Genomic DNA, 244,843 nt, shown 5'->3' on the forward strand with positions numbered 1-244,843 from the left:
AGAGGTCAATAAAAAAACACTTGATCCTTACGTGAAACTCACATAATTATATTCTGTCAAAATGAAGACACATTCGATTTACGTGAAAATCCAATGATCCGCCAAGTATAGACGGAATGGGTGCATTCTATGTGATGTTCACGTAGCTCTTAATGGGTCATTCACGTTAAATCTCTGTAAAAGAATACCGACTCAATATGGCGTGGTTCCAAGTTCTAGCACAGTTGTTACAGGCAAATAGAGACATTTTGAAGCTGTTTTTTGTAAGTATAAAGAATTTAGCTGTTTGATTGTTATTTACAACCTTTTTCTATTTCTTCTATTTAAACAGAATGTGGAATCGGGTCAGCGGCAACTTCAGATAACCGCTATGGAGGCACATCAATTTGCCATTTTTTGGACGATGTTATTGTGTCAATTAAATGAAAATAAAAGTGTAAATAGTGTAGTTTTGAAAGTGAAAAAATGGCAGTGTTTTGTAAATTACGTGGCATAATAAAAATACTTAAAAATAAAATATTTTTTATTTAAATGATACGAAAAAAAATCCTACATTCTTATTTCAATGAAATCTATGTGAATCGCATGTAGCAGACGAATCCCTTTTCATATTCGATCTACGTTATCTTCACATACAACGCATATGAAAATTACGTGAATTCTGCTTGCTGTGTGAGCTCTGTTTGCTACCTGAAGTTCACGTAGGTTCCACGTGATTTTCATGGTGGCAAAAATCCATGTACATTTTCACGTAGCGTTCATGTGAAAAGTTTTTTCCGTGTAGGTTTTGAGATTTTCTCAGTGTTTAAAACTTCTTGAAAATGTTCTTAAATATTTGATTCCTCCAATGCAATATGAGAAAATTTCCTCAGTGAAAATTGGGAATATCGCGATTTTTAATTCGAAATTGTATCTGAAACCTGAAATTTGAAACTGTAGTCTCTATATTATCATCTTCATTATCTTAACTTAACCCCTAGTTTTTTTTTCTATTGGAATTGTGTTTATCAGGAAAGGTTAGACTGACAGAGAAGTTGCGTTGGCCTAGAAAGCAGGAGATTGCAGTCAGTAATTTTTTCGTCAATATCATAATAAAAAGTTTTTTCACTGTCTATAACTTCTCTGTCAATCTAACCTCTCCTAATCGACTTATTTCCAACAAAAAAAATCTGAAATCTAAATGAATTTGAATTTGGAATCTGAAATCTTAATCTGTAATCTGAAATCTGGTATCTCAAATCTGAATTTGTATCTGAAATTTGAAATCCCAAATCCGGAATCTGAAATCAAACATTTGAATCTGAAATCAGAATTTGAAATCTGAAATTTGAATCTGAAACAATCTGAATCTGAAATTTGAATCTGAATCTGATTTCGAGGTCGGAACTTTAAAATTGAAATCCGAATTCTCGATTCTAAAACCTTCAAACTGGAATCTGAATCTGATTTGTGAATTCTATTCTGCTGCTGGATCTGAACTTCTATGTACTCTGAATTCTTAATCTGAAGCTTAAATATGAAGTTTCAGTTTCGAATCTGAAACCCAAATTTGTTTTCTGAATCTGCAATTTGAAACTCATGTCATGTCTAAATCGAAATTCTTAGGTATTCTGATTCTGAATTCCGAAGATACATTGTGAATCTGAGTTCCATATATTGAATTTTAAAATTTTAAATCTGAATTGGAAATTTGAATTCTAAATTTTGAACATTGAAATTTGATTGCAAACTTGTTAAATTTGAAAGTGTAATATTAATCCGAATTTTGAATTCTTAACCTGTATTCTACATATGTATCTTAAGTCTTGAATAATATTGGAATCTGATTTCAAATCTGATATCTGAATCATGATCTAACTTCTTCTAAATAATAAATCTGAAATCATAATTCTTAATTTTGATATCTGAACTTGAATTCTGGATTCCGAACTTGAATTTTGGATTTGAAATCTTAAATCAGAATTTTTAATTTGAACCCTGAAATCCTAGAACAGAATCTGACATCTGAATTCAAATGTGATTTGAATCTGATTCCTTAACATTGAAAATTTCTATGTTTTATATCAATTTCCGAATTATGACCGTTACGTATCAAGCATTTAAACCCAAAATTTTCTAATTTAATCTCAAATCCGACTATGTAGTTTTATTGCGAGTTTGAATATTTGATTCTGAGGCAGGATGCATCTTCCTCAATTCGAAATGTAAAAATGTCTGAATTCTGAATGTAAACAATCAAGAATACACACATGCTTCATCGAGAATCCTGTGCATTTGAAATCTAATCTATTATATAAAATTCTCTTGTAACGGTGTTTGTAGTACTACTCCTCCAAAATTACCCAAAAGATTCAAATGAAATTATTTTTAGAATATTCTGTGGACATGCGAATCGGTTTATATCGAATAAAAATAACAGGTAGTCACATCAAATATCCGTAATAATTAAATTTGTAGTTTTTTGAATCAAATTGAAGTCATGGCATCCATTTTTTGAGAATTTCTTTCCTTTTGGGCGGTTTGTTTTTCGTCTCCAAGGTCCAGGCGTCGCGAGCCAACGTCGCTAGAGGATAGTAACCATGGCATAGCATACTGATCAGTGAGAATATTTTGGCGCGTATTTCTCAACCAAGCATATTTTCAATGCAAGGGGTGGCGATATGAAGCCTTGATGTGATTTTTTTCTAATTGATTCCTAGCTCATTTGTACAGCACATGGTTATGAATGACGCCTAGATGTAACCCAGATCGACATTTTGCCGATCGAATAAAACATATACATTTTTTCCCCAAAATCTGAAATTGAAAATGCATGGCATTTATTTTTAGAGATTTTCTTTTCTTTGAGGGGTTTGTTTTTCGTCTCCATGGGCGAGGCGTCGCGAGCAAACGTGCTTGCTGCAAGATAATAGTAACCAAAGCATACTGTTCATTGATCGTTGGAAAAATTTAAAAATTAGGCGTCTGTTTCTCAACCAAGTACCTATATCTCTTACGCACGTGGGGGCGATATGCAACCTAGATGTATATTTTTCACGGTGTCTCTGATGGAACGATTTTATTAATCGAAAATTAGCATCGCTAATTTTTGCACCATTCGAAAGCTGGGACATTCCCCTTTCACTTGAGCCCAAATTTGAAATAATCCACCGGGGGGTCTAGAACATTTTATTTTTTTGAAGATTTTTTACCTTTTTAACGGTTTTTTCAAAGACAAATAATATTAATCACTGTAAAAACGCTCGTCTCACCTTTTGCGTAAATCCAACATCATATGTCAACAGCATGATTTAATAGAAAATTTTCCTGGCTATAATTTTGTAGAAGACATCAAAGTGATACAAATTAAGAAAAAAGAGTTGTAATGGTACTAACAGAGTGATTGTTATTTCATTTGAAAAATCTAATAAAACTTCTCACCACTGATTGTACTAAGACCAGAAAAAGTATTCTACGAGCATAGTTATTGATTGTAGAGTGTATTAATGTTCAAAACGGTTTATTGAGATTAAAAAATCAATCTTTTACATAAAATGGACCGGAATTATCTGAAGTTATGAGCATTTTTGGGGTTTTATTATTCCGGAACAAATATCAAATGCTGTTTTTTGTCACTCCGATTTTTCCAAAAATCCCGAAGCGGGGAATAAATAAAGTTTAAGGCAAGGTATTTTAAACAAAAATTTGATACATTCTCCGAAAATTTATACAGTTGAAAGAGCGAAAGCCAAACTGTGGAAGATGGGAGTAATATCACCTGTCGTTTAGAAATTTTTTTCAAATGTTTGATCTATGATGTTTGATTTTCTCGATTGTTTGATTTTGTGCATTGTAGATTGTATACAAGTTTGTTGCAAGCCAGCTTTGGTTCAATTTTTTTTTTGTCCAATGTATTGTAAATTTGAATAATTAATTTTTATTTTGATTACCGCCCCCCTCCTCCTCGTGAATGTTTCAACTCCTAATGACAAAGATAGATTTCAAATTTGTTCTATAAAAAAAAATGGCACCTACTTGAACTGAAAATTTTGTTACTCATTGCATACTTTGAGCAATGTTACATTTTGAATAAGTGCCTAATCTGGGTAAATGTATGTAGAAAAATTTAATTTAATATTTTAAGCATTTCAAGCCACTGCTTTAAATACTGTTCATGACACGACGTTATATTTTGATTTCATAGAAGTAAGAACATAACATTCCAGGAGGAAAACCAAAAATGCAGAAATCCACAGACAAATGTTTACAGTGTTCCATACTATCAGATAAAAACCCATGTTGTTTTATTCAATCTTGGAAATTTGAAAAAAATCATCCATTTGACCAAATGCAAAATTTTTAGAAAACGAAATAAAAAATTCACAAGAAAACTGATGACTTCAGATTTACAACTGAAAGTGTATTGAGAAAATATTTTAAGATAATTTGTAGTATAACATCAAATCAACCTCCTAAAATTGTTGAAAACAAAGTTGATGTTGAGATTTTGTAATTTTCTTTTTTTTTTATTGGAAAAAAATCTATGAAAGACATCAGGTTCAGTTCGTGTACTTTTGAGAAAAATGAACAATCTAGAATTTTTGCTTCAAACTTAAATGCAACCACATTTTTACATACACGAATGCCTTAAAAAACGCTAATTTATGCAATCAAACATAAACAATAGGTTGAAATTTTTATTTAAATTTTATATTTGACCCTTTATCATGCTTGTGATACTCGTGTCTAAGGTTTTACAATCAATAAAAAAGTGTTAAGCATGAAAATCTATGAAATGAAATCATCAAAAAGGATGAAAGATGTTCAACAAAGGTGTTGGTTTTTGAATCCAGGTGAATTATTTAAAACTTGGGCTTAAATGTAAAAAGCAAATCTAAATTTTTCCCAGTCCCAAATGTTTGTTCATAGTTTATTCAAACTAACTTAGCTCAAAATATAAATAACCAAATTTTCAAGAAAGGCGAGAGACATTTTTCCAGAATTAAACCCAACAAATGCTCATAGCTTCAGATAATCCTGATCAATTTTATGTAAAAGATTAATTTGTTAATCTAAATAAACCGTTTTGAACATTTATACACCCTACAGACAATAACTAAGCTCGTAGAATACTTTTTCTGGTCTTAGTACAATCAGTGGTGAGAAGTTTTATTAGATTTTTCAAATGAAATAACAATCACTCTGTTAGTGCCATTACAACTCTTTTTTCTTAATTTGTATCACTTTGATGTCTTCTACAAAATTATAGCCAGGAAAATTTTCTATTAAATCATGCTGTTGACATATGATGTTGGATTTACGCAAAAGGTGAGACGAGCGTTTTTACAGTGATTAATATTATTTGTCTTTGAAAAAACCGTTAAAAAGGTAAAAAATCTTCAAAAAAAATAAAATGTTCTAGACCCCCCGGTGGATTATTTCAAATTTGGGCTCAAGTGAAAGGGGAATGTCCCAGCTTTCGAATGGTGCAAAAATTAGCGATGCTAATTTTCAAAAAATAAAGTTTTCTTTCAGAGACACCGTGTTTTCCTTGCTTATTTGTACACAGTACATGGTAATAAATGACGCCTAGATGTGACACGGACCACACGGATTGATATTTTATCGATCGAATCAAAACCATATAAACGATTTTCAATATTGAAACCATTTTTAATTCGTGTAAATTTAAGTAGTAGATTGTTTTCCAAAAAATATTAATTTGGTAATGATTCATATGAAATAATCTCATAACACTTTGCGGACGTTTGAAAAAAAGAAATTGGGAAGCTTTTCAATCAATTTCGTATAATCCAATACGCCTAGAACGCTAGACACATTAACTGAACAAGAGTCTGTCCTTTGAAATAGATTAGATAGGATTGAAGTTTTTAAAGGCCAAATGAACTTTTTGAGTTTTTGCAAACGTAAGTTGAAGTTATCAATAAAATATTCAATTTTTTATAACACAAAGTGAGGATATGCATTTTCCGGAAAAAATTTCAATTAAGAAAGTAGACTAGAGCAAATACAAACATTCAATTTTAACAAAATATGTATACATTATTTCTTCATCTAACAATTGTTGGGCACAAAAATACAATCTGATTAAATGAACTCAACTCTTTTCTTAAACACATTCACCAAAAAACTGTTTACATGTTTACTGTTTGTTCAAGTACGAACTTAACATGAAAAGTGTGTTTTTGTTTTACATAGAAGAGACTTTTGATTCACATTTTAGTTGAAAAGTTTTTTTTTGTGATTAATATTCCAGTGGCAGCAAATTTTTATGATGAACTTTAACCTGAAAGTGTTAAAAATAATATTTAGTCCTGTAATTTCTTAGGTGGAATAAGTGAAAAAGCGCCATTTAGCAATGAAACATCTACCATTTAAGAATTTTATCTCAAAAATGGCCAAAAAGGATATCCTGAGTGTTGAATATGAAGCGGATATTCAAATTTATTATAAAGGTCTTTGTAAATCATGGTCTTTTGGTTGAACAGCATTCAGTGAAATTTAACACCAAGCATTAATTTATTCCCGAGAAAAACTTAGGATATATCAAAGAAAGTTGATAAAACAGACAAACAAGCACAAGTATTAAATTCATTTTAAAGTCTTTTCACTGACGAATCTGAAAAAGAACTATGTGTTTTCACTTGCCTCAATAAATGGGACAAATGCATACTTCGATATTTCTTTTGGTCAACATAACTAATATTTTTTCGAAAAAAATATTTTTTTTCAGAGAATATGAAAGTTGAACGTTGGTAATATTTGTTTGCATTTGCCCCGGTGTTTCATTTTTGAAAATTAAGATTTACAGTAAAAATGACACCTGATTTTTTAAAAGGTTTTGTTTATATTATAGTTCCCAGAAAACAAAATGAACTCATGAAACCATCGAAGCCTGAGCAGATTATTTCTTTTTGATCTATTAAGTTTTAAAAAATCTATTTTTCAATTAAATGTTATTAAATCTTAAAAATATTACATAATCCTCAATGAAATCGCAGATTACCACCAACAATGTTCATGAAATTTTGAAATCAGAACATCCCAATGCTTCAATTAGAATCTTTAAAATAATGGGTGAACATATCTAAACACATTTTTCCCTCTTTTCAAAACCAATCGTTATTTTTGATTCATTGGGTTAAAGTTCGAAGGAATTAATTTGCATTTTTTTGCTTGAACAAATAAACAAAAGAAATTTGTAGTATACAAAATCGCCAAATTTAATGCAAACATGAATGCGAATGCGATAATGAACATGATTTTGGTGAAAAAATAAATTTGAATTCAAACTGCTTCGAAGGATGGGGATGGTGAATAAAAAGCTGTTTGAAAATGTTTAGTAAAAAATCTTTTCTTATGTTTTTATTTCTTCAGCTCTAAAAAATACACCATCCAAAGCTAATTGGGAGCTGAAAACACTGCGTTAGGCAAAATATTCGTCAAATACTCCAAAAATTGTCCCGATATTCAAATTCTATTCCAATAAATGAGAAAATTTTTATTTCGGTTTAAAATTTAATGTGAACTCGAACAATACGGGATAAATCTACTAAATGGAATATAGCAAATGAAACATACATATTATCAACATACAGTTATTTATGGAACAAGTTATAAAAAGTGGATTTAAAAAGACCCGTAGAATTGAAATGAAAGTTTTAGGTTTTAATTTGATACAATTAAGCGGGACGATTCAAGTAAAGGGAAAGGAGGAAAAAGAAAAAAAAAACTAGGAAAAATGGACGCCACGTTGAACATGGTAAGACGAAGTTTACCGGGTCTGCTAGTTTGGATATAAAATGATAAAATACAAATTTTTATTTTCAAAATTTGACCACTGAAAATAAAAATAACAATCAAACTCTTAATAAGTTTTAACCCTCTACTGTTGTTTTTTGTCCATGGAAATAATTTTATCGACCTTTAACTTTAACACTGAAATTTATGTCGAAAAAAATTGTTTTTCGACATAATTTAGTATTTTTTTCTAACTTACTTCTTTACAGCCCCATCCTCTGCAAACCTACACCCAAAATAATTAAGAAATTTTTTATACGGGATTTTTCACGTAAACTGAGCTTTTGTAGCATCCCATCGATTCTACGTACGCTTTGTAGTAACTACTGTACTTCCATATTACTGGCACTTGAATTTCACGTAAAATCTAGGTGAATGGGCTTGAATCCTTTTTTGCAATTTTCTCAAGCATGTTGTAGTACATTCCTATTGGAAAAGGGAATTTTTGTCATTTAGCTAACTTGATTTTGTTTGGATGCGGCAGCTCAAGAGGAATTAAGCGTCGGAAGACAAGCAGTACACCACACAGGATGTTCTGCGGGTCCCAAATATGAAAAATGCTAATCCGAGCCTCGGGATCAAGATGGTAAGTGCGTATTGTTTTCCTTGTCGAAATTTAATTCAATTTAAGCTGTGGTTTTTGTTGTTTACAGCTTCGAAGAAAGCTTCAAGAGACCCGTTGGGAAGCCGAAGAAGGGCCGTGAGAAGAAGCCTAAGCACCAAAGTTTGCATCTACTGATCCTAACAAGTTAAATTGTTTATCATTTTAATGATTCTATTTTTTATTAAATATTTTCTATTTTTTACAGGATTCAACAAACGAACTCGATGTAAAGTTCCGGAACTGTGTTTTCAATTAAATAATGAATTAAGTGTAGTGACAGTGTGAAGAATTTTGAAAAAAATAAATTTAATTTTTGATGGAATTCAATTTGTTTTCATTTTATTGCCAGAAGTAGAAACGAAGAAAGTAGTAGAAAGGATCCAAATATCATTTCGGTACTGAACACATTTCAAGTAGCTTTCGTATTCATAACACGTTGATCGCATTAAAAATTCACGTAAATTGAACGTGATCTCCATAGAACAAAATTCCTATTAGGGGAGCGTTTACTTATTTCATTCGCACAAATTACGTGAAAATCAATTGGATAAAAATTATGTAGTTTTTCACGTAGCAGCGACGTGCAGATTATTTTGGGTGTATTAAAATGCTTAGTTGTAGTGGTTGTAGATTTACTCGGCACATTTAAACTTTGTTAAAGTAAATTGCCTAATAAAACTAAAAAAATGATTTCAAAGTAGTCGAAGATTCCTTTGAATTCAGCTACAGTATTTGAAAGACCCAAATACTAGTATTTAACTAGCTACTTGCTAGCATCCTCAGTGGGTTATCGACTCAGTGGATAATAAAAAAAATAATAAAATTAATAAATAAAGTTTTTAAATAGTTTTACTGCCGTTCCAAGCAAAACTGTCCAATGTGACTTTTGGGTCATTTCATTTATTTATTTATTTATTATTTTTTTTGCTGAAAACGGTTTCTTTTAGAGTTAATTTTCGAATGAAAACACAAAAAAAAATACTTTGTTCTGAATTTATACGAAATTTTCATCAAAGTGGTTGTCGCAAGAATGTCACACTAGAGTAAAATGCTATGAAAAAAGCAAAAATTCTTTTGTGATGAGTTGAAACTATTGAATATAATGTTATTCATCGAAATAAACACTAAAATAGAGGGTGGGGAAGGAGCGAGGAACCTTGAGTGATTTATTTAGAGAAATTTTTACCAACAGTTTTCGGTATGTACTATACTTAAGGGATCGATACTCAACTTTACATTAAAAAAAAAACAAAGAGGAACGTATTTCTCAAATTACATTTAAACTTGATTTTTTGGGAAAATAGAAAACTATAAGAGCTTTACAATGATAGAAAAAATGTAGCCGTGTGACAGTTTTTCGTAGAACTATCATCGGTATACGTTGTGATTCTACAAAAAAGTGTTACACGAAGTATTTTTGGCTCTGATTTTGTTGAAGGAAATTTAATTGGCAAAAAACATTATATAATGATTAACTTGAACTTTTGGTTTAGAAGAAAAATTGTAAATATTGATGAAATTTCAATCGCGTTTTTCTGGTTTGCACGTTTTTTTCACATTGGGCAATTTTGCTTGGAACGGCAGTTTAATTGTTTAAATAATTCATGAAATAAGTCAAAATTGTTTTAACATTTTTTTATAGGTTTCATTAAAGCTTGCTTATTGTATTTTTGAGGCATTAAATGGTTTTAAATGCTTTACAGTATCAAATAAAGCTAAAAAATGTTTAAAAACTTAGTTAATAGGTACATATATGTTTTCTTTAACCTGAATTAAATCAAAAATGCGTTTCAATTACACTAGTTTACAGCATTGTTTAACTAAGCAAACTGATGATCACTTTTAATGTGAAATTGGGCGCTGAATCCGAAAATGAGATTAAAATAATTTCAGTAGAATAGTTTTTGAGTTATGCACCCAAAATAATCCGCACGTCGTGGCTACGTGAAAAACTACATAATTTTTATCCAATTGATTTTCACGTAAATTGTACGAAAAAAATAAGTAAACGCTCCCCCAATAGGAATTTTTGCTTGGTGAATATCGCGTACAACTTACGTGAATTTCAAGTGAGTTCAACGCGATGTGATGATGGAAGCTACGTGAAATGTGTTTAGTATTGAAATGATGTTTGAATCTTTTCTATTAATATTTTTTCGTCTCTGCTTTCGGTAATATAAAATAAAAATAAATTTTATTTTATCGCAAACATAATTTATTTCAACCATGTGAATAATGTACCTTTATGCGCCATTCCATTGCCACTTGAAATATACCTCCAACACCTTCTTGACTGGAATCGTCTCCTCGGTGCCGACGGCTCCTTCTCACGGTCCTTCCTTTTCTACTCGGCGGAGCTTCCAGAAGCTTTCTCCGAAGCTGGAAACAAACACAAATCTCAGCTTAGAATGAATTAATTTCCGACCGGAAAATCCATATACACTTACCTCCACGCTGCTGACGCTCGGATTTGCATTGCTTGTGCTAGGGCCCCGCAGGATGACAAGTGTGGTCTACTGGTCGACTTCCGACGATAGCAAAAAAAAAACAAGTAAGCTGACTGACAAAAAGTCCCTTTTCGAATAAGAATTTATTACCACTATCATCCACTTGGAATTTACGTGAAATTCATGTGTATGTTATGTGAAAGTAAAGTAGCTTTTACCAGGTCATTGTTGATACTCTGTGGTTACACAAAACTCACGTAGAATCGATAGGATGCAACAAAATCTAAATTTACGTGAAAAATCCCGTTGAAAAAATTTCAAAATTATTTTGGGTGTGCCACAAATATGCACAACATAAATTTTAATTTTTTTTGTATATTGAAGGTGAATAAATTTGCTATCGATAATCGGAACTTCATTTTTGCGTGTGGTTAACATTATTGTTGATATCAGTGGTTTGTTATAGGAAAAATATTTAAAAACGCATTTTTCAGAGAAATTTTGTTTATCAACATTGTTTGTTTGTTTGTTTTGTTTATTTTTATAGAGACTTTAAATTTAGAATTCATTCGCCTCTTTACATTTATCAACATTTTTAAACTCGATGGTAACATTTTAAAAATTTGATTTTCTATGGACTTCAAATATCAATTCAAAACAAAGACTTCAAATAGTAATTTATCAAAATCGGTTGAAAATTGAAGAAGTTATGGTTGTTTTACAAAACAGATATTTATGCATGTTTGAATAATTTAATGAACCACAGTGTACTAATCTTAGTAGAGGAAGAATTAAACATGATAAATCTTACTCGCTCTGTGCTAAAATTGATTACACTAGTTTACAGCATTTTTGAACTCAGTAAACTGAAGGTCATTTCACATGTGAAATCGGGAGTTGAATCCGAAAATGAAATTCAAAAAAATCTCAGTAGAACCGTTTTTGAGTTATGCTCCAAATTTGAAATTTCGGAAAAATTAAAAAAGTTCTTGTACTTAGATTAAAATATCTCGGACGGCATAACAGTAATTTGAAATCCTTCTTTTGCATATAGAAGGTGAATAAATTTTCTATCGATCGTCTGAACACTGTTTTTTCGTTTGACCAACAGTATTGTTAATATTAGTGACTTTATGAGAAACAAAATTATAAAAAACGCATTTTTTCAGAGAAAATTTTGTTTCAACGAAAGTTTTAGACTCGAAGGTAGCATTTAAAATATCTGATTCTCTTTTGCATTTGAATGTCAATTTACAACAAAGATTTCAAGTGGTTATTAATCAAAATCTGTTGAAAATTGAAGAAGTTATGGCTGCTTTACCATAATAGTATTTTTTTTTTTTTTTTTTTTTGTAAATTCTTTATTTGAAACGGCTCATACCTTTAGGCTTTAAGGAGCCAAACTCATTTTGTTTGATAACAATTGTGTGCTTATATCTAGTTCACTTTTTTAAGAAAAGATAGAAGATAGATAGGAAAATGTGAAAATAAAAAGAATTATAGACGAAGATCAATAGCTTTTAGGAAAAGATATATTTCGAACATGTAGTCCAAATCTATCACAGCCAGCACATCTCTCACTGGAACATAGGGTGGTTTTCCTCGGGCCCTTAGGGAGTCTATTAAATTCGTTCTAGCGACAAGATGGATCTCGCACGACCAAACAATATGCTCGATGTCATGGTAACCTTGGCCGCAACCACATAGATTGCTGCCAGCAATATCAAAACGATAGAGTACCGCGTCTAAGGAACAATGATTGGACATGAGACGGGAAAATATACGAATAAAATCCCGACTCAAGTTCAATCTATTGAACCATGGTTTAAGGCTTACCTTTGGGATAATCGAGTGGAGCCACCGACCATCCTCATCCTCGTCCCATTTGCGCTGCCAGTTGACAAGAGAGTTTCTTCGCACCAAATAGTAAAATTCGCTGAAGACGATTTCACGTTGATACGTGTCGCCTTCCATCGCTCCCACCTTTGCCAGAGAGTCTGCCTTCTCATTGCCCACTATCGAGCAATGAGAGGGAACCCAAACAAAGGTGATGGTAAAGCGACGTTTTGATAAAGCACTCAAATTATTTCGTATCTTCTCGAGGAAGTACGGCGAGTGCTTTCCCGGTTTTATCGAATGGATTGCTTCAACAGAGCTCAGACTATCCGTTACAATATAGAAGTGTCCATCTGGCCGTGATGCGATACTGTCCAAAGCCCAGTGAATAGCTGCTAACTCCGCTACATATACAGAGCATGGTGACTGAAGACTGTGAGAGGCGCTATATATTTCGTTGAACACTCCAAATCCTGTTGATTCCTCTATAAGTGATCCATCGGTAAAGTACATTTTATCAGCATCGACGTGTCTATATTTAGCTTCGAAAATTCTTGGAATCAGAAGAGGACGATGCGAGACCGGGATTCCACGAATTTCCTGCTGCATAGACAAATCAAACTGGACAGAAGAATCATCGTAGTCAGGGATACAAACACGAGTTGGAGAATACGAAGAAGGGTTTACCTGCATTGACATGAGGACATAGTATATAGACATAAATCTAGTTCGAAGATTTTGCTCAAGTAACCTTTCAAAATTCACAATCACCAATGGGTTCATGACCTCACACCTGATGAGGAACCGAAGTGATAGTAGATTGAATCGATCTTTAAGAGGAAGTATTCCTGCCAAAACTTCGAGACTCATGTTATGCGTTGAGGGCATACAGCCCAGAGCGATGCGAAGACAGCGGTATTGGATACGCTCGAGTTTGATGAGGTGAGACTTGGCAGCTGACTGGAAGCAGAAGCTACCATATTCCATCACTGAGAGAATGGTTGTTCGATACAATTTTAAAAGATCTTCTGGATGGGCTCCCCACCAGGTGCCAGTGATTGATCGGAGAAAATTGATTCTTTGTTGGCATTTTCCTTTCAGATACTCAATGTGGGCTCTCCAGGTACACTTGGAATCAAACCAAACCCCAAGATACTTAAAACACCTCGATTGAGTGATCGTTCTACCTAGGATTTGAAGCTTAGGTTGAGCAGGTCTATGTTTCTTAGAGAAAACAACCATCTCCGTTTTCTGAGGGGAAAACTCAATCCCAAGCCCCAAAGCCCAGGAAGACAATCTGTCTAAAGTATCTTGTAAAGGTCTGTGCAGATGAGACTCGGAAGATCCTGTGACAGACACCACGCCGTCATCTGCAAGTTGTCTTAGAGTGCAGCCTTCAGAGAGACAACTGTCGATGTCACTTACATAAAAGTTGTACAAAAGTGGACTCAAACATGAACCCTGTGGAAGGCCCATGTAAGAGGTTCTTCTAACTGCAATATCTCCGTGAGCAAAGTTCAGATGTTTCTCACAAAGCAAGCTGTATAAGATGTTGTTCAATAGAGGAGGCAGACCCCGGGAGTGCAACTTGTCTGACAAAACCTCTATTGAGACTGCATCAAAAGCTCCCTTTATGTCTAGAAACACTGAAGCCATTTGCTCACGTTTAGCGTACGCCATTTGTATCTCTGAAGACAGCAAAGCAAGACAATCGTTTGTTCCTTTGCCCCTTCGAAACCCAAATTGAGTATCTGAAAGGAGACCATTTGTTTCCATCCATTTATCCAATCGGAACAAAATCATTTTCTCCATCAATTTCCGAATACAAGACAACATCGCTATTGGACGGTACGTGTTGGGGTCAGACGCTGGTTTTCCGGGCTTTTGGATAGCAATGACTCTCACTTGTCTCCACTCTTGGGGGACAATGTTGTGCTCCAAGAATTGATTAAATAAATTTAACAAGCGAAATTTTGCGGCATCCGGAAGGTTTTTCAACAAGTTAAACTTGATTTTATCAATTCCCGGAGCTGAATTGTTGCAAGAGAGGAGGGCAAGTGAGAATTCGACCATCGAAAAGCTGGAATCCAGATCGCATCTGTCTAGGGACACATTCCGGACAACTTTTCGGTTCGGTGTGGAATCGGGACAGACTTTTCGTGCAAAGTTGAATATCCATCTATGTGAATGTTCCTCGCTTTCATTTGTTGAAGATCGATTACGCATGTTTCGTGCTACTTGCCACAAGGTATTCAAGGACGTTTCTCGTGATAACCCTTCCACGAATGTTCGCCAATGTGCTAGTTTTTTCCCTTTAATCAATTTTTTGAATTGATTTTCAAGGGACAGATATGTTTGAAAAAGATCGAGGGTTCCATGTTTTCTAAAATCTTTGAATGCTTTTGATTTTTCCTTATAAAGCTTGGAGCACTGGTTGTCCCACCATGGGTTAGGAGGTCTTCGACGTACAGATGAATTTGGGATGGGTTTCGTTTGAGCACAGACTGCGCTTTCATGTATCAAACAAGCTAGGAAGTTATACTCTTCCAAAGGAGGAAGAACATTCATAGAATTGATGGCTGTTGTAATCGTGTCCGCATATTTTTTCCAGTCGATGTGTCTTGTAAGGTCATATGCCATATTTGTTTGGTTCGAAGTGCTGGCCCCATTGGTGATTGTAATTTTGATTGGTAAGTGGTCACTACCATTGGGATCAGAGATTACCTTCCACTGGCAATCCAATGATAGTGAATTTGAGCAGAGTGAGAGGTCAATTGCACTTGGTATTGCAGGAGGTTTAGGTACTCGTGTTTTTTCACCCGTGTTCAAAATTGTTAAATTGAAACTGTCACAAATGTCATAAATAAGAGTAGAACGACTATCGTCAATTTGTTCTCCCCAGACAGTTCCATGTGAATTGAAGTCACCCAGGATCAACCTTGGCTCAGGAAGTACTGAGCACAGGTCCTCTAGGTGACTTCGATCCACTGCAACTCTATGAGGCCAGTACAAACTGACAACGCATAAGTCCTTACCTCTTATAGTTGTATGACATGCAACAGCTTCAATTCCTCCTGATAAAGGGAGGTGGATTCTAAAAAAGGAGTGGCGCTTATTGATCCCCAAAAGCACCCCTCCATAAGAATCGTTGCGATCCAGACGGATAATGTTAAAATCGTGGAAGGAGATGTTTGATTCGGAAGAAAGCCATGTTTCAGAAAGGGCAAAAATATCGCAACTAGTTTCATGAAGAAGAAATTTGAACGGATCCAGTTTAGGGATAATACTACGACAATTCCACTGTAACACAGTGATATCTCCGACCTCTCGGCGTAAATTAGCCATCGAGAGAGATAAACACTGAAATGAGGGGCCAAGTTTGCATCAATTGCTTTAAAAATGTCTTCACAATAGGAAGCATTGAGAGTACAATGCCTCTGATTGATTCTGATACATTGAAGAACTTGAAAACTCCATCCAAGATATCCGACAACTTAAAAAGTCCCGATTGGGAAGTTGATTCAGGTGAAACTACGTTGGGATTGAAGCTATTAGATGTTCCTGCTACTTCGGGTTTATTTTGAGGAGTAAAACTCATTCGGAATCCAGGAGGAGATGGTTTTTCTTTCTGTACAGTTGGCGCTTTTTGTCTTTCGACGACTGGAGGGTTCAACGTGACTATTTTTTTGGGGATTCTGGTGTTCTTAGGAGCTGGTTTTGGACGTTTCCGGGAATTAGCAGTAAACACAACTGGAAGTTCTTCGTCGGCTGTATCCGTGTCTACATTGTCAACTGGCAATACAGCAAAAATATTACTCGAATGAGTTTGGATCGGAGGCGCCGCGCCCTTTAAAATGGCGGCATAAGACCGCCTTGACCGTTCCTTTAAAGAGCGCTTTTGGTTATCCCAGCGACTCTTAAATGCCTCACACGAAGAGATTTCATGGGGTGAGCCCCCGCAATAGACACATTTCTGTTCTATTGCTGAGCACGCTCCATCCCCATGATTCTCCCCGCATTTGGGGCACCGCGGCTTGTTGCAGCAGTGCGACGCAGTGTGCCCCAACTTAATGCAATTTTTGCAATCCATTGGGCGAGGCACAAAGAGTCGCACGGGTAATCTTAAAACTCCGTCAATCAAAACGTAGTGAGGGAGGGCGGTACCCGCAAAGGTCACACGGAATGAGGCCGAAGGGGAGTACTTTTTAACTCCATTCACGACGGTGGCAGTTTGGAGTTGGCGACAATCCAAGATATCGACCGAAGTCGAATCAAGGCTCCTAAACTTACCAACGCCGTTGGATTTAACGTACTCCGCCTGTAGGCTCATTTCAGTGATCACGCCCTCGATCTCTACGTTTCGAGACGGGATGTAGACGTGATATTCTAAGTTTATGAACTTGCTGGCCACAATCTCATTTGCGGCTTTCCAGTTAGCCACCACAACGCGCAGCTTGTTCGGACGCAGTTTCGTAACACTGGTTACAGAGGGCCACCTCGCCAGATCTTTGGTGATCTGAACCACATTTAGCTGTTTACCGTTCGCTTTGGGCCGGATGAAAACCACCCATGGCCCAGAGGAAGATGTGCCCTCTGTATATTGTCGGAGCCGGGTGACTCTACTCTCAACTGGAGATGAATCGACATTGACATCCATCCGAGAACGATTTGCATCTGAAGGACCAGCATTCACCGAATCCTCCAGATGCTCCTCATCTTCATAGATGACATCCGCATCATCCCCAGTTGGCAGGTGTAATCCCCCGCCTTCGCTCATATTTCGCAACGGGAACACGAATGTCCTCCGTGTTGAAAATATAAGCGAAGCACAGAATAATCAAAATATATATAAAGGGAAATATGATAGAAAAAGAAAAAGTGAAAAAAGAAATAAAAAAGAACTTACAAATTATTTTAGCACTTTTTGGAATAATATTTTTTCCAGTGTATATGGACTGATCCAACCACGTGGTTCTCCGATGATCCTCACGGATGACGTCAACCGAAGAACCCAACCATACGAGTGCTGGCCCTCCTCGTTGGTTGAAGATGACCGCAATGTCTCGACTCGGTCTCGGACGAGAACGACCAATTTGATGATGATAATGATCAAACCGCTGGAACACTTGGTTCGCCAAACAATGGCGGCGGACCTCGTGGCGATCGATCGACCCTTCTACGAGCTGGGGTTAATCAACCTGACCTGCCTCTGGCAGGAATCGAATATCACGGAACAAAACACCGCTGCAACCGTCCGAACGGCACAAATACCCGGATTTACTGGACGAGATCACTATCACTTTTAGTTCGCGAAGATCGGGACGCTCGAAAACGCGACTGTATGCTACGAGTGATGCGATACGTAGTATTTTTTTGTAGTTTTTCATAATTTAACGAACCGCAGTACACTTATCATAGTATAGGAAGAATGAAACATGAAAAATCTCACTCGCTCCAAGTCAAAATTATTAATTAGCATACCAGAAGGTCACATGTCAAGTTTCAGGAAGATCAGACCATAGGGAGGGGTTGCTTGAGCCTCAAACGTGAATTAAATTTTGAGGCATTTTGCCCGGAAGGAACGAAAAATACTGGTTTTTCATCAATAACTTTTTTCATCACAAGCTGATTGTTTTTTATGGTTGATTTTATCAAAGCCTAAGTTGAGACAAATACTTCACCCGAAGACTGTAACTCGATTGGATTTGAAACAGAAAAGTTATTGCGGTTCAAAGATTATATTTTGATCGAAAATTCTTGTATAAAACGCAATGCGTAAAAAGTACTCATTGAGTGTTGGACAAAATTTGCGGCCTTTGAACTGCAATAACTTTTTCATTTCAAGTCCAAACGTGTAGCAGTCTTCGGGTGAAATATTTGTCTCAACTTAGGCTTTAAGAAAATCAACCATAAAAACAATCGGCTAGTGATAAAAAAAAGTTATTGATGAAAAACCAGTATTTTTGTTCCTCCCGGGCAGATAACCTAAAAATTTTATTCACGTTTGAGACTCAAGCAACCCCTCCCTATGGTCTGATCTTCCTGAAACTTGGCATGTGACCTTCTGGTATGCTAATTAATAATTTTGACTTGGAGCGAGTGAGATTTACCATGTGTTATTCTTCCTATACTATTATAAGTGTACTGCGGTTCGTTAAATTATTAAAAACTGCAAAAATTACAGTTATGGTAAAGTAGCCATAACTTCTTCAATTTTCAACCGATTTTGATAAACAACCACTTGAAATCTTTGTTTTAAATTGATATTTAAGCGCAAAAGAAAATCAGATTTTTTGAATGCTACTATTGAGTCTAAAACTTTCGATGAAACAAAATTTTCTCTGAAAAAATGCGTTTTTTATAATTTTTTTCTCTCATTACGTCACTAATATCAACAATACTGTTGGTCAAACGAAAAAACAGTGTTCAGACGATCGATAGAAAATTTATTCACCTTCAATATGCAAAAGAGGGATTTCCAATTACTGTTGTGCCGTCTGAGATATTTTAATCTAAGTACAAGAACTTTTTTATTTTTTCCGAAATTTCAAATTTGGAGCATAACTCAAAAACGGTTCTACTGAGTTTTTTTGAATTTCATTTTCGGATTCAGCGCCCGATTTTACATTAAAAATGTTGGTCAGTTAATCAAATTCACGAATTTTTGTTTAATTTTGTAAACTAGTGTTATTAGCTTTCCAGAAGATCACATGTCAAAGTACTTTTTCTTAATTTTTCCGAAATGGCATATTTGGAGTGGAGTATAACTCAAAAACTGTTCTATTGAGATTTTTTGAAATTTCATTTTTGGATTCAGCGTTCTGAACTGTTCTGTTTTCTGAAACGAAAACAGTTCTATTGAGATGTTTTTAATTTCATTTTCAGATTTAGCGCCCAATTCACATTAAAAATTTGGTTCAATGAAGTTCAAGATTTTTTTTTTTAATTTTGTAAACTACACCGAAAAAACTATTCACATGACCGCTACGTGAAAATGTACATGGATTTTTGCCACCCTGAAAATCATGTGGAATCTACGTGAATTTCAGGTAGCAAACAGAGCCCGCGTAGCAAGCAGAATTCACGTAATTTTCATGTGAGTTCCACTTGAAGCGTACGTAGAAAACTATTCGTTCTGTTACATGAAATTCACGTAGCTTTCATATTGATATGAACGAAGCGGGTGTTTTATTTCGCCTATTAAATAAAAAAATGTTTTAATTTTGCAGGAAGTTTTATTATGTCGAATTAATTCTATAACACGAAGCACATACTTCTTATTTCTACTTTAACACTTTAACTACACATTTACACTTCACATAATCACTAAAACATCGTCGATGGAATGACATTTTGAGGATGAGCCGCGTTGCTGGCCGTTCTAGCGACCCCGATTCCGAATCCTGTGTAAATAGTAAAAGATTAAAATAACAAAGACACAATAAAATTATTACTATGTACTTACGAAAAATCAGCGTTTGCATGCCCCGGAATTTGTCTATCTTCCAGCTCCAGCACCAACTGTTGGATCCGGCGACATATTGAAAACTGTTTTCTTTCACATAGATGCTACGTGAATATTCTTTTCTGAGTTACGTGAATATCACATAGAATGCACCAAACCCCTTTGTACTTGGCGGATCACTGGATTTTCACGTAAATCAAATGTGTCTTAGTTTTGACAACAAACGGCTATGTGATTTTTGTTAAGGTGTACAGGTTATTATATCCCAGTTACCCACTGGGCCCATAACCTGTTAAGGTGTACAGGTTATTATATCCCAGTTACCCACTGGGCCCATAACCTGTTAAGATGGATAGGTTATGACATCCCAATTAACCACTGGGCCCATAACCTGTAGAGTTTCTCAGAGTCAATCGAAATAAAAACGCGATTATCAAACTCTTGTTTAAGGTTTAAGGTTTAAGGTTTAAGGTAACTTTATTTAAGACGAACACAAGGTATAGCTTATAACTAGATCGGTTACATTAGTGATGTTTGTATTTATTTTATGCACTTTCTTCTCGGTGTGCCTATTTCTGATTTAAAGAACCATGAACATTTAATCCAGTTGTCCACTACATTGTATCAAACATTGTATCCAATCTCGTGCAATGTTCCGTGCAAGTTGTCCGTTTGACAGATGACAGCTGACAGATGAAGTCTCCACGAAATGCGCAGGGTGTTGTTTGTAGAATGTCAAATTGATGTTGTGTGCAATTCACTCGACTTGCATATAATCGCTAGTTCCCGAGTGAAATGATTTCTCAACACTTCCCCTCAATTTGAACATTCAACACGCTGAATAATTTCCGATGCGTTAATTTAGGTAACCCCTTAGTAAATGCATCTGCCGGTTGATCTACGCTTGGGATGAACTGCAACTTCAATCGACCTTGTCTGATGAGATCTCGTACAAACATATATTTGATATCCAAATGTTTCATACGCTGATGCGCCCTCGGTTCCTCTGCTATGCTGATGCACGGAATGCTATCTTCCATTATGATGAAAGGTGTTAAGTTAATTTCCAATTCGTTGAGAAGGTTTGTTATCCACATTCCTTCTTTTGTTGCTGCACAAAGCGCAATAAGTTCTGCTTCGCTCGTTGATAAACTGATTGTTGGCTGACGTTTCGTTGACCACGAAACTAAGTTGCCATACAGTAAAAATGCATATCCTGATACCGATTTTCGATCGTCAGGATCATTTGCAAAATCTGCATCTCCAAATCCTACTAAACCTGGGTACTCGCTTTTCTGGCTGTAGATTATTTTTGTATTTCTGGTGCCGCTTAAGTATCTTAAGATACGTTTCAATCCAGACCAATGCCAATCCGTTGCACAGTTGGCATATTTGTTTAAAATGCTAACCGCTGCGCAAATATCTGGTCTAGAAATTAATGAGAGATATTGCAAGCATCCCAATAGCTCTCTGTACGGTTGTTCAGTATGTTTATCTTCAGTTTTGGACCATTTAGTGTTGGTTTCTAGTGGTGTCCCCACTGGTTTACATTTATTCATTCCAAATCTCTGAAGAAGTTTTTCAGTATATTGTACTTGAGAAATTTCTAACGTTTGATTCTCAAAGTCACGTGTTATTTCCATTCCCAGGAAATGTTTTACTTCATTCAAGTCCTTCATTTGGAATAACCTTCCAAGTTCCTTTTTGATCCATTTAATGGAATCAATATTTCTGGCTATCAATAGGATGTCGTCTACGTAGAGTATAAGAAATATTCCTTTGGATTTTGATTTATAGATACAACAGTCTGTTTTGAGAGGAGTAAAATCAAGAGCTCTCATAGCATCATCAAATCGTTTATTCCATGATCTGCTTGCTTGTTTCAAACCATACAAACTTTTATGCAGGCGTACAGTTTGACTCAACCCATCCTCATTTCGTGGTAATTTCATAAATATTGCTTCATCCAATTCTCCATTTAAAAATGCCGTCTTGACATCCATTTGATGGACTAATAATTTGTGCTCGTTTGCAAGTGCAAGAATAAGTCGAACACTTTCCAATTTTGCAACAGGTGCATATGTTTCACAGTAATCAAATCCAGGTCGCTGTGAACATCCCTTTGCTACCAATCTTGCTTTATATCGCCCATCTTCCTTCATTGTGAAAACCCATCTCGAGTGAATTGGTTTCACTCCTTTTGGAATACAGTTTACCACTGTCCAAGTTTCGTTTTGATGTAATGCATCAAGTTCTTCTTGAATTGCAACTTTCCATTCCGTCCAGTCGTCCGTTTTCTTCAACTCGTCGATTTGTTGTGGAATATCATTAATGACCGTTGCTAATTTTGCTGAATAATCCGTGAACCAAGCTGGGGGTTTCTTGGTTCTATTGCTTCGCCGCAATGTTTGGTTCAAGACGTTGTCACTTATATCGTCTTCTTGAGTTTCATTCGTACTCTCATAATCACTTATTCCAAATGATTCTTCAGTTTGACCATTATCGATTGAAGTATCTTCTCCAGATACTGATTCTCGGTCCTCAATTTCGTTTTGCTCACTTTCGAATTTATCAATTTTCTCGTGCAAGATAACCTCCTGCTTTTCATCAATTAAAATTGATTTATCTTCATTATTTACAATACTGGTTTCATCAAATATAACATTTCTTCCGATTTCAATAGATCGTGTTTCTTCGTTCCAGAGTCGAAAACCATTATTTGCGTAACCCACAAAAATTAATGTCTTGGTTTTCGAATCTAATTTTTGACGTCTTTCATTCGGAATTTGTTTAAATGCTTTGCATCCAAAGATCTTTAAATGTTTTACGTTTGGTATTTTCCCATACCACATTTCGTAAGGTGTTTTGTCTTCATTTATCCCGTTTGTAGGCGATCTATTTAATCTATTTAATATTTACTTTCATAGAGCATTGATCTTACCTTTTCCATCAATGTTCTATTCATCCGTTCACTCACTCCGTTTTGTTGTGGAGTGTATGGAACTGTGAACATCATCTGTATGCCTTGTTTCTTGCAATGAGATTGAAATTTTGTATTGGTGTATTCCCCACCATTATCACACCTAAACTTGGAAATTCTAGTTCCAAAGTGTGAACATACCAGTGCTTCATATTCTTTGAATTTCTCGAAGACTTCCGATTTATGCTCCATTAAATATGCCACCACAAAGTGCGTGTAATCATCTATGAAGGTGACGAAGTAACGATACCCATCGTACGTTTGCTCCTCCATGCTACCACAAACATCTGAATGCACCAATTCTAACGGTCTTTTTGATCTTGGAAGTTCCATCTGTTGATACTTATTGGCTGCTTGCTTTCCTGCCAAACAAGCATCACATATTTTTGCTTTGCTGATCTCATCAGAAGTAAGATTGATACCCTCAATCATGCCCTTCTTTAAGAGTTTTTCCATACCCGTACTGCTTAGATGCCCTAGTCGTTTATGCCATGTCTCTATACTTATCTTGTTTCCAACATATGCTCTTCGTTCCGCCGACTTTCCTTCCCAAACGAGTTCAAGGTGGAACAGACCGTCATTGTAATTACCCTTGGCTATGATTTCTTCCCCATTTTCGAAAATAACCTCCTCATTGGTAAAAGTAACCCTTTTACCCCGTTTGCTTGCCTTTCTGACTGATAATAGATTTTCCTCAAGTCCAGGAATAAACAAAACGTTGTATAATTCAAGTTTCTTTATTGAATTCTTTCCAATTACGCTTCTCAATTTAATCTTTCCCATCTTCGTCGCCCGAAGATTTTCTCCGGATTTAGCCGTCGTGATGATGATTGTGTCTTCAAGCTCTTGGATATCCTCCAAAAGCTCCTCGTCCTTTATCATATGGTCCGATGCTCCCGAGTCTACGACGAAACGAACCTTCCTGGTGTTAGTTGCCGGCGCCTGTTTGTTCCCAGCCATCATCGCGTGTGTTCTTTTAATGTTCTGCTTATATTTTTCTCGCTCCTTGGCAACAAACTTCTTCATTAGTGGGCATTTGTTTTTGTAGTGCCCAAGTTCGTTGCACCCAAAGCACCGGACATCCTTTTTAGATTTTAAGGCAATGTTTCTGTGCTCCTTCGGTTTTTCCTCACCATCTTCAGCGTCTAAAAACATTCGCTTTATCTCTGTCAGAGACTTCAGGCAGAGCTCCTGATTGGAGAGGACGAGTAGAGCACCTTTAACGTGCTTATATCGGTCAGGGATTGCGCTTAATAAAGCATGGACTTTTTCCTCATGCGAAATGGCTGAGTTCATTCTTTCCAACTCACGGATTATCAGATCGAACTCATCGATTATTTTTCTGAGCGAATCCTTAACCCTGTATTTAATTGAGAAAAGCCTTTCCCGCATGTTCACAAGCGCCGCTGTTCCCGACTTCTGGTAGGTTTTTACCAGCGTGTCCATGGCGTCTTTCGCGTATTCAACGCCCACTATTTTATTCAGCACCTCGTTATTAACTGCCATGATGATTTCGTCGAGTGCAGCCACATCTTCGTCCAAGCGCTTCCGTACGGTTGCCTTCCGCTCCTCCTCCTGCGCTGCTGTGGCTCCTGCCACCGGGATGAAAAATTCTTCATTGGCCGGCGTACGTAGAAGTGTGTGTGTGAGCTTCAGCTTAGCCAGCCGATGCTCAACACGCCACTTCCACGCAGCAAATGTTGCCTCGTTGCCGTCAAAAATCAGTGCCTTGTCGACGCTATGGAGTGTGGTCGAATAGGAGATAGTCCGCTCAAGAGTTCCCCTCTCGTAGCGGCTATCTCTCCTATCGCCGATGCACGACCCGGAGCTCTCGCCTCTGCCACCGCCGGTTGACATCATGATGCGTCTTCTACCCTTGGTCCTTGTTGATCTGCACCCGGTGTCCTCGTTGATCTGCACCGATCCCTTTCGTCCAATGGGATAGAGCTGCTAGTTAACCACTAGCTTAGATGCCCGCCAGTTAACCACTGGTTCCAATTTTGCTTCGAATAAGCAAAAAAAACGTTATGTCCAGAATACTTCTGGGCCCATAACCTGTTCAGGTGTACAGGTTATTATATCCCAGTTACCCACTGGGCCCATAACCTGTTAAGGTGTACAGGTTATTATATCCCAGTTACCCACTGGGCCCATAACCTGTTAAGATGGATAGGTTATGACATCCCAATTAACCACTGGGCCCATAACCTGTAGAGTTTCTCAGAGTCAATCGAAATAAAAACGCGATTATCAAACTCTTGTTTAAGGTTTAAGGTTTAAGGTAACTTTATTTAAGACGAACACAAGGTATAGCTTATAACTAGATCGGTTACATTAGTGATTTTTGTATTTATTTTATGCACTTTCTTCTCGGTGTGCCTATTTCTGATTTAAAGAACCATGAACATTTAATCCAGTTGTCCACTACATTGTATCAAACATTGTATCCAATCTCGTGCAATGTTCCGTGCAAGTTGTCCGTTTGACAGATGACAGCTGACAGATGAAGTCTCCACGAAATGCGCAGGGTGTTGTTTGTAGAATGTCAAATTGATGTTGTGTGCAATTCACTCGACTTGCATATAATCGCTAGTTCCCGAGTGAAATGATTTCTCAACAATTTTCACGTACGGATCAAATGAATTTGTATTAGCTTTTAAGTGATTCACGTAAATCATAGAAAAATTCACGTAATGAGTGCCTACGTGAAAATCCAGGTGAATTTAAAGTTTCCTTTTCGGCTGAGTGTAGTGTTATCATTGCAAATATTTTCAATTTTACTGTTTATGTTTTTATTAAAGTCTACATAAATATATTATAAATTTATTTAAATTTAAAAAAAAATATGATTTTTTTTCTCAGCGTGTATATAAATATTTGATATACACACTCATTTGGCGGAACACTTGAAAGTTGTAAAATTGACCCGTTTTGGCGAACCCTCGTTATCTGTCAAATAACGGGTCATTTGGTCGGGTCAATATTACACATTATTTCGAAAAGCCCGTGTACGCATCAAGACGGGTAGTTTTATGAGTTGTCAAAATTTCAACCGTTTTGTTTCAAGTCCGCTGGACTGTTTGGAGGAGGATTATAGAAAGTAGGTATAAATCTTAATATTATCGTCAAAAAGGTTCTAACGGTAATACATATATGATTCTCTTTATAGACTGCGTGGAATAAAAAGACCCACATAAGGGGGGTTCCGATTTCGAACGAGATCGCTTCTTAATCAAACTTAACTGGTAAAATGGTAAGTTTATTTTTATGAATACATTTTTAAATCGTTAATTTATAATCAATTATTCCCTCGCAGGCTGCATGTTCTCCTGGAACCATCAGCTGTGGAAATAATCATGATCCGGAAGCTCCAGAAACCGAGCGGGTGAAAAACTGACGTACACACTTAATCTTTTCTCCTGTGGTCGGGACGATTTTGTCCTGTATTTTCAACAGCTGAAATTACAGGACAATCTCGGGACAGAAAAACAGCTCAGGAAAATATCTGTCAAATAAACCTGTAGCGTCGAAACGATTTTCTTCTGTGAATTGCAGGGAGTTTTGTAATTCTCCTGTGAGCTCATGACAGGCTACTTTCGAGATTTGCAGGGGATCTGTAGTGGTTTGCTTTTTTTCTGCTTACTAATCAATTTTCAAGACTTTCTTTTGAAATGAAATAACATACATTTTCATCAAGCATAAATCAATTCATTTATTTAAAATTTACATACATGTACAATATTTTGACACACAACACTATTTTATTTTAAAAACACTCCACTCGTATTTTCTTGCTTTCGGACCGACCGGCTGTGTGCGGGCATTGTTGATCCGTTGAAGATGCCGCTGCGGAATAAAGGGCACTTGCACGAAGGAGCGGTGTTGAAATTACTTACGTTTACCGTTTTCCGTACGGATCATACATCTTATGTATTTGAAATGAGCTGGCTCCGTCAACCAAACGTACCGGTAACAACTTTGCCGGCCTGGAGAGTTTCAAGCGACGGGAGAATGGAGGGGCGATTAGCATTTTTCCCAAATGCTTTTCGAAGATCTGCGGCTTTGGAGGTGAAAATCGTTGATTTGCTTCCTTGTCCCAACACTTAACACTTTGATTGAAAAAAAAACCCATAGAAAACCTTCTTGCCTTTTGCACCCACATGGTAGAAGAGGACAAAAAAGCTTTATTTTCTCACACGTCTGCAACAAACGAACGGTAACCGCAAAAAAATGACGAGTTGAATCTTTTGACGGTTTTAAATTTTGTGCTTAAGTGGAAAAGAGAGAAAAAACAGTTGTTTTTTTTCTGTAGAGAAGAGCAAGCGAAAGAAAATTTGACAAGAATAGGGTCTCCCGTGATTCAGGCGAACACTGTCCTGAACTCACCGGGACACTTTAAGCTCCTGTGCTCTCGTAGCAAGTTCGTCTCGGATTTCAGAAGAGATGAAGCGTCCCGAGATTCGGGTGATTTCTCCTTCGAATTTCGTTTGAATTGAGCAGCTTTCCTGTGATACGGAAAATCATGGTCCCGAGCGGGATAAAAGCAATCTTAGTGTGTACAATGTTAAAATTTAAAGTTAAAAATTAAATTTGTGTGAAGAAATAAAGCATGTTTAGTTGAGAAATATCTCATTATATTTGCATATTGTATTCCTTGCATGCAACGTTACTTGACGCTTGAAACTGCTCACATCTCCACAACGCAAACGTTTCAAATAATGTGTAAATTTGACCCGACGATATGACGTAAAGCCTATGTACCCTATAAAGGGTACAAGGCCTGTACACGAAAAAGGAGTTAACCCAGTCTTATCCGATAACGCATCAAAACTACACTATAAGGGGTTGCGCCAGATGAGTGTGTATGCTGCCTTGAATTGACTCATGCATCCCTTTCAAATAGTTGACTAGATTTTTAAACTCCCTTTTTTCTTTTTGATTCGCTGACTGAAATGATCGCATCGCCCTCGAATCGCATCGCATTGAACTTCCAGAAGTAGAAGCAGAACTGATTCACCGTTGACTGCGATAAGTGCTCTCGGAAGTCCAAAATAGTTCAGAGGAAGTTTTTGAACCGGTTTATTTCCTTCTCGCGGATTTCGGTAAAAAGATTGTGTCGGTGTGTAAAACGAAGAACCAAATCAGTGTTGTGGTCACTTTTTGCAAGCCATTCTTCTACGCACAAGGCAGCGTAACGAGTAAACAGGTCCCAAAAAAAAAGTCTCGGATAATTTTAGCAAGAGCATCACGTCACCAAATACGCAATAAGTTATTTTTTTAGTTTTTTGGTTCGTTCAGTCTTTAGCAGACCAGTTTAGCATCCCGTCGACCGTCAGTCGTCATCGGAGATCAGGCGCCGCATCTAGTCATCATTGAAATAAACAAGAAAAAAACATCAGACTGCAGTCTGCCGAAGAGCACATTTCAGTCTTTCTACGGAGTGCGGTGAGCGAAGATTTTGACATTCAAGTGCATCTGTGCAAAGTGTATTTAGTGGAGAAAGTTTTGGCCGAATTGCATCAGAATTAGGTTTTAGCGGATGCCCCCAGTACAATCCAAATGAAAATGTCCAGATTTCTGACGGCAAAAAGTTGCCTGGAGGCGGTGGTCTCGCTCGGAAGTGCCAACATTCCATCCATCGAAAATGCTGGATGCCGCAAGCTGATTACACAATACTTGATGGCGGCCGCCAGACGGTCGCTGTCGACTCAAATCGGAAAGGTGGAACAGCAGCCATCGTCGGATCAGCTTCCACCGGTCGTCGATCCGGAGGTGATGCATGCCGACATGCTGCAGCGTTTGACCAAACTGTACGAGGAGGAAACGCACCGGAATTTAGTCGTTCCGCCCTTCAAGAAGGCCCTGCTGTACGGGGACAAGTCGGCCATCCGGGATCACACCGGTGATTACAGCTTCATTCAGATATACGAAGCAGTTAAGGGGCTGGCCATCCAGATCGCTAACTGTTGCGGTAAGTTTTTTTTCCTGCTCAAAACACAAAATTTACAATTCTGAAAAAAGAATCATACAAGGCTAAGTCATAGAAATTTTGATAAAAAAATTATTTTTTTTGTTTAGTGTCACAAGATGTTACAAAAATGAAATGAGATTTTTTTTTATCGAATTTTCTATTTGAAACGATGCTTTGAATTAGCAATTGTAATTTATAATTTATTAAAACACTTTAAAGGATAACTCAATTATAATAAATTTACTAAGGAAACTATATTCAACTAAATGAAACACAACACTATCAGAAATTCTTAGAAACTAAGTTTGTAAAATGTGGTTCAGTGATTTCTGAGATTGAAGAGCCGAATTTTGTATTTTCGCAGTAGGTTTCTTTGGTCCTTAATGTGTGAAACCACATTCAAATAAAAAAGTGATAGATTCTGAAATCAACACCACTATCTAATTAGGTATGTTGAAATGTTAAAGAAAGTATAATTTTATTGAGAAAAACATTTTGATTTCCAGTTCTTACCCCACGTTAGCAAGGCTGTCTCCATTATAATAAAAAGGAAGCTTCGAGCTAAATAACCTTTGGCTGGCTTGATCTTTCTCTTCGCTGAGTTTTTAGGATGAGAAGCCCGAATCTGAATAACAAATTATGAATGCATACCTACTCTCCCAATTTTATACCAAAAAACTGCGCATTCAATAAATTTTGAACCAGTTTTATCTAGAATTACGAATTAAACGTTATCAACGAACTCATGTTTCATTAATTATTAGGTAATTTGGTTATCGTATTATATTCGCTACTGTTAGAAGAATACCTACTTAGTTGATTTAGTTGAGTCTATTCCCAGTTCTGATTCTAATTCTTGATTTGAAATTTTAAAATTGAAAGTTGAAATTCTGATTCCGTATCAACTTGTGAGTTCTGTTATACACTCCCGAATCTGGGTTTGTTGTTGTATTTAGAAATATGATTGTGAATTCCAACTAGGTAATTGTTGTCGATTCTGCATTCTGAATATGAATCCTGCAGAATGGCTAGCAAACCGGGAGTACCGAAAAAAAACTTCGGAATTTCATTGGTTTATCGGCAAACCACGGATCTACTTAGAAATTTCCTAAATATTTTCAAATAATAGAATAAGGGTATAGTATAACTGATCTCTTCGCTTAACAATTTGAATGCTATGATAACAAAATAATCTTGTTAGTTTTCCAATAAATTCTATTCAAACGAGTTAAGTTCAGTAATCTCTCATTTTCACAAATGTTTATGAATCTCCATTTTCAATTATTTAAACCGATTTGAATATTCCCTTAAAATTTTAAATCCTTTTTTTGTTAAAATCCCAGACAAATAAACAAATAAATAAACAAATTTAAATCCTTTAAAACATAAGGGGCTTGTGATATAGCTCAGTTGGCAAGTCAGTTGCTTCCTGAGCCGATGTCCGTGAGTTCGAGCCCAAGAGTAAACATCGATCACAATTGTACCGGATGGTCTTGCGCCGTTTGGCCTAAAGTCATTAGGCATAAAGCCGTTTGGCATAAAATCATTTGGCGTAATGATCAATTGGCATAAAAATGTAAAAACCCATAAGATTACATTGAATGTTGTTAAAAGTTGAAATACATTAGTTTTATTTGTCAATTTAAAGAGTTTTCAGGTTCCCTAGGTAAGCCCGTGTCTCTAGATTTACCCAAATCTATGGACAATTCTCTAGCTCGCGACGCGAAGCCTAAGGACCATACATAATTTTAGTTTAAACGCGAAGCGTGAGGAGGCTTGAAGTTTTTATCCATCATTTTAGGACAGCCCCGTCTTTCCAATCATGCCAAACGGCCATTATGCCAAACGGTTTTATGCCAAACGGCATTATGCCAAGCGACTTTATGCCAATCGGTATACCATCATTTACATTGTCTAGCTCTCTTAAAAAGCAACTTATTATGGAAAAATTTAGTGCATTGCCCGGGCTTCAACTATATTTGTTAAAAAAATCCATGATTAGTTGCTTTAGCTTCAAGGTGAACCAAAATATCTCCCAAGACGGAAACGATTTTTTCAGTATTGCCTTTTTTTAAGTAATCTAACTGAATAATACTTACAACTTACACATTAGAATCATTACGCCTGGTTTAATTTATGTAAAAACTTCCTGTGAAAATGAACGTGAAAAAATCTTATTTCGCTCGACTCGACAGTGACTGGAGTCGAGTCGAGTTACTCAACTCGTCTTATGTAATAGGGCCCTATGTTTACATTTGCATCTCGTCTCTTCTCAATCTTCCGACAAGTATGGGAGACCTTCAGCAACCAATATGTAGTTGTACCTCAACATGCTGACGAAAGTTGAATGCTGCAGCGTAGCGTATTTTGAATACAAATTAATTAATAGAAACCCTTCGTAGATCGAGGCTTTTATGGCATTAGTCAGTGGTACCAATATGAGGAAGAAAAAATTATGTGAAGAACAGATGTAAAAATAAAAGAAAAGATTATCGCTCTCTTTACTTGCGGACCAGCAAACCGATAACACCTGTTTTTACTGCTCCCCAAAAACCCCGAACTTAACACATATGTGAAGGCCGACTTCAAACAGATCCCCGTCAACCTGTTTTTCACGGCCAAGGATAAGTTCAGCGATCCAGAGCATGTCCGCACTCAGAACATGTCCAAATTAGCGAATAAATTCCTGGTTTGGCAAGCCATCTGCATATGCGGCAAGCGGAGTGCACCTTTCGTGACCCAGGACACGATGAACGGACAAGTGTACATGAAAGAGTGCCTCTAGAAGTGGCTGCTTCCTCTTCTGAAGGCCCTCAACGTCCTAACAATCTTCTGGCATCACCTTCTTAAACGACCTAAGGTAGTGAAGACAGTCGAGGAACAAAGGAACTGAAGAAAGTATGGTTTTACATGCAAAAAACGGTCGATTCACAGGTTGTGAAAAATCTTATAGCCGAAGTTAAGGCCAAGGTGCGGGCATTTGTGTATGGACTGTAAATAAAATATGAGTAAAATAGTAAAATGAAGGTTAATAGTTATTTTTCAATCCCTGAAAATTGTCAATCTGATGAAAACTTGAATTTTGCGAATCAATTTTGTGTGTGGCAATGTCATCGTGGACACCCTTTACTACTATGTTTTAGCGTAGGTTCAAAACACGCTTCAATCGGTTGTTCCTTCTAAATTTCCTTTGAAAACTTTCTTTGCCAAGAAGCTGAGTATATGTCCGTCTGCTAGACCTCCAAATCATGCTGATCTACAAGGGCCATTCAGTAATGCATTGTGGAGTACAGGACGACTGTCGTCGATACCTCGTTGTAGTTAATGCCGAGCCGCTGGAAGTAGCTTAACCTCCAGCCTCGTTCTGTACCGCTCAGAACGGTCATTAAAATCTTGCTTGATCTTGGAACTAAACTGATTTTGTACCTTATTTCAAAGTATTTTGAATTCGCGATGCAATCGAAAAAGCCTTCCCCGGATTTTGCCTCAAATGGAAGTGTCATCTGATTTGGAGTTTGAGACATCCCCTTGCATCCGCAAACTCTCAAGTTGGCTTGGACCGGTCTCTTCCAACGTCATGGACTACATGGTCCTGGATGGATTGCGATTGGCTTCTCCACGACCGTCTTTTACCGTACCGTAGCATTTTGTTTGGGGGTGTGGGGATTCCGTCTTTTTCCATGCTATGAAACACCGTCTGTCGTTTTACCTTGCCCTTGAAACTTTGATAGTCTTGTCGACATCAGCTTTCGGTACGGATCAGTGAAGGAAAACCCTTTTGGAGTTAAATTGGACCACATAGATTTGCGTGCAAGAAATCGAGTGGACCTTCTGCTCTGAATATGCTGGGCTGAAAAGGACCTTTCGCATGCTAACACAGAACGTAGCCAACAGAATACTTCGAGGTTCTCTTTGGGCTGAGATTCTCCATTGGCATAAACTGACGCGTCCTCTTTCTCTTCAGTAATGAGCTTTCGATCTTGCCTTGGTTCAGCCTGTCACGTAACCAGTACGTGCATCCACTAATTACCAATTGGTTGTTTTCTCTTCAAGATCAGCAGGCTCATGACAGTTGAAACATTCACTTTCTCTTCTAACCTCCAGCACTGATGAACCTCCAGATCTTATGATATGTCTTGGTTATGAAATCATTGACCAGCAGTAATTATACCAGCTACTGACCGTTGACTTAGAATCCAACTTCGTACAAGCTATCGGTAGCTTTAAATCGTCCACATAATCTTTTGCATTCTTATGGCGTATTTTTTTTTTTTGATTCCGGATTTGGCTCTCGAACCGTCAGAATAAAAAAGCGAGTTTCGGGTTTCGAGTTATTCCATACGTATAGGTGTGCGTGAGAACGAGCGCAATGTTTACATTCAGCTGTCATTTTGTTCTCCATTCTGGATTCCTTCATTCGGTTCTTCACATCCGGATTGCCGTTTTTCGTGTCCGGATTGCACTGGACTGCAGATAGTACGATTTTGCTTGGCTGAGAGGTTCAAAATCGCGGCAATAATCATTTGCCTGTTCATTATTTCAACTGTTTTGTTTTCAGCCAAAAACAGCTGTTTAATGTTTTGACAACAACGTTGAGAGTATTGGTGAACTTCTCGCAAAACTGACTTTTTTCTCAGGGCGACTCCGTCCCTTTTTCGAGCGAACCTAGGTTGCCTCTCGAGCAATAAATGAGCACGATGACAGCAGTTAGAGCGAACCTAGGTTGCCTCTAGTTTGCCTCCAGGTGAAAAAAAATACGGTATTAGATTACTTCAGCTTTAAGCGGGCCATAGACTACACAAATTGGCCTGTACAAATTCGATGATTCCGCGTCGATTGTTTGATCTATGCTCGCCCACACACTATACAAACATATTTCACGCGAACACAAATGATTGCTCGCGAAAACAGCAACAGCAACAAAAAAAACCATCTCCACCCCGGCTGGGAGAATGTTTTGTACAAAATATTTCGATCCCGACCGATTTTACTCCAACCGTTTGGGCGCTCATTCAAGCAGTGCCATACACTATGCAAATCGTGCTCACAGCGGCAAAATTTCATCGAATTTCATCGCATTTGTACAAATGTTGTGTAGTCTGTGGCCCGCTTTACCGTCGTCTTTCTTGAATACTGAAACGTTGCTTTGCTCGATGTACAGGCAAATGATATACTGTCTTTTTCTTGATCCTTATCCTGGTCACCTCTCGGTTTGACTCTGCGCCGACCTTTTCTTTGTATTAGCGAACTACATCATCTTCACCGGACCGGTAATACCAACAAGAGTTAGCTGATCCGTGATCCGTCTCTGTAGAGCGTTTCGATGGCCGACAGACTCATTGAGCTTCTAGAAGAACGCCGAAGAAATCATATCAAGAATCAAGTTTTCCAAAGTACATGAATAATTTTGGCAAAGTAAATCTCTTATTCTAATTTGTTTTGTTTAGAGAGAATTAATCTCTAATATTTTTTGAATATTTTTTAAACCAGTCTAAACGCAGTGCGCTCATTAAAAAGAAGCTTAGGGGAGATAAGGGCATAACGATCACCCAGGGCACTCCCTTTTTATACAAAAGAACGTATTTTCTTAAACAACTTTTCATGAGGAGTTGTTTCGTACTACCTATAGTATTAATTCAAAAATTATCCATTACAAGATTCGGAACTCTTGCGAAAATCGACGGACAAAATCCAAAAGCGCCACCATCAAATGCTGCGGCAGAAATGCAACTATTCAGTAAAACACGCCAAGGAAAACAAACAATTTATATTACACGGTCGGAAATAACTAGCAGTTTGAGGGTTCATTTGCACAACAAACACACTGAGGTCTTTCTCTACGTGGTCTTGGTTCTCCAGAATTAGCACGGTTTTTCGGTATCAGAGTCGTCATGCGCTATTCAAAGCTTTTTTTTTTTCTTTGGGGGCCGTTCAGATACCACGTGGATAGAAAAATGAAATTTTAGACCCCCATCCTCCCCCTGCGTGGACAAACGTGAACGTTTGGCAAACACGTACCCCGTCCCCGGATGTCCACGTGGACAGGTTTGAATTTTTTTTTCTAAATCTTATTGACAGTTAGAAAACACTACTTTCTACTTTTTTTTGTTACCGAAAGGACTGATTTTGAAAAAAAAAAACGAAATAGCATTTCCTGATATGAAATAGTTTTAAAATTCTTAATGATGAATTAGAATAAATTAAATTAAGAGCTTGGTAAAATAATCTGTATTATAACATAAATCAGGATCCTAATCAAAATAAATATTTGGCCAAGTCATCAAAACCCTTAATCGCAATATCCTCAGCACTGTTCCGTGGAATTTGGAATCAATAATCAGGAACAATGATAAATAAGTTATCTGTTTTAATTGAAGATTATTACTTTTAATTGAGGAATCTGAATGCGCAAAAACGAGTCAGGTTCTCAATTAAATTGAGTCAGTGGCATAGCTTTTCTCCAAAAATAGGTGAAAGTATGTTAGAGTGCATTTTGCAAATGTATTCCAAATTTGAACATAAGCATATTAGAGTGCATTTGAACCCCCCGGAACGAGGGGTACAAGTGAAAAATTCAATTATCGAGAAATGTTGACCTTTTCTGTCAGTAGATGGTGTTAAGGTTTGTTAAAAGATTGTCCGTTGGCATTTATATGAAAAATTTCAAGAGCTAGGTATCTTGGAATATATTATTTTTGATTAATTGTTCACCAAAAAAGAAATATCGTTTTCATCTTCACAAAAATATTAAATAATAACCAGCTAGGTTCTCAAGTGACAAAAATATTATAATTCTTGTGGTGCTAATAAGCTTTTATGAACTTTAATTCATCTTGATCTAAAATGTACGCACTGCAACATGATTTGAACATTGTTTCTCAATTTTTCACTTAAATCAATTTTAAGAAGCGTTTTTACTTAAATTTGTTGACCTGGAGCGAACAGAGCACTATTAATCAGGACACGATGAGCGTTTTCTGCCGTATAATCTAGCAGCGAATCAACTCGATGAAGTCAATTGAATAATAGAGCTACAGCTTGACTCGTTTACCTCTCCGACACCTTATCAATAGGCCAAATAATCTTGTTTCATTGTTTCGTCAAGCTGTAGCTCTATTATTCAGTTGACTTCATCGAGTCGAATTCGCTGCTAGATTCCCCGACAGAAAACGCTCATCGTGCCTTGATTAGTTGTGCTTATACTGCCCCAGGGTGGTTCTCATTATGCCCCTACAGTGACTGGTTTTCAGCTTTCGGCAAAAAATTTTAAAACGCATTTTAAACGTTTTCATCTACTTTTTCAAGTTTTATCCAATTAGGCAATAGAACACAAAACAATGATGTAATTCACATATTACAGCTGTTCTCTATGGTTAAATAAGCGTTTTCCTTAAGGTGGCCATTTTGCCCTTATCTCCCCCACTAGGTTTAATAATTTACGCACGCTCTTTTTTTTAAACTCAAAATTAAGTAGTTTTGGTTCAAAACAGCACTTCGGTGGCTTCCCTCAACTTTGAGTTTGACTGGGCAATAGCAAAACTAAGTTCTGATAGGCATACTTAATACTAAGTTCGGCAGCCGAACTCGAATTTATCCTTTTTTCGAGGGTAGCTTATTTTCAGGGAATTAAAGGATGATTAAATTTTTTTGTATCCGGGTTGCTGTTCCGGTACATTGCATTGCAATTGCAGAGCGGTGGAAAGCTTTGACACTCCCGGTCAAAGAAAACTTCCGGATGTTACTTCCTACGGGAAGTAAACAACATCCGGAAGTTTCCGGACATTCCAAGCCGCTCACCGTATGATGACAATGACAGACAGAATTTTACGCTGACACGGTGAACATGCATTCCATTATGAAGTTCCTTCATAGTCTTCCGGTAAATGTTCCGGGACGACCAAATTTTGCAACGTGTTCGTTGGTTGCTGTTCTGGTTCGAACTGAACTCGCTAAGTGTTTTCAGTCCATAAACAAAGAGAGTTCAATTTTTAGTTCATAAGGTCGAACTCAGCTTTGATCCCTCGCCGAAGGAAAAAAAAAGGATCAATTTTGAGTTCGCAGTTCGAACTCCGTTTTGATCCTTCGCAAGGAGGAAAAAAGGGTACTTAACTTTAAGTTCATAGAATCGAACTATGTTTTGAACCTCGGTCATACTTAATTTTGAATTAAAAAAAAAAGAGCGTGCCCGTAAATTGATTTTTTTTGGGTGATGCATCAGTCGATTGATTTGTTTGGAAGATGTCAAATCACTTTCCATATGCTTTTGCACACGTTTGTTTGGAATTTACGAACGCCAGCATCGATAAAAAAAATCACTTCGATAGAAAAAATCTATTTACGAACACGCCGTTAAAAATCAAAAACACAAAATCCTCCTCCAGTGATGCCAGAAATAGTTATTATATTTTACGTTATTTTTTCTTCTGTATGTTTCTATTAACGATTTTTCATGCTAAATTTTTCGTTTTCTTTCTTAGTTTTTGTTGTGAATGAAGCAATCTTTTCCTACCATATCAAACATAAAGCAAGAGATGTGCAAACTTGTCCGAAATGATACCTTGCGCCGTTTTTTTTTTTAATTTTTGCATCATCAATCCCCCGAACCGACTGACCCGGCCCACTCGATTCGGTGTTGATTAGAAACCATAAACAAATTAAAATGTTTATTTTTAGCTAAACCAGCCTCGCAGCATTTGTGCTGCCGGTGCAAGTTAACCGTTTGTTTTCTTTTTCTGTTTTGTTCTGTTTACGGGCTTGACTCTGGCGTCACACACGAAACCGAATATCGCAAATTGGCGACGCCAATTTGAAAATGAATGTGGAATCTCGAGTTGTTTATGCTCTTAAATAAAAGAATGAAAAAATACAACACAAAGTCATAGCAAGAAAAAAATCCGTTCCCCCGTCAAATGAATGGTATTGCGTTTCACAAAATTCGAAGCGATAAGCGGCCGAGCACCGACCCGGTGCTGTCTCATTTTGAATGTCACCGAAGGAAGTGTAAATTACCTTTTGCTAATCCGGCCGGAGCGCGCGAATTCTTGCTCTTTTTTGCCTTTTTTATAAAGAGCTAAGATGGGTGTTTGTAAAATATATTAACGACCTAAGATTCATGTATTCAGTCATATCTAGATATTTTACTATGTGATTTAACGAAAAATCGATCTACTGGAATTTGAACTGCATACGATAGGTGTAAATAAAAAAAAAACATAAACAGACACTTGCGTTCCGTTATGAAATGCTGTTTGGCGTAATAAACCTGTTCCTCATTAACCTTGAAAAGCAACAATGTATTACCCAAAAAAGACTTGAATCTAAGTCCAGTAACAGGTATACGTATAGGTACTCGCTTTCTGAAAATATTTTTGTCTAGATTTATAATTTTCAACTCGTATTTCTCGTTTTCTAAATTTTTATTTTAAACAGTTAAAGCTTTTAACAAAATACATTGAGGATCTTTTTTATCCAAATTCCTATCTTCAACTTAATGTTTAAAAAAACATAAGGTACCTTTTTTTACTCACTTATGTCTTTCAAAAAAAAAACTGGTTTAAATAAAATTGAATGAACTTATAATTCAATAATTATTTTTCATCGGCTTATTACGAAAGACTGAAGAAGTTTGATAAAAACGATCGATTTAAAAATTATCAAAAGCTCTCCCAGTCGTCGTTTTTTGACCCGAATGACAATTGTTAAAGGGTCTTTAATAAATATTAATAATAATAATAATCTCCCAGTCGTCTATAAAAAATCAGCTTAATTGTGTAGCCTGTCTAAAATTTTATTTTTTTAATTCCGTAGAAACTTGATCATTCTGACATTTCCAATTACTAATTCGTTAGTTTCATGTGAAAGGCATTTGTTGAGCTACATCATTGCTCTAATTTATTTCTTTTATCGCGTTCAATTTTATTGTAGAACAGCAAGAATCACTCGATGCTTCTCTTGACAACGAGGAACTTTATCCGTTCACTTGGGTATCTGATATCACTGTCAAATAAAACAAAAGCCCGAAAAAATATCACTTGTTTGTTTCTGTGCACTTTTAACCGCAAACCAAATTTTTATAATCTGCGGTTTGTTTTTTTTCACTTGAATCTGAAATAGATTTGATTTCCTTGTTATAACGAATTTGCAAGAGTTCGACTGACTTTGATCAATTTATTTTATTACTTGATTAACTTTTTTTTCTTCAATTTTTACAGGCAGCGCATCACAGTCACGAGTAGCGTTTATTTGTCCCAACAATGCAACTTACGTTATCAGCCAGTGGGCCTGTTGGTTTTCGGGACAAGTTGGTAAGACGTTTGGTTACATTTTCAATAAATATGGTTTACTGATTTTGTTTTATCTTTTAGCCGTTCCGTTGAACCCCAGCTATCCTAAAGAACTATTGGAGTACTATATCAAAGATTGCGACGCATCTCTTATTATTGCTACACCAGAGTTTCAGAAAATTGCACAACCATTAGCTACTAAACTAGACAAAAAGCTTCTTCTGGTACACCACGATTTGCTGAAAAATGATGCTAAACCGGAAGAAGAAATTTCCTATTTGGATCCCAAACGAGAGCATTTGGTACAGTTGCAAAACACGTTAGTTGTTGAAGGTTGCCTGAATGGGGAATTTTATCGCAATGCTAATGCATTGATTCTGTACACTTCCGGAACCACCGGTAAACCGAAAGGAGTGGTCCTTAGTTTTGCAAATCTTGATGCCCAGTTTAACGCACTTGCCCATGCCTGGCAATTTAGCAGCACCGATTCCGTTCTTCATACCCTTCCACTGAATCACGTCCACGGCACAATAAATGCCCTCAACTTACCTCTTTCCCAGGGGGCCAAATGCGTCATGTTACCCAAGTTTGACAGCAGCAATGTGTGGAGTTACTTATTGAACGTGAATATGACCACCAAGGAGAGAATCAATATCTTCATGGGTGTGCCTACAATGTACGGTTTGTTGATCAAAGAGTACGACAATGTTTTCGCGAAAAATGCCAGAATGTGTGACTATGTAAAAACTCACTGCAAAAATAAGATAAAGCTCATGATTTCGGGATCAGCTCCATTACCTGGCACGATATTCAAACGATGGCATGAAATCAGCAGTCACAATCTGTTGGAAAGGTATGGCATGACCGAAATCGGAATGGCCGTTTCCAACCCTTACATCCAAGACGAAACTCGAGTACGAACACAAGGCTGTGTAGGTTTACCGCTTCCAGGAGTTTCACTTAAAATCGTCGATAACGAACACAAAAAGGAACTTATATTAGAAGGAAAACCATCTGAAGGATTTTGGGATCCTACTCCAAATGCTAAAGTCAATGAACAAAATCAACCAATCACGGGGCAACTTTACGTGAAGGGTCAATCAGTTTTCAAAGAGTACTGGCAAAAGCCAGCAGAAACTGCATCCGAATTTGAGAACGGTTGGTTTAAAACGGGTGATTCAGTGGAATTCTCAAACGGAACAATCAAAATGTTGGGCAGAACATCTGTCGACGTTATAAAATCAGGAGGATTCAAACTTTCTGCCCTAGAGATTGAAACCGCTCTTCACGAACACCCGGAAACGAATGATGTAGCCGTTCTAGGGATTCCAGACGAGACATGGGGCTCGAAGGTTGTTGCCGTGCTAAGTGTTAAGAACGCCGAAACCTTCAGTATCCCTCATCTTCTGGTGTGGCTCGAAAGCAAGCTACCCAAACAGGCGATTCCGAAGGAGGTCAAACTGGTCAAAGAAATTCCACGAAACGCCATGGGTAAGATAAACAAAAAGGAACTTAGCGCTAAACTGTACGATCAGAGTAACCCGGAAGTTCAAAAAAAGGTCGTAAAATAAGCCTATCCTCAGCGAGGATTTTCCGTTTCTCTGTGTTCCATATGTTTAAAATATTTACGATTACGTTTTATAACTGCGACTTTCAAGTGCTGGAAGCTAGTTCGGCAGCAGTGTATGAGCGCATCACACTCACAAGAACATGTTATTACTAGTCATTGGACACCGGATCTCGATAAAATCGCGATGTGTGGATCGTAAGCCGGGAGACTAGGATTTAGATGTAGAGCACGCATACTAAAATGGACTGTTCGACTTATCCCTAAATGGCTAGCTAGTGTATTCATGAGCTCTGTGTTATGCTTACACTTGGAACTCAAATATTGACCGTTACTGTGAAGAATCAATCCTCATTACTTGCATTGCAAAACCTACATATGTCTTACACATTATCAAATATTATAACGAACTTTTTAGGGCATCGCCGGTGTTTAGCAATAACTAAAAAGCAAGTGTTTGTCTAATAGTCTATGAGACAAATAAAACTCGATCAATTTACGCGTATAACATGTTTCAGCAATGAATGCTTTCATCAGTCTGAACGTATTCGAAATAATGTCCCTTTAGTAGAGAGGTTTAAGTGTTTGGGTTCTTATGGTTGCGCATGTTCGCATGGTCAGGAATAAATCAGTTTTAATATTTAGAACACACACTCTGTATGGCGAACTGTGAAGAATACTCATTCGCGGTTCTATGAGTCAAGTTTTCAATCGCTTCCATTATGACATCGCTGTGACGATATAAGGTCGAAACAATAGAATACTGCGAATACAGTAATCCGCAATTTTTAGGAGAGTTTTGTCGTTTATACAAAAAATTATCTAAAACATGTAAGTTATATTGTTGAGTCGCCGCGACTATTACGGCCCCCCTCCCTACTAACCAGTGATACAAAGACCCTCGGCACATTTAAACTTTGTAAAAGTAAAAGGCCTTTAATAAACTAGTTGTAAATAAAAAAAAAAAAATGTAAGTTATATTTGAACGTTTTACTAAAGAGCCTCGACAACTATGCCTTAAATTATTGGAAAAATGATCTAGTGAACATGGTGTAAATTGGATTGGATAAAAGATTTTTTCCGGAGTGCTCCAGATATTGAGCAAAGGGTCGACGAATTTCTCTGAAGAGAAGGATTCCGGCAAAGGTCGAAGAAGTGCAATAATTGTCTACGGAAGAGGTTGGAGTGCAAGAAACGTTAAGATCAAGAGATAAAAGAAGTGATAAATTTTACTGCAGGTTGCAATAAGAAAGAAGGAACAACTTGAAAAGAAAAATTATGTATGTAATCCTAATAAGCCGGACTCCCCTTTGTAAAAGGTAAGACCCAGGAATAAGTGTAATCAGTGCAGTTCTACTCATGACCGTGGCGCATGAAAGGAGAGAAACCGTAAGCAGGTACTAAGTACACAAGAACAGCGACTGTTTCTGATTATACATAAGTTCAGACAATATCTTCGATCAAGCAAAAGCAGGGAAAATGAAGCAGATAACCACGAACAAGGCCGAACACTTCGGGTAAGTGAATATATTTTTTTTTCATTTTATAAAGGAACTTAGAGATTGGGGTGGAATTTGCAACATTGTTTGAGGTTTGAGGGCTTATTCGAAATTCATTTATTTTGGCGGTAGCCACAAACTGAGTTAAAAAGTTTCGAGTTCCAAACCTCATGGACGACTACAATACTTGTTTTCCTGTCCTGCAAATTTTCGAAAAACAATCATACTATTCATACTATTCAATGATCGCACTTTTATTTTATTTACAAATGGTTTTATTAAGGCATTTTACTTATAAAGATTTTATGTGCGGTAGTATTTTTCCTAACTTTGGGTTAGTAAGAGGGGGGCCGTAATCGGCTACTCAACTGTTAATTCAATTCTTAGATCGCACTTTTCTGCGCTATGAAAATAAATAAAACCTTAATGATACTTCTTTTAAAGTAGTCGTTACCAATCAATACCAAATAGTGCTATCATTTGCTGTCGATGCTTTTTTTATTTTGCTTGGTATTTGGAAGCTGACTTCCAAAACATGGATACTATAATGAAACCTCATTTTGCTTAAATAATTCAAAAATTCAAAAATTCATTAAATAATTCAAAAATAAATTTTGCTATCATTTTGCCATTAATAGCTCATTTTGTTTTCAGTTTGCTACGGATAAAGGCATCCGTGGACGCGGGTGGGGGCTCTGGATGATGTAGATCAGTGATTTTTAAAGTGGTCCCTACCGTCCCTTTGAGGGCGTTGAGAGCTTCTAGGGGGGCTGTGAGCTCAACTTTTAAATTTGGGGGGCGTTGGAAGGGCTCAGGGGGGCGGTGAGTTCATTTTTAAATTCTCATTTTTTTATAAGTAATAGAACAACTTAGAATTGAAATGACAACGAGTACCTCCAATACCCAGCAATTAAACGATTTTAAAGAATTCTGAAAACCAAATTAAAACCAGGTTAGGGTCAATATCCGTAAACTTACAGAGCTGAGAAGCAAGTTTTTGTCTCTGTAACTCTCAATCACGGACAGTTTTTTTTTAATTGTGACAGATTTCTGTAAATTGATCAGGTTTTACAAGATTATTTTAGGTTGTACTAAAAAGCAAACATTTTGGATGACAATGCCTGAAAATATTCAAAATTTATTGTCTTTATAATTGACAAAAAAAATCTTCCGAATAGGATCTGTGTTAAAAGGCGTCACAGATTTGATCATAGATTTTGGGAATGATAAAGAAGATTGCTAACAAGCCGAAGAAACTTTTATTCATAGTTTTGATTTGTTGGTTTTTAAGTCAATCGATAAATAAATGAAATTCGGCAATTTTTCATGATTAAACATCAAAAGTTATTCAAATTTCACTAAATTGTCGGAATTAAGTTGTTGGAACCTATCGTGAAAGAAACAGTATTCAAGTTAAGTCTACAATTTTCATAAATAATATGTATTTTTTATGCTTTTTCACCGAATTGACAGTAACTATTTTGTGCATAACAAAAAGGCAAATTTAATTAGTAAAGAATCCTGTTAACCGAAATTAAGATTGGCAGTTTGTTATTAGATTTGTTTTTATTTGTTTTCAATGCTTATTAGGTATTTGTTTTGAAAAATTTATTATTTTAAAATTTTAGTCTTGCTGTTTGATGCAATTTTTTTTGTCTTGATTATAGAGATTTTCAACTTTTGTTGTTTCGTCTCTTTTTGAAGCAATTTGATTTTGAATGAATTTTTAGTTATGTATTGCTACGTTTGATGGTTATGCATTGGATTTTCGGTTCTCTCATGTCAATTATGAAAAATTATAAATATGCTTTTTTGAACGTTTCAAATTATACTACAATAAAATTACAAAAACAATTTATGGTGCCGATTAGCATTCTTTCATTAGATTTTTCAAAAATTTACTCAAGGGGGCGTTGAGCTCCAAAATTTATCAAAAGGGGGCGGTGAACGAAAAAAGTTTGAAAACCACTGATGTAGATAATCCACCACATGTGCACGGATTCACCGCAGTTTCGCCAAAGCGTGCGCTAAATTGCATCCTTTAGATTTTTATTTAGGCAAATCTTCAGTGTAAATCACCGCATACCCGACACCATGGCTTCGTATAAATTGTTCTGGCGTGGATTTATTACGTGTGATAGTATTATTTGAGAAAATGAGTCAATCACATACACAGCCGTTTTAAAATTCATAACATTTCACATGTTATGAATCTTCGACAGGAATTCCGTTCACGAGTATACCCAGTTGGTCTGCCTAGTTGGCAGTTAAAAGTAGAGAAAAATAGCATGAGGAGTAAAAATCATGAGGACATCCCACTTATATTCGATGACTGTATTTAATGATCGTTTCAAAACAATTGATTCAGTATTCATTCATTCATGCTGATGATGATGATTTTTATTTATTTATTTATTTATTCGATCCTAGGCTTCAGCCTTTACTCTTTACTAGTTTTAACTAAATATTAAGAATACGCTAACTTAAATCTATTTTTGATTTGTTCTCTGGACTTTTCTAGCTTTATCACATTAGCATGAGCGTTGTAGAGCGCCATCATTCTATAAATAGGTTCATTCCGAGCGTAGTTCTGGATACGGATTGTTAGCTGAAACGGCCTTATGCTGCGCAAACTGCTACGTCCTTCGTTAGGTGAGATTTGTGACAACAAATACGGTGAAAAATATTTTCCAATGTTAAGATCTTTAAAAAAACAACACGTCGATTGATTTCCTACGATTTTCCAGTGCATCCAATCCTACCAGCATACATAAGGCTCGATATTCCGGCATTTCGTCCTGCCAACCAAGGTTACTTAGGGCGTATCTCAGAAATCGTTTTTGGCCTCGTTCTATTCTGTTTTATGTACGATACTGGCGTATTCGATTGCAGTTCGGATAAGGCCAACATAAATCGAAACAATGGTGTAAGGGTTGTCCAGCTCGTGACAAATCCTGCTTACCATACCGTACATGGAGTTTGCTTTGGCAACGACTTGTTCAATATGTTTTGAAAAATTGAGTTCCGCATCCAACTCAACGCCTAGGTCCTTCACCGACGATTTTCTAGCAATGATACAGCTGTTTTCGAAACGATATTCGTGCAAGATGTTATTCATCTTCCGAGAAAAGGTTATCGTTCTACATTTTGAGGCATTAATTTTCAATCCAAACGTGCTGCAGCACTCAGAGAACCTATATACCGCGTTTTGTAGAGTCAAGCAATCCTTGGGGTTTCAAACTGGAAGAAACATTTTCAGTTCATCTGCGTATATCAAAACATACACGTCACGCAACACTCCGGGGAACTCGTTCATAACAGTGATGAAAAGAAGGGGTCCCAAGTGACTCCCTTGTGGTACACCACTGTTAACCGAGAATACGCTGGATCTCGCATTCCCAAGCTTCACGAATTGTACTCTTTCTGTTAGGTGCTCATTTATATCTCAACCTGTATATAAATTATTATAATTTTCGTATGAGAAATTTATATTTTGTTAGTAAAGTATCACAATGTAATATCACAATGCTATATGTCAATACAGGTTGAGGATTTTTTTAGTGCTAATGATATTGTTCGTTTCATTTACGATTGTATCCCAGCTCCCGGTTACCAATTCGCGGTACTCGTTTTGGCAGTATGACATTTCGCGTGTTAACCTGTTTGGCGGTTTGTAACACTTGGCGGTTTCTCATTTGGCATATGACCCTTTTGTCGGTTTGCCTTCTAGCGGTTTGTAACACTACGCGGTCTCCCAATTTGTGAATAAGTCTATTTGCCGGTATGTATAGTTGGCAACTGAGTCACCTCGCGGTCTGTTTCTTACGAGGATCATCCCTAGCTGTGGGTAATCCTAGAAACACTGGACCTTCCTAGATCTTTGAGTAGATCTAAAAAACGGGACCGTCTCAGAAACATAGATCAGAACTACAAGGCCGCCTCCTCACGCTGCGCGTTCGAACTAGGGTGAAATATGGCCTTACGCTTCGCGTTGCGGACCGGGCTAGGGGATTGTCCCTAGCTTTGGGTAAACCTAGAAACACGGGGCCTTCCTAGGTCTTTCAGTAAACCTAGAAATAACGGGACGGTCTTAGAAACTTAGACCAGAGCTAAGAGGCTGCCTCCTCACGCTGTGCGTTCGAACTCGAATGATGCACCGTCGTTCGCTTTGCGTTTCGAAACCAGAAAAGAATTGGGTACAATATTTGCTCAATAATTTCTGAACAAATATCTTACGGCGAAATGTTGCATATTGCCAAAAAGACAAACCGCGAAAAGACTCATACCGCAGAAAATAACACCGCCAAACAAGGCAATTTCCCAAATAGTAAACCGCCAAATCGACCAAACCGTCAATAGTCATGCCGCGTTTTAGGTCCATTTGCCAAATGGTAAACCGCCATACCCCCAGCATACCCCCAAACACTATACCGCTGATGTGAAAACCGCGGGCAGAGGTACAACCTCAGCTACACAATATTACACATCCTAACAATTAAGTTCAGCCCACAGTGGCTTTTATTTGTCAGTTACGTTTCACAGCACAACATTACACTTACACATCGTGACAACAAAGCTAAGCCCACATTGGGAATACAAATGGTGACAACAAAGCTCAGCTCATTGTGGCTATTATTTGTCTGTTACGTTACACAGCATTACGCATCGGGGCAAAAAAGCTTGGCCCACAGTGGCTATTATTTGTCTGTTACGTTACACAGCACAGCATTACACATGGTGGCAACAAAGCTCAGCCCACAGTAGCTCTTATTTGTCTGTTATGTTACTCAGCACAGCATTACACATCGTGATAACAAAGATCAGCCAACAGTGGCTATTATTTGTCTGTTACGTTACATTACACAACATAACACATAGTGCCAACAAAGCTCAGCCCTCAGAGGCTTTTGTTTGTCTGTTTGATTTAACAGCATAGCATTATACATAGTGACAACAATTCTTAGCCCACAGTAGCTTTTATTTATCTGTTATGTTACTCAGCACAGCAATACACATTGTGACAGCAAAATTCAGCTCACAGTGGCTATTATTTGTCTGTACGTTCCCTTAACTGCATAACACGTAACACGTGAAGTGTCCTTCTATATAAGAGTTAACTGTTCCATATTTTTTTCCTTCATTATCAGAACGGCAAAGGTTCATCTAGCTAGTTATGCGTGTGCTTCAAATCGTGTGCTCGTTTTTAAAAAGATGAAAAATCTTTGTGTGTGAATAACTGTGCTAATTTTTTTCGTTGAATAACCGTTCAACGCCTTTTTATCTTCCACAACGCTTCTAGTTATAGCCAGCTGAACTGCCGCTTGAACCCGTCGAGAGTCCACGGAACCAGGATTAAGGTTTTCCCGAACAGGACATGGATCAGTGGTCTGCCCGTTACAACCCCTTTCAGGTCACCAAGACCGATTCACTGTTGATCTACATCATCACCACTGAGTTTCGCCAACATCGACATGCCGTGATTAACACCGTTCCCGGTCACTGATTAGCCAGTGCAACTCCGTCCAGCAGTCGAATCTTCGGCAACCCCAAAACAAAAGCTCTATTTTGCCGACGCAAGCAGAAATGGTATGGGAGAGTGGGGAATCATGGGCCACTTTTTTTCGTTGTCCCATAACTTCTTTATTATAAAAGGTAAAATGAAAACAAAAAATGGCATGGTTTTCTACATTTTCAAGGTATCATAAGATATTTTTGTTTAAATTTTAATAAGTTATTTTCCCCAAATTCTGACTGTTTTAAAAAAAGCAATATTTTTTGGATTTTGAAAAATGGTGGGGAATCGTGGGCCACTAAATCCAAATTGACCAAATAACATGCAAAATTTATGAGTTGACCTAAAACTGTGATTTCATAATTCATTTCATTATTTTAAAGCGATTCCAGATGATGAAATAAAAAAGAAAGCTGTGTATGATCGAATAGATTCCAAAACCTGGCTCGCGAACGTTTTGGCAAAATTTCTTATATAGGATGGACAAAATATTTTTCATAACTCTTCATTTGGCATAAGAATTTTTTACATATAGTTATAACGTATTTCAAGTTCTGAATGTGTATAAAAACATAAAAATATAGGTGGTTCAATATGTGTGGCCCACGATTCCCCACAATCTATGATTTGCAAATTGGTTGCGTTTTTGTGCCTTATTGATGTTACATCAAAAATTCCTTTTCCACGTGAAAGATCATGACAAAACTAAGATCATAAGCATATGAGCATATTTTTGTTATGAACTTCAGGTTCCCCATCGATGCAATTAGCGGGTGTATTTTTAATTTTGAAAGTAAATTTTTCTAACTTTTTTTTGTTTGATAAATAAAAGAAGCATATGATACGTATTTAAGTCAACAACATATAGAAATATATGCTCACGCAAAGCGACGGCGATGACAATTGGTTCGAGATTTTTATCTCAACACACATCTGAGATATTAAAAGTGGCCCACGTTTCCCCATGGCCCACGATACCCCACTCTCCCCTACTGTAAGTACAACTATAAAAATTACCCATGAGATATTTTTGGCAGTTATAAAATTAGCCTCACACATTTTTTAGAAACTCTTTAAGTCACGAGGTTTCCCAGTAGGGAAGGCTGCGCCAATAACAGCCCATTCTCACCCACCAAGCACACGTAGGGAAAGTAGAAAAGGAACCAAAAAGCTAAAATTTAATCCTAGGAAAATCTTTATACGTAAATAATGCAAGCTGTCACTCTTCTTAAAATCATTAAGAAGACTGTCATGGAATTTTCAGTGAATTTTAAATGTTTTATCCAATTTTTCTCACGATTAAAAAAATCTGGTTCCTACATGCGGTCTAAAAAGCACGTCAAAAGTTTTAGTTTCTCAGATTGTGACTTTAAAAGTCCGAAATTCTTGGAGAATTTTTTGAGCAGAAAAAAAAGTTTAATAATGGCATAAAGATGGCATTTAGTTTTAATTGGTTCGTGTTTTACTAGTGTTCGATATCTCGATCGACCTGTTCAATAACTAGTGCTTTTACCATAGCCATTCTTGTTTAGGAACATTACAGAGAGGATTATGAATTAATTAAGCAGAAGCTACCGAAAGACTAGATCTTCGTGCGAATAACGAATCATTCAAATCAGAAGAAATCAATTTTTGCTCTACCCGGACTGCGTCCCAGCTTCGACCGCCGGAGGCAACCATTCGTCGGTATCGATACCAAATCATAAAAGGGAACATCGTTGATGAGAGCTGTTGGTTCCCAATTTTTTCTCCGGACTCCACACGGACGGTACGCAGGTATACATGAATGAGAGTCCCCTAGTGCGCATGAGACCGTTTTCCAAAAAACATACTCGCTGCTCCACAAGTGACATCATGTCTGCTGCTGGCTGACATAGTCGAGCAGAAGCAGCTTGAGCAGAATCGATCCGAGGGGCGAGCTTGAAAGCTAGTGAAGTCGGTGGAATTTTCTTGCCACTCAGCCGGGCCACAATCCGGCGGTCCGGAGCCATTCGCTGACAGGTTCGGAGCGAGCGAGACGGTCTCACTTTTAGTAGAGCAATATTATGAGAACTAGACAGCCTGACAGGGACGTCTCCACTCAGCTACGGACGACGACTATACGGGAGAAAATTTAGCCTTAGTATAGGGGGTACCTACCATTCACATCCAATTGCAAAAATTTCTGCTGCTGTCTCTGTGCTCTTGCTCTGAGTCTCGTGAAGTAAGTCGTGTCGTTAGTTGGTGGAAAAATTGAATTTTCCACTTGTTCGCAGCCTATGAATCGCTAATCCGTAGTCGCGTTCGACGGGTCCAGATTCGAGTGGTGTTTTGCGCTAGAATTGGCCAGTGATCGGCTGCGGGATTGAGAGTAGTTTGGCCTTTTCGCGAAGCTCCTGGAATAATTTTCCAACCCGAGGCCTTCGCCTTGGTCCGCGACATCTCATTTGTGCGGGTGTGCTGCAAGTGGAAAAAAGTGGTTCCACCACTGCTGAGAAGCTATCATCACTATTATCGGATTTTATTGTGCGGGCCAGCATTCTGGTGGTTTTCCCGGGGTTCCCTGCTACGGAATTTGCATTATCGCTCGGTGTGGAGGCTGTAGCAGTGCACAATATGCAATCAATGATTCCGATTGGATATCCTGCTGGCCCTATTTGAGCCGTGAAAAGTGGAAAATAAGCCGAGAGGGTGTGTAATTTTTCCTTCCCAAAATGCTCTATATGTGTATTCTCTTGTGGTAATGTTCCTGTCAATATTGGATGTAGTTTTTTCTTCAGCCCTGACTGAAGACAGAAAAAAAGCAAACAGAATGATTTTCAGTCTTTCTGACGAAGGTGGTCTGTAGAGGTTCTGTGAAAGTGACCGACCTGTCTTGCATGATTTGGTTTCAGTTCGGGAGAAGAAAATCAAGATCCCATGGCCTCTGGTATGGTTTGTGTAGAACTTTTCCAAAGGTAGAACAATAGGGTGTAAAATCGGAAAATGGAAAATTCATAATATCAAGATATTGAAATATTGAAACACAAATACCCATGGATAAAGGTTTGCACCAACACAACAACCTGCTGGGAATTTCGTGGGTAATGAGAATCGTGCGCTCACGAAATACACATATAGGTGCGTGCTCACCGTCCGTGAGTGTGCAATAAAACATTCTCCAATAGCAAAATCCTCAAAATACAATGATAAGGCGACTACTTGCCGAGGTGGGAAACGGTATGAAGCACTCCAACACTGACCTGAAGATGGCCTGATGGTGTTGAGACACATATGGAAAACACCAAGTGTATGGCCTTTGCACGTTCGTTATATCGAAGGCGGTGAGAAAAGTGGGATATGTATGATACAATGATCGGTAGAGTGTCATAACTACACGCTCATACTCATGTCGAGAAGACGAAAAACTGGAATATGAATCTTTTCTTACAGGCTGTTTAGTGAAGTCCTTATCAAATATTAAAAACTTTGTAATGTTGCAATGTCCTCTGGTTTTCTCCTACCAACTCCTATCAACTTAAAAAGATAACACCTACCATTTTTACCAATGTCAGGTTCAGTTGTTTCATTGTTTGCTACCCACTCTAAGCTTTAATGGTCTGGCCATTACATGGAAACTAATGATAAAGGCCAAGTTACTCTTCTAGCTAGCTAGTTGGTTGATTGGTATCAGTATTTAGTAGCTGCTGCTGACGCTGACCTAACATACGTCCAAGGTCCCACGCGCGTACCAGCCAGCAGCAGCAGCAGCACCAACCAACAGTAAGAGAGAAAAACAGAAGAAAAAAGAATCGATGATCAAAGAAATCTATGTAGTGGCGAATCCCCCTCTTCTAGGTAACTTTTATAGGTAGGTACCACTAACAAATATAACTACATACGCTGCCGCGCTACATTATGGGTGCTGTGCGTGCGCGCGGTATCACTCCACAGTGTATTTAGGTAGGTTCCTACCTAGTTGTAGTACTTGATGGGTACCGAAACACCTAACCAAACCACACAGTATCAGAATCCAAAAAGTAAACCTGGTTCTGGCTCTGGCGGTGGTGGCTTGTAGAGGTTGTGCGTTGCCTGTGGTACTCTAATGTTGATGCTGTTGCTGCTGCAGCTGATGATACTGAAACGGGGCGGCTAGGCAAAAAAAAAACAAGATTAGCATAAGGCCTTCTCGGGGGAGGAAGAGCAGAACTACTAATGGAAATGACGGAGCACGGCGCTTGAAAACAAGTGCGGTGGGGTGATGATATGAAGTTTGTATGTAATTTTTTTTTTTTTTTTTTTTTTATGGCGTTTAAATAGCTCGGGGAGCTGACGCTGGAAATGAAAATTAGAATAGTTTGGAGAAGAAAATTTAAAGTTTAGAGAAGGCAGCGTAGAATAGTAAGCGATCTTGAGACGTTGGTTAAACCATCAAGCACTTCATTATATCCATGGAATATGGATAAAATGCAGTTCAAGATAATAAACCAACCCCTCCCGATACCAGTTGGAGGAAGGACATGGGCGGGTTCGAGACTGGCCTCTACATACTCCCCACGCATCTAACTACATTTGATTTTTGTGTTATTAAAGGAATCATTTTAACTTATCTTATATGTTTTTCCTTCCTTCGTCGTCGTCTGTTGAACGTCTGCTTCGTGTCTCCGCCCCAATTCCACTTGTATGTGTGATGGGTTTCGTGATAGTTGTCTCGGGGTCAAGTCATCATATGACTCCGAATCGTATGCGCAGGGGTATATGAAAATAAAAGAAAGAGAAAAGGAGAGGAAAGAGAAATATAAAGGAAGGAATTAGTTCTTGCATGAAGTAATTGAAGTGTTATTTGCTGTTTTTCCCTAATTTTTTGCCTTTCATTTTCTAAATTTTGAAATTTTTGTTTTTCTTTTTAGAGTTTTTCCATTTCATTGCTAATCATACTATTTTACCAAAATATGGATGTGAGAGTTTGTTTTGCTTTTTGGAGCAAGCCTATTTCAAACTAATAAAAATTCTAGCTCAAATCAATAGTAGAAGTAAGCTACCTTATTCCTATCACAACATCACAAAATCATGAAAATTTACCAGAATATGGATATAAGAGCACATCTTACCGTACCCTACCTACCTCACATAGTTGAATGTTAAAATCCATCATAATTTACAAAAAATCTACATAGGGGTTCTATTAAAATATACCGCATGCCTATTGTAAAATGCCCGAAATCAGTAATTAGGACTACCTGCTCATTGTTATTCTTCAAAACCGTACATTCTAATATATGCTTCCATAGATGAATTTCAAACTAAACCGAAAAACGTAAAGATTTGCTAAAAATTAATAATTAAATAAAAAGCAAAAAAAACGTCTTACCAAATGAAATATAACATTTTCAACAACAGCATTCCCATCCAATGAGCCTCTAGTTCTTGTAAAATGCTTGATTTAAGAATAAGCCAACGAAATTCATAAACCGCAAATACACACTTACTAGAGCATTGGGGAGGCGAATACCATAACCTTTACCTAACATCGTAATACTTTTCACACGTTTTCTCTATTTTTAATTCTACAAGACTAAACCATCTAACTACCTAACCAAACGAATTATGCCCTATTGAAAGTATCAACTTTTATTATGGTAAATTGTGATACTTTCACTACCAAATGTTGCGATTGTTCTGCGGAAGGGAGGGCAAGTGTTTCAACTCCCATTCATCTTATCAACATGGATCATGAAAAAAAAAAATAGACATCTTTGAACCTACTGCTGAATTTAAACTAAATAAAGATGTCCAGCTCCTCTTCTAATTTAGGCCATATTATGACACCATGTTTAACAAGATTGTGTGTAACGACACTGTCAGGAAAATGATGGGTTGATCCATCATTTTCACAAACATACACACCGCAGCCGTTAACCCATTGCAACTTAGGGTACGGATATGAAGTTTGTATGTAATTGTTTCATTATTTTGTACCATAATACAAACTGATTTTGTTGTTGTCATTTTTAGAAATCTCAATATTTTTTTGTACATTTACTTAACGAGGGTACCTATCCTAAATTTATATTTTTTTATTGCGTTCTAATAAATAAGATAATCACGCTGTTTGGCATATTCCAATTTAGATACCTACATACATAACAAAATATTATTGTGTGTTGGATTAATTTTCTGTATTAAGTTTTATTTTAACTAAATGTATTTTGTTATTAAAAAATGACTATGTTCCAAAAAAGATAAATTATCAACTCAACAACGCGTCTAAACTAGATTTTGTAACATGATGGAATCGATGAAGAATGATTAAAAGATGAAAATAAAACTGGTCTTGTTGTTTAATACCTCTTAGAAATATGTTTATTTCGATTCCCCCGCCATGATAAAAACAATCCGCGGTGCAAATCGAAAGAATCGGAATAAAACAGTTCTAGAATATCTTGAACAACGGGCACAGTTGGATTTTCATCTTTCAACAATTCCCCATCGATTCCACCATGTTACAAACACTAGTTGAGACGCGTTTTTGAGTTATTGACAAAATAACATTTTTCTTCACGTTCATTTTTACGGGAAGTGTAAACCAGGCTTTACTTGTAACATGAAGTATTCCTAATTATTCCATATTATAGATGACTATTTTATTATGCAACTCTAGTACTTCTGTGGACGTCCTGTGAAATTAACCGAATAATGAATAAGTCAACTTTTATGACAGCATCAGGCAAGCTATCCATGCTAATTTACAAGACCGCAAGTAAAACTTAATAAATTTCTCGCGTGAGCTTTAATTACTTCGTATGAAACAAAATGTAAACAAACAGTTTTATTACGAAAGAAATACAAAAACTGACATAAACTACTCGCAACTTCCTGCCATTTAGAATATTTGTAGCCTGGACAACATATTCTATGTGCAATATAAAATTTAAAGTTGTTTTGATAACTTTTGCAGCAGTTTTTTATGAATTCTTAAGATGTTTCATTTATTTTATTCTTGCCATTTTGCCTTTTTAAATGTCAAAGCAAGACACATTTTTGTAAGGCATACTATTAAGTTAGGCTTACCAGATACTTTCAGAAAAAAGCTGGAAATTTCATGAAAAAAGCGGAACATCGCCGAAAAAAGCGGGAGATTTTAGAAATTTTTAAAAACCTATTTTTATTACCATTCCTAGACATAATGTAGTAGAAAGTAATAAAATCTGGATAAATGAAATTTGTTTAAAAAGTTTCAAGTCGAAAACGTTGTAGTTTGATTGTTTGAAGCAAGGTTGCTAAAATCACAGAAAAAACTGTAATTTCAGTTCATTTCACAGAAGCTTGAGCCAATTTTTATCACAGAATCTGTGTCACAGAAATCATAATTTCTAGAGTATTCACAAATTTCAAAGATTTATTAAATTTTATACGTGACGGCGGGACATCTTTTTAACATACATAACATCTTGAAGCCTAAAAATATGGTCAAAGACTGCAAATTCAAATGTTAATGTTTTACATTCACCACAAGTGACACACAAGTGACAAATATTAGTAACCCAAAAACTATTTCCATTATTATTTTGCATAACATGGATGTTTTATGAAAATTATGATGCTATTTGATTTCCTTAAGCCTATCATAAAGTTATTTTTTAGAAATTATTTTTCTAAACAAACGTGCTACACCCGAAGGAAAAGCAAATAAATTCATCAAAACTCAAAAATAAAATTTAACTAAGGCTGATGTCATGCTGAAGCTACAAGCAACGCAACGCGTTCACACGACAAACCAGCTCTCATTTGATTTCCATGGATTTGTCGCGCTTTACAAAGCGCTCAGTATGACAGGTCTGCGCTTTTTCCATGGAGATCAAATGAGAGCTGGTTTGTCGTGTGAACGCGTTGCGTTGCTTGTAGCTTCAGCATGACTTCAGCCTAACTGTACTAAACATAGCAAAAACTATCAAATTAAGCACCGAGCATGACAACCTTTGATATTCTCGAGTGCATGTGAGCATCATGTGAGCGATCAAGGTTTCTGGACAGTGAAGATTTACAAACCCATTTCTCCAAAACTGCTGTTTTCCAGTTCCCTATTTTTCTTCTTATTTTTTTGTTTTTGACCTGCCTCCAAAAATACTCGATAGATTGACGATTTGGGGGTGTTTTAAGTTTTAAGGCGTTGAAGATATTATACAGTATTAACATTCGTACGAAATTACCGAATTTCTCAACTTTAGGTACCTTATTAGAAGCTTCCTAGGAGCTAGCACGTGGCAAACCTAATTTCATCACGAAAAAGTTTTAGAACGGTCAAACAATCCACATCGTTGAGTTATAAAACTCCATGTTTCATGTTATTAATTTAAAAACTTTTCTGATTTATGAAATCTTCGATTTTGCATTTCATGGGCGCTTCACGAAAACCCAGACAGAAAATCCCTCATGCCTTCCATTGTGTTCATTTGACACTCCTGACATATAAAAAATCTGTATATATCTATTGTTTTTCCACTAATCTGTACAATTATATTTCGGAAAATATCCTTTGAAGAATTTAAAATTTGGCGCAACACCCATTATCAGGCTTGGTTCCACAGAAGAAACAAAAAGGATGTAGATTTTTCAATTTTCTCATACAGAAGTTCAAATTTACTCATGTAAAGGTCACTTAAAATTTTGGGTTCGAGAAATTCAAAAATGACCCCAAATCGACTCAGTCTAATATCACAAGCTAAATCGATAATGTGTATGTAAATACTTATACCCATCATTTTACAATATACGAAATACTCGATTTCATGACCTTTGGCTTAGAAGACACAATTTATGGATGAAAATGAATTGAATTTCCATAGGCCCCACAAAGTTGATATTCTGTTTTGGTTAGATCTAAAATCCTGCCATTGTGCGAAAACTGTGGTGGAGTGATGAAAAGTCAAGTAGGTATGCTGTTTTGTGCCGACGGAGAAGAAATTGGCAAATTTGCCGTAACTTCAAATAAATTAAAGGTTTTGAGGGAGGGATGAATGACCCTAAAGATGTTAAAATCCCAATGATCAAATAAATAAATAAATTAAGGATTTGAATAATTTCGAAGGTCAAGCTTCAGGATCTTCTCCGTTTCCTGAAGCTTGACCTTCAAAATTCGAACTGATATGCATTTTTAATATTAAGAAAATAATTATCCGAATATAAATAAAAAAGATATAGGGGGAAGTTGTCTACTACCGGACACTTAAGGTTTTTAAGCAATAAAGGGTGATACGGTCAAAATTTGGTCAATATCAACTTGACGTATTTCTTTCAATTTTGCATTTAAAAAACCTGAACACCCCTCGTTTTGAAGGTGTGTGTGTGTGTATAGAATGTTGCTCCTATTTTGATTTTGGAATTCACTCTTCAGTTGTCAAAATGCCGTCCAAGGAAGAAGAGCAGCGTATCAAAATTTTGCTCGCGCATCGCGAAAATCCGAGCTACTCGCACGCAAAGCTGGCAAAATCGCTAAAAGTTTCCAAATCAACCGTTACAAATGCAATTAAAGCGTTTGGAGAACGTTTGTCGACAGCCAGGAAGTCTGGATCGGGGGGAAATCGAAAACCGGAAGCCGCTGCGACGACAAAGAGAGTTGCTGGTAGTTTCAAGCGAAACCCTAACCTCTCTCTCTCCGAGATGCCGCAAATAAGCTGGGTATATCGTCTACAACCGTGCATCGAGCCAAAAAACGAGCCGGACTATCGACTCACAAGAAGGTAGTGACTCCAAATCGCGATGATAAACAAAATACTACGGCCAAAGCGTGATCCCGGAGGCTATACACGACGATGCTGACGTAGTTTGACTGCGTGGTAATAGACGACGAAACCTACGTCAAAGCCGACTACAAGCAGCTTCTGGGACAGGAGTTTTATACGGCAAAAGGAAGGGGAAAGGTAGCAGATATTTTCAAGCACATGAAACTGTCAAAGTTCGCGAAGAAATATCTGGTTTGGCAAGCCATCTGTACCTGTGACTTGAAAAGCAGCATTTTCATAGCTTCCGGGACTGTCAACCAAGAAATTTACGTGAAAGAGTGTTTGAATAAACGTCTGCTGCCTTTGCTGAAGAAACACGGTTGTTCCGTACTTTTTTGGCCGGATTTGGCATCTTGTCATTACGGTAAAAAGGCCATGCAACGTGCAGGTGGTTCCCAAGGACAAGGACCCTCCCAACACGCCAGAGCTCCGCCCAATTGAGAAATACTGGGCTATTGTCAAGCGGAACCTAAAGAAGACCAAAAAAACTGCTAAGGACGAGCAGCAGGAAAACTGGCTTTCTGCGGCGAAGAAGGTGGACAAGGTGGCTGTACAAAATCTGATGGCAGGGGTTAAGCGTAAGGCCCGGCAATTCGGAGTTGGAAAAGCGGAAGCCTAACTGAATATTTTTCCTGAATTTTATACTAATTAAACTTGAAAAAGGAATTTAATTCGATTTTTTAAATAAACGATTTCACCGATTTACACGCCTTTTCGCTTGACCAAATTTTGACCGTATCACCCTTTAAGTGTTTTTTCCGCATTAGATACAGACTGAACAAAATGTAGAGTCTCAATGACATTGCAGAACTAACTACGTGGTATTTCTTAAAATGAAGCTCAATAAAATAGCCAGCTTTCAATTCAACCTTAAATCTGTCTACTTAGCACTAAACGTATTTGATAAAACTATAATTGCATGCGCTTTAACAAGTGCGATAAAATTTTTCTCCCGATATTAAAATGCTATTTTTCGTTTCAAAAATCCTATGCACTAATTTTTTGACCGAACCTGTTTCCCCCGGGTGTTCAAAGTTGCCCGTTGTCTGGATGATGATAGATAACCGGATATGTATTCTAAAAATAAAAGTGCTGTAAAGTAATAAACATACAGTAACAACAGGGCTGGCTGGCTGCTGCTGTTATGTTCCCTTTTCCCAAAGCTCCCAAAGCTAGGTCGGGTTCCGTGTGGGCCCTACAACGTCGTCGTTGTCGGTCGCCCTGAATAGAGATAGATAAGACATGCGATCTTAATCACAGCTCACAGCAGCTAGTTGCGGCGGCTGGCGGGATCGCTTCGACGTCTCCCGTTCACTCGCTCTCGGTGGTTATTGTTTGTTTGTCGATGGGAAGTTTTTTTTTCATGAAATTGATAAACAATGAGTACACGAAATTACTCATCAACATCGGAAACAGCACACAACGACCAGCTACTAGGTGGAATGGGTGCTCTCTATATATGCATATACCATAGGTATTTGTACACTTAATTCTCGAACTGGACTGATCCGGAGCGTGGTGTTGCTTCCAGACCTAGCATCCAGAAGTAGAAGTAGCAGCAAGCAGCTGTTGGCTAGATTGGATGGATGGAAGTCACTCAACACCGCCAAATCAACGAGAGATGTGTCGTTTTCATAAGCCTATTTCACATAACCCGCACATCTCCCTACGTCTACAGGTGTGCTTGGCGATGTCTCTTTTCGCCATACCTACCAAAAAATATATTTTTCATGTTTATAATGAGTGGTGGGAATTAAGGGTGGAATGAGGACAGGGGGAAGTCAAAGTGCGAAGGGTATTTGGTTGGGGGTGGCCAAATGCGAAAAGCTAGGGGGATGATGGCTGGCTGGTTGACTGACTGGACTGGACACGAACGCGAGTGCAAATATTCGCCTATGGCGCTTCTCTATCTTTGACTCTCCCTTCCTCGGTGCTCTAACAAAACCCACAGCAGCTCTAGGGACGCTGATGGGGAGAAACGGCTGAACTAAAAAAAGCATCAGCAGTACACAAATTCGCTCGGCCGCTCGCTTGCGTATATGTGTCAGGTGGTGCCTATTCGACTAACTTCGTCGACTAAACGCAGAGCTGACTGAGGCGGGCGGCCAGAACAGAACGCGTATAGGTAGTGCTGCTTGTTTTGCAGGTCGTCGATTTCGGAGATAGACACTGCGCTGCAATAAATGGATTGGCGGCAGATGGTGGTAGTAACCACTTAGAAGTAGCAGCAGCAGTATCATCAATCCAGTAGTAGTACATATTGGTAGTAGTGTGTAGTAGATTTACATCAAGCATAGATAATCGGAAATTGGATCTGGCCCATTCCCCATGATAGCGACATGCCTACTACACTTATCGAGCCGTTTCCAGAGCAGGTAGCTTTATCCAAAACACATTCGATATCGATTCATAACTTTTACGATGCATGTACCGTCGTTTTCGCCATCTTATGCCATGCGTTGATACTCCACCACCGTAAGGTGGTAATGGAGTGCTCAATTTAAAAGAGTTAGTTTGGGAATATTTATTTTGTTCGATATTAATTTTAAATTAACTATAAACATGAAGCAACGATTGTGTTTTTCACAATAACCAATTTTGAACATCAAATCATTCATTTATCTGTACCTTTCCAATTTGAGTATATTTCAAGTCAAAGCTCTGTAAAAAAAATTCAATAATACACTTCAAATAATTTTCACTTGAGATGTAAGTGGCATCTGGGGTAAACTATGTCCATACCAGGGTGGTCCAAAAATAGGGATATATTCCGAAATCAAAACCTTGAGTAATGAAATCGTTCCTTGGCCTGCCAAAAGGCCCATGTCAAATTTCAACTCGTTTGGTAAATTCAACGGTACGGTTCGCTTCCAAAAAAACCGTTCTTGATTATTTTGATAAATCTTGTTAAAAAACTCGTTTTAAACGCAAAAATTTAATTGTTTATGTTTAATTTGGCAAATAAAGTAAATAAATCCGACAAAGTCCGTATTTCAACGAAATACGGGCATCCTTTTTCAAATTTTGTATTACATATCCGTGAGCAAGTCCGGATAAAATCGGGCAATCTGACAAGCTTACTCTAAGGGGTCGCTCAACGATGCTCAAGTTTGTACGGAAATTTTACACTATCTGTTCTAGCAAAACTGTAAAATACACTTTTGACTCAAATTGACCGAGAAAATAAGGCTATTCGGTGCTGGTATAGTATATTGTAGATAAATGGTCCATGAGGGATAATCAACACTCTAACACAACAATAGTTATTTGTTGAAATTCGGCCCAATCGGCGGAATCGCAAGTTACAGCTGTTTGAGTTTGGAGGACCGACTTTTTTTTACCTTCTTTTTTTCCCATTGTAAATACTTGCCGAAGCTATTTTTATAGCACAACTCGGAACGGAACTGCCTATCGACTAGTCCTATAATGGTCCAGTTACAGCGGTAAAATGACCAACGTTACCGTTTATACTTCGAAGATTTTGCAATCTTTTATACTCCGTAGAGATATTTTGTATTCTTTTATACTCCTAGAGTAAGGTTGACAGATTTTTTTCAGCACGTATCTAGGCCGGACAAATCTAGACTGTTTTATCCAAAAACCAGGAAAAATCCGGGCATTCCATTTCTAAATTGTCGACCAAAATCCGGGCCAATTTGGTCAAAGCCTGAGAATAACTCATCAAAAATTAAGAAAAAAATCAAAATTTATCAACAGATTCTAAATCGTATGTTAGGCTTTCCGTTAACCTTTTATGATTATTTTTATGAAACTTGCTCAAAAAAATTCGTTTTGGACGCTTAAATAAAAAATTTAAAACACATTTACTTTAGTTTCATTTGAGAATGCAAATGAGAATAAACCCGGGCAAAATCCGGGCGCTTCCATTGAAACCCGGTCAACCGGGCCTGACCGGACTTTTCCCAAATTGTATATTGAATATCTGGGCAACACCGGATGAAACCATGCAAGCTGTCAACCTTATCCTAGAGTTAATAACTACATTTTCATTTCTTCGTGTGTTTTATTTTCGTTGTGTGGTTAAATTTTTACGTCCGTGGACTTCCTTAATATTTTCTTTACCTAGATTGGAAGCGGTGAGATCCAATCCCCCGTCGCCTAGTTTATAAGACTCGCTAGCCATTAGGATAAACACCCGGCATTTTTTAGACATTGGGCCTTTCAATGTTATAATACAAATTGTAAAAAAAAAGATTATTTCCTATACGTTTCGGATCCGAATCGTTTTGAAAAAAAATCAAACTTTTTCCAGCTGTTTCATGAAAATAATTATGAAAAATTCATTATGTTCCGATTATATATTAACTTCAAGAAATAGTTATTTTCATTGTAACTGCACTTAAAAATTTTCCGAAACATAACGTCTGCGAAAAGCATCTCCGCAACCAGATTGTTTGAGAGAGTAGAAAAATGAAACTAATATTAAAATATTATGTTTATGTTGAAAAAGTTTCTCAGCGATTTCAGTCTCATAAAGTCATAAACGATGTTTATTATATCCGTCGTTTCGGCATGTTTATTTTGCCTTTATCAATTAATCTGGCGAGTTGGAAAAAGTTAAAAAAAAAATTATTTATTATTATAACAGCTAATCTGATTCCTTACTTCTAGTCGTTTTAATATTATGAAGCCAAGACAAAATAAATAAAATAATATCTTGAGGACAACGAGGCATTTAACTGCCATAAAACTACTTGTAAATAAAAAAAACAAATCAAAGAGTGAAAAAAATCAAATAAAAAAACATGCTGAAACGTCGGACGTAGTAAACAAATATCGTTTTATGATTTTCTGAGACTGAAATCGCTGAGAAACTTTTTCAACATAACCGGATCAGTCGATAAAAAATTTAAATAATATTATTTATTAATAATATTAAATATTATGTTTATGTTAAATTATTTTAAACTCATCAAGTTTATAAATAGTTGATCCACTTGATCTTTAAAAGTTACAAGTTATAGAGTATGGTGGGGTAAAAGTACGACCTTAGTGCTATCCTATTTTTAGAAAATTTAGAAAACGTACTTTTACCCGACTCGTACTTTTACCCCACCTTACTCTTCTGATTCTAACTTTGGTCATTCAGTTGAATGAATAGTTGAACTACGACATGTTTTAAGATTAACACGACATTTTTATCAAGCCATGGAAGTGTTGGATTGTACAATTGTACACTTAGAATCAAGTCGAATACAATTTCCGATTACTCTTTGATTGCCGTTGCCCAATATTCTTCTTAGCTTAGCTTAGCTTAATGATCCCGCGCCGATCCTCCGGTGCATAGGGCCGTGGTAAAAGACCTCCACTGTTGACTATCCGGAGCCAGCGTCTTCACTTGGTCCCAGTCAAGATTCTCGTCGACAGTTCGGATTTCAGCGGCTAGGCTTCGCCGCCACGAGTTTCTGGGTCTGCCTCTTCTTCGATGACCTTCTGGATTCCAATCTAGCGCCTCTCTGCAAATCTCGTTTTCATCTCTTCGCAGCTTGTGCCCAATCCATCTCCACTTACGTTCCCGAATCTCGATTTCTAGCGCCTTTTGATGACACCGGCGATGTAGTTCCTCATTCGAGATCCAGTTGCCAGGCCACCAAGCGCGGATGATATTCCGCAGGCAGCGGTTTACAAATACTTGCAGTTTTCGCGTCGTCACCGCATATGTGCACCAAGTTTCGCACCCGTACAGCAATACGGATTTGACGTTTGAGTTGAAGATTCGGATTTTCGTTCGTAGAGAGATCTGGCGTGACCGCCAGATGTTTCGGAGACTCGCAAACGCAAATCGGGCCTTTCTGATCCGGGTTTCGATGTCTTTTCTGGTACCACCATCAGGCGTTATCTGGCTACCAAGATACTGGAAGCACTCCACTTTCTCAATTTGTTGCCCAGCTACCATGAAACTGGAGGGATTTTCTGTGTTGATCTCCATCGACTTGGTCTTTCCGACATTGACTTTGAGACCTGCTGCCTTGGAACTTTCGGTGAGGTCGTCGAGTTTGCTCTGCATGTCCGGTTGTGTTTGGGCGAGCAAAACAATATCGTCAGCCAGGTCAAGGTCGTTCAGTTGCTCCATTGTTGAAGAATTCCACGGCAATCCTTGGTTCGGTGCACAGTCAATCGATCCAATCAGAATCTCATCCATTACGATTAGAAAAAGTAGCGGTGATAGAATACATCCTTGTCTCACTCCAGCAGTTACCGGGATTGGTTCGGACAAGACACCGTCGTGCAAGACCTTGCACGAAAATGCCTCGTACTGTGCTTCGATGAGATGGACTAGTTTCTCTGGGACCCCTCGTCGCCTTAGAGCCGCCCAGATGTTTTCATGGTTAAGTCGGTCGAATGCTTTTTCGAAATCAACGAACACCAGCAGAAGAGAGTCCTGGAATTCGTTGATTTGTTCCAGTATGATTCGTAGTGTTGTGATGTGGTTCACACATGATCGTCCGGATCGGAATCCAGCTTGTTGCCGTCGGAGTGTAGCGTCGATTTTCTCCTGGATCCTGTTCAGGATCACCTTGCAGAGTACTTTGAGGGTTGTACAGATCAACGTTATGCCTCGCCAGTTACCACACTCTGTCAGGTCTCCTTTCTTCGGGACCTTTACGAGGATACCCTGCATCCAGTCGGCCGGGAATGTTGCAGTATCCCAGATGTAAGCGAAAAGACGGTGCAACATTTGTGCTGACAGGGCAGGGTCGGCTTTCAGCATTTCAGCAGGGATGCAATCGATCCCAGGTGCTTTGTTGGATTTCATGTTTTTGATTGCCGCTTCTATTTCAGCCAGCGAGGGCGCTTCCGAGTTGACGCCATTTATGCGACTCATTGTTGGCGCTTCGAGCTGCGGGTTCTGTTGGCCATCGCTATTCGTGACTCGGAAGAGTTGTTCGAAGTGCTCAGTCCATGGTTTGAGCTGATCTGTTCGATCGGTCAATAACTGACCTGCTCGGTCTTTCAGCGGCATTCTTGCATTAGTCCTTGCACCACTGAGGCGGCGAGAAATGTCATATAGTAATTGGATATCTCCATTGGCGGCGGCTCTTTCTCCCTCTTCGGCTAGGGAGTTTGTCCAGGCTCTCTTGTCTCGTCTACAAGCTCGTTTAACTGCCTTTTCCAGCTCCGCATATCGTAAGCGGGCGGCTGCTTTGGCTGACCCGGTACATGCCTGCTCAATTCCGACTTTCGCCTTTCTCCGATCATCGACCATCCTCCAAGTTTCATCTGACATCCATTCACTTCTTCTTCCACAAACTTTACCGAGAGTACCATGGCTCGTCGTGATAAAGGCATTCTTGATTCCACACCACTGTTCTTCGACTGTTCCGTCTGTCGGCAGCTCCGAGGCTCGGGATTCTAGCTGTTCAACGTATGCCCTTTTCACCTCTGGATTCTCCAACCGGCGGACGTCGTATCGACACCCGACTTTCTCCTCGCGCCGTTGGACACGCGCAACTCTCAGTCGTATCTCACCAAGGACGAGGTGATGGTCAGATGCAATGTCTGCGCTTCGTTTGTTGCGGACATCAAGAAGGCTCCTTCTCCATTTTCGGCTGATGCAGATGTGGTCAATTTGGCCAATATTCTTCGATGGGACGAAACTGTGGGCAGATGGTGGATTCAAACTTTGTTCAAAAATATCAATATTATTCTTCTGGTACCAATACAATATCTCCCAGGTGTAGTGGCAGCTAGCTAGATCGGGCTCGAACCTCACCGGGCCTTCGTATGACAGGATAATTCGAAAAGCTATCTCCTGAAGATATTTCTATTAGTAAATTTGTCCATACATGGTTGCTTCAGTGATAAAAACTTTTGTCTTCTTTCGATAGCCAAATTTACAATTGTCAAATATTTAAATCCAATCATCAACTTGCGGGAAAATTTATCCGCGGAAACATATTTGAATCTATCTGGGACATTCTTAAGGGAAGGAAGGTAAAGTTTTTGTCCCGAGAATTGTCGATCTCGATAGTTCGAAAGCCTTTGCGATCATTCCTTCTGATCATGAAGGGTTTGCAACGTGGTTGTGCAGAATTATTTTTCCTCTCTCGCGTTCCATCTTGGATTACTTTTCAACGCGTGTACTTATCATGACAAAATTTTCACTGCCAGATAAACAAACCTTCCAGACCAAAACGCTGCCATTAGTATCTCGGTACGACAACTAAAGGGTGATACGGTCATAATTTGGTCAAGGGAAAACGCGTGTAAATCGGTGAAATCGTTTATTTAAATAATCAAATTAAATTTCTTTTTCAAGTTTAATTAGTATAAATTTCAGGAAAAATATTCAGTTAGGCTTCCGCTTTTCCAAATCCGAATTGCCGGGCCTTACGCTTAATCCCTGCCATCAGATTTTGTACAGCCACCTTGTCCACCTTCTTCGGCGCAGAAAGCCAGTTTGCCTTGAACTGCTGCTCGTTCTTAGGAGTTTTTTTGGTCTTCTGTAGGTTCCGCTTGACAATAGCCCAGTATTTCTCAATTGGGTGGAGCTCTGGCGTGTTGGGAGGGTTCTTGTCCTTGGGAACCACCTGCACGTTGTTGGCGGCGTACCACTCCATGGCTTTTTTACCGTAATGGCAAGATGCCAAATCCGGCCAAAACAGTACGGAACAACCGTGTTTCTTCAGGAAAGGCAGCAGACGTTTATTCAAACACTCTTTCACGTAAATTTCTTGGTTGACAGTCCCGGAAGCTATGAAAATGCTGCTTTTCAAGCCACAGGTACAGATGGCTTGCCAAACCAGATATTTCTTCGCGAACTTTGACAGTTTCATGTGCTTGAAAATATCTGCTACCTTTCCCCTTCCTTTTGCCGTATAAAACTCCTGTCTCAGAAGCTGCTTGTAGTCGGCTTTGACGTAGGTTTCGTCGTCCATTACCACGCAGTCAAACTTCGTCAGCATCATCATCGTGTACAGCTTCCGGGATCGCGCTTTGGCCGTCGTATTTTGTTTATATTGCGATTTGGAGTCACTACCTTCTTGTAAGTCGATAGTCCGGCTCGTTTTTTGGCTCGATGCACGGTTGTAGACGATACACCCAGCTTATTTGCGGCATCTCGGAGAGAGAGGTTAGGGATTCGCTTGAAACTACCGGCAACTCTCTTTGTCGTCTCAGCGGCTTCCGGTTTTCGATTTCCCCCTGATCCAGGCTTCCTGGCTGTCGAAAAACGTTCCCCAAACACTTTAATTACATTTGTAACGGTTGGTTTGAAAGCTTTTAGCGATTTTGCCAGCTTTGCGTGCGAGTAGCTCGGATTTTCGCGATGCGCGAGCAAAATTTTGATACGCTGCTCTTCTTCCTTGGACAGCATTTTGAAAACTGAAGAGTGAGTACCAAAATCAAAATAGGAGCAACATTCTACACACACACACACACACACACACACACACACCTTCAAAATTAGGGGTGTTCAGGTTTTTTAAATGCAAAATTGAAAGAAATACGTTAAGTTGATATTGACCAAATTTTGACCGTATCATCCTTTAGAGGCGGTGCTGTATATAAAATAAAAGGCATCCGATACTAAGTGGTACAAGCTTTAACAACTAAATGCGAAAAAGTTAACAAATTTACCTTATTCCTCATGTTTTGAATTGAAAATTCTGCAGTTTTGAGTTATTAAGCATGACGAAAGCATACTTTAGAACATAAAGAGTAAAAGTATGTTGATTAGACTGCTGCAAGCTTTGTATGGAAATTTCAAATTCTCAACTTTTCACACCTCCCTAAACTTTTTTAGTTTTTTTTTTTCTGCCAGAAATAGCAATAAAAATTTTAAAAGCGATCCATCCAGTTCTGATTCAGAGCAACTAGTTTTATGGAAATTTGTATGGGAAAACAAGTTTTTTCATTCATAAATCTCCAGAGATGTACTAAAAGATCCAAAAAATTAACTTTGGATGAGAAATATTCCTTGCAGTACAAATCATGTGAACAAAGCACAAACTTAACTTGTACACCAGAAAAATATTCAATGTTATACACAATTTTTTAAATTTTAGCATTTTTGACTGCTTATTTGAAAGCTGTGTAACCGTAGGTTGAGGATAAAAAATATCAAAAAACTGCTTTGCATAGCCAGGGAATTTATTGATTTACGTAACCCTTGCAAAAACATTTCAAAAAATTATTAAAGGCTCTAACGAGCGAAGTCTGCCATTTTGAAATACTTTTCAATGGACTCAGATTTTTTTTTGAAATGGTTATCACTTTTTTCATTAAACGCTTTAAAAAAAGCTTAAGAATAGTTAAAACAAAAAATCGAAGACCAACTTCATTTAAAGCTTATTTGAATTTTCCGGATGATTTAATGTGCAAGAACTGCTTATTCCATGCAAATTTCCATACAAAAATGTAACGCGTTGCGCTAACTCCGGAATCAACCAAATCATCTCAAATTTTGCACTGAGTTGGTGATGCAAACTTTCAGAAAGTCATTTTTTCCTCCTAAAAACACCAATCTGAAGAGTGCCGCGTTGAAAAAAAAGGTAGAAAAATCATCCCATACAAATCTGGGCCAGTCTAACAAGTGATTTGAAACTCTTGAAAACTCATCTCTGGAGCCACCGACAGCTTTACAAGGTCATGGTAAATATAAAAAGTGATTATATGCTATAAATCTTCAAATAGCTCAAAAAGAGCTTTTAAAAATTCCTAAATCGTTAAGCAAAAAAAAATTAGAAACAATCTTCCAACTGAAAAAAATGTACCCAATGAAATTTACAAGACGCTTAGCTAACATGTAGTTTTACTCAGGCAACAACGAATTGAGCGAGAATTGTCGTGCTGGTTTTTTTTTCTAGAAAGGAACCTGAATGGGGGATGATATGTAAATGGAAAGGGGTTGCTGGGTCTGGGACCAAGCTGAAGGGATGGTGATGATGGGGTTGTTATGATGTTATTGCTGCTGCTCTTGGCTAGAGAGATGAGCAAGAGTTGTGCTGCTGCTGCTACTGAGATATTCTGAGCAAAGAAGAGAGCACACGACACGGGGAGAGGCTGCCCCAATCGTTCGTCGTTGTCGTCGTCAGAGCGAAGAGAATCGCGTAAAGTGAAAATTTGCTTCCATAGAATTCTGATATGCAACGTACTAGGTACCTACCTAGTACTTACTACGGCTGACAGGGCCTACACACTTTCGAGAAAACGATGCAATGTATCAATTAAGAAGAATACCTAGGCTAGCTAGGCTAGGATAGTTTTGCCTTTCGCTGATCAGCAAACGCGATGTGGTATCGTGATACAGAGCAGAAGCTGCAGCACCAGGAAGATTGTGCTCGTGCTAGCATTCGGCCGGATTCAGAACCTGCTGGTTGTTGGTTGGTGTTGTCTGGTGGTGGCAATCGATAAAATGTATCTAGGCTGCTGTTGCTGCTGCTGATGGTGATGTGATGTGAATGTGATGATGCTGGGGGTCTCTGAGCGGGTTTGCCTATTGCCTGGCTGGTTTCTTCCTGGTTATGTGACCATGTACCTATTAAACGTGTGTCGAGGTGCTGTGTGATGCTAGCTAAAGTGATGTCGAAGATATGATGGGATATGTGGTGTGTTTCTTTGGCTTTCAAGTGAATCAAGGCATTTTTACTGACCATCAACCAGCTTGGCGACCAGGAGGATTGGCTGCAGCGCCGTCGCCGCGAGTGTAAAGTAGTCACATCCTGGAATCCGATAATTTGCAGTCGAAGAGAACGACGACGACGACGAACGACAAGTGAGAATGCGAGGGTGAATTCTTTGTATACACTACTCTGCTGTATAGGTAATTCAACGGTGTGTTCTATAGAAGCATTTTAGTAAAAATCCGTAACGCTTATTTTTTGGAAAAGACTTAAATAGAGCATTTCACAGAACATTATCGACAAAAATTCAAATATTTGAAATATATAGTGGATAACCTTTCGTCCAAGTACTTTTTTTTGGAGATTTTTTACGGAATCCATGAAAAACTGAACATATTAACGAAGCTGAGTTTTGGCTATGTAGAATTGGAAATGCAATCCCAAACAATAACAATATTATCAAACAGTGAATGCAGTGAACAAGGCTTTGGCAGAGGTATGAACGAGAAGATAAGTTCCGGATTGAGGTTTAGGTACCAAAATGCTAATGAAATCAAAGGAAAACTGACGTTTTGGTTTTAAAAAAGTCAGTCCCTTTTTTACAGAGTGACAATAAAGTTCCCGTACTTTTGGAAAATTCTTCAATCAACCTAGAACTTGTTTATATACAATCAAATCGAATCAACCAAACTTTAATAAAATTTATTAGAATCTTGGCTATCAAGTTGAACTGAAAAAAAAATACAAGAATAACTCAAAATGCCTTCCTTACCAAAACCAAGAATTTCACAACTTTGCCACTTCACTACCACCAATTGGCTCAAGAAGGGTCAGCAGAAGCATTCTATCTATATTGGAGAATGAGGATACTTAATCACTGCCATCATTTGACCGCTCGCGGTATGAATACCACATGCGTAACTTGAAAACCGCAAAACTTACAAAAATTTTAAAAACGCAAAAATACTTGCATTTCAAAAATAAAAATAGTCCTGTCGTTAAATTTGCGAAAAAAATAAAGTAAGGTATAATCATCATTCGAAGCTCAAAAACCGTCATTTGACCGCCTCCAGTATGTTTAGTGTTAATAAAGGACTAAACTTTCCATTCCAAATGCCACAGTTTTTTGAGGTTCACGAAAACTATTCTAGTACATCTACGGGTTTTTGTATCGATCTAACTTTTGCAGCATATAAATTTGAAATTATACGCAGCCACAAAACGCAAAAGATCTGCTATTTGTTTTCTAAAAAGATATGATGAAAATAAGAAATAAGAATAAAGAATCATTCTCCCTTATATATAAAAATGGGTTTCTATCTGTCTGTCTGTTCCCTATAAACTCGGAAACCATTGAACCGATTACGAACTACTGAATGTTTGCATAACTTGAGAGCAAAAGGTACCAAAATTCGCATTGCAGACTATTTTGGTAAGAGGAATATTTCTATGAATAATTTTTATCCCTCCCTTTTGGGGAGATAGCAATGGGAGAGGATGGCCCTCTTACATTTTTTTTTATGACTCTTTTTTTTTCTTTTTCTCGGGATTTTCATCCCGAAGGATGATTCATCCCTCATGTTTTTTTTTATGACTCGAGAATTAGGGCCCTATTACATAAAACGAGTCGAGCAACTCGACTCGACTCCAGTCACTGACGAGTCGAGCAAAATGTCGTATTATGGTAGTCGAGTGAAACTGATCGAATTGATTTGACTGCTCGAATGGCGACTGTCATTTTTCAAACCGTATTTGAAATATTTCCTCATGTCAAATATCAGCAGGGGTGTCAGGTGTCCCGAATTTTCAGGATTTGTCCTGATTTTCGAGAGGCCTGATTTTTCAAAAACGCTTCAATTGTCCTTATTTTTGAAAAATGCCCTCTAAAATGTCCTAATTTGTCCTGATTTATCAAAAGATATCTAAACTATAACTAAATTCATTGTGAAATGGTGAGAAAATCAAACAAATCTTTTTAGAATTTGCGGTCTCTCGAAAATCAGAACAAATCCTGATAAATCAGGACACCTGGCACCTCTGCTGCAGGACCATACCAACACAAACTTGGCTCGCTTAATCGTGACAGCTGAGTCACGAACTTTCAAGCAGTCGACTCAGTCGAGCTACTCGACTGAAGTTTGACTCGATTCGACTACTATAATGCCAAAATGGATCACTCGAGTAAAATGACTCGTGACTCGTCTTATGTAATAGGGCCCTTAATCTAGCAATTGGAACCAGATTTGGCTTGCATGGATATTAAAATGCGAATTTTTTTTTAATGCATACTTTAGACCTATCTCCGTACCCTAGGCTGTAATGGGTCACGGCGACGGCGTGCATTACTGTGTTTATGGAAGTTGAAGGTTTGGAAACAGACTCTAAACTAACATAAACCTGAGAGGGCGGTTGCACGTAGCCTTATTCGATATGAGATCATAGAAAATAAATTAAAAGGTGATTGAATATCGTATACTTTTTCTTTGATGATCCATGTTGATAAGGTGAATGGGAGTTGAAACACTTGCCCTCCCTTCCGTTGGACAACAACAGCATTGCGCAGTGGAAATATCACAATTTGTTGTTTAAATGTTGATATTTCCACTTTTCCATTATGCGCAAGTTAGATTAGAATAGACAGTATTGTAAATGAATGATAACTGCCAAAACTAGATAGGCAATTTAATTGTACAAGAATTAGATGGATGAGGATGTTAACAATTGGCATGGTTAGGTATTCAATGTTCAATGTGCTACTAGGCAAGGTAAAGTAACAGTTTCCTTCTCCCCAATGCTCTAGTAAGTGTGCATTGGCGGTTTATGAATTTCGAAGGCTTATTCTTAAATCAAGCATTTTACAAGAACTAGAGGCTTATTGGATTAAGGTGCTGTTTAGATAGTTTTCTGTCAAAAATATTTCCTGTGCGTTTCAAAACTTTTTGATAGAATTGTATATTTTTTGGTTAGGTATGAAATTCAAATAATGAAGTAAAAGATAGATGATAGCACAGCAAAATAATATTGGAGATTTATAAATAGGAGTGTAATTTATTTCATCCGAAAAAGATTGAAGAAAGTTGTTCTGTGAAGTTGTAAATGTTCGAGATTTTAGAAGAACAGCATAGTTCTTTCTCGTTTTAATACTTTTTATTTGTAGTTCGATCTTATAGCTTGATTAGGTTTGAAATTCAAATAAGGAATGTAGAAGATAGAAGGTATGATTCTGATAAACAAGAACCTACTCGTGCAGGAAAATAATATCGGGGTTTTAAAAATTGACATTCATTTCAACCAAACCAAAGATTGAGGAAAGTTGTTTGAGAAGTTGTTCAAAATTAGCAATGAGGTTTTAGAAGAACAGCATCGCCATTTGCATTATGGTTTAAATCCTGTTATTTTGATAAGTCAATGATAGTACAAAAGATATTGAACATGCAATTCATAATTGTATCTCTATATTATTTTTTAATTTCCAAAACATTTGGTACAATTATTATTTGTGTTTAGCGAAATTCTATTAATTGCTGCATTGAGAGATAGCTTCTTATCTAGATGTTTTGTTCTGAATTCGAAAAATATGTTTTTTTAGTCAATCTAAAACGATAATAAATTCAAAGTTATTGCATCAAGTAAGGTTAGGTGGCAGGTAGGGATAACTCAACTACGGTAAGATAGTGAACCCTTCTGACAATGATATCGAGACGTAAGCATATGATAACTTTTGCTACCATACTGTTACTGCTCGGTTGAATTGGAGGTTGGGTTAACTCGAAGCTCATGTAGGGCCCAATTGTCCCAGTCCGTCGAGCACTATCTTAACGCTTCCCTAAACTGGTGCTTCAGAACCCTCGGGATCTGTTGCCGCTATCCTACTCTAAGCTATTCTACTCTCATGTAAATTTTCCTCTTCTGTCCCCCGATCTGTTTTTCCTTTCCGGGTCAGCCAGGTAGCTCATAAACCCATACAAAAAAAAAAAAAAATGCATACTTTAGACCTATCTTTTTTTCCAGTGGAGAGAAAGTAAGGGAGAAGGAGGCTTCCATACAACTTTTATAGCATTATTCAGTAACTATTCGAGTAAATGAAACAAAATTGGCATGGAGGAATATTTGAATATGGGAAAAAGTTCTATGATTGTTTCCTACTCTGATTGGAAGGATAGAAAGAGAAGAAGGGGTCGCAACATTTTTTTCAATATTTGATAACTGATCAAGCGAGGGGAATCAAATTTAGAATGCGAGGGCTCCCATACAAATTTTTGCTTAACTGGAAAAATAATTGGGATAATGGAACGAGGGCTGGGATACGGAAAAGTCGGTTCCTCGATCCCAATGAACAAATAGTTAGAGGTGAAGTAATTTTTTTTTTTAAGATCTCGACATCTTCAGATGAAATCCATCGTATTTGGTATGGAATTGTATTTTGATACGAGTAATGTTCCTTCAATTATGGCACCCTTCCCTTCTTCCATAGAATGAGATAGAAAGAGGAGACGGGAGCCTCATGCATTATCCTATAGAATAAGTCACAGGAAAAACAACTTTAGTAGGGGAGGATATTTGGGATGTAGAAATGTGTCTATTCGAAAAACCTCCTTTATTCCAGTGGGGGATGACTAGGGAAGAGGGGTGCTCTCAAACGATTATTTGAAAAACTAAAAAAATTATATTTCCCGGGCGGCTTTCAGCAGCATCCGCTGTGCACTGCCCGGAATCAGTTGTGCTCAAGATATCTGCGAGTTGGATCAAATTCTAATCATCGCAACAGGTATCAAATTAAAAACGTTACATACACATTTTTTCACAAAGGAACCGGGCAGCGAACAAAGAACCAAACAAAGAACGAATTGCCAACCAAAAAAAAAGCGGAATGTGTAAAAGCACAACTATGTACCTTAGTAATTCTTGATGTTTTTCAACGAATCTTGATCCCGAGTGGAAAAAATTTAATCTTAGTGTGTATAAGGAGTGTTCATTTTATAAAACGGACACTTTGTTTTGACGATATCTTATTCATTTATTGATCAAATTACATAGAGTTTCTGTAAAACATTGCCAAACTAATCCAGAACAAGAAGAAAGTGAGAAATTTAACCAAAAGTTTTCAACGATAAAATTGGTGCACTTTTCCTCGAACTCCCCTCATAAGCCTCTTTACAGTTTCCGGCTGTCTTTTGTCCACATTTTCTTGAACTCGTCGATGGACTGTGCTTCTCTACCATCCTCCCGAAGATTGCGCTTGATGATTGCCCAGTAACGCTCTACCGGGTGCAGCTCAGGACAATTTGGCGGATTGTCCTCTTTCTCAACAAAACATATCTTGAAGGATTTCAGTAGTTTGAGAGTAGCTGAAGCGTAGTGTGCGGAAGCAAGGTCAGGATAAAGAGGAACGAGGCGTTTTTCGATGCATTCCTTACGATAATTTTCACCATTGATGGTACCTGTTGTGAAATATGGCGAACTTCTTTCTCCGCAAGAGCATATAGCTTGCCAAACAAGCACTTTTTTGCCAAACTTTTCGATTTCAATGGATCGCTTATCATGAGGTACTTCCTTACCAACAATTGCGTTGAAAAATTACGGCCCAGGAAGAGCGGCTGTGTCCAGTTTGCAATAAGTTTCATCGTCCATCAAAATGCAACGGTTACTTTGCTTCTTCAAAATCGTATCCAGTCTCCGACATCGCTGCTTCGCTCGTTCGTGCTGTTCCGCGCTCCGTTCAGGATGTCTCTGCTTCCTGTAGGTCTTAATGTGGTTCCTTCGTTTTATGTTTTCTACGGTCCCAACGGAAATTTTCAGTTTCTTGGCAATTCTTCGAACAGAGTTGTGTTCATGTGACATCAAAAGCTTAACACATTTCTTCTCGATTTGTGGATTCACTGTGCCTCTTCTGGTTTCGGATCTTGGCAAATCTTCAAGAATAAGGTACTCTTCAAACTTCCTGATGATTTGATAAACCGCAGACTTCGATCGTTTCACAAGCTTTGCAATATTTATACACTATAGTTCATCTGAGCAGTACTTTTGAATTACAAAAACACGGGTTTCTTTATCAATCCGTCCCATTTTATGAAATCCAGTCGCTTTCTCACAAAAAAATATGTCAGTGCTTTGTCAACAAACTTTTATACACGATGAAACCAGTTTCATCAAATTTGGGTTAAACGTCAACTTTTTATCGTAACATCTACGTGTCCGATTTATAAAATGAGCACTCCTTACTCACTTAATTTTTCTGCTGAAAATTACAGGACGATTTCAGGACAGAAAATAATCACAGGAAAATGACTGTCAAAATTATCTGTAGATTCGAAACAGTATCCTGTTCTGGCTTGCAGGAAGTTTTGAAATTTGCGTGTAGGCTAGAGACTGCTTCCTCACAAGATTTATTTGGAATTAGGGTAATTACTATACAGAAACTTTTTTTGATCATTAGAATATTCATTTCTAATTCGAAATTAAATGAGAGAATAGTGGGTCCAGGTGCTAGTTTGAGCTTGTTTCTTGCCTGAAAACAAAACAATAAAAAAATATATCCATAGACGAATTGTGAAATATTTTGAAAAATTTACCTTTTTCTACCTTTTCATCGGCCCGTTGGCCAAGGAACCTGGTAATGTATTGAAGTATCGAATGCTGCGAAAGATAATTCGATGTCCCGTTATCTGCGAGATTGAACTTCGCCTACGCATCAGGCGAGACAAAACTGCTCCTTCCTCATGGCTTCAGCACCTTCTGCTGTTTGACTGAACTTTGGCCGCACAAGGTTGTATGCATCTTTTCTACAGAAGCGAACTTATGAGTAATTCGATACCGATAATTTAAGTAACCTACTGCACTTTCGTTGCTGAATTCGCCGATGAAAGATTGATAACATCGAACATACGGAAACTACACTTTATTGCGCACAAGTAGAAAAGAGATGAACTATGAAAAGCGCGAGAGAAAACGGTTGCCAGCTCCGACGATCCACCGTGATACACGACGATCGTTCGAGCATCTGTGCATTCGTTGAAATTTCATCCCGAATTTCAGAATAATGGGGAGTCCCGACATTCGGGAGGGTTTCCATTCGAACTTTGTTTAATCTTAATTATTTTCCTGTGGTTCGGAGAGACATTATCCCGAGCAGGGATAATGCCATCTTAGTATTAGTATATATTAGAGTGGCAGCCAAATGGGTCATGTCGAATTTAGCAAAACGACATGTGCAAAATTTCAGCTAAATCGAACTTGATGTAGGGGCGCTCCAAAGCGCTCAAAGTGTCGATTTTTTAATTGAAATAAAGACAACAAAACAAGCAAGTGTACCAAACAAGTGTAGCCAAATGTGAGCTTTGGATGTTACTCTTTAAGCTTTGAGGTCACATCCTTTGGTTATTTGTGTTACATTTGATTCTGAATTGAAATCATATATAAAAAGCGGGGTCTGTCTGGAAGAAAAGTTCCGAGATTTCTCTCGTTGAATAACGAATCCAATTTCTGAAAAAATAGTGTTACTGAATTTTTTTTAATTTTTATCATCTTCTACGAACACACCGTGTATTGTTAACCATATTTTAAGTGGCCACCATATCCAGCCCATCCAGTGAATGGTATCCAGGGACTAAGAAGAAACAGAAGAAGAAAATGGGGAATGAGCAGCCAGAGCACATTGATATCGCGTATCGTCATCATCGTCGTGGTGCATGGATGCGAGGGAATGGAGCTTGCTAATGTTATGTGTGCTTAACAATTGGACCGATGGATGTTGTTCGTCCGGATAATATAACGTGTGCTACTGCTTGTGGTCCACCACCAACACACCGCGACGATTAAATAAAAAGTGTATTTTCGTCAGAATGATGCTAATGAATTTGGTACCGACGACGACTACGAAAGATGCTACTAGGTACACTGCGCTGAGGACGGAGAGCGTTCTTTTTTGTGCATCGCCAGTTATGATGGTGCGGGTGTAATGTGTGTATGAAAATTTAGTGTCTGGAGGAAACACCCACGTTGCTGGCCAAGCCAGAGAACCAGAACCAGTAGAAAGATGATGATCAGGATTTTTTTTTCTGGTCCTGCTGCTTTAAACCTCTTTGAGAGTGAAGTGAAGTGAAGTAAGAAAGAGAAAAAAAAAATGTAACGACAGGAAGTGGTTCGTAATCGAACTAACCAACCAAGATATTGTCGGGGTACATGCACACATGTTTCTTCTTCCTTCTTCGGAGGCCTTCTTACGTCAAATTGTTTCGTGGTATTGACGGGGTGATAGCAGTGCTGGCAGAAAATTTTTGGGGGCACCAACCCACCTTCAGGAACGTAAGTTATGTTATTGTGATAAAAACATTGGAACCATTCAAGGAAGAACTCATAGGGATGAATCATCCGAAAGGATGAAACTCCCAGGAAAAGAATGGAAGAACTCAGGATAGGTACTGGATCCACTACACGGTTCATATGAGGTTCTTCAAAATATTGAAATTTGCGTTTATTGAAAATTTTTGCGGGTTTGTGATATAGCTCAGTTGGCAAGTCAGTGGCTCTTGAGCGAATGTTCGTGAGTTCGAGCCCAAAAGTTATCATTGGGTTCTTAAAATGAAAAAAAAAAACAATTTTTTGGAATTTCCAATAGCAACTGTTTTTGAACTTTTATAAATCAACATTTTTCGGATTAATTCAGCAGCTACATTCAACCTGTACACAGATTCTGGATATTACTTAGTAGAGTAGTAAACAATTAAGTAAAGTTGCTTAATAACTAAATATTCATTTTTGAGTTTGAACTTTTTTGTTTGCAACCCCCCAAAAGAGCTGGAAATCATAAATTTAACAAACGGCTTATGTTCTTTCTTTCGTTGATATCTCATGTTTCACTAATACTTCCCACCACCTTTGAAAATGTGAGCTGTCAATCAATTATTCGACTAAAGTATATGTTATTGATTTGCGAGTCCTAGGAAATCTATTGGTGAGCTTAAATTTTAATAATAGTGAGGCTGATTGATTCCATGGAAGAAAAGAATGTGAAAGGTTTAATCAAGCGTATCGAACATTTCGATTGTGGACGTGGACAAAATATTAAAAAAAAAAAACAAACAGTTGTCCACCGGTAAAATGAACAAAACATGGTGGTCAAATCGTAAGCTAAATTGTTGGACTGCGAGCAGGGTAGAATTCTGAAAAGAATAAAAAAAACGAAATGGACTGCAAAACGACTTTTTTAGTTGGCACTTGGCAGATTTGCAACCAGAAATTTTTCGTTGACAAGTCTCGCCTGAATATTCCGGAGAAGAACATGAAGAAAAAGTTGAAAAATTTTATATCCAGTTTTCAAAATAGCTGGCAATTCGTGGAAACTGCTTATCAGAAACGATTGTCACAATAAATGGTAAAATATATAAAGAAGAAATATTTTTGTCACGTTACATAAATAAGCACTGTAACAGTTATAAAGTCTCTTGTTTAATCAAATCGAATCAAGAAACGAGAAGATAAATTTGATCAGTAGGGGAGATAAGGGTATAATGACCACATTAAGAAGGACGCTTATTTAACCATAAAAAAACAGCTATAAATTGTGAGTTACTTCATTGTTTCATGTTCAGACACTAAAAAAGTCTATTTCTTCAGTCAAACATGAAAAAGTAGATAAAAACGTTTGAAAATGCATTTTTAAAAGTTTTTGCAACCTGGGGTAGTTTAAGCACCATTAATCGGGGCACGATGAGCATTTTCTGCCGTAGAATGTAGCAGCGAATTCAATTTGATGAAGTCAACTGACTTATAGAGCTACAGCTTGACTTGTTTCATCTGACGATTTGGCCTATTGGTTAGGTGCCGGAGATGTAATATTACGTAATCAGTAGACTCGAGTTCGATTTCCGGTCGTGGTGATTTTTTTTTTCATTTATTATTCATGATCGATACATATCGTACTAAACGATAAGTCGTAGATCTATCAAACAAAGCAATAACAGAATAATGTATGTCTGTTTGTAGAAAACAAACAATTTACATACACTCATACATAAAGTTTCTGGTGCTTAGTTTTGCGGATGATGCTACTATCCGACCAGGAATCTAACTCGAGTCTTTTGATTACCTCTCCTAACACCTAATCAATCGTCAGATGAAAGCTGTGGCAAGCTGTGGCTCAGTTGACTTCATCGAGTTTAATTCGCTGCTAGATTCTACGGCAGAAAATGCTCATCGTGCCCCGATCAATGGCGCCCGAGTCAACAAGTTAAAGTAAAAAAGCGTTTTAAAATTGATTATAGTGAAAAATCAAAAATTTAATGATGATGAATATTGAGGAATAATGTGTGCATCATGTTGCAGTGCGTATCTTATACATCAAGATGATGATGATGATGAACTTATTTGCCGGTGCTCGAAAATTATTATTTTTCGTCACTTGAAAACCTAATTGGTTTTTTTAATATTCCTTTAAAGATGTTAAGGAGATTTCTTTTTTGTTGAAAAATTAATATTATAGAAACTACAAAACTGTTCCTCGTTAAAATTTACTTGAGGAAATTCGTATTTTCGTGGAAAAGTGGAGTGCTCGTTATGCCCTTATTTCCCCTTTTTTATTTCATTCTTAAAAGTATTTTAATAAAAACTAAAAAATCAAAATTTCCAAAAAAAGTTTTGCCTCTATGAACAACTATGGTGCATATCAAAGCAAATAAACGACGTACAATCGCGAATAGTCCAATAAATCGATCCTGGGATTTTCATTCTTGGAAAATACCGTAGCCCAAATCCAAGCCCGGATTAAGGGGGTGGGGAACAACGGGAGTAATTGCCGAGGCCCCCTGGCTCAAGGGGGCTCCTTGAGGAAGAAAAAAATATAACATTACTTTAATCATACTGCTTTAAGCTCTAGAAATCAAGCCAAAAAAGAATTGAGGCGCTTGGGATCAGAGGGGTGCAAGTGCCTAAATGATAGTTTCGCGCTTCAAAGTTGTGAAGGTGCTCGATTTTTCATATATTTTTCGACTTTGAGCAGTTTTAATTCAATCAAAAAAGTGTTCGAAAAAATTATAAAAAATCCGTGTTTTGCCCCAGATGTACATTGAAACATGAAGAATCGTTAGGTATACTTAACTCAAAATTGATAATTTTCGCACTTGCACCCCTCTGATCCTGAGGGCCTCAACGGAAATGAGAAAATTGGAATTAAAACGCAAAATATAACAGTGAAGCCCTATTGAAATAATATATCTTATAAATATTTTCAATATTAGTTGAGGGACCCTCTAGAATAAGAATTGCAAAATTTTACCCACATTTTATTGGCTGGGCAAGTCAGTACAACTATTTTCAAATCATAGTAAATCCAGCAAAATATAGGCATTTTGGTTTGATTTTTTTTACACAAAATCCGAACAGATCAAGCAGAATCCCGTATTATATCGAAAAAAAGTCTAAAACAAAGTGACCAACACCAAATGCCTCAAATTTTCATTTTTTTTTTATTGAAACTTGTCAACAACCTACAAAGCGATTTTAAAACTACCAAAAAACAATTAAGGTAAAGCTAAAGAAAATTTAGACCAATTTGAGTTTTCTGTTTGAGCCAGATCATAGTTTGCTTTACTTGACCAGTCCACTTTATTTTGAAAACCCATTTATATTCGAATAAATCTTGGAAATCTGGGATGCCCTTTATGTATTGTGCGAACACGAAATTATTGCAACACCAAAAATGTCATGCCAATTTTCTTATGATATTTCCAATCAAACCAGAATTTAGTGTAGTCCTATACATATATTTACTTCAAAAATCAAAAGAAAAGTTAATTGATGGAGCCTTGCGTGTGAAATTGAACGCATTTTCGCTTGATGCCTTCCATCAAAGTCTTTACATGTCATTCGGTAACAGTTTCTCAGTTTTTTTTCATATTCTTAACACTAGAAAGACCGTACCAGTCAAAATGACTGGTTGGACACTTTGTTTGTTTAACATCTTTTGCATACTTCGCTTTAAAAATTCGCAAAAAATACGACTTTTCATGAATTTTGAATCTCTACAAAACTGTGTATTTTTTATTTCACTAGCTCTTTTAGTAAGCGAGAAAAATTTCGCCATGGACACTCGGACCGTGACCAGTCAAAATGACTGGTAAAATTCACAACCCTATAACTCAAACAAGATAATTTTTTTTCGCTTGCTTTTGGTTTCATTTGCAAGCTACATTCAAGACAATGAGTCCTAGTTGATTTATGGTGGGCAGAAGTGTGTCATTCGTTATGAAATTATTGATTTTCGATGCGAAGTCGTGAAGATTTGAAGAAAAAGTTCTCGGATTGGCCACTGTGTGGCGCTTCAAGCACTTGACTCCCAATTTTTTTGGTCTGTTTTGTTGCTCAAATATAATCGAACATTCTGTCAAAATTTGGCGAAATTTCATCAAGATTTGTAAAAGTTATGTTAGATTTAACACATGTCCATTCGAGTAATCGAGTAGTTTTAGGTGATAAATATGTTTTATACTAAACTAGAATGAGTAAAATTATTATGAATTGAGTGCTTATTTATTCAAATTTGAAGACATCAGCTATGAAACTGAATAATTTAAATGATATTTCGACATGGGTGCACGATATATTCTTATATGTTGGTTATCCACCATGGGTGCACGGATTCACCGCAGTTTCTGCCCAAGTATGTATTCACATGCATTTTTAGATTATTAGGCTCGACAAATTTCCAATGGAAGTTCACTTACAGGTATTCCGGCACCCGTGTATATACCTGGCCAGCTGGCAACTGATTGAACATTCTTATTTTAAGAGGAAACACATCTTACCTGTCGGCAACTTATGGGGTTTGAACCCAAGAATTTTCTTGCCGATACAAGGAATCGATCCCAGTACACCTGGCATACCTAGACCAGACTCGCGCCAGCCTATCTGATAGACCACATCGGATGCGGATATTCCAACATGGGTGCACGGAATAGCTGCAAATTCGCCGTTGTATATTATATAGAGTGAAATAGTTTTCAACTTGCTTCAGAACACAACATATTTTTAAGTTTGATATGATAGGTATTTGAAATGCATGGTAACCGTTTTCCTATTTCTTGGATGTTGTCAGATCTTATCAGATAAATGTACGATTGCAAAAACCTGTTTTGTAATAATAAATAAATAAATTTATTATTTCAAGATAAAATTGAAATATTTCTTTTCCAGGATTGACAAAACGGAACTTTAAATAAAAATCGTTATTTAAATCATTATGTCAGAACATGAAAGACATGGTTTCGACTTTGGTTTAGTTAAGATTTGTAAAAATGCTTTTTTAAAATTTGCAAAAAGTCCAATATTTGATTAAATTGCGGTGAATCCGTACACTCATAGTGAAAAACCATGTATATAACACACATTTTTATTTGAATCTATAAAAGTCTTTATTCTTTACTATAAATTGCCTGTTAATCTTCGCGCACTAGATTTTATATTGGACTGATAACGGTCCACCGGATTCGACAGGTCCCATCAATGGGAATCGCACGGCGCGCACAACATAAGGATGTGATATGGTAGCCAACTGGAAGCGAACCAGTTGGGCCAAGGAAAAGATATTCTTGTATCGTTAGAGTAGTCGGTGGTTCTGACTGGAGAGATCCAGCAGGGTCGAGCTCTAAAACCAGAACTAATTGTTTTATTGATTCCTTCAGTTTATATAGTCTTCTTCAGTTTTACAAATTGTATGGTCATCAAAAATGAGTTTATAGTAAATCCCTTTGGAGGAGCGAAACGACTGGAGTGACAAAAGAGTTCATTCAGCAGCATCGATAATTTGTTTTGATCGATGCCGTTCGATTCTGCTCAACTGCGTGCGCGGGGAGATAAGGAAGATGAAAATAATGCGCTGTCGATCTAGTCACGAGTGGCTACTGTATGTGCCGTTACGATCATTGGCTATAAGATGCTTATGTTTATATTTTGATTAATTGGTAATTAGGGATGCTACACCTTCCCCCTTTTGGAGAATAATGTAATGAAATGAAGTTATTTAAAATTATTGTCTCTCTCCAGTTGTCCCTTACATTGTACGTTTATTTGGGATTTAGTGTTTATAATTTTTTTTTACTTATTTATTGGTAGTTCTAACCGAATTTCGCACTCCTCAGCATTAGCTGGGAACTTTCACCTACCTCTTCGTTTTACTTATTTTTTGAGTTTATTATTTTTTGTGAGAGGTTAGGCTCGGTGGAACTCTACTTAAGATTATTTTTTTTTCTGCGTTTAGCCTTTGATAATCCTATTCTTGTGTATTACAACTGATTTTCCTGTTTGTAAGTGTTCGATTTCACAATTTGGTTCGTTTATAGATATTATTTTATATGGTCCAACATAGTATGAATCCAACTTCCTTCTATTTTCATTTTTTAAATAGACTATATCATTAATTTTGATACTTATACTGTTTATACCTTTAGAATTGAGTTGATCTTGCCTTTGACGTTTGTGCTCTATTAATTTAAATTTGGCTATTTCATGAGATTTCTGTAATTTGTACTGTAGTTCATTCTTGAAGGTGTCAAAATTGTATATTGGTTCATTTTTTAATTCAATGCTGTCTTGTGGTAAATTTGCTTTTCTTCCGAATACGAGTTCAAAAGGTGTAAAATTATGATCTGTATGCGGGGTTGTATTGTATGTGAATTCATAGTATTTAATCCAATCATCCCAATCTGATTGGTGCTCGTTAGTGAATGATCGCAGGTATTCATTTAGACACCTGTGATTTCTCTCTAATGATCCAATTGTTTCAGGATGATAAGGTGTTGAGAAATTTTGTCTGATCTGTAATAGATTACATATCTGGTCAAGTACTTCATTTTTATATTCGGTTCCTTGATCAGATCGCATTTCTAGGAAGTTTCCATAAATAAGAATAAAGTTTTCAACTAAAGCTTTCGCAATAGTTTTAGCTTCTTTGTTTGATGTTGGTATAATTACTATGTATTTTGTTAAATCGCACTGAACTGTAATGCAGTAACGATTGTTGTTAATAGTAATAGGTAATGGTCCTACAGTGTCTATGGAAATAACTTCGAAAGGTTTTGATGGGGTTGTAGTTATCATTATTGGTTCTTTTGTGTGTTTGATAATTTTGTTTCTTCTGCACAATTCGCAGGCCTTGACGAATTGGGCAATAGATCCTTTCATATCACGCCATTTATATTTTTCCCGAACACGTAAGTACAAACGATGTTGTCCTACATGTCCTCCTGTTGGGGTATTATGATGATTGTGTAAAATCATCTGTATTTCATTTATGTTATCTATAAATTTGGGTTCCTTATATATAATAATTTGCAAAAAATTGAGTAATTTGTTTGCAATTATTTTAAAATAGTTCATTGGTACCATTTTAAATATTAAATCGTCTGCAGACAGCGCTAGTTTCTTTGTATTATTAATTTTTGCGTATTTTTCAATTTCTGGAAGAGCATTCTCTAAAGCATGACTTCCATTTCTAACATCTTGATGCACTTGTGCAACTAGTGTTTTGTTATTATTCTTCATCATCATGAATTTGAACTTGTTGTCTACTACGGCTGTCGACAGTTTTATCATTTTTCTTGTTTCCGTAGGACTCTCTGTTTCGTATACTGAGAGGTGATCAATCTCTCTTTTTTCAATTTTATTTTCTTTTTTCTTTTCTGTTGCTTGCTTTATTTTTCTAGTCATAGACCTAGTATTTACAAATAATATACTAGATTTTTTCAATTCTTCAGATGTAGTAACGATACGCGATAATGCGTCTGCAGCCACATTATCCTTACCTTTAATATAGACAATATCGAAATCAAAACCTTCAAGATCGACACGCATTCTTGTCAGTTTTGATGTTGGATTTTTTATATTAAACAAATAGACTAATGGTCTGTGATCTGTTCTTATAGTAAAACGTCTACCATACAAATACGATTCAAAATAATTGATCGCCCAATGTATGGCTGTTAGTTCTTTTAGTATAGTTGGTTTATTTTTTTCAGCTGGAGTAAAAGTTTTACTCGCAAATGCTACCGGTTGGTCTCCACTATTTGTAACCTGCGACAAAACTGCTCCACATCCAATATCGGAAGCATCTGTCGTCAGTATAAACTGCTTTGTAAAGTCTGGGTATTGAAGTAATATTGGTGACATCAACTGATGTCTTAAAAAATCAAATGCGTACTGGCATTCTTCTGTCCATTTAAAAATTACGTTTTTCTTCATTAATTGGTTTAATGGATAAGCTATCTTAGCAAAATTTTCGACAAACCTACGATAATAATTGCAGAAAGCTACAAATCTTCGTACGTCGTCTGAGTTTTTCGGTATAGGATAGTTTTTGATAGCTTGAAATTTAGACTCATCTGGTAATATTCCTTTGTCAGTTATTTTATGACCGAGATAAGTTACCTCAGTCCTAAGAAATTTACATTTTGATAAATTTAGTTTAAGATTATAATGTCTTAAACGTTCGAAAACAGTTTCCAAGTTTTCCAAGTGATGCTTCAAAGAACATCCGATGACTACAATATCATCTATATAAATAAATGCACGTTCTGGTGTTAAACCAGCCATCGAAATCGCCATCATTCTCTGAAAACTATTTGGACTGATATTTAATCCAAACGGTAATCTTTTGAATTGATAGTGACCCGTGTTGGTTGAAAAAGCTGTGTATTTTCTAGAATTTTCATCTAATGGTATTTGATGAAAACCTGACATCAAATCTAATGTGCTGAAGTATTTCGCTCTACCAAGTTGGTCTAATATACTTTCAATTCTTGGTAAAGGAAATTTATCAGGCATAATCTTCTTATTAAGTTGGCGAAAATCAACAACTAGTCGCCACTTTTTATCTTGATTCTCCGATTTTTTTGGAACTAGAAGAATCGATGAATTATAAGATGAAATTGAAGGTTCAATTATCTCTTCATTTAACATCTTCTGAATTTGTCTTTCAATTTCTTCGCTCTGGGCGTGAGTTGTTTTGTAATTTGGAATATACACAGGAACATTGTCAGTTAAACTAATGTTCTGTGTGTAAAAATTATTAATTGTTAAAATATCATCATCCATGCTAAAAATATCTTCGTATTTAGTAATTAATTTTTCCAAGCCCCTCTTAGCAGAGGGAGTCATTTGTTGAATATTAATCTGATTTAGTATCTCTTTATTTCTTTTTGCTTTACTTTCAGAATAACCATTAAATGAGACCATATCAAAAAATTTTAATGGTTCCATTTTGGGCCTAAAATTTGAATATGTTAATAACACTGACTGTTTAGTGGTGTTAATAAATTTAAATATTGGTTGTTTAGAAGATATGATGGTATTTCCACAAAAAACTCCAGATTGAATTTCCTGAGAACAAACAACCATATCTTCTTTCAAATCTTGCATTGGTATGTATCGAACTACTTCATGTCTTGGAGGTAGGAATATTGAGTTTCTGAAATTATCCTCTATGGGTATTGATATTTCGTTTTGATTTATTGTTAACGAAAGTATCCATGGTTCATAATTTATGTTGCATTTATATTTTGTTAAGAAGTCCCTACCTATGATTCCATCTGTCGGTATTGGGAACTCATTATTGACTATGTGAAATTTATGTTCGATTTGAGTGGTTTCAAATTTTATTTTTGTGAATGTACTACCTAAGGAATTAATGCCATCTTGACCAATTCCAGATATAATACATTTTTCGTCTGGATAATAAATTTGCGTCGCTTTAACTTTATTTGCCTTTACAATAGAAATATCAGATCCAGTATCTATTATAAAAGTACATTTTGAATCCGATAAGTCTATATCTAAACATACATAGTTAGAGATGGACGCGTTTATTGTGTACGCGGTCCAAATTGGGATTCTAAAAAATTAGGGTTAATTGGCTGTTGTGAATTTATATTTTGTTGTTGTACATTAGCATTTTGACATTGTTGTACTGGTTGTATGTGCTGTTGCATCCCCGGTTGAGGTTGTGATTGTGCGAAATATGTCGCTTGTTGTTGTTGAGGATTATACATAGAAGGTCCATACCTTCCCCTTCCTCGATTTCCTTGGCCTCTTTGATGATAAAATCTGTATTGTTGTTGGTGTTGATAATTTGAGTTTTGTGATTGTTGATTATTTCGCCAATCATTGTACCGTCTGTAGTTAGAATTATTGTATGCTCTCCCACTGTTGAATCTACCACGTCCACGACCACGGCTACGCTGTGGGTGGTTGCCTCTAGCTACTAAAACTTGAGCTTGTGTGGTTTTAGTTTGATCACATTCCTGAACCTTTTGTGTTGCGTCGTTTATATTTTCGAACTTTCCGGCTCTAAGTATAATTTTTGTATCATTATTATTTAGACCGTTAATAAGTGTTTCAACACCTTGCCTCGTAGCCATTTGTTTTGCTTTATTGGCTGGGATGTCTTCGTTGATATATGCAGCTGCGAGGCGCAGAGTTAAATTCTCTACTTGATCGCAAAAATCGTCCAAAGACCCTTTTTGCTTAAAAGTTCCAAGCTTAGCTTTAATGTTATCTGAATTTATTTTGGAGGTACATTGCTCCTTGAGTTTATCCAAAATTTCATTCAGGGTTTGTGCTCCCGATATAGATTGGCGAGCATTTCCCGTTAGCCTAGTTTTAATAAATTTTAATGTTATTTCTGTTGCTGTTGCTTTTTCAGCTGGGGTTGCTGCATCAAATTCTTCCAAGACGGTGTCGTTAAAAAGAGCAACCGCGTCAAGAAATGAATTTAAGTTATCAGGGGTCCCATCGTACATCTGTACGAGGGTTGTCCCCAGTTTTATGTCCACTTTCGGCATTGTCTTTTGTAAAGTTTTATGATTTTTGTGTTTACTAGATTTGTGCACTATGCATGAACTACTTGAAGTTGTTCTGATTATAACTTTTGGACTCTTTATCCCTGTTTTTCTATGTTTATTTTGATTATGTTTTAATTTTATAATTTCATTTATCTCAAAGTGCCAGAGTCTGGCTTGTTTACAAATTTTATTAAATTCTGGTGCTGCTAGCTGTTCACTATTTTCAGCTAGGAAATCTTCTAAGGATTTATGTAGTTGGTCATTAAGTTCTTGTTTTTTCAATAAAGTTTCCTCACTTATATTATTATTTATAGATTTTCTTAAGTTGTTATAAAGTTTTTTCAAAGTTTCATAGTCATTCATATCCAATAATACACATTAAAATTATATAGCTTCTCGTTTTGGTTACACAACATGGGTTATTACTTGTTTGCAGACAACATAGTTTCTTAATATTCTTGAAAATACATATATATAATTTTTTTTACCTTTTATGGATATTTCTGGTTAGTATGCTACTCCGATTAATCGTCCTCCGATTCCTTGTTGCATGGCCTCGTGGTGGGTCATCAATCCCTTTTTCGTAGTAAGTATCACATGACCAGTGATGGAAGGTAACAACTTAGCTGCTACCGTTCGACAAGCCAATAATTGGGCTGAATCCTACTGCTTCCTTTGCTGGTTCTACTGTAATCTCTTATCCAATACACTAATGTAATCAATTGCACACACACAAAAAAAAAGGAATAAGTCTTGCTATGAACAACATTGTCTCATTTTTATTCACATTTTGGGAAATTTAACTATTTCTTCCGGCATGTTGAAAACCTCACGCTTCGCGCACTTTTTTTTTTTTTTAGCCGATGCTTTTGATTTATTTTTCAGTTAGGACTGACGTCATTGACATTGATTGTTTAATAGCTTCTGTTGTTTTTAGCCGTTCGTATTTGATGATGGCACGTATAACAGCGTATGCTGTAACTACTATAATTGTCGCGATAACAACGTATGCCAATACCGTTGTTGCATTAGCAGTTTTGTCTAAATGTGCCGTTTGTTGCACATTAGAATTTATTATTTTAATAATGTCTTCATGACTTTGAGGTGGTTTGGGCGTAGTATTCTGATTACCCATTTTGAACACTTTTACACTTAATTAGCAGACTAATTAGCTTTGGATTTGACTAAACACTTTGCTTTACTCTCTTCTGATAGAATACGATCCCATCTCTTTCGCTCTTCTTCACGAAAACGACGTTTTTGCGTTTTTGTTAATTTCGGTGGCACTTTTCTAATAATCTTCATGTTTTCCACTTGCGGAATATATGGTGGGTGATTGTAATCATCCCAACACTCTTCTTCCATTTTCATTCGAACATACAAATGTGTTCAGTATTTTCACTAATTTCCAGGAGTCCATTAATTTATCGCACAATATCACTTTTTTCGAACATACAAATGTGTTCAGTATTTTCACTAATTTTCCAGCAGTCCATTAATTTATCGCACAATAACACTTTCTTCGAACATACAAATGTGTTCAGTATTTTCACTAATTTTCCAGCAGTCCATTAATTTATCGCACAATAGCACTTTCGCGATTCTCAATCTCGAAGATTGCAAATATATTCACGGTCGCCATATAAATTGCCTGTTAATCTTCGCGCACTAGATTTTATATTAGACTGATAACGGTCCAGCGGATTCGACAGGTCCCATCAATGGGAATCGCACGGCGCGCACAACATAAGGATGTGATATGGTAGCCAACTGGAAGCGAACCAGTTGGGCCAAGGAAAAGATATTCTTGTATCGTTAGAGTAGTCGGTGGTTCTGACTGGAGAGATCCAGCAGGGTCGAGCTCTAAAACCAGAACTAATTGTTTTATTGATTCCTTCAGTTTATATAGTCTTCTTCAGTTTTACAAATTGTATGGTCATCAAAAATGAGTTTATAGTAAATCCCTTTGGAGGAGCGAAACGACTGGAGTGACAAAAGAGTTCATTCAGCAGCATCGATAATTTGTTTTGATCGATGCCGTTCGATTCTGCTCAACTGCGTGCGCGGGGAGATAAGGAAGATGAAAATAATGCGCTGTCGATCTAGTCACGAGTGGCTACTGTATGTGCCGTTACGATCATTGGCTATAAGATGCTTATGTTTATATTTTGATTAATTGGTAATTAGGGATGCTACATTTACCTTTAGCATGTAAAAAAATTGATTTTGGATGAATAGCGGTGAATCCGTGCACCCATGGTAAATTGCTCTACTTATAGAAAAAATATGCTTCAAAACCTACAATATCAGGTATAATTTATAGGCAACGTGTTAAAAAAATTCAGAACAATGGATGCTAGAAAATATCTACTAAAACAAAACTGAAGTGAAACCGTGCACCCATAGTCAATACCCATAGCCATCTAACATGATTTTACAATTAGATTGATAATGTGTTTTGATTTTTTGATAATTATTTGAAATATTCATTTTATGACATACTCGCATTCGTCAACTATGCCAAATTGAGGTGATTCCGTGCACCCATGGTGAAAAAATATTTCCATTTTATAACAAAAATGATATCGAATAAATAACAAAACAATTTCAAAACAAAAAAGTTAAAAATGTTATGATATAAAAATTTTCCCCTTTACCAGTCATTTTGACTGGTCACTTGCTCTTCCGAAGATCCCGCTTCATTATTGCCCAGTACTGCTCCACCGGGCGCAGCTCCGGACAGTTTGGCGGGTTCAAGTCCTCTGGAACAAAATGAACAGAATTGGCCTCACACCACTCCAGGACACTTTTAGAATCATGATGCCAAATCTGGGCATGATGCCAAATCTGGCCAAAATCCCGGAGCCAAAAGGCGCTTGTCGAGGCACTCAGATTTGTAGATCTCGCCATTTACTGTGCCCTTTGTCACGAAAGGCTCACTCCTCAGTCCGCAAGAGCAGATGGCCTGCCAAACGAGATATTTGGAGCCGAACTTCGACATTTTCTTTTTTCTTTAATTTGTCGTATACATCGAACTTGCTGTTGCTGGTGAAAAACTCCAACCCCGAAATTTGCTTAAAATCGGCTTTTATATGAGTTTCGTCGTCCATCACACTGCAGCCAAATTTATTTTGTCAGCATCTTCTCGTAGAGCTTTCTTGCCCGAATTTTAGCCTTCGGTTGTTGCCGCTCATCGCCGTTTGGGAAGTTCTGTACCTTGTATGAATGTAGTCCAGTTCCCTTCTTTGCATTCTGGACGTAGTTCTGCAACATGCCGATCTTTCAGTCAAACCACAGCTTGAGACGTTGAGATTGGCTTTAATCATCCGCTTCACCATACCTTCCGTCTTTTCGTTCTCCGGTCCCGGTATTCTTCCAGCTGGAGATGGTTGAATGGTGAATGTTCAACATTTTTCCCAACTGCCGGTGCAACAGGTCAAGAAATTCCAGGTGTTTGTAAAGAATCTGTTCTCTCGACTTACGTTGTTTCACCTCCATAGTCGATGAATCGAAAAACACGGCTTTGAGTTTGACAGCATGTAAACGATACACATCAATAAGAAATTGTCCAAAATTTGGTTAATTTTTACCCAATGGTAAAAAAGTGTTACCCTGTTAAATGTGTCGCAATAATTTCGTGTTCGCCCTTTACGCATTTTTTTTTTCAATTTCAAACACATTGTATGTATGTATGAGCCCCCATCGGTAGCAAGGTCCAGCCTATGTCTGTGTGGCTTGGCCTTCGAATTGCTTCTCAGGCTTCCACGGCCGATGGTTCGTCGAGAGAAGGCATCCAACCTTAAGAGACCCACAATAGTTGGCAATCCACTCCGCTTGCAATAGTCTGTTCAGATTAACCCCAGATGCATTCCCTCTGAAATATATAATTATTTATACAATGAACCTTACCTGTCAGCAACTTATGGGATTCGAACCCAAAAGTTTTTCTTGCCGATACCAGGAATCGAACCCAGTACGCCTGGGTTACCAGACTCGCGCCAGCGTATCCATTAGACCACATCAGCGCTTAATTTTCAATTTCAAACACATTTTATGAAAATATTTTTTTTAAATATATCAATGAAAGGTATTCGACGAAAAGTTCCAGAATTCATCAAAACAGCAAAACAATTTTTTTTGGTACCTATGCGATCTGATACTAAGTGGTACAATCCTTAATAACTTTTCGAAGAATTTGATGAAATTACGGATTGACTTAATTTTTTTGCTGTTACAAAAATCACTATTATTTTTTTTTCAAAATTCTGATATGCTGATTTCAGTTTTAAAATTTAGGATGCTTCTTAAAACTAAACATTTTGCATACTTCCAGATTCTGAGATACTCACAAACACAACAAAAAAGGTGCCCCCAAGTAGTGTGAATTTCTTCGCTTCATTGAATTCTCATTCCATATCAATTAGAAAGCACGCGATCGTTCAATTCCGATCGCGCGGGCTGAGATAGAGACACAGCGCGAGTTTGCTATGCACGGGGGGCGCCCGGCTTTCGAGTCGAGGAGGTATTCCGCCATCCGAACTGGACAACTGACTGGACATGGTCAACCCCTTCCCAATTTCTTCCTTCGTTCCCTTGCTTTTGAACCTCATGGACCTTTTCGTATCGATGAACGAACGAAGGAACAGACGATAATTTCGATCACACCATACAACCCGTATGTGTTAACCTATTGTTCTCGCGCGGTGCAATTGAATTGAAAGTAATTCAAGACACGCTGCCCGTTGCTGGCTCGAAGATACGCAAGGTGAATGTTAATTTATCCCCGATGTCGTTTCCAGATAGAGAGAGACAGAGAGATCACTCACTGCTTAAGTATGTAATTGAATGAAGAAACCAATCAGCGACCGGAGACGACACTTTCTTAAACTGTCCAGTCCAGTCGCGTCATCGAGTTGTCGTGATTAACTGTCTTAACGTGAACTCGAGAGGCAAGGAATTTTCCATTCATCAAGCGAGATTGACATCGGTTAAGATTCAATAATATATTCAAGAAACCTTGAATGTAAAAATTTAGAAAGGAAAGAATTTCACTCGCAAGAGTTAACGTAGGTTTCCTCCACCTATCTACTATTTTTAATTAGCTACCGAGAAGTTCTCCGATGAGCTGAATAATAAAACAAAACCCTTACAATTGGGTTATTTCCTGCGAGATGCTACTATCTTTTATTACCGGGTTGCAACATGCAATTGCACTTACGTGCAAATATCAGCTTCCGATAGGCTGGCACACAAGCTGAGAAATACTTGAACGTGTCGACGTAGTTTTGGTTTTTTTTCATGCATGTAACAAATTCGAGCAATAAATCTAAGCCCGAGCCGCAGGGCAAAATTTAAAGGATGTTTGGAGTTTTTTTTTTTGTTTATAATGAACACCTAACGAGTTATTATAAAAACTAAAAGCTGTGTGCCTTAAAATAAGTGGGATAAAAATTGTAAAAATTTGTTTCGTATTTAAATAAGAAATTCAAGCCCCATATGCCAAACCCCAAACTTTTTCAAATGATGATACATACTACCAAAACTAACTTTATGGCACTGGCACATTCATTATGGCTCACCGACAGTACTTGAACCCGCATTGATATTTGCATGTACGAAATGTACCAAGAATTATAAGATTTGATTAGTTCTCTTGACCAAAAATTTGTCTTGTCACTTGAGAGACTATTATCATGCTTTCATCGTAATCCTAAAGAAAACTATCACTTCAGTTTAGTTTCAGGGATTAAACCAGAATAACTGTACTAAGGACTGTATACGAAAAAAATGCAACACTTTCATTTGTGACTAACTTTTAAGTTGATGGATGAAAATTTATGAAATTTGATCCTACCTAGTAATATAATCATGTAATGTCTTTTGTGAAAATTTTTATGGCGATCTGTCGAGTATTTTTTGAGACAGCGTCTAATTAATAAGTTTTTTGACTAAAATGTTTGGGCAACATTTGCGCCATCTATATATATTGCACACTTTGAACTACCGTTTTTTTCTAAATCAAGCCTATTTTTGTTGACGTCTTTCATTTTCTGGAGTTTGAATAACTCATTTTTTTTTATTTTATCGAAGCTATGATATGTTCAGCAGATTGTCCACCTTCTGCAAGTTAACAACATTATGAACTTTTTATCACTCCGTCACAGTTTTTGCCGATGGCAGAATTCTAGATCCAACCAAAACAGAGTAGGTTAACTTGGAGAAACCTTTGAAAGTGCCATGGAAAGAAAACGGTCACTTTTGTAGGCATTTTTGGTATATTTAACCATTAATTCTGCCAACCGATGTGTAAGCATTGCTTGAAAAGTAATCATGCAATACCTCGCTAGGCACCAAGTAGTGATGTCAATTGATTTTATTGTTTATCAATGCGAAAAGACATACCCTTGTTAAACAGCTAATAACTTTTTTGCCTAATAAGATATGAAGTTACGGTCTTCAACAAAGGTGTTCAGCGGAAAATTTCCTGGTGGAAATTTATAAATTGGCACAAAAAAATCAACCAAAATGATGTTGATTTTTCAGTACAAAATATTCAATTTTCCCATACAAACCTAAAAGGTCAAATTTACTCATGTAAACGTTACTTAAAAATTCTGCAAAAAATCATGGGTGAGTTTTGGACCAAGACGAAGATTTTTTCAGACCCCAGGGTTTGAGAAATTCAAAAATGACCCCAAATCGACTCAGTCTATTGTAGTAAGAGTTGGTATAGATAACTTTCTCTCTAAATTCTTTTTTTGCTTTTTTTATTTAATCGAATCGTTTCGACTTCCAGCTAAATATTCGAACATTTCTTACGGAGCTAGAAAATAAAACCATCTCTTGCTTTCAATTCCATATTATAGCTTTGAAAGAATGAGATCATCCATTGCACTGAATAATTCTTCCTCTTTTTGAGTTGCATTAGTTTTCGTGAGATTTTTAATAACGTTTGAAATTTTAACAAGTACATAACACGAACAAACAAGGGTGAGGTCCTTTAAAAAAACTAATGTAGAATTCAACACAACATATCGGGATGAATAAATCAACCTTCGAGAAAGTAGAGAAAAATATAACAAAACATTAGCAATCTTCCCGGGGGTTGCACAGTGGTCAAAAATGCGAAAATCGTGATCGTTGCTTACAACTTTTTTAGTTCACATTTTAGCTTATTGGTGGCTTCGGGGAAGTTTGTCAGTAAAATCAGCTCTATAATAAAAATTTATTATTTTTCTGATTAATCCCCCTTAAAAGTGAGATAAAATTTCTAACTTCTCTGTTATGGGTTTAAGCTCTTTGATGTCTTCAACAAACTTGTTTAAAATCAAATTATTGAGTGTTCAATTGATATAGCAAACAATAGCCTGATGCTAATAGTACAAATACGCTTCCAAACCTTCGCTTCTTACATCGCACAGAGAAAAGCTAGAAGAAAACACACGTGGAAGAATGCGCTATAGTTTCATAGAAATCGTTGTTTTTTATGCAAACATGGAAAAGTTAAATTTATATATCTCGCTTGGATACAGACGGTTGTACCTGCATCTTGTAGACAAAATCTTAATTTCATTTTGCATCTAAAGCGGGCTGCCCGATGTTGCCCGGTGTTTGTGAAATAAGGCGTGAAAAAGCACTATTTTCGGTGATCTTTTCAACACAGCTCTGCAGTATCAAATTTTACAAACTTGAAATGTTCAACAAAGTGGTGTATTTTAATAAGACAAACAACTTTGTGGAACATATTATTAAATTTAAAATTAACTGAAAAAAGTTTTTATAAATAAACTGATTTTTAGAGGTTAAGTTTCTTATTTAGCCGATAGCTCGTAGAATAATTATTTTAGAAACTTGACATCTGAAACAAAGTTGTAGAAAATTTGATTCTAAACAAGTTTGTTGAAGACATCAAAGAGCTAAAAGCTATCCCGAGCAGACTTTTATGGCAAAATTATACCTAATTTTGCTATCATGCCTTGAAAGTAAATTTAGGTATCATTTTGCCCGAATAAAGGTGATACAATGCCAAAATTTGGGTCTCACTTTCATATACGGATACCTCGATTATACCAAGTGTAGGTTTCATTGAAACCTTAATGATGCCTTGTTGAGCCAACGTTTTAAAATGAGTTTTGAGGGCATAATGATGCCACTTTAAGGTATAATTTAATGCTAAAATGTGGTATCGTCATGCTTTCAAAATTTCATAGTTAAGGATAGCTTAACAAGGTAACAAGGTAACAAAGTTTTTGGAGAGAATGAGGAGACTTGATCACTGGTGTGTATTGATTCCTTAGCTAAATATATTTCGAAACTGGAATGTCTTACAAAGATCCAATGTTCTAGAAGAATAAACCAGATGAAGAAATCACTATATTAAGCACATTAATTTATTGTTTGAGTTATTGAACTTTGGTTGAAAAATTATTGAACAAAATGTGACATGAAGATCTATTTTCATCACTTTTAATATTTCTCACATGAGAAAATCTAGAACAAGAATATGTATTCCAATATGTCAATCGTTAAAATGTAAAATGTCATATTTTCAAAGCAACGGTAAACTCTCAACTTTTCTCCAGAAAATGTTTTTTTTAAAGTTCAATTGGTTCCTAGAGTTTAGAAAAGTATATTTTTCTTCTGAATAGATCGTGTTCATTGCTGAGTACGAGATTATAAATGTTTATCCTATAACTTATATTAATTCGATAATCGTTTGATAAAAAGGAATAAAAATAAGCGCCTTCAAGTATGCAATGCAATTACTCTAAGGTTGAGACAAACTTTTAGAAATCTCTTCTCCTGACGCTTATAAACTGTGAAATGAGAACTAACATGACCAAAATAGTCAAATGACATTCTACCTTGGGATTTTGTTTGACTTTTTTAGTACCGCGAAAATGCTTCTAATTCATCAACAGAATCAAGATGTAGAATCGTTCTAATTTTTGGAGCACACAAACTTGAAATTACACGCTCTCAGAAAATGTTTAAGACAGCGAGTTGCTAAATTTTTCATAGAAGATATGATGGAAACAATAAACATGGGATCACGTGTCCCCATGCTCCCCTACCAGTTTTTGCAAATTAAACAGGTATGGTGCTGCCGTACAAAATAAATGTTATATACTTGTCGTATTGCAATCAATTTTGAAGGGATTTTCTAAAATAAATTTGGATACAAAGAGATGATTTATTGCATTGGAACAATGGATCATCTTTCTTAATCTCAATCCTTCGTTACATATAGTAACAAATTTGCAACATACATAAATCTAAAGTATGAAAAAAGTGAAAAATCGATTTATAAGAAAATTCTTGATGCAGACTTGATTTCCCACTTTTTGAAATGATTTTAAACACTTTAATGCATGACTTTTTTTTAATGAGAATAGCAATTATTGATTCATTGAAACAATATCATTTTAACTCGAATATAACAGCTGAACAGGTTGAAAGCCGTTATTTTGAATATTATAAAAGTTATTGCCCAAATAGTTTTTGACATTGTTGTTGACATTCCGCAGATTTCTTCCAGACATTTTTCATTACGTGCATGAAGATGTTTGTGGTGGCTCGAGATACAAAAAAATTGTATAATTTTCCAATCTGAAGAAATAACAACAATTTTCCAAAAAAAATACTTTTTTCTCATAAAGTTATGAATGAGACAAAAATGGCAACACGGCCATATTCGGAACAGAAAAAAATTAAAATAGCATGGGTTAACTGTTGTTCATCTCTAGAATAATTTTGTAAATACATATGTAGATAAATTAAAAATATCCACGAGTTTCCGAGTTCTTTGCATTTAAATAAGTGTTGTTCCGAAACAACACTGTACTTAGGGTGTCCCAAAATTGCATAATATCTGGAAATCTGGGGGCTCATTCTTCAAATGGTAGATTAGGATGTGGAAAAAAACTTTTGTATGGGGCCAATCTTTGAAAAAAGTCCACTTTTAAAAGAGTTGATTTTAATTAAATTCTGGGTCCAAAGATTTTTACAATACTTATATATTTCATATTTTTTTAAAATTTCGTTTGGGTTAAATACGCAATTTTTAAGACGAATTTGAAAAATTAAATAAAAACATCCAACTATGTGATTTTTGATAAGGACTGAACCGTAAATCTTTACACGATGATACAAACAATATCCTTTGTTCAGCAAAGTTTAACTGCACAAAAATTCGCTTCTTTTAATGGTATTGGTATTAAAAAATTGTACGCCAGGTGCACATTTTGGCTAGTTGAATAAAAAAATGTTTGAACAAAAAAATTTTTTTTCCCAGAAAATAACTTGCTGACTTTTAATTTTGATACCAATTTGGTTCATTTTTTATTTGTCACGTGTAGTATTTATCCCAAACAAAATTTAAAAATTTAAAATATATTATTTTTGTGAAAATTTTTCGATCCATTTAATTAAAATCAAGTCTTTTAAAAGTGGACTTTTTCAAAGATCGCGTTAGCGGAACCTCTAAACATTATTTTTTTTAAGTTGGCCCCATACAAAAGTTTGTTCTTCACATCCTAATCTACCATTTGCAGGGTGAGCCCCAGATTTCCAGATATTATGAAATTTTGGGACACCCTATTGTGCATTAGACAGGCTTAAATTTGAACGAAAAATGATCAAACAGTTTTAGTTTTCCTTTGGGCCCAACAATAACTTTGCAAATTTTAATGACTTTACAAATTTGCAAATTTAAGCACTAGGAGTCGGCCAAGGAAAAAACCGGATTTTTTTTTTCAATTTGTAATACATTTTAGCAAATACTGCATATCGGCTTTTAGGTCTATTAATTTTTTTAAACCCTTGAACAAATCAGAAAAAAAAATTTCGACAGAAATACTGCACGTTGTTTTGACAAATATATTTAGATAGTGTTGCTTTGAAAAGTGTTAAGAATTTTTTTATTTTTTGCAATTCCACGTGAATTTGTAGTACCTGGTGGCTCCAGAGAGTATGTTTTTATTGTAAGGCTTGTACTGAACAGCCTATTTGATTATTTTCTATAACTGTGACCAGGTTTCTGCATCAGGGTAACATTTTTACACGACGTACTTTAAAATTGTTTCTATATTTCTAAACTAAGTTCTTTAAAGGCAAGTAAGTAATATTAATGTGAAAGATTTATGTTATAACAATATGCTATTTTGTGTGACTTAACTGTGTCACAAATATTAAAATTTGTTTCAGCCTCAACGGCTGTAAAAATGACCAAAATTCAAATATAAAGCTTTTGGTCAAAAATAAATTTAGGTATTCACCACCACCTCCAAACAACCATTAAAGTAAAATTTTTAAAATAAAAAAATATAAATTCAGAATCACAACTTGGAATTAGAGTAAGGTTACCATATCCTGCAACGCCAAAAAGAGTACATTGAGGAAAAATTTCAAAATTGTAAAGACGAACGCCATTTATTTAAAAACCATGATGTTTTAGGTCATTCATGATGATAAAAAAACTGCATTTTTAAAGAGTTTTTTATAGAGGCGTTTTTTTTTTCATTCTCTAACAACATAATTGCTTATTCGTGCGCTTTTGATTTGTATACTCTGCAGTACAAGTTGTTACAATGTATATTGCCTACTGTCCGGGAGTTCATTGCATAATCAAAGGAGCTTATTTTGAACGAAAAAACTCGATTAAAACCGTGAATGTACTCGTGATGTATAGGAAGATAATAGTAAATTTAGATGACAAAATTTGATTGAATTCCTTTCGCCAAAAAAAGAGTATGTACATTTTGTAAAATTTCACAAAAAGAAGAGTACGCTCATTTTTCTTTCGAAAAAGAGTACATGTACTCTTAAAAGAGTACGTATGGTATCCCTAGATTTAATATGAACTTAACACATTGTGGACCAAATACGAGATACCTCGCGTTTTCGCTTGCCGCGAATATGCTACACTTGACAACATAACCCAAATGTTAAAAAAATTATGATGAAACTTTGATCTGCAAAATTTAACACAACACTCCGAGTAACTCAAAGATATTCAATTAGTAGAATTTGGTTCTGTGGATTCTGAGATATAGGATGTCGAATGTTTGTATTTCCCGGTAATAATTTCTTCGTGGACCAGAGAGCAGCTGTGATTAAAACAAAATTTAAAAATAATTGACAATAATAGTTTAGAATCAGAGTAAAATATCTAAACCCGTTTAGACCAAATATTCCAGCCGTCATCAACACGCCCTAGTAGTGTCACGTTTGATAGACAGAACGTTTGTGATGATAACGCGCAATGCTCGTTGCCTGCTTGCAGAGCAGTGAGACAGATAAAACTTCCTTACCTCAGCGTTGGTATAATTTCCACCTCTCAACAACAGTTACCCATCTATGGGGCTTCCTACAGATTCAATGAAACAAACTGTTGATTGCGACAGATGACGGCTTTATATAGAAATACAAAAAATCTAACGACCAGATGGATGGATTCCAGTAGGTATCCATTTGGAGGCGTCATCCCCGTTGGCTGACAAAAAATGTTGTCGCCAGAATTGGGATTTCGTCTGAATAATGCATGCAATTGATTTCGAAAAGTGCACTCCCTCTGAGCTTGGTTGGTTGTTTGGTTGGTTTGAAAATAAAAAAAAGAGCGCGGAACCATCCGGGGCCAAGTGGATCAGGTGATAAATAATCCTGGGTTTTTTTTTTCGGGTTCCCTCGGTACATCCTCCAACCGCCCCAAACTTGATTATTGAAGAACCTTGACGTAGTTCTCGCCTCACCGCCATGCCATAACTTCACGGCAGCATTTAATCTGGCCGAGCTGCTGCTGCTGAAAAGCATAACACTTGGCATGTGAAAACTGTGTGTTGGAGTTTTTCCCTGCTGCTGCTGCGATAATGGAGAAAAATTTCCAAGCGAAGGGGTTGAGCTGAAGAATGGACTTTGGGGCAAGGAATTGCTCCCGGCACCCTAAATTCCAAGGCAACTGAGAATGTTTGAGAACATCCTTTCGTTTGTCGGGATTCAGTTCGAGTCAGTCAGTTGTCGTCGTGGGAGGATGACTCTGTTGATCGACTCTTCTCCATACCTAACTCCACCAAGAGCCAGCTGCTCTTTCTTTGGAGAGGCCAGCATTAAGCAGCTGGTCGAAGAGAGCGGAAGAGCGAGAGAGCAAACTTTACCTACTAGGTACTCCCAGACAGAGATTTAAAGGAAAGTGTTGACTAGTCCGTCTGCCTAAACCTACTTCGTGTTGTATAGAAGAAACAGGGAAAAAAAGGTTCACATCCTGTAGTCTCCGTTTCTTTTAATCTGAGTTGCCAGTTATCATTTTTAGGTTGAAAATTTTTGATATTTATGTGCAAATTTGTTACGTGTTAAAATTTCCCGAATTCGATGATTTATGGATACATAAAAAAGATCCAATTTTCTTAAAATTCATATTAAAATTTTTAATCAGAACTCTAAATCTAACTTTGAATCTGAATCTGAAATTTGAATTTTGGACCGTAGCTATGTATTCTGAAATTGAATAATAATGCTTATAAAGTCTGCTTCATTTAATATTGGAACAAATTCTTTTGCTCATTGTGGCGCTCCTAGTGGACGGATTTGGAAACTTTTTTCACCCACGTGTCGGGAAATTCATTACCTTTCACCATGTATTTATGTCATAACACCAAACGATAGCATTTTGTAAACAACCGCCATGGAAGCCGAACGGAGAGATCAATTTGTGCACAGTTTTCTTGAAAATCCATTGTTGTCGGCATCGAAGCTAGCTAAACAGCTTAAAATGCCCAGAAATACCGTATGGCGTGTTATCAAGCAGTACAAGGAAATATTGACGACGGCTCGGAAGCCGCATTCGAAGCGTCGGAGTGGAACTGTCGACCGGAAACTGCGTGGGAAAGTCATCAAGGCCGTCAAGAGGAATCCCAATCTTTCAGACCGCGATTTGGCCAATAAGTTCCAGGCCGCTCACAGTACGGTGCGACGAATTCGTCTCCGGGAAGGAATAAGGTCATTCCGAGCCAGCAAACAGCCAAATCGGACGCTGAAGCAGAACAATGTGGCCAGAATCCGTGCTCGAAAGCTGTACGACCAAGTGCTGACCAAGTTCGACGGATGTATTCTGATGGACGATGAGACCTACGTGAAGGCGGACTTTGGGCAAATCCCAGGTCAAAAATTTTATTTGGCGACGGCTCGGGGGGATGTACCTGCAAAATTTAAGTTCGTGTTTGCGGATAAATTCGCCCGCAAGTACATGATTTGGCAGGGGATATGCAGTTGTGGACAGAAAACCAAAGTCTTTCTCACTGACAAGACAATGACATCAGAAGTCTACAAAAAAGAGTGCCTACAGAAACGGATTCTGCCGTTTATTCGTGCCCACGGCCGTCCAGTAATGTTTTGGCCGGACCTCGCAAGCTGCCATTACAGCAAAACGGTTATGGAATGGTACGCAACGAACGGGATCAGCGTAATACCGAAGGACCTCAACCCCCCAAACTGCCCCCAGTTCCGGCCGATAGAGAAATACTGGGCAATCACGAAGCGGAGGCTTAAGGCAAAGGGAAAACTTGTTAGGAACATGACTCAAATGAAGAACTGGTGGAATCAAATCGCCAAAACGGTGGACGAAAAGGGAGTGCGCCGCCTAATGTGCCGTATTACGGGAAAAGTACGAGAATTTCTTCGAAACAGCAATGAATAATTTTTTTTAATTTTTTTTATGAAAGAGTAAAAAAAATGCTACATTTGTATGAAAAACAAATTATGAATTCGTTAATAAATGACTGAACTATAATACACGCAATTGTTTGTGTTCCAATATTAAATGAAGCAGACTTTACAAACACAGCCAAATCTTGTCAGCATCCCGGTGAGTAGTAAAAGTACATTTACTACTCATCTTAACTCGTCCGGGCCCACTGTGCAGTATTGGACCCAGAGACAACTGAAACACAAAGAGAAAGTAACGTGGACAAGAGTATCTTACGTTTCCATGATTATAAAATGTTTGAAATATTACTAAAATTTATTGTGCTCCTTGATGGTGGCCCTTGTGAGTTTGTTCTTCTGTGGGTAGAAATGAAGTTTTTCTGCACAGAAATCCATAATATTGCAGTGTAAATTGAATCAATTGATAAATTGTAATTTTATAATGATTTTACTGAAGGTTTAGCCAAACAACAGGTTATGGATTATTGTGCCCCATCATCCCCCTTTTTGAAAATAAATATTGGAAAGCACAGAAAAAAAATTAGAACCACCATAAAATCATTTGAATTTAACTTTGACAAAACATTTGCATTCTGAATCTATCTATATATATAAAAAGCAATTTCTGTGGGTTTGTTTGTTTGTCCTCTATAGACTCAGCCGTCTTAAGAGCTAGAGGTCTGAAATTTGACATGAATGCTCATTGAGACCAGGAATGATGAAAAATGTTTTCAGGTTTTCAGATGACCCATTCTGAAGGGGGTCGTCCATACAAGTCAAATATTGTTTTCGCGTTTTTCACGTTATTTTTCGTCGGATCGTGATGAAAATTTGCACATGGGGGCTTTGAGAGATGAGAAATCGTTTTCAGGTATTGAATTTTGGGTCAGGGGTCGGCAAAAGGGATCGTCCATATTAACTTTTCAATATTTTTGTGATATTGACGTTAGTGTACATCGGATTGAGATAAAAAATTGCGCTCGGATGGTTTTAGGAACGAAAACCGATTGACGGTATCAAATTTTGTGTAAGGGGCTAGCCAAAGGGGTCGTCCATATTCACTGTTCACTATTTTTGTGATACTGACGTTATTATGCATCGGATGAAAATTGGTACACGGAAGTTTCGAATGACAAGCGAACGATTCCAGGTATCAAATTCAGTGTAAGGGGTCGACAAAAGGGGTCGTCCATATCATTTGTTCAATATTTTTGTGATATTGACGTTATTATTCATCGTATTGAGAAGAAAATTAGTGCTCGGATATTTTTAGGGACACGTAATCGATTGACTGTATCAAATTTTGTATAAGGGGCAAGTCAAAGGGGTTGTCCATATTAACTGTTCGGTTTTTTGTGATATTGACGTTATTATACATCGGATTCAGATTAAAATTGGAACACGAGAATTTTGAATGATGTACAAACGATTTCAGGTATCAAATTATGTGTAAGGGACCGGCAAAAGGGGGCATATTACCTTTTAATTTTTTTTTGTGAAATTGACGTTATTATACATCAGATTGAGATGAAAATTTGCACATAGAAATTATTAAGGTCGAACAACTGATTCTAATTATCCAATTTTGAGTCAGGGGTCGGCCAAAAAGGACGTCCTTATTTACTATTCACTGTTTTTTTTTTGCGATATTGACGTTATTATGCAACGGATTGGTTTGAAAATTTGCACACAGGAGTTTTGAAGGAACGATCTGCAACGATTGAATCGAAATTTATACACGGTTTATTGAAGTTGGGACGGTAAATTGATTTCTAATTTCAATATTTGTATATAACGACAAAAAAGGGGGTTTTATTAACTGTGAAATTTGCTTTGCAATAATTACGTGAGTTTGTATCGCATCGAAACGAAAATTCATAAACGGGGATGTTTTAACACGGTCAATTGATTCCTGATTTCAAATTTACTAGCAAACGACAGAAAAAGTGAACGTACATATAATGTGTTCAACATTTTTGCAATAATTGCTTAAAAATGCATTCGGAATTGCATCTGGAAAATGCCTGTAAATTGACATTCATTCAAACTGTTCATGACATATTCTAAATTAAAAGCGAAACGGAGTTCGTATGGGATCAGCTAGTTTAAATAATAAATTTCAAAACGGAAAATGAACGCTTAAACTGAATCAGAATTATTAGTCGAAACTAGATTCTAGATTCTTAATCTTAAAATTAATTCACCCGTTAGGGTTTTTTTTACCTTAAAAATCACCAAAAGGAGGAATCGGACCAAAAATTAAGCCTGTTTCCCAAAAAACGTCTAAGTGCCAAAGAGTCTATTTCATGACCAAAAAAAATTTCTTTCGTGATTCGATCATGAAATTTTTCATCAGTATTTTTCATCAAGTATCAGCGCCAAGTATGAAATTATTTGATTGCTTCCTGATTTAGCGCAACGAGTTTTAATTCAGTATGGAAATTCAGTTAGGAAACGTAATGTGGGATATTGAATAAACCAAAAAATAAATCAATTGAGCTTGAATAAACACACTGTTAATTGTAATTACTCATATTTTTAACTTCGTTTGTTGCTAATACCAGTTACAACTGTCATCGTCCTTGCTCTATATAAGCATATTTTTTTCATAAGTTGATGACCTGTAAACGTTGCTTTTATTTTATTTGACGAAATAAATCTGTCTGTAATTTTTCAAGCGTCTGCAAATGGCACCGATGTGGATCTTTAGAACACAAAATAACAAAAATATGGATAAGGGTTTTTTTTCATAAAAATACCTATAAGTCACTCAAACGCATCCGAATGGCAAATCATAGCTGGTGGGGAATGATGAATTTTGAAGTGGGGTATCGTGGGCCATCTATATGAGCCAGCAGCCTTGGCTTAGAGGTTAGAGCGTATGTCTTCCAAGCCAGAGGTCATGAGATCGAATCTTGCTCATAGCATACATAGTACTGTTTCTGGAGGTTGGTGGTTTTAGCATTTATAGCATGCTAAAGGATGGATCTTTCAAGGGAGACACCAAAGGCATCTTATTATCAAGAGTTTCGGTTTAAATAAAATTTTCCCGAAGAAATTGTAGGAGATGTCCACACGATAGATGTATGATGGTGCCCTCGGTGAGTAGGGATGTAGACTTTCAAGTTTTTATGCTTTGTGTTTTCAAAATTTGAATGCGACGATTCTGCAAAACCAGAAATCACCGAAGCTTAATGTCCCGATAAGATAATCATACCAATAATGAACTATGAAAATAAATAAATAAACCAATAATGAACGTTCGACATTTTCCCTTGGTCTTCTTTAATTGATATTTTTCGGTGATTTACGACGAAAAATAAAACTGCTGTTTTTTACATTTCGGCTTACTGAATTTCAGCCATCCTAAGAAAAACTTTATTTAAATTTACAAGAAATAGAGTATAAATTTTACAAATTTTTCACAAATAATTTACTTTCTAAATCCTAATCCCACCCTAGCATAAAGTTGCCAGATTTCCCAGTTTAATCCGGGTTTGATACAAAATTTGGGAACAGTCTGGCCCGGCCCGGTTTCCCGGATTTCATTGATAAATGCCCGGATTTTGTTATCACTTTATTTTTCAAATCAAACAAAATAAAAAAATAAAATGTGTTGTAAACTTTTAATTCCGCCACCAAAACAAAAATTTTTGAGCAGATTTTGCAAAACTAATCATGAAAGGTTTTTCGAAGCCTAAAATACGGTTTAAAATCTGTTTAAGAGTTTTGATGAAAAAAAAATTGAATTTTTTATCTTGATTTTTATTGAGTAATTTCTGGGTTTTGTCCGAATTGGCCCGGATATTGCCTGGATTTCTTGTCGTCAATTTAGAAATGAAATGCCCGGATTCTGCCAGGTTTATATAGAAAATTGCCCGGTTTGTCCGGTCCGGATACATGCTGAAAAAATTATGGCAACCTTAATCTAGCATAAATCACATAGCTCTAGAGTGTCTATATGAAACTATTGGAGGTTTGGCGCTTATAATTTTATTCAGATTTCAGGCGCATTCAATTTTTTTTTATTTCTAAGACCGCCAATAAATCCATGAAATCTTTAATTTTGAAACATTCGTTTTTTAAGATCGCCCCCTGGAAGACCAGACACAAAAAAACACCTTTTTGGGACTTTGATTGTCAATTTAACACTCCTTGTTTAAAATTGATATAGATGTCTCTCTTGTAGCTCAACCGTTTGTACATCATTTATAGTTTTGAAAACCTCGTAACGTAACTCAAATATGATTCTCAGACAATCTATATATGAGGCCCTTGGAGTCAAAAGGGTATAAGTGACAAAATTAAAAAAAAAACTGAGATAAACAACAAACCGATGAAAAAATTATAATATCTGTAGAAACTTATGTGTCCGTTTTACCCGACCTTGAGGTGTCCGTCTTACCCGCCTTTGCAACTTTTTTTTCAAAACGTTCCTTGTTCAAGCTCTTTGACTGAAATTCGCTGATTTTTCTCCGAATGGTTAAAAAGAAGCCTAATAAACATTCTACCTTTGAAAACGGTTTAAATTTTAGAAAACTTTGCGAGTTATGAACTATTTTATGAGGAGAGGAAATTACATCGGATAATGGATCCTCAAAGTTTTTTGTATGTTTTGTTTACTATAATGGGACCTTGCTTGCTATGAATAAACAAAAGGTCTCGAAAGTGTTGATACACTTAGACGAACATATTCCCATCATTAGATTTGTGCGAAACATTGTAATTTTCGAAGTATTGAAAGTGTCCGTTTAACCCGCTGTGTCCGTCTTACCCGACTTTCCCCTATCCCTTTGCCTTCAAAGTCCCTGTAAGTGATGTACTTATATTTACCCCTTTACCGGCTTTGCGTCCATCCAACGCTGTCAAAATGTTCAAAATCTGAATACTAGAAACTTAGCTAACTTGAAAAGAAAGTGTCCCATTTTTAAATTAACTAAACATTAAGCTAAAATTAGAAGCTACGTATGTGGCTTAAAACACGTTTTTGTGAACCATATTTCGAAAAATGGATTGACGTTATTTTACACACTTTGGCATCTTTAAATTCTTTATATACGAAACACTAATTTTTTTGTCGAATTTTCCGATCTTTTTCTCAACCTGCATTTGTTAAGATCGTGAATCATTATTAAAATTCCCTTTATAAATTTTAATTCTGAATCCTGTTTCTTCCTTAATTCACTGAGATACAATCCATCTTTTAGACGAGGGTAACTTTTAAGTTATGCAATGCATGCTTCATTTGAAGTTATCAGCCCAGAAATCTAGTCCAAATATGCCAAACTGGCCGGAGGAGGTGGCCGGCTGCTGCCGCTCATTTCAATAAGAATGTCGAACTACGAAAATGTAAATCAAATAAACACGTCGTTGGCCGAAGGCTTCGATTGCAAGCAGCTTGGGGACTGTTGCTGGCCCAGCATAGCCTAGCCTGAAAGACCCCGACAACGACGTCAAACGCAATCGATATCAGTAGTGGCAGCTGCCGGCCGGCCGATGTGCTGTCGATTGCTTCTGGCCCTGGCAATGGCACACAACCCAGAAAGGGAATTCCTCGAGGAGGCCCCGATGGGAATTGGAATAGTGGCGCGGAACATGTTACGCGACATTCCAACGAACGCCTCCGGTCGCTCCCGTTCCGTTCTGGTCTCGTTCTGCGCTGACCAACCTCAAACTTCAAATCGTTCGTTCGTTCGTTTATATTCTCGGGGTAGCCTTTGGGAAGAGGTTGGACATTTTGGAAGGAATCTCCAATTCTTGTTGCTTTAACCCCCATTACGCTTAACTTTGCTTTTCCGAAGCACCTTCCCTCGAAAGAGTATGCAGAGGAAAACGACAAGGTGGTGGTAAACTGGCGCCTGGCGGTCCGCCGAACGAACCGAAGTGTAACGTGTTGTTTTCTATATTATTCACGGAGTAGAGGAGACGCCAAAAAAAAACCGAAGACCGAAAGAAAGCAAGAAAGAATAAGGATGCGAAGGCTAAGGGCACTGACTGAGAGAACATTTTTCCCCGATGGGACCGCGCCGGTTGAACAACAGAATGGTTCTCCGGATTGATACAGGCGAAGCCGTTGGGTTAAAGGAGACAGAACTTTTTGCCTACATATACCTATCCACACATAACATATACAGGAATCACATTTAGGTGTACATATTTTAATAGTTTTCGCCATTCTGGGATTAGAATAATCGATCGGCTTCCGCCTTTTCCAATTCGGCATCCGTGGTGTGGTTTTTTCGTGTGATTTTTTTCTTTGAGTGTAAATATCCGTTATTGCATTAATAAATAATCAATTTAAACTATTTCTAATGTATTCTAACGTATCACAAACCACTTGGATAAATTTAGATTTAGATTTAATGTTTCGTTTATTCTAATCGTTTAATCTAATCTTTTTAATCGTTACAATTTGAGTTACAATTTTGATTTCTGAGGTGTTTGATAGAGAGAAAAAAAACTTTCATTTAATATACTGAGATGATTGAGTTGCATTTCCCCTGTTCAGTCAAGGTTGAATATCCTTCTTGAACATAAATTTAGTTTTGATTAGTTTGCTTTCAATGGGTAAACGGTTCCAATTAGCAATGCCTCTTATCAATTGAGGCTTAAAGCTAAAGCACATCCAACATGTTCCCAAATAGAATGTTTTACATAAACATCACTTTTTACTCGAATTTTAAGAAGTGATACCAACCTGTTAATCAATTGGATTCACCTGGGAGTTTCAATCTATGACATGACAATATACGATATTAGCAGCTCTTGTGTTTTTCAGCCCATCCTAGTACACGCAGGGGCGGTCCTAGACCTGGCTCTTGGGGGGGGGGGTGAATTTCGGAATTTTCAAAAATCAGACAATATAGGGAACGTGAATATCTAGCGAAACAACATTCATTTTTAGAAAGCGAAGGGAGGGGGTGATGACAGCGCAATAATTTCAACAAAATATTAATGTTTCTCATTTTGCTAAAATACGTTTGGAAATCCAAAGATTTATTTGAGAGTTTGTTAATAATTGTTATGAATTTATACTGAATATTTTATTACTTTTCTGAAGTATTTTCTGAATCGTGATTCGAAAATATCGAACTATTATTAATTCTTGTTTTTATTCTTCAATTTCTAAAAATAAATTTAATTCTAAAATAAGATTTTTAAAAACAAATTCTTCGATAGAAGCTTTGGAAATCTATTTCTATTGAAAGAAATAGTAACCATTTTGTAACGGATAATTTATGAAAAAAGTGAAAAATCGTATTTTTTCTTCATGCACTCAATGTTTCCAAACTTGTTGTATATTTTAAAAATGAAATAAAAAAAAAGTTGAATAAAGGGTTGATTTCTGATAGTAAATACTATTTTTTAATAAAAAAAAATCCTAATCAAATGCAATTAAAATAACCGAATTTCCAGATTCAGAGTGGATTTAATTATTAAGCTTGATTTCTACTTAAAATTTTAATAATTTTAGTGGATAAACAAAAAGCAATATCGGCAATATTGAAATTTAACCGCGTTGATTAGAAATTAGATTATTAGATTAGATTAGATTAGATTATTAGATTAGATTAGATTATTAGATTAGATTAGATTATTAGATTAGATTATTAGATTAGAAATTAGACAAATATCTTTCGAATGGTCAACTTCAGCGATTGCCTTTTTACAAGAAAATTGTCGAGTGATAACGGGATAGTTTTATCTCTGGGTTTATCTTTCCTGGGAAAAATGATAACAGGCAAGTTTTTGGAGAATGGAGAATGTTAATCTGTTAAACTGTTAATCATTATTAAAATTGTTTAATTATGATAACGGCTCAAAATACATATATGAGATTCTTGGAGCCAAAGGGGTATAAGTGCATAAAAGCTTATGAAAGACGTAAACTATCGCAGCAAACGTGCCTTCGAAGGATAAATAAATGATTTTTTTTAAAAAAAGAAGTTAATTTCGAGAAAACACATTTTTAAGTTGATGTGTTCGGCCATTTTGCGTTTATTTATCTAAAATTTATATTTCTCTACTAAACGTAAAAGTATGTAAATAAAATTCAAAAAATCTGAAGGAATCATCCATTGTAGTTTTAATTATGAAGAATCGTTTGGAAATATTAATTTAAAATCGATCAATTTTGCACTTATACTTATACCCCTTTGGCTCCGAGGGCCTCATATGTAAGTACCTACGTCGAGGCAAATACAATCATAGCTAATTTTCTTCTAACAACGTTTTAAAACAAACATCCTACGTAAGGAACAAAAAAAAAATCGTTCAATGTGAGCTTATTTTTGATTCCTTCAGGTCGATTATTATTTTTTTGTTTACTTAGGCCGGAACAAATTTCAAATCCTTCTTTTGTCACTCGGAGTTGGGACATCGCGAGGGGGGGGGGGGGGGGGGACAATAAAAAAAATAATGCGAAAAACAAATAAATTGGAATAAATTGCACGGAAGCTTGTATGCAACAAAATTTCATATTATATTGTTGCACAAAACCTATAAATCAAGTAATTTTTTATCGAATAATTCTTTGAAATCAAGAAAACAAAAGGTGAAATAACTCTCATCTTCTTAAATTTAATTTTTAGTCTGTAAACTTTCAGATATAGGAATTTTTTTTATAGGAATTTGAATAAATGACTTCAAACTTTATTTATTTCCCCCTTCGGGTTTTTGGAAATTTCGAAGGGGGGGGGGGGGGGGGGCGACAAAAGAAGAAATTGATATTTGTTCCAGCCTTATATTATGGAAATGTCACCAGAGTGAACTTAAAAGATTCTCTTAGGGCTCGAGGGAAACCACATAAAGTTCCAGTGATGGGTGAGTTAGCTGTGACAGACTTGGACTTAATGATCTAAATCGAATCCTTTTAATTTTTCCGGTTTTGGTTGGTTTCGGTTTGTTGACGTTCTCGCGATTGCACTCGGATGATTTTTTCGACTATCACTGAAAACTATTTGTGAGCTTGTGAAAATTGTGGAAACTGTGTGAGAAATAGAGGATTTCTTCAAGAGCTGTGAACAAGGAACCTGTTACGGCAACTTGGTTTGGCAAAGGGTCCGGCATTCATTCATCAGCACAGCCCCGAAGCTAAGTGGAATTTTTCGTTTATTTTAATTCAACACAATTGCATATAAATATGTCGAAATATTATAAAAAAATAGCAGTAATTAATATTGAATGGTCCGACTGGAGAAGAAGATCGTGAGTTGGTTTTTGTAGTGCGGATCGAAAGTGGTTCTCGAGATTGCTTTATTCTTGGTTTGTGTGTGTTTTTATTAGAATTGTGAAATGATCTAGCAGTAACAGTTGGAATGGTGCAGCTAGGAGGTGTGTGTGTGTGTGTGTGTGTGTGTGTGTGTGTGTGTGTGTGTGTGTGTGTGTGTGTGTGTGTGTGTGTGTGTGTGTGTGTGTGTGTGTGTGTGTATGTGTGTGTGTGTGTGTGTGTGTGTGTGTGTGTGTGTGTGTGTGTGTGTGTGTGTGTGTGTGTGTGTGTGTGTGTGTGTGTGTGTGTGTGTGTGTGTGTGTGTGTGTGTGTGTGTGTGTGTGTGTGTGTGTGTGTGTGTGTGTGTGTGTGTGTGTGTGTGTGTGTGTGTGTGTGTGTGTGTGTGTGTGTGTTTTGCGAAATTTGGAACCTGCAACGATCAGCACGAGAGCCGTTAAAATGTTCTCATCGTATGCAATCTTTGCAGATTCACCTAATGTTGATTTTTGTCTTGAATACTCAGAGACTCTGAGTCAGAGTATTACATTGTTCCAAATCAGGCTTTGGCGTGACACATTTTCCGGTTTGCATTGTAAAAGACCTTCTAGTTTCCTTCCATTAAAATTTGCTTTTTTTACGACGTTTCCATAAAAACCGGAATTTAAATTTAAATCGATCTTGCGAACCGATAGTATTTATTTATGCGCCACACATTACTAAGAGGAATAGCTTGTTTGTTGTGCTAAGCTATGTATTTTATTGTGCCTGCAAATTCAAATGTGAAATATTCTTTAGATTATTCTCTTTATTCCATAGTAATGAGTCTTCGTTCAATGAAATAGTTATTAATAAAATTACAATTTCAATAAAATTAGGCGTAAAATTGTAGAAATATTAAATTAAATAGTGTTCGGGTACTAGTTCAGTTTGAGAGTAAAATGATCTTGTTTCTTAATTATTTTTTTTGTTTACTTTGAAATTTGTTCCACCGATTTTAGCTCGAATATATTGCAATAAATCATTGCACTCATTCATTGATTTCGTTGTCAGGTGGATTTCCGGTAACTTTTAAAAAGAAAAATTAAAATAATATTTTGTTTAGTTTAGTATCGTTATCACTTACAGATATGTTGATACATTTTTCTTCATTAAATGTTGCGTAATGAAAAATGTCAGAAGTACAATTATGTATAAATACTCTAGCATTTATTTACAAAGTGTATTTTCATTATTATTCGCAGAATTATTTGTGATTTTGGTTCCAGCTTGTTTTCGTGCAAAGGTATATTCATTTTTTAATCTATGGGTAGGTTCAAATGAATAGGTACATTGTTTGCATACAAACAATAATACTAGCTAAAGGAGGACGATTTTATATATTTAAATCTGAAAGGAATGAGTATAACTAGCCAAATTTTAAATTTCACTATTGCAAATAATAGAGTAAGTTTTCATTATTTTGCTCGATAATTTGGCATCAGTATATTTTAAAGAAATCACAGAAATAGGAGTTATATATTTTGTGAACATTTTCGAACATGTAAATCAGTAAACTTTTGCAGTAAAAAACAGGTTACAATAATAGGATCCATGCACTTGTCAAAAGTGTTTCCAAATAGCATCCTTTTACCCATACTCCCAAACCAAAATTGTTTGCTAGGATGCAGAGGTAACCTCGGTCCTAAAGCGCAAATTTATGTCTTTCATCCCTTTTTCAATTTTTCCAAACTATCTATTGACTACTAGGACGTGGCCGGCGCCGTTATTGACGTTCAAAGAGAGATCATCAGTTTTGTGCACTGAGAATGAGCTGCCACTCCCAGGCATCATTCTTTTGACCTTTGCACAGAATTGATGGCCTCGGTCAATCACGGAGTAGCAACCATTGGTGATGTGGAACTTGTTCTACTGAGCCACGCCTGAAAACATGGAGTTCGAAATGCAATAAAAAAAAAGTAATGATAACATAAGCTTAGTAATGAAATGTTAATTTAACGTATTGAAAAATTATCAATTGTATATTGTCTCATCAGAAATATTTGTTTACATTAATCATAAAGCATTTCGTATTCAATGGTTTTAGGTGGATGTGAGTAGTCAATCAAGCTAAGCTAAGCTAAGCTAATCGAATCCTTTTAATTTTTCCATAATTCTCTATCTATATTCTTTTCTCTTCAGAAAAGTGGTGCAATAGACTTAAACAAACAATTGCAAACATACACAAGGAATTTGGCTCCTTAAAGTTTAAAAATACGAGTCGTTTCAAATAAAGAAATTATAAATATAGATAGTCTGGAACTTGAATGTGTGTATCTTCTTATTTGAAATCGTCTATCTCTTAAGAAAAAATATAGGCATTTTGAATGCATTTGTGAAAATCGTAAGAATGAAAAACAAACCGAGGAATTCAAAATTGGGGATTATTTAGGAGTTAAAATAAGAAATAAACAAATTTGAATCCTTCATTTTGAAGCTTTTGATTTTTCTATTGAAATCAGTTTCAAAAGGAAATAATATATACCAACAAAAAAAAGTAAAGAAAATTGTCGCTTTTTCTTCTGATGTGAATTTGTTACTTAATGAAACTAAATCCTAAAATTTTCCAGTTTTAAATTAAACTACACCCAAAATTCAGCCTCTGTGCCAATGGCGTGTAGTCAATTACATAGCATCATTGGTACAAGAAGATAACGCGACCGGTGCTGATTCGATTTGCTCCCACTGGCATTAATCTCACAAGTTAACCGAATTGCGTATGTCTGAAAGAAACAAAATAAAAACGCTTTCACGTCCCTCCCTATCGCATCACAAGACGAAGAAGGATGGAAATAAATACCGGCCAACACCAGGCAGCCAGCCAACCGAGCAAATGTGAATGTAGCAAAAGCAACAACAAAAACATCCTTCTAATTCAATCCCTTCAATCCATCGGCAAACTACCACGGCCAAGCTGTGCGTGTGTATGCAGTAAAAGCAACAAAAAAAAACATTGCTTCAATTAGGATATATTGACAGTTCTACACGAACACCACCTTACAAAGAGGCCTCAGCCCTAACCTCAAACCAAGGGAGAACAGAATCGATTTTTGAGAAGGGCGCACGATAAATGCGATTTCCCGGTACTAATATCAAAAAATTCGCCCTGTGGAAAAGCGATACACAGACTTTCGTGTTTTGCTTTTTTTGGGAGTTCAGGGATGCCAAGTGCATTGATATTTGGAAAATTAATACATTTTTTAATTGTATTGTTATTGAAAATCTACTCATAAGTACTGAGAATTTGCAACTTTCGAATGTGAAATTAAACGTATCATTAATCTGAACGAAAAAACAACTATCTATATCGCACGCTTAAATGATGTAGCGAATTATGTGGATTTGTTTAAAATAATCAGACCATGTAGGCGATTATTTTCAAAGTCGTCATATACGGGGATTTCATTAATTTACTTGTTTGTAACAGTGAATGACTTTGAATTCGTTTAGAAGTGAAAAACAACTCTTTTTAAATCTACCAAGCAGTACATGAAAATATACTTCAGATGTTTGAGTTCACCTTGAAAATTCATATGCAAAAGATGGCTTATCTTCATCCATTTAGGGACGCCCCGTAATGAATTCAAACGTTTAACTGTTTATAGTTGAAAATTACAATCAATTCTGAAATATTATAATTATTATTAAACAAGCAAATACTGATTCTAGTAACGCACCTAGCATCACTGGTGAGGCCGCCAGCGAATCAAAATTTGAGGTTATGGCTGAGGCCAATTTTTCGTCAATACTAACGTCCGTATATACCCTTATAGAGTGTTTCCTGAGACAGATTGTGGTAGGGTAACTTTTTGTTTTTGTTTTGAAAAATGTAAACACCAACTGGTCGCCATTTTGATCTTTGATGATAAGCACTGCTCAATGCTTTCTTTTAAAAACTTCTTCAATTAAAATTATTAACATACCTTCATGTCTTAACTTCTTATGAATTTACAATTGATTAAATAAAGAATTTATATTCTTCTCATCAAGGTGCACTTGCAAAATCACTACACTTGCATTGCCCATTTAATTTCGTTACTATCTGGTCATTGAACATGCGTAATGTTGTTGTTATGTTTACCCTACCACGATATGCCGAGAAAATGTAAACATGAGAAATCAGCTGTTCGCTTGACAAGTGGGGAAATGCCTTATTCAATCTACCGGCAAACAACCAACGGCCAAGCTGCCCGGCTTTAGCAGCTGTGTATATGTAGCGTGTGTATGTAATAGCAGGCAGTAAGCAAAGCACAGTTCTCATTCAATGGGTTTCCCGTTCCTTCACTCCCGTTCCCTTTGCCGTTTCCATCTTAAGACAAAGGACTACCTTGAAAGGTGGCCAAACGCCGCACAGTGCGGTGACCAGTGGACAAAAGTCAAAAATTTTAGTTTATCAAACATTAAATTCAACTTTACCAATCGATTGGAAACAGGTTGGAGTTTTATGACCGAACATGCTTTTGACATAATTTTGCTTCCTACACGCGCAGCATTGGTTCAAAGTCTATGCATTAAGAAGGCAAGAAACAAATTTTTTTTTCGAAAACATACACTTTTTTTGAAACTTTTGTTTACCGTTGACAAGTTTCGCCTCAAATTCAAATTCTTTGTTCTACAAGTTGAAGATTTAAACTCAACGCATGTCGTATTGTGTTTTTTGAGTGAGAAAAATTCGTTTCTTTTCTTGTCTTTATAGCTACCTCTGAATCTACCATTATTTTTGTAAATTTCATCAACAAAAATTGCTCAACTTCAGCTAGTTAGAACAAATTCGCGTCACAAGACGTCACTACCATTTTACACTCAAATGCTAGGGAATTTCATCCTGAACACCCACTATGCTTGCTGAATTGCGTTTTTTTGCGCTAACCGAGGTATGAGCATTTTACGGAGGGTCATTTTTAAGCCACAGGAATGAAATATTTTCGAAAAAGAACCGCTGTGGTAAAACGAAAGCCGAAATCAAGTGAATTTTTCTTCTTGAACTTATCAGTATTATATTTTAAAAAAGATTTTGAATAAAAATGGATGTTTTGATATGGTTGTGGCTTTGAAATCTCATTGAAAAATTATAAGAAGCTTTGTGGTTTGAATTTTTAAATATTTTGACCTAAGATAAAGCATACATCAGCCAAGATCCAGTGAATTCCATATTCGCTTGAAAAGGAAATTGTTGTATTCAGTTATTTTCTATGTGTAACATTATCAGGACCAAACTTAATCGTTCATGAAAGCAAATATTTAACAGATCCATAGGACCTTTTATAAAAAAGAGTGAGAATCTTCAAAATATGGGTTATTGTAGACATGGATTTCAAGGCTTAAAAAATCAAAATTGAGACAAAACCTTCAAAACACAGTTTTTTAGACATACTGTCAATAATTGAACATTTAAACAAATATTTTATCGAATTAAAACTTTTTACGACTTTTGTCCATCGGCTCTATGGGATCACCGCACTGTGCGCCGTGAAGCCACCGTTATGCGATTTTTTGTGATTGTTCGGTGGCAGAAAGCCTATGACAAATATCCCTCGTCCTGCATGAAGCTCAAATAGTACACTGGTTAGTATGTCGGACTGGCAAGTCGATATAGTTGGTGAATTGAGTTCAACTCTCCCTACGGGCGCTGTAGTTTTTTTTTCTTGTTTCTGGGGTGAATTATCCAATAGGAAAGAAATCCCATAAAATGTTTTTCTTGTTTCGCTTCAATGTAGTGGTCATGCATCATTTTAGTTGGAAGCCGAGTCCTTATGCCAGTTACGGTTTTTAAAACATATCATCTTCGGCACAGTGCACATTCCAGCGCTTCTCTCTATTGAATTAGCACTAAAAATCAATTTTAGTTTTGATATTTCTATATTTTTCATATAATTCTATACTAGTGAATTTTTATTCATTTTTCAAAATCAACCATTCAAGTCTAAGGTTTTTCTAACAGTAATAAGAGATGTAGGCAAAAAAAAATCGAATCTGTCCACGTGGATATCTAGGAGAAGGGGGTGGGGGTTTCCAAAATGTCCACGGAAGGGGGAGGTTGATTGGTGACAATCGGTCCAGGGAATTGCAAATTACAGCTGTTTTAGTTTGGTGGAACGACTTTTTTTCAATCTTGAGCCTTTAAGTCATTAATATATTTTTTTATTTAATAAACACCCCCACGGAATGGAAAATTTTGAAAATTCATAAGTACTCCTACTAGGAAAAGTCCTAAGATTATCTAGAAATTCCAGCGTTTGCGAGTATTTTACAACGGTTTTTTGCCGCTTGGGGGGGGGGGGGGTGATCACCCCGATCACCCCCCCCCCATAGGACCGCGCCTGAGTACACGGTGTCTTTTTGAGAACAATTTCAAAAAAAAATCGGCATCTCTGAACATTTGCCGCATTACATAGGAAACTCTTCCCTATCCAACGTATTATTAGAAGAAAAAAATAATCGGGGGGTTTAGAACAATTTTCGACGATTTGCGAACAAAATACACGAACATAATTATCAAATTTTTAATAATAATTTATCCCAACTTCAAATTTCACATTTTTAAGGTAAGATGTGTTATGATGATTCATTACGAAGAGAATAATCATCGTTATTTATGTTTGTTACTTAATTTATCGACCTTATTGGTGATAAGTGATGTCCTTCTTACAACGTCGGATTAAAGGGTCGGGAGAGGGGGGGGCGAGGTAGCGGGCAATATGAGAAATTGCCCCGGGCCCAGAGGCTCAGAGAGGCCCTCCGAGGAGAAAAGTATGAAGGAATCTTGATGACAAAAAATTTCAAATAAATATCTAATGCCAGAGCTAGGTTATCTGGCATTAGATATTTATTTGAAATTTTTTGTTATTGAATTCTGTTTTATTTTATTTCAATGTTAACTTTAAACTAAATCTGGTGTGAGCTCTAATACTGGAATCATGTTCTATATTCTAATGTTGATTTCGAGGAACAAAAAATCTTCATTGTTCTTTTAAGTTTGTAGACTGTTCAAATTCTATAGTATTAATTTGAATCATTCCTTCAAACGTAATTGGGATTGTGCTCTTAAATACTGAATTTTGTTTAAGAAAACTGATATCATTTCATGGTATTATTCTAGATTTTGAATCTTTATCAGAATTTTTTTTAATTCGTTTTTGGAACGTCAACTAAGATTTTCTTATTCAAATTTTGAATTTTAAATGCAGAAGCCACTTGCTTTTTAAAATTTTTATCCTGCACAATAATTTGAGACTTGAACTCTGAATAGTATTTTTGTGGTTCATAAGTATATTTCTAAAGGAGAATTTTGATTTTAACTTTGAATTAGAGTTAAAAAAGTGAAGAGTGAAGAAAGTTACAATTCAATCATTCAACAATATAATGTTTTTCTCTCATGTTTTATTTATTCTTTGGACAAATATTATTGTGGTTGTAGGGAAAACACATGAAAATTTTCGAATCCATTTTTTTAAAAATCTGACAGTACGCTCACTACAGATCGGGAAGAATACAGTGAGAATTATCAAACACTCAGTATAGTATTTTTTAATTCTTAATAAGCAACTGCTACCAAGTAATTATTCAAAGTGTCGAAGTTATTGTTTATTTTTGAATGAATCTTAACACATCTAACCTTAAAAATGTGGAATTTGAAGTTCAAAGGAACTATTATTAGTGAAAATCTGAATACTGTGTTTGTGTATTTTGTTCTCAAATCTTAAAAAAAAAGTTTTTCTAGACCCCCGATTTTTCCCCTGGATAGTACGTTTGATAGGGGAGAAAGTCCTCTATAATGTGGAAAATTTTCAAAGGCCCAAAAAGACACTGTGAGTAATTTGTGGCAAAACACATATTGCCTTAGAATTAAAATCTTCAGGAAAATATAACGAACATAACTTACTTTTTGGCGGCTTCCCATTCTCTATGATTATCCTAAGAGGTTCTTGTTAGTGTTCCATTCGTTATTTAAGTTGGTCGAAATTTTTCAGTAATCGATGCTTGTATATCAATTAAGATTCAAAACATGTTCTTCCAATATTTTGAACTGAAAACAATTCTGAACTGTATAACTGAATAATTGACCCTGACCTATTTTCTCCCCCTGCCAGATACAACCACATTGATTTCCAATAGACAGAATGATGAGAAAAACCTGGATAAGTCAACATGGAACAGTATCCCAGTGGCAATATTCTTTTGCTGCAGCCACATAGCTCAAAACTAAAACAAGAGGTGATAGAAAAAAACGGAACATTCGAGTTCAGGGCGCCAAAATCTTCCAAAAAAAGTTTTAAACCTCAAAAATGCTGTTTCCCTATGTAACATATCAGGAATACAACACTCTGAACTTATTCCTTCAAATCGTCAGGAAAACTTTTGTGAATAACAAATGACTAAAAATTCAATATGTTAATTAGATTCTTTTTAAAACAAAACTAAAGCATAGATCATCTTAAATCTGGACGCACTATAACGGGTCTATCTCGGAGCTATGTAAACGAAATGAAAATGTTTCGTACTCGAATTGAAGGTTTTTTTTTATTGCAGTTTAAAGGAAAAGTAATAAAGAAAATATTCCGATGTGGTTTTGATGAAATTTCGAACTTTTCGTCGAGTACCACTCATCATAGTTCGGAAACCCTGTTCGCTGATCTCATCGCCCATTTTGTTCCACCATCTCTTCATCTCTGTTGCATCCCGAGTCGTCTTTCCATTCTTCATCTTTTGTTTGACAATTGCCCAATATTTTTCGATAGGGTGGAATTGAGGGCAGTTGGGTGGGTTGATGTTCTTTTCGACAAAATCCACCCGTTGTCCCGATACCACTGTAGTACCTTTTTGCTGTAGTGACAGCTTGTCAAATCTGGCCAAATCTTACTGGTCCTTTGTGAGATCTAATTTACAGAAGAATACGTTTTCTCATGCACTTCTCCTTGTACATCTTGGAGTCCATGGTCTTGTTTGTCACAAAAACCGGAGTTTTTCGTCCGCAGGTGCAAATACCTTGCCAGATCAAACACTTTTTTGGAAACTTGACGGCAAAATCGAATTTGAACTTGCCGGGAACATCACCCCTACCAATGGTTTTATAAAAAAAAATTCGCTTTAAATGATTATATTTGTCTGAGCAATATCTTAACGATTGGCAAAAGTTCGTGTTTTACAAACAAATCAGAGCACCTGGCACCCCAGCCAGCAGCAAATTTCGGCTGCGTGTTTCACCTCCTCCTCCGCATCCAACCATCGTCTACTTTTTGGCAATATGAGATCACCATCCTAGATGCATCATGAATGAGTGTATGTATTTTTTTTTGTTTTGGCTCGCACTTGGAAGATACCTGGAGATCAGAAGTACCCAAGTATAGTATGGTGGGACTTGTCAAGCTACAGTGGCGACACTTACCATGGTGAAGATCATCAAGATGCACCCTGAAAGAATTTCTTGACGTAGTAACACTAAATTGGCGATAGATTTAGGCGATGTTTTCTGCCGATGAATTTGTCGCCGTACAGCGGTTCGTGAAAAACAGAACTACAGATTTTGGTTGGCAGAAAGATCACGAACCTATGCAAATGTATTAAAGGCCACAGGACGACAGAAATCTGTCTTATTAAAGGTCTGGGTCGGAATCGCCCGTACGTTCCTGGTGAAGATTAACCGAACATCCTGAAGAGGTGTAGATCAATCAATTAACGCATCGAAAATAGTTCTACGGCATGTCCTCGAACTATGATTTTGGTTTTGGTTGGTAGTTTTTCAGCAGAACTTCGCATTGGCTTACGAAGGAATTTTTGTGTGCGAATTTTTTTTCGAGGTGTAATTTTGAGTATGGACTGGTCGGGGAGTTCGCCGGACCTGAACCCTATGGACTTGGCTGTCTAGGGTATACAGAAGCCCGAAGTCTACTCTACAAAACAGGACTTGTTGGAAGTTCTGAAGCGCCATCTAGTTGAATCCTGGGATAAAATACCACAAAAACCACCTGCGGGCTTTTTAGAATATGTGCCTTGAGCTTCTGCAGCGAGTGGTGAAGCTCAAGGACAAAAAAAATCGAAAGGCGCCAATCGATTTTGAAAATTTGATATGTTTTGATGTAAATCGTATTAAATTTGAAAGAAAAAGTTTTGTTTTGATCGAATTATTTGTTAGTTCCAATGTAGCACTTCAATTGCCGGACCCTGTATTCTTTCGCGCAGACGAACCCTTCTGAAGGTGCACCCGTCGGCATTGAATTTCTTGGCAATGTCAAAGACGTGCCCTTTGTTTGCCTTGATCGTTCTCAACACCTTCAATTGCAGTTTCCGATCCTTAGTTCCACTATGACCTCTTGTATGTACCTGACGATCTATAGTATGCATCTCACGGAAACGTTTGAGAACGCTTGTGGTTAAAAACTGATGTACTTTTGAATGGATAAACGAACACAATGACAGCAGCTAGTGTGGAACTCGTAGAGAACAATGTTGCCTCTGTTCATAAATGAAAAAAGGCATTTCGATTGTTTTCATGGATATCTGTTCAATCTGTTATGTTAGGAGCTTAATTAACAAATAGCTCAACTTGCGAGTGGCTCCAGAGACTACAATGATCTCGATGAAAGGTCATAAAATATAAATACCACATCAATTACCTGAAATAACGGAAGTTGTCCTGTATGACCATCTGAATTTAGAATCCTACATTCGTTATATAACTTCTTTGTAATCAAAAATCTGTATTTCCATCCTGACCCTTAAAGTTGTGCTATGGAAGCTATCATGAATCTTTGGAATAAGAGTAGATATTGCAAAAACCACAATTAAATATGAAGCAAGGTCATCAAAACACTAAGTTTTCTTACTCTACTGTGTTGTGAGCCTACTTGGTAGAATGATTCAACTGAATCAAAGCAATCGAAAGATTGCGAGTTTTCTGACTTTAACAGTAAGTAAGCGAAGAGAGCGCGGTGGAGTGGGGTGATGCTCGTTATTTTTGTTTACAAACTAGTAAAGTGCTAAAATGAAAAGGCAAGCTTAGATCTCAGTTGTTCTATGGATTAAAGTAGAGAAGCGACGTCTGATCCCTCTTAAAATAATATATGTGGCCACATCGCCGAAAGCTTGGACAAAAATCTAAAGTGAACGCTCAGTGAATTCAACAAAACAACATTGAATTTGATGCCCGATTTATCGCGATAAACGATATCAAGACTCGAATTAAGTTAACAATCAGATAGTATTCCAACTACCAACACAATCCACCAAGGAAGTGTAAAAAGTTGCTCCTAATCATAAATTTATATGACACTTTGAAATTATTTTTTTCAACTACAGCCGCAATCACAATACTTTCCTTGGTTGAGTTTTCAATTAGAAAGCTTAAGTTCTTTTGTATCGATTGGAATTTTGTATTTCAGACATCGCTTCTCTTACATTTAGGTTCACTAGATTAAAGGTAAATAAACGCAACGAAGTAATCAACATGACTGATTCTGAAATTTGACAGAAACACCATCTCTTTTACCCCTCTTGATATGAAGTTTCTATACAATTCTTAGTTTTCAAGCAGTTTTCTCGATGCAATGATTCCTTTTCTTTTGCTTCTGGTAGATCGGAAACCCTCTTTAACGATATTTGCAAAGGCTCAACAAAAAAGCTTCTGTACATTGACTCGGGTAGCTCAGCACCGGCAAGTGTCTTGATCTGAGCTACTCCCAATCAGGTAATCGAATAGCTTTGCTCATTGATAAAGTAAGCACTACATGACTAGGCAAAGCAAAGAGCATTTATGTACCTACATACCTACAAATGTCCAAGGACTACCAAAAATAGAGTGCAGCGTGACAGTCGAATGAATAAATGAGCAGTGAAGGAAGGAAGAGTCAGCTTCGTAGTCGGGGGCACATTGACGGGATTGTCCAGCTTCATACACGTGCGCTTCTCGTGTATAGTGGTGGTGGCTCCGGTGAATCCGGTTAGCTCTGGCAGTATGAAAAATTAATGTGCAACATGATAGAGGGAATACACTTTTTGAAAAAATAAAATCTGGACACAGTCATATGGTTGGAATAGCATAGCAGAGGATGGCAGTGATTACCGATTATGACCATATCGGTTGAATATTAAAAAAAAACGTGATTTTGAATCTCATTTTCTATAACTTTTTTTATTGCCAGTGGACTTTAAGGATTTCTTTCCTCCAAATCCAATAAAATCACTGAAAATAAATGTTGTTGATTTCCTTTCTGTAATCATCATTCGAATGTTTCTACATATTTATATTGATAGTAACTGATCCGATATGGGCCACACTGTTTTTCTTTCATCAATAAATGAATCAATGCAACTCGCTTGTTTTTGTTCCTCCCAACAATGTTGCTATCGCTATTGTTGCGTGCCATTTATTAGCATTTCGTTCACACATTTGCGTTGACGTGAACTGAATGATAGCTGCATTCATTCATCGCATTTTCGATAATTGAATACCTAACGCGCGACGCGGTGTGAGGATAGCCTTGACCTGTTTTTTTTGTATATGTTACAAATTGTACGAACCACCGACATCAGTTAAATTTTAAATCATCGGACATATTGAAAAAAAAAATCCGAGATAAAATTTTCAAATTCTAATGTGAAGTCTGAAAGGCAAGTCTCTTATTTTGAATTTTTAATTTGAATCATACTCCTGAATTGCCATCACCTTCCTACTACTACCTACATAAATAAAATAAACTAACTAAAGAAAAAATCAATAGAAGTTCAAAGACCGTAAATGTTGAGAAACATCATTCTACAATTTGAATATAGACTTTCCTTTAGATCAACATTCCACGCTGTTCGAATAGTTTCGTTCCCGTGAATTTAATTATGTTACGCATGTTAAACAAAGAGGAGAGAATTAGGCACCTATTTAAATGGTACCTATAGAATTTCAACCACCTGTTTGGAGAACATGTAGCAGAACATCTGAAAACAGTGACTGGACGATCGATAGATGATGAATAACTGGGCGTTGTGGGGTAGAAAATTTCCAGCTTCCAGCCAGTCAGCGGTTGGCAAAAAGTGAATGTCCGAAAATCGGTCCAGGTATTAGAATTTTCTCACCTTGCATAATGTTATAAGGAAAGAGGTAGTTTCGAGTTAGGGTTAAATTTTGCTTGTTTTCACAAACGGTTATTAGTTAGAATGTACAGTAGACTGAGTCGATTTGGGGTCATTTTTGAATTTCACAAACCCTGGGGTCTAAAAAGCTTCGTCTTGGTCCAAAACTCATCCATCATTTTTTGTAGAATTTTAAAGTAACGTTTACATGAGTAAATTTTAACATTTAGGTTTGTATGGGAAAATTGAATATTTTGTACTGAAAAATCAACACCATTTTTGATTCTTCTGTGGAACCGAGCCAGCTGACAGGTTTTGTGCCAATTTATAAAATTTCTGAAGGAAATTTTGCGCTGAACAACTTTGTCGAAGACTTTAACCTCGTATCTTATTAGACAAAAAAGTTATAAGGTGTTGAATGGGGATATGTTATTTCGCATTGATAAACAATAAATTCAATTGACATCACTGCAGGGTGCCTAGCGAGGTATTGCATGACCTACTTTTCATGCAATACTTCGCGGAGCTCCAGCAGTGATGTAAATTGAATTTATTGTTTATCAACGCAAAAAGACATACCTCTGTTAAACATCTAATAACTTTTTTGCGATATAGGATACGAAGTATCGGTCTTCGACAAAGTTGTTCAACGGAAAATTTCCTTAAGGAATTTCATAAATTGGCACATAAACTGTCAGCTGGCTCGGTTCCAAATAATAAACAAAAATGATGTTGGTTTTCAGTACAAAATATTCAATTTTCCCATACAAACCTAAATGTTCAAATTTACTCATGTAAACGTTACTTAAAAATTCTACAAAAATTCATGGATTAGTTTTGGACCAAGACAAAGCTTTTTAGACCCCAGGGTTTGAGAAATTCAAAAATGACCCTAAATCGACTCAGTCTAATGTACAGTTGCGTTCGAAAAAAAATTAAATCGCCTAGAGCAGCGCACAAACTTCCAACTTTGACAGAATGTCATTTCTCTCACGGTTGATATTTTTTCATGACAGTTTTAACAAGATAAATAAATTAAAACTCTTCATTCAATGAGTTTCGAACATTTGCTGGCAGTAGGAAGAGAGATACAGCTATTTAAGCAAAAGAAGGGAAAGTTGGGATTGCCTCACAAAATTAGCTGTAACTTTGTCAAATTTTACGTTTTCATCTTAAAGGATATTATGTAAAAAACTAAATTCTAGTAGGGGGAAGTTGTCTGCTACTGGACACTCAAGGTTTTTAAGCAATAACTTAAAAATAGATTTTTGTAAATATTGGTTCCTCTACTGATTTGAAGAGTATCAATATTATGATCACTTAACTATATTAGAAAAAAAAATTACAACTTATTCATGTGGTAAGAGCAATCATTTCATGTTAGTTTTCACTCATTTCCAAAAGTTTTGTCTATGGCCGGACACTACGAATTACTTCACCAAAGTTGTCACCAGTGGCACAAAATCGTAGCACAATGATTGAAATCACTTAGAAGTATTTCATGGTCTAAAGTATCAAAAGCTTTTTTAAGATCTAAAAAAAAGGCCACCAACTATATTTTTCTTGTCAATGTTATCAATTATTGAATCTAAAAGTTCACAAATAGCTGTAAGAGTACTTGAACCCGATTTGAACCCATACTGATGATTGCAGAGAACATTATTGGCACTCAAAAAGAAGTTTATTCTTTCGATTAAAAGGTTTTCAAACACTTTAGGATCACCACATTTAAAAATAGGTAATACTTTTACCGTTTTCAGGCAATCAGGATAAATTCCCGTTTCTAAAATTTGATTGAAACATTGAGAGAGAATTGGTCCAAAAAATTCAACATGCACAGGTCTTCTGAGTATGTGTTTTCCAATACTGAACGTTCTATGAGGCCAGTCATAAAAGTTTTTTTGACAAACCAGAATGAAACATTTTTTTCTAAAAAACTAAAGAAAAACTGTCTATGACCGGACAGCAAAATTTAAAGTTTCTCAGAGGACCAAAATAGTTTCGTTATTGAATCCTTATCTTCTGCTAACCATTTGATGCTGCTATAGAGATGAAAAAAATGAAAGTTTCAAGTTGAAATCATCTATAATCTTGAATATTTTCTCGTCCGGTCCATAGACAACAATTTGATGACCGGTCATAGAGAAATCGCACTTTTTTTTATTTTCCGTATATTTCGTTTGAACTTCCGTTTTGTTATCTTATATCTACTGTAGTCGAAAGATAACCAATCAACGATGTCGTTCATGTGCTGTTCAAATTTTACAAGCCAAAAAAACTGACCACAATACAAATGCAAAGTTTAGGCGATCCTCTCCGTACTACTAGGCAAAAGCTTTAGATGCCTATCATTGGTTTACTTTTTCAGATTGGATTACCATATTTCTAACATCATATCAGGCTACTATTTACTTTATTTTCATGGTGCTAAAACATTATTAGGATATTGTGTTTTCGAAAAATCTATGTTGTCCGGCCACAGGCGATGTCCGGCCATAGACGACTTCCCCCTTTATGGCGAAATTTTATCAAAATCGATCTACGCGATTAAAAGTTGAAGCGATTTGAATATAAGGTTGGTTTCGGGGTAACAGGTGAATGATAAATGAAAAAATATATATATCCCCTCGACCAGGAATCGAACTCGAGTCCTCTGAGTAATCACTCTGACATCTTACTTACTAGGAAAAATCATCAGATGAATTAGTCAATCTAAAGCTCCATAGTTTAGTGGACTTCATCGAGTTGAATTCGCTGCTAGATTCTACGGGAGAAATGCTCATCGTGCCCCGATAAATGTTGCTTATACTGCCTCAGAAGGGGGGGGGGGGGAGGGGTGGGTTCTCATGATGCCTTTACAGTGTATGATTTTCAGCTTTCGACAAAAAAAAATGCATTTTGAAATGCTTTGATCTATTTCTTGAAGTTTCAGTATGATAGGAAGTATATTACTTTAGTGTCTGAACACGAAACAGTGAAGTAACTTACATATTTAAGCTTTTACTATGGTTAAATAAACATTCACCTTAAGGTGACCATTATGTCCTTATCTCCCCTATCCGTTCATGAATTTAATTTAATTTTGGATACACTCTCACCTAAGCCACCGTCAAGACAACATCGTTTCCTGCTAGGCTCTTGTGGATACGGTTTTTGTTCGCGGATATCGATAGCGTCAATTAATGGAAAATTTTTACATTGTGAAATTTCATCCCTTATGGTGTACAATGGGTGTATCTCGTCAGTGTAGTGAGGAAGACTAAAAATACCAAAAACCTGGATAATCAGATGAGTATAAAATATGTTTCTTTGAAATATTCTACAGTAGTCGGATAACAAAAATATAGGTTAGAATCTAAATTTGTCTATCAAGATGGCGGGCACAAGCCATGTGCTCATATGATTAAAAATTCTTTTTGGTTTAAAATACGGCTTTATATGATTGATGTTGTACTCAATTGATTAATAATAATTACAATTTAACGGTTGATTTACTTTAATATTATATTTAAAAACAGTTATATTAACTAATTATTGATACTGATTTAAACAGTATATTTCTTTCATTTAGAATAATTCACCTTCAATGATATACATTTTACCACATTTTACTATTGAATTTTATTATTATAGAAAATAATTATCACACAAACACATAAAATTATTAGTTTAAATAGATATTTCCTTTTGATTGCCTAATATGTTAATTTTTTGTTCTTCCTTGGTGATGGTAAACGAATACTACCATGGAAGAAGATTTTAGGGGATTTGATGATCCCAGAGAAAAAGTTAAATTTCTGAGACGTAAATTAGAACAATCTAATGACAATGAACAAGAAAACACGACTAACAACAAAAAAAGAAAAAGAAATAGAAAAAACAGAAAAAAACAAGCAAAAACTGACATAAATCTGAGTAAACAAGATTCGGACATTACATTAATGGACTCGGATTTCACATCACAGGATTCGGAGATTGCATCTCAGGAATCAGAACTCAGTATTATGGAAGAAGAGAACGACAATGAAAATTTGGAAATTATTCGAAAAGAAAACACAATACACGAAAAATCGGAACCTACACATAAAATGAACACAAAAATGACAAAACAAAAACAGCAAACACAAAACACAGAAGGTTGGATTAAAAATACACACTATACCACATTGTTCATAGAAAAAGAAATAAGCGAATCACAAGATCCCAAGAACACCAAAAATAATTTTCCGCATCCTATGATGGTAGCAAAAATGTTACACAGCATTGGCATTAAAAATTACCTGGATTTAAAATCAAACGGTGGGGCTAAATTTAAAATAACTTTTCAAAAACCAAAAGAAGCTGAAATGCTTCTAAACTCTAAACTTCTTAAAGAAGAATTCAAATACAAAGTTTATGTTCCTAATATATACAAGGAAACAATTGGTGTCGTAAAAAGTATTCCACCAACTTTGACAGAAAAAGAAATATTTGAGAACCTAGAAAGTGGTAACATAAATATTTTTAAAATCGAGAGAATCAAGAGAATAGACAGAGAAAACAAAAAACAAAAATCATTGATAGATACTCATTCAATTAAAATTTATGCTAAAGGGCAACTTTTGCCACAAACTATTAAAATTTATGGAATAAATGCTAGGGTGGAACCATACTACTACCCGCTTAAGCAATGTAAAAAATGTTGGCGTTTCGGCCATAAGGACAAAGTTTGCAAGGCTAAAGAAAGTTCTTGTGTTAATTGTAATGAAAACCATAACGAAGATAGTTGTATATCTCTCCCACTTTGTAGAAATTGCAAAGAGCAACATAGGGCAGACGATAGAAACTGTAAAGAAAGACTAAGACAAACACGAATCCAAAAAGAAATGACATTAAATAAACTCACTTACTTCGAAGCAAATAAATTATATCCCAAATACTCAAGTGTACAGCAAAGATTAGATACAGAAAGAGACTTTCCAACTCTATCAAATAGATCGAACACAAATTTGGAATCAAATAACAATAGCACATATGCTACACAAATTTTGAATTCGCCAATTAAAAAAACATCTAATAAGCAACAACCAACGATTTTGGAAACGGCAAATAAAACTAATGAAATGAGCAATATGATAGAACAAATTAAAAATGAAATAATCAAGCAATTAGATTTACGTAATCTCATGAATAAAATTAAAACTATCCACGACAATTTGATTGATGGTGTTAAATGCAAAGACTCAATAGAGAGAGATATTTTACTCATCAAAGTCAGTAAAGATTTAAATGCAATTATAAATCCTGAAATTTCATCTTCAAATGTTGAGATTACAATGGATGCTGATTAATTTTTAAAAAATAAAATATTAAAAAAAAAACAAAAAAATTTTTCTTATTAATATCTAACAATTAGAAGCTGGATAATAGTATTAATGATACAGGTAACCAAAATGGATTGTGAAAATTATAAGGATTTAATAATATTACAAAGTAATATCCATAGTATCAGACCCATGGACACACGAGAGCTTCTAAAACAGTACCTTAAAAAACATGACGTAGATATAGTTTTATTATCAGAAACTTGGTTGAAACCAAGTGAAAAATATAATTTTCCAGGATATAATTTAGTCACTCAATCGAGACAATCAGGTTACGGTGGAGTAGGCATCCTAATTAAAAAGAATATAATTTTTGAAAATATTAAAATAGATAAATCAAACCCAGTAGAAGTGGTAGCTATCAGAACAATTAATACATCTTTTCCCATACTATTAATATCAATTTATATACCTCCATATCCAGTCAACAATAATAATATTAGAACACCCCTAGTTAAATTAATCCAACAAATAGAAACCATGGGTTGTGAAACAATTCTGGCTGGTGATTTCAATGCGCACCACCAAATGTGGAATCCTTATCACGTCAACTGTCCTAGAGGAGAATTAATCAGCCATTTAACCGAAAACACTAATTTGATAATACTAAACGATGGAACACCAACATTAATTAAACCCCCAAATACCACACCTTCGGCAATAGATTTAACGTTCACAACCCCCACGATAGCTTCAAAATCGGAATGGAGTGTATTGAACGAAGATTTTTTTAGCAACCATAGAGTCATTAAAATTATCATCCAGAATTCAACGAAGACAATTCCAATCAATAGAAAGATCGTAAATAAAAATCAACTTTTAATAAATTTAAACAATCTTCAACCGGAAATGTTTCATGAACCGGAAGATATAACGTCAATATTCAAGGAGCAAATGGATAAATGTTCTTTTGAAATTTCAGAAAATTCAAAAAAAAATCCCAAAAAGTGGTGGACGAAAGAAATTGAGTTTTTGTTAGCGAAGAAAAACAATAAATTAAAATTTTTCTTAAGAAACCAAAACGATAGAAATTTTATAGAATACAAAGAGGCGAGAGCAAAATTAAAAAAACAAATAAGGACGGAAAAAAGAAAATGTTGGAAAGAAACAATTGAAAGTATAAACAATGACATGAATAGTAAACAACTCTGGAACACAGTCAAAATAATAAGTGGAGGCAGACCTGCTAAAAACAATATATGGCTGCTTAATGACTCAAATTTAAGTAACAATTTCATGAACCTGAACTTTCCTAGAATAGAGAAATCAATCCAATATCGAAATAAAACAACAAATGAACAACTCAGTATAAATTTAGAAGAAATTAAAAAAATCCTGAGAGCAAAAAAGGATCATTCCACTCCAGGTCCAGACAACATATCGTTTTATATATTAAAAAATCTAAAAGTTGATCTCTTAATAAGAATTGCAGAGTTACTGACAAAAGTATTAGAAACAGGCAACATTCCTGAAGATTGGCGAGAAACAAGAATTGTACCAATTTTAAAATTAAATAAAGATCCATTGATTCCAACATCATATCGTCCTTTATCTATGATGTCGGTTCTATTAAAGCTCAACAATTTTACAGTTAAAAATAAATTAGTAGACTACCTTACCGAAAACAAAATCATTCCGCAAACATCTTTTGGATTTAAGAAAAATACGTCAGCAGTCAACTGCATTAACACGGTAGTATCCGAAATACAAGAAACAAAAAGAGACGGTGGAGTTATCATTGCCACTTTTCTAGATCTCACTAAAGCTTTCGATAACGTTAATATAGAAAAACTTCTAGGAATACTTGAGAACGAAAACATACCAGATCAAATTACAAATTGGATCTACCACTATTTAAAAACTAGAACCACTATTTTGACACTCCAAAATGGAGAAAAAATAATCAATAAAACGAACAAGGGTCTACCCCAAGGATGTCCCTTGAGCCCCATATTATTTAACATATACACGAAGAAATTACATAATCTGATGAGAAATGATATCTTGATACAGTTTGCAGATGATTTCACAATATTAGTTAGAGCAATAAATGCAACAATAGCAGCTAGAAATACAAACACTATTCTCAACAAATTAATACAGGCATTCAAAGATTTAAATTTAGAAATTAATCCATCCAAATCAGCTTCCATTATATTTACAAATAAAATTCCACAGACAATCAATATAAAAATAGAACAACAAGTAGTAGAACTGGTACAAAATCACAGATTCCTAGGCATAATATTAGATCATAAACTCAAATTTAAAACCCACATTCAAGAAACAATAATTAGAGCCAAACGCAAAATCAACATTTTAAAAATGATTAGTAGAAGAAAAAGTGGAGCTCACCCAGCACAAATGTTGCAAATAACAAAAGCTTTAATCAAATCTATATTAGACTACGGAATAACTGTGTATGCAGCCACCGCGAAGACTAATTTCCAAAGACTAGAACCAGTCTTACTCTTAGCACTTAGACTTTCAACGAGACTATTACATACAACTCCAAATCATGTAGTTTTCCAACAAACAGGAGAAATTCCGCTTAAACTGAGAGCGGAGTGGCTAGCATCTAAAGAAATAACAAAAATATTATATTATAAAAATAATCCTATCATAGAACATCTCTCAGATCTGATGTTAACGAATACAACATATAAACACTATAGTTATCTTGAAAAAGTAGCATCAGAGAACAGTTATCTTTTCAGACAGTTAGCCTCTGAAGTAAAAGAAACGACTAGCAATAAAATAATAATTAAAAATAAAATAGAAAATATCACTAAAAAGGATTCATCGAAAGAAAAACAGAAAATTATGATAACAGAACTTAACAATAATAAATATAAAAACCAATATAAAGTTTTCACTGATGGCTCAATAATAGAAGAAAAGGTAGGCTACGGATACTACGATCCTCAAGAAAAGGTGTCCTATAGCGGTCGACTTAAGCCAGAATACACTATCATGAATGCGGAGTTAATTGCCATACAAGAAGTACTTAAAAATCTAATCAATAAAAATATTAATGAAATCGTGATTTTTACTGATTCTCAAAGCGCCTGTACACTGCTGAAGAAACACGTAACAAACAACCATATAGCTGCAAATATTAAACAAATTATAGAGAGTAGTACAATTAACAAAGTTACCATCCAATGGATCCCAGGACACACGGGACATCTGGGAAATGAAAGAGCTGATATAGCAGCAAAACTTGGAACAACTCGAACGAATATTGAACACTTTCTTCTTACCAAAGACGATTTATTGATAGCATTTAAAAGAAACTTACTTAAAGAGTGGCAAAGTAAATACGAAGAGCAATCACAAGACAAAGGTAGATTTCATTTTGAACACACAAAAACAGTATCTTTAAAACCATGGTTCAACAATACAGATTTGTCAACACTTGATACGATTATTCTTAGCAGATTGAAGTCAGGACACATGACCACAAAAGACAGACTTGCAAAGTGGAATGTTATAAGATCAGATCTTTGTGAGAATTGTGGTACAGTAGATAACATCAATCATATATTATATAATTGCAAAGATTTCTCCAATTTAAGGAAAAAATATGTTTTCCTTGAAAATCAAAAACCATTAATAGATATTCTAAAAGAACAAAACATAGTTGAATACCAAGAACTATCTGACTACATACGGAATACAAAAAGAAATATATGAAAATACTTTAAATAAATCAATTAAGAATTCTGAATCATGAAACTGACCTTAGAGCACTAACCCCACTGTACGGGAATGAACGGTCGTTTTAAAATAAACACGAATACTGTTCAAAAGATAACAGCTAAAATATCCACAAGACCTGGCTTTATGGAACGATAGGTCTGAGCCATAAAATAAGAGAGGAAAAAAAAAAATTTGGATAATGATTTTTTTTTAATTTGTCTATGCACTGGTATTAGATTTGGTTTACTTTTTCTGAAATCAAATCCAATCTTTCACACATTGTTTTTTTTAACATTCTTATACATTCTAAAATTGTCCTAGGTTATAATGTGCTAAGCGCTATTTTCGATTTACTTTTAAGTTATCTAACACACCTTTAAGAACGTGTCTTAAATTGGCCGTTATTAAAAACGATCATGCACACACGTAGGATCTCAATGAAGTTTGACGTTTCCTCGAAAAGATTTCAGTCGTACATCTTTCGAGGCTAGAATGTTATTTATTTTTTTATATACTTTATTTACATGGTTTTTTGTCTCACGACATAACCTGATGTACAGTATTCCTTGCAACATGTCGTGCCCAGCGTATCGGGCCAATTCACCAGTTCAAGCAACTATCTTACTATAATCCAACGAGACCTCTTGCACTTTTGAGACTGATTGTACCGTCTTTGGGACTACAGTATTACCCATAAAAAATGAAAACGTTTTTAGGAGTCTATTTTGGGTTGTTGTTGACGACTTTTGAGGAATTTTTTTGGTGTATCAGCTCAAGCCTTCATCTGTCAATTGATGTAAACAATGCACTAGTACAGTATACGCTAAAACCACAAAGGAGATAGTGACAGATCTCCCAGGCAAATTGCGACCGCTGTAGCATGCAAACGTTCTATCCTTGATGAATCATGTCTACGGAAGCCAGGTAGTGGAAGACACGGTCTGCACGCACTGTAAAAGTGGTAAAAACGGTCAAGCATCTCACCCAAGTCATGGTGTTTGGAGTGGTTGCTTCGAATGTATTGAAGATTCCTCCTGTTTTCATAGAAGCTGAAGTAAAAGTTAACACTGAAGTTTACATGAACATTTTGAAGAATCAGGTGCTTCCGTGGATTCGTGCAAACTTTGGTGAATCCGTGAATGTTGTTTTCCAACAAGATGGAGCCCATACCATCTTTCGAAACGGACTCAAACCTGGCTGAAGAAGAATATGAAGTTTAAACCGAAGATCTCTGGCCTCCGAGCAGTCCAGGTCAGAACCCAATCGACTCTTTAATATAGACGTGTGTTCAAGCGAAAGCTTGTGGATTAAAGGGTGATACGGTCAAAATTTGGTCAAGGGAAACGCGTGTAAATCGGTGAAATCGTTTATTTAAAAAAAATCTTTTTCAAGTTTAATTAGTATAAAATTCAGGAAAAATATTCAGTTAGGCTTCCGCTTTTCCAAATCCGAATTGCAAGCTTACGCTTAACCCCTGCCATCAGATTTTGTACAGCCACCTTGTCCACCTTCTTCGCCGCAGAAAGCCAGTTTGCCTTGAACTGCTGCTCGTCCTTAGCAGTTTTTTTGGTCTTCTTTAGGTTCCGCTTAACAATAGCCCAGTATTTCTCAACTCTGGCGTGTTGGGAGGGTTCTTGTCCTTGGGAACAACCTGCACGTTGTTGGCGGCGTAGCACTCCATGGCCTTTTTACCGTAATGGCAAGATGCCAAATCCGGCCAAAACAGTACGGAACAACCGTGTTTCTTCAGGAAAGGCAGCAGACGTTTATTCAAACACTCTTTCACGTAAATTTCTTGGTAGACAGTCCCGGAAGCTATGAAAAGGCTGCTTTTCAAGCCACAGGTACAGATGGCTTGCCAAATCAGATATTTCTTCGCGAACTTTGACAGTTTCATGTGCTTGAAAATATCTGCTACCTTTCCCCTTCCTTTTGCCGTATAAAACTCCTGTCCCGGAAGCTGCTTGTAGTCGGCTTTGACGTAGGTTTCGTCGTCCATTACCACGCAGTCAAACTTCGTCAGCATTGTCGTGTACAGCCTCCGGGATCGCGCTTTGGCCGTCGTATTTTGTTTATCATCGCGATTTGGAGTCACTACCTTCTTGTAAGTCGATATTCCGACTCGTTTTTTGGCTCAATGCACGGTTGTAGACGATACATCCAGCTTATTTGCGGCATCTCGGAGAGAGAGGTTAGTGTTTCGCTTGAAACTACCGGCAACTCTCTTTGTCGTCTCAAGTCGGAAGCCCGGTTTTCGATTTCCCCCCGATCCAGACTTCCTGGCTGGCGACAAACGTTCCCCAAACACTTTAATTACATTTGTAACGGTTGATTTGGCAACATTCAGCGATTTTGCCAGCTTTGCGTGCGAGTAGCTCGGATTTTCGCGATGCGCGAGAAAAATTTTGATACGCTTCTCTTCTTCCTTGGACGGCATTTTGACAACTGAAGAGTGAATTCTAAAATCAAAATAGGAGCAACATTCTACACACACACCTTCAAAATGAGGGGTGTTCAGGTTTTTTAAATGCAAAATTGAAAGAAATACGTCAAGTTGATATTCACCAAATTTTGACCGTATCACCCTTTAGACTGCCCCAAATTTGTATGGGAAATTTAAAAGCTATGAAATGTTATGCGATGCAGACTAAAATTGATCCACGGCCTACTACAATATTTCATGCCAAATTTGGGCCAGATCAGATCACAGGAAGGGGTCACTCAACGAACCAGAAGTTTGTATGAGATTTTTAGACATTTTCTTAGGGAGCAACATGAAAAAACAGTTTTTCATCAATACTTTTGGTTCCCTGCGGCCGGTTGCTTTTGAATACGTAGAGAGAATATTAAACGAAAGAGTACACGAATTCATCCTTGCTATTCCAGGAGTTTTCACTGACGATCAGGGTAAGGCGTTCAGATCGGCCTCCAAGGTAGGATCAGAATAGGGACTGAAAGAAAGTGAACACGGGTTTTTTTTATGTTTTCAAGTAAGTAAACCAGCTAGAATTGTGAAAATTATGTTGAATTGTTTTTAAAACTCTGTTTTAAACAATACACATGAAAAATGTTGAAAAAGTTGGATTAAAGCTGGAAAAGGTGGAGTTAACCCATCGTTGGACGAATCGATTCTGCACAAACGATGTGTTTGAAATAATTAAGGTGTTTGCTGAAATTTATTTTCTTGAAGATCCATCGAAATGTGGATGCAAAATGAGACCAGGAAACCGGAATAAATTTTCTTAAATTCTAGAAATGCGTGTTTTTCTAGACATTACCAAAATCATTGCTCAAAGTCATCACAGTATACAAGAAAAAAAATGCTAAATCGAGCTATATACCTAGCATATTTATTTAAAAACCACATTACGAGTCCTTTCTGAAAAAAAAAATGAGAAAAAATTCGTAGCATCTCGAGAAGGTGAAACTTTTACCGATTTTCACACAAGCTGACATTCTGTTTTGCATTTTTTTAACGTTTTTTGAATAAAGGATGTTTCTGATGACCTACAATGCATTTGATAAATAAAATAAATATATGGGTCAGTGGGATACTAAATTATATTTACGGCTAGAAGCGCTCTGCTTTTTTACATTCACACTTAATCTTTTCTCTTGTGGTCGGGACGATTTCGTCCTGTATTTTCAACAGCTGAAAATTACAGGACAATCTAATATCAGAAAAACATTACAGGAAAACAACTGTCAAAATCACCTGTAGGTTCTAAACATTCTAAACAGTACTTTCCTGTGGTGTGCAGAAACGTTTCGTAATTGTACTGTAGACTCGAAACTGTTTTTGATATTTTCAATGGAATTAATGATTAATTTAAAAAAATAACACTCTTCCAATGAAAAGCACATTTATTATTAAAATGAATTGGATTTTACAAAAAATTGCTGCTGGTCCGGTTTTTATTTGCCTGAACCTGAAGAGAAAGATTGGAATGCTGTTTTTCCAGTTCGTTATGTATTATTTAAACAAAATTACCTGCTCAAGCACCACGATAGTTCTGTTGATTCAAATTTTCCTTTCGATGATCATCTGGTTCACCACGTTATTTGGAGCCATGTTCTTGGTGTTCAGCTCCAGCAACCCGGTTAACTTTTGAATGCTGCGAGGCGATGGCCAGTTCTTCGATCTGCTGGATTTTCATTCAAACACCGCTCTGGTGGATGCTTTGAAGCAAACGCCTCCTCCCGCCAGGCTGTCAGCAATTCCTGCTTTTCTTAACGACTATTAATCTACCGCATGAGCGGAAACTTAACGTGACATCAGGCACAAGACAGAAAAGGATAAACTATGAAAAGCGCGTCAGATAAAGGTTGACAGCTGAAGTTCTCCCGTGATACAGGAGGATTGTTCGAGTACCTGTACATTCATAGAAATATCTTCCCAGATTTCAGGAGAAGTGATGCGTTTCGAAATTCGAGAGGGCCCATTAAAAAAGGTTTTTTTTTCCATAATACCGAAGTTCACAAAAATTTCTCAAACTGCGACATATTGAAAGACGCGAATCTTTAATAACCGCCATGAGAAACATGTTACAGAAGCAAACACCATGAAAACTCGAATAAATTTAGTCAAAAATGGCACTCAAAGTTGTGCAAATTTTATCAAAATCTATTTTTTAAAAATTCACGAACGCTCTAAATGCATATCAGGGACAGGTATCGGCAACCGGAATAAGCGTCTAGCGTCTAGCAAGATTCAAGATTAAGATAACATCTGGATCAGGGATCAGTATCCACGTCAAATTTCAAATTCCAGAATCAGAACCGAGTATACAGGATCAGAATCAAGGTTCAAGGATCAGGGTTCACTCTCAAATTCTGAGATCTGGATCAGGATCCGAGATTAGGATCCTGGAGGTCGAGAAGGATTATGATCGAGAATCAAGATGCGGAATCATGATCCTGGATTGTTTGGGGCAGACCATTTCGGATGAGTAAAGAGAAGAATAGGTAAAGAGGCATTTCATTTAATTAAATTCATGGTATACTTTTTGGCGCCTTGTTTCTCCATATACAAATACAAATACAAATACATACACAAATTATGACAAAATGACAACACTTTACAACTAAGTTATGGCAAAATATCGAGGTGTTTTGAAGAACTTTCTGAAATATTTGAATTTAAGATGACCAATATGCACGAAATTGGTCATGGATCTTTGATTAAGGACCATTATTCAGTAGACTGAGATTCTATAGGTGTGTGTTCCTATTAGGAAAAAATGTTATTAGATGTTTCTCAGGGGTATGTCATTTGGCATTGAAAATCAATAGATTTAGTTGACATCATTGTTGGGTGCCTAACGAGGTATTGCGTGACTACTTTTCAGTGATGTCAATTGAATTTATTGTTTTTCAATGCCAAATGACATACCCCTGTTAAACAGCTAACAACTTTTTTGCCTTAATAGAAAAGAAGATAGGAGACCATATCTTCTTTTCTATTAAGGCAAAAAAGTTGTTAGCTCGAAGTAAAAAATTCCCATTAGAGAATTTATAAATTGGCACAAAAATCATAAGCAGGCTCGGTTCCACGGACGAAACTAAAGTTATGTATACTTTTTAGTTGAAAAAATTAAATTTTTCCATACAAACCTAAAAGTTCAAATTTACTCATATAAACGTTACTTAAAAATCCTGCGTAAATCTTGAATGATTGTTGAGCCCAAACGAAGCTTTTAGATCCCAGGGATTGAAATAATAAAAAATGACCTCAAATCGACAGTAATAATACAGTAGTATCCTTTTTATTAAAGATAAATTAATTACCGTGATTTTTATTTGTTGGTTCATTTTTACAACCTTATCCTAAATATTGTGTTCTCGTAGTAAGAACATTTCAAGATTTGAAAAATCATAGACGAACAGAGGAAGATAAGAAGAAAATGACAGATGTTGAAAATGAGTTAGAGATCACATGCTTCGAAAAAGGGATAGGCTGAATACCGCCACGTTATCAAAATTGCGGGAAAATTGCGCCTCGAGTTTTTTCTTAAACTTCCAATTACAGAACAATAAATTATTGTCAGAAATTATTATTATTGTTATAAAATTTATATAAATTTGTGTATGTAAAGTATTAGCAGCCGCACATTATCACTGATAACGGATATCCGCAAACCTAAAAAAAACGAAACATGTTTAGTAGTAAGTAATAAAGTAAATAGCCCTACGCGCTCCAGAAACAATCACACAAACTGGAGCGCACACACAAATATAACCCGACGCGTCCGATGCATCGCTGCTAAAAATAACCCGCATCATGTGCATCTCACTGTAGGTTGAATATGTTGAAGGTGTATAATCATTGGGCTTATTGGTTGAAAGTGCACCTTCCAGTTAATTACTAATTAGGGAGAACGAGAATACACATTAGTAGAGGTCTGTGTCTAAACCTGACAGACAACGATAGAGAGCATTTGAATCGATATTTTCGCTTCGGCCTATAATTGATTGTCCATCCATTAATTCTATCCTCGTTCGTTTTACTTTCTTTTCCGATATCTGCAGACATTTCCAACGAGACGGTGGATCGGCCGAAAGAAAGCACGGGAGCAGAAGAGTGGTGGACGCATCCGGGACTCGAGGAGACGCACCCCGGAACAGGCGGACGGAACGGGGAGGACATTGGTCTACAACACTAAATAGTGAAAACATCAGTGCATCAGTGTACGCTACAAGGTGGGAGCGCGTGCTTTCGCGCTCACAAGGGGGCGAGTGTATGTGAATGGGCGCGATTTTGCAGCGGTTTAGATGAGTGAGCGTCTGTGCGCGTACTGAAGACGCTTCACGCGACGCGTCACTCGGAAACGCTCGATCCTTAGGTGAAATAAAATCTATGAGCATCGATCCGAGCACGTGTGTGTATGCGTATCTAGTTGAACCGGGTAGCATGTGAAAAAGCTCGCGTAATACTTACACAAAATCCGCTAATAATCCTACTATTATAATTAGACAGTGTGAAGTGTGGTGGGAAGCACAATTAAACGTTCACACAACTTTGCATACAAACGCACGCAAAGAGAGATTAGCGAAACACGGATACGACGCAAAGTTGTCCTCAACTCAAACGGCTTGTGTTTTAGTGGCCACGCCACGAGTAGGAATAGAGAAGAGGCGACAACGATCTGGCAGCAACACGGTGCTGGAAAGTATACGCGGTGCCAGTGTTGCCAGGAGCCACGACCAGGGTGGTATCGTAGTGGTATCGTCATCGTGTTCGCGAAGAAGACGCATTCGATAGAACAATCACACTACAGCTAGACTGGCTCGGAACGGTGAAGCACGGGGGGCAGAGTCTCCCGATACGTCACCGGAAGGCGGAGCCACCTGCTGGTGGGCCCCTTGGTCAGCGATGGGTTGCTTCGGTTCGGCCGGATCGAAACAGTCGGACTCCAACAGCTCCGAGGACACCAAGAGCCAGAAACGACGAAGCGATGCCATCACCCGGCAACTGCAGAAAGATAAACAGGTTGGTGACATACAAAACATGATCTCGATATAAGGTTTTTTTACCCTTTGATATATGATTCGAAATAGGTATTAGATGGAATGTTCGGCGGAATGAAATATAAGAAAAATTAAGATGATTAAAACGCCCTTTACAAAATTTATTCTGGGGTATCTTTACAAGAGTTTTATTGGCACTGTGCTCTTAAATCTCTCTCACAAAACTAATATTAACATCTAAACAAAAGTGAATTTATAAAACCTTTTTTATGCCTAAACTGAAAATAATTCACTGGGGAAGATGTTATTTTTGACGTGTTTCTTTGCTTATTTGGGACTCCACCTTTATTCCAGTGGTTAGAGGATTCTAGCACCATGTATTTTTTTTTGTTTATATGATTATGTATATGATTATTTGAGTTTGTTTTTGGCATAGAAGGATGTTTGGGTACGACAAATTTGTAAGGCTATTTGAGAACCCTTTCCTTTAGGTGGAAAGATGAGTAAGGAGCAGGGAGGATTCCATATATTTTTCCCGCATAGCTTACGAACTCAATCATACTAAATTTTGCATGGGAGATGATTTTGGTACGAAAAATATATCTATCAATATTGAATATTTTTGAATATTATCGAATTTCTTTTTCCAGAGGGGAGATGGGAAAGAGGAAGTAGGCTTTTACTCATAAGGTGGTCCAAAAATTAAGGTATGCTCCGGAATCAAAACCTTGAGAGCTAAACTCTAAAGGGTCGGTCATTGACGGTCAAATATGTTTGGAAACTTGATATCATTTGTTCAAGTTTCTTTCAGATTTCCTTTTTTTCTAGCGAAATTGCAAAATCCACTTTATGCCGCCGATGTCCGTGAGTTCGAGCCCAAGAGTAAACATCGAACACAGTTGTACCGGATAGTTTTTCAATAACGATCCGCCAACTGCAACGTTGATAAAGTCGCGAATGCCATAAAGATGGTAAAACGACTATAATCGAAACAAAAAAAAAAAAAAAAAAACTTTATGCCTTTAATTTTTATGTTTCGGAATAAAAACCCTGGTGGGTAAAATTGTTATTTGATCTGCCAGAATGCCCATGCCAAATTGAAATTAATTTGTTACCTCAATCCACTCAAAGATACTTAAGTTTGTATGGAAATTTGACATCATTTGCTCTAGCGAAACTGTAAAATCCACTTTTTGGCCTCTATCTTTCATTAACTTACGCTGATTGTTCTACAAATAGTTTTTCTTAATCTAAACGTATTTTCACACATTTCATTGCTGGACTGTAAGATGATATGAGCTACGACAGATAAGTTATTAGGAGCTTAGAAGAGAGATATATGCATCTCAAGCAAGGGTGAGTGGTAAAAACTCCTTGTCATTTCACATTGAAAGAGACAATGGAGCTATTCGGTATTGGGATAGCAAAGGTGTACGTATGGTTTTAAGATTACATGTACTCTTTTCTGATAGAGAAATTGACGCACTCTTCTTTTTGTGAAATTTTTCGAAATGTACAATTTTTTATGAAAACCATTTAATCAGAAAAATGAACTTGTTTGTTCCAGTTTAGAAAGTATGTTCTCCATATCTTATATAAGAAATACGAAATAAATACAAATTACAAAAACTTTCAATACCTTGTCTAAATATCCCGTATGGCATCTTTGAATCGTAATTTACAGTGAGAGCAATAAGCGAAAAACCAATATACTCAAATGCTTTATAGCGTACAAATTTAACATATTGTTTGTTCAAAGAAAATATACGTGCCTAAAATCTCTTTTTGAAATCAAAAATTTTTTGTCGTGTTTTGTTGGGTTTGTCAGCAGAACATCAATACTACTTCTTCTTCGAATAACCCAAATAGGAATGTTCAACCCTATGACTTTTCCCTTTTCATTATTTATAACTCTCCCGTACACGGAAAATAATAAAAAGGTTAAAATTACCGAGATACCAAGGTGAACGCTCGTGGAAGCCAAAAAGGTTACTTCTACCTCACAGTGAGGTAAAGTTTACCTGAATCGAGCTGAAAAAAAGGTACAGTTCACCGACAAAAAAGGGGAATCCAACCCCTTTGGATTGATGGTTGATCTAACCATCTCCAAGGTGAAGTTCATCTGAATTGATCTTAATGAAAAGGTACAATTCACCTAGAAAAAAGGAAAATCCAAAAAAGGTAAAACTTCGTGGCGAGGTGAAGTAAACCTGGATCAAGCTGACTAAAAAGATACTAAAATTCATCTCGATAAAAGGTAACTATTTACGAACCCGTTTATTGAGGTTAAGCTGTTTTGTCTTTCAGGAACAAGTTTCGCTTTTTGGCCAATATATGAAAGTCGGAACAGAACAGTAAATATTTTCTTAGTTTGTATTCAGTTGTGCTGGTTTACGTCATATTACTTTGACTTTGACTTATGTTACAGGTTGGCCAAAGAGCTTCGAAGTGATTTTTACGTCGTTTCGGAACATCCCCCAGATATCACTCCGGAAAACCGGACCTGTCTGGATTAGTCGAACAGTGAAGGGCATGAATGTGTTAACCAATGCAGAAAAAATACCCTTTTGCTAGAAAAAAATTACCTTTTCCCTAGGTGAATGGGAAAAGGTAAAATATACCGAGAAAGATGGATTAAAAAAATCACCTCTGCTTCTCGGTTACCTTTTTTTTTATTTTCAGTGCACATCATATCGAAGCTTTCCAGAAATTTTTCTGAGCGTATTCGGACCGGGTGAATCCAAGCATTTTTACCCAAAAACTTGGCGCGATTTGGGCATTGGATTTCAAAATTTTCAATACAATTTTAACCTGTCAATATTCGGGCAAATGTGACCAAAATCCAGGCTTTTCTTATGAAAATTCAAGAGAAAAAGTTAAAAATTTCAGACAAGAAAAATATTTTTTTATTGAGTCATATCAGTGGTGTTTAATTAAAAAAAATCATACATTATTTAAAAAATGAACCTTTGGTTTGGATTTTGTATAGACTATAGAATTTGGATAAATCCGGGTATTTTTCTTCAATATCTGGGCAATCAGGCTGGACCCGGCTTGTTCATTTTTTTATCTTCGAAAAACCGGGAAATCCCAGATAAATCCAGGCAATCTGGAATGCTAAGTCATACCTAAACTCAGAGGAAATCTTATAACGAATTTCATAAGATACATCTTCTGAACCGCTTATTTGCGTCCAAACTAAATTTTCATAAGAGTCTTATGAAATTCTTTCAATTTTCATACGAAGTTCTTATGAAAAATAGAAGAAGCGGCATTGCGGAAAAATAATGAACACATTCATTCCATCAGTCATTTTCTCATCGTCGTACCAAGCACTAGTTTTTCTCAAATTTGAAAGTGATTTTGTTATTCTACATGGTAAGTTTATTTTTTGTGAACGTCCAAATAATTTGTTAACTTAAACAAATATTTTTATGTGCTTTAATGGTGTAATTGTAAACAAAAAATTACCCAGAAAATAAACTGAACGTTTTTAACATCAATTATCTTGATATATTTTCTCATCAAAGGTAAAATTTTCTGTTTCCATAAGACCCTCTTATGAAAAGCAACAACCTCGGATTGAAGCAGGTGTTCATCTGAAGAATTCATTCGCTTCATAAGACAATCTTATGAATTTCATAGATTTCTCTTAAGGCGCCACGTCATAAGAGAATTTCATGGTATATATAATAGTATTTTTCTGAGTGTACTACTTCCAACAAATTGGCAGCATTTGAATGAAGAAGATGTAATTTATATCTTTAGTTTTTTTTTATTTCAAACTTGATTCCTTACTCTTTTGGATAAGTTTTACTATTGTACTCATTTAAGCATAGCAGGATATGGTAACCCTAATATAGCATCCAGATCAGGAGAGAGAAACAAAATTATATCAATATGACATATTTTTGTATATTTTTTTATATCTAGATGAGATATAATTTAGTAGCGGAGAGTGGGGTATCGTGGGCCATGGGGAAACGTGGGCCACTTTTAATATCTCAGATGTGTGTTGAGATAAAAATCTCAAACCAACTGTCATCGTCGTCGCTTTGCGTGAGCATGTATTCCTATATGTTGTTGACTGAAATACGCATCATCTGCTTCTTTTATTTATCAAGCTAAAAAAAGTTAGAAAAATTTACTTACATAATTAGAAAAACACCCGCTAATTTCATCGATGAGGAACCTAAAGTGCATAACAAAAATATGCTCATACGCTTATGATCTTAGTTTTGTCATGATCTTTCACGTGGAAAAGGAATTTTTGATGAAACATCAATAAGTCACACAAACGCAACCAATTTGCAAATCATAACTTGTGGGGAATCGTGGGCCACACATCTTGAATCACCTATATTTTTTATGTTTTTATACACATTAAGAACTTAAAATACGTTTTACCTATCTGCAAAGTTTTCTTATGCCAAATGAAGAGTTGTGAAAAATATTTTGTCCATCCTATATAAGAAATTTTGCTAAAACGTTCGCGAGCCAGGTTTTGGATTCTATGCGATCATACACAGCTTTCTTTTTATTTCATCATCTGAAAGTGCTTTTAAATAACGAAATGAATTAGGAAATCACAGTTTTGGGTCAACTCATAAACTTTGCATGTTATTTGGTCAATTTGGATTTGGTGGCCCACGATTCCCCACCATTTTTCAAAATCCAAAAAATATTGCTTATTTTCAAACAGTCAAAATTTGGGGAAAATAACTTATTAAAAAATTTAAAAAATACCTTATGATACCTTAAAAATGTAGAAAACCATACCATTTTTAATTTTCATTTTATCTTTTGTTATAAAGAAGTTATAGAACAACGAAAAAAAGTGGCCCATGATTCCCCACTCTCCCATACTCGTAGAGTTCAGCGAACATTGCATGAAAGCTTGTAGACTCAAATTTTTGTCCTTTTTGGTGGTCTAAATCCTATCTGATTGAATTATAAACTTGACATAACGCTATCAAGGGGTGATATAATTTGGTTATTCTTGCATGGACTTTTTATTATAATTTGAGATATTTTAACAGCCAGTACGAGTACTAAACTACTTCTTATATTGATATGGAAAATTGAACATCAAAATATCTCATCTTGATCAAATTTTGTTTTTCTCTTCAGATCGGGATGAGCTTCTCCTGCTTCTTATATGTCTTGAAACACAGACTTACCTCACTTGTTCGACCACATCCCGAACTGAAGCAGTCTTCTTACTGACGTAAGCACGCATAACTTTTCGGTCCAAAGTTTTGTCCACCGGACCCGGTTTTTTCACAGATTTTTTTATCCCCGAAGCTGCTTGCTCACCATACTTCTGAATCCTTTTTCGAACTGCTCAAATGCTTACTTCTTCCATTTTCGCTATCTGACTCAGTGAAATGTTGTGGAGGAACAACATTTGTGCACGATATTTTTTGCGCTTTTCCGGGTAAAAACGCTTCTTATTTTCACGAAAATTATAAAAACTGGAGCTCACAATAAACAGAGTTTTAAGTTGAACTTTAAACAGCTGTTAAAACCGTTAAAACGTTATCCGGAATGAGAAGGGTTGTATTAAAATCGGGCTTAGACATAATGGGACACCCTATACAGGGTGGCCACCCATTCGGGAAAAGCGGGAAATGCGGGAAAAAGACGGGATCTGAAATCCAACGGGAAAATGGCGGGAAAAAGCCGGGAATTCTTTCGAAAAGTCGGGAATTTTTGGCTAAGTGAAAGTCTGTTCAATGAAGTTTGGTCGAAATAGGTCGAAACAAGTAGAAATGGATTGACAGTTGATCACCAGTCTCTTTCCAATTGACTTCGATGAATTCTACCAGGTCGAAACGGATCTTTCTGCCGAGTTGGATCGGTTTCGACTAGTTTGAACTTGCTGCATTGAACAACGGGAATAACCGTAACGAAATCGTTAAGTGGGGGGGTGGGGGGGGGTGGAGGGGGGGTGGACGAGTAAAAAACACCATTTTCACGATTTTTTTCTAGAGCTATCGTTCAAACAAATGTATTCAAATTTTTTGCATTATACAGAGCATTGTTAAAAGAACATTTAGTAATTTTTTCGTAGAAAAATATTAAAAAATGAACCGGTGACGGAGCACTTTCGAGGATGCCGTTTAGAAAACAGGATTTGCGGTGGACACTGTATCTCAGCACAGAATCATCTGAAGTCAAAAAATCAGAGCAAAATATTTTTCAAAGATGTTTTTCTGGACCCCAACGTTTTTATTTAACTTAAAAAAAATTTTTATGAAATTTTTGTGGCTGTTTGAAGTAAAAACTACGATTTTTCACGAAAAAATCTGCCATTTTCTATCTGTAAAATCTCCCCAAAGTAAAAAAATAAAAAAAGAAAAACGTTGGGGTTTGGTATTTTATATGTAGAAAATATGTTCTTTTTTTTAAACTGTGACCCAAAGATGGGTCTTGACTCAAACATTCAGTCAGCGAAACTTTTTTTTTTTTTTGTAGAGAAATGAATCCAACTTTAGATGAAATTTCAGGGACTAGATAAGGGAAATTGATGTTGAAAAACATGCGAAAAAAATTCGCCTTGTCTCCCGGTGAGACTTGAACCCCATCTTTGGGTCACAGTTTAAAAAAAGAAAATAAGGCGGTGCCAAACACCGAATTTGGTTGGATATCCAAATACAGCAAACGCATCATTTCTCATCATAACTGACAACCCGTGCAGTATATGAGAAGGCAATGCAAATCTTGCCGTGCCTAAAATATCCAAATTTGAGTCCAACTACCGTAAGATGAAAAGATGGGAATAGAAATAGACCAGGAAAAATTATTATGATCACATGGGAGAACTATTCCCTTCATTCCGATAGACATCGACACTCAACCAGTATAATATTCATACGCCAGGTTGGTCTCCTGTAGTAGAATGTTAATACATGGGCCCCGGAGAGGCGCAAGATGTGGGTTCAAGTCTCACCGGGAGACAAGGCGAATTTTTTTCGCATTTTTTTCGCATGTTTTTCAACATCAATTTCCCTTATCTAGTCCCTGAAATTTCATCTAAAGTTGGATTCATTTCTCTACAAAAAAAAAAAAAAAAAAAAAAAAATATGTTCCAAATTTGAAAAGAATCGGATAAGTAGTTTTCAAATGACGATGTCCACGGGCTTTAAAAATGTGCTTTCGAGAAAAACGCGTTTGAAGTTTCTGCTCTTGCTTTCTTGCAGTATTAGATAGGAGGAGATAAAGGCCTATAATTTCTACAGTTTTGCTTCAATTGACTTGAAAATTGGACACAACATTCTTGAAATGTTTTACAATAAGAAAATAAAAAAATAAAAAAATCGATTTTTTGAAAGTGTTAGACCCTACCCCCCCTTAATGCAGTATGCTCGCAATTCTCACTTGAGGTATATAGAGTCCTTAAAAGCAAAAAATAGAGAAGAATTTGAAAAAAAAAACTATTGCAAAATGGAAGCGAGCGGCAGAAAATAAGGCAAAGGAACTGGAGGCGAAAAAAATTAAGTTATTATCTGACGCCCAGATAAAGGCAAACTTGATGGACGAAAACATTAAAATATTTAAAAATATCTGAGAAACAACTACAGCGAAAAAACGATTATCACACAAATTTTATAATTAATATAAGGTCCACTGGGGTATGTGTGGACGGTTTTTAGTTTAGTTCAACTTGAAAAAACCATTAAAAATCAGCAGTGGTTCAATTTTGATAAAATTACGTTCAATTTGATGCAGAACATGTTGTTTACAAACGAAGAAGATATGAGCTTGATAGACGCAAAGCAAGAAAAGTTATCTCGTAAATTGTTGCTGGTGTCTTCACTTACCCCGCTTTATAAGGTAAGTGAGGACGGTAGATTTTCCCTTTTATTTCTCAGGAAATTTTCAACAAATTTTTATTTTCTTGGTTTAATACGTTACTTTATTGCTCGAACCGTCAAAAATTTGAAAAAAAGTTCATGGTACTATTAGTCAAGGTTCTTAGATACACGAGGTTCTCCGACTTTCACAGTAAGTAGGCGAGCAGTGAGCGGGGCTCTCAATGAGTTTGTTTATTTTTTGCTCAGCTTTTCTGTGGTTTGTTGGTAAACAAACTTCGTGAGTTCCGCGTAGTTGCATAGCCTAAATAGCCAAAATGGCTTAATCGGGAATTCGATATTCGTTAACACCTCGTGTATATATACACACCTTGCTAATAGCATAATATAATAAGTATCTTTCAACGATTATTATGAGTAATTTATGTTGCAACACACGATTTTATCGAAAATATAAACTTATTCCAGAACAAACAAGGACTTCACAGAACTTTTCATGATCCGAATGCTAAATATAGCTAAATTGAATTGGATTAAGGAGAGAAAATTGATAAAAATGTGTAAACATCAAGTCTGTATAAAGCCCTCCCTACTTAAACCGCTGTTTCTTTTCCTAACTGGTTGTTTCAAATGTAAGGATTGTTTCAATTTTTAATTTTTCGTCAAGAGCCAGCTAGTTCACGAGAAATTTGCCATTGAAAAAGATGCACATCAACTCGACAACCTAGTTAAAAATAGAAAATTAACAAAAAGTCGCTGTAAATATCCGCTATTTTTGGAATCGTATTTCTTTTACAATTTTTGGATACATACAAGTAAATTAAAAATTCTGCCTTCAAAGTTTGAAAAAATAGTGCACAGTATTTTTTAACATTCATCTTCCCCACTTACCCCACGTCCACACTTACCCCGGTGTAACTTACCCTTTTTCTTTTATTTTTTTTTGTATCGATTATAGTCGTTTTTTTCTTTTATGAACAATCATATTTGTTCATTATTTTCGACTCGAGTGACGTAGTTTTAAAAATTAAAAAACCCTGCGTATCAATCTATTGACTTGTAGTTTAATTGGTAAAAATAACCGAAAAAAAATCATGAAATGATCATTAACCACTGAAAAAAAAAATATTCGGAATTTTGCTTGGTTTTCTGTTTTACAAAATCGGGAATTTCGTGAGATCATGCGGGAAAAAGACGGGAAAAATGCGGGAAATCAGAAATCTATTTTGAGTGGCCACCCTGCCTATATTGGAACTTAAAATGGGAAATTGGACAATGGGAATTTCTACAAATTTTCTTAGTGAATTGGAATCTGACTATTGGAATTTAAAAAGGGATGCGTGGGTACGATGGCTGTCGACTATCGAGTGTTGTTTCGATATTCCAATTCATCGAATAAAGGTTCACCATCGGGGTTAATTATCGGGATTTAAGAAGGAATGCTAGATGTATTGAAATGAGGGCTTCCAAAATCGAATAGCAGCTTTTAAGCGGGCAGATCAAAACAAATTGTATTTAAATTGAAAAAAGTGTTTAGAAAAATTGTTTTCATCTTAAGTGGATATAATTATGTTTTCGAAAAAACTTACACCACAATTTTCTTAACAAAAAATTAACTGAATTATATATAAATATCTAAATATTTCTGGACTTGAAAAACTCTTAAAATCCTCATGAAGATTATAAGGTTCTGTATAACTACAAATTTGTTTATTAATCAATAATTTTCAAACGAAATCGACCAGATTAGGATATTTTTCTCAGATTATATGGGCCTTCAGAATTAACAAGGTACTGATTTTCATTCTTTTCACAGGTTTACAGAGCCACCCATAGACTGTTACTGTTGGGCGCCGGTGAGTCCGGTAAATCGACGATCGTCAAGCAGATGAGAATATTGCACGTAAACGGATTCTCCGACAGCGAGCGGAAACAGAAGATAGAGGATATCAAAAAGAACATCCGAGATGCCATATTGGTATGATTGTATCAAATTGTCTTCAAATAATTGTTTATTAATTCTTTATCCTTCAAATTCAACAGACAATTACGGGTGCCATGAGCACGCTAACACCTCCTATTCCATTAGAAAAGCCGGACAACCAGTCGAGGATGGACTACATCCAAGATTACGCATCAGGTAATTATGATTAAACACTCTACATACAAAGTTGAGTTCCGTGTTCGATCAACAATGGATAGAACCGAAAGGCAAATTACTCATCAACCAACTTTTTTGCTGTCTTCCTTCTTGATTAGGTCCCGACTTCAATTATCCACCGGAATTCTACGAACATACCGAAGAGCTGTGGAAAGATCGTGGCGTGCAGCAGACCTTCGAGCGATCGAATGAATACCAATTGATTGATTGTGCTAAATAGTGAGTTTCGAACTCTAGTTTGTTTGACCTATGATATGTCTATGAGACAAAGTGTGTGGTGTTTTAAATGACGTACCCAGGAAGGGCAATTGATCGGATTGCCCTTTCGGGGTGATCACAATAACACCCACATCGGAACATGCATTGGTAACATTTAAGTTAATTTATTTATTTTCCTTTTTCCCAAAATGTAGCTTTCTGGATCGTGTTAGTGAAATCAAACAGCCTAATTATACTCCAACCGAGCAAGATATACTCAGATGTCGTGTCTTAACATCGGGTATATTCGAAACTAGGTTTCAAGTCGATAAGGTCAACTTTCAGTAAGTATCTCCAGGTTGATATGAAGCATGACTGTTTTACTGACATCATTTTCTTTCCCTTTGCTTGCAGCATGTTCGACGTCGGAGGTCAGCGGGACGAACGGCGTAAGTGGATCCAGTGTTTTAACGATGTCACCGCAATCATTTTCGTGACAGCGTGCTCTAGTTATAATATGGTCCTGCGGGAGGATCCGACCCAGAATCGACTGCGAGAGTCGTTGGAGCTGTTCAAAAGTATTTGGAACAATAGGTAATGTTGTAGTTTGGGAAAAACGGCTACGGAAGATGTTTACAGCAATCTTTTAATTTCCAGATGGCTACGAACAATTTCCGTAATACTGTTCCTGAACAAGCAAGATTTGCTAGCAGAGAAGGTCAAAGCGGGTAAAAGTAAACTTTCCGACTACTTTAGTGAGTTCAACCGTTACCAGACGCCGGGTAAGTTTCTAAACCGTTGCGTAGGTCATTCGCTTATTAACACTAAAACTACAATTCTGTTTATAGCTGATGCGGTTTGTGAGATGGGAGACGATCCGGAGGTGATTAGGGCAAAATATTTCATCAGAGATGAATTTTTGGTACGAACTAAGCTTTTTTAAATTGAATTTCCCAGAAATAATGTTTTGATTCTAATTTTAGCGTATATCGACGGCCAGTGGTGATGGCAAACACTACTGCTATCCGCACTTTACCTGTGCGGTAGACACCGAAAACATCAAGAGAGTTTTCAACGATTGTCGAGACATCATTCAGAGAATGCATCTGCGGCAATACGAGCTGTTATAGGTAAGTTTGATTGTGTTGCAAATCTTGTATGAGGCTTACATACGAAACTTTTGAGTTGTTGACATCATTTTTGACGGTTCATATATATTATATACCCACTTTGTGACCAGTTAGATATGATCGTTGCTGTCGTTCAATTACGGAGGTTCCTTCTTCCTCTCTCTCTCTGATATTCAACAGCTGCTGGCATATTTCTGCTCGTTGGGCGTGTCCTTATTGCTTTAGTCCTACCAGAGTAGTCATTCTTGTCTTTTCTTCGACATTCAGGAAGCTTGGGGTTAGCACGTTCGTCGCCAAGCTCATTTTGTAGTTCTAAAGTCTGTTTCACATAGAATCTGGTCGGATAAAATAGATCATTTCTCCGCAAAGAAATAACGTACAACAAAAGTAAAAATGTCATTTTGTAGGGTTTTTATTGCACTTTAAGGAAAAAATACATGAAAATCATTCGTCAGCTTTTCGGATGAATTTTCGAACTTTTTTTGTGATACCACCCATCATTTTCTGCACATTACTGCTGGTAACCTCATTCGCCATCTTGTTCCACTTTTCCATTTGAGCGGGTTTTTTCATGGTTCTGCCACATTTCTTCAGTTTGCCCTTAACTATTGCCCAATATTTCTCGATGGGAAGAAAATCCGGACAGTTTGGTGGATTGATACTTTTTTCAACAAAATCGATCTTGTTTTCCTTATACCACTTAACGACATCCCGGCTGTAGTGGCAGCTTGTCAAGTCCGGCCAGAACTTCACCGGACCTTTGTAGGACCGAATGAATAGCAAAACCTTCTTCTGGAGATATTCTTCTTTGTAAACATTTCCATTCATTGTCTCCCCAGTGATGAAAATCTTAGTCTTCTTCCCACAACTACAGATCCCTTGCCAAATCATCAACTTACGAGCAAATTTATCTGCGAAAACCAACTTGAATCTACCCGCAACATTCCCTTAACGTTTCGCAAGGTAAAATTTGTTACCGAGTATTTGTCCTAAATGAATTTTGACGTAAGTTTCGTCGTCCATCCGTTGTACTTGGTCAACACTTTCTCGTACAACTTCCTTGCCCTGGTTTTGGCAACCAGGTTTTGTTTCAGCGTCCTGTTGGGGTGTTTGTTTGCATGATACGACTGGAAGCCTTCTCGAAAACAAACTCGCCGAGCTTTACTGTGGTTCGTCTTGACCTTTTTCGCCAAATCACGCAAGGAGATTCCAGGATTATTGTGAACTGATCGAATTACCTTTGCTCGCAGCTTCCGATCATATGTTCCACTTTTACGCCTGGATTGTTTTGCTCGATCCACCGTAAGGGTCTCTCGGTAACGTTGCAGCACCGAATTTACAGCCGATTTTCGATATTTCAGGAATTTCGCGATCTTTACCCCTGACCACGTCGGTTTCTCTACGTAAGTGTGCAGAATTTGCTCTCGCCTTTCGCGTTCCATCGTCGATAACTTTCGACTGACTGCTTCAATCTTGATGAAATTTTCACCACTAAGTAAATAAACCATCCGGATCAAAATACTGTCAACTAGGGGCGCTGCAGTAAAGCATAGTCCACACTAGGCAACTTGGACTGCGATTTCGGTTGCTGAGACTTGTTTTTGTTTACATTTGATGATGTCTCGTCTCAAATCTCCCGACAGGTATGGGAGACCTTCAGCAACCAAGATGTAAACATTGTGTACCGCTTTCGTTCCGGAACAGGCTTCTTAATGCAAATCACGCAGACAGGGCTGCGTTCGTTTATATTTTTTTAAGTTTTGTCAAATTGGTTGGATGGGGTGAACGTGTGACGTGCAGGTAGCCCAAATCTATGGGAGAGTACTCTGAATCTGTGTCTGTAACTACTAGAAGAGGTTTACGCGTCTCGTGTTTCGAACAATGGTTACATATAAGCACTTAAACACGAACTAACTGAGACAGCTCAGCGGGCTTGTAGCGTGTCCAGGCAAATAAGGCCGCAGCGATACTCGTTTCTTGGAAGGTGGGACGGGTCAGTCCAGTTCAAATGGCGTAGAGCATACCGCATAAAACGTCGTTGTACAGCTTCAAGCCTATCAGCGCCATTCTGGTAGAAGTGGCTCCACACAGCCGATGCATATGTTGAGAGCCTTTCGGACGGAGTGGAAAGGAGAGAAAATAACAACCAACACGTTCTGTGGTTAATACTGGAATGACTTTATTTTGCGTAACCCGCTTGTTTATATACATGAAAAACTCTTAGCGTTGCACTGCGTGTGTTGCTTTGATCGGCGAATGCCAACACTCCTCCTCAACACACGCTTTTCATGTCTCTGCATCGCACCGAACCATAATCGTCGCCTTGACTACGATGACCCTCTTCCGGTTTCGCTCGACGACCATCATCCAGCTCGCTCGACGACAAGCTCTGTCCTACCCGACGCCCTTCTTGAGTTTCGATGGCGTTCCTCGTGGCTCGACGCCCTTTCAAGCTTCGAGCCGCTTCGCTCTACGCTTCGACGCTCCTCCTGAGGCCCAACGCCTCCCAGTGGCACCAGCCCAATGACCTCCTCTTGGCTTCCCGGTCCGACACCCTTCCATGGCACCGGCTTGACGACCTTCCGTAGTTCCCGGCTCGTGAGTCCACCAGAGGTTTCTGGTCCGACGACCACCCCCTGTCCTCCCTTCACGACCTTCCACGGTTCCTGTCCGCCAACTTCCCATGGCTTCCGGCACGACGAACCACCAGTGATTCCGGTCCTCTCTCAATGGCTCCGGACCAACGACCTTCCAAAGCACCTGTCCGACGACCTCCCTCAAGTGTCTCCTGGCTTGCCGACCTCCAGCTGGCTTCCCGGTCCGACGACCTACCAGGCTCCTGGTCCGACAACCTCACACGGTTCTGGCTCGACGACGTTCCTCTGGATTTCCGGCGCTGACTTGTCCTTCCATTGGCTTCCTCCTGGCTGGATACCACTACCGATTCCACTCTCCTCCTTTCCACTAATGCTGGGCCCATAACCTGTTGCGGCACTTGGGCAGTGGAAAGGAGAGACTTCACTACTTGGTGGTAGAGCTTGGAATACTTTATTACAATACATTGTGTCCTATTTATATAAAAACTATCTCTATGGTTACATTTCCTAACTGTTTATTTCTAATAACAACACCATGCGTGTGTTGTTATTCATCTCATCGATTCCTTCGATGAGACGAATCTCAACACTCCTCCTCAACACACGCAGTTCACCGCTCAGCAAAGCCCTGTGTCGGACCACGACCATAGCCTTCAGCTCAACGACCCTCTTCTGGTTTCGCTCGACGACAACCTTCCTGCGGATCACTCGAAGACAAACTTCCGTCTGGCCCGACACCTTTCTTGCTATCGATACCGTTTCACACGGCTCGACGCCCTTCGCAGCGAATCGAAGCTCTCCGCCTCGACGCTCCTCTTGAGGCCCAACGCCTCCCAGTGGCTCCAGCCCGACGATCTCCTTCACTTGACGTTCCAGTCCGACGCCTTTCAATGGCACCGGCTTGACGACCTTCCGTGTTTCCCGGCTCGTAAGTCCTCCAGAGGTTCCAGATCCGGCGATCACCACCTGGCTTCCAACTTGACGACCTTCTTCGGTTCCGGCCCGCCAACCTTCCATGGCTTCCGGCACGACGACCCACAAGTGATTCCGGTCTGCTTCCAAAGGCTCCTGCCAAACGACCTTCCAAAGCACTTGTCCGACGACCTCTCTCCCGTGTCTCTTGGCTTGCCGACCTCCAGCTGGCTTCCCGGTCCGACGACCTACCAGGCTCCTGGTCCGACAACCTCACACGGTTCTGGTTCGACGACGTTCCTTTGCATTACCGGCGCTGGCTCGTCCTCCCATTGGCTTCCAATTTTTGATCAAGAACCACCCCTAAATCCTTGATGTTGTTCACACGAGCAGGGATGGAAACGAAAGGATTTTGATCCGACAAACGTTTAGTCGTCAAGTGTACAAGTCGCGATCTGTACAAACCGAGAGCAAAATCATATCCCCTCGATAGAAGATCTTTATTGAAACGATGATGGTTGAATAACGACAAACACATTTTGAGACTGTGTGTAGCTCGGGGAGAAGAGCTACCCTTTTTGCTAGCGAACTTTCACCAATCGCAACGTACGCTTGGCTCGCTGAGAGTGAGTGTCTTACATACACAGATCCATGCGGATCCGAATCGGATGGCGCAAACGAAGCAACAACAGACGACGTGGATGGAAGTTCAACTGTCGGCCGGCACATGTTGAAGAATTTTTTTGGCTTAGCGCACGGGCATGGGAGTTTTTAACTGATTGATTCAAAATTTATTACTTTGTTTTAGATCACCATAGCGCTTAGATTAATAATTAGTTTGAATTGGTATTAATATGATTTTTTTTTGTTTCGATTATAGTCGTTTTACCGTCTTTATGGCATTCGCGACTTTATCAACGTTGCAGTTGGCGGATTGTTATTGAAAAACTATCCGGTACAACTGTGTTCGATGTTTACTCTTGGGCTCGAACTCGCGGACATCGGCTCAGGAGACAACAGACTTGCCAATGATTTTTTTTTAACTTTTGTATTGAAAGCTCCAAGCAGAAGCTGATAAAACTGGAATAAAATCAAGTTGGCTAAAATGAGGTGATTGGGAATAAGGAAAAATCCGGAAAATTTCTGGAATTTCAAAGTTTTGCCAGGAAGCTGGAAGTTTCCACAAATCACCGGGAAAGTGTTCTTTTTTTTAATGTTCATTTAATTGATATTTAATGATATTTCATTAAATCTTTGAACAGGTATCACCACCAGTTCGCTACATATGAACATAAAGATAAAGTTTTGCTCATTTTGTTGTAAACTGTTAACAGTTTGAAAACTCAATTAAATTTTTCTGAGTTAAATTAGGATGATTTAATGATTCCGTGATACGAAGTGATATTAAACGTCTAAGCTTGAAGAACATATTCGTTTTTTTCTAAACGCAGTTTGTGTTTGATATTTTTAGTTTTTCTTTATTAAAACCTTGATTTGATACCTCAAATATACCTTTTTACTATGCTATTATTTTCAATGTCAAGTCTGTTTTGATTCCATAAACCATTTTCATGAAACTCCCATATTTATAAAAATCTACCGCCAAACTTCACAGATTGTTTTTCGAGGCGTGGAACCCTTATCAATTAAAATACATACTTATGAAAATATTTTTTTTTTGTTAAATGTATTGTGTTTTTTGTTTATTGTATACTAGCACTTTGCTACACTTTCTTGGAATAATTAAAATTATTTAAAAATAATTTTGATTTAATAAATTTGCATCTTCTTATAACATAATCAATCAGAAGCACACTTTTGAAAATGAAAGCTGCTGCTTACTTTTGTAATGTTAATGCGAATATAAATTAAAATCTTAAATTGTATATTGAAAAGACATACACCGTCTTAGCCGATTTAGGCTTTACAGACTGAATAAATGACGTGGACAACTTAAGATTAACATTTAACATCCAGTACCGAGATGGGAATCGAACCCATGCCATCAGTGGACCAGCGATCGTCTTACCACGCTAACCACTCGACCACCGAGACGTACATTGTTCATTGTATTCTGAACATGGATTTTTTTTACAAATATATGAATGTGTGAATATTTTGCAAAATACTGTTTGACTTTGATATTTTCAGTATGGCATGTTCTTTTTAATTTTCATTTCGAATTTCCTACGACCACGACACTTTTTCTTCTGAAACATATTACTTTTAATGTAGGATTTAAATTTTTGGTCCGTCAAAATTTAAAATCAATTAAAATTCAAATAAATGTTTAAAATTTTCAATATTGAAAGTTAACATTAAAGTGATTTTTGGGCTACAATCATGTCTACATGCCTGTATCTGATTTTCTTTCTAAGTGCATTCGCCAAGACTTCGTGATTTTCAAGATTCTCCGATATATGATTTTAAAGAAAGGTCCAATACGGACCTATGTTCACATAAAAAATAAGATTTTTTTTTTATAAATAATCTGAAATTGCCAAAAAGTCGTTTATTCTGTTTTATGTTCAATAAAAGGTTAAATTTTGATTCAATTTAAACAATTTAATTCCAATGACATCCAGAAGTTCATATTGCAAGTGGATATTCGAGTATGAGAACTCGTCTTACAAAATTGATAAACAAAAGTTCGAAAAAATTAATTATCTAGATCTGCAAAAACCAAAATAATCAAATAAAAAAATTTATTAGACTTTTTTTGTTCAAATACAAACACATCAATTTCGAAGAATCCTTTAAGTTATTATTCATTTCTTTTGAATATGCATTTTTAATTCATTATTCTAGCATAAAAGATTCAAAATCTTGTCAGATTATGAATTATACAATTAAATTGAGATATTTCATATTGATTTTTAATCCTCACACAAATAAGGGCACAATTTTAATTGCTTGATTGGTTCCTAACTCTTTTTTGTGGAAATATCTCCGTTTATTTAACGATATTCAATCGAAATTACCTTTAACTGATAAAACCCAAAAATCAGCTCAAACCTGATATGTTATTATATAGATTAAATGAGATACCCAACGCTACCAAATTCTCCTTCCTTTGAAGTGTCAAGAATAATTAAAAAGCGCTGAATGGACAATTAGTTTTTTCTACTAGATCTGGAAACTGGAATTCAAAGTTCAACACTTGAAAAAAAAAAACAAGTAAAATTATTTAAATTTCATTTGGACTTTTTGGTAAAACTATAGAATAATTCGAAGAAGTTCAAATAAAAGGTTTTAATTGAATTATAAAATTTCTCTAAGAACGCGGGTAGTTTTGACTTCTTAGAAAAAGTTGGAAAGGGTCACTCTTGCATGATTTTTCTTAGTTTGGTTTATATGTTAATGTTGAAAGAATGTTCAACCACGCTTATTTTAAGGCATAAATCAAAATATTCGTGGTTCTGTACTTGTTCTGAAAATTAAAAAGTTATGCAGAATTTAAATTCTATTTTAAATTAAGTACAACTACTTAGTTTGAATTTACTTCATGTTTTTTTTTTAAAGATTGTTGTTTCATAAGTTATGATTGATTGATTTCATCAATATCCCACACATGATTTGGATTCAGGATGCAAAATTCTATCTAAATATAATCAGGTTATCAGGTTTTTCACATAGACACTGATAATGTAGTTCCCATGTATTATTTAAATGGAACAGAATTTAATACATTTACAAAAAAATCAAGCATCGAAGTGTTAAATTAAAATCTGCAGTTTTAAAGGTTTACAAACAACAGTTTTTTACAATTACTAAAAATAACCTGGAGCGTATAACATATAACCAGTCAATACTAATGATTAGATATGGAAAAAGCAGTGTTGAAAAGAAGCACTTTTCAACATTGTTTTTAGCTAAATTTTACTAATTAAAAAAATGCCTCTGAAATCTTTTAACAGAATGATGGAAATAACATTCTGCACCTAAGCCAACGTAAATATGTAGTTCAGAAATTGAAATCTCAATGATTTTTTCAAATAGATATATCTTTTTTTATTTATGCTACAAGTTGCGAAAAGTAGATTTTCCAGCACGAGTCGAGGATTTATCTAACGAGGGTTACCGTGTGGTGAAAAATTCGATTTTTGCAACGAGTTGTATGCAATTTTATTCTTGCAATTTCGTCGGTAACCATCGGGCATCAAACAGAAAGGAAGTCTAAAAACAGTGCTGAAATTTAGAACACCGTTTCAACACATAATATCAAAAAAGTCAATAAAGTCAATAGATTCTGAATGTAATTTTTTTTAAAACTATTTCAATTTTTTTTTCGAAATTTCTTTCATTTTTGTGGATTTTTTTTACTTCTTGCAACAGTTTTCCCCCAGTTTTCCACCCACAACCTTCCGCCAACCCCCCCCCCCCCCCTCATCGTTTGAATTGTTTTTCATCTTTTACTATATTACATTCCAAGGCTTATCTAATTAATTGCCGTTGCGTACTATTCCAAACAAACGACCAAGCAACACACAAATGTTGTTGCGAGCAAGAGCTACTCTTTGAATCTTGCGAAAAATCACAATCTTAACGCTATGATGGGATCCGATCGCATGTTGTACATATCGCGATCTGTGCTAAGTCAGGATCTGTACGTTTAGAGATTCGCATTTTGTTGCAACCACTCACAACAATCCGTATGTACGATATTGGAAGGCATAGCGAGTGCGCTCATCAAGGACTTTCTTTTTATCTTGCTTTTTAAAGATTGTGGTAACTCGTCACTCTCGGAGATCTCCCCACATAACAGTAACAGAGCAGAGAGTATCGCTTGCTAGGGCGATTTGAATGTGTCCTACGGTTGGTCGCTCCCTGCTCAAAAGTCGTTAGAAGAGATTTTTTTCCATCCCTGCACACGAGCGAATGAATTGTCAAAAAGAAACTTATCTGCAGAAAAAGGGTGCCGTTTGCGCAATAAAATGCTAACTGAACATTTACTGCAGTTCAACGTCAGGCATACATTTGTTCTTGCACCAGAAAGCAAAAAGGTGTAATTACTTCTGCAGTGAAGCAGTGCCCTCTGGGCCTTTATTGGCGTTGAACAATTTCAGATCATCAGCGTAGGCCAGCTTCGGTCCATCAAGCACAACAAAGGGGGAAACAAATAAATTATAAAAACAATCGGTCCAAGAAGGCCCCCTTCTGGAATACCTAATGCGACAGGAAACTGTCTGGAATACGAATCCGTCGATCTAATGGCAAGTTTCCTTCCACTCAGGTAACTGCGAAACCAATCCAATTAGAAACTGCAGATGCCTAGACGTCCGAGTTTGGCAATAGAAATTTCATGACTAACCTTTTAAAAGGCAGCGGACAAGTCTGTAAAAATTGGGTCAGTTTGGATACCCGTTCTAAAGCTGTCTTGCACAAAAGATGTGAAAGTCAATAAGTTTGAACTCGTTGAGCGATTAGGCATGAAACCATGTTGACCGTTTGAAATGTATTGCTTTCAAAAAGAGAAGATAGGATCCAACATAGCCAATATCCAATATGTACTGAAAAATTAACATCATTTTTGATTCTTTTGTGGAACCTAGTCTGCCAATGATTTTTGTGCCAATTTAGGAGAAAGGTAGCAGATATTTTCGAGCACATGAAACTGTCAAAGTTCGCGAAGAAATATCTGGTTTGGCAAGCCATCTGTACCTGTGGCTTGAAAAGCAGCATTTTCATAGCTTCCGGAACTGTTAACCAAGAAATTTACGTGAAAGAGTGTTTGAATAAACGTCTGCTGCCTTTCCTGAAGAAACACGGTTGTTCCGTACTGTTTTGGCCAGATTTGGTATTTGCAACGTGCAGGTGGTTCCCAAGGACAAGAATCTTCCCAACACGCCAGAGCTCCGCCCAATTGAGAAATTGTCAAGCGGAACCTAAAGAAGATAAAAAGGACGAGCAGCAGTTCAAGGCAAACTGGCTTTCTGTGGCGAAGAAGGTGGACAAGGTGGCTGTACAAAATCTGATGGCAGGGGTTAAGCGTAAGGCCCGGCAATTCGGATTTGGAAAAGCGGAAGCCTAACTGAATATTTTTCCTGAATTTTATACTAATTAAACTTGAAAAAGAAATTAAATTTGATTTGTTTAAATAAACGATTTCACCGATTTACACGCGTTTTCCCTTGACCAAATTTTGACCGTATCACCCTTTAGAATATTTTTTGAGATTTTTTGATTAGTTCATGCGCCCACCGTTTATAATGCACTTGGATACTTGGACACCATCTTTTTTAATTGGATTCATCCAAAAAAGCCACTGTTGCTCGTCACTCTCTTCGTATGGTCAGTGCTCTCAGTATTCCCCGGATATCCAGCCAGATATAAGAAATTCCAGCTTATTGATTCGACTGCCAGATTTGCGCCCTGTTTTGGCAAACGTGAGATAAAAATCGTTTGGGCGGGACATCGGTTTCGAAGATTTCTTATCCGATGAAGATAATTATGCATCTCTGTCTTTCCTTCCACTCAAACCAAAAAGTTTTAACCTCTTTACTTTGCTCGGCGCAAAATGCAATTTTGTCTTAGGTCACAAGATAAGTTCAAAGGGATATATATGAAGAGCAACTTGACGGATAGTTAATAACTTTGAACTGGGTTGAAAAGTTTACACAACTCCAGTTTACTTGGGACATATCGGAAGAAAAGTGGCTCCAGAGAGAATTTGGCATCAGCTAACCGATAGAATATTCAAATGCAATTGTAACCTAGATATTTGATTAAGTATCCAACACCAAAATCGAGTTACAAATAGGACGAGATCATCAAAAAAAATTTCAACGTCATATGAACACCTGTATCACTTTACCAACTGATAAATATTTCGATCTCGTTTCAGATATACTTAATGATAGCGATGCAACCTGATCGTCTCATTTTAGTTGTGTCTACCGTGGAATATCAAATCTAGCCAAACTTTACTAATTTTATAATAAAAATAAATATTGATTATTCTTAATCAAAAACAAAAAAACGGCAACCAATACAGACTAAAGGGCAAATAAACAAAGTTTAAAGTGGTAAGAGGAAACCCTGAAACAGAAAAAGTTCAGCAAACAAGTTGCGATCTAACAACCTTTAGGCAAATTGAAAAAAAAAAAAATACATAAACAAACAAACGAACGCAGAAGTGGTTTGCACCTCTGAGATCAACCACATTCATACCATACAACAGCAATCGCATCTCGCATACATTAGTGCACAGACAAGAGATGTTCTACGGGTGGCTATCTATCTACTAGTACTACCTACTATTATTTAGCACAGCAGCAGTAACGAGAACAACTATTACTACTACTACTACCACAACCAACAACAACAACAAAAACCAACAACTACTAGTACTGCTAGAGAGAAAGAAACGCACCAGTAAACGTTAGTGAGCATTAGCAGAAATCGCAAAATGCAAATTAAAACAAAACATAATAAAGAAGAAAAAGATACAAATATATGGAAAGTTCACAAATACATACACACACGGATTTAGGACTGCGCTGAACAACTTTTAACAGAAAATGGAAATTAAAAAAAAACTGTGAAGAAATTGAGCGTTCAGCTAACAGGTCGCAAAATTTACAAACAAAAGCACATTTTCGAAAACAAAAATGTTTTAGAAAAAACAAAAAAACGCAACGTGTGTCTGTGACTGCGGCGGTTTCTTTTCGAAACAAAGAGAAATCACCTGTAAAACAGCTTAGCCAGAATAACAACAACCAATACATTAAAACAAACAAAAAACTAAGAGTAGTCGTCGTCGTTACCTATTAATTATCAGCTAATATAAATTGTGAAAAACCTTGGTGGAAGAGAAAAAAACATTAGCGATTTATGGTGGAAAAGAAGGATGAGGAGAGAAGGCGAAAAAGCGAGCAGTTGATGACAGGTTTAGCGCGAAGGCACGAAAGAAAGGGACAAAGCAATGATTCAACGCCACACACACCAGTAGAAAAAAAAACCAAATCAGAAAATAACAAAAACAGAATCGGAAGTTTGCCCGCCAGGTTATGTCTAAACAAAAAAAAAGAGATTGAAGAACAATTAAATGCAAAGCAAATCGCTTCTATAGCTCTTTGGTGAGTCAAACCAAGAAAAAAAACACAAAACAGAAAAACACAAAATCAATAAATATATTGATACATATGTATGTGTTGTATAAGCATAACTCTAGTGAAAAAAACAAATACAAAGAGAAAGTCATGTCGTAATCACCGCTAGTGTGTGCGTGTGCGTGGTAATGAAGTAAAAAAAAACAGCAAAACTATGATGTCTTGTACGGTAGTCTGTGAATTTTTGTTTTAGCGTTTCAGATTAATTTTAGTTTTTTGATGGAAAGGTAGGAAATATAAATGCTAAGCAACCGACAAAGGGAGAACGATAAAAAGTTGAAAACAACACTGTGAGGTAAGACACACATACACACAAAGGCAAACCCATATGTTCATGGAATGCAAAGTCACAAAACAAAAACAAAACAAAACATCCATACATACATACGTACACACTCACACATTTGTTAGGTTGCAGTGTAGTAGACGTTCATCATATATAGTCATGCCGTAAAAAAAGAAAAGAAAGAAAAAAAGCAGTGTATTTTGTTTTTCGTTAGCTTTTTTGTTCAGAAGAATATAATGCTTCTAAATTCGTCCATTGAATCAATACACGCGCGATGTTGTTGTAGAACTATTTTCCAGTATTTTTAATTATTATCATTATAACACATAAATTTTATAATTGTAGAAGATAAAGGAAAAGTAAATAGAGTATATTTTTTTGTTTTAGAAAAATTTATCTTCCTTGTTAAACCGCTTTAGCGAAAGAAAGAGAGAGAGAGAGCGAGAGAGAGAAACAGAAAGTAACAAAAAAGAGTAAATTCATACAATTTACCCAAATCGAAAATGTTGTTAATTTTTTGTTTTGTTTTCTTTTCGTATTTAATATTTATACCATAGATGGTTTTTCGTTTACGTAACAGTACTGGTACGATAACGAGTAAGCGTGTTTGTGCGCAAAATATACAAACAAAATCAGAAGAGCAAATCAGTAACATAAAAAATTAAGAAAATTTCAAACCATTCAGTAGTGGAAATTGTAGGATATTTTCATTTTCAAATTAGCAGCAGCTAATCGTAAACGAGCGCGTTGCTAAGGGAGAAAAAAGTGAAACATCATCACCAGTTAACTACTTTTGTAAACAAATAAACACACAGAAACAAACAAACAAACAAACCAACAAACCAAAAACAAGTTAAACTTCGTGACCAACACGAAGAACGGAATACGAACGCAAAAGTGTGTAAAGTAGGATGAGGAATGGGAATATCGAGGGGGAAACAGATTTGAATCTCATCAAATTGCGAGAAGCGGGTTACAACAAAAATGTGGAAAAAAGTTTGAAATTTGATGCAAGTTTTCTGAAAAAAAAAACCTTCGCCTGATAATTAAAGCCTGATAATTAAATAAATCATCATAAGAGCAAGTTCACTGGTGTTAGGAAAAAGTGGTAGAAATTTTGATACTTGTAGCACATTTAAAAAAAATGTTCGATGCAAATTTTTTTTCAAGATCTTTGGCCGTTAATTTTTTTTACAACACTTGTTTATTTTCGCATGCTCTGGTGCAAAAACAGTTGCATTTCTAGCATATTCGGCAACAATAGAAAATGTGTTCAGAAAAAAATTGACTACCAAATATCTTGAGAACATTTTCGCATGGTTCAATTTCAGAATGTGCTACAAGTGTGAAAATTTTCACCATATTTTACCAACACGAGTAAAAATTCTCCTGAGAAAGACTTAGTTTCGATTGAACAGTTGATCGAGTCGATTTAATAAAAGTTTGTAACCAACTCATTCTGAATTCCGGGTATAAGTTTTGAATTTCGGTCCTGAAATATGATTCTGAATTCTTGCTCGGCTTGTGCAATTTTAATTTCTGAAATCAAATTTAATTGATAGAAGAATTCGCTGATTGTGGAATAACCCTAAAATTACGTGAAAAAAAACGTATGAAATTAATTTTGTCAAATTTATGTATTTAAAATTCCATATAAGACTTGAATATGTTGTCTGGATTCATCTGCCTATAAATAAAATATTTGTTTAACCCGTCTGCAATGAGATACAAAAAAATCATACAATCAACCATTTAAAATTTTTAGCTTTATATTGTGTCATACAAATTTTGATATCCACTCACACAACAAGCACATCACTACGCTTAAAAGTTTTTGTTTGAAAGTTATGAAATTATGATACTTTAGTAGGTTCTGTTAAAAATTATTGACTAGTTTTAATTTACGTCCTAAACAGTTGTACATACCCAAGTCTCGGAGACTCGCAGTCGAAAAATTCCCCATGAGTATCAATCGTTTATTTATTTTGTTGCGTAAAACCATTAAAATTTGAAGATTTGAATTGAACAACATTCATTTTTAACTTTTTAGTTTCGTACTGAACAAAAATCAACCATAGATGAATGAAGCTCTTAGATCACGGAGATTAAAAAATATTTAAAAAAAAACTGTTAAATTACAGTATGGTGCCTATTATTGAAACAATTATGATGAAACAGTACATTTTTTTTAAAACTAAATAATGAGAATCTTCGACTCAGGATCGAGTTATTTAAGCTTTCTTTTAATGGTTTCTCTTATGTCCCATTTCTCGAAGGTGTAGTGCAAAAGAAAACGAATGCAAGAAAAAAAAACAAATAACAATACACATACACTCACCCATACATAAGCGTACAGAAATGCAGAAGTAAGAACATCACTTTTGAACAGAAAAGAAAACAAAAGTGTATAACTTTTATTTAGTTGCCTAGGAAACCTACAAAACAAGAGAAAGTGAAACAAACGAAAGGACGGATAAACCGAAAGAAAAAAAAAACTGTCAAATAGTCATACCAGCAGTAGGAACACAATTGAAACAGCAGTAAGCAGTAATTAAAAAGTGCAACACAGAAAAATCCATTCAACAATCGCACAAAACAAACGCGAAATCCGGTATGTGTAGGATGCTATCCATGGAGAAAGAATGAAAACAAACAAACAAACAAAAACCAACCATTAAGAAAATAAAAACCGATACGTGAAAATGTGCATCTTTCAGTTTGTTTTATTTCGTTCACCATCATCATCATCAACATCATTTCGTTTCGAACATTCGGAGGATAATCGAATTATTGTTTCATCGGGCTGAACAAGTTTGATTCATTCTATTTTTAATGGTAAGTTTGTTTCAAAATGCATCGTACTACTAAAGAGCGAACACGAAATTATTGCGACACCAAAATGTCACGCTAATTTTCTCATAATGTTTAGAATCAAATAAAATTTTTGGGGTAGTTTCATACAAATATTTACTTCAAAAATCAAAAGAAAAGTTATTCGATGGAGCCTTGAGTGTAAAATTGAACGCATTTTCGCTTGATGCCCTCCATCAAAGTCCATCCGGTACCAGATTCTCAGTTTTTTTTTTCTTAACATGTCCTTCTCGTCTTTGACTGTCTTCTTGATCTTCCGAACAGTTTGGCGGGCTTATGTCCTTTGGAACAAAATGGGCAGAATTGGCCTCATACCACTCCAGGACACTTTTAGAATGGTGGCATGATGCCGCCAAATCTGGCCAAAATAGCGAACCAGACAGCCGGCAAAAAGCGCTTCTCGAGGCACACAGATTTTTAGATCTTGCCATTTACTGTGCCCTTTGTCACGAAAGGCTTACTCCTCAGACCGCAAGAGCAGATGGCCTGCCAAACGAGATATTTGGAGGTGAAATTCGACATTTTTTTCTTCTTAAATTTGTCGTCCACATCGAGCTTCCTCTCGAAATTTACTTAAAATCGGCTTTTATATACGTTTCGTCGTCCATCACACTGCAGCCATTTTTGTTTTGTCAGCATCTTCTCGTAGAGCTTCCGTGTCCGAGTTTTAGCCGTCGATTGTTGCCAGCTCTCTTCTTTGCATTCTGGACGTACCGATCTTTTTAGCCAAATCACGGCTTGAGACGTTAGGATTTGATTTAATTATCCGCTTCACCTTTCCCTACCTTCACTTATTTGTTCTCCGGTCCCGGTTTTCTTCCAGCTCCTTTGCCGTGGTCCAACGTCAACCGCTCCTGGAACCTCTTCAACACTCTGGAGACGGTTGAATGGCGAATGTTCAACATTTTTTCCAACTGCCGGTGCGACATGTCAGGAAATTCCAGGTGTTTGGAAAGAATTTGTTCTCTCGACTCGCGTTGGTTCACCTCCATTTTCGTTGAATCGAAAAACACGACTTCGAGTTTGACAGCATGTAAACACATCAATGAGAAAGAGCGCAAAATTTCCTTAATTTTTACACAATGGTAAAAAAGTTATGCCCTGTTGAATGTGTCGCAATAATTTAGTGTTCACCAACCCACAGAAAGAGTGCTATGTATGCCGTGACCGAAATTCGATCTCATGATCTCTGGCTTAGAAGACCTGAACGCTATCGTCTAGACGACGGTCCAAATGGTGAAAAGCCAAATATTGTTGGTTGCATGAAAACGCATCAGTCTCATAACTTTGTTGTTAATCAATTTTTTGAAATCTGAGATTTTCTTAAAAAATCCATACATTTGCCAGTTATCTCCAAAACTATTCTTCGGAGCTTCTTACTAATACTTTTAAAGAGAACGGAATAGCAAGCGACTGGAATCGATGACCAAAGCTATTGGGCAAAAATTACCCTAGAGAATTTAAAAATAGGCACAAATTGATAAGAAGGCTCACGCTTAACCTCAAAATCTTAAAAAAAAATCGCCGTCGATTTCGACCGAAGACATCATTACTAAAAATCTGCATAAGTTTAACCAACATGAAATTTTATTTCATTACAGTTCCGTAAAACAAAAAATACCAGAAGTCATATAAAAGGAGCCGTTTACAGGTGTAAAAATACTCAAGAAACTATCTTTTTTGCTCCCCTTTACCCCTGCGAAGAAGATCTAATTTTATAAAAATACTGCTTTATATCTATCTTCAATATTGATCCATTTTTAACAAAATGAACAAAAACTGGTATAAGAATGCTTTCAACAACGCTCAAGATTTTAGATTGATCGACTTTTTCATGCGAAAGATATGCCGATATGTTGAAATATTTACCTTTTCAAAAAGTCAGTTAAAGGCATAAAAGTGAATGAAAGTGGGATTATTTTCAATTCATGTAACTCTTGTAGCAATTCCCCAAGTTTTCATGAAACTTTTCCATAGCATTGAAATGTTTCCCCAAAACGTTTTCTTGTTTTTTTTTTTTTTTTTTCTAAAATTCAATTCCACTAAGAATGTTTTTTTTTCTGGATAATAAGGGCCAAACAACACTTCACTCAGATATTTCCCGTCAAATCTGATGGCAGATTCGAATTTCTGAAGCAAAAATCCATGTAAGATAATATTATGTTAGGCTTCAATTTTTGCGATTTTGGATCAAACTTTCTCACTGTGCACTGGTGAGTTTTTCGAGACTATGTGGCGCTAAGATGAAACTTCTATGTACCTTTTGTATTAATTTGGTTACACCTGCTAAGGAAACTTATATTTCGAACTAGACGGAATCGAGATAAGGCTAAAGGAGACAACAAGAACAATTTCTGCAGTTTTTTTTGTTATGGGAAGACATTTCTAAACAGATTCAAAACAAAACAGATGAAAAAATAATGAACTTAAAACCCCGTTCTTTGGAAATAAAGAGAGAGAGAGAGCGGAACCTTTCAAAACGACAACTTTTTTCAGTTTAGAATGGGAAAGACTGACGCAGATGAGTGAATTGTTTACGACCTAGGGTGAGCATTTCATATTACCCGGTTTTACCAGGTCTTATCCGAAATTTAAAAGAAAAAAAATGGGAAAAGCCTGGTCAATCCGGGCAAAATCCGCTCGTTGATATTTATAAGAAAAGTTTAAAAAAAACAAATTTAGTAAGCATAATTTTTCATTTTTGCAAAAGGGCGGCTTCGAAGTAGGTAGCATTTCGACAAGCGAAAGTGGCTCCAGAGATACCATCCACATTAGGGCAACTGAAGCACTGATCTATATGATCTGTTTATACCAAAATTTAGACCAAATACTGTATATTTCGCAACAAACTTTGCTATACGTTTCATATACATTATAGAATCATCGCATAAAACTCGAAAAAAACTACATTTACCTACCAAAGTGGAGGCAATATACATACCTACATATTTTTAATTTCTGGCTTAAGCGATAAAAATTGTACAAATTGGGCGATATTCAACATCTTATTCTCACATCCTGAAAGTATGGGAGAGAGTTTAAGTCTTGCTCTCAAACCTTACAAACCATTGCCTACAAGAATATTTCCTACTTCTCTCATTGGACAATTTTCCCAAATGAATCATCCGATTTTTAGCAATCTGGTTGCACTGCTTATCGCAAAGTGAAAAAGATTTTTTTCTCACTTGAATCCCACGTGGGAGAGCAAATTGGAAAACATGGTGGACTTTTTAAGTAACTATTTTTTACAATCGTTTTCTTTTTGTTAGGAATTGCGATTCGCATTGACATTGTTAACGACTTGAGCTATCATTTCTAATGCGATTTTATGCTGGGTGTTTAAAACTGGTATCAGAAAAGGGGTAGGCTTTATAGCGGCGCCGCTTTTAAGCCTACCCCTTTTCTGATTCCGGAGGATTGAGTCCACTCAATTTGATAATCGAGAATGTTTTGATTATTCAAATTTATAAGCATGCAAACTTTCAGGTCTCGTTACAAAAATCTGTCTTTCATGCATTTTTCCTGCTCATTTCTGAGAGTTAATCGTCTCGGTGTGTACATAAGAACTAACTTTGCGACGGGAAAGCCACGGAAAGACTGCACTCTCTACAGTCACCTTTGACATGCCGAGTTGCTAAATTCTGCCGAGTTACTCTGTGTACTGTTCCTGGGCTAGAAAAAGTTACACAACGAAGCACGTCAACGGTCAACGCATTGTTACGATCAGAGATACCAATGTGCCTGATTTTTCGAGGCTCAGCCTGACAGGGGAGGAAAACAGAGGAAAAAAAAAACAAAAAAGCGCTTAAATGTCAAATTGATATGATTAAATCACCGAGTGAGTGAGCTGGCATCAATTTTTTTTTCATTAGAATGACCATTTTTGAAACTTTTGTTAAATCGTTGAGAGAGTTTTGCATTGGATAAGTTTACAATTTTCACCTTTCACCTTTCATAAACGATTACAAATCTTTTCAAGAAGTGCTCATTTTGCTGTCGAAATGTAATGCTGCAAAAATGCTGCAGCAAAATTTCTATTTGCCTGACCTAGAGCCTGACAACCTGATAAGCCATTGAATTTGCCTGATTTTTGAAAATATGCCTGATTTTGCCTGATTTTTGCGAATGTGATGAAAAATGAGTAGTAAGGAACTGGATTAAGTACCATTGCTGAAGTGAAAAAGTGGAAATGTGGCTGAATCAAAGCAATCGAAAGATTCCCTTGAATTCTTATTTAAAAAAGGGAATTAAAGAGAATCTTTTTTTCTTCGATTCAGTACAATTATTCAACCAAGTAGGCTCACAACACATATTAAAGTGAAAATGAGGAGCGATGACCAAAAGAAAAGCAAGGAGTTCATCACTTTGAGCGAAATTTCCGTTACTTTACCGTAGTCTGATTTTGCCTGATTTTGATTTCACCAGTTCCCTGATTTTTGAAAAAAATGTTGAAACGTTTGAATCCAAAACGGAAGAGCGATAAAGCCAAAATCGGAACTGTGTGTCAGTGCTAAGAGGATCAGTTTATAGCAAGGCAATTTATAGCAGCTCAAAGGGCGGCTTCGAAAGTTAAGGTGGCTCCAGAGAGTACTACAGACAGATCAACCGTTCCATTCAGGGTAAGCAAGTCGGAAAGTAGAGACGTTTTTTGTTTTTTTTTTTGTTTTCTTATCTATTTTGTATCATTTTGTCAGGTTAACGCATCGCACAAAAAAAATGAAGGTGACATCAATTTTTCACGTTCGAGATATCCTTCTTCTCAAAGGACACACATCTAAACTCAACCAGGCAGCTCAATCTGGCTTAAGTAAGTAGCACACACAAACGACAGACACGCAATAAAAAAAGCCCATCCCGGCTTTAGTCGCTGATTATGATAATGGTTTAAAAATCATTGGCACACCAATCACACCAACAACCCATCGTACCACAAAAAAAAACAAAACTCCATACAACTAATATGTATGTGCTTTGGTCAATCCATAGTGAATCAAAAAAAAACAACAAAATCATGTCCTTCGTATCCATGTAATAAAGTTCCCCAACTACAAACAATTGAAAACAAAAGAAAAACAAACAAAATTTTATCGGAACAATGAAACAGCATTACAATGTAACTCGTTTTTGCAGAAAAGCAATAATTAACCTAATGAAATTGACAATGGGCGTAAGTATTTGAACGTGAATGAATATTGTATGATATACTAAAAAAAAGTAACAAAAAGCTAGAAACGTACAGTCAGTCTCGTGTGTAGAAGCCAGCAAAAAAAAAGAATAAAATGTGATTGATTTTCGTGCAATATATCGATATATTTTATAACAAATAAAACAAACAAACAAAAAACTGATTGCTAGTGCATAACTCCCCCGATGTATAAGAACAAAAAAAAAACAATGCGAATCAATCCATATTAGGAAAATAAAATTTAAAAAACACCCTTTTTTCTGACCCCTGTAACCTGTAGCTGTATAGAGCAAACGGCAAAAGTGAAAAATAAAAAAAAAACGGAATCTATAAATACATATATTTACACTGTTTTCAAACTTTCTTAAAAAGGAAAAAAACACAATAGGAAAAAAAAAACTTGTATCTCTGTGAACATCTCAGCTATCGAATCGCTATCCGTTTGTTTTTGTATCAAATCCCACTGATCGAGAGTTTACAAATAAGCTATTTGACATACACTTTATCCCTGATTCTGTTCTGTAGAAAAAAAAAACTATATGCAGTCATTTAGCAATCGATAAAATAGTTGGGAATCTACTATCAAAACTACCAGACTAAAAAAAAAAGCTAGATAAAAAATAATAACGAAGTCATGTGCATTATAACAACCACAGTTCAAGCACATTGCACTCCCACTGGCAAAAGGTAAACCAAAATAGCAACTACCATTGCTATTGTAAGTCAATACAGATACACTTTAACAGAAAATATCCAACGTAATGAATGATTGAAAGAACAAACAGAAAACAATTATAAATGTTTAGAGGAAAAAAACTGAGCTACCGTTTAGAAACGTACTCAACAGAGAAATGTGGCGAAATACTGCATAAAAACTGAACAAAAAGGTCTTCGTCAGTCCAGATTCCAGTAAAATTGATAGCAAAAACAAGTCAAACATATTCGAGTATTGCAAAAATAGTTCACAAAAATACTTGAATACTAACAAAAAAAACAAAAGAGTAACACCCATTGCATAGAACCTGGTTGTAGGGAACCAGAAAAAAAAACTAAAGACAAAGCTAACAAAAGTATATAAATGTTTGTACATACAGAAACAAAAAAAAATCAAGAAAACCCAGAACAAAAAAGGATATAGATAAGATCCATAGAATCTAACAAAAGAAATACTGCAAAGCTATAGGAGCAGCAAGAAATTCACTAGAAAAAAAAACTCAACAAATGGTTTTGCATGGAAAGAAATTAAACAAAAAAAGTGTAGTAGAATGATTCTCAAGTGTATTGACTATAGAATTAATGGATGGAAGGTACCTAAAACTAGCAAAAAGGAAAGGCAAACCCTTACACAAACCAACAACAATGCTGACTAGAAATAGTAAATCAATTAAAATTGACCAGAACAAACCACGAAAAGGGAATTGTAAAAGTGAAAAATGAACGAAACCCAGATCTATCGGCTGAGTCAGTGAAAACAACAACAAAAACAAAGAAAACCTAAACACTGACACTCGAATTTGAGCAACTATATGTATCTAGTGATTCAAATTATCTAAAAAGTAACAACAACAAAAAATCGGCGAAGCAAACGGGAAGAGGAGCTAAAGAGAAAAAAAAACCAACAAATTAAAAAAAAACTGTATTTTTGGTTGTTTATAACAGAGCAAACAAAGGAAAAAAGAACTATTAATTTTTATTAATTATATGTAAATGAAAATCATAAGAAAATAAAAACTGATAAAAACAATCGATGAAGGTTTAACTTTTTTTGGTAGAGAAACTGTTTTTTGTGAACCTATTTAATGGGAACCTTTTCAAACTGGAAAATGGAAAATTAATTTGGAAACTGAATCAAAGCAATCGAAAGATTCCCTGTAATTTAATCACGGTAGATATGAGAAAAGTTCGATTGTGATCAATCGAAAACGCTCACTGAAAAAGATAGTTTTCTTATACCGTAGTTGAATTAAAGGGAATTTTTCGATTGCTTTGATTCAATGGAATTATTCAACCAAGTATGCTTATGATACATACACAGCCAGATCTTGTCAGCATTCCGGTGAGTAGTAAAAGTACATTTACTACTCATCTTAACTCGGCCGGGCCCACTGTGCAGTATTGGACGCAGAGGCAACTGGAACACAGGGAGGAAGAAACGTGGACAACAGTACCATACGTTTCCATGATTTTAAAATGTTTGAAGTCTTCAGGTTGGAATCACAGTTGCTAAACGTTACTGTGCTCCTTGATGGTGGCCCATGTGAATTCGTCCTTCTGAGGGTGGAAATGAGGTTTTTCTGCACAGAAATCCAAAACATTGCAGTACAGATTGAATCAATTGATAAATTGCAATTTTAAAATTACTTTACTGAAAGTTAAATCAAACTACATGTTTCGGATTATTGTGCACCATCATCTCAAGTCATCGACCTTGGATATAGCGCCTTTACTCGCTCTTGAAAATAAATATTGAAAGAACATAGAAATTTACCAATTTACCAGTACATAATTAGTACCAACACAAAATCTTTTGGAATCAACTCTTCCAAAAGATTTTGCGGAATATTTGTGAAAGTCCACATGCATGACTGACTCGCGAAAACTCGTCATTTTCTACCATTTTAAAAACTATAAGCTTTTATGGCTAAATAAGTGAGGAAGAAACTATCAAAAGGATTGAAAGATCTTAATACTAAAATATTTAGCTTGGATAAACTTGATGACTCCAACTCGGGTATGCTTGGTTCTGATTTTACCCTCGAGCAATCCATAGGTGGCACTCAATTTACATTTAAGTAAATTCCAATACTAAAAAAATTTGTTTGGCCCATTTTATTATACACATTATCAAAATGAGCCACTCTATCCAAACGGAACCAAACCAGCAAAAAACACATCAAAGCAATCAGATTTTATCCCCGATTTGGTAGGTTTGACATGCTAAAAATATCAAATAAACACATTCAAAAGAATCATGAATGAATTCCGTTTAGTTTATTTCACTAACATAACACTCAAACCCAAAGAAAATTTCCCTTTAAGCACTATTAAACTTTCCCTTCCCAGCAAAACAAGCAATCAACACGTTTCTCGCACTGCATGATAAACAAAAAATTGACAAATGCCATAACTTTCATTTATGCACTTCTTTCAAAAGCCACCAATTTTCTAAAAAAAGAGTCGTTTAATCCGCGTTTTTTCACTTAAAGTTGATACATTTACACAATAAATCGAGGAAAAAAACTTATTTTGGCAAAACCACTGGAAACGCGAAAAATCAGGACCGTGAGAGAAAATCGACCGCACTCGATCGCCTCAATGGAATTATTCAACCAAGTAAATGTGTTCCTTTTCTCTCAGACAACTTGTTTTCACCAGTAGACTTTTCACGTTGGAGTATGACGTTTACATTGCTATACACGAGATGTGGAAATCAAGAAAATAAGTCTGTCGACTGAAGATGTGAAAACAAAGTGGACTATCCATACGATAATTGTACGACATATGTTATCAATAATCATTCGAAAAATCATGTTAGTTTAGATCGGGTATGAGCAACGCAAGGACCGCGCGCATGCGGCCCTCGAGAAGGACCTAGTGCGGCTCGCGAAACTATTTTTCAATTGTTTTTCGACTTTTTTTTTCGATTGTCATAAAAGGCTCGTCCATACTAAACCAACAAAATTTTACATGTCAGTTATTCAGATGGTTAACTTTTTTTAACATTTCTTGTGTTCTTCAAAAGGCAAAAGTGCAATTTTCAGAAATTTCATAGAGAAATCATGCCAAAATGTGTAATTTCACTTCAAAATAAGCAATCCTCATTATCTAAGTTAGATTAGCTTTAGGAATGCGATCCCAGAGGTATCTGAATTTATTAAGTTAAAAAATCCATAAGATCTGTAAAATTTATCTATAGATAAAAAATGTTTATTGTAATTTTTGGCAAAATTTGAATGAAAATCTGTAAAATTATGATTTTTTCTGAAAAAACCTCACTAAAAATCTCAATGAAATGATTTTACACGGAACTTTAAATTAAAAAAAAAAACAGTTTCGTAAGAAAAAATCGGCGCTTCGTGGAGAAATTAAATTGTGGAAAAATTTCTCGAAGATACGAACAAAATGAAATTTAATCAAATAAATTTCAATGAATTTCAATGCTGATGAGACAGTGATTTCTCTTAAACTAATAATATATTTATCACACAGTAAACGAAAATTACCGAGTTCGGTAATTTTTTTACCGAAATCCTAACATGTGTAAATCGTTAAACCGTTCGGTAATTTTTTCCATGGCAGAGAAGTGACAGCTGTCAAATGTTACAGACCTTTTTCGGTAAAAAATACCGAAACTCGACTGATCCTATCTAAGACCATCTGTCAAATTATTGACAGTGACAGCTCGTTGTATTACCGAACAACCGGTTAAGTAGAACCGAAATGCCTGTAATTATTACTGAAAGGCTGGTAATGCTTAGCCGAAAAACTATAAAAGCTTGGTAATATATACCGAGCAACTGGTAGAGTTTACCGAAATACCTGTTATTATTGCCGAAATTAATTAAATTATTACCGAATATCTGTAATTATTTTCTAATAATTTGTAAAAATTACCGAAATACCGTAATTTTTTTACCGAAAAACTTTAAAAGTTCGGTAATATTTACCGGTCAATTTTACCAAACAGTCGGTAATTTTTACCGAACAATCGATAATTTTTACAAACAATCGGTGAATTTAACCGAAATATGTGTTCTGTTTTACCAAGATTTCGGTAGTTTTTACCGAAAATCTGTAGTTTCTACCAAAATGCCGGTTATGATTATCGAAAACTGTAAAATTTTCCATAATTTGTACCGAAACTCGTAAAACGTTCGGTTGTATCAGCTTATAATGAATACACAGCGTCTGAAATCACTGAACGTTTTACGGTTTTCGGTAAAAATTGTGGAAAATTTACCTGTTTTCGGTAAACATAACCGACATTTTCAAAAGACGCTTCAAGCGAAAAAGTTCAATTTTGATAGGCTCAGAATTTCGACTCGTGGCTTCCCAATCGAACGCCCAATACACCTCATTTTTATTTTATTTCATCTACAAAATGTCACAAACAGCACCCGGAACGGATCCTTGAAAATCATATTTCCAAAGAACAGCAACACAAGTTCGACGGCATAACTGGACAAAAACCTTCATTACCTCGAAGTTTTTTGATGGCGCTGGGGCAGTCAGCTGCTGGACGATTGTTGTGACTGTAAATTGAACGACTGATAAAGATACCGATTTTGGTGATGGTGAACTATTTGATACTTACCAGCAATTCGAAATAAAACACAATTATTTTTCACAATAATAAAATTCACGAGCCGGCTTCCGAAAAATGGCGATCGAGGGCTCAACCATGGTCCGAGCCTGCTTTCCCACTGCAAAGGAAAAAAAATGGCGAAGATGGCCTGATAAGTTATTGGTATTCCACTCGCGTACATGAAAAAACTCGAGACGATTATTTACGATTGCAAGAGTGAGAAGGGAGACTCGGAATAAATTAACTGTCATCAAATGTCAAACAAATTTTGAAGCTTTTGTCTTGCTCAGCGATGCTGTTTTCAGTTATACTTTACAGTTTTCGGCGATTTTTTACCGAAAATGAACTGCGAAGAGATTTGTTTACAAATAAATTAACGAGCTTCGATAAATCGAAAACAGATTAACGAGGTTCGGTGGAAACTAGACGTCAGATTGATCAATTACCGAAAATTTCCATTTACAGAACTATTTCTGTAAAATAAATTACCGAACTCGGTAATTTTCATTTACTGTGCACGCTTTTTGTCATCTCTGTGGTATAGCTTCAGACTTTAAGAAGTAAATTTATGAGGAAAAAAATGTTTTGAATTAAAAAAATAGGTTTTTCACCGTTTATAGCGAAAAATTAGGTCTCCCGGAAAATTTAAATTATGCTAATAAAATATTTTAGTCAATAAATTTCGATAAAGATTCAACGTCGAACGCTTAGAAGAGAGTGATTTCCAAAAGAAAAATAACTTTCCAGAAGACTTTCGACTGAAGAGAAATACACGCTAACTTTTGGCTACCCCTTAAAGGCGTAAAATTGACCCGTTATTGAGAACCTCCACTATCTGTCAAATGAAGGGTCATTTTAAAGGATCAATATTACCCCTTATTTCGAAAAGCTCGAGTCCGCTTCAAAGGGGTAGTTTTAGATGTAACATTGAAAGCGTTATTATTTATCCGGTGAATTGTGATTGATGCGAAAGATTGTAAGTATTTTATGATGTATTTATTTTGTTCCTTTTGTTCGATTTTAATTATTCATGTTATTTTTTCAGAACTGCACAGTTCCGGATGAGGGCGGAGAAAAATTTTAAGCCGATGGACGAAACCGGAACCGCAGTGGATTAACATAATGGTAAAAAAAATGATGAATAAATTTTGCTATTGTCATATTTCAATAAACCAAATCAAAAATGATATTTTGTTGTCGTTAATTCCCCAGCAAACATATTTCCCATAAGGAGCTCCTGAAGTTTCCACCATATGAAAGCGTCTCAAATAAGGGGTGATTTTCATCCGGTATGAGCGTTTGGAATAAGGGGTAATTTTGACCCGCTACAAACGTTATGAAGCTGAGTACCCCTTAAGGGGTACAGCGACTATATCCTTGAAAAGGAGTTCTCCCAGTCTTATTGAATAACGGGTCAAAAGTATTCGTTAAGGGGTAGCCAAAAGTTAGCGTGTAGTACATTTTTTTTTTAAATTACAAAGGTCTAGACAAATTTTTGATTTTTAATAAAAAAAAGCAAAAAAATGATGTCTCTGTTTGGAAGAACAAATGTTTGCAAAAAAGTTAAAATAATACAACAAATTTCCATATAAACTAACTGAGATTTAGTGATGTATGTACCTTATAAGTATCAGCTCATATTTAGTGGTATGAATAAGGTTTAGCAATTGCTTCGGTAGCTTTTACTTAGCTCGAAATCAATCAAAGCAAAAGTCCAAAGCATTTGCTTAGTTTGGTATGAATAAACATTTGCTTAGCGGATGTGTACTAAAGTCTTAGAACATAGCTTTTGCTTCGAAAAATAGAGCTATCCAACCAGCAGAATCTGAAGTTTTCTAAAGTAAAATGAAAGAAGACGATCAGAAAATTGAAAAGTACGGCTAAAGTAGCCTTGAAGTCGACGAAGCGGGTGGTGGGTGTAAGAACGACCGGATTTTTTTTGTTAATGCGTGCTCGTATGTTGATGTTTAAAGAAAAATGAATACATATTCGAATATTGTCAAACAAAAAATGGCCTAACTTTAATATTTATCATAAGCTCTCCCACATGTATTCGGATCGGGATAATCCGATGTATAAAAAATATAGGCAATAGACGCGCATTTTAATTTAGATTTATTTTTTAATCTTAGGATTAAAAAAAATTATATAAAAATGAGAGATCTGTATAATGTTTTAAATTATTACAATTTATTTCTTACTTTGAGCCAATTGGGACTTCTTCCACTATAGCCGGATTTTTTTTAATTTGAAATATTTACTAATTGATTTGTTTATTGTCATCTTAGACGAATGATTTTATACAACGACAGGAATATGAAAAAAGTTGGGTTATCGCTTCGATTTTGAAGTGTTTTGAAGTGAAATATTGCTAATTTGATAAGTTCTTGACGTTGTTAAAGAATTTTTTATTGGAAAAGTCTGCTACCGAGCATGCTTAGAAAATAAAGCAATTGCTATGAGATTTGTCGAGCAATTGCTTCAGATTTGAGCTTTATTCATACCAAACAGCTTGTTCTAAAAGTAAAAGCTCCTGACTGAGAAAACAGCTGTCAAAAAAAAATTTATTCATAACAACCGAAGCAATTGCTTTAAGCGACTGCTCGACTGCTCGATTCAGTTTAGCAAAAGCAATTACTAATTTTTTTTCATACCACCCATTGTCTGCATTTCATTTGAAAAAATCGTGTTAAATTTTCTTTCAAATATTTCAAATAAACAATACCTACACGAATTCGTTTTTTCTTTCCTTTTTAAGTTTATAATCGTAAAAATTAGTAATCATAAAAGAATGACGTTCAATTTTAATACTTCACTATAACATGAAGCTTTACAAATTGTTAGTGATTGATATTTTGAGTGCGGCCCGCCTGTTTTATTAGTCAATGAAAATACATGGATTTATATTTAACAAGATAGCATAAGAACTTTATTGCACGACTTAACCGTATGGCTGTACTTTTAAGACTGCCCGTTGTACTCTACACGTTCAATCGAGATTCTACACATTGTTCTCTACACTGCTAACGAGGGGCACTTCAATAATGCAACATCTTTCCCCTTTCAAAATTTTACTTAATACTCTAATTCGTAGTCCTTGAGTTTAGACGGAATTCTATGCTCTCTTTTCGGACGAGAGGTTACGCTGACTCTGATAGGTGAGTTGATAATCGATGAACTCGGTATCGGTGACACACTCGATGATTCTCGATGATGATGGTCGATGATTGTAGTAGGCGGCGATTCATGTTGAAGATTGTTGTTGTTGTTGTTGTTGTTGTTGGGCGATGGACAGCTGATTGGAAAATTAATTGGTGCCAACGACGGGAACGGTGTTTTTTGTTCTTTCTCCTCCGGAATTGTATTTGCTGGTGCTGAGCGGCAGGGCGACGTTTCGGGTTCCTTACGCGGTTTCAAATTCACCAAACTTCAGCGGTAATCTTTTCCACCAACGTTGACAAGGTATGAGCGTTCGTTCAGCTGGGAGGATACTGTTCCAGGTGTCCACTGTTTCGAGGCTTCCGGATTCAACTGCACATATACTGGCGATCCACTCTGAAGACCTGGTAAGTTTCGGCTTCGTTTGTCGTACTGCTTCTTGTAACACTTTCTGTTCTGTTCGATAGATTCTGGAACATTTTCTACCACCTTCGGAAGCAGATTAGCAGCCGCAGTTGGTACCGAGCATCGCGTTGATCTTGAGAACAGTCGAGCTGCCGGACTGGAACCAATCTTGTTCGGAATATTCCGCCAATGTAGGAGAGCAAACCAGTAATCGGAACCTGTTTCATCTGCTTTCCTAATCAGACGTTTGGCAATTTTGACTGCAGCTTCCGCCTTGCCATTAGCTTGCTGGTGATGAGGTGAGGAAGTTACGTGTTCAAAATCCCAGTCCTTGGCGAATTGAATCATTTTGCGGCTTACAAAATGAGTACCGTTGTCGGTTATCACACGTTGCGGCTTTCCATGACGAGCGAAGTTTTTTCGACAGGCGGCAATTACCGATTCGGGAGTCAAATCATTTAAAATATCAAGCTCGAAAAAGTCGGAATAGTGATCGACAGTGACCAACCACTTACACTTGTTGCCGCGGTACTCCAAGAAGAAAACACCCGCATAAATAAGGATTGTAACCTAACGTTCTCCGTAATAATCGTGAATCGATTTGATGTAGTGTAGCAAAGATGTTTAGTAAACAATTATTCAAACTGTAAAATACATTGGTTAAATCGTCAATTCCGAATCGACAGTATTTTTAATATGTCGTTAGGTTATGTAACCGTTAAAAACTGTTAAAACACTTGTATGGGAGAACTGTTCTACAAGTAGTTCAGCTAAGGTCCAAAAACCAATTCAGGAAAACATTTTAAGATCATCTAACTTTAATCGTTATAGTTATTTTTGACGATCTCTTACACTTGAACGTTTACGTTATTAGTTCTGTAACGATTTAACTTTACTTCATTCCAACCAAAAGCAGACCGTTTTAGGAACTGTTCGTGAAAAGAGCACGCACACATACGCAAAAAAAAAATTAATGCATATTGGAAATTTTCCGGATAAGAATAAAAAAATCTTTGAAATTTCACCATTTTATTGAATTAATTTTTACTTAATAATTACCAACTTATTACTCGTCCCAGCTTTTCTTTTTTGTTCTATCAGCATGCCCTGTAGAACCTTCCGGTGCCATCCGGATTATTGAGCTTTCCGTCGACATCGATGAAATCGTCGAATTGAAGAGCAATCTATTTCCACCACGCATAATGTGTCCGAAAAGTCCCAAAATTCAATCATATGAGGCAAACCATGGCTCGGAGTTGTGGGAGTTCCGGAAGCATAACCTACAACATAAAAAATGGAATCATCAGATTTGTTTCGATAAAAAATTTTACTTTCACTTACCTGGTACAAAAAAGATGGTTTGGGGGTTTGGCATTCTTTCTTTTACATTCCAATGGCCGGGAGGGCTGATTGCACCTGGTTCAGCACGAAGGATCGAATTTCCGCGGTGATTGTTATGCCAAAAAAAAAATTCACGGGGCAGCAGCAAAACAAATGAAAGGGCCGTTTGCTCCAGTGGTGCCAGATTCAATGTTTAATCAATATTTGTTCAGATATTGAGATGCGTAATTTCAATGTAAATTTTTTCAGATGTTCAAGATGAAAATGCGTAGAAACTCAAGAAAGTTATGAAAAAATGAATCAGTTATTAATCGTAATTACGTCCAGATGGATTCGCACATAATTAACTTGCATAATGTCGTCACTCAGATCGTTTTAAAAGCATCGCGCAAAACTATAGCTAAACCTCGTTTATTATAATTTTCTTCCAAATTCAATTATTGTCTTTGAAGCCCTCTAGAGTCGAATAAGAACTTATAAAAATTGAAAGATATTTTCATCAATTTGTATTGATTTTTGTGCAAACTATCTGGTATCCCTGACCGGCGTTTCATTCATTTTTTACGCAAGTTTGACAGAAGGAAAGAACGGTATGGGTAACGGTGCGAGATCAATTTTACGATTAAAGAAAATTTGGAGGAAATCGTTCATACCATTTTATCACCATTCCAGATACCATCACTCTTTCACATGGTCGTCCATGTATCGTTCTTATCGTTGTAGAAGTAACGTTTGATAGAACAGCTGCGTTTACAGAAACAATTACTATTTCTAAAGCCGTAAATGTATAGTTTAGACTGTTTGAGATACAGTTTTTTAGTATGCGGGCATCCATTGACACAAGTTGAAATGGGTATATCGGAATGCTGTGGCTCTGCATTGGCGGATTCTGCTGGGACGTCGCAAATTTAGCACAAATTTCACAACGATGGACGGCATTTTTAATTTGCGAACTCATGCCTGGCCAGAAAAGATTGGCTCTGGCAATTTGCAAAGTTGCTTCAATTCCGTTGTGGCTGGTGTGACACTTGTCTATCATGGCGGGACGAAGCATGTACGGAACAACGATACGGTCATTACGAAAGATGAGGCCGCCTTGTGCTGATAATTCAGCACGGTGATTGTAGTAGATTTTTACACTGTCAGGTACTCGATCAATGCTGGAAGGCCAACCCTGTTGGATGAAGGTTGCGATCTGCTGTAGCGTTTTATCTTTTAAAGATTCTTCGATGATTTCATTTAATACGGTATCCGAAATACTCAGAAAAATCTTGGGGTCAACCGTCTCTAAAACTTGGAATATTCGGTAGATGTTTTGCTTTTGGTAATTAATTACACTGTCCTTATCGTCGAACGGGGCTCGAGAGAGAGCATCGGCTACAACTTTCTCTTTTCCGGTAACGTATTCCAAAACCAAATTGTATCGTTGAAGATTCAGAAGCATGTGTTGCAGTCTTTTTGGCGCTGATAACAAAGGCTTTCGGAATACATTCAAAAGCGGTTTGTGATCTGTTTTAACGGTGGTTTTCGGGTTTCCCACGACAAGCTGATCAAATCGGGCACAAGCAAACACTATTGCCAACAACTCCTTCTCGATTTGAGCATAATTGCGCTCCGTCGATGTAAGTGTACGAGAAGCATATCCAATTACTCCATTATTTTGGAATAATGCCACACCTAGTCCGAAACAACTGGCATCGCATTCAATGACTAATGGTTTGTTGACATCGTAGTACCGTAGAGTTTTAATATCAGATACTAACGCCTTGACTCATTGAAATTCATCGTTTTCCACGGAAGTCCATTGCCATTGATGATCATTTAAAATCAGTTTCCTCAGATGGGTAAGATTCAAACTGAGATTTCGGATGTAACGGCTTAGATAGTTAACCATCCCGATGAACCTATGGACTTCCTTTTGGTTGGTAGGTGTTGGGAAGTTTCGAATAGTGACAATTTTTGACTCATCAGGTTGCAAGCCGCTGTCGGTAAGTACATGTCCAAAAAATCGAACTGATGTCTGGCAAAGTTTCAGTTTGTCTTTGTTAAGTCGAACGCAATTTTTATTTAAACAACACAAGAGATTTTTTAACGATGAGTTGTGATCTATCAGCGCTTCCTCCAGACTTTCACCTGCTCCGTAGACGAGAATATCGTCGGCAAGACTTTCAACCCCCTTTAAGCCTTGGATGATTTCTTGCAGCTTCATCCTGAAGATTTCGGGTGCCGGTGCGATACCGAAAGGCATTCTCAACCAACGATATCTGCCGAACGGTGTCCAAAAAGTTGTAAGCTTACTACTGGGCTCATCTAGGGTGACGTGCCAAAATCCTTTCTTGGTATCCATCGTTGAAAATACCTTGGCCTTTCCAAGGTCTGGGAGAATTTCGTCGAGAGTGTTGAACTGAAGGTGTGGACGCTTTAGTGATTTATTAAGGTGAATAGGGTCTAAACAAATACGGATACCCTGATTTTCACCACCTCGTTGTACAACCACAATATTACTAACCCACTCAGTATGCTGCGGTTCTTTGACAATAATTCCATCTTTTTCAAGAGCCTTCAATTCAAAGTTTTCCTCGGATAGCGATTGGTACTCTTCGGGGTGGTTGAATGGACGGTGACACGGTGTTGTCCACTTCAAGCGAAACTGTTCCTGGGAACTGGCCGTAACCCGAGAATAGCGATTCGTGCTCCTGGAGAATTTTTTCGGCTTTTATTCTGTACACATGAAGCAGCTTCTCCTTTTCACTGGGTGATGATGAATGGCTCAGGCTCACGGCATTACAAAACTTAATGAATCCCAAGACCTTTGATGCTTTTGCAGAGAGAAGTGGACGGTGGTCCACATCGACCACTTGGAGAACTAGGCAATAACGACGATTTGATCTTCGGCAGGGAATTTTCACTTGACCCAAGACTTTTATAGGATTTCCCCCAAAGCTTTGAAGGCGGTATGATGATGGTAACAGGGATGGAGCTTCACCATTATTTAACTTCAACAGCCACTTGTACCCAATTAAACTGGTATTTGCTCCCGTATCAATTTCACACACTACTGAAGACCAGGAGTTGGAGAACTTGAGATCAAGTTCGGCAAGCACACTCCCACCCTTTTCTGAGTGATCGTAAATTTTCCCGATTTCGTATTCACACTCACTTTCTTCAGACGATGCATCGTTAGGGGACGACAGCTGGGAATCGGTTTCACTGGATTCTTCACGAATTTCTTTCACTTTTTTCGATCGCCTTCTTGAACTATGCTTCGACTTACACACTTTTTTAAAATGGTTTTTTTCCGTTGCAGCGTTTGCAACGTTTTCCTAGAGCTGGACATATACCCTTGATGAATTCATGTCGATCTCCACAAAACTTGCACAAATTTGCTTTCTGGAACCGGGTTTTATCCACTTTGTTAACTTCTGCATGCGTTGTCGTAGCATTTAGATCCTTAGCACGTTGAATAGTGATTTCCTCTGCTCTGCAAATATCGATGGCCTTTTCTCTGGTGATATCCGGCATGATAATCATCTTGGTGCGTAGGTGGGACCACTTGTTGGAAGTAACTATTTTGAACGTGATCAACTCTTCCTCCAAGTCTCGCAGTCGCGCCATTTTAGCCAAAATTTTCAAGCGTGTTGTGAAATCATCAATGCTTTCGTCAAGTTGCTGTTCAGATGTAAAAAAATCCAATCTGTCTAGAAGGATGTTTCGTTTGGCCACAACTTTGGCCTTGATCGCTTGTAGGGCAATTTCAGGATTTGCTCTTTGCTCCACGGTAAGTTCAAAATTAAAAAATTTCTTGCGGGCAGGTTCGCAAGCAAGCGCTCACCTTTTGAGGATTATCCGCATCCGGCCAACGGTCCATTCCTATAGCTTTGGCGTAGTCATTCCAGCTTTTCTCGAAGAACTCGAAGTTAACCTCCATGTCGCCAACCAGAGATAGCGGCGAAGGTTGAGGAACCGATACATTTGCAGCACATGGCTGCGATGGGGCCACTGGAACTGGATTCGACTGAGATGCCGGGCGCTTGTTGATACCTTGCAGCAATTGACTAAACATTTGCGCTTGTTGGTCCATAAAGAATTTGAACTGGTTTGCATCCATTTTGATGAGGATGAAATTCACTTTTCCAACAGAAAACAAAATGGCCGCTGTCTTCCGACACGACTTTGCTATTAGCACTTTTGTTTTAAAGTTCCGATTTTTTTCACTGTTCCGCGATATAATTATGACGACGGAAAACTAGAAGCTCGCGTCAGCTTCTGACACCATGTTTTATTAGTCAATGAAAATACATGGATTTATATTTAACAAGATAGCATAAGAACTTTATTGCACGACTTAACCGTATGGCTGTACTTTTAAGACTGCCCGTTGTACTCTACACGTTCAATCGAGATTCTACACATTGTTCTCTACACTGCTAACGAGGGGCACTTCAATAATGCAACACCGCCGAATGGATTTTAAATTCAAATTGGTCCGTTGGTTCAAAAGGTTGCTCACCGATGGTTTAGATGTTTGTTTCCTGTCAGCCATCAAAATCCTTAAACTATATAAATTGAAAACGAAGGAAAGTTTGTCTCGATTTTCCCATTGAGGTTAAGGTGCGCGGGTTGTTAGTTGATGCTTTGGATGTATAATTGCAAAAATGTTTTGAAAATTTCATCTTTTTTTATTTATATTTTTAAGTCATTTGGCATTGTTTCTTTGGTCCCCACTAGTTGATTTTGATTGATCAAAAATCGAAATTTTGGGCTCTTTGAGGAACATTCAAATCAAGTACGATTGAGATTTTTGGTCCAATCTACAAAATGTATATGGTCAGTTTTAGAAATTCGGCAGAAGTAAAGGTTTATGTCGAATTTCGAAAATTATATTGATGCATGGGTTTGAATTTTCTGATTTAACATGTCATGATGACGAACATTACGATTTGTGACATGGGGGAAGGAGGGTTTATGCTCAGGTATGCATTGACGCCACTTTTTCAAGATCTGAAATGATGAGTAACCGTGAGCTGACTTTGGTTTGCTAATTATTCCACTGCCCCTACTCGCATAACAGTCTCATATGAAAAAACGAGCAAGCGAGAAAAGAATTTTAAAAACTATATGATTATTTCATTTTATTAAAAGTTATTTTGAATTTTTTTTTGCCAATTTTTAATCAAGAACTAAAAAGGCTATTTTTTAGAAGTTATTCAATTTAGAAGTTTCAATAATTTTTTTAAAATAAACAAATAGCAAAGGCTCGTTACTCTTTGATCTATAAATACTTTTTGAGAGTACTTAAAATTCGTAATTAAAGTTTAAATTCATTCAACTACACTGCCGCTCTAAGCAAGATTGTCCCATGTGGAAAAACGTGCAAACGAGAAAAACGCGATTGAAATATCAGCTATATTTCCAATTTTTCTCTCAAACTAAAAATTCACCGACAGTCTTTTCGTAGTGAACAGTTGAAGTTAATCATTTTACAATGTTTTCTGCCAAAAAAAAATACATTTCCTACAAAAAAAACAGCAAATTAGTGCCAAAAATGCTCCGTGTGACACTTTTGCGTAGAATCAGAACGCATGCCGATGCTAGTTCTACGAAAAACTGTCACACGGCTACAATTTTTCTATCATTTTAAAAGCTTGCGTAGTTTATTTTTTTACCAAAAACTCATGCTGAACCGTAATTTAAGAAATACGTTCCTTTTTGTTTATAAAAATGTATAGTTGAGTATGGATCATGTAAGTAGTGCCTACCGAAAAGTGTTTAGTGAAAATTTCTCTGAATAAAACACTCAAGGTTTCTCGCTCCTCCTCTGCCCTCTATTTCAGTGTTCTTTTCAGTGAATAACATTAAATTCAACAGTTTGAAATCATCTTAAGACAATTTTTTGATAAAGTTTGCATTTTTCATAGAATTTTCTCTAGGTGTAACATTCTTGCGTAGAACTATCAACATAGAGACAACCACCTTGATGAAAATTTCGTATAAGTTCAGAACAAAGTATACTTGTTTGTGTTTTTATTCGAAAGTTAACACTAAAAGAGACCGTTTCCAACAAAAAAGTGAAAATGACCCAAAAGTCACATGGGACATTCTTGCGCAGAACGGCAGTACAGACTTTTAGATTATTTTATTTAATCAACAGTTGAAGCTGAATATTTTTTGAAGAGGAACAATAATTATTTTTGTTTCTTGTTTAGTTATAAGAAAAGTGCTCGAAAATTATTTGTAACGCTTGTGTTTGATCCTTCGTTTTTAGTACTAAGCAATCGTTACCCAAGCAACCAAAAGTCGCGTTTTTACTTAAAGATGAAACTCCGAAGTTCACATTTGGCTGAAAAAATGTTTTACGGGAACTTCAGGTGACTCTTGTCGCGTAAAAGTTACTCAGGAACTTCCATCGCCCTTTGAAAGGTTAAACTATCGATAACGGAACTTCTAAGCGCTTTTAATGGAACTTCTTTCAAGAAGGTCGATAATGTTCGCGTAACATTCCAAAACGCACCATTAAGATACTTGAAGGTGTTTTAAAGAACCTATATGCGAAATCTAAGCGACATGTCAAAAATGTTTTTCAAGAAGGTCGATAACGTTCGCGTAACATTCTAAAGCGCACCATTAAGATACTTGAAGGTGTTTTGAAGAATCTATATGGGAATTCTAAGCGACATGTCAAAAATGTTTTTCAAGAAGGTCGATAACGTTCGCGTAACATTCTAAAGCGCACCATTAAGATACTTGAAGGTGTTTTGAAGAATCTATATGGGAATTCTAAGCGACATGTCAAAAATGTTTTTCAAGAAGGTCGATAACGTTCGCGTAACATTCTAAAGCGCACCATTAAGATACTTGAAGGTGTTTTAAAGAACCTATATGGGAATTCTAAGCGACATGTCAAAAATGTCTGTCAATTTCTTGCCATGGTATTTGTTTTGTTTATATCTGTACTGATATTTACTAATGGAATTCAAGATTTTTTCGAATTTTTCTTATAAATGTTAAATCAGATATTCGAATAAATTTTTGATGATGCGAATTTTTGTTATGATTCATATTGTGTACTGAAAGTCCTTTGAACGAAATAAGGTACCTTCTATTGACCAACCCACTCAATCATCTCAAATGACATTAAGTTTAAATACTAATCATTACAGTGGCAATTAATTATTGCTGGTTTGGTCGAGAGGCTGGTGAGTTTCATTGCAACCTAGAGAGCAGCGGTTCAATTCTCTAGGCGTGTAAGCAGCTTTTGTAATCAAAACAATATAATTAAAATCAATGAGATAGACCATGATAGACCGGCAACCTAGCAATCTGACATGTGGTTGTCAGAGCAATCTGTCAATCGGATTTTTTTTTCGGCGCGTAGAAGTTTCTTGACATTCTCTTAGAAGCTGAATAGCGTTCTCTACAGCCACTTAACGAACTTGAAAGTAGCTTTAAGAACTTAAATTTTGGGCTGATTAGCATTCTCTTCAGACACAAACGATAGCTGATTAAGCTTCTATGGAACCTTTTTAAGGGAATTCTGGTTGCTTGGGTAATGTCATGTTTTGCCTGTAAAGTTACTTTCTTGAGAGCTTTTTAACTTTCCTCAATATAGTCTCTTCGCAAATTCCAACCGAGCAAGTTACTTCTCTCCTGTTTTAATAAAGTGGTTCAATCAATAAAAGTGTCCTCAGTTTTCATCAAATTGTGACCGTTTATGTAAAAATTGACTTTGTGAAATCGAAGAATTGAGAAATTTCGGCTAGCCACCAACCTGACCTTACATTTTTTGGTGCCGTGACCAGGATTGGTGGCGCCATTTCTCCAAGCGAAGCTTTCTCATCATCTTCGCGCCATTTCGTGTCGCTGTACAAATAAAAGAAGCTGCGAACAAAGGTGTTCGATTGAATTGATCAAGGCCTATTCAATTTGTGACGCGGTTAGTACCTGTCCAATAATTTGGCGCAATTCATCAGGTACCCTTAAGAGATTATCTTTTTTACATCCACACCGAGGAATCCACCTAGACGACCACACGATCCACAAAACTCACTCCCATCCGAAGGACCTAAATGTAGCTGCTGTTTCCGAATTGTATTTACAAGGCCTAATCAAGCCTTGGTACAGGTTAGTACCATTCCATTAAGCTACCGTTTCGAAATCAGGGCTACCTGGTCTTCCTTTCTTAGGAACTTCCCACTTACTTGGCCATACACATTGAGGAAATCACCTAGTCGTCCACCAGTAAACCATCACCACCTTACGCAGGCCTATCAGCATCACCACCTTACCAAGCAAATTTACAAGGCATTTTCAAGCCTTGGTACAGGTTAGTACCAGTCCAATCGTTTATCGAGTCAAAATCAGGCCTACCTGGTCTTCCTTTCGCAGAATCATCCTTCATTATCCTCGCACCACCGTACATCAGCAATGGACGACGCTAAGAAGATCGATTTGCTGCTCATACGGCGTGATACCTTGCTGGCTCAGCTAGATCGGGCCGAAAAGTTCATCGAAAACTATATCATCGAACGGGATTCGCTCGAGGTACCCATTAGGTTGCAAAACATCGACGTCCTATGGAATAACTTGGAAGCAGTTCAAATCGAGCTGGAGGCGCTACAGACAACTGGTGAAGGTAAAGTGGTAAATTTAAATTGCCGTGAATCATTTGAGCCTAGGTTGTTCCGAATTAAAGGTAATTTAACGTCAATGTTGCCTCCTCCCATCTCTATGAGCCGCAGCCCTGATCACTCGATCAATTGTCCACCATCCACTTTGCAAGGCCTCCGTTTGCCTACGATCTCCTTGCCTGAATTTAACGGTGATTATAATCAATGGCTGAGTTTCCATGACACTTTCCTCGCTCTGATACACAACAATCGTGATCTTCCTTCAGTTCAGAAATTCCACTACCTGCGGGCATCACTGAAAGAAGAAGCCTACCAACTAATTGAGTCAATCCACATCAGCTCTGATAACTATGAAATCGCCTGGCAATCACTGATAAGTAGGTACTCTAACGAATATCTTCTGAAGAAACGTCATCTTCAGGCTCTTCTCGACATCCCTAGGATGGGAAAGGAAACGGCAGCTTCACTTCATACTACCGTTGATGAATTTGAAAGACATGTCAAAATACTAGCACAAATGAAAGAGCCCGTTGATTCCTGGAGTACCATACTTGAACATCTTTTGTGTACGCGATTACACGACGAAACTTTGAAGCTGTGGGAGGATCATGCTGCTAATGTTGCCGATCAAAGTTTCAACTGCCTTCTAGGATTTCTTCATAAGAGAGTGCGCGTATTGGAATCGATTTCAGTCAATCATAACACACATCCCCAACCTACTGCTGCCAACTCAACCGATAATAGTCATCGAAGAGCTCAACCATTTAGATTTTCCACTCATTCCACGACTGCTGAAGCCCGTTATTCGAAATGCTATGCTTGTGAGGGAACTCATCCGTTAATCCATTGTCCCACGTTCGAGGCCCTTGGTCTGCAAGAAAGAATCCAAATTGTCAGTTCCAAGGGATTATGCTTTAATTGTTTTCGTCACGACCATCTGGCGAGAAATTGTAGCTCCGCCTATCGCTGTAGATTGTGCCAAAGACTCCACCATACCATGCTCCATCCCGAAACGAACCCAAATGTACAGGTATCCCAACGTCAACCACATTCGAATCGCCCTAATGCATCAGTGCACTTTACCCAAGCGGAAGCAACCGGTCCATTATTTGAACAGGAATCTCTACACACGATGATGAATATTTCCAATTCTCCTCCTAGAAAATTGATGAGTAGTAATGTCAACACAGAAGCATGCTGCATGCTTATGCCAACCGTTATTCTTAAAATCGTTGATGCTTTTGGAAAGGAACACTTCGCACGTGCTCTGTTAGATTCTGCTTCACAGCCAAATTTGATTTCTGACCAACTAGCCCAGCTATTGCGGCTGCCTCGAATCAGAACTGACGTCATTATTCATGGCATCGGCCCAAAAGCCCAGAGAACTACCGAATCTGTATCAACGGAGATTCGTTCTAGGAACAACTCCTTCATCAGAACTGTTAATTTTCTCGTACTCAAAAAACTTACCGTACAATTACCTGCCCACACCATTAATACTGAAGGCTGGAAGATTCCTAGAAATATAACATTCGCAGATCCAACTTTTGACCTCGCCGGCAAAATCGACATGATTATTGGTCTGGAACATTTCTTCCATTGCTTCAACTCCGCCCAACGTATTTCCTTATCTGAAAATTTGCCGCAGCTTGTTGATAGCGTTTTTGGTTGGCTTGTTACTGGAGGAAAACACACAGATGAAACGAATTCTACTTCTTGTACGGTAGTTGCTATTTCTTTAGTTAGCCTACAAGACAAATTAGAAAAGTTTTGGAAATTAGAAGAGCTGCCGGAAAGAATGGATTGGTCATTCGATGAATGCCAGTGCGAAGCTCACTTCAGAAGCACAGTGAATAGAACAAAGACCGGAAGATATGTCGTACGTTATCCGAAGAAAAGCTCGTTCGACGATCTGATGGGCGAAACGAAAACCGCTGCTCTGCGAAGATTTCAACTATTGGAGCAAAAACTAGAAAAAAACCCAAAACTAAAAATTGAATATCATGCGTTTATGGAAGAGTATCTGCGTCTTGGACACATGAAAGAGGTTAACGAAACACGTTCTCCAGGTCGAGTTTGTTATTTGCCGCACCACCCGGTTCTGAAAGAGTCAAGTACTACCACAAAAACGCGTGTTGTTTTCGACGGTTCGACAAAGTCGTCATCTGGTCATTCGCTAAATGATGGCCTTCTCGTTGGCCCTACTATACAGCAGGATTTGATCACTCAAGTAATCCGATTTCGCACTTTTCCTATAGCCTTGATCGCAGACATTGCCAAAATGTACAGGCAGATTCTTGTGCATCCAGACGACACTCGCATGCAAAGAATTCTTTGGCGCTTCAGCCACACTGATCCTATACGAACATACGAATTGCAGACTGTAACTTATGGGTTAGCGCCTTCAGCTTTTCTCGCAACACGCACCTTGCAGCAGCTGGCAGAAGATGAAGGCCATACTTATCCCCGCGGGAAGAATGCACTGCTAAAATGGTTTTATGTCGATGATTGTATCGGAGGTGCTGAGTCCATCGAGGATGCGATTGAGCTTCGTGACGAGCTAGACAAGTTGCTGAGCAAGGGAGGATTTCCTTTACGCAAATACACATCAAACAAAATGGAAGTCCTCAAAGATTTGAAATCCGATCAAATAGGGACCCAGTCCAACTTCGAATTCAGTCCTGAAGAAACCATCAAAACGCTTGGGATAACCTGGGAGCCGGAACCGGACACCTTTCGTTTCGATTACAATACAACTTCTCCAGAGAAAATTACGAAACGTGCCATATTATCAACCATAGCCCAGCTGTTTGATCCTCTCGGGTTAATATCTCCAGTTGTCGTACGAGCAAAAATTTTAATGCAAGATTTATGGTTGGATTCAAGTGGCTGGGATGACCAGGTTCCTCCTAGCATAGAAAAACGGTGGGAAAATTTTAAGATTCAACTTCCTCAACTCTCCAAATATCGAATACCGAGGTATGCCCTCCTTCCGCATTCCACCGTTGAACTACACACCTTTGTTGATGCCTCCGAAGCCGCATACGGAGCATGCACGTATGCTAGGTCCACTGATGCAGCTGGGAATGTCAGAATTGAGTTGCTGGCAGCGAAAAGCCGAGTTGCTCCATTGAAGAAGGTTTCCCTCCCCAGGCTCGAATTGTGCGCGGCTGTCAAAGGCGCAGAGTTATACTCGCGCATCATGCAATCCTTGGAGTTCAACCCATCTGCTTCATATTTTTGGACAGATTCGACCGTCACGCTGCAATGGCTAAAATCGCCCCCCAGTACGTGGAAGACATTCATCGCAAACCGAGTTTCTGAAATCCAGAACACAACTCACAATGCAAATTGGAATCATGTTGCTGGAAGCCAGAATCCAGCCGACATGGTATCCAGAGGTGTCTCCGTGGATAATTTTATATCTAATCAGCTGTGGAAAAAGGGACCATCGTGGTTGGCAGAACCACGAACAAGCTGGCCAATATCAGAAACATGTCCGTCCAATATGGCCGAATGTGAACGCCGAGACATGATTGTAGCTGTTATCCGCACTGAAGCTCCCGATCCGCTGTTTACAACATATCCTGTTTTAAAAACGTTAATCAGAACCACCGCTTACTGCATTCGATTTTTCAAAATACTTCAAGCAAATTTTCATAAAAGAGTGGCACCCGATATTAGTAAGCGACCATCGCTAGAGGAAATGAAGCATGCAAAATTAGCATTGATAAGGTGGGCTCAGAGGGAGGCATTCGGGAGAGAAATAGGCGATTTAAAAAAAGGCTCACAATTACCAAAGGCTTCTCAGATCAAGGCTCTTAATCCGTTCATTGATAGCGAGGGGACGATCAGGGTGGGAGGTAGGCTGAGGCATTCGGAACAGTCTTATGAATTCAAACATCCTATATTGCTTCCAAATTTCCACCCTCTTTCGAAGTTGATTGCTCAATTTTACCACTACAAACTGATTCACGGTGGCGGCCAAGTGATGCTGGCTGTGATACGCGAAAAATATTGGCCCATAAATGGACGTCGGCTGGTGAGAAATATTGTTCGAAATTGCTTCCACTGTTCCCGAGCGAATCCCGTTCCAGCACAGCAGCAAACTGGTCAGCTGCCATTCCATCGCACTGCGCCTAGCAGGCCCTTTTCAATTGCGGGAGTTGATTATGCTGGACCTTTATATTTGAAGCCGGTCCACAAACGAGCAGCACCACAGAAGGCCTATGTATGCTTGTTTTTTTGTTTTTCGACGAAAGCTGTTCATATTGAGCTGGTCAGCGATCTCACGACACCAGCCTTTCTCTCAGCACTGCGTAGATTTGTAGGGCGCCGTGGACCACCAGCTCATATCTATTCGGACAACGGGAAAAACTTCGTTGGGGCCAAGAACGAGCTCCATCAAATCTACACTATGTTGCACAGTTCTGCAGAGTCAGGACAGATCGACGAATTCTGCCTCCAGAAGGAAATCGAGTGGCATTTGAACCCTCCTAGAGCACCGCATTTCGGAGGATTGTGGGAGGCTGCAGTAAAAATTGCGAAAAGGCACCTGTACAGGCAGCTAGGAGCCAGTCGACTTTCCTTCGAAGATATGTACAGCATCCTGGTAGAAATTGAAGCAGCAATGAACTCCAGACCACTGACACCGTTGACAGAGGATCCGAATGATCTCACAGCGCTTACACCGGCACATTTTCTCATCGGCACGACGATGAATTCTGTTCCTGAGGTCGACGTTTCGCAGCTGCCAATTTCAAGGCTGGATCACTACCAACGAATGCAAAAGTTATATCAATCGTTCTGGTATCGATGGCGTACAGAATACTTACAGGAGCTTCAAAGGGACACTAAAGTTATCCAGCCTAACAACGAAATTAAACCTGGGAGACTAGTTGTTATTGTTGACGATTTTCTTCCTCCAGTCAAATGGCCTCTCGCACGCATTGTTGACATCAAACACTCTAGGCCGGTACAACCCAAAACCAAGTTGAAATGCCGCAAAATCGGATGAAACTGGCTCCCGACGAAAATGACTTCGAGGGGGTTTTCCCAAACTTGAGAATAAACGTCATTTTTGCAACTTAATTTTGGGGCATGTCATGCGGCAGGGATTTTTTTTGGGATTTTTTCATTTGATGCACCAAATATCAAAAGGGATTATAAAATTTTAGTAAAGACAATATTTTTATTCATAATTCCATTTTTAATTTTATTTTCAATAATACTTTTTTCTAAATTGACTGTCCTCGGCAGAAGTTTTCGAAAATGGTAATTCAAGAAACCCGAGCTTGATTTATCCCGGAGCAATTCTCAATGAATTCGATCGGGAATTACAGAGTTCTGCTGCCGTCATAAAGAACGGAAGTTAAAGCTTATACATTTTACTTTAAAAATCAATGGGTCTGACCTGTAGGATGCACCCGGAAGGAAAACCAGGCTGCAATCGTCACTAGCGTTGACTATCCAGTGGATAGTATCCACGGCTGCGATTGATATGCAGAACAGCCGAATTCATATGTCATGTCGAAAACTGGCGATTGGTACCGTTTAGGAACGTCACGTGTCCTCACAACCTTGAGACTTCCTAGCATAGTGCTATCCGACGCTCCCGTTTTAGTAGGTTGCTGCTGCAATTGTTCCAGATCGTCCTCCGCTTCTTTCCGGTTCCTTCCGGAAATTCGCTGGAGGCATGATAATGATAATGTTCTGGGTAGATGCTTTTTAAAAATAATCGATGAATAAACGTTTTCTGGAAATCCATAAATTAAAATGAATAAAGCATGATTAAATTTCGTCAAATTCAAAGCATTTTACCAGAGATTCTATTCGATGCGACTGACTTTGTTTTGCTTACAAGAAAAAAACTAACTGAAAATAAAGGGAAATTTTTTTGGGGTGGTCAGTTCGAGCTTCGAACTTTGATTTTGGTGTATTGACAACAGCCCAAAATCAAGAACGCCAGGCGAACTTTGTTTTGATGCGCTGGCGTTCTTATTTTTGGGTTGTTTTGATTCTGAGTGAACCGGGAGTTGACAGACTCTCACGAGTAGTCACTCTTCGCACCGCCAAGGGGTACATCACTAGGCCGATTACCAAAATCTGCCTGTTGCCGCACACGGAAAACCTGAGGAGAGACAATTCAACATCGAACGAATCTGATAATCAACTGATACAGTTCCAGCGTAATTGAATTTTGAAATTAAGAATTCCAAGGTGGCGGCGATGTTTAGTTATAAGAAAAGTGCTCGAAAATTATTTGTAACGCTTGTGTTTGATCCTTCGTTTTTAGTACTAAGCAATCGTTAATGTCATGTTTTGCCTGTAAAGTTACTTTCTTGAGAGCTTTTTAACTTTCCTCAATATAGTCTCTTCGCAAATTCCAACCGAGCAAGTTACTTCTCTCCTGTTTTAATAAAGTGGTTCAATCAATAAAAGTGTCCTCAGTTTTCATCAAATTGTGACCGTTTATGTAAAAATTGACTTTGTGAAATCGAAGAATTGAGAAATTTCGGCTAGCCACCAACCTGACCTTACATTTTTTTATATATTATTTTTAAGAAATTTGTATTTAAATTTGAACACCGGTTCGACTAGTATCGATCAAAACATTGGTTGAATGATCTGTTATTCACCGACCAAAACCAATTTCTGCCCGTCATTGAACAAACCTGTTGCTAATTTTGAATATTTTTTTACTGTGGTGACCAGGGAGGTGGCAATCTAGTTCTTCTTTCGAACAAGAATCTACTTCTTTTTTCTATCCATCGGGAGAGACGTTTATGGTGTTTTCCTCTCAAAGCAGTACGAAGCCTAAAAAGTCAAAATTTCAACCAATGAGGAATCAGAATGATTGATGTGTTAGTGTGCTATCAACCATACTTCTCTAGCATTTGACATTTAGTTCGGGTCCTTGACAGCAAAATGTCAGGTTTGTTATGGGCCCACAAAATCGTGGGCCCGTAATTTTGATGGTTGTCAAATTCAATGACAAAGGATAGGGATGCCATCTCCCTGGTGGTGACTCACCACTGCACTGAACCAAATCTGGAAATAAAATCTACTAGGTCATTCCAATAATTTTTAAAGTTAATCGCTCATATACAAAGTAATGATTTATCCTGTACAAGTTATTGGAAAATTCAATAGATTCTGCAAGTGTATTTTATCGAAGAAAAACATACTAAAAAGTATAGGAAAATCTAATGAATACCATGAGCTTAATAATCTTAATCAAATGTATTAGAAAATCCATTAATTTTCAAATGTTTATATTTGTATAGAATTTATATTTTGCATATCTGATAAATTTACTAACAATTCGCATCGACTCGACATCGAGTGATTTGTAAGGTTTGGTTTGGTAAGAAAACCCGTAAAATGGCCAAAAAAGTACTGAAAACTGTACGCACCTGTCGTGTTCTTAGCTTCTTTTACCGTCTTTGACGATCGAACTTTAAGATACGTCTGTCTTCGGTAACAGTCGCAAATAGAAGAACGAATGTGTGTTACGAAACTTGCTCCCAGTGGAGCTTTTACAACTTTCTCTCTTACTCATCCACAATTTCCTATCAATTGATTTTTTTCGTGAACGTTGCGTTTCACTCATTTTTTATAGCAAGCTTGTACTGGGTACACTGAATATAATTCATCTCTATTCTTTGCACAGTATATTATCACATCTGTATTTCGTTCAATTTTTTCACTATTTTCCTCATATTCTCCACAGCACCGAGGCCGAAAACATCGCTAGCGAACCTTCCGAATGAAAGGTTACTACAGAAGGTAAGTGGAAAAACTGTTTTATATAGCTATAATTTTAATTTTTTCTACCCCCCGTACAGCTCGCATTGGATGCGAAAAAAAACTCTACCATCCGGCCGGACAAACGCCGGAACTATTCCAGCGCCGAACGAGGTGAAAACTGGGCAGAAACGACCATGCATTCACATCATGAACAGCAGGCGGAAAAAACATCACTCGTCCAGTTCCTCAATCATGATTGCGAAAACATAATCACAACATTCCGAAGGCTGGAGCAAGAGATCAACACCACAGAAGCAGCTACCAGGAGCCAGTTTTTTTCACCGACGGTGGAAGCGCACTAAGCCGTCGATGATCGTATCACCATCGCCACCACCAGCGGCAACAGCAGCACCACCAGCGACAACAGCAGCACCACCAAATCCAAAAGCAGATATCCGCCGGAAACGTTTCTCGCATCGCATCACCCCACCTGCTGTAAGTTATTGTCATTTTTTCTTCTCCCACGGTGTAAGTGTATAGGAGATATAAATAAAATTAATGCTTCAAGCCCAGATGTTTTATTTTTCATAACAAATCCATTTAAAAATCGCAAGTAGAATGAAATACATTCATTTCATTGTCTAGAATAATCATTTTTACCAAATTACGATTATATTACTTTCACTGGAAATTCCTATAAAATTTATCGGAACGCTAAACTATATGCGCAAAATTTTGCGCTCATCTATAAAAAGTATTGGATTTTCTAGTAGTGCAAAAATACTAAAATTCCTAATACTGTTTATAGCCCGGTTTTGTTCAGTGTGGTGAGTTCCCAAGCAACCAAAATTACCATAAAACAGGTACAAAAACGCTTACTCAGCCCCATCATTGATATGAAGTAAGTTCTATGCAGCTCAAAATTTAAGTTCTTATTGATACTTTCAAGTTCCAAAACAAGTCTTAATGATTTTCTATTCAGCTTCGAGCGGCCTCTTAATTCAGCTTCCAAAAAATCGCAAAATGAGCAAAACATCTCTCTCTATCTCAACTAAACCCTTGGCTTCGGTGCATATCACCTTCTCTTGATATTTTACTGTGTTCTGTACCGGTGCCGCCATGATGCCACGCGCCGGATTCCAAACTCGACAAATTGCTCAATTGCTTCTTTCCTACATTTCCTACATATGTTTATCCCATCAGAATGGTCACTCAATTACTAAATTACTTATTGAAAAAAAACTTGCTAGGCTTGGGGATCGAACCCCGACCTTCGTGGTGAGAATCGAACACGCTACCACTAGACCACGCCTAGATGTTGTTCTAACTGAAACTAGAACTCGAAGTGGTGATTTGATTTTGAAAGCACATCAATGCACTTTTTGTGACTTACCAAATCCCGATTTGAGCACTTTCGTGCCCTTTATGCGACTTACCCAATCCCATATTGAGCACTTTTGTGCCTTTCATGTCCCGTATAACGTACGTATAGATCCCTTTTTCAACTTTCAAGTTCGTTAATGAGTACATAGATTTCACTCATGGGAATTGGGCAAAACAAGTCACATACAACGTACAAATTAATCGCTTTTGCAACTTTCAAGTTTATTAATAAGTACATAAAGTTTACTAAAGGGAATTAGGCAGTTGATTCTCTTTGTCAGCCAATATGTAACTTTCAATGCCTCCATTCAAGGAAATATGTGACTTTTGGTTGCTTGGGTTCACGTTCGCGTCCGAGTTCGCAAGAACTGTAAACCGGGCTTTAGATGAAGAATGACGAAAATGCATATGGGATTGTTATGCGAGTAGGGGCAGTTCAGGTCTGGAAAAATTGTCATAACATTAGGCTCCAACATTTATGAAGTTGGTCTGCATCCATCTATCTACCAAAGATATGTAGTAAAAGAAACTGCCTCTGTACAGCATTTTCGTGAGACCTGAGACATGAGCTCTGAGATTTGAGACTTGAGGCCTAAGACCTAAGACCTGAGACCTGAGACGTAAAACCTGAGAAGTGAGAAATTGGCCGAGAGAAGAAAGACATAAGAAGTGAGAAGAGAAACGTGAGAAGTGAGACGTTAGACGTGACATGTAAGAACTGAGATATGAACCGTGAGAAGTGGGAAATGAGAAGTGCGAAGTGAGATGTGAGAAATAAGCCGTGAGAAATGAGAAGAGAGACGTGAGTAGTATGACGTGATAAGTGAGATGTTAACCGTGAGAATTGAGTAAGAATTAAGACGTAAGACGCTCACATCTCCCTTCTCACGGGACACATCTTATTTCTCTCTGCTCATTTCTCACATCTTACTTTTCACTTCTCACGGCTCATCTCTCACTTCTCACTTCTCACGTTTCATAGTTTATGTCTCATATCTCAAGTCTCACGTCTCAGGTCTAAGGTCTCAGGTGTTAAGTCTCAGGTCTCATGTCTCAGGTCTTAGATCCTCAAGTCTCAGGTCACAGGTTTCAAGTCTCAGGTTTCAGATCTCAGATCTCAGGGCTCAAGTCTCATATCTCATGTGTCGTCTCATGTCTCATGTCTCAGGTCTCAAGTCTCAGGTCTCAAGTCTCAGATCTCAGGTCTCTGGGTTTAGTTCTTAGGTCTAAGGCTAAGATTTTGCACGTTTTTTTCCGGCAGCAGCGAGCTGGTTTGACCAGGATTGACCTACCCGATTCACACTTTTCATTATTAATTTACTCAAAAATTCTCGATATTTGCCTCAGAAACATACGGGCATAAGTGCAAGTTAAACAAATCAAAGGACGAAAGAAAACAAACATATAATTTCTCCTTCAAGCGACGAATTTTTTTGGACGTATGAACAATTTATGTTTGAAAATGTCGCATGTTTTGCATAGAATCTAATTGTGTCAGATACACATAAAGAATTAAATTCTTTATGTGTATCTGACACCATTACTTTACATTGATATTGCGTATTTTTTGAACGGACGGATCGACGGAGAATAAAAAAAGGATTTGAAAAATTATTTCTGGATACCAATCCGGATACTTCTGTTCTATCTATTGCAGGGGGATTGCATCCCTATTCTTTGTCATTGAATTTGACAAGCATCAAAATAACGAGCCCACGATTTTGTGGGCCCATAACAAACCTGACATTTTGCTGTCAAGGAACCGAACTAAATGTCAAATCCTATAGATGAATGATTGCACACTAACGCAACAATCATTCTGGTTCCTCATTAGTATTGAAATTTTGACTTTTACAAAAACTCTCCCGATGGATAGAAAAAAAACAAAAAGATTCTTGTTCGCAAGAAGAACCAGGATGCCATCCCCCTGATCTATTGGTTATATCAGGGTGCTTATAGGATTATGCTAGGATATTAGCATTTTGAGGAAAAGTAGACAAGGGGTACTAAAAGTTTCTTTTTTTTCATTGCCATACCATTATTACACCTAGACCTACCATTACGATTACCTGTCACAAGATGGTCGATTCCGTTTTTTGGTATATTGTGCGTTTAGATAAAAAATTTATAAACGTCGTTGGTGAAATGGCATCATGGCTGACTTCCGACCAAGACACATTGAGTCCTTTTATTTAAGCGTGCGCCAAGAAATTTTCAAATCAACGTTGCCACAAATTCATTTGAATCGTTTGTGTATCTCATTCTTGCCCGTAAGAGTATATTTCACGCGAACACAAACGATTGCTGGCGAAAACAGCAAAAGCAACAAAAAAACATTTCCACCCCGGCAGAGGGTGGTGGTTTGTACAAAATATTTCGATCCCAACCGATGTTACTCAAACCGTTTGGGCGCTCATACAAGCAGTGTCATACACGATACAAATCGTGTTCATAGCGACAAAATTTCATCTAATTTCATCGCATTTGTACCAATGTTGTGTAGTCTGTGGCCCGCTTAATGTATGTAGAGATACTCTGGTGGATACAAATTTATGTGTGGCAACGTTGCATATAATACACTGTTATTTTTTTAAACACAACTGTCAAAAGTTCGGAAGTAAGTTCGGGATCGGAAGTCCGGACTTCCGAAGTAAAATTTAGTGCTGGCGCTATAATATTAGCACACCCGTAGATGTAGGCACCCTGGGTTATATTTTCTCTGAAAAGGTTATATTTTTACCCAAAACGAACAAATTGATTTCTGCGTGCAGTTTTTGTTTGATCCGTTATTTGTAAATAAGGTGGCCGCGCGTGAGTTATGAAACTTTTGCCAAGGATTTCGCGAAAGGAGTTTGATTAAAATGTTTTTCATTAAAATTCTCAAAGTGAGGCCGGTTCTGAGTTTATCGGGTAACGTATCGCGATTGTTGAGCAGTCAAGCCAATATCAGTGAGAAAACGGTGGACCTCTACCGGCAGCAGTACGAGAGAGATTCCTGGACTAACATTACACCGAAAATACTTTCCCATCTGGATCGGAATCTTCACCTGCAACAGAACCACCCACTCTCGATCATTTGGAAAAGGATAACCAAATATTTCTACGGTGCTTATTTGAATCCCCGTGGGAATCCCATGTTCAGTGTGCATGAACGGCTGAGTCCGGTTGTATCGATAGAACAAAATTTCGACAATCTGCTTATCTCGAAAGACCATCCGAGCAGAGCCAAGAATGATTGTTACTACATAAACCAAAACTTCCTGCTGAGGGCGCATACGACAGCTCATCAGGTAAATGAATCTTTTTATACATTACAGATAGTCGGGTGTTTCGTTTTTTATCAGAGTAAATAGTTACTTAGGACGTGAGAATAATATATTTTCTTTCCACTTTCAGGTTGAACTTATCCAATCTGGATTGGACAATTTTTTAGTTGTGGGAGATGTATACCGGAGAGATGAAATCGATTCAACTCATTATCCCGTGTTCCATCAAATGGATGGGGTACGAATCATTCATCAAGACAAGCTTTTCGAACGCAATCCGGAACTTAATGTCTTTGAAACTTCATATAAAACTCATCTCAATCAAAATTCAACCACCATTTCGGAATGTATCGATCAACAGAAACAACCTTGTCACACTTTGGAGGCTGTCAAGTTGTGCGAACACGAAATGAAACGAATCCTGGTGGGCATGGTAAAAGATCTATTTGGAGACAAAGTCGAGTACCGGTGGACTGAATCGGAATTCCCGTTCACTAAACCTTCCTACGAGCTAGAAATCTTTTTCAATGGGAAATGGTTGGAAATTTTGGGATGTGGAATTACAAGAAATGAAATTTTGGATAAAGCTGGTGTGTCAAAATCCATCGCATACGCGTTTGGAGTTGGTTTGGAACGCTTAGCTATGGTACTGTTCGATATACCGGACATTCGACTTTTTTGGAGCACAGATAGTGGATTTTTGAACCAGTTCAAAGACGATTCAATCGTCAAATACAAACCTATCTCAGTTCACCCACAATGCACAAACGATTTATCTTTTTGGCTGCCGGATGGTATGAATATTGACGAATTTTCCCCGAATGATTTCTACGACCTGGTGCGAACAGTCGCTGGAGATATAGTCGAACAGGTGAGAGTTCAATACTAATCTTTGCGTTACTTATTTTGACTTCTTTTTATTCTTTCATTCAAGGTAACGTTGATCGACAAATTCAAACATCCCAAAACAGGTAAGTCTAGTCTTTGTTTCCGGATTGTTTATCGACACATGGAACGCACACTTACTCAATCGGAAGTGAATGTGGTTCATGCTAATATCGGTGCTGAACTCGTCAAGAGTGTGAATGTTGTTATTCGATAAAATCTGCACGTCCGCAATTACAAATGTTATCTTGAAACCAAGACTGTTCACAATTGTAAGGAGATATCACAGCCCGTGAAATATGTGAAATGTAGAGAATATACAAAAAAACAGCCTTTCAGATAGCAAAAGTTGAAACGGGATTACCATCATATAGCCATTCACCGCCCAGACACTGAAAAAACTATATCAATTTTTACTAAAAAAAAGCAAAATTTTGAGAAAAAAAACCTATGAACTTCAAAGATGATTCATGATTGGCTAAATCTTAACTCCACCGGTAAATTCTTCGGAAAGAACTGTAAGGCAGTGCATCGATTCCCGCTACAAATGCCCTAATTTATTGTATGCATAATATCTTCAAATGGAAACAAATTAAACTCATTGCAGAAAGTATTAAACTTAGAGATGTACCAAATATTCGGCGCGAATACCACTAAAAACCGTTAAACCGAATATTCGACTCACCGAATAGTTGAGCCAAGTATTCGGCCGAATAGGCCGAATACTTATTTTTCAAATTTTATGCACTAACAGACTTGTCAAATTTTTTAACTGTTATTGGTTAATTTCTAAAATATCCAAAAGTATTGTTGAAAAAGCTTCAAAATCATAAAAAACTTATGGTTTCAGTAAAAGATCAGTATCCGTGTATATTTCACTATAGATAGCTTTATACTTTGATTATTGGTTATTCCAGATTTGTTCATATATTCAGGCTTGTCCAATAAAGAATTTGAGAAAAGTCAAATCTGACCGGGATGGCCAGATATTATTTGAAATTTTCCGGATTTTACCCGGGTTTAATCAGATTATTTGCTAAATAAAATAAATAATTTAATTTCTCCTTTAAAGTTTTTAGATTTTGAGTTCCAAAACTATTTGTTAGACTAAATTTGAATATAAACATCAATTTTTCTTTAACCCTAAGATACGATTGAAAACTTTAAATTTTAATTAATTTACTTTCTTTTTTCTTCTTGTATGTTTGAGAAAAATGTCTAGATTCTGATGAGATAGGCTTTTTTTAAACAATTTTTTCAAAAAATCGTCCAGACTCGGTCGTGTGGATTCGTTTGGTAGATAATATGGTATTCTTAAAGTTAAAGATCATCGTTTTTTTGAAAACTTTTTTGATGATAGCTAGCTAAAATTCGACATTCAACTGATTCAATATAAAATAAGCTATTTCAAATAGTTTTGCACCTGTGTTGACATGTTTTGTCCCAGATTTCACTGAAACCCAATCTTTTTGGTGATAAAAGTCCTAGAAGTGACAATTCATCTGATGTCCTTCTAACTATTGGTGACATTTTTATTATCAAAGAAATTAAAGAAATAACTGATGTATACCTACATCTGGTTGATTTTTTTTTTCAAGGGAGTTTATCTTCCAGGGTCATTCTTCCCTAAAAAACCAATATCTGGTTGAAAACAATCGCTTTAAAAAACATGAGGAGTATTAAGATGGAAAGAGTAGAAGAAAAATGAAATTGTCGCTTTTTAATTTCTATGAAAAACTCAACAGAATGTTGGACCAAATATTCGACCGAATATTCGGCCGATTTTTAAGATAAGTTAACCACCGTTAATTAATTTTTGTAATTTATTTTTCGGCATATCGGTGAAATGTAGTTCTGAAATTGATAAAGATGGATAGAGAAGTGAGGAGAAAATTTACAGATGTTGAAAAGAGCGAAATTTTCATTTGGCCGAATAGTAGAAAAGGTCAATATTCGGTATTCGGCCGTTCGCCGAATACCACTATTCGGTACATCTCTAATTAAATTTAATAGGTCAAATAGATTCGTTTCCACGCAGAAACTAGCAGTCAGTCAAACACAGTATTGGCAGATTAAATTAAATGTTTTAATAAGTTTTCGTAGAATACCTGCAGAGGCAGCCAGCCAGCTTGCATCGCAGGCGCATGATAATTATATCACATTAACAAACGCTAAAATGTAAGGTACACCGGGGCAAGTGCAAACGGATTTCACCAAAGTTCAACTTTCACATGTCCTAGAAAAATCTGTATATCTTCAAAAATTATCAATTATCGTTCGTTGCATCACTAAAATAGTTCTCAACAAATTCCCGTTGAAAGTAAAAAAAATAAAAATGTTGGCAAAAAGCAAGGTACTATTATGAAAAAATTTCTGAGTTTGCACTTGCCCCGTTTATGGGGGCAAATGCAATATCTTTTCCAATCTAATTCACAGATGCGTCAGTGTATCGGTCCTAAAATGAATTAAATACGTGTTCTAGTATGTTTTTTCAATTTTTATTGATATATTTGATGTTTAATTACTGTTTTAATTACTTTTTCAGTCTCAGACACTCACCTTTCAACGAAAATTCGGATTTGAATGTCCTTTTTTACAGCCAAAATACGCAAAACAAAAACACACAGTTCATGTCAAACAGTGCAGTGCTTTAGTGAATAATTTAAAGAAAGTTAAGTTTATCCAAGAGGGATTGTTTGTTTGTGCCTAAACAATAATTTCTAGAAGAAAAAAAATTTAATTTTTTTTGTAACAGAGAAATATTGAACGTTTGGACTTTCCCCGAGTTTGCACTTGCCCCGGTGTACCTTATAACGAAAAAAATCCGTTAATGATGTTATTGAATATCTGTAAAAATAAAGAACGACTTAGAATTCCACGAGCGTAAACTCTTTCTTAGCTCATGGATATCGTGCAGAGAATATTTGAAAAATACCTTTAATATAAATAAACTTTTAATAAATGGGGAGCTTAGATATGTTACATTTTTATTATTACCTACTTTTAGCTTTTATTAATGTCATCAAATTTATTTCGTTACGAATCTCAGGTCTGGATGAAAAAATCAGTGAAAATAATTGAATATCTAGCGATTTTTAAGTTTTTAAGTTAATTCATACGTTGAAATCAGATTGATTTTTGACTGAAAACTAAAACTGAGGCTTAACACTAAACATATCGACACTTTTTAAATACTTATACCTATTTATACCGCTGGGAGTCAAATGACCCCTTACATCTTTTCCACTTAAACTCACTTGTTTCTCATCCGATTTTTACATTTATAGTTTTGAAAAGCTTGTAACGTGACTCAAATATGATTTTCAGGCAATATTCAGCTTATTAATTTTAAATTTTTTTTTTGTAAATTCTTTATTTGAAACGGCTCATACCTTAAGGCTTTAAGGAGCCAAACTCGTTTTGTTTGATTACAATTGTGTGCTTACATCTAGTTCACTTTTTGAAGAAAAAATAGATAGATAGATAGGGAAATGTAAAAAAAAATTATAGACAAAGATTAATAGCTTTTAGGAAAAGATATAAGGTACACCGGGGCAAGTGCAAACGGTTTTCACCATAGTTCAACTTTCACATGTTCTAAAAAAATATGTAGGGTAAATGCGCCTAATTTCGCTATATTATGTCAGAGGTTTTTAGCTTTGATATTAGTAGGCCGAATCTTTAATTGTTATATTTAAAAAATTTTGGTAATTAAGTTCCAAATTTTTTTCTGAACTCCGTTATGGTTTGAAATAATCATTTTAAGCTTTAATTTACAAGAAATATCATTTTTTATAAAGTGTGTCGATGTTCCTAATTTGGCAATAATTGCTCCTAATGTTAACATATGGGTGTTCCTAATGTTAACATATTTGTTCCTGATTTTGCATAGGGGTCTGTTTTTTTAATACTTTAATGATAAAAATCTCAAAACTCACATTTTTATAAATTTTACAACGTTTTTGGAATATGATTAGATAAATAATGACTATTTAAATCCTACACAATATTCCTTCACGCTAGTTTTGTAGAATGTAGTAGATGTTGAGCTTATTAAAATTCAAACTTTACCTTTTCCAATGGATACATTTTTTATACAAAAGTAGAAAATTCATTGTATTGGATACAAATAAGATACAGTCAAACAGAGCATCATGCAACAGCATGGTTAGATGCAACATTTGTATACCACATCCACAACACTTATTCAACTTTTGTTTTAGTATAATAAAATTAACATTTTATGATAACGAAACGATGATGCCATAGTTTCTCACATCGTGAGATAGATTTTTGAAGTTTTACATTCTCATAGAGAATTTGAAAAATCGATTTTTTTACGTTTTTTGATGCCGTAAAATACTTTACACAGTATGACGGATTGGCTTAATGATTTCACCTACAAACTTTATATTGATTTTATTACCCTATATCAACACTGTCGGTGTATAAATATTTTTCGGACAATCATTTAAATTTTTAAATAAATATTTTCAAAATTCAGTTACCAGTCTGCGCTAAAATGCATCGACATGCAAATCAATGATTGAAAGTTTAAATCTTGTTTCCATATGCTGGAATATGGTTTTAATTTTTTTTTGTAGTAGTAGTTTTTATCACCCTAATGCTTTCTTTTTTTTTAATCTTTGACCGAAAAAATAAGTATCAAATTTAATTCGAACAAAATCAAAGATAACTGCAGATCGTGCTTTATGCGTAAAGAAATCACAAATAAATCCAAAACTATAACTTTTCACACTTTTTCATTTGATTTTTCATTAAAAACAAAGGTTTTTGCAACTTACCCCTTTTTCTTAGTAGGGTGAAAATCGTATGTTTTGTACATTTAAAATAATTGGGGAACCAATTATTTTTCTGACTACGTTAATTAGATGTCCCTTTAACCTTAAAACTTTTGATGTGCAGGCGGTATGATTATCTGTGGACAATAGGTTTAAAGAAGTCATTGAAGTTGAAAAGTGTTGCATGATGCCCCATGTGACGGTATACAACGTATTTTATCTATATTTTTTTTTAAATTTTCCTTCCTATTCTGTGCTTGTTGAGAAACTCTCTGTAACTTGATGATTTCCTTTTCTGTCGGGTAGGGTGCGTTCTTTACAACCTTACGAAAATATGTTTTTAACATTTTTAGCTTTGAGATACACTGAAGTAAAAAATATCATGTTTTATTAACTCAAAACAGTTTATTTTAACAGATCGTTGAAAATTAAGTTAAAACACAATTCAATCAATCAAATTTATTTCAAATACATTCTATGGCTTTGATATAGTTTGGAAAACTTTGACTATGTCCACAATTAGGAACACATTGAAAATAGTGTTCCTAATTGTCGACATAAGCTTTTTTTAGTTTTTACACGAAAAAATCATGGTTCTAACATACTAATTACTAAAATCATGATAAAAAACAATCCGACAAAAAATTTCAAAAAAGTTGGTTGACAAATTCAGCTTTTATCTTCCATTTCTGAATAGGTGTTTTTTAAGAAATTTGCTCACAACTCCATTCAATTTGGACACACTTTGAAACAATCCGAATTTTATTTTAAATCCTGTGAGTTAGAAAACTATTTTTCCTGTAAAATGAAAGTTCAAATGATCCGTTACATTATCATATTTTTTTTATAATTTTGATAAGTGGAAAATAACGCCACAAACAGTCAAAATCAAACGGTATGTTAACATTAGGTACACATGCCATATGAGGAACACCTACCCTATATGTTCAAAAATTATCAATTTTCGTTCGTTGCATCACTAAAATAGTTCTCAACAAATTCCCGTTGAAAGTGAAAAATAAAAAAAATGTTGGTAAAAAGTAACGGTGCTTTTGTGAAAAAAATTCAAAATTTGCACTTGCCCCGTTTAAGGGGGCATGTGCAAACGCAATACTTTTTCCAAACTAATTCACAGATGAGTCAGTGTATCAGTCCTAAAATGAATTGAATACAAGTTCCGGTACGTTTTATCAACTTTTATTAATATGTTTGCTGTTTTCTTGCAATAGTGATAACTTTTTGGAATTTCATTTTTGGTGACTGTTGTTTTAAGCAAAAGACCTTCATTTACTAATGCATTACGGAACTTTGAACATCCGCTTCAGATACAACACTTTGGATATCCCTTCTGACCATTTTAATATAATGCTGAACCATTTTGGTGATGAATTTTCTGAAATGGCTGATGTTACATGGCTTAAAGGTGCGTTTGCACTTACCCCGGTAGTGTCGTTTGCACTTGCCCCACAGTGTGGGTTAACAAGAGCGAATATTATTTTTACAACTTTCGGGGTGTACTGAAAATTTATCATAAATTTTCTGCTTTCACTTGAATATCGGTCTCAAACACTCACCTTTCAACGAAAATTCGGATTTGAATGCCCTTTTTTTGTAGCCAAAATATTCAAAACAAAAACACATTGTTCATGTCTAGTACGTACTTGAATTCGAGTGTGATCAAACAGTGCCGTGTTTTTAGTGAAAAATTTAAAGAAAGTTTAGTTTATCTATGTCAGATTGTTTGTTTGGGTCTAAACAACAATTTCTAGATGAAGAAATATTTTTTACTTTTTTTGTAACAGAGAAAAGTTGAACGTTTGCACTTGCCCCGGTGTACCTTATTTCAAACATGTAGTCCAAGTCTATCACAGCCAGCACATCTCTCACTGGAACATAGGGTGGTTTTCCTCGAGCTCTAAGGGAGTCTTTAAAATTCGTGCTAGCGACAAGCTCAGGCTAATTTTAAAGTTATTCAAAGTCTAAGAAAAAAAAAACGATAAAAATGCTTCGGGGAAAACGCTGTAAGTCAGTTAGGAAAGATAAGGGCATAACGAGCAGCCAGGGCATAATATTTTTTTCTACAAAAATTCCTATTTTCTTAAACAAATTTTCACGAGGATTTGTTTTGTATTACCTATAGTATAAATTTTTCACCAAAAAAGAAATATCCTTTTCATCTTTACAGAAATATTAAATACCAGCTAGGTACTCAAGTTACGAAAATATTATAATTTTTAAGCACCACCAAAGAAGCTCTTATGACCTTTAAATCATCTTGATCTGAAATGTACGCACTGCAACATGATTTGCACATTGTTTTTCAATTTTCATCATCATAAAATTTTTCATTTCTCACTTTAATCAATTTTAAAACGCGTTTTTACTTAAATTTGTTGACCTGGGGCGAACAGAGCACTATTAATCGGGGCCCGATGAGCGTTTTCTGCCGTATAATCTGAATAATAGAGCTACAGCTTGACTTGTTTCATCTGTCGATTTGGCCTATTGGTAAGGTGTCGGAGAGGTAATCAGTAGACTCGAGTTCGATTCCTGTTCAAGGGGATTTTTTTCACATACCATTCATGATTGATTTGTTTTATTGTTACATTACACAGCTAGTAGCATCATCCGTCAAACAAAACACCAGAAACATAATGTATGAGCATGTGTTAATTCTTTGAATTCTAGAAATAGACCTAGATTATTTTGTTATTGCTTTGTTTGATGAATCTACGCCTTACCGTTTAGTGAAAAATGCATCGATCATGAATGATAAATGAAAAAAAATCATCATGACCAGGAATCGAACTCGAGTCTACTGACTACCTCTCCGCCACCTTACCAATAGGCCAAATCGTCAGATGAAACAAGTCAAGCTGTAGCTCTATTTTCAGTTGACTTCATCATTCGATTAATGGTGCTTATACTGCCCCAGGGGGGGTTCTCATTATGGCCCTACAATGACTGGTTTTCAGCTTTCGGCAAAAAATTTTTAAAATGCATTTTTAAACGTTTTTATCTACTTTTTCAAGTTTCATCCAATTAGGCAATAGACTATTTGAGTGTCTGAACACGAAACAATGATGTGATTCACATATTATAGCTGTTCTCTATGGTTAAATAGGCGTTTTCCTTAAGGTGGCCATTATGCCTTTTCCCCCCTTTTAAGTGCTCGAAAAAAAAAAACTTAGAGCTTGAGAAAGCTGAAGTTAGAAAATATATGTTGTATTTTTTTTTAATTTCTTTAGATCATGACCACAAAAAATGTAAAAAAATGGTATAAAATCCGTACTTTCAATGAATCAACCAACACATCCCACTCGAAAAAAAACATCGATTGAAATCGTTTTAAGATCAGGATCTTTCGAAAACTTACTTTTATCATCAAAAAGAATGATAAAAAAATGTTAAAATATATTAGAAAAGTACTTTGCCATTTGCCACCAGCCAGGGGCGGTCCCAGAGTTGGCTCTTGGGAAGGGGGGGGGGATGTATAACTTTTGCTTCGAAGGGTATTTGGGTACGAAAAATGGTTCTATAAATATTTGGTACCCCTCCCTTCTTCCAGTGGAACGATAAAAAGGGGGAGAGGACTCCTTTACAACTTTCAGCACAATATTTCTCGTTTAAAAATCTTCTAGAGGGAAAACTTCAAGGCGGAAGGGTGCTTCCATACATTACTCGGGAACATACCCAGCCACTGGCATTAAATTTGAAATGGTAGGGTATTTGCGTAGTATTTTATGAATATTTAGTACTACAGCTCCTTCCAGTGGGAGCAGGAAGGAGAGAGAGAGAGACAAGAGGGAATGCTTTACAATTTTTCGCATAACTCGAGAGCTAAAATCGTACAAATGGAATCAAATTTGGCATTGGAGAGCTTTTGGATACGAAAAATGGTTATTTGCTTATTTGAGACTCCTTTCTCCTTCCGTTGGGGATAAAGTTAGGGGAAAGCCCCCATACAATTTTTTTGCATAAACCAAAAACTTATCTAACAAATAGAACCAACAATTACATGGGAAACCAACAATAACATGATATGGGAGGATTTTGGATTGCGAAAAAAATGGGATCCCTATCTTCTTTCAGCAGTTGCGGATGGGAAGGGGAACGGAGGGCTTCCATACAAATTTTTTTTGGCCTCAATCGAGTTTTTATCAAACAATAGAAACCATATTACGTAAGAGAGGTTGTATTTTGAGACCCCCCCCCCCCCCCCCCCTTTAATCTCGATCAATTATCAGACAAACAGCTTTTTTTGAGGAAATCCCACTTTTGATATTGAGATTGAGCAAATTATTATTATATACATAGGATATTAAATTTTGAAAAAAAATTGTTCGACTTTTTTGTTACATATCGGATGCTTATTTTCAATACGCCAGTCGCTCTGTCTCAATTTTTTAGGTTTAATTACTGACACTTTACCATCCTTGTGGCATTTGTGTAGACGTCTCAATATTATGTGATATAAATTCAGTATTAATATTTTAAAACTGTGACTATTTTCTTGTTCAACACTTTAATGCATTGCATCTTCAAAAGGGCCCAACGTGCCCCAACTTAATACAACTAAAGCGGAATCGCGTGTAGTTGTGTTTCAGTTCGATTTCCAGCAGACGACGTTTTCATGTCTGTTGATACTCCCCATCGTACACTTCGCACACTAGTCAAGTGGAGTGGAGTCTCCCCAACCATACCCCACATACAACCATGCGTAGCTTAACAAATTGTCTACGCTGGACGACGAAGCAAAACGAAGCTGCATGCACAAGTAGGTAGAGGTTGAAACATTTTCCTTCCGATAATAATCGCCATTCAGTTCGGTCTGCCCGGACTGTAACGTGTACTATTCTTGTTTGCCATCGTGGAGGTTTTTCTCCTATAGATTCCAGCTAATTTAGTGTTTTGGATAATTTTTGGTGGAATTTTTAGCGACACCTCTGGATAAGCGGATATAAGGAAGCAATTTCTCAAAAACCTTTTGGAATATCACAAGTCTACACCCTTGCCGTATTCAGCTCGATAACCTGACGGAAAAATGGCTGATGACAACAAAGGACTAGTTGCTGGTCATCCCCCAGCAGGTAAATATTGCAAAGATCGATATTTTTCCAACCCTCATAGGCCTTGGTCGTACGAAAATTTAGCAATACACATGGCTCGGTTATCTTTTTTATTCTATCCTCTTATTTGCTAACTTCTACCAGAAACATGTTCTATGCTGTTCTAATTGAAAGAAAAATAGAAAACGTCGAAGCATCTTGCTAATCGCTTCATTTGACCCTGGAGGCTCTGAGTTTCAAGTGCAACGTAGTATTATTTTTCCACCTTTGCCCAGCCAGAGAGTGTATGTGTCTTCTTTTTGGCTCCACTCATCCGTGTCCGACAACAGCCCAGAATGGCTGTGTGATGCGATATCAATTTTTGTTGTTTTTTTTTCCTAGCAAGAGCTCTCTTGTAATCTGTTGCAGAATGTGCACCTTGATTCAATGACTAAGTTTATAAGCTTAGATCAATAGAAAGCGTTTCATTGTTCTGTGAAAGGAAGCCAATTTTGGTCTTAGATTAATCATAATCATAATGGTTGTTATGATTGTAAGGTACACCAGGGCTAATGGGAACGGGTTTTCAAAAAGATCAACTTTGATAATTTTAATTTTAGAAAACATATACAGCTGAACCTGGATAAGCGAGAGTCCAGGGGACCGAACTTTTTTTTTCGCTTAAAAAGGTTTCTCACATATCCAGGTTTACTTTTATAGCGGTTCTGGAACAATTCTACTTACTTATAGAGGTTTACTCAACTCAGTCAAAATACCTTCTTAAGAACTAAATAAAGACATTATAATTGGAAGAAGTACATATAGTTGGTATGGAGTCCCTTAGAAAACATAAATTTATTTATTTATTTGGATCCTAGGCTTTAGCCTTTTATCTAAATTTAAACTTAAACTAACACTTCTCATTTTAATTTGTTGTAAAACATCTTCTAACACTAGTTTTAATTTGGTCTCTGGACTTGGTCAAGTTGATTTCTTCGACATATGCGTTGTGAAGTGCCATCATTCTATACATAGTTTCGTTTCGCGCGTAATTCTGGATCCTATTTGTAAGTTGAAATGGCCTCACGATGCGCAAACTGCTGCGTCCTTCGTTGGGCGATTTCTGGGAAAGCATATACGGCGAATAATACCTCCCACTTGCTAAATCCTTCAGAAACAATACATCGATTCATTTTCTTCGATTTTCAAGCGAATCTAATCCAACCAACATGCACAAGGCTCGGTAATCCGGCATTGTCTCTTGCCATCCAAGTTTTCTCAGTGCGTATTTAAGGAATTTCTTTTGGACTCTTTCTAATCTTTTAATGTGGACGTTGTAATAATACGGTTGCCAAACAATACTTGCGTACTCAATTGTTGTACGGACTTATCCAAGATAGATTTTCACGATAGTATATGGGTCATTCAACTCATGACAAATTCTGCTGATCATTCCAAACATAGAGTTTGCTTTGGCCACAGAGAACTTTGGCTACCACTTGTTCTATATGTTTCATGAAATTTAGTTCTTTGTCCAATTCGACTCCAAGATCCTTTACCGATGTCTTCCTGGTAATTATCAAGCTGTTTTTCAAGCGATACTCGTTCATAATGTTCGTTATTTTCCGAGCACATGATATAACGCTGCACTTGAATACATGAATTTTCAGTCCATGGCTTTTACAACATTCTGAAAATCGGTATAGCGCATTTTGTAAAATTAAGCAATCCTTCGGAGAACGAACGGGAAGGAATATTTTAAGATCATCTGCATACAAACACGTCCTGTAGAACCTCGGGAAACTCATTCATAACAGTGATGAAAAGAAGGGGTCCCAAGTGACTCCCTTGTGGTACACCACTTTTAATCAAGAAAGTACTGGATCTGACGTTTCCTAACTTTACATATTGAATTCTTTGAACGAGGTATGAACGTATCCATTTGAGACAGGTACCACCAATTCCATTTTTACAGAGCACGGAAAGTAAAGCGTTGATTTCGATCACTGGGGCTGCCTGATTTGAATTTGGTTATTCTACAATGGTTAAGCAATATGCCGTAAACGACAGTGTAGAACAACAAAACATTAAAATCCAATGCACATTCGACCGAGCGATAACTTTCGTTAATGTTATCAAAAACTCCAAGATTGCTCAAAAATTCTAGCATAGAACGTGCACGTGAATTGGCTATGTCGTATATAAATCTCTGAATTGTACAAATATCATGCTCCATTCAACTTTTAACAGTGATTGAGAAACAGCGACCTCATTGAAATGTTTCATATCGATCATTACCTTATGTTCATGCGCTGACAGTGTGTCTTCGTACTGGAGTTTAAGGACTAATGTGATAAAATGCCAAAAAAACTCGAATGAATTCAATAGTTTTTCTGCTTATGATCAAGGATTGTCTAATACGAAAGATCACTTTTAATTTATTCTTACCGAGTTTATAGCAAAGCAACGTGTATTGACTATGTTTGTCACTCTAATCATTCTCATACTTGTTCCTTGTACATTTAAAACATTTCCTAAATTTTTGTTTTTTTTTGGAAAATTATTTTATGGAACAATGAGAGAGAGAAACCCCTAGTGTTAATTGCATACCAAAGTTGTTATTCTTGTCGTTTTAAGAAGTATAAAAAATGAACTGTCTAGAACCCTAACTGCTGTCGAATCGTTTATAAATAGACAACAACAATGTTTTGATATAGCAATGTCAGTTTCTCTTGATACCACTTCGTCAGTTTGGTATCAGAAATCAGTTTCGTACCACAACTTGAGAGGTTTTTGACTCTCGCTTGTAGAGGTTTTGTTTTATAAAAATTGCGGGTCCTGACAAATTCTCTCACTTATCTAGGTTCGACTGTACATTGATTAAGCTTGTCGGACTGCCCGATTTTATCCGGACTTTCCCGGATATTTGACACAAAAATTGAGCAAAGCACGGTCCGGCCAGAATTTGGGTTGCCAGAATTTCGTTGTAAACTCAAATTAAGTTCTTAAAATTTTTATTTTTGCGTCTAAAACGCAATTTCTTAGCATTATGTTTTAAAAATAATCAAGATTGGCTGAAATCAAAATATAGATATATGACTTAAAATCTGCTGATGTGTTTCGATGAAAAAAAATATTTTTTAAGTGTTTTTCTTCTTGACTTCTTTTTCGAGTAATTCCTGAGTTTTGATCAAATTTGCCGGATATTGCCCAGATTTTGGGATGAATATTATGTATGATAGTAAATAGCCCAGTTTCGTCTGGCCCGGAGACGTGCGAGAAAAAGTTCTGTCAACCTTAACATACATAGATACTGGTTCCAGAACAATTAAGTGCTTTTCATAAATTTTCGAATACAGCCAAATAGTACGGAATAACGAGAAAAAAAAAGTATTGTGTAAACACCAAGTCTATTAAAAATCGTCCCCACTAACCCCAGGTAGGAACTGATACAAAACTCTTAGTTTGTTAGATAATCATTATTTTCTTCACTTCAAACCACCGTTTCTTTTCCCAACTTGTTATTTCAAATGTAGGGATTGTGTCAGCTAGCTAACTAGTTTAAACTAGGTAAATTGCACCGGAAAATGATGCACATCAACTAGACGTCGTAGTTGAAATGGGACGAAAATAAAAAGTCAATTGTTTTCATTTATTGTTAAAATTGTATCATTATGCAGTAATTGGAAAGATTACAAGAAATTTAACATCCTGGAACATCCATCGTCCCCACCTACTCCGGTGTACCTTAACCCTCTACTGCATGGACTTTGAATTCGTTGAGAACTTTTTTTTACATAACTTTGGCAATGGATATAACTTTATTGACCGCTAATTAAGCAATTTATGCCAAAAAAAAACTTTTTTTTTTCATTAGTTTTAGATGAGATTTGTATTTTAAAGGTAATTTTTTTCATGACATTATTTTATCGGCTATATCGGTGCAATATTATATTATTTGAGAAAGAATATAAAGATTATAGACGGGTAGAAGATTAGAATAAGATGAAAGATGTTGAAAATGAGCGAAATCGTAATTTTAATTTGGAAAACTTTTCATCACATTTCATCTTTTTGTTCCTCAACGAACAGTTTTCTTCTAGCCCTAAGGAACTCGACATTTGAGCTATAATACTTTATCAAACTGCTAAATTTCTTCATTAACATAACGTGAATTGATAAACCATAGATTCTAGGCTGAACTTGAATCCAAAAAGCAGACTTCTTATTCAAAAATATTGATTTTTTAAAAGTCAAACGCTATTTTACACCTTTTTTGAAACCTTTGGAATGCTAGAAAATGCCTAGAAATGCAGTTATCTAATCAAATAGTTCGTAGAAACAATATAGGTTTTACAAAGTAAATTTTACGAAATAATCTTGATATTTGTAGAAAAAAACATAAGTGGTACTGTTCTTATTTCGCACCCTTTTTCCACATTTTTGGTCCTCAACGCCAATTGCTTCATCAAGAAAAAAAAATGTATGCTTGATTTATCCGTTGTACAATTTAGAACAAATTGTAGTAGAAAATTTTGATGATTTTCAATGATTCATATTTTTACAAGCAAAACTCATTGTGGTACTAGGTATTCATGTTTCGCTCACTGTATAGTTTTGTGTTCATAAAGCTTGCTTCATTTAGAATTGGAACAATTTTTTGCTCATATTGTGGCGTTCCTGGTGGACGGATTTGGAAGGTCTTGGCGTTCACGTGTTGGGATTATTATTAGCTTCATGTATGTATTTTTAACATTCCGCAAATCGACTGTACTTTGTAAACAATAAAACAAAGCCGAAATAAGGAAAAAATTGCACAGTTATTTGGAAAATCTATTGTGGTCTGCATCTAGACTAGCTTAACAGCTGAAATTGCCGAAAAATATCGTTTGGCGTGATAGCAAACAGTATAAGGAAACATTGATAGTACCGTGAGGAGAATTCGACTCCGGAAAGGGATCAAGTCGTATCGAGCTAGCAAACAGTTAAATCGGGCCATAAAACAGAATAGTGTGGTCAAAATCCGTGTGTGGAACGTATAGCTTCCAGGTGCTGGCCAAGTTCAACAGACGATGAAATTGATGGACGATGAAACCTATGGCTGACTTCGGGCAAATCCCAAGTCAGAAATTTTACTTGGCAACGGCTCGGGAGGATGTTCCAGCCAAATATGAATTTGTTTTTGCCGACAAATTGTCACGAAAATTTATGATTTCGCTGGCATTTGAAGCTGTGTCAAAAAACACGAAAGTTTTCGTTACAAATCTCGAAAATGACTTTGGAACTATACCGAAAAGAGTGTTTCCAAAAACGAATTTTGTCGTTCATTCGATCCCACGACCATCCCGTAATGTTTTGGCCATATTTGGTCAGCTATCATTACAGCAAAGTCGTTCAAGAATGGTATGCAGAGAAAGGGGTCCAATTTGTTCCGAAAAACCTTAACCCACCAAACTGCCCCCAGTTCCCGCCTATTGAGAAATACTGGGCAATCATGAAGAGGAGACTCAAGGCAAAGGGAAAGTTTGTCAAAAACATCAATCAGATGGAGACCTGGTGGAATAAGATAGCTAAAACGATGGACGAAGAAGGTGTGCGCCGCCTACAAGCCCCTTTACAGGAAAAAATCGAGAATTCTTTCGGAACCGAGACGAATAATTTTATCCGTATTATTTCTCAAAAGTACGAAGAAAACGTTACATTTGTATTAAAGAGATCTTGAATTCAATATTAAACAACTGAAATACAGGCAATTGTTTTTGTTCCAATTCTATCTGAAGAAAACTTTAAGTTTCAGAACAAACAAAAATTTATAAGCTTTGGTCGCCCATTTGGACTTCTACACGATATGTATAAAGTGTTAACAGTTGCTCAGGTTGCTCATCTTTGATGCTTTTTGGCGGGCTCTGCAACACTTTCAGGCCGTTGTAGAAAAAAGGTCTTTTTCCCTGTGATCTTCTATTGTGGTAACAGTATACCTATGTCATTTAGGTACTTCAAAAAATATGGAGGGAATATTCAATTTTCAATTTTGTGAACAAACATTATGGTGTTGTAGGCAATCCTCTGCCTAACCAATAACTATGTCAGCATATCGGGCATCATGACACGAGGAGTGTAACAATTGCCTACACAGTATCGTTCAAAATTCTATAGAAACTAGAGTAAACACGCACAGATCTTTAATTTGGCATTTCCATAACTTTTGTGTCTTGCTACTATCTGACGAAATTTGGCGTTTCAAAAAAAAAATGTAGTGAAGTTATAGTAGTTGCACGAAAATTTGATTGCTTGGTATACTTTTCTTCAAACCGTAATATTTCACATTTGACCATTTTTTCCTAATTTCCACTGAAGGATTCTTGAGAATTAGAGAAAACATGTCTGCCGTAGTATTACGAAGTCACGAACATAAATTTTTATCGGTTTTGACATTTTGACGTCATTTTATGCAGTTTTCTAGTAGCTTTCAAATGCTCTGAAAAGTGTTTTGATATTCTATTTAGTAAATTCAGAAAAACGAAGTGACAAATTTGCCATTTTGACGCCGATGTGACTTGACTAATATCCGTTAATCCATAGAAGAGATACGGAAAACTCTAGCACATTGTGTTAAGTTCCAAAAACCTAGTATCAATGAAAAAAACAAAAAGAAATTTACATTTTCTTTGAAAATTGCATATCTCAGAAACCTACGAATATAAACCATGGATCATGTTAAATCTGGACGCACGCGCAGAGTATATCTCGGAGCAGTGTAAGCAAATAAAATTGTTTTCATTGCACTTTAAAGGAAAAATAATAAAAAAATATTCCGATGTTGTTTTGATGAAATTTTGAACTTTTCATCGAGTACCACTCATTATAATTTGGACACCCTATTCGCTGACCTCAGCGGCCATTTTGTTCCACGATCTCTTCATCTCTGTTGCATCCAGAATCCCGAGTAGTCTTCTTCATCTTCTGCTTGACAAATTTTTCGATAGGGCGGCATTGAGGGCAGTTGGGTGGGTTGATGTCCTTTTCGACAAAATCCACCCGTTGGCCCGATACCACAGCAGTATCTCTTTGCTGTAGTGGCAGCTTGCCAAATCTGGCGAAAACTTTACTGGTCCTTTGTGAGATCTAATGTACGAAAAAAAACGTTTTTCAGGCACTCTTCCTTGTACATTTCGGAGTCCATGGTCTTGTTTTTCACAAAAACCGGGGTTTTCCGTCCGCAGCTGCACCTCGACCAGTGTGGCTTTTTAAAATTTTTGGCCAGGAAGCCGCCCAAAATCCATCTTCACGTACTTTTCGTCATCCATGAGGATGCATCCCTCGTACTTCGTTAGAATCTTGTTGTATACACAGTACACGAAAATTACCGAGTTCGGTAATTTTTTTACCGAAATCCTAACATGTGTGAATCGTTAAACTGTTCGGTAATTTTTCGGGTAAAAAATAAACGAACTTCGGTAAATCGATTCTTTATTTACCGATGTTCGTTTATTTTTTACCGAAATAATTACCGAGCAGTTTAACGATTTACACATGTTAGGATTTCGGTAAAAAAATTACCGAACTCGGTAATTTTCGTTTACTGTGTACATAACTTCCAGGCCCGTCCTTTGGCTTCTACATGCTTCTTCAATGTCTTGTTCGATTGCTTACTGGCCCGATAAGATTGTATTGCTTCGCACAGACGAATCCTTCTGACGGTGCATCGGTCGGCATTGAATTTCTTGGCGATGTCATAGTCCGACTGCCCTGGGTTTACCTTGATCGTTCTCAATCAACACCTTCAAATGCAGTTTCCGATCCTTAGGTCCACTATAACGCTTGGTATGAACTTGTCGATCGATAGTATGCATCTCACGGAAACGTTTGAGAACGTTGTACACGGTCGATTTGACAGGATTTGACCATCTTCACAGATTTGAACCCGACTGGGTCGGGTTTTTGACGTGGGTGTACAAAATTAATTTTTGTCTCGTGGCTTCCATCACGTGTGACTTTTTTGGAACAAAACGAATCTTAATAGAATTTTCAGCACTGATAGAGAAAACATTTCCGAACAAAGTACTGTCGGAACATTCCAGATCCGACAACTACGAGCGCTATGGTATAATAAACAGTGCATCCAGATTTAAGCAGATCCATGCTTTAGTATCTTTGAGCTACAAAAAGTGCTGTGTATTATTTTGTAGAGTAAAATTTAATCTGAAATTTACAACATTTGAGTTATGCTTCTAAGTACAGCACACTTGCGGCAAGCGAAACAACGAGAATTCTCGTATTTGGTTCGCAATGTGTTAAATAGTCCCAAAATGTGTTTAATTTCAAATTTAAATTTAAAAAAATTGCTCAATACATGCTCAACACTTTTTCAAGGTATGCGAATTTAATTTTGGTCTTTGCAACTTTGGGACACCATAATGTACTAACATCTCACTCAGAAAAACAGCAAACAAGTACTTTCAGATTATATTTTAAAACAGCCATATATAATGATTTCAATTTCGAAACAGTGTTTCTTATTTTTGAGTTAAAAAACTTACTATTTTTGTATCGTATGTATTTTTGTATGTATAATTGTATCGCTAGAATTACTTCAACCATTAGCTTTTAATTTTGATTAGCATAAGAACATATTTAAAAATTGTTCAGTTAAATAAACCTATTAAATATATAAATTTCAAGATTGATCTCCAATTAAAATAGTAGGGGAGGAGCGGGCTATATGCGCCTATTAAGCAGAACACTGATTTAATCAAATATCACATCGAATATGTGTACAAAAACTATATACACGTGTGCAGGCATCTGTTTTCTATACAATGGAGTAATTTTAATGTTAAAATTTTCTTCTGTTTCCAAGAAAACGATTTTATTGTAAGTGTTGTCTAAAATGCCGAACCTCAAACCGTGCGGGCTAAATGCGCCTATTTGTGTTTTGAACAAAATTTCTGTTTTTTGGGCAATATTTCCGTATAATTTCATTGAAACTGCTAGAAAGTAATAATTTCCGTACAACAAAGCTGAAGTTTTATAAAAATCTATGTATATAATAATTTTATGGAATAAAACAAAAGTTAGGGTTGCCATACTATGGAGGCAGTTCATCCATGAGAAAAACATTACCAAATCTGTTTTTAGATCTTCAATTCTCTCTTAAGATGTTAGTCAGAGCTTCAATTTAAAGGTTCAGTGATAAAAATTATTTATTTATTCTATTTAAGGGGGGGGTAGGGTCTAACGGGTATAAAAAAATCACCATTTTCACGATTTTTTTCTAGAGCTATCGTTCAAACAAATGTATACAAATTTTTTGCATTATACAAAGCATTGTTAAAAGAACATTTAGTATTTTTTTCGTAGAAAAATATTGAAAAATGAGCCGGTGACGGAGCACTTTCGAGGATGCCTTTTAAAAAACAGGATTTGCGGTGGACACTGTATCTCAGCACAAAATCATCTGAAGTCAAAAAATCCGAGCAAAATATTTTTAATAGATGTTTTTCTGAACCCCAACGTTTTTATTTAACCTAAAAAAAATTTTATGAAATTTTTGTGGCTGTTTGAAGTAAAAACTACGATTTTTCACGAAAAAATCCGCCATTTTTCACCTGTAAAATCTCCCCAAAGTAAAAAAAAACAAAAAAGAAAAACGTTGGGGTCTGGTATTTTATATGTAGAAAATATGTTCCAAATTTGAAAAGAATCGGATAAGTAGTTTTCAAATGACGATGTCCACGGACTTTAAAAATGTGCTTTCGAGAAAAACGCGTTTGAAGTTTCTGCTCTTGCTTTCTTGCAGTATTAGATAGGAGGAGATGAAGGCCTATAACTTCTACAGTTTTGCTTCAATTGACTTGAAAATTTGACACAACATTCTTGAAATGTTTTACAATAAGAAAATAAAAAAATAAAAAAATCGATTTTTTGAAAGTGTTAGACCCTACCCCCCCCTTAACCTGTTATTTTAGGATAGAGGCATTTTACAAACATGATGGGGGCATACAAAAACACTCTATTATTCCATTATATTATCATTTTTAAACGTCCACAAAAGCTGAAATATGTTTAATTTCTAAGGTTCATTTGAGTAAGAAACAGAAACCATCCTAGTTTTTGTTTTAAGCTTCTTTACGTATAATTTTTAAAAGTCGAAATATTACATCAAAATGTATCAAAAACTTGTATAATTTTTTAATTTTTTTTTTGAGTTTGTAAATTCATAAAATTCTTTCTTGCCTTATGTTCTAAGCATATCACCCTCAAAATGCATTGGTCATATAAGCTGTCTAGTCAGCCATTTCATCAAACTGCAGTAGGGTCATTTAACCCGATAGGCCCATTTAGGAAACCTTTCCCCTAAAACCTTTGGAAAAATATCGAGCTAACCTGGCCCTGGTCCCATCACCTTTTGGCGTATAACCATTCGTTTTTTTTCTATAAATTTCTCTATTTTGCTGACGTTTAGTAAAAGCCGGTGGAATGAGGATCGTTCAGCACAAGACCCCGAACGCGGAACGGCCTGGCAAAGATCCAGTGGAGGTCATTGGACTGTCGGTGAGTGATCGCTAGACAATTTGACGGTCTCATCGTACCTGACCGGTTTTTCTGACATTTCAGAACCCAGCTCCAAACGTAAACACCGGCGAGGTAGTGCAGAGTGCCACCTCCACCAAGCAAAACGAACACTCCGTGGAGGCTAGTCAGGTTGCGCACGCTCAGAAACCACCGGTGCAGGTTCCTCAGAAGCCGGTCAACAACATTCAACAGCCACGCAAATGTTGAATCCGTGCGAACCGATTTCAATCCAATGTACGCAAGAGGATGTGTGCAATACGTACCTTACCAACATGCTTCTTCTTAAATAGGCTCATAATTGAAGCGCCCAATCCGCAAGGTTTATTTTCATGGGTTTTCGCACAGACAGGTTCTGTGGAAATGTTTTTTTTTTGTACGTGATTCACGTACTTTTTTGACAGTTCTTTTCTTATTTTTTCCATTTTTGGTTTTGGGATTGAATTCAAAATTAGCGTATCAAAATTTAAAAACTTAAAAATATGCTTTTTTCCTTTTTTTAATCAATATTTAATTTATAATGCTTATTCAATACGTCATTTAATCGCCTACTCAACAAGTAAGTTTCAAAGTTGTTTACACAAATAAGATCATCTTAAAAATATAAAAATAAATTTGTACAAGTTCTTCTTTTTTTGGCATTTTTGGTGGAATTAAAATTTAAATTCAAAATTAAAATTATAGCATAAGTGTTACGAGTTTGAATTGTAATAAGAGAGGGATGTTAAGAAAAGGAAAGCGCGTTCAACGTAGATTATCAAAATTAAGAACTGTATTAAAGTTGAAATTTTAACCCATATATGATAATGATAATAAAGGATTTGCTATTGATGAAGTAGCTTTTTAAAGCGACTACATTTCAATTCATATCATATCACCATCATTAAATTGCTTAGTTTGTCTTAAAAGTAACACCAATCTCTTATGTGCTCTTATCAGCGAGCTTATCAAAACAAAGCAACGAAATCTTTAACTCTGTTGGTCCCTTGATAACACATCAGTGTTACATTGTTTCATTGGCATTTACCTATTGCAATACCAGTCTGCTGAATTGAGTGTTTTTGCTATCGCCGTAACCCATTTATGGCTACTTTTAGCCGTACAATTTTTCTGGAACCTTGTAAATACAAATGTTTGAAAACATGACTTCAATAAGATTTTTCACCAAAAACTACTTGATCTACCACTATTTTTTGCACATGTAAACATGACATTACTCAGGGTGGCCACAGAACCGGGAAAACCGGGAAAAAACCGGGAATTGAAAATCGAACCGGGAAAACCGGGAAAAACCCGGGAATTTAGACCCAAAACCGGGAAAATTGACCAAAGGGAACCGAAATTCAGTTTTGGTTTCAAGATCAAGGATTCAATCTACAATTCTAAATTCAGAATAATAATTTGAATTTCAAAGACAGAATTGAACAGTTCAAAAAATGTGTACCTAAAAGGAATATCATAAGTTTTTAAATTTATTAACTACTGTGATTTCTCTTCAATTACCCCTCTAAATAAAAAAAAACAAAAATTTTCACCGAAACCCTGAGTTTAAACCTGCCTCGAAGAAAGAGATGAAAAATCCAAAAATTCTCTTAAATTTTTTTCAGGTATCGCACATCATGATTCATTAAAAAAAAACTATCAATCATGTAGAAACAAACGAATCAAAGATCTTTTTTTTTTTTAATTGAGAAATTTTAAAAAGATGCTAATATTCTAATTTTTCAGTGATTTAATTCGAGAGTTGTAAAAAATACCATCACGGGGTCCAAACTATTTTTTATGTTGTTCGTTCAAAATTAACATTTTTCGATAACTGGTCATAATTTATCAAGAAAATTTCGAATTACACTTTTTAAAGCTTGGACATGTTAGGATTCCTTTGAAGATTTGGAAAAACCGTGACAAAAATTTATATAAAATACTCATATGAAATTTAAGTAACACTGTTCAGAATTTTCACGAGCTTTTTTATGAGGGAGTGTTTATGTTGGTAGAAGACACTAGCAAATTCTTTAAAAATGTTAAAATGATTCAACATTGATAAAATTGATTCTTTTTGAATCAAAGCAATCGAAAGATTCCTGTTAATTCAACCACGGTAAAAGAAAAGTTCATATACCAGTATTTCGATAGCAACTTACTACCTTCTTCAGTGAACGTTTTCGATCGAAATACTGGTATATGAACTTTTCATTTACCGTGGTTGAATTAAAAGGAATCTTTCGATTGCTTTGATTCAGTTGAATCATTCAACCAAGTAGGCTCATACCACAACAGAGTGATTCTTTTTACTTTTTTTTCTTTTCGATGGTATTTTCGATTGGTACATTTTCAACAGGCGGGCCAAATTTCAGAAATGAGACTGGCTGGCGGGCCAAATTTTGCAAGGTTTTTGTTAAAAATTATACGGATTTGTCCGGCCCGGATATGTGCTGAAAAAAATCTGAGAACCTTAGTATAGATTCATCTTTATACTTCATTTTTGTTACTTGCATATTTTTTCAAATTTTACTCCATTTGAAAAACAGTATAAATGTTACGCAATATGAAATTAGTTTTGTCTCCCAACTGATGTACGTCAATCTTTTCAAGGCATTTAAAATCTCATCGGTTTATAACGGACTTAAAGTCAATTTTATGGTTCCAAATATAAAAAAAGACCACACATTTTCCAAAATTTTCAAGTTCACCGTTTTCCTTAGAAAAATTCGAAAGACAAATTAAAAAAAAAAAGCAGAATGCAAAATATAGCGTTCACAAGCTTTTGACATTTAAAGAATAATTTTTTCAATGAACTCTAGTTATATCACAATATTGATTTTTCAAAGTATGGACCTTAACCTCAACTCAATCCAACTCTTTCCAAATTTTTCAATATCTCGATATTACAAGAGTATTTGGAAGGCCTTCTATAAACAGGATAAAAACGAATCCAAATCTTTTTTAATTATTGCACCTTTTTCAAGTCAAAATTTTGCTAAAAAAATCGTTCTACTGAATGGTTTGTCAGAACAAGACCGGATAACTTCCCAACTGTTGATTCTGTCTAGTTTTTCATTATTGATGTTCATAAATACAGAGCAAGATGCCAATAAATATATTTTTAGATTTGGTTTGATTTTCATAAATATACCCTTTTCTGTTAAAGCTTAGCAAACAATAACAAATTGGAAAAAATTACAAAGCAAATTTTCGATATTTTACATAATTTTGCAAAAGTTGTTAAGTTTGGATGGATGTACGAAGTTGTTGAAATGGAATTCATGTTACGAATTATTGAAGTTGTTGTGAAAGTATAATTTGAATTATGATATTGATACCTATGCGTTTGTGTTTTTTTTACGATTTTTAAACGATTTTGATACGATCTTACTACCTTTCAGAGGCTATCCAAACTTCTCATTAATGAAACTAGAGTCCGCTTGAATGCTCTTCATACAAATGATATGTGGTCACCAAAAACCAATCGGGAAACATTGAAAAATTTATGATGAAATTAACAGAAAATGTGTCAAATACCGTACAATTTTGATAATTTAAAAATTATAATCGTAATTTTTTTTAAACAGTGACGGTAGCCTTTTTTGTAAAATTATATGAGACCCGCAGAGCCGAAGGGGTATAAGTGCAAAAATGATCGATAAATAATACCAAACGATCCTCCAAGTTGATTTTTTTAATTTTTTTAAATAATTCGCATACTTTTACGTGCGAAAGAAAAATGTTTTAAAATATTTGAAAAATGTATAGAAAATGGCCAAACCTAACCAATTTAAAGTGTTTTTTCTCGAATTTAGTTTTTATACACGTTTACCCCTTTGGCTTATATCATTTCAAAGAGATTTTCAAATCTGTGTTTTGAATTTATTAACAGTAGATTCAAATATATTTTTCCAAAGGATATACGCAGACCAAGTTTAAAAATTGAAATTCCTTAATTTGAAACAAAAAAAAATAAAATAGGTGAATCTCAAATGAATAAATGTTTTAATTTTCCTTCATCTCAAACTTTGATATGCTGTTAAATAATCACTAAAAATATTAAATCAAAACGATGCAACTCGTTGTCCATATTTTTTAAACTTTCAATGTCAGAATTCAAAATAGAGATCATGATTTCCATGTTCTGCATGTTTTAATTATAGGCCTTTTCAAAATAAAAAACCTTTACTGAATATAAAATAAAATCTTTTTCAAACTTGGCTGAAAACAGAAGACAAGTTTTTCGGAAAACGGGAGGGTTAACTGAGGTGATTATGAACAAAGATTTTTGTTTTTGGTCTTATCTGTTCATAATTACCCAGATGAATTTGGGGTAATAATGAACGCTGGTTAAATTCTTGTTACGTAACAATTTTTAATGTTGGAAATATTTCTAGATAAATCTAAACACTGCGCATAGATAGGATTAATGGTTTTTCAAAATTTACCCTTAATTAGTCATGGGCAATTTTTAGATTCACAAAGGAACAAGATACCATGTCCTACAATCTCATATTTACAGGTTTTTAGAAACTGATGAAGTTATGTATAACGGTTTATTCTGAAAATCTTGATGATTATTGGTACACATTTAAACATTAAAGATAAGTTTAGATAATCAAACAATACCTAAAACCAAGTGTTCATAATAACCCCGTATTTTGAAAAACATGGAGAAATTATAAACAATTCTCTGTGAATCAATGAGATAAATTTTTAGTAAAAATGTTATTGGTACTTTATCGGTACTTAAATTTGGTATTTTATTGGTACTTGAAGATGCATTTATTACTGAATGTAAAACCTCTGGAAACAACATTTTAACTGAATTTACTGTGACTTAACCCATAACGATTTTGTGTAGGATGTTTTTTTATCATTTAAAAAAAATGTGATGAAAACCTTAAAATAGAATCGAGTTCGTCGAAGTGTTCAATGATTTGAGTGTTATGAAACAACCAAATCAATAAAATATGTTGAAAATTTTGCTATATTCCGACGAAATTAGATAATGAAAGTCTGGAAAACCTTGAATTTTTGACCGGGAAAACCAGGAAAAACCGGGAATTTCAAAATGAAAATGTTGTGGCCACCCTGCATTACTAGATAGGTAGTTTCACTGAAAATTTAATCAATTTACAAAAGAAAGCTTTGAACTTTTTTCTAATATAGTCCTTTGATACATTTAGCCTCGTTTGAATGATTTACAGCTGGAAAGAAAGTGAGGGGGTGAAGTGTACCATTGAAATGTATGCGCTTATCTCAACTTCACCTTTCATTTGCCACAAAGCGGGAAATTGCATGATGAGAACCGTGATTTTTAAAATTCATTGTTTTTATGTCGGAATTAGGACCTGTGGACATTTGTAGTTCATGTGATTATTGCAATCAGCAGGACACATAACAAAGTAGCGTTCTTAACCTTCCAAAGTCGTTCGGGTCAATATGACCCGAAGCGCACATTCAAATCATCATAACTCTTCGAGAAAAAATCGCAAAAATTTGATTTTAAAAACCTCCCTGGGGAATTACGAAATACACAATATGTAGTACCAGGCAACTTCCTGTGACCACCGGAAGTGCTCCCTCAAAAAAATCCGTAATTAGGCTGTTCGGGTCTATATGACCCGAGAGTTTGCGTAAGTTCCCCTGGCCGCAAATATTGACCGATTTCGATGAATTTTAATTCATTGTATAGATAATTTATTCTAGTTTCTCAATATTGAAAAATAAAGTCGAAATATTTTACGAAATCACCAGCAGCTGATTCCGAATGAAAAAAGTCCCGAAAAAGAGCTCTTTTTAGAATGCCAATAACTTGAGACAGGTTACAAATATTGCGCTGATTTTATAATATTTGAAATTGTCAAGAATAAACCTATCCATAGATGTATAAATTTTTGGTGGTCCAAAGGAAGTTTTGGCCGCTATCCCGGAACTTCCGGTAGAAAAAATTCTTACTTCAAAAAAGTCACCCAATTTTGGCTTTGCATTGCTGTATCTCGGTTACCAATGGATCGATTCTCTAAATTCAAATTTTAGTTTTTTTTCGTTAACTTTATTATTATTTTCGTAGAACATAGTTGGTTCCTCAAAAATCTCAGTTGTTCAGTATATGGTAATGAAACTCACATCTTTTTTGTCATTTTTCAAACTCCCCCTCGTGTCGGTGGGTTTACGCGATTTTGATAGCGTGATTTCTCTAAAATTTGAACTCAAATTGGTCACTTTTTATATACCTAGAGATTCATTAGAATCTCCTCTTTCGATTGACATACATTTTGTGTGGTGTTTTGAAAATTTGTAGCAACGTTTTTCGAATTTACTGAAAGCTGCCAGATTTCAACCAGTTTGGTCCACGTTTTCAACAGGTTGGTGTACAAATCTCGCACCCCTCACGTAGCTGCGGGAGAAACAAATCCTTTAGCTCTCTTTTTATCGCTCACCAAATCTACCACCCAACCCAGCAGCAGGAGGAACTGCCGTCTCGCCGCGTGGTTTGTTGATTGATTGTGCTGATGCTGATGCCTCTTTGCGTAGTAAATCTTTTGATTTTAAAATAGAGAAAGATTATTTTACAAAATTGAAATAAGCTTCTTGAATCTTTTTAGATATTTTATCATTAGAATTCTTCAGTGATACATTTGTTTTGAATGTTATCATGTTTCTTTTCTTTTATTTCAAGCAGTGTCTACTGCAGGAGACACAAAATCTATGATTCAAGTAACAAATATTCTGAAATTTTAATCAGAAACTTTAATCAGAAATCGGAATTTGAATCGGAATTTGAAATTAGAATCTGAAATTTGAAATTGAATCTGAATCTGAAATCGAAATCTGAATCTGAATCTGAAATCTGAATCTGAAATCTGAATCTGAAATCTGAATCTGAAATCTGAATCTGAAATCTGAATCTGAAATCTGAATCTGAAATCTGAATCTGAAATCTGAATCTGAAATCTGAATCTGAAATCTGAATCTGAAATCTGAATCTGAAATCTGAATCTGAAATCTGAATCTGAAATCTGAATCTGAAATCTGAATCTGAAATCTGAATCTGAAATCTGAATCTGAAATCTGAATCTGAAATCTGAATCTGAAATCTGAATCTGAAATCTGAATCTGGAATCTGAATCTGAAATCTGAATCTGAAATCTGAATCTGAAATCTGAATCTGAAATCTGAATCTGAAATCTGAATCTGAATTCTGAATCAGAAATCTGAATCTGAAATCTGAATCTGAAATCTGAATCTGAAATCTGAATCTGAAATCTGAATCTGAAATCTGAATCTGAAATCTGAATCTGAAATCTGAATCTGAAATCTGAATCTGAAATCTGAATCTGAAATCTGAATCTGAAATCTGAATCTGAAATCTGAATCTGAAATCTGAATCTGAAATCTGAATCTGAAATCTGAATCTGAAATCTGAATCTGAAATCTGAATCTGAAATCTGAATCTGAAATCTGAATCTGAAATCTGAATCTGAAATCTGAATCTGAAATCTGAATCTGAAATCTGAATCTGAAATCTGAATCTGAAATCTGAATCTGAAATCTGAATCTGAAATCTGAATCTGAAATCTGAATCTGAAATCTGAATCTGAAATCTGAATCTGAAATCTGAATCTGAAATCTGAATCTGAAATCTGAATCTGAAATCTGAATCTGAAATCTGAATCTGAAATCTGAATCTAAAATCTGAATCTGAAATCTGATTCTGAAATCTGAAATCTGAATCTGAGATCTGAATCTGAATCTGAAATCTGAATCAGAAATCGGATCTTGAAATTTAAATCTGATATCTGAATCTGAAATCTGCAATCTGAAATCATGGCCGTGAACTTTAGAAATGTTGCCCATCCATTAAAATATTAAATCAAAAAAGATTCAAGCAATTCCTACAACAATAAAGCATTCATTTCGTTATCAGCATCAGCACAATCAATCCACGCGGCGAGACGGCAGTTCCTCCTGCTGCTGGGTTGGGTGGTAGATTTGGTGAGCGATAAAAAGAGAGCTAAAGGATTTGTTTCTCCCGCAGCTACGTGAGGGGTGCGAGATTTGTACACCAACCTGTTAAAAACGTGGACCAAACTGGTTGAAATCTGGCAGCTTTCAGTAAATTCAAAAAACGTTGCTACAAAATTTCAAAACACCACACAAAATGTATGTCAATCGAAAGAGGAGATTCGAATGAATCTCTAGGTATATAAAAAGTGACCAATTTGAGTTCAAATTTTAGAGAAATCACGCTAACAAAATCGCGTAAACCCACCGACACGAGGGGGAGTTTGAAAAATGACAAAAAAGATGTGAGTTTCATTACCATATACTGAACAACTGAGATTTTTGAGGAACCAACTATGTTCTACGAAAATAATAATAAAGTTAACGAAAAAAAACTAAAATTTGAATTTAGAGAATCGATCCATTGGTAACCGAGATACAGCGATGCAAAGCCAAAATTGGGTGACTTTTTTGAAGTAAGAATTTTTTCTACCGGAAGTTCCGGGATAGCGGCCAAAACTTCCTTTGGACCACCAAAAATTTATACATCTATGGATAGGTTTATTCTTGACAATTTCAAATATTATAAAATCAGCGCAATATTTGTAACCTGTCTCAAGTTATAGGCATTCTAAAAAGAGCTCTTTTTCAGGACTTTTTTCATTCCGAATCAGCTGCTGGTGATTTCGTAAAATATTTCGACTTTATTTTTCAATATTGAGAAACTAGAATAAATTATCTATACGATGAATTAAAATTCATCGAAATCGGTCAATATTTGCGGCCAGGAGAATGTACGTAAACTGCAGGTCAAATTTATCAAAAATAGATTTGTACGGCAATTTTGCGAACGGCTTTGGAAGGTTAAAAACATGAAAAAAAACCGAAATCTTTAGAAACTCTCTTAACTTGGATATGAAAAAGTGAGTTCTTAAGTGACCAAGCTTTTTTTTCTGAATATGTTTTTATATACCAATTCATCATTACATTTATATTACATTAACATATTAAATTTGCTGTTTAGTTCAATAATGAACTGTTCAGAGCCCTAATAGTTGACTAAATACTGAAAAAATATTAGTTCGACTTAAATTTGCTGAGCGCAATCAAGTATTTTGATCATTTCGATGTATGAAAGCATCCTGTAATGTCAAAAATATTTTCAACTTAAACTAAAACTAAAAACTATCCTACAATTAAACTAATTATAAAGAGAACGAATCTCTGCGATGGAAGACTGAATCGATCTGCCTCCTGCAGTTAGGGACTATTTTGTTGACCATCTCTTCGATCGATTCACTGTCCGCAATTCGATGAAGATCTTCGGGGCTGTGCCGAGGTGGAAGCCGATATTCATTTTAAGAACCTTGTTCTGAATCCTCTGGATGGCTTTCTTCCTCGTCGCGCAGCAGTTAAACCAAATCGGAACTGCATACACAATCGCTGGTCGGAACATCTGTTTGTAGATAAGCATCTTATTCCTTAGGATTATTCCTTAGGATTTCCGATGAGAGAATAAAGAGATTTAGTTTATTTATTACATTTAGATTGAATATCTTCACTGTGATTTTTTAAAGTAAGATTCCAATCAAATGCGAGTCCCAAGTATTTCACGTAATCAGACCGTTCTAATGAAACCTCATAAGTTATGGAATGATTTCCATTAGGTTTTAAAAATTTAGCTTTAGAGTTTCAGAAGCGATAGAAAGAATTTTTCACAATTAAAAGTAATTCAAAAAGGAATTTCTGTTGCAATTTGCGTACCACCCGCAAATTCCGACCTTTGGCTGAAAGCAAAGTATTGTCAGCATTGTCAGCAAATAATCAGAAAGATCAGAAGTAAAAATATTGTATAAAATTGGCCCAAGTATACTGCGCTGAGGGACACCAGCTCTAATGGGTGTCCTTTCGGAGCATGAATTTTGATAGCTTATTGTAAAGTTTGGCTAGTCAAATAATTTAGAATCATTTTAGAAAGATATATACGAAAATCAAAACGAGCTAATTTAGTTACTAAACCTTTGTGCCAAACATAGTCTCTGAAGCACTTTTTTCATGATAGTTATTTTTAATCAAATTTGCAACAGTTGCCACAGCAACTATTGCTGGGGCAACAGCTCCCTAGGACTTATCTACTTTATTTAACTTAACACTTTTTTTTGCAGATCCCATAAAAAAACTAACCGTTCGCGTTAAAATTCATTAATAAACTGAGACATATAAAGTTGTCCTTTTCTTCCTCGATTTGAATCTACCTTTCTCTCTCAGACAGACTAACACTGAGAGAATAGCGATGGTGCTTTATTTTCCGAGTATGACGATATATTCATTTTCTTTTATATTATTTAGTAGCATCGTTATTATCTAAACGCTGGAGCTTTCAAATTTTAAATTTCCTGGAAATCAATTTAAGTTCATCAATATTTGTCTCACAAGAACTTTCAAATACATTTTGCTTAGAAAGAATATCTTAAAATTCAAGGGGATCTGAGTAGGCTCTGGCTTGATACGACGCGAAAATTTTATCTGGTGTCAAAAACTTGAAAATTTGAATAAGTTTTTGATATTTATATAATCTAGGTTTTTGATATTTATCTAGGCCGCTGGTCGTGGCCTAGAGGATAGCGTTCCAGTCTTCTAAGCCAGAGTCCATGAGATCGAATCCCGATCACGGCACATATAGTACTCTTTCTGTGGTCTGGTGGTTTTAGCATTTGTAAGATGCTAGCCATAATATCTTTGAAAGATGTACGCCTTAGGGTTAAGTAAAAAATTAGATCTCTTCAAAGAAACATGAAGTTTCACTGAGATCCTATATGTGTGTGTTCGTTTTTTTAAAAAAAGTGCAGTTTTGAATAAGTGTTGAGTGATATCCTTGAGGATTATAACAGTTTTCTCTAAATTGTTTGGCTTTCTGATTCCGATTCGCCGAAAATTTCTCGGAATACTCTTTGCTGGAACTCTGCCTGAGAGGGGCTGGTTCTGCAACCTCCGGACTGACCCTGGGTCCTATTTCTTTGCAACCGGCGGGATGTTTAAGATAAGTGGTATTTCTTAATTATATTTCCAGATAATTACTATGTAAATAATACTAGGTACAGTTTAAAACCTTTCCCATTAAAAATTTGATTTTTCGACATGACATTTTCTTTTTGTACCGCTAATGCCAAACAAATTATTTATTTCACTATTTAATCTCTTTTTTCTTTGAATTGTTCTTTGTTTAACGGGTAACTAATTTTATGTTACTTAATCAGGCCAGAGTGAAGTTGTTGAATTTTTTTAATGATAGTTTTTGCAAGAATGTGTCCAAAGAACGAAATAAGGCACGCGTTTTTTTCTGCTCCAATAAAAATGAGTGTAAAGTTTGAAAAGTGAATTACACGTGAAATTGTGCGTTTAGGTTATTAATGAGTTAAATAGAAAAGAGTTTAAGTGGAACTGCAAATTGTGGTGCAATCATGAAGATTTAAAAGTGAAATCTTTTGATTCTGGGCATTCAATTGGAGGATCTGGCTCGTCTTCCGGAGCAATCTAGGGAAGCTCAATTTGAAGATGAGCGCTGAACTACAGTGAAGCTTCAGATCCAATTAAAAGATAAGTTTTTGATTACTCATACAATTTTATGTCCTAAACTATTTTCAATTTTTTGTTACAAAAAATTCAAACATTTGGAAATTTGACAGTTGGACATTTTTCAAACAACTCGTGAAATATTCCACCTCAAATATTATGGAAACATGTGTGCAAGTTTAAATATAAAGATATATATTCAGGAGTGTTTCAGAAAACGACTGATCACTGTTTCAGAAGCTTTTCTTTGGAACAGTTTTTCTGTAGATATTTTTTAAGGTAATACGTTTACGTTCATTAGTTCGAGTTCATCATTTGCAAAGAGGTTCCGAAGTAAGCTCACTACCAAATTCTTCTAAAAGGGTAAAATATTTGAAGAACCTTTCGAGCTCCTAACAGACCTCGAAAGGTTTAATATTCTATTAATGTTTCCGTTTCTTTTTTATTTTCAAGAGCGAGTGAAGGCGCTTTATCCTTGGTCTAAGACCAGAAATGATTGTACACTGAAATCCAAAACAGTTCAACGCAGAAAAATAAAAGTAATTTTTTTTAAATCTTCCATCAATTATATCAAATTATTAAAAAGATTTCTAATCTTAAGTTTTGTGATTTCTGTGTACCAAATAAATCATTTCCAGCCGATGAAGAATGGCTCTAGTGATTGGTGAAATTATTTTACATTTAGCATGGTATTTTCATCACGGAGCATTTTTCTTAGCATGCTTCCAACGATCCCCTTTGAAACGTATGGTACTGGTGGTCCACGTTTCTTCCTGTTCCTGCACACTTAATCTTTTCTCCTGTGGTCGGAACGATTTCGTCCTGTATTTTCAACAGCTGAAATTACAGGACGATTTCAGGACAGCAAAATAGCTCAGGAAAACCATGCCCTGTAGGCTCGCAACAGCTTTCTCCTGTGATTTGCAGAAAGTTTTCGGTCTATCCTGTAGGCTCAGGACTGTTTTCTTTCGATGTTTACATTGAAATTGGAATGGAATAATGTAGAAAATTAAAAATTTAATATTTTTCAAATCAATAAACTTTTATTGTTCTTAATGAGAAGCATATTATTAGTAAAAGTTTTGTTAGTAAAATAACGACGTCGCTGCTGGTCGCCTGAAAACAAAGAATGGAAAAATGTTAATTCTCAGTCATTAAAGGTTCATTTTTAAAAACTTACCAGCTCAACCACATGTTTGACGGTGGAATCATGCCACGAACTGGGCCGCGAGTTGAACGACGGAGAACCATTCGGCGGGCAGTTGATTTTTTGGCATATAACTGCGCTGGAGGATCCTTCGGGGAGAACTGTTCCTCCAGCCCGGACTTCAGCAACTAACCTTTTTCGGGAAGACGGCTATAAATACATGACGTACGTTGTTTATAGAAGAAAGGAGACAAATTGGAATCATTACTGTTAGATTAAATAGTTTAAAACAAAAGCCACATACTTTCACTTCCACGATGAAACCAACAGCAAGCTAATAAAGTCTGCAAAAAACACATTTCGAAACCACCACAACTGTCATTTAGCAACGTCGCGAGATACAGGAGACTTCTATCCTGAATTTGTTCGTTTTCCTGAACACTCGAAAGGAAATTCCCTTTGAATTTCAGGATCAAGGGTTTGTCACGTGATTCGGTTAGCTATCTACCCGCGGCCCAGGAAAACACTTGTTTTTGACAATTCCAAGTGTCATTTTGAGCTGTTTTCCTGTAATTCAGAGGATCATAGTCCCGAGCGGAATAATTGCAATCTTAGTGTGTGTGTTCCAGATATCTCTGCGTTCTCTGCTCCATGGTAGGCCCAACCATTTTATGTTTTTGATCATCTTGATGTTTTTTATGTTAATATGATCAAAAACATGAACAAAGACAAGAAGAGTAATAATATACGCTTATTATTCTTTGGGACTCAGACATAAGTTCTGGCTATGGAAGTACGATTAGTGATTAGTGATTAGTGAAAGAATATCTTAAAATTCAAGAGAAATTGGACTTACAACGTTTAAATTTAAATCATGAGCAGACTCAGGGCTAATTTTTGAGCTTTTTCTGCATTAGTTAAAATAAATTTATCTTTATCTTTCAATGCATTTATTTATTTTTTTATTTAAACAGATACATAAAATTAATCCATTTGAGTTAGTACTCCAATGGCTTCGCCTTTTAAGGAGTCGTTATTTATCTTAAATTCTATAATCTATGATCTAATCATGTACCGTAAACTGGGGGAACTTTGATCAGCGGGGTAACTTTGATCAACATGAAATTTTTGCAGATAATCATAATTAACTATGTATAAAGTTAAAATATCTAAAAACTATTTACTACGTTTGAAAGCCTGTAAATTGAGTTACCAATAACCTAAATTTGGTTTTTATTAGGAGATTTTTTATATTACTTAAAGTATCATTTTAAAATCTTGAAATATCTGGTTTTTTGAAGGCTTACAAACAAACATCTCTCCTGATCAAATTTAAGCATTTAGGAGCAAATGGGTTGTTTTATGTGAAAGTTCAACTTTTTTCTCGGTTTAGGTTTAGTTTAAGTGGTATTTTTATGGTCATTTGATGATAATTTTTTGATAATGAAAACGAGCGGTCATTTTCCATGAAAAAGCCCGAATAGAAAAAATGGCTAAAACCCCTATCAAATGGTTCATTTTGAAGAAACAAAGAACATGGGAATAGAACGAGGACTTGGGGAATTGCATGAAGGTAAAATTTTATTTTTTTTTGAGGCCAAAAAATATTTATTTATTTATTTATTTATTTATTCTTCGTCTTCGAAATTATTCGTACAGACTGAATCTTAATCTAAATTCTTAATTCTATTCACAAAGACATTCTTACTTATATTAAAGTCATACAATTCAAAAACAACATTAAAAGCTCGAATACAAGTACTGAGTGGATTGTTGTATCCATAGCTTGTCCTGTTAAATGGTAACACAAGTCCAACATGGTTTCGGAGATTACGGGAAGGGATGTTAATATTGATATTTAAAAGCAAAGCTGAGCAATCGATACGATTCGTAAGAAGGTCAAATATAAATATTCGCTGTAATTTAAGGCGTCTCTAAGCATTTCTAAGCCAATTAACAAGCAGCGTGAAGGATACGGCGGCAGCTCAGCAGGATTAGTCCAAGGAAGCTGGCGAAGGGCGAATCGTATAAAGTATTTTTGGACTCTTTCTAGTTTGAGGGCATGTGTGACGTGATACGGTGCCCAAACTGGCACTGCGTACTCAAGTACACTACGCACCAATGAGCAGTATAAAGATTTGAGAGCATAAACGTCAGTGATAAATGCTGCGTTGCGACGAATGAAGCCCAGGACAGAAAATGCTTTGGCTGCAGTTAGTGAAACATGTTCGTTGAATCTTAGTTTGCTATCAATTACCACACCTAAGTCACGAATAGAACTAACCCGCTCAAGGACAGTCGAACCAATCGCGTAGCTAAATTTGATAGTAGTCAGACACCGAGTAAATGAAACTACTTTACATTTCTTAATGTTAACGGCCATTCCGTTTTCGTTGCACCACATCAGGAGCTGATCGATATCATTTTGCAAGGCAGTACAATCTACGATGGAAGCTATTATTCGGAAGATTTTGAGATCGTCCGCGAAGAATAATTTCCCAGATTTTAATCGGTTTGCGAGGTCGTTGATGTACAGGATGAAAATTAGCGGACCGAGCACGCTCCCTTGAGGAACCCCTGAGGTGATGGTGAATAGCGTTGAGGCTTCGTGATTCACTTGAACGAATGCTTTGCGGTCTGACAGGTACGAATTCAACCATTCAACTATCCACCTCGGAAAGCCAAGATGTAAGAGTTTCTCGATAACAAGGGTATGTGGAACTAGATCGAACGCTTTTGAAAAATCTACATATATGGAGTCTACCTGGCGACGAGATTCAACTGCAGGGAACAGTGTGTTAGTATAGTCCATTAGGTTTGTCGTTGTTGAACGTCGCTCAACGAAGCCGTGTTGAAATTCGCTGATCAATGGTTTTGACGAGTTGCTCAAAAACCGATGGACGAGCGTTTCAAAGACCTTTCCGAGAACACAAAGTATCGAAATTCCACGATAGTTTTCAACAAGTTGAATACTTCCTGCCTTGTGGATTGGTACCATCTTAGCAGTCTTCCATGCTGACGGGAACGTACCCTCAGCTAGCGAACGGTTGAAAATCAGCGTAATTGGTGCAGCCAGCGCCCTCGAACAACCTTTCACGAAAAATGGTGTTAGACCATCAACTCCAGGACCTTTTGTAGTGTCTAAACTATTAAGTGCTGTCAATACATCTACGGTAGAGAAACGAAAGTTCGGAACGGTTACGTCGTATGTTGGCACAAAGTGAAATCTTTCAGGATGTGATGAAGGAGAGGCGGTACGAAATACACTTTTAAAGAAGTCTGCAAACAGATTGGCTGCTTCCTCAGCTGTGCATGCTACACGTCCTTTATACTCCACGTTACCCGGGATGCGTTTTGAAGTTTTTTGAGTCCTGATGAAAGTCCAAAACGATGACGGATTTTCCTTTAGGTTTGATTGCAGCCTTTCCAGGTACGCCGCATAAGTCGATGTAAGCAGATCGTTATATTCGCTTTCAATGACTCGTAAACTATTGCTGTTTTCTTCGGATTTGGCACTGAAGAAGCGATTGCGGGCTTTACGGAGACTGGTAGAGTAAACTGCATGTCACAGTGTAGAATGAAAGGCTTGTGGTGTTCGTCTATCTTCAGAAGTGGTACGGGTGGACCAATAAGCTCGACGTAATCTGGATTATTGACGTAGGCTAAATCAAGGATTCGGCCATTTGCATTTCTTAGGCAATTCATTTGAACAAGCCCGACAGCGGAAATTGATTCGGTCAGCGCAACTTCTTGTTCTGTTGAAGCGTTCGTGGGTAAATAGCCGTTTACGTCATCATCAAAGTGCCAGTCTAGGTGTGGAAGGTTGTAGTCGCCTAACACAAGAAGAATGTCCACGTTCGATAATTTGTCGCATACAATTTGGATGGCACTGCTGTGTGCATTGTACACATCTGGACTGGATAACGGCCTGACATAAATACCAACAACGTAGATTGATCGATGTGGTAGTTTGATACGGACAATGGCCTGCTCGAGTTGATCGCAATCCTCCATGGAGACTGTAGTGCATTGATGGACTTCCTTGACGGCGATCAGTACTCCGACACCTCTGGATAGTTGACTTGTAGAATCACTCCGGTCACATCTGAAGATGGAGTAGTTTGTAGATAATTCACTGTTTAGAATATCCTGCCGCAGCCATATCTCTGTCAATACCAGAATGTCATAGTCGCAACTCGACAGCATTAGTCTAAGGTCGTTCGTTTTTGTCCTTAGCCCCCTGACATTCTGGTAGTAAACCGTCAGGAAACAATTAGTTAAGTCATCAGGGTTAGCAACTGGTAAGACTTCGGCGTGCGTGTGGCTGAAATCCGAAACAATTTCAGAAGGGGGAATGGATGAAAAATTGGAATACTGGCCTGCGAGTGGAGTTTGGAAGACCCCTTCACACTCCGCGAAAACAGGCCCGGGATGGCATTGTTGGCAGGATGCTATTGAGTGCTGTGAAGACTGTCTAATCGATGGCGCGACTGTTTCGGGTGCATAGGGGTCTTCCTTGAGGCTTTCGCAGGTGCATCCCGGGGTAGGTTGATTGAAGCTTATTCGAGTCTGTTGGGGTGAATTCAGTTGATCGTCGACGCTGTTAGCCGCAGAGAGAGCCGTGCTGAAATCCGGAAGAACTTCAGGCAGGAAAACTGAAGGGTTATTTGAATACTTGCCTGCGGGTGGAGTTTGGAAGACCCCTTCCCTTACCGCGAAAACAGGCCCGGGATGACATTGATGGCAGGATGCGAGAGAGTGGTTTGAAGAATGTTTGCAACCGGTCGATGGCACGACTGTTTCGGGTGGACAGGGGTCTTCCTTACGACTTTCGCAGGTGCATCCCGGGAAAAGTTGATTGAAGATCAGCTGATTCTGTTGAGGTAAATACAATCGATCGATGACGCTGGGAGCTGCAGGGTGCGCATGGCTGTAAACCGAAAACTCATCAGGCAGGAAAACGCTTGGTTGATTTGAGTACTTGCCTGCAAGTGGGGTCCGGAAAACCCCTTCCCTTTCCGCGAAAACAGGCCCGGGATGACATTGATGGCAGGATACGAGTGAGTTATGTGAAGGCGATCTGATCGATGGCACGACTGTTTCGGGTGGGCAGGGGTTTTCCTTACGGCTTTCGCAGGGGCATCCCGGGGTAGGTTGATTGAATAACGTTCGAGATTGATGTTGATCGTCGCCACTGGCAACCGAAGAGGGAGTAGTACTGAAATCCAAAAGAGCTTCAGGCACGAAGATTGGTGAACAGTTCGAATACTTGCCTGCAAGTAGAGTTCGGAAACCCCCTACCATTTCCGCGAAAACAGGCCCGGGATGGCATTGATGGCAGGATACAAGTGAGTGATGAGAAGAAGGTCTGATCGATGGCGCGACTGTTTCGGGTAGGCAGGGGTTTTCCTTATGGCTTTCGCAGGTGCATCCCGGGGAAGGTTGGTCGGTGATTAAGTTGTTGTCGGGTTCGAAACTATCGGTGATGAAACTGGGTTCACAGCGGCTGGTCTCCGAAATTTTTGAGCACTGTGATCATCAAACTCTCGGAACATTAGCCCTTCTGGCCACATCGAAGGGTCAAGCGCACTGTTCTTCAACGCTGGGTCGAGTCCAACTTTGAAAGAGATGAATGACATTTTGCTGGTGTCAGCTCCTTTGGCCACCAATTTGACGACCTCTGGGTCTTTCTCCAGTCCAAGGTTTGCTTTCACCATTGCAGAAATGGACTCATTTGTTACGTGAGGTTGGAGGCGCGATAAATAAAGCCAGAATTGATTTCTAGGTTTCTCACAGACAGACACAGGTATATCGTTCTGCCTATGTTGTCTAAGCCCGAATTGACATTCTGCTAATTTTAGATTGACGTTATCGTTTACTCGTGGACGCTTGGTGGCCCTGGTGGTCTCCCCAAACGATGGCCATCGATTGAGATTCGGAGACAAGACCGACGAGACAGACTTCGTTGCAATCGTGGTTATTTCCGTACGCAGACTGTTAATAGCATCCGTTAGAGCTGACATAGGCGATTTTTGGTCCACCTGACTCGTTAAGGATCGGAAATGGGAGTTATCAAATAACTCCGCGCAATTGTCACACATCCAATAAAGGTTTTTCCGGTGAGTCGTGAAGTAACCCATCATAGCGCGTGACACGCCAGAACACGTCATGTGAAATATGTTACCACAATATCCGCGACAGACCACAGCGTCGATGCCAGTAATAGCCAGAGAGCACTTTGCACAACTTTTTTCCATAGTTGCGATGTTTGGGTAACGTGCAAAACGCCTTTCGGTACCCGAGCAGACTTTTATGGCAAAATTATAGCAAATTTTGCTATCACGCCCTGAGAGCCAAATGTGCTCTCATTTTGCTTGACATAAGGTGGTACACAGCAAAAATGAGAGCACAAATTTTCATACTTGGTTAGCAAAGTGATGCCTAATTTTGCTAAAACTGAGACCTTAACTACACCTTGATTTCCGAGAGCTTGGAGAGCAAAATCATGCCAATATAAGGCATCAAATAAATTTCTTTTACAGCAAAATTTGGCATAAATATACTCTCAAAATTTTTGATAAAACGAGTTATCGTTTAGGCCTCAGAACAAGAAAAACTGGCTGTACGTTGCTATTCATGTATGAAAATTTTTCTCTCATTCACCACCTTA

The 244,843-nt window shown here is 36.6% G+C and overlaps 6 protein-coding genes across 8 annotated transcripts; 5 read left to right on the forward strand and 1 right to left on the reverse strand.

The window, feature by feature from the left end:
• Window positions 1-28,094: 28,094 nt before the first annotated feature.
• Window positions 28,095-41,461, forward strand: LOC129748119 (malonate--CoA ligase ACSF3, mitochondrial). Its single transcript, XM_055742611.1, has 4 exons — window positions 28,095-28,251; window positions 28,431-29,103; window positions 39,315-39,407; window positions 39,468-41,461. Exons 2-4 carry the CDS (start codon window positions 28,692-28,694, stop codon window positions 40,955-40,957), a joined length of 1,995 nt encoding a protein of 664 aa, XP_055598586.1. The 5' UTR covers window positions 28,095-28,251; window positions 28,431-28,691; the 3' UTR covers window positions 40,958-41,461.
• Window positions 41,462-50,104: 8,643 nt separating this feature from the next.
• Window positions 50,105-173,915, forward strand: LOC129748120 (guanine nucleotide-binding protein G(s) subunit alpha). Of its 3 annotated transcripts, XM_055742614.1 has the most exons (12): window positions 68,930-69,489; window positions 76,854-77,593; window positions 140,713-141,673; window positions 151,282-151,443; window positions 151,509-151,605; window positions 151,725-151,845; window positions 152,040-152,168; window positions 152,239-152,418; window positions 152,482-152,606; window positions 152,673-152,746; window positions 152,808-152,954; window positions 163,308-173,915. In XM_055742614.1, exons 3-11 carry the CDS (start codon window positions 141,557-141,559, stop codon window positions 152,952-152,954), a joined length of 1,152 nt encoding a protein of 383 aa, XP_055598589.1. In that variant the 5' UTR covers window positions 68,930-69,489; window positions 76,854-77,593; window positions 140,713-141,556; the 3' UTR covers window positions 163,308-173,915. The 3 variants fall into 3 exon arrangements, with proteins under 3 accessions (XP_055598588.1, XP_055598589.1, XP_055598590.1); XM_055742613.1 differs by lacking the exons at window positions 68,930-69,489; window positions 76,854-77,593 and adding an exon at window positions 50,105-50,634; XM_055742615.1 differs by lacking the exon at window positions 76,854-77,593.
• A 7,381-nt stretch (window positions 173,916-181,296) lies between these two features.
• Window positions 181,297-182,133, reverse strand: LOC129742974 (uncharacterized). Its single transcript, XM_055734918.1, has 2 exons — window positions 181,675-182,133; window positions 181,297-181,623 (listed from the first exon to the last, which is right to left on the reverse strand). Exons 1-2 carry the CDS (start codon window positions 182,131-182,133, stop codon window positions 181,297-181,299), a joined length of 786 nt encoding a protein of 261 aa, XP_055590893.1.
• A 9,417-nt stretch (window positions 182,134-191,550) lies between these two features.
• LOC129742975 (uncharacterized) lies at window positions 191,551-199,864 on the forward strand. The gene is made up of 4 exons (XM_055734919.1): window positions 191,551-191,758; window positions 191,819-196,573; window positions 199,486-199,541; window positions 199,601-199,864. Exons 1-4 carry the CDS (start codon window positions 191,551-191,553, stop codon window positions 199,862-199,864), a joined length of 5,283 nt encoding a protein of 1,760 aa, XP_055590894.1.
• Window positions 199,865-203,675: 3,811 nt separating this feature from the next.
• LOC129746707 (probable phenylalanine--tRNA ligase, mitochondrial) lies at window positions 203,676-205,290 on the forward strand. The gene is made up of 3 exons (XM_055740562.1): window positions 203,676-204,175; window positions 204,282-205,022; window positions 205,086-205,290. Exons 1-3 carry the CDS (start codon window positions 203,747-203,749, stop codon window positions 205,251-205,253), a joined length of 1,338 nt encoding a protein of 445 aa, XP_055596537.1. The 5' UTR covers window positions 203,676-203,746; the 3' UTR covers window positions 205,254-205,290.
• Window positions 205,291-214,611: 9,321 nt separating this feature from the next.
• LOC129748937 (death-associated protein 1) lies at window positions 214,612-226,306 on the forward strand. The gene is made up of 3 exons (XM_055743747.1): window positions 214,612-214,928; window positions 225,352-225,440; window positions 225,504-226,306. The coding sequence occupies exons 1-3, from the start codon at window positions 214,883-214,885 to the stop codon at window positions 225,666-225,668; spliced, it is 300 nt and encodes a 99-aa protein (XP_055599722.1). The 5' UTR covers window positions 214,612-214,882; the 3' UTR covers window positions 225,669-226,306.
• The last annotated feature ends 18,537 nt before the right edge of the window (window positions 226,307-244,843 follow it).

Source organism: Uranotaenia lowii, chromosome 2, assembly GCF_029784155.1.
Source record: "Uranotaenia lowii strain MFRU-FL chromosome 2, ASM2978415v1, whole genome shotgun sequence".
Lineage (NCBI taxonomy): Eukaryota > Metazoa > Arthropoda > Insecta > Diptera > Culicidae > Uranotaenia > Uranotaenia lowii.

Bases quoted from the DNA above. Each gene is read 5' to 3' on its own strand.
- LOC129742975 (XM_055734919.1), top strand. From the start codon at position 191,551: ATGGACGACGCTAAGAAGATCGATTTGCTGCTCATACGGCGTGATACC. The intron at 196,574-199,485 runs GTACAGAATACT...TATTCTCCACAG, and splicing joins ATCGTTCTGGTATCGATGGC to CACCGAGGCCGAAAACATCG. The intron at 199,542-199,600 runs GTAAGTGGAAAA...CCCCCCGTACAG, and splicing joins ATGAAAGGTTACTACAGAAG to CTCGCATTGGATGCGAAAAA.
- LOC129746707 (XM_055740562.1), top strand. From the start codon at position 203,747: ATGTTTTTCATTAAAATTCTCAAAGTGAGGCCGGTTCTGAGTTTATCG. The intron at 204,176-204,281 runs GTAAATGAATCT...TTCCACTTTCAG, and splicing joins CGCATACGACAGCTCATCAG to GTTGAACTTATCCAATCTGG. The intron at 205,023-205,085 runs GTGAGAGTTCAA...CTTTCATTCAAG, and splicing joins CTGGAGATATAGTCGAACAG to GTAACGTTGATCGACAAATT.
- LOC129742974 (XM_055734918.1), bottom strand. From the start codon at position 182,133: ATGATTCAATTCGCCAAGGACTGGGATTTTGAACACGTAACTTCCTCA. The intron at 181,624-181,674 runs GTTGGTGGAAAA...AAACCGCGTAAG, and splicing joins AACGCTCATACCTTGTCAAC to GAACCCGAAACGTCGCCCTG.
- LOC129748937 (XM_055743747.1), top strand. From the start codon at position 214,883: ATGGCTGATGACAACAAAGGACTAGTTGCTGGTCATCCCCCAGCAG. The intron at 214,929-225,351 runs GTAAATATTGCA...GCTGACGTTTAG, and splicing joins TGCTGGTCATCCCCCAGCAG to TAAAAGCCGGTGGAATGAGG. The intron at 225,441-225,503 runs GTGAGTGATCGC...CTGACATTTCAG, and splicing joins TGGAGGTCATTGGACTGTCG to AACCCAGCTCCAAACGTAAA.
- LOC129748119 (XM_055742611.1), top strand. From the start codon at position 28,692: ATGAAAATGTCCAGATTTCTGACGGCAAAAAGTTGCCTGGAGGCGGTG. The intron at 29,104-39,314 runs GTAAGTTTTTTT...CAATTTTTACAG, and splicing joins CCAGATCGCTAACTGTTGCG to GCAGCGCATCACAGTCACGA. The intron at 39,408-39,467 runs GTAAGACGTTTG...TTTATCTTTTAG, and splicing joins TTGGTTTTCGGGACAAGTTG to CCGTTCCGTTGAACCCCAGC.
- LOC129748120 (XM_055742613.1), top strand. From the start codon at position 141,557: ATGGGTTGCTTCGGTTCGGCCGGATCGAAACAGTCGGACTCCAACAGC. The intron at 151,444-151,508 runs GTATGATTGTAT...CAAATTCAACAG, and splicing joins ACATCCGAGATGCCATATTG to ACAATTACGGGTGCCATGAG. The intron at 152,419-152,481 runs GTAATGTTGTAG...TTTAATTTCCAG, and splicing joins AAAAGTATTTGGAACAATAG to ATGGCTACGAACAATTTCCG.